The sequence below is a fragment of the Falco cherrug genome, chromosome 3 (assembly GCF_023634085.1).
Source record: "Falco cherrug isolate bFalChe1 chromosome 3, bFalChe1.pri, whole genome shotgun sequence".
Taxonomy (NCBI): Eukaryota; Metazoa; Chordata; class Aves; order Falconiformes; family Falconidae; genus Falco; species Falco cherrug.
In genome coordinates, this window is record NC_073699.1 from 108,609,190 (window position 1) to 108,872,431 (window position 263,242).

General features: G+C 45.7%; 9 protein-coding genes and 1 long non-coding RNA gene across 30 annotated transcripts; 6 read left to right on the forward strand and 4 right to left on the reverse strand.

Moving 5' to 3' along the window:
* Nucleotides 1–871: 871 nt before the first annotated feature.
* LOC102051020 (uncharacterized) lies at nucleotides 872–14,686 on the reverse strand. 9 transcript variants are annotated; one of them, XM_055704935.1, is made up of 10 exons: nucleotides 14,551–14,686; nucleotides 14,214–14,287; nucleotides 13,386–13,545; nucleotides 13,007–13,160; nucleotides 9,914–10,059; nucleotides 8,199–8,375; nucleotides 7,299–7,412; nucleotides 4,238–4,324; nucleotides 2,207–2,354; nucleotides 872–1,720 (listed from the first exon to the last, which is right to left on the reverse strand). In XM_055704935.1, exons 5-10 carry the CDS (start codon nucleotides 9,971–9,973, stop codon nucleotides 1,689–1,691), a joined length of 618 nt encoding a protein of 205 aa, XP_055560910.1. In that variant the 5' UTR covers nucleotides 9,974–10,059; nucleotides 13,007–13,160; nucleotides 13,386–13,545; nucleotides 14,214–14,287; nucleotides 14,551–14,686; the 3' UTR covers nucleotides 872–1,688. The 9 variants fall into 9 exon arrangements, with proteins under 9 accessions (XP_055560910.1, XP_055560909.1, XP_055560908.1 ...); XM_055704934.1 differs by adding an exon at nucleotides 13,691–13,834 and having other exon boundaries at nucleotides 13,007–13,545; XM_055704933.1 differs by lacking the exon at nucleotides 13,386–13,545.
* On the forward strand, nucleotides 14,571–27,817 carry SLC35E2B (solute carrier family 35 member E2B). 4 transcript variants are annotated; one of them, XM_055704929.1, is made up of 9 exons: nucleotides 14,571–14,595; nucleotides 20,055–20,584; nucleotides 21,304–21,439; nucleotides 22,530–22,657; nucleotides 23,434–23,554; nucleotides 23,905–23,958; nucleotides 24,598–24,670; nucleotides 25,406–25,551; nucleotides 26,712–27,817. In XM_055704929.1, exons 2-9 carry the CDS (start codon nucleotides 20,260–20,262, stop codon nucleotides 26,956–26,958), a joined length of 1,230 nt encoding a protein of 409 aa, XP_055560904.1. In that variant the 5' UTR covers nucleotides 14,571–14,595; nucleotides 20,055–20,259; the 3' UTR covers nucleotides 26,959–27,817. The 4 variants fall into 4 exon arrangements, with proteins under 4 accessions (XP_055560904.1, XP_055560903.1, XP_005437863.1 ...); XM_055704928.1 differs by lacking the exon at nucleotides 14,571–14,595 and adding an exon at nucleotides 15,091–15,229; XM_005437806.4 differs by lacking the exon at nucleotides 14,571–14,595 and adding an exon at nucleotides 16,850–18,136.
* A 2,043-nt stretch (nucleotides 27,818–29,860) lies between these two features.
* On the forward strand, nucleotides 29,861–47,110 carry LOC102059907 (cyclin-dependent kinase 11B). 4 transcript variants are annotated; one of them, XM_055704922.1, is made up of 20 exons: nucleotides 29,862–29,976; nucleotides 30,519–30,653; nucleotides 31,323–31,438; nucleotides 31,935–32,059; nucleotides 32,621–32,759; nucleotides 33,319–33,449; nucleotides 34,603–34,725; nucleotides 35,925–36,020; nucleotides 36,132–36,260; nucleotides 37,100–37,165; nucleotides 37,772–37,947; nucleotides 38,695–38,785; nucleotides 40,413–40,534; nucleotides 40,884–40,989; nucleotides 41,425–41,546; nucleotides 42,273–42,380; nucleotides 43,375–43,491; nucleotides 43,763–43,911; nucleotides 45,458–45,647; nucleotides 46,635–47,110. In XM_055704922.1, the coding sequence occupies exons 2-20, from the start codon at nucleotides 30,543–30,545 to the stop codon at nucleotides 46,725–46,727; spliced, it is 2,310 nt and encodes a 769-aa protein (XP_055560897.1). In that variant the 5' UTR covers nucleotides 29,862–29,976; nucleotides 30,519–30,542; the 3' UTR covers nucleotides 46,728–47,110. The 4 variants fall into 4 exon arrangements, with proteins under 4 accessions (XP_055560899.1, XP_055560900.1, XP_055560897.1 ...); XM_055704923.1 differs by having other exon boundaries at nucleotides 37,778–37,947; XM_055704924.1 differs by lacking the exon at nucleotides 34,603–34,725 and having other exon boundaries at nucleotides 29,861–29,976.
* A 1,992-nt stretch (nucleotides 47,111–49,102) lies between these two features.
* MMP23B (matrix metallopeptidase 23B) lies at nucleotides 49,103–65,657 on the reverse strand. Its single transcript, XM_005437801.4, has 8 exons — nucleotides 62,867–65,657; nucleotides 58,945–59,090; nucleotides 55,945–56,084; nucleotides 54,540–54,707; nucleotides 52,380–52,544; nucleotides 51,531–51,641; nucleotides 50,436–50,562; nucleotides 49,103–49,735 (listed from the first exon to the last, which is right to left on the reverse strand). Exons 1-8 carry the CDS (start codon nucleotides 63,035–63,037, stop codon nucleotides 49,561–49,563), a joined length of 1,203 nt encoding a protein of 400 aa, XP_005437858.1. The 5' UTR covers nucleotides 63,038–65,657; the 3' UTR covers nucleotides 49,103–49,560.
* Nucleotides 65,658–71,018: 5,361 nt separating this feature from the next.
* Nucleotides 71,019–124,645, reverse strand: MIB2 (MIB E3 ubiquitin protein ligase 2). Of its 6 annotated transcripts, none has more exons than XM_055704805.1 (20): nucleotides 124,572–124,645; nucleotides 123,527–123,660; nucleotides 106,594–106,944; nucleotides 105,965–106,136; nucleotides 95,942–96,048; nucleotides 92,479–92,673; nucleotides 90,970–91,112; nucleotides 88,864–88,971; nucleotides 87,515–87,619; nucleotides 86,611–86,773; nucleotides 85,466–85,599; nucleotides 82,841–82,989; nucleotides 82,027–82,183; nucleotides 81,167–81,321; nucleotides 80,405–80,531; nucleotides 78,785–79,015; nucleotides 76,892–77,070; nucleotides 74,898–75,082; nucleotides 74,056–74,121; nucleotides 71,019–72,243 (listed from the first exon to the last, which is right to left on the reverse strand). In XM_055704805.1, exons 3-20 carry the CDS (start codon nucleotides 106,832–106,834, stop codon nucleotides 72,002–72,004), a joined length of 2,859 nt encoding a protein of 952 aa, XP_055560780.1. In that variant the 5' UTR covers nucleotides 106,835–106,944; nucleotides 123,527–123,660; nucleotides 124,572–124,645; the 3' UTR covers nucleotides 71,019–72,001. The 6 variants fall into 6 exon arrangements, with proteins under 6 accessions (XP_055560780.1, XP_055560778.1, XP_055560779.1 ...); XM_055704803.1 differs by lacking the exon at nucleotides 124,572–124,645 and adding an exon at nucleotides 124,094–124,214; XM_055704804.1 differs by lacking the exon at nucleotides 124,572–124,645 and adding an exon at nucleotides 124,076–124,208.
* A 16,978-nt stretch (nucleotides 124,646–141,623) lies between these two features.
* Nucleotides 141,624–177,746, forward strand: LOC102059281 (Golgi integral membrane protein 4-like). Of its 2 annotated transcripts, none has more exons than XM_027803358.2 (14): nucleotides 141,624–142,426; nucleotides 150,776–150,850; nucleotides 152,128–152,177; nucleotides 153,836–153,889; nucleotides 157,982–158,132; nucleotides 162,078–162,160; nucleotides 165,915–166,070; nucleotides 166,197–166,475; nucleotides 167,188–167,345; nucleotides 171,305–171,513; nucleotides 174,078–174,145; nucleotides 174,446–174,610; nucleotides 175,737–175,821; nucleotides 177,219–177,746. In XM_027803358.2, the coding sequence occupies exons 1-14, from the start codon at nucleotides 142,240–142,242 to the stop codon at nucleotides 177,233–177,235; spliced, it is 1,737 nt and encodes a 578-aa protein (XP_027659159.1). In that variant the 5' UTR covers nucleotides 141,624–142,239; the 3' UTR covers nucleotides 177,236–177,746. The 2 variants fall into 2 exon arrangements, with proteins under 2 accessions (XP_027659159.1, XP_055560750.1); XM_055704775.1 differs by having other exon boundaries at nucleotides 141,647–142,426; nucleotides 175,737–175,808.
* Nucleotides 177,747–177,876: 130 nt separating this feature from the next.
* On the forward strand, nucleotides 177,877–185,697 carry FNDC10 (fibronectin type III domain containing 10). The gene has a single exon (XM_055704776.1). It carries the CDS (start codon nucleotides 185,011–185,013, stop codon nucleotides 185,686–185,688), a length of 678 nt encoding a protein of 225 aa, XP_055560751.1. The 5' UTR covers nucleotides 177,877–185,010; the 3' UTR covers nucleotides 185,689–185,697.
* An 11,157-nt stretch (nucleotides 185,698–196,854) lies between these two features.
* On the forward strand, nucleotides 196,855–226,114 carry SSU72 (SSU72 homolog, RNA polymerase II CTD phosphatase). Its single transcript, XM_055704137.1, has 5 exons — nucleotides 196,855–197,095; nucleotides 204,185–204,328; nucleotides 222,359–222,498; nucleotides 224,264–224,382; nucleotides 225,505–226,114. Exons 1-5 carry the CDS (start codon nucleotides 197,016–197,018, stop codon nucleotides 225,604–225,606), a joined length of 585 nt encoding a protein of 194 aa, XP_055560112.1. The 5' UTR covers nucleotides 196,855–197,015; the 3' UTR covers nucleotides 225,607–226,114.
* Nucleotides 226,115–233,651: 7,537 nt separating this feature from the next.
* On the forward strand, nucleotides 233,652–251,981 carry TMEM240 (transmembrane protein 240). Its single transcript, XM_005437798.4, has 4 exons — nucleotides 233,652–234,113; nucleotides 234,344–234,450; nucleotides 246,414–246,622; nucleotides 249,712–251,981. The coding sequence occupies exons 1-4, from the start codon at nucleotides 234,057–234,059 to the stop codon at nucleotides 249,858–249,860; spliced, it is 522 nt and encodes a 173-aa protein (XP_005437855.1). The 5' UTR covers nucleotides 233,652–234,056; the 3' UTR covers nucleotides 249,861–251,981.
* On the reverse strand, nucleotides 250,037–256,726 carry LOC129735717 (uncharacterized). The gene is made up of 2 exons (XR_008731545.1): nucleotides 251,978–256,726; nucleotides 250,037–251,866 (listed from the first exon to the last, which is right to left on the reverse strand). It is a non-coding gene; the product is annotated as an uncharacterized LOC129735717 (long non-coding RNA).
* Nucleotides 256,727–263,242: the final 6,516 nt, after the last annotated feature.

Sequence of the window (263,242 nt, forward strand, 5' to 3'; positions counted from 1 at the left end):
TTCACAGATGCAGCCTAGTAGCTCTTATCTACACAAGTATTAACTTCAAGACCTTGTGAAAAAGAACTGGCAGATTTCCACAGGAGCTTAGCAAGATCTTCGGAATAAGAACACTTTCAGTGAAAATATGAAGGTTAATTCTTGAAGGCATAACAATACAGTTCTGGTTTTGGGGAGATAAATGCCTGAATATAATCACAGCTTTTTTCCTTCTAATGATACAATTGTTTCTGCCATCTCCTTGCTAGGAAGATAAAAGGAGCATAGCACAAGCTTGATTTCTTCAGCTAATTTTGACCAAGTACAGGCCTACTGCAAGATCAAAGTCTTCCCTTACTGGTCCTGCTCTAGGCAAGCAAACATGTAGCAGGTCTTGTTTTAGAAAAGGATTGAATATGCTTAATTGTGTTCCTCAGTTTCAGCAACAATTCATAGTCACATTTTGACTTGTGGAATGAAGTCACAGTCATCAGCTGGTTCTCTCGTGCTTTCTCTTGATATTGTCAACTGTATGCAGTCTGACCATAGACTTTTAACCTCTTCATGTCTCTGCTGTGCTAGCTATAAAGTAATTTGTTTCGGGTTTAGAAGATGATGGTGAGGAAAATATTCTTTCTTTTTTCTTTTTTTTTTAATATAGAAGTTTTGTGATCATCCTTGTAAATTTCCCTAACAGCTGCAACAAAATATTTTAACTACTTTTTGCAGTGTATGGGTACCTGCAATTGAAAGATGTATCTGAAGAGGAATGTGATGGCAGTGTTCACAGCCCATGTGAATTGCAGTTCCAGCCTCTTCCATACTTGGTGTGTGAACAGGCTTCCTGTTGAACTCATGCTGTTGATGTGTGAAATAATTACCCATGCACAAACTGTGTTTACACTTTATTAAAAAATAGGCAGCCAGTAGCTAAAAGGATCCAATCAATATAGTACCAAACTTTTAAATTACAATATTAAAGGCTTATTTTAACAGTCACCCTGGTGTATGAAATGGCACACGGGTTAGATACACTATAGGAAGGCATGAAATTACATCGTGCAGTTTGCATGTGTAGCTGGGATTTTAAAAAAAAAATTAAAAACTGAAATATTCTGAAGTCAGAGGAGGACCAAGAACCCTAGCCATTCTGTTGGGGTTAAGCCATCATACAGCCATAGTGGAGATCAGGCAATACAGCTGTCATAAAAATGTCGGGGCTTGCCCTCTGTTCAACAACAGATCTCAGTTGAGAAACGATGGTAGAGCAATCCTCTTCTAGACTCAGGTATATCAGATGGGTGTGCAAATTATTTTCATTATGTTTGTGAATATCCAGAAAAACGGTGTTTATATTAACAACATTTTCTACTCACATGCATGTTGTGAACCTCCTGCAGTTACAAAGCAACATCAGGAAAACAAGGAGTGAAAGATGTGTTGTCCTGTCAGCAAAACTCACTGAATTGAGAGGATTACTGTTCAGTTCCCGAGCACACTTTGCTTGTTAAACTAAGTTACCAGCTGCACTGCGATCGTTCCCTAGCACGATACGAACCAAGAAATGTGTAGACATTTTTCTGAGCAACTTCCTCTACCTTTGCAAAACTGACTCGTGATCTTACATCCTGAATGCAAGTACTTGATCAGAACTTCCCCGGCTATGGTTTCACTCTGTAAGAGCTGCAGATACAACACAAGGGGGATGCTCAAGAGTCGATCCTTCCATAGGAAGAAAACACTGTGGGAAGAAAGGAAGATCAGTCAACACCAATGCCTAGCAGCATTTATGTTCTTCATGTAAAAGGAAGTTTGGGTAGTTTAAGATTAGTGGGTCTCTAGGTCTCTTTATTCTGTCTTTCTTAGTTATTATATGAAAGTTATACAGCATGATAAAGAAGAAAAATTACATGTATCTTGTATAGAGGAGATCTTTCCACACAGGTCTGTTTTTCTGGATAGCAGCAATTCTTGCACAGGTTAGAAGCAACTTTGACTAATGCCAGTTTTCTTCAGGGAGAAATCACATATGTTCCATCCAAGCTTCTGAACCTTGTCAGGCCAGTAAATTCTGAGGTTGCAGTAGTGCTTGATGTCATTAGGGATCTGCCTTTTATTGTGACTATCCCTAACGATTTTCCTGGCTTGACAAGCTCTCTACTTAATTGTGACTGTGATACAGTAGGCTACAACCTTCGTACTTAAATTCACCTTTTTAAGTACTTACTTCTTTCTCTCAGCCCCTGCCCAAAGCTGCGGTAGACATGAATCAGTGCCCAAAACAAAACAGATTTTATTGCAACAGAAATGCAAGAGCCGGTAATGAAAGCAGCTTCCAGAGTGTAAGAATTCCCTTTGCCCCACTCCCTTATCACCTGCAGGAAAATGGAGACATACAACAATCAACACCTAATGCCACAAAACCCTGAAGCCATAAAATGCAATCAACCACCACGTTTCTGAAAGTAGTAGCTAGATGGTATTTGGGGGGATAGGGTGGGGAACTGATCACTTTTAAACCGTCTTACTTCTTGGATTACATGCTTCCTTGGCTACACACTGACTCTAGCTAAATGCATTATACTTTCCAGTCACAGAAGTCATATAAAAACAGTATTGTGTCCAGACTGAAAAAACAGTTAAGCTGGAGATAAGGAAAACAGACTTTATCTTAATGTGTTTCTTTCCACTATATAATACAGAATGAAGTTATGTCCCCTGGATGTCATTGTACTGTTATTGTCACACGTGTCTAGAGGCCAGCTTCATGACCGCATTTTCATTTCATGGCTAGCCTGATTAAGGTGCTTATGATACTAATAATTGCCTAACCTGTGCTTTTTTGAGAGGTCTGACACAGGAAAAATGGCAACTTTTCATTAAAAGCAACAATATTTATATCCTGCAGCTGTCTAGTGCATTGAAAGTTTGAGTCACTGCCCCAGCAGGCCTAGCGATTATCAAGATGAGGTTTAAAAAAGCACCGTTTCGACTACTTTGATTTAACAAACCCAATGGTGTTATATGCCAAATCAAGGCAGGTTATGGATGTCCTGGCCAATCTGGTGCAGTTAGTTTGTTTGTCTATTAAGTTCTGCCACTTTTCCTGTTTACACTGCAGGGGGTTGTTAAGCAGCTGCTTTATAGAGTCAGTGTAGCAGCTTTTTCAGAGCTGAAGTAATTAATGGTAAGTGCAGTTTTGGTTTTTTTTTTGCCTTTCCGGTAGTCAGATAAAAGATGGTAAAAAGCATAGGTTTGGAGAAGCAGCTGTATTATAGATCTCTGTAGCACAGAGGAGCATTGCATTGCATGTCCATGCCCTCATTTGCTGGTCACTCTTGCGTGTTGGTTGTTACCGTGCAAAAATGGAAGGAGACCTAGCTATTTTCAAGTTGTTACTTGATGTTACTCTTACGTCAGAGGCCACCCTCTGTACTTTTCTTCCTATACTGCAATACGAGTAAAGTATAGCCACCAAAGACAGTGTGTGGTCCTGTGCTTTGCCAGATCAAACAGGCTTGTGAATAATTGGAAGAGCCTGATTTGACTGCATGCTTTAATAAGTAGAACCCCAAGGACTTGGATGGCTGCAGCCACTGGACTTTTATCAGTATCTGGAGACTATTTGTATGAAGTATGAGAAACACTGGCTGCTATCGGCACTTCAGACCCTTCCCATGATGAACAATCTGCTTTGCCCTTGCCCTTCTTCCTTACCTCCTTCACATGAGTTGCGGGAGGTGCTGGGGTGCCCCAGTGATAAGCGCTTTATCGCTATTATAGTGCCAAAAAAACGCCTAACACTGGAGTTTGTTGGCTTTGTGCTGTCTTTTGTTTTGGCTACATCAAGATCAACAGCTGGGGGTGCTGCCCAAGAAACCTTTTATAATGTAATGTGGCCCTGCAGATGGTCAAATGCTTTGGCACCACTTGAGACTTCTTATGAAGGAGGGGAGGCATTTTTGAGGAGCTGCGTATCTTGTACTGAAGGATTTTATTGCATCTTTCCCTAATCATTCTGGATGCTTGGCCAGCTGCAGAGACTTCCAAAGCCTCTCCCTCTAACTAATCAGTTCAAGAGCAATTTGACCCAGTTCCCGTCTTGAAAAGTTGCTCCTGAAAAGGTAGGACATGTGTGCTGCTCTCACTGATTTTAACGAAGGGGTATGCTCAGGAAAGAGGCACCCTGTTTTGGGCCCAAGGATCCAGTAATGAAGAGGGAGGCCTCCAGCCTTGCTCCCCGAGTTTGATGAATTACCGTGTAAAGCAGGTAGATGAGATAAACTACTTCAGGTACATTCTGACTCAGAAAAATCCACACTAGAGGTTTCAGTTCTTTTAAAATCTGTAAAATAAGATAAAACATATACAGCTTTATAAGGTGTTGCTATATACTCTATAAAGGCTATATAAAGTTGATTTTTCAATAGCATTTTAAGTGTTGGTCTAGCTGAGTTCTCAGTTGTAACTTTGTTCTCCACTTGCCTTCCCTACCTGTGTTTTTCCAGCAGGAAATATGCTCTCTTGTTTTCCACGGAGCTGGGCCAGGAGTGATGTTGGTGAAATCAGAACTGGTTGCTTCATGGGCACATTCTGACAGCTGTGCGTGATTAGAGCCATTTCAGCATCCTCTTGAGCTCTGCCTTCTAATGCTTACAGTACAACTCCCAGCGAGCTTAAATGGAGAAGCACTGACTCTTCTGAGTTGTATCTAACCTGATGCACTTTTTCTTTGGGTATGCTCAAATTTTTCTCTAATAAATTAATGTTTTCATAGCTAACAGATTGAAAGCGCTCTGTGACTTTTTTTCTCCACCTTTGTTTCTACTACAGAGAAGTAAAGTCACTGAGAACTAAAATGGGGGAGAAGCAAGAGGATTTAACTGTCAGAAGAACTGTTTCACAATTAATCTTGGGACTTTGGAAAGAAGAAATGGCAGACTGCTTTCCAGCAGGAAGCAACTTTCAGCAGTCCTGAACTGGAAGGGCAGGTCTGAGCAAAGGAAAGTAAAACAGCTGAGTCACTGGGAATTAAGGCAGTAACTGCATCAATGCTATGATGATTTGATGAATCTGATCAACCAGAGATTCCCCCCCGCCCCGAGACCAATCCTTCTGCAGTTGTCAATATATGAACCTCTACAAAAGCAGTAAGTCTCTCCCCTAAGGGAGTTTGTCTGTTCCCTGCCACCTCTACTGTTGTCTCCATTTTCTGTGGTACTGCACAGTGCTCGTCTTAGGATAAGACCAAAAGGGAAAGGAAAGCAAAGGCTGAGAAACAAGAGGAGGGGGGAAGAGAGAATTAGTAAGTAATGGGAGAAAGGAGAGAAAATAAACAGTGGACATAAATAAATCCACTAAAGTAAGTGGGAGAGCATGTATATAAACAGAAGAAAAATAATGAATAATCCCCATGTGAAATGACATGTGCATCAAACCAGAAATAAAAGAGCATGAGGTTTAGCTGTGCTTTCAGATACCGCGGTGAACAGAAAGGACTGTGTACGAGGCATTTTCAAGTCTTCCCTTCTATTATACTTTCTGGTGGACTATGTATGCCTCCTGCCTTTCTTACATAACAACCTCATAGCAGGTGCTGTTTCTGGGAGTACCAAACAAGACAATGATACGTGTTTCTCTACTACTGCATCATCTGCAAGCAGCTGATTGTGAAAAACTTGTCTGAACAGGGTACAGAAAACGAGTTCCTATTGCCACCCCTTTGTCAAACTCTCTACATGCTCTAGCCTGAGACAGAATCGTTTTTACCTTGGATGCAAAGCTGCCAGGCTCCTGAAATATATCTGCCTTTTCTAAGTTGCGGTTACCCTGCCTGCAGTGCTGCCACTTACTGAAATACGGCACTAAATTATTTTTTCACTAATTTTACATTTCCTATTTCTTAGTTAGGCCAGCAGCTGTTAACTTTTTCCAGTAGAGAAGTTAGTAATGTACCTAGACAGGGTAAAAAGTAGCTTTCAAGTAGTTCTAATGCAGACTGTTTTGAGCAAAGGGCAAGAATATGTACTTATGCCTAGGACATTTACTAGTTGAACTATTAAGAAACTTGTTTGCTCTTGATGAAAGCATAAGGAATACCATGTACATTTAGACATAAGACCATCTAACTGAAACTCCTCTTTCTTTCCTTAAAAGAATCAGCGCTGGTTTTAATGCCTAAAGGTAGATCAAGGAGAAGCAGAGAACACATCATCCGCGATAAACCACTGGTCAGATCAACTTTGTTTCCGATGGTAGGGGAAAAGTAGCGGAAAGGTTTACACTTTTAATCCTAGCAGGAAAAGACATGGTTCTGATCACTCCCTTCTTTCCACGTCTGATACACTTTAACTAAAAGCAAAGATCCAGTGCCTCACAAAGGTCTATAAAGAGCATTCCTAGGTGTCACACTCAGTCCTGTCTCAGTTTTTCCTTGCTGGAGAGCTGTTAGTGACCGTGACACTCCAAAGTCCAGGAGAAACATGATTCTGTGCAACTATTAACCTGAAGTTACTGAAGTATTTTAAAAGCACAGTGCTTTGTGCTACCTCCACTTTCAGCAAGGAAAGTAATAGCACTTGGAAAACTGTATTTCAGCGGTCAGGAACTCATCTCTGTGGCTAAAGCAAACACTCAAAGAGCCTAAAAAACCAAAACCAATAAACCCAAAACCCCCTACGCTCCTTCCTGGTAGTAAAAGACTTAGATATCTGATGTACTTTGGCCCAGATTCTGCAATTGTTCCTGGAACAGAGCTCTCAAAATTTCAGAGGAAGTTGTCTGACGTGAAAAACTACATTTCAAGTTCACAGATCCTTATGTTAACCTGAAAACTGTCACTCACCTTTAAAGAAGCTGCCCCCATAAAGGACCACTCTTCTTTTTGGTGTGGTTTCCTAACAATATAAGGCCTATGCAGTCTCACTCTGTCTGTATATCCATCTTTGTAATAATTTGGAGGACTGTTGCCAGCTTCCCCTAACCTTGTCAGAGAAGTAGAAATATTGAAGATACTGTGATCCCCTAGGTTTCGTTAAAGTAGGTGATCAAGGACTGGGAATAGAACAATGGCCCTCAGAAAGGAATACCGATAGTGTGACGTTGTTTCATCCTGTATGCTCAGTTGAGAGGCACAGACTTATAAGAAACCTGACTTCATTATTGTTGGTGCTCTTGTTTTCTGCTGGGATCCTTTCTGGCTCCCTGCCACTTAGCAGTTTTACGTGGAATGGGATGGCTGTGGTAATTGCCCAGGGTGAGAACTTGTAGTCTCAGAAGCTGACTATCCTTGCTAGTGTCGCTGTTAGCGTAACACTTACTGCGATGATGCTAATGGTCACCTTCAGGCAGGCCCAAAGAACCCCTGTTGCTGAGATGATGTTATGGAGAAGGGTGATCTCGTGCAGGCTTATCAGCAGAACACACAAGCAGAGCTGAAAGAGAAGAGGCAAAGATTTTGGTAAAATTATTAGTTTAAGACCACACAGTCCACCAAAATAAATTTGACAGAAACTCCCAGAAACAGTTAACTTGGGCACAGGTCTAAAGGCTAAAATTTCTCCTCAGAAACTGACAGGCAGTACAAAACAGGACACTAGGACAGACATGCTTCCCTGCATGCCACATTACCAACAACAAAGAACGAGGAAGACAATAAGGTGGGCCCCAGGTAAAGCGTAATACAGTGGTAACTCAGAATGAAGGATGGTGTAGAGAAGCAAGAACTCCTTTCTAAACAGATCTTGGGTTCACGTATCTGTAACTCCAGGTTGTTGTCTCACCCCGATTGCCCTGCTAGGTCAGGCTCCCCCCTCCCATCCCAGTATAGTTTTCTCAGATGTAAGAGACGGCTAGGATGGCTGGAAAGCAAGAGACTGCAGGCTGAGATGATGTGCAGTGATAACCTTTCTCATTTGAGGAGGCCATGTGAAGTTGGAGCTTCTGGCTGCAATTGTTTTCAGGGACATACTTCCCCAAAATAAGTCAGTTCTCCTTTTGGGCGGGTTAATGATAAAATACACATTGATTCATTTTTATGGATTTTTAACTACGCTTCCCTCTAGCAAACACCTGGAGAGATGACCACTATTAGCTGATCTTACCTGAAAGGTAAGATACAGGCAGGATTCTTCTAGGAAGTGAATGGTTCAGCTCAGCTAGTCTAAGATACTCTCAACAGGAGGGAAAAAAGGGAAAGCCAAGAGGAGAAAGTTCTGTACCTGTGCCTGAAGATCAAAGGTCAACATGGAAAAACAGAGGTTCAGCATGAAGTATTGTGACTGCAGGCTTTCTAGAGCACCACCTACTCGAAAGGCCATCATGCTTTGACTCTGAATGAGGATGATGGCACAGATCACATCAAAGGAGCCAACCAAGAGGATCAGAATGAACCGGGCCTGATGGGAAACAGAAATAAGCATGTGACTGGCCGTGCCGAAACAGGGGCAGTCTTTAACCTTAAATCTTCTAACTGGAAACAAAAGACCAAAGGAGTAAGGAGAACTCCTTTAATAAACAACAATTAAAGATGACAGTTTGCCGCACTGTTAAGTGGCCAAGATCAGGCCATGATTTTTGCCATTTGTTGCAACCACTTGGTAAACCGCAGTAAACTCATTTTGGCTGTTTTGGTTTACATTACCCTCAATGTAGTTCTACAACTGTTGAGAGAAACGTAACCTTTGCACTCCCTGTAATATCACAATGACTTCTAACAAGGTTTTGTTTGAGGTTTTATTCATACAGTTTGAAGAAACTGCTTGATAGAGACTGGCTCTAAGCATCCTGTGTGGCACAAACCAACTGGTAAGAACCTTCCTCATTGATTTCAATGGGACAGTGGGTTATTCTGAATGCTGTACTCATCAAATTTTAGTTTGGGTTGTATCCACAACTTTGCTGGCATCCACACTAAACTTCTGCTGCTTTAATGATGGCTGAAGAGGTAAAATGTCCTTCATAATTACATCCATCTGAGAGTATTTATACTAGTATGCCTTATTCTGGCTCAGAAATTTTGCTCAGGAAGCCAGAGTTACAGTAATTCATGTTACTTTTATAGTAGTAAAAAAAAAAAAAAAAAAGTCCTTAGTAGTACATCTATGCCAGGCTTTACTTTGAGGTTCTTGTTTAATATATAAACCAATGACTGGGATGTGTACCTTAAAGGAATTTGCATCTCTCCAATACCTGTTCCTTATTGACCCTAACCACCCAGTTTGCTGTAGATAAGTATGTTTAACTAAATGTACAATTGATAGGTAAATTGAATGGGAAAATTCTGCTTTGCGGCATCTTCCTAGCTTGGTTGCCATCTCTTGTATCAAAGAATAATTTTTGGATGACTTCACAGCAAGGAACCTCTTTCTCACATTTGCGATAAACGTGTGCCCACAAAAGGGAAGAACTTCTGAGAAGCACGGCAAGCAGAAGTTTAACTACTAACCTTAGTAACACACAGAATACAACCCTTGTATTAGGTTTTATTGTTATGAAATGCAAAGATCATCTGGAACCCTAGCACATTGTATCTTTTTTGCAGCAGATTACCATAAAAACACATGTGGGGCTGATGGCTACATCCCTGCATATAGACTTGAGATTCCAGTTCTGTGTGTAGGTTAGATTTACGTGACCTTAGGCCAGTCATTTCATAGAGCGAAATCTGAAGCAGAGTGGGTGAAGTGGAGGATATCTTCTGTGGTAATCCTGTGTGAGTAAACTTTGATATTTATGTTCCTTTCAGATAGTGCCTTAAAGAAACTCACAGAACAGCTCAGAGAAACAGATTTGCAATCGCAGAGGTGCACATTTTGTAATTCAATGGTAGGAATAATTCAGCCTGTTATCAGTGGCCCCATCACAGACATCTTGCCTTTCTAAGATTTTCAAATCCAAGATGTGGAGAAAAGTTAATTAAAACCAGGAGACTAACCAGGAGTTTCGGCTTTTGTTCAGCAGAGAGAACTGTGAAGTTGACAATGGAACGGAACATCACTAGCAAGATGGAAAGAACAAAGACGATGAGCTCCTGGCGATTCTCCTGCAGGATTCCTCTAGTCACATAGTATACACAGAACACTGGCAAGGAGAAGGAAAGGTCAGTTACCAGGTGAACGCAGATTGCACAGAGTGCAGTTTTTCAGTACGCTCCATCCGGATGACAGAATGGAAGTATCAAAACCGTGTAACAGGCTCCTCGGTCAAGAGCGTATCTTTATTCTTGCCAAGGGGCCTGAATCAGATAAGTAAAATGAGTACCCTCCCCTGTGTTTAGTATACAGAAATGAAGTAAGATTGTTAGATTTTTAAATTACTTCTGAAGTAACACTTTGAAAATGGCAACCTATTAGCTACCCCAATTACTTGGCAGCTGTGGTATGTTATTCTATTAACATATTCTTGATTGAACATTATTTTGAATAGTATATTTGAATTAAATGAAGTGACACCATTCTTATTAAAGAACTGAAATTACATAATCTTACCAGTGAGAGTAATTCAAGTGACTAACAAGCAATTTACTGCTCTTAGGCGCACCTCTACAGTATTGTGTGGTTCTGACCACGACAAATGGCTTGTGTGAACAGAACTCAGGCAGACAGACTGGAATCCTAACAGTTTATTTTTGTTGTGGAAATTTTGAAACACCCCACCCTGCAAACAACAGTCCAGAAAAGAACTGGTTCAGGGAAGTTCTGAGTTGTTTTTATAAAATACATCAAATCCCACCACTCTCAACACAGTTAGCTGTCACTGTTCAACTCTACACTGTTTTGACAAAGCTGAAATAAGGAAAAGGCTCTCCTTCCATAAAACCACAATCAGTGCTTTGTTCTTATATAGGATGCTCCTGAAAACACTAGTTAATTCTTATCATAGAAAAAGTAACAATAGATTTGTTTTCCCAGAGGGCTACTTCCTTGATTCTGTACATCAAATAATCTGGTTTTGCTAGGTTGGGACATGGGGACAAAGTGTCATAGAAGTTTTCAAAGTAACATAATAACTTCAGTCTCTAAACAAACCTTCTAGTGAATGAACTTCCTTTTTCACTTCTACTAACAGCAGTTGAGAAAATCGAAAATGTTTGGCAAATTACAAAGTGACTCATGCAAATTTTTGGTGTGATTATGACCTCAGGAAGACCTGAAAGACTTAAGACAGTATCTCATTGTGTTGCAGATTCGACTGCTCAAGCAGTAGTCGTCTGTATAAACTATTTTAAAACAAACTTTTCTGAGCATTGAGATTTTTGCAGAGAGAGCATATGCACATTACTGAAATAAAGGCCATCCCCATGGTTTTGGTAAGTGACCTTTTTTCAATAAATTAAATCCCAAACCCTCTTTAAAGTAAATATCTCTAGTGGTAAATCCAAGAGATTGTTACAGCCAGGGCATCTATTTTTCCTTAAAGAACTATTACCAGTTCTATCAGTCCTTGTCTACCCTATAGAAAACATGGCATGGTTTTGGCATGTTTATAGAGGTTAGCTTACACATCTTAAAATCTCAAGGTAAGCCCATCATAGTTTTATTATGTTCCTTGAATGATGTTATCTTTACTGACTAATATGTTGAAACAACATTCATTTACATTAAAATTTTGAAATCTGAAGTAATGTGTTAAAAATACATGATTTTTCCTGATTAAAACCACACATTTGTGGGAGGCTTGCACTTCTTCCCGTGTGTGTTGCAGCACAGAATACTAATTAGTATCAACAGAAGGCAGGAGGGGGGAAAATAGATTAGCAAACATGCTTTCAACTTCCCCATTTATAACATCAGGTGATTCATTTGGTTTATTACGAAGGTTCTTCATTTTTCTCTGAAGCACAAAACAGTGGTTGCTAACAAAAACAGTGTGACAGATTGGAGGCACCAATGGTCTGTTCTCACATTGCAATTTTTGTTGGTATGCTGAGTCCTGTGTGAAAAGCTGCTAATCAAACCAGAGTTTTGGAATAAAAGTATTGTTTGTGTGTGTCTAATTATAGAATCTGGAATAAATCTATTATCTTTGTTCCCTGCGGGTGAAAGCATGAAAGCTGGAAAGCAATGACTGCTTATGATTAGCATGTCCTTCTCGTACACAAGGTCTTAAACACCCCCCAGAGTCTATTATTTCCTACACTCTTTTGGCCAGCTAGCCAACAGCCAAGACCTGCTACAGCCAGTGAAGAGGACTCCCCTAAAATACTTACAATTGTATTTATTTTCATGTTAAGTTTCATTTCTACTTAATACAAACAGACCCAGGAATATGAACATAGGTTTCTATTGAAGCTCTAATTGGAAATACCCAAGGAAGTTTGAATTTTGCTGCCGGCTGGACAAAAATTATTGGACAAAAAAGAGAAGAGCTTTAAAAAAAATGAGGTACTTATTTTATTTTATTAAAATACTTCAGGTGAAGCAACATCCTTGCAGGAACTTAACACAAAAAGATGACTTAACATTTTCTTGTTTCAGATCAGACTGTGTGTGTTTGGTTTCTTGCAGTGTAAGAGGGTGCCTTGAAACCAGCTACAACTTGGGCATAAGCATAGTTCGTGTCAGAAGATGTACGTTCTGTACAAGCCTTGGAGTGTGGACATCTGAATTCCCCACCCTGTTCCAGCAGAGACATTCCAATGGGAAACGGTAAGCTCTTTCTGGGACAGCTGAACATTCAGTATGTTTTGCATAAAGCGGCAGTTGTCTGAAAGCAAAATCACTGTCACATCTACCTAATGAAATGCCAGTAAGAAAACCAACCAGAGCAAAACTGCCTAAAACCTGAATATTTTTTCACACTATTCATGCATGAACACATTTTGGATGACACCCATCTATTACTGATCCTTTCCTTGGGAAAAACGACAATGGCAAAAGCATCTAGCTGGTTAGTGCTAACGTAGCAGAAGATTCTGTGTGTAATGTATCAGGCTAAATGGAGCGACATAAGAAACTTCAGTTGCTGCTTCATTACTATCTTGGGAAAAAACATATTTGTTTTGAAATAGAAACAGTATGTTTCTTACCAACTCCAATTAACTGAATAAGAGAAATGGTGAAATCTTCCTCAGTTTGTCGAACAAGTGTCTCTATGGTTAGCCCTATTACACTTAGCAGAGACAAAATAGTGACACAGAAGTAGATCTTCACGGGAAATGATAGCTCTGAACAAGGTTTTATCTGTAAAGGAAGAAAATTTTTAAACACGTAATGCAGAATAAACTAGTTGCTGTCCCTAAGACACATGTTAAAGCACATTGGCTAAATGGTGCAAGCGTGGGGTTTTCCTTGGAAAAAGGAAGAGAAGCTCGCTACAATTGAACTGCAACTCCAAAACCGCTGAGGAAGAGAGAAGTCGGACTTTATTTTGTAATTCTCAGCCTAGATTTTCTGGAGTATACCTACAGACTGCCTTCTACTTTGCTCAGTGCCTCACAAGGGCTACGATGTTCCAATTTCATCTCCCGATAGCACGATTGCCAATGCCCATGTACACGCCTAGCAAAACATAGCGACGTTCAGCAAGTAACTTCTTCCCAGCGCCCCGCCTCGAGACTTCAGAACACTGTAAAGAAAGGTTCACTCTTCTGAATAACATACACAGCATTCGTGGGCGGGATGGTGGGGGCTGTTGTTTTTCTTTCCATTCACCCCAGACAGTCCCAGTTGTGGGGACAGCGACACTGCACCAGGCTAGCTGCAAAAATCACCTTCCTGGGATGTTGGCAGGAGGGAAAAAGCCTTGGGAGGCCGGACTGGAGGGTGGCACAGCTCTGGGCTGCCCTGCTCAGTGGTGGCCTCCGCCGTGATCCCCGTGTGCGGGGGGGGGCTCTGCTTGCGTTACCTGCCCCCCACTGGAAAACACGGGGAGGGTTAAGCAAAACCACCCGTTGGAAGCAACGGGGCGCTGGGGTGGGGGGTGGGCGGCAGAGAGGGCCCCGCTTGGAGGGGAGGCCCGGGGTGCCGAGGGGGGCTCAAAGGGGGTAACCTGGGCTCCGGGGGGCCGAGGGGGAGGCTAAGGGGGGGCACGGGGCTCCGAGGGGGGGAAGGGGGGGGGCCGGGCGCCGAGGGGAGGCCCGGGGCGCCTCGGCCTGGGCCCAGCTTTGCCTTGGCGCCCCCCCGCGCCTGCGTTCGGGCCTTCACCGGCGCGGGGTGCCCAGCACAAAGCACCCCCCCGAGCGGCCCGGGGAGCGGCCCGGTGGTCGGGGCGGGGGGGGCAGCGGGTGTACTCACGGGGCCGCAGGGCGTGGGGATGAGCTGCCGGTGCCGGGGGGTGAGGTTCGGCAGGGGGGGGGGCCGCGGCGCCACTGCAGGGGGAGAGAAGGGGGCACCATCACCGGCTGGCAGTGACGGCAGCCTGCCCTCCCGCTCGGGCCGTACCACCCCGCGGCGCCCGGGGGGGGGAGGGGGGGCAGGCCCCTCCCCTCCCTACGCCCCCCTCCCCTCCCACCGGTAACGCGGGGATGGGGGGGGGGGTGTCACTGAGAACCGCCCCCCCGCCCAGCGCTTGGTTCCGCCCGGCCTCCCTCCGTCCCCGATGGCGCGGAGCGCTGCGGGTCCCCACCGCTACCTGTCGTCGGCACCCTCCATGGCCGCTCGGCGCCGTCCCCCTCCGGTAACGGCCCTACATGGCCCAGCGCCCGCACTTCCGGGGCAGGCGCCCGGCCGGCGCGTCACTTCCCCGTCCCGCGCGGGAAGCGCGGCGGTGGCCGCTGTCCGCCCTCCTGCCCGCAGCCCCCCGCGCCTGCGGCCTGCGCCTGCCCGGCCCGGGGCGCCCGCCACGGCCTGCACCGCCTGGGGCCGCCGCTGCGACCAGAGCGTGGCTCCTGCCGGGCTCGATGGCACGGCCGGCCTCGAGTGGCACGCCCGGCGGGGCTGCGCGGGTTGCAGCCGGCCGCCGCCCGCAGCCGCGTCCCCTGTAGCCCCTTTTCCTTTCCTTTTCTTTATTTTTTTTTTCCCCCTAAAAGGGCCTCGCCCGCGGTGAGCGGGAGCAGCGCCGCTCCCGGGGCAGGGCTGCGGCCCCGCAGGGGTGGCCCCGGCCCGGGGGGAACCCGCCCTCCCGCTCGGGTCCGCGGGGCGGTGCGCGGCGGGGCCCCACCTCCCTGCCCGCGGCGGCGGGGCCGGGCCCAGCCCCGGTGCTCCGCTGCGGCCCGGGCCGGCCGGCCGCGGTGGGCCCGGGAGCGGCTGGGCTGGGGCTGCGCGCTGGGCCCGCCCGGGGCTGGCCGCGGCCGGGCTCTGCCGGCGCTGAGGTAGGGGACGGTGCGGAGCCCGGGGCGTGGAAGCGCTGCCGGCTGGGCGCGGGCGCAGGGCCGCGGGCTGCCGCTCTGGAGAGCCCTGGGCGGGGGGCCGGTGCTGCCCTGCAGGGCCCCGGCTCCGGGGGTGGCGGGGGGCTGTGGGGCCCGGCCGCGCGAACGGGTCTGCGGGGTCTGCTGCGCTGCCCGGGTGCTGGAGGCGAGGGGGGAAGGTGTTGGGACATGGTGACTAGAAAGAAACGCAGCCGCAGTGCAAGGAAGTACTAAGCTATTTCAATCCTTTAGCATCTCTGTATGGGAGGCGGTAATAGTTTTGTGATTGTATTTATTAAACATCTTGGGTGCTGTCCTCATCGTTTAGCAAAACAGGGGTAATATTACCAGCTCTACCTGGGATGAAGGATGCCATGCTTCCATTGCGTTGGAAGCCAGGTGTGGGTGACCTGTGTTGCCTTATAGTAGATTAAGGGAAAACACACACCAAGGCTTTTTTTTTTCCACTTTTAAATTAGTCCTCGTTCCTCTAACACTTGCAACATCTTTTGAGCTTTCCTTTTTTGTCTGTGAGGTGTAAAGATGACTTTATGGAGTTCTTTGCAGATATGGTCAAAAGCACGTGTCTATACGTAGGTACTAACAAGTGGTTGGAAAAACTAGCACAGGGTCTACACATAGGTACTAACAAGTGGTTGGAAAAACTGTAGCACAGGGTCTACACAGAGGTACTAACAAGTGGTTGGAAAAACCGTAGTATGGGCTTTTCATCCTCGCTGGTAGGTGGTGGCCATTCAGAAATCCAAAATGCTTCCAGCCATAGGTGGATGAATGCAGTAAGGAGCTGTCGGTGTCATACGTGTAGTGGTGACTGTAAGAACTGACTTAGCTGTTTAAGAAATAATTCTTTTTTTGATGCAGTTTTGAGGTGAGCCGCATCACAAAGGAATTTTATGTGAAATTTGTTGACGCGCCTGAGAGATGCTTGCTAATGGATATATTCCAATTATAAAAAATATTTAGTATGCTCTATGGAAGGATCATGAAGGACTCTGCGTAACCAGGGTTGCAATAGATAGGTAAAGAGCACAAAATCTGTAGTGCTGGAAATGCTATGCTTTGCTTTCATCATAAATTGTGTCTTGGTATAGTAGATGTCATTTTGAAAAGACACTATATTTTCTCTTTCATGTGACCGCTTTGTCTCTTGTTGCTGTATGTGTTATCTTGAGATAATTTTATTCCTTCAGTTCTAAGGAAGGAATCTAGTTATATTGAATTCTGTCTGTATCATTGGGTAATTTTATTTTTTGACAATTTCCTAAAAATTTGGGTTAAACCTGCAGTTTTTAATGAAAAGGAAGTTTAAGTATATACTACTACAAGGATTTTTGACACGTCTGTGATAATCTCCTTGAAACGATTACCAGAGTTGGAAATGAAATGGGTTTTGGTTTTTTATCAAGTATGGCTCTGAAAGAACTCAGTTTCCCCATGTCATGCTTGCTTTTACAGATGACTGGGTGCTGTTAGTGTTGGGTGAAGACGGCTCGGATGGCTGCCCTGACCCAACTTGCAGCAGAAACCCTCAGTGCAGGCCAGGTGTGGGCAATGCCGGTTGTTGAGCACTGGCAACTCGATTTTTCACCAGCTGCCTCACTGTTCACATCTCTCTGGTTTTGGAGGGGGATGTGACGCAGACCTCCCCTTCACCAGAGAAGGAAAACTGACTTTGCTCCCTTTTAAACTGTGTTAGAAAATTTCTTTGGAAGCTGTTTATTTGGAAAACATTTCTTACGAAACGACTAATGCAAAAATGCAGCGTGTGTGTGTTCTTGTTAACCTGCGTTGCTTCTGGTTTTGTGTTCATTTTTTTTGCAAAACTTGGCGGCTTTTTTTTTTTCTTCTGAGACCTGTAGACATGCTGCTTTCACAGTGATGAGATTAAACTGTACTGGTGTGAACTAAGTGTAGGTAATGTGTATGGATTAAGAATAGATGATGTGTACTAGTCCTGATGTGGTTTAAGAGTGACCGTTTCCCTGCAGCCTTAAAATTTCGCGGGTTGGGGAGAAGCAGTTGCTCTGCTTTGATCTATCTCATGTCCACAAAAACACTTGCTGGGGTTGGAGTGAGCAAAGGGAGATGCTTTTTGTTTCAGAAGCTATGAGCTGGTGCTAGCTAATTGAGAATGTTTGCTAAGCTGTGACACCATTTCTGCAAAAGCACTGGATGGACAGCTGTCACTTCTATAGAGTCCTGTAGGCTGCCTGGCTGCCAAATAATGTTTATTCCCACGGAGGCCGCTTGCACATGATAGAAAACAAGTGTAAGCAATTTAGTAATCAAACCAAGTAGGACTACGCAGATAATGTCTTCATGTATTTTCTTCGCTCTTAAAAGTCTCCTGCAAAAAGGTTTTTCTCTGCTCCTGTTTCAAGTTTGAAATGAATGTATTTCTCGTTGAATTTTGAGTTGCTCTGAGTAGAAAGGGAGGAGGAGTTTGAATGCAAGTAGATTTATGAATGTGATGCCTTAAAGCTTAAGGAATCGGGGAGCTGTTGAATTGGTGATTAGCTCTTTGTAAGTCAGAATTAGTCTGAGACTCTCAAAGCTTATACTCAATATTTTTTCCACCTTTAACATAAGATCTTTATTGCTAACGTGGTTAAAAGTTGGAGAAGATAGAAGGAAGAGTGCAAAATGCACAGTGTGCTATTCGTTCTTTTGAGCTGGAAGATTGAATGTTTGTGCGTAATCCAAGAGAAACAGTCTACCAACAGTTGCCACGTTTTCATCTATTGGTAAACATCAGCTGCTGGTTGGTCTTAAGGGAGGAAGACTGAATTAGTTCCAGATGAAGAACTCTTTCAGCCCATTTAAGACTTTCCAGTTGATTTAAGACAGCAGGTCAGTAATTTAGGGGAGTACTTTTGTTCTAATTTGTTATTCTGCTTCCTGCCATGTGTGGATTCAGTGATAGCAAATATGATACCGCAGTGCTGCAGAGGGTGGGAGTTTTGTTGTGCTTGATTGCTTTTGGTTTTGAATAGTATAAACAGAGAAAGTATTCACAAAGTTGCGGTAACTAACCGTTTTGAATGTAGAGGGGTATTTTTTTTTTTTAAGATCTGAAAAAGGAGGAAGAGTCAAGAATCTGTTTTTCTTAACAAATTCTCTTAAAGAATTCATGCTTTCCTTCAAAGTTTTGGCTGAAACTGGGTTAACCCAGTTTATGTGGTTTAATGCGACTGTGTCGGAGGGTCTTGTTACCTCGGTGTGCTGCTAGCCTCCTTTCCTGGTAAATTGGAAAGAGATAAGGGGATAGGGATGGAAACCTTCTCTCCATGGCTGTAATAACTGAAATAGAGAACATGTGGAATGGAAAATTTTAGTGTAAAGTAGCTGCTCTTCAGGATATTGAAAGTGACATGATATATTTAACTCTTTAGTACCTCTTCATGATTTATGTTGAGATGCCACATTGGACATTAAATAAGCATGAAGAAAATAGTGTAGCCTGTTCACCTGTTCACATGCTAACAAAGTCAGGGTGGGTGCAGTAGGTCTTCTTACAACTCTTGGATTTTTGCTTGCCATCGATTATTTCTTGAGCTGCCACTGTTTGATGCACTGTAGCATTACAATATCATTTCAGACACCTTTTCCAAGATGTCTGGTGATTAAATTCCCCCACAAGGATTAATTTTTAACTGTATAAGCTCCACTGTCTTATCTATCTTGCACATATGCTCCTGGATAAAAGTATTTCAAATGTAATTTCCCCTAGTGTGTGTTTGCTGAGGAGCAAGAGGTCCTGTCTGTCGTTTCACCCTCACCTGCTTCATGTTGTTTTCTTTTGCTTGTAAGACAGAGAGTGCAAAATAGAAAGCAGTTAAGTCCGGTAGCATGTTTTAATGTTGCAGATAAGCTGCTCGGGTGCAATTTCTTTCTTTCTTAATACAGACTTTGAACCTGTTAGCATTGTGATACTCACTAACATTACATGAGTTGAGAGGAATAAAGGTCACAGGGTGGTGGTTGTTCTCCCAATTCTTCCACTCTAACTTGCCACATTTTGTGTAATTTGTAAAAGGAGAAAGCTCTAGTTACAAGCAATTTAATACCTTTTCCTGATAGATCTTTTGAAAAGGCTTTAAGGATTATTCCAAGTGCTAATACTGAATTGCAAGCTATAGCAGGACCGCATGGCAAAATAAGTTAATGTTGCATTATTTACAAGTAATTAAACAGAGAACAAGTCTGAAGAGCTCTTGGACGTATTTTCCTATTTTGTTCACTTAGACCTCATATTTACCAGGATAATGGTGTTTATGATCACTTGAAGTTACTAGCCCTTGATTATTGATTGCTCACTTTGACTCGAGTTGATAATTAGTACTAATAGTGCAGGCTCCTGCCCAGCTTTTCTGGGTTGTGAAGATTTTTCTGTTCAGTGGTTATGAGACTACCTTAGACTGAGATCAAAGAAACTGTAGAATCTTGAAGAGGAGTTAATTATAATTGAAAAGGCTGCTGTGTTGACATGCTTTGGAGGAGAAAGAACTTAAAAACGTGTCAAGTCTTTTGTGTGTACGCATGCTACTTTAGAACTAAAAAAAATCTCCCTTAGATAAGGACTTAGTGCGTAATCTTGGTATTATATTAGGAGTGCAAACTCCAACCCGAAAGACAAGCTACAGAAGTCTTTCTGTCTTTCATAAACTGCAAGTGAAAGGTGGTATCTTTGCTGCATTAGGGATTTAAAATGTCATTATGTTGAGAGCTACATGCTTTTTTTCCTTCTTTCTCTTTTTTTCATTCTTAGGCAGAAAAAATGGAATAGAGCACACGAAGAAGCATGTGAAGCTTATTTTTTATGCAAGATGTTCTTTGGAGGACCAAGTACACTTTTTCAGGCCATGGGAGATGAAAGACTGATCACATGATATTTTTGTCTCGTTGGACTGCTGTGCTGTGCTAAGTCAATGTTGGTTTGTATTAAGGACAAATATTAATAACTTAGTGGCAGCATGTCGACTGTGACAAGCGCTCAGACACCGGAGGAACCTAATCCTCTCCCTCCTGAAGAAAAGCCGAAGGGAAAATCACTATTTCATTTGGGTTCGCTCTTTGCTAACAGAAGTGAAAAATTTATAATTGCTAGGAGTGATAGTGTGCCGGAGGAGAACGTGCTGAAAATAACTATCACGGAGACCACAGTCATTGAGTCGGACTTGGGCATCTGGAATTCTCATGCTCTCATCTACCTCACTTTGTGGTTTTTTTTCAGCTTTTGCACTCTTTTTCTTAACAAATACATTCTTTCGTTGCTGGAAGGAGAGCCCAGCATGCTAGGTAACCCTACCTTTCTTTTACACTTTAATTCCAGTAAGTAATTTGACAATACCAGATCCTCCTGTATTAAGTTGAGGGACAAAATGGTTTCAATTGAAGTGAAAAAGACCTAGTTAGGAGATGTGGGGGTGGATCTTGGGGCTGGGAACTCATGAGTTGTGATCTCAGCCTGTAAAGGGGCTTCTGACACTGTCCTTTCCTCCGCTCGCTGAAAGATGGTATGAAACTTTGCTCACAGAGGAGCTACAAGATGGTGTTTGAGAAGAAAAACGTGAATACTTTTTTCTGTATTGGGAGGGTAGCATGCGTTTTTTTAAAAAAAGTAAAATCTTGAGTCAGTGGTTGATAGTCTCCAGAGCTGTTAAGATTTTGTTCATCTGTAGAAGTGCGAAAGTTGCCTTTGTGTGATCTCTGTTATCCAATGGACTGCTTATTTCTTTTTTTCTAAGGGGGAAACAGAGGGCACTTCATCTGTGAACCAGATTTTATAGGTGTATTCCACCTCTGTTTTATTCTGTTGCCCTGCTGGCAGATGTAGAAGTAAGGGGCTTTTCTGAGAATTTATGAATTCTAGACAGTAGTTGCCATGTTTCTTAACTGCTAAAATTACTACACATAAGTTTGTCTAAGAAATTTTCTTATGTTGCTTGATGCGTCATGTTCCCATCATCTTCTGATTTTTTTTTTTTTAATTTTTTCCCCCTCTCATCTTTCTTTAGGTGCTGTTCAAATGCTTTCAACCACCTTCATTGGCTGTATAAAAATGTTTGTTCCATGCTGCTTGTATCAACACAAAACACGCATCTCTTATCCACCCAATTTCATCATGATAATGCTGTTTGTTGGATTAATGAGGTAAATGGTTAAATATTTCCTAGAGATCTCTCTGGTTGCTTCATTGCGTTCTGAACAGAAGCTGTGTTTTCATGGCTGTCTTCATTCTTGGTTGGAAATTGTTTGGGGTATTTACCTTTTCCCCCAGAAAAATCACAGGATAATTTTATTTTTAGTTCCTGTTGCTAAATGCTACGTTCCTTTTTCCAGGTGTCAATTTTTTGGCTAGCTTGGCTTCCCATCACATTTAGCTTCTTTAAGAACACACTTCTCTTTCCATTTACTTTCTTCCTGTTCTCTTTTGAGGCTGATATTTGTGTACTAATATTTATTATGATGCTTTGTTCCCTCACCTTTTCCAGCAATTTGCCTCAAAAGTCATACAGGCTATTAATGTTTATCTTTTAAAAAGTAAATATTTGCTGTGTGCTGGGACTCTATCAGTTTGTGGTCTAGGAGAGAATAAGAATACATGATTTGGTTTCCTCTGCACTGCAAAAGTGATAAAGGATAACAGGGTCCAGATTAATTCAGAGTAGCTTTATCGTAGTAACTATGCTGCCCTGTTGTTTAATTTCTTTGAAGTATGGTACATATGTAGCATACCTAATTTACACTAAAGATGGATAAACCACAAATGATAAAATGTCCTTGGTGAATTACTGTTTATTGGTAGAATTTTACTTTTTTGGCTGACTATTGAAAACTTCAGTTTAAAACCCTGTCACCTGAGGCTTGGTTAGAGTGTGTTAAAACGTAAACTTTGAAGTTTCCTGGAAGTACATCCATAGAAATTGCACAGTTGCCCAAGGGTGTCATTGTTTATGCTAAATAAATAATAATGTTTAAGCCAAAGTGGGAAGCAGTAAATATGAGGCATCCCACCTCGCAGGTGCAGAGGGGGGAAGGTGTGCAGCTGGCGGTTGCTGCCGTTCACTTGAGCTGCTGTGATCTGATAGCTGGATTGTTGGCTACGCCTGCCCATACTCTTGTTTATTCTGGCTCAAACTCAGACCCGGAGAAATTGTAATGCAATTCTTTATGCTAGATGTCTAAGAGTAGCTCTTAAAGCATTGCTTTCTGCTTAATTTCATGTGTTCTTCTACTACAGATTTGCAACCGTAGTCTTGGGTCTTGTCAGCTTGAAAAACGTGGCAGTTTCATTTGCAGAAACTGTTAAAAGCTCGGCACCGATTTTTACTGTTATCATGTCTCGGATGATATTAGGGGAATACACTGGTGAGTATTTCACTGTTGAAATGTGATTCTTTTTTTCCTCTTTTTTTTTTTTAATACGGTCACTTAGTTGGCCATGGACAAGAAAATTCCACTGAAATAGAGTAAATGCAGCTGGAAGAATCATTCTGTTTGAACACAATGAGTAGAGTATATTTAAATAAAAAAGGATTTATTTTAATGCAGCTGTTCAAGGGCGTTGTTGCTCTGAGGTTAATTTTTCTGACAGGAAAATATTATTGCAGCCTTAAGTACCTCAAGCTCAGTGTTTTCCTTCTTTTCCTTCTTCCAAGGTCAGCTGGCTTGCAATTGCATGCTGTTTGCTTGAAGAGCTTTTGCTTGTTACTAGCTATAAGTCATAGGAGTAATACAGAAACCACGTATAGATTGCTGTGTGATTCTAAATGTCGAAAGGCTGAAGTAGGCCAGAGGAAGAAGAGTACTTTGATCATGGAGTGAACAGGGAGAGTATAATTTTCTGCTGTCATCTGGTAGAAGAAGAAATCAAGAGTTTTGTGTTTTTGTTTGTTTTTTTTTTTTTCTCCAAGGGAGATACTTTTGTCAGTGAGTGTATGTCCGTATTGTTTTTGAGACTTCCCTGCTGTTGTCTGACATCTCATTTTAGAACCTCTGTACTTTAAAATCGAGTCACAGAAGTTGCTTTTTCTTTCAACTAAAGAAGTTAAAGTGGAATCCAAGCTTTCACATATAGTATCTGATACATGTAATTGGAAGTACAGTAATGAAACACAGATTTAAATTTTTCTTTTCATTTGCAGGACTGCTGGTTAATCTCTCTCTCATTCCTGTTATGGGTGGGCTAGCTCTGTGTACAGCTACCGAAATCAGTTTCAACATTCTAGGTTTCTCAGCAGCTTTATCAACTAATATCATGGACTGGTAAGGCATAATGATAGTTGCATATGTGGAATAACAGAAATTTGTTTATTGGTAGATGGAAGAAAATTGTTGCTTATAGTTGGTTTTGTGCACAACTTTGATACTTAAAATTTATTGTTTGTGGAAGATAGTTTCTTTATCATAACTGCTAGCACTAATTAGATTAAAAAATAGTACAACTCTGTCAGTCTAGAGGAGTTAGATCAAACTATTAACTGTAGTTGTATACTGTGTAGAAAACATAGCTACCCATCTAAGGGAAACAAGTGTCTTTCTCACGGATTCATTTTATTTATCCTACTTAAAATACAGATAACTGGTGGTGGTGTTTTGTTTTTTTTTCTCCCCAGTCTGCAAAATGTCTTTTCAAAAAAACTACTCAGTGGAGATAAATACAGATTTTCGTAAGTATTAAAAATACTTCAGACTTCAGGTTTGATTATAGATGGAATTTGAGTGTCATAAGGAAACCATATATTTAGGATTATATTGCACCAAGGTGTGATTTTTTTTTTTTTTCTTGTACTATTTACAGGCAGCTTTAACCTAAATCATTTTATTGGGGGGAAAAAAACCTTCCCTATGCTCAGATCCCACCGTGGTAGGTCAGAGTCTTGTAATTGGCTAAAACTGGAAAAAAAAAACCACCCTACCCAGAATGAGTCCTCTTTTCACAGAAATAAGTCCTTACTCTGCAATCATAAAACATCCCTTAATGTAATTAGGCACGCAGAAATGAACTTCAGTACTTGCCGTTTTACCTGTGGAGCGTGAGCCAGGAGTAAAATCTTGTGGTAAAATACACCTATAGCCATATGTATTTATTTTACCACAAGATAAAATGCTAGTTTTGGTCTTGAAAACATGTGCCTCTTATCTCCAGTCCATCTTTGCAAGAGATTGCGGAATTTGTTGTCCCCAAAGCTTGGTAGATGGCTTTTATTATTCTGATATCTGTAAATACAGTAACGATGCGGCTTGGTTCAGCTCTTGGAAAGAAGCAGCTTTTAATTGTTTTCATCATTGATTTTTCTCCTTTGTAGAGCCCCGGAGCTTCAGTTCTACACAAGTGCTGCTGCAGTGGTTATGCTTATTCCAGCTTGGATATTTTTCATGGTAATTTGAATTCACTAACACAGATTTATGTTTGCTTATTGACTTATGAGCAGAATGTGCAACTAAGGTTAAACTTAATTTTTACTTTTCAGTCGTCTTTTTTTTTTTCCAAATCACCCTGAAATACATTTCGTCTTATGTTTCCAAGAGGTTGAAAAATTTCTATTTTTTACACACACACACACACACTCACCCCCAAAGAAATAATTTAATATAGACGTGAGTTGACAAGTGACCCAGAAAGACTGGGTTTCTCAGGATTGTTGAAACCAAATCATAATATTGTCTAAGTGCATTTAAAGTTTTAGATAAAGACTTGAAAACAAAATCTTAAATATTTATTGTTTTTTGCTGATACTCATGCGGTGTATGGGAGTATCAACACTCTGAAAGCAAAATTGAGCTAAAGTATGTATACTGTATCAGGTTCAGTGTGTATCCTTCATGTTTTGGCATTTCGTTGCCGTGCATCAGTGTTCAAAAAAGAAAACGTCTCACAGGCAGGCTGAACACACCGGCAAGTTCAGTCAGATGAGAGCTGTTTTTCTAGTATATTCTTCGGGGGAGAAAATTTTAGTATCTAAATGTCTTGTATGTTTTAGGATTTGTTTTGCTGAAGTTTAAATGTAAACCTATATCTGCTTATAATAACTACTTGGGTGGAAAACCACTTTGAGTTTAGTTCGTAAGGAAATCTAAAAGTCCTCTTTTTTTTTTTTGTTTTTTGTTATTTAGGATGTCCCTGTGATTGGGAAGAGTGGGAGGAGCTTCAGCTACAACCAAGACGTTGTCATACTACTTTTAATAGATGGAGTTTTGTTCCACCTACAAAGTGTTACAGCCTATGCCTTGATGGGAAAAATTTCTCCTGTGACTTTCAGGTAAAACTGTATTTTTTGCATAAAGAACACTGTTTTCTCTTTTTTGTTGTTGCTTGGTATTTCTGCTTGAGAACTAGGCAGTAAAGGTATTGTGCAAAGAAATAAATAATGTAAATGCATGAATGCATCAAATTAAGAAGAAAACATCATATCGGAATCACGAAAACTTTGTGGTTTGCTCCCTTGCTTTGCGAGGAGAGCAGCATTTGACATGTGCTGTTGAGCTTCTGGAGCAGGTGCTCACATTTACTAGCAGGGGTGCTGTATTCAGGTGTAACGGTTGTTCCTTAAAGCTGGGTAATGAGACTGGACAGATTCACCGAAACCCTTGATCCCATGTTTAAGCTGCCGTTTGCTTCAGTGATAAGCCAATCCCTACGTACACCTCGGCGCAGGACAGGATACGAGCAATCAGCTCTGTATTTCTTTTTTCCCCGGCTGTCTTTATGGAATTGTGTGTTCTCTAAAGACAGCTTCCACCCACGCTGTCAGCTACCGCCAGCTTTGTTAGGCTGTTACACAGTTCTGACTCAGTAATCGGTTGGTTGTATGAACAGCCCGGTGGCCTTTGGGGTAATCCTGGTCCTAAACTCCAAAGGCTTCTGCTGTCTTAACTCTCGGGTGCCCCTGCAACAGTGTTGTGACAATTCGCTGTTACACACATGCTTATTCTGACATCGTTAGTCTTCTCTACGTAACAGGCTGTAAAAGCCTATATTCATATTAACATGTATGTGAAATTTCATAACTACTTGCTATAATTTTGCTGATGTGATTTGGATATTGATTCTTTTCTGGTTATAACGCTATATTACTTGAATAGTAGCAGCACGCTTGCAAATGATAGTTATGTTGCTAGTGTTCTACTAGCATTTTCTGGATGCCTGTTAGCTAGAAATTGATTGCTGACACTGTACTGCGTACTTGAAAGTAAAGAGACAAAAACCTGAGGTGAATTATTGTACTAGCTCTAACATTAAGATACGAGTGCTGGTATACGAGCAATTTGGTGTTGGTACTAGCTTCAGGAGGAAAAGTGGAATGTGAGTTGGTGTTTAAAAAGCAAGCAAAACAAAGAGGGGTCCGGCTACATTAAAGCATGGTGGTGTGTGGGATACGAGAAAGCTATCTTTGGTCTTAATTTTTATATTCCTTTCCAGTGTTGCTAGTACTGTGAAGCATGCCCTGTCAATCTGGCTGAGTATTATTGTGTTTGGTAACAAAATCACAAGCCTCTCAGCCATTGGGACTGTTCTAGTGACAATTGGAGTTCTACTATATAACAAGGCAAAGCAGCATCAGCAAGAGACGATACACAGCCTGGCAGCTGCAGCTCCGCAATCCGCACAAAGTACAGCTGAAGATACAGAGCCACTAATTTCCAAGGATTTGGAACCGTATGATTAATATGGCCGTTTATTCTTCCCACCTAGTGTAACTCAAAGAAGGTCTTCCTGAAAGCGGTTGTTTCGTCAGCTGTTGATGCTGATTTGGTTCCTTTGAGTTCGTGGCAGGTCAAGCCTGGGACTTGAAGCAGAGAGAAAACGATGGGAAGAATCCAGTAAGCCTTGATGTACTGAGAAACTGAGGACTTGGTGTCTTAGAATGTGGTAAATGTGGGCTTTATTGTCCTTCCTTGACTGCAAATAATGTACAAGCCTGTATTAGAGACAGAACTTCAGTGTCTTGTGGGAAAAATGATTCCTTTCTCCCTACCCATCAAAATAATGTGAAAACGCGGACCCATCACTGTATTCTGCTTGCTTGCAGTGGACTGACATTGGTGCGTAACTGAAATGCCGAGTTGTTTGTTACTCTGTGCTGCCTGCATCCTGCATCGTTTGTGTGCGTCATAGAGCTGGAAGAAGGAACCCCCTTCTCTCCCAACAAGTGACTTACTCTGGTGTATGTTTAGTTGAATCGAACTATGGAAATGGGTCCATGCCCCAAAGCAGCAATGAGCAGCTATTTCTGACAACAAAGCTAGGAATGAAAAGTGGTTTTTCTACTGAAATTTAACATGGGAATATTGCATCCTGATTGTGTATTATTGGCAATATAAAAATGCAAGTATACGCGCATATACATACGCTGTATAAATGGAGTGTGGCATTAAATACCTGCAGTTGCTTAGAGGTAAAAAAACACTGAAAAATTTTGGTGATAAAGGAAGCAGGATCTCTATTTCTATAAGAAACCATTTTAATTTCTCGCATTTTGTTATGTATTTCTGTTATGAGGAAATAAATCGATTTTGGGGGTATTATTTCTAAGAGCACAAAAAATCTGCCTTTTAGAAACTCAGGGTTATAATTCTGACCTGTGCGCAAAGTATTTCTATCATTTCTGATTATGTAAAGAATCTGAGGTATCTGTGACAGATGGAAGAGAGGTGACTAAAGGGAGGAATGTTAACCATAAACTGAGGCTAATCTTTATTTCTGCTGCTCTTAAAAAGTTTTATTTTTTAAGGAAATTGTCTTCTGGTAGATCAACGATTAAAATTTATTGTTCCTTTCAAAAAAAATTCTGAAGTATTATTTTTGGCAAAAAAGCACATGCAGCTACAAAAACATTCAAATGGGCTTTTTGGTAACAAAATTAAATGAACCATCAAAATGAGCTGATTTTTTAATAATAATTTTAATAATTGCAGTGTGGCATTTAAAGCATGGATAAAGCGGTCTTAATGTCCAATAGGAAGTTACCAGTGGAGCTCCTGCAAAGTTTAAGCTCACGCTTACCTTTCCACATGTATTCTGGTAGCTTTAGTGAACTACTGCAAAGAGCAAAAAAATGTGTCCCAGGACACAGTCCCCCTGAAGAAGCCTGTCTTCTGTTTGAATAGCCTGTGCTTACTGTGGCTTCTGCTTACTTCGGGTGACACTCCCATATGTGACTGCTTCCTGGGGAATATTCCCCTAAAGATTGGAGTGGGAGGGAAATTTTTTTTTTTTTTAATCATTGTATATGTGATGTCTGTGGGTTTTTGTTTCTTTGTACTTCTACCACTTTTACAAAAGCTGTGGACTATGGGGTAGAGCTCTGTTTTTGGGTTTCCTTTTTTTTAAAAAAAAAAAGGTTGGGTGGGGTTTTTTGTAGTTATGCTTTCAAAAATCTTAAGTGTAGTGGTCAGAAGTAGTCTGGTTTGCATTGTGTTTCTATTGCTGGAAGACAGAAACAGAAGTGTCCGTCTGGTTGCCTAGCTCGGTTCTTATGTAAACCCCTTTATCAACTGAGTTTAATTTTAAAAGCTAGCAGGGTTTTGTCTTTTCTATTGCTGGAAAACTTTTTGTGAACCAAACAGGTGCGAGGAATTTGGTACTTGTAATTTCTGACACCTCTGAGCTTATTAGTGGTGGTTTAGCCCCACCGGGTTGGAGGCAGCGTGGTCCCCCTGTTTTCCTGGGAGTTTGTCTGCAGGGTGGTGATCTCGTGGACTTTTCCACACAGACTTCTTGGCCCTTGTTAGATTAAACAAACCGAACTCTTTCCTGTCCAGGGCAAGACTTTTCTTCCTCCAGTCATACCAGTAACTCTCCTTTGCCGTGGTTCTTGTTGGGGAAGCAAGGACCGAGGACCGTTTGTTCCGTGTTAAAATTTTATTGCGGTGTCACGCCCCAACTGCCCGCCTTTGCGTTGCTTTGTAAGGTGGCAGTGCGCTGGCCGGTTTATTCTGGAAAAGCTGGCTCCTGAAACACTCCGGGGTTCCTTTCAGCGACGTTGCTTCTGGCCGCCCCCCGGGCGCTGGCGCACTGCCCCAAGCCCAGCTCGGTGGGCGATTTGTTTCGACATTGGTCGCGCAGGGTCCTACAGGAACGGCACGTCCTCCTTGAAATGCCAAACCCTGAAATAACGTGGGGCCTGGCTGTGGAGCACAGACTTGCGGGAGCGAGGGGCTACTTGTGGCGGTCAGTGTCCCTAAAAGGGGTATTGCCTAGCGGGGGGGGGGGGGGATGGGATATGGGGGGGATGCACAAAGCCACCGTTCCCCCTGCGCTGTTGTGGCCGTGTCACTTCAACCTGCGCCGCGCCGGCTCCGCTTCTGCGGCCGATTCTCCGTCTCGGGGCTGCCCCCCCCCTCACCCCGCATCGCTGTCGGTCCCCCGCGGCGCCGCTGCCGTCACGTGACTGGCTCCGTGCCGGTGTAACGGGCGGGCGGGTCCCAGGGAGCAGCAACAACCCGGGGCTCACCCGCCATCCGGGGCGGCCCTGCGGCTGGCGGCTGGGCCGCGGCTCGGCCTCGCTGTTTGCCATCGGCCAGGCAGAGCGCGGCCGGTAATTCATGGATTAACGCCCGTCCCGCCGGGGATGGGTCCCGGCCCGGCCCCGCGCTAGCCGCCCGCTGACGTCATAAACCGGCGCGGCGGCGGAAGTGGCGCGTGAGGCCGGCGCTGCTCGTCCCAGGCTCCGGTAGCGGCGGCGGTGAGTGGGCCCGGCCGAGGGGGGGGGGGGAACCCGGCGGGGGCCGCCCTCCCCATGCCCCGCTCCCCGCTCTCCCTCAGCGCGGCGGCTCCCGGCGGCTCTCGGGGGCGGCGCGGGGCTGAGGGGAGCGGGGCAGGGGCGGGGCGGAGGCGCGGCCCCGGTGGCAGCGTCTGTGAGGGGAGCGGGGCCCGCAGGGCTGGGCCGGGGCGGGCGAGCGGGCCCGGGGGGGGGCCTGCGGGGCTGGGGGGGCCGGTCTGCGGGGCCCCTGGCGTGTCCGGCCGCCCTTGTCCCCCCCCGGCGGTGGGCCCCGGCCCCCTGTGCTGCCGGCGGGCGGCCCGTGGGGCTGGAGCGGGGCCCTGGGCCCGCAGCCGGGCTGTGTGCCCCCGGGGCGGGACAGGCCAGGCCAGGCCGCCCTCAGGGGAGTCCCGCTCCACTTTGCCTGGAGATGGTCTGTCGGGTGTTTGTCTGTATGTGAAAACGCATAAAAGATAACGTGGCTGCCATGGAATGTGTGGTTTCATTAATGCCCCATTCTTTTTCAGAGTTGTTGTTTTTTTGTAACTCAAATGGGTGATGAAAAGGATTCTTGGAAAGTGAAAACTTTAGATGAAATTCTTCAGGAAAAAAAACGAAGGAAGGAGCAAGAGGAGAAGGCAGAGATAAAACGCATGAAAAATGTAAGCTACCCTTCGGGAAGCGAGTATTTCTAATGAAACCTGAGGAGCTCCAGTGCTTATAGCCTCTTTTTCTGAGAATGAGACTGCCTGCCCTGCCCACGGCATTCCTCTGCGCTCTCACATGTGTCTTGTGTGTGGTGTGGTCTGTGATTCCAGAGTTTGACAAAAATACTGTGCTCTGCTGAGATCTCACTGGCCTGACGTTGCAGCCTGTGCTTTGTTTCATAGTTATTGGTTAGAAAAGGTAGAGAAATGGATGTAACCAGAAGCTGCAGTTAAGTAACAGCCTTTCAAAGATTTTATAAAAGAGTGGGCTTAAGTAATTGTGCTTGAGTAACTTCTGTGTTACTACTTGTTTTGTACAGCTGTATACATAGTAATATGCTTTTCGAAAAACAATAGTCAACAGATACTCCTTAATCGTGGTTTAATTTTGCTTAGTTACATTGAATTTACAAAAATTCAGCTCTAGTTGCAATCAAACTGCATTTGGCTGCTTACAGCTGTGAAATCTCTGCATCATAAGTTAGTGTGCCTTCCTGGTGCAACCAGTTGAGGATGGCTTTTGAGCCAGGAATGGAAGAGTTGAGTACTATTTACATTCTTTCGTTTTGTGACATAAAAATTAATTGCGTTTTGATTTCGCCCTTTCTTGTGTTTCCGTCGCAGTCAGATGATAGGGATTCAAAGCGGGATTCTCTTGAAGAGGGGGAGCTGAGAGATCATCGCATGGAAATAACAATCAGAAATTCACCTTACAGGAGGGAAGACTCTATGGAAGACAGGTGAGAATAACCTTGTTAGCTTAGGAAGAGTTACTGAACTGAACCTTCAGAATTACTGAGAAGAGGGTTTAAAAATACTTGAAAGGGAAAAGTTTAACTTCTTTAGCCTGCAGATGTGTCATCTGCTGGAAGAGCATGTTGAGGGTATTGGTTAAGGCTTAACAGTGTTCTGGTTTTGCTCGCTACCTAGGAATAAACCACTTTGCTCAAGATGCAGTTAAAGCAGGCCTGCTAAGTTCTCTTCGATGCTTAATTCATCCTCGGTTTGCTTGTGTATTACAAGCATTTATAATAATAGCTCTCATCTGCGTGACTGTGATTTTCTGTAATGTGCTGTTACTGGCTTGTTTCAGGGGTAATATGGAAATGAGGTTTAATCTAAATAAAATAGGAAAAAAAGCATTCTTTTCAAAGTGGAGAAAAGAGGAAGTAACACACGGGTTGTTTGACAGTACACGTAACCTTCCTGAGTTTCTTCATTTGTCTTGTATTTTAGAGGAGAAGAAGATGATTCCTTGGCTATAAAACCACCACAGCAAATGTCACGGAAAGAAAAAACCCATCACAGAAAAGATGAGAAGAGGAAAGAGAAACGTAGACATCGTAGTCATTCAGCAGAAGGTGGTTGTTACTACATTTGAGTAACATTTCTGGTAGCTTCTCAAGGTGAAGCCCAATGTAGAGAGTGAAATAATACCTGTGGACTAAAGAAAACGTGTCAGGTGGATCAGACAGAGAAATGGAAACTTTTGTTACTTCTTTGATTATGTTTAATGCCCTTACGGGAATGACAAGGGTGTATATGTGTTCGAGAGGACAGTGATTACTTTGGGACAGGGACACAAAATCTACTTTTACTCTTTGAAGTCTGTTAAGTGTACTGGCTTCACTGAGTGGGTGGGCTGAGCTATGATCTTTGTACCTGACTGTAAGGGAAAAAATACCCTTTCTAGAAACATTCATGTTGTATTCCTGTTGCTAACAGCCTTTTTCTATTTTAAGGCAAGTATTTGTGTAAGATGTTATGATTCTTTAATTTTCCAACACCCTTTCAGATCAGAATTTTTCCGTTAAGAAAATATTAGAGAACATGAAAATAGGTTACCTTTCTAATTTTGCTTTTTAAAAATAGGAGCACTAAGTATTTTGAAGAGTAACACTCCAAAATTTTTGTTTGTTTAGGGAAACATGCCAGAGTGAAAGAGAAAGAACGGGAACATGAGCGTAGGAAGAGACATAGAGAAGAGCAGGATAAAGCCCGTCGTGAATGGGAAAGACAGAAACGGAGAGAAATGGCAAGGGAGCATTCCAGGAGGGAGAGGTACATCCATGCCTCCCTCCTCTGTGACAAACCAGCAGAGATGAACAGCTTCCTCCTCTTAAGTCTCTCTAACCTTTCATTGTTCTGAAATGATAAAAAAATTCAGAGCAGAAGCTTATAAGGTCTGATGCCAGTGCCACGTTCCTATGAATGTGTTGTCTAACAAAAATTTGTTCTTGACTTGAATTACCTTTGTAAGTGGCTTCATTGCAACAGATACTTCTAGGTGATTTAATTGCCAGTGTTTTACTATTAATGAAGAAAAAAAAAAAAAGGGTGAACCAGATTTGCATAGTATCGGGATTTATTAACTGAATTTGTTTAATTTCTGTTTAAATCCTGATAAATGTGCAGAAGCTTGTGTGTTTTAGAGCTCGTCGTCTTTGTCTTTGAAATGCCGATCAGCTGGAAAGCTATGTCTGTTTTTGATGTGCAGTCGTGGTATTGTTGCTGATGAAAGGGAATGGCCCTATAGTTTGTTGCAGCAGAACAGTTTTCCTTTACTTCATAAGCTGAATGTGTAGAGTCTGTAACGTAACAAAAACTAATTCTTTCCTAGAGATCGTCTGGAGCAACTTGAACGAGAACGAGAGAGAAAAATCAGAGAGCAGCAAAAAGAACAAAGGGAGCAAAAAGAACGAGAAAGGCGAGCTGAAGAAAGGCGTAAGGAGCGGGAAGCCAGAAGAGAAGGTAACTGTCTCTGTGTAAATGTTGTTTGGGCTCGCTATCTGCTGACACAGTGGTGGTATGGAGATACAGAAAGCGTACTTGGGTCAGTGCCAGAATGTAAAAAAAATGAAAGGGTGGGACGACGACTTCTATGTCCAGAGGGAAAAAACCCAAATCTGTTAAGTTGTACGCAGGGAAATAAAACAATGTCATATGCCTTAAATGTCATGGCATATAAATTAGTCACTAAGTCTTTCTTTGCCTCTCTCCATTAGTCTGGTTTCCTATAGAAACAAGATTCATGTAGTTGACATTGTCTCTGTGTGCGTGTGAGTGTATCCCTCATGATCCCTGTTGCTTCTGAACTCTTTGGCTGAGTCTAACACAATTTCATAGAGATTGAAGTCTCAAAATAAAATGTTTTAAGGATTTGGGGAAATAAATTGCAAAGGCAGGGAGAGACATCGTGGAAATGCTCCAGCCATGAAAAAGACTGTAGTGGGAATCAAGCGGGGAAGATAGGCAACTTAAATTTAAACTAACTTCTGCACATGAACCCTCAGGTTGCATAGCATATCAGATACTTGCAATCTTAAGTTCAGATCACTTTTGGTTAAAGGATCTCTGTCAGAGGTAAAAATCAGGGCCCATTCGTGTGATCAGGCGAGGAATATTGTTCAAGAGTAGCAGAAGCCACCATATTTATAGCTGTTCTTTCTAGTTCAGCTCATACCAAACAGCTCCTTTTTGTCTATCCTAGCCTTTCATTTTAGTTACTTTTGTTGCTCTAAATGTTCTGTCAGCTCCTTCTAAACCTGATCTGGTTTTATTCTTTTATCTATCTTCCTGGTCTGTCTGCTTCTCTCTCTCTCTCTGGCATTGAAGCCTTAGTTTCAGGCTGTTTACTGTGGAATATGTAGGGCATCTTGCTTCTGTTTCCCAAGTGTGGCAGCACCTTTCTCAAAGTAGTACAAGCCCGTTTTTTATTATGTACGAGGCAAATTGTAGTCCTTTATTCTCCTAGGTACAGTTAGGTTCCACTTCCACTCTTCCCTACTACCCTCTAGTTTGTAAGGAAAACCGAAAATATGCAAAGCAGATGTTTGTGGCAGGCAGAAGTATTCTAATTAGGGCAGGGAGCTGTAACAATTTCTTCCGATTTTGTTTTCACTAGTTTCTGCACACCATAGAACAGTGAGGGAAGAATATGGAGACAAAGTAAAAATGAGACCCTGGAGTCGCAGCCCATTACGACAGCAGAGGGACAAGCTTGAGCAAGGAGAGAGCAGGAAACCAGGTAGCATTTGCCACTTTACAATGTCTTTGCCTGGGGGCTAGGAGGAGCTGCTCTGGGGTAGTGTCTTAATTTTTAGTGGTAAACATATATCCCTGGTACTCTTGTTGAAAGTGTTATATCTTCAGCCATATGTGTAATAGTATATTCAGCCATAGCGGCATAACCCTGGAGTATTCATCAATATGTACATACTTATGGTTTTCTAAAGCAATGCTGTTTTTTCCGGTAATTGTGCAAGTGACAAATAGAATTAATCTTTCCTTTGCAGTAGGAGGAGTGGTAATTTTAAAAGTTTCTAAGTGAGTTACTTCATTCAGTGATGAAAAAAGCAGCTGACTGAATTTTTACATTTTGCTACTTTAATGCCCTCACAGATTAAAAAGGGATTCTTTACACTAGCTCCAGCTGGATTTATTCTTAGGAACTAAGTTAGCTTGAAAGGTTACCTTACAGGGATCAATCTAGTTTAAGCATCACTGATACTGTCATCTTGTAGAAGAAAATAAATACTCAAGGCAGTATTGTGGTGAGATGGTGAATTTTGTTTTCTAAGCCTGAAAACGGTCCTTCCCGTGCCTACAAGGTCCTAACCACGAGTAGAGAATTCACACAATCAATGTAAAAGCAGTTAAAGAAAAGCTCTGGCTGCCTTATTAATGTGTGTGGCTGTAAAAACAAGCATAACTATTTCAAGTAAGCTGATTGCAGAATGTAATCAGCTGAAATTCCAGGTGGAGGCAGGCACTAAGTCCTTCAAAGCGACTGTCTTAATTGATTAACGGTTCTTTGCATGTGCTAGTTCATGGTCATCCAGAGGGACTGCGTTAGAATAGTAAGCGCTGTATGTACACATGATAGTGAGGCTGTGTCGTGGCGATACTTGTTACCATGATACTTTTTTTTTTTTAAATTAATATTAGAGGGGCTTAGGCATATATCATGCTTAAAAAGAAAAGGTTAATATTCCACCGTTTTGGCTGTTGATCCTGCACCACTGCAGTTCAGAAAAACTGTCTGTCTTTCGAGCAGAGTGAAGTGGTTTTTTTTTCAGTAACATGGAAACAGTGTTACATACGGAATGTTCAGCACCAATCTGATGGCCAGGTGAAGTGAAGCAGTTACCTGGGCGTTCAGAGTCATTTATGAGTAGAAGTCATACTCAGTCAGCACCCTGTTTTTAATTTTTGTGGTCTTAACAGTCAAAGAAGAGAAACCAGAAGAGAGAGATCCTCTTTCAGACCTGCAAGACATCAGCGACAGTGAGAGAAAAACCAGCTCGGCAGAGTCCTCATCAGGTGATTAAGTGGAATTTAGTAGATGTAATTAATTGTACGGTTGTCTGTTGAGGAAACACTGTTGTTGGAGCGTGTGCCTACTTAGTTCTGTGTTTGATTGTTCCTGAACAGAATCTGGATCAGGCTCGGAAGAGGAGGAGGAAGAGTCTAGCAGTGAAGGTTCTGAGGAAGAGGGAGAGGAAGAGGAGGAGGAGGAGGAGACGGGGAGCAATTCTGAGGAAGTGTCTGAGCAGTCAGCTGGTGAGTCTGGTCCTAAAGCAGGGCCTAGAACGGTGTGTTGCGATTTTCTTTGTTTCTCATTCTGTATTGTTTTATTTGAACATTCTCCTTTTCTCTTAGTCTAGGATAGGCTGAGACCTCACAGGTCAAGATAACTAAAAAGAAAAAAAACAAGTACAAGTCATATTCTGTCCTTTTATATAGAGGTAATACCCATTATTCGTCTAAGATGCCAGATTAGAAAACTGAAAGCCATTTTTGTCTTCCTAAATGGTGTAAGGCTAACAGTTTAAGTCATTCCATAACATAACAAATATTCTGTAGAGAACAATTCTGCACTGATTTGGGGGGCGTGTGTGTGAAATACAAATGTATCTGTCATTTTGAATTATTTTCAGTTGCAAATTTCAGGGGTTTTTTTTCATGCCAGTACAAGTAAATGTATGTCAGAAAGGGTTAGTAAAAACATATACTTACAGCTGTTCTAATTAGTAAAGGAAAGGCGCAAAAGCATGCTTTGATGGCTGGGTGGTGTTTTTTTTAAAAAATCAATTATAGTTAATAAGCATAACTTCAATTATGAACAGATAGTCATATGTTTCCCGACTTAATTTATTCACCTGCCCCCATCCCCAAATTCCAGATAATTGGTAAGAATCGTGTTCCCTGCTGGAAGCTGAAAGGTGCAGTTTTGAATTAGGGGAAGCATTTGCTTTCTAACCGAAACAAGGTCACTAACTAGATAGTGAAGAAGGTAAAGAAGGCCTGGCAAGTTAGAAAAGCATTTCCGTAGTGATCTGCCTGACAACGGACTGCAGGAATGTTGACTTTGTACAGCTGAACTTGATTCTGTTTTGCAGAAGAGGTGAGCGAAGAAGAAATGAGTGAAGAGGAGGAACGGGAGAATGGAAACCACATCCCAGTTGGTACAATGCAAATACTGAATATTTAAAGAAGTGTTTGGCTGAATTTTTGCAGCCTAATAAATCTGTTTCTCAAATATTTAAAAATATTTTAAAAGTATTTCTTGTGGCAATTTTGCCATCATTCTAAAATACCCCATATTTGGCATTTTGGGGCCATTCTCATGTCAGAATCAGAAATTCCTTGATGTCTGTTCCAAGGTCTATGTTTAGAGGAAATCAGATGCTAGTCGAACAAGCCGATGTTTCCTTCTTTTTCATTTTGGGTCTCTTATCCTGTCCTCTCCTCAAAAACTTTGCAATCAGAATGAGATCTTCTGGGTCACTTTCCCCTTTCATTCTGTTAGGGTAAAGATTTATTTTTCTGACATGCGATATTTAATGCTGGAGATTGTATGTACACGACTGTAAACCGGTTCTTGACAGCATCATCTGTGCAAGGAGGAGGAATCGGGCTTCTCGTTGGTCTGTACTGACACAGTACCGTAAGCTGTGTGAGCTGCACACCCGCCTCCTGTAGTGCTCAGGCTTTCCCTACCCTTTGTCTAAAGCTGAACTTCCTTGTTCCAAACGGCTCCCTCTTTCCGTGACTGATTCTGACTTTTAAAGTTACAGAGTCGAGGTTTGACCGAGATTCGGCGGGAAGCGAAGTAGAAGAGGAGGAAGTGGGGGAGGGCACCCCTCATTCCAATGCCATGACGGAAGGGGACTATATTCCTGACTCACCAGCCTCCTCCCCCATTGAACTGAAGCAAGAGCTGCCCAAGTACCTTCCTGCACTTCAGGTAGAGGATCGCTTAAAGGATCCTTGGGAATACCATGGGCGCACAGATTTCCCTAGCGGCTTGCTTAACATCGTGAACACGCATTTGAGCATGAGGGAGTATATGGGCAGAATACACTTTGCTGACTCGGCGTCACAAAATTACACATTTATGTGTGAAATGCTGCTGTCTTGCGTTTGATGAGGCAAAAATGTGTGCACGGAGCACACATCTTTTAGATACAGAGGATGTCATAATACATTTGATACTCTGGTATCTTGGTATTGCTGTCTGAAGATACGTACTTGTGAGAGAAAAGTTCTGTTAACGTGCATAGAAACTGGTGGGGGGTTATTCTTTTTGTAGCCAATGGAAAAGTGTAGAAATATGAAGAGGAAGCGTATTTTTGTTAATTGAACTATGTGAAAGTATCAGTCTAAGGTGCTGAGTTGCCACCTTTGCCGTTGTGGCAGAAATCTCTTTACTCTATGCAAAAGGGAACGAGTGAAGACTTAACGAAATAATGGAGTTAGGCTACTAAAACACAGACAATGTCCAGGATTCCTTTAGAGATCCAAGTAGGAAAAAAAAACCAAACTACCAAAGATACCATTCTCACGTGGCGTAGCCGTATTGTTGAATTTGTTTGGTAAATTTTAATTATCCCTGTGAAGTTGCTGAGGTTTACCATATGTCTTCTCAGAAACAAGCAGCGAAACCCTCCCCCAGATGCTGGAGAAGTAAATGTCCGTCTGTCTGTTTTTTCAGGGGTGTCGTAGCGTGGAGGAATTTCAGTGTCTGAACAGGATTGAAGAAGGAACGTACGGTGTAGTGTACAGAGCGAAAGACAAGAAGACTGGTTAGTATAAGTGGTAGCCGATTATTATCTTCACTGTATTTAAGGCTGCAGTTGTATGCGAATTCTGGGTCTGAGTTTTTCATTGATGAACAAAAATCTGTCTAAAATACTTCCTTCTTTACGAAGAATAATTCTGCTTTTTTGTAGGGGGTGGGCTTTGACATAGGGCTTCACTTGCAGCTCTTGGTGTTCAGCAGTAATCCCTATATTGGCTGTGCTGGTGGAGAACAATTAAAACACTTTCAGTTTTTGGCTCCAAAGGCAGTTACTTCTGGCTCGAGATCTGCTGTAGGTAGTTACCAGGTTGGAAGTTTTCAAAACTTGATATAAACATTCCACCAGGCGTCACTGTAAGCGCAACTCCTGATTAAAGCAGCGGTTGGTGTGCAGTGAGTCTATACTGCAGTGTTTTGTTGTAGAAAGAAATGTCGGTCATCATTTTTAAAGCTCCTTCTCAAGTGTATTTATCTTTTTAAAACTTGGTCTCTTTGCTTATCTGGTTTGTAACGGCAAGCGTCTTGAAGAAATTACTGCATTTTCTACGAGTGGTGCAAGAGCCAACCATCAGGTCGTTTATATGTTCTTCTTCCACGGCGATTCCTCAAGTTAAAGAAATATTTGGTAGTTTAACAAAAATAGTGATATTACTGCAGCACACTTTTTTTTTTTTTTTTCCTGGAAAAAGAGAAGGTACAGCAAGATACGATCTGCTCTTTTGGCTCTGACCTTGGTTTCCCTGTAGTGTTGCCGTCACTAGTGATGCATTCCTTTTTAGCAAGCTGGTCATTTTCAAGGCGAACTGTAACGCAGTAAATTAAATATCTGCAATTTTAAATTGAGTTGGCAGATGGTGAAGAGAGCTTGTAAAAAGAACTATGCTCCAAAGCAGACCTTGACAGAAAATAGAGTTATTCTCAGGTTCCAACTGACAAGCTGTGATTTTGGTGACAGGTTTAAAGTTCTGGATGCCTTGGCTCCTCTCTTTATTTTAGAATAATGTGCCCAGTTGTCTCCTGTGGCGAGTGGAAGTATACAGCTGGCGTCGTGCTCTCTCTGAGTTCACTTGTTTACTCAACAACTACCATGAGCTCATTTTCCTTTTCCTTCTCTGTCTTGGGGCCCACTCTGAGAATGACGTAACCATTATTCTCCACAATATCTTCCAAACCCAGATGTATTTAAATCATTCCCTTCAGTAATGTTTTAAATGGCGTCTTGGTTTCCAGTCGGGTCTTTAAACAGAGGTAAATTGCGTTTGAGGCATTCCTGTCTGCTGTTTTACCTGCCCAGCTGTGGCGAGGGGGTTAGAGTTAAATGCATTTTTCTTTAGTTTCTTTCCAGAGGAGTTATACTGGGATACACTGAAATTCATGGTGCAGCTTTTGGATTGTTGTTTTGGATTTCCTTCTTTAAACTTGGCGATCTTGTGGTGGTGGTGGTGGTGTTTTTTGGCTTTACTTTATTAATGTGAGACTGGTGCTTTTCTTGGTTCAACATAACGTCTTGAATAATGGTGTCCATTCAAATAAATTAGTGACAGAACACCGGGGGACCTCTTCACGTGCATTTTATTTTATCTCCCATATGTGTGATGGGAGATCTGGAGTTAATTCTGTTTTCTTTGCAGATGAAATTGTGGCTCTGAAGCGACTGAAAATGGAAAAGGAAAAGGAAGGCTTTCCCATTACTTCTCTGAGAGAAATAAATACTATTCTGAAAGCACAACATCTAAATATTGTCACTGTCAGAGTAAGGCCACAGTCTTCTATTTCAGACGTATTTTTGTTCTTGAAATATTGCCTCTTGGCTTTTAGAATGCCTTATGAAAATGTTAGCATTCGTAGCAGAGCTTGTTTCTGTAAACAGCTGTATACTACCCATAAAACTATACAGACATTACCTGTCTCCACATAATCTCATGTTTTGCAAAAATGAGCTGTTTGTTGGGGGTATTTTATAGAATAAAGATATTTTTCTATGGATTTTATGACCCATGGCAGGCGCCACTTATCCTTTAGCCAGTAGATTTCTAAAATGCATTTTTGCATGCTTTTTTAATACCGTGTGCTTGTTTTGATCATTTGTTTCTGTGTTTTAGGAGATTGTTGTAGGTAGCAATATGGATAAAATCTATATCGTAATGAACTACGTAGAACACGATCTCAAGAGTCTGATGGAAACAATGAAGCAACCGTTTCTACCAGGTACTGTTTGCCATAGTCTCTTACAGATCTCAGAACTGCAAAGCTGGCCAAGACAGAGCTCGGTGTCTTCGGGCTGTAGTGATGTCAGAGAACTGGTTTTGTTCGGTGACGTGTATTGCCTTGGGACGTCCTTTGCGTGTTCTTTGGAACAGAGACTTCACTGCTTTTTCTCTGTTCAGTCTGACTTTTTGAGAGGTGTTAATTTCTGAGCGTTACTCGGATGCATTCCAGCTATCCAAATTAATTTTGCTTTATCGGCAGCTCTGTGGGTCTAACTGCTCTCGTTTTGTGACATGTTTTTATGGTGCAGTCTGTCCCCTGCTTTTAAGTTGACATCCCTTTCTTCCCCCTGCCCCTTTCTGGATTCTCCAAACAAAAAAAAATTATTAAAGATTTATTCTCTTAAATGCATTTGGCTTCTTTTTATCGTTTCAGGTGAAGTGAAAACCTTGATGATTCAGTTACTGCGAGGAGTTAAGCATCTTCACGACAACTGGATACTTCACCGAGACTTGAAAACGTCTAACCTGTTGCTCAGTCATTCAGGCATTTTAAAAGTAAGAATTACATGAAATTTACTTATGAAAAAGTTTGGATTGCAGAATTGCACTTGCCTTACAGCTGTGCCAGGAGCTCGATGGAACGTTCTGCTGCAGCTGTAAGGTTTATGCTAGGATGTGATCTGTAAGGGTGGGCTAGTGGATACTGAATTCCTTACAGCGGGACTGCACTGAGCAGTGTTCTCTTCTTGGTGGTGCAGCAAACCAGAAGCGTGACAGTGGCATTTACTTTTTCTGTATCAGCCTCACAATGTTTGAACCGGGATTGTTGCTCTTTCAACCTGAGAGATTGTGAGGCTTAATGGAGAATATAAATCTCTGTGGTATCGCTGAACTGTGCAGTTACTGGTGGAGGTGGAGATTTTCTTTACAAAGAAAAAGTCTTTGAAGTTGCACGCTTTAAAAATCTCACCTTTCACTGACAACTGCAAAGTTGAAGTCAGCTTCTGCTGTTGTTGGGCTTTATTTTCCCCCTGCCCTATAAACTTTCTGTCAAGGTGATCAATAATGGGAGCTCGTTACTTGGCCTCAAGAAGTCAAAAAAACACATTTTTCCCTTCAGTGGGAAACCAAAGGCAGGCCCACGAGAAACGGCGTGCTCCACGTGGCTGTTGTTGAAGGTGGAAGCCATGCGATAGCCAGCGTGGCCCACGCGTGTCGGCACTGACAGCGAACGGTGTGGTCAACGTTGGGAATATTGCTCGTTGCCAATTTTTCATTTAGGTTGGAGATTTTGGACTCGCCCGAGAATATGGATCCCCGCTGAAGCCTTACACGCCCGTGGTGGTGACGCTTTGGTACAGGGCTCCAGAGCTGTTGCTTGGAGCTAAGGTATGTTTCTCCTTGTTCCTCTGGCTGCTGGAGGAATGACTCTCCACACTAACCTGTATGAGTATGCTTGATTCTCTTGTTTTGATTTAGAGATGGAAATTCTGAACCTTCAGCATGATCTTTTCTAGTAACACAGCTAAAAAGGTCCCGTCTTCCACAGAGGGAAGGTGGGTGGGTGATGGATCAAGTGTTTCTCCTTTGGGATGCTGATGTGGTAGTGCCACTGCACTTCTCACGGATAAGTGCAAACTGTCACTGTCATCTTAGGCAGCTGGATTTTTCTTTTAACCTTAGTCAAAAATTTGTGACATCTGAGAGCAGAACAAGGTACGAGCAGAACAAGGTACTAGCAACACTCTGGCAACGTTCCCTACTGGTTACTTGTTTCCTAACTGAAATCTGGATGCAATCAGGAGCATTCTGTAGGGCTCCAGTGACAAGAACCATGCCAGTAAAAAAATGCTGCACTACCACCAAAAAAATGGCTGCAAAAGTGAAAGAAGCCCTATGCTATCTTTCAAAGGTGTTCTTGGAGCAGCAGTGGCTACATTTAAGAAAAGAGGTGTGCCGTGGAGAGCAGGTTTGGTACCCATAACCTGAGATTATTGTTGTAGCAAAAGAAGGGCCAAGGATCTGTGTGAAAGAGAGTGCAAGGTCGAGTGCTTTGCTAGTTCGTGCTGCTCTGTGAGTGAAAAAGAATGGCAGCGTTGTGGAGGCTTCGTTTCATCCTGTAGTATTTGTGTGTATGGGTATTACTCGTCATTCACAGCAATTTTAACTTCTAAATAAATACAGTTGAGACCTTGGGTGTTGGAGTGATCAGATGTGTTCTGTTCAGAATGGTAGAATCCTTAAAAAAAAAAAAACTTAAACACAAACCAAACCCTCAAATAAAACCCCAAACTGGAAGAACAACACACCCCATGCCCACCTCCCCCAGACAACTCAGTGTGAGTATCTTACTGGTTCTATAAGGTATATTTCTTCTTTTCAGGAATATTCGACGGCGATAGACATGTGGTCCGTAGGGTGTATATTTGGAGAGCTGCTAACGCAGAAACCGCTGTTCCCAGGGAAGTCAGAAATTGACCAGATTAACAAAGTTTTTAAGGTAATATTTTTAACACCTTTGGATTCTGACTGGTTTTAAAGCCAGGTAATTAGAGCAGTAAGAAACTGAAAGCGCTTGTTGCTCTTTGACAGAGATTCAGCCTTAATAAAGGGCTTACTACTCTTGTTTTACAATACTTACAGTAGGCTAAGACCATGATTTGTGTTTTGTCTGTTTTCTCAGTGCTTACCAACTCCTGTAGCTACATAATGAGTAAGCAGAAGAGTTACGCTCTAGAATGAGTTTATTAAGGAGATGTTTTAATTTACAGGATCTGGGTACTCCGAGCGAAAAAATCTGGCCTGGTTACAATGAGCTGCCAGCAGTAAAGAAGATGACGTTCACGGAATATCCCTATAACAACCTACGCAAGAGATTTGGAGCCCTCCTCTCTGATCAGGGGTTTGATCTGATGAACAAGTAGGTGCTAGCTGCGCGCCTGTCCCTGGAAAAGCTGTTCACATGCTGTGGTACTGGTGGAAAATGACGTGTAGTGAAGCATGGTATTTCAGTGCATTTAACCTGGTCAAGACATGCCTGATGCCTTTGAAGTTTCTGTGACATTCCTTGCAATGCTATTCCTCACTCTCCCAACAGCTTTATTCAGTGTGCCATGCTCTTAACACCTGCTGTTAAACCTCAGTCCAAGGTTGTTCTCGCACACCTATATCCAAGAAGAACAAAAAAGGTTTTAGTAGTAGTTTTAGCTCATTCATGTCATGTGTAATTACGTGGCGAGTCAGCTATCGTGTTCTGCTGATGGATCTTATTAAAACAATTAAATTACAATTGAAAAAAGTAGTATATTCTAGAGATCATATTAAAGAATTAGGAAAACAGCAATCTTGGAGGTTTTCCTAGGTTTTCGAAGTTTGCAAGCTCGGTCACATTGGATGTTCTGGCAGTCCTTTTAACTAACTCTGCTGGTGAATTCTGATCGCATTCCGATTAATTTTTCTTTAGAAGGTGGACAGTGGCTTTGAGAGATTTTTGTTCCCCTCCCTCCCCTAATATTTCCTTTAAATTTTGTGACATGAAGTAGGGGAAAGTGAATTTCGGATCTTACTTAGAACTTGTCTCTGTTAAAAAAATCTAAATTAAAAAAAAAATACTTAAAAAAAAAAAATTCAAGTCTTTCTAATTTTTAACAGTTATGCTGCTCCAGATTTTTGAGTGAGTTGTGAATAATTTATTGGAAGTTAGGTCCAAGCATAACTTGTCTTAATAAACATAGATATCGCATCAGTGTCATCTACTTAATTGCTTTGGTTATGACAGGGCTATCGGGCCTTTGTTATTTTGGGTAACAACAACAATACTGTAGTATTCGTGTAGGTCTGGAACTTGCAAAAACGCATGAGTAAGTGTACGTTGGTCAGTGGAACTCGTTACATGCACAAATCTTGGATATACAAATGTTTATGTAGTCAGGGCTCAATACTGTTTGGTAGGATGGACAGTACAGGAAAACGTATTTCTGTATTGTGAAAGGTTTAAAATAATGAAATACAGGTTGTGCAGGTAAGTTACACTATATCCCAGTATTTTGCAGTGTATCAATGTAATCTAAGTTGTCCTCTCTAAAAAGCAAAACAGCATTGTAAAATACTTTAATTGACCCGTCCTGGGCTGCCTTCTGAGCTGTATCTGACTACCCCGGGGTTCTGAGGTACCTAATGATGCCGCTGAACAGATCCCTACAAAAGCACCTTTTGAGATGTAGTTCCAGCTGCGGTTCCTTTAATTAATTACAGGTTCATGTAGGAAGCATGCTTTTCAAATCAGCTAGCTGTGTTAGCTTGCCCAGATGTCAGCAGTCGTACCCATTAATAGAAATCTTTGTTAAAAGTCAAAAAATTCTGCATTGCATTTCTGAAGAATGTATAATTCTGGGACTAAAACTTCTCTTCTTTCTGCCCCTGTCTCTTTCCTTCCCTACTTCACTGTCTTCCTAAATTCTTCTCAGCTTTCTGACCTACTACCCAGCCAGAAGAATTACTGCCGAAGATGGTTTGAAGCATGAGTATTTCCGAGAGACTCCCCTGCCGATTGACCCCTCCATGTTTCCCACCTGGCCAGCGAAAAGTGAACAACAAAGGGTGAAACGTGGCACCAGCCCGCGACCACCCGAGGGGGGCCTTGGCTACAGTCAGTTGGTGAGCACAGCTCGTGTTCTCGGACGGGTCCAAAGCCTGGGTTTGGCAAAGCTCATGTAGGTGGCATCTGTTAAGTCTTCTGGGGCTTGGAAAAAAAGACACGCTGGAAGTCCAGCTTTCCCTCTTCCCTTTGCAAAGGGCAGGGCCAGTTACCGGTGCATTCCCAGAATCACCATTTCCGTACATAACCTGAGAAGGAAATGATGCCTGGTTTTACCACAGTGCAGAACACTTTTTCTGTCGGAAGCGTACGTTGTTTTACACTTTCAGCTACACTTTTCAAAGCTGCATTATTTATTTTTGCAAAAATCCAACGCCGGGTAAAGTTACGTGCATCTTGTGGCTAGGAACAGTCTCCTTTTCCCAGGATTTGGAGAGGAATTCCCAGAAAGGCAAGGCTGGTGTTCCTTCTGGCCGTGGGGCTTGTGCTGCCCGTTTTGATGAAAAGCCAGCTGCAAAAGATGCCCTTGGAAGTACAGCATGTTACAGTCCCAGGTGCCTTAATTGTGTCAGCCTTGTAGCGCTATCTCCGTGTCTCAGCGTAGCCGGAAGGCACTGCGCCCTATTGAACAGATGAAGTAGCCTTTAAGGTTTATTTAGCCTTGATTATTCAGGGTATAGAAATTAACACCGAGGGTACACAGAGTGTGTTTCATCAGACACTCACTAGTTGTACCTCACACTTATACAGTGTGTGCCACGTTATTTTTTCGTTTCACATGTGCAGTCCAGGTATACAAAGGGGGAATACACTTGAGAGACCTTCAGAAAAGAGAACTTTTGAAATAGCAATATTTAAAGGTCACTAATAATGCTCTGCATCAGCCTTAGCTAATGATACAATGAAATCAAACGTTTGTTTTTCATCTCCTAGAGATACTTTATTTTCTTGTTGTTGTTTTAATTTTTGTGTTGGAGAAGTAAACGCATCTGCTTTTACTTCTATCAGACACTGGCTGACAAATGAATTGTGATTGGTTTTCACAGGGTGACGATGATTTGAAAGACACGGGTTTTCATCTGACCACCACAAATCAAGGAGCATCTGCTGCAGGACCTGGTTTCAGCCTCAAGTTTTAAACTCAACATGAAAGAGGGGGAGGAGGAGGAAAAAAAAAAAAAAGAGAGGAAAAAAAAAAAAAAAAAAGGAACTGTTCGTGTGAGTGGATTTCTGAGTGCCCCAGTTCTGTTCTTCACGTCAGGGAGACTAGATGTTTTTCACAGGCAAAAAGTCAAATGTCATCACAGATTCAAAGGCAAGATCTTGCTGGGTGTGGAGGATAACTGCTGCATTCCATTAGAGGACTGGAATTAACCTGAAAAGCCAAGGATCATTACAAAATTTGACAAAGGAAAACTTGAAGTACAATCCTGGAACAGTTCTCCTGTTTTATTTTTTAGGGTTTGGTTTGTTTTGTTTCCTTGTAAATTTGTAGAATTAAAATACATTTTTATTTGTTTAACAGTGTGAAGGATTTCATTTCTTCACATGCAGGAAACTTGGATGTTGGTGGCATTAAGTCTTCTAGAGTGGAAACTTATTCCCCCCAATCTCTGCTGGCACTATTACAGCATATTGTCAGCCTGGACAAACTTTTTTTTAAAAAAAGTAGTAAATTGTTTGTGTCTGAATATAGTTAGGGCAAAAACTGTAACAGTTCTGATGTTTCTTTCCTGTTGCGTGCCTTGCAGAGAGCTAGGCGGGGTTGGGCTCGATACTCACTGGCAATATTTTTGGGTGCACTACTGAGCTGGATGCTGTTTGATGTGTTGTATACGTGTATTTACAATGGCACTGGTGCAAAAGTCGTCCTCTATTGTTTTCTAAATCAGATTTATATGGAGACTTGAAACTTTATTTTCTGTAGAAAGTTCTTTTCAATACGCCCTTTTTCCATAAAAAGAAGAGCTTAGCTTTGCTGATTGTATAATGCCGTATTCCAGTCCTTTCTCGTAAGATAAAAGACCAGAGGAATCATGTTGGAATATCACGTCCTTTTGAGTCTGATTTACATTGTTATTCTTTTCTGAGAACAGGAAGATTTGGAAAATACTGGGGTATTTGTGCTGTCAGGACTGGGCACCAGTCCAGTAAAAAGATTGACTTGAATTGTAAACGTGCTAGCCGTTTCAGTACATTTTTAAGAGGTTTTCTGGATAACGGCCTTGGAACTGGAACGTGGATGTACTAAACTGGTCAGTTTTGTAACCGGTAGGGTTGGTGTTTGCTGTGGAGGAAGGCGGAACTCTTTTCTCTTTAGGCCCGAGGGGTGGTTGCCTAGTACTGAAGGAGAACCAGTTCTGTTCCTAGTCTGGGAACGGAAGCGTGCGTGATTTTAGCAAGATTCCACCTAGGCGGAGCGTGATGACCCCCTGGCTGGATGCAGGGCTTCGCAGCAGCCCACAGCCCACGGAGTCCCGGCAAGGAGCGCCGTTTCGCCGCAGCCCGCGCTGAGCGCTGAAGGATTCACCCACAACCGCCTGGTGTGTGTTTCATGCTGTAAAATGATTTCCTTCCTTGGCGTTTGCAGCCAGCGCGGGCATCACTGGAAGATCCCTGTTCCTGACAAAAAGGATTATGCATCTAAGTGGGGGAAGCTTTACTAAACAAAGAAAACCTAACGCTGGATTGCAATGGAAATTTAATACTGATATGAGATGTGCAACTCCATTTTGTATTTTATTTTTTTTTTTGTAGAAGGGAAGTACCGGCTCTCCGGCATAGTGCAGCATTGTTCGGTTACTGCAGCTGGGCTTTTCTTTTGTCTCAATTCTCTGTTAGTGCGTAGCGTGCTTGCCTTTTGTGATCCTGAACTTAACTGGCTATGCAGAGACGTGTTTGAAAGTTTTATACTATGCTGTACTTTCAGCTGTGGTGGTGAAACTGTCTTGGAACAGAGGGGAATTTTAATGATGCCCTCCTTGGCTGCTGCCCTATACCGCAGCGTGTGAAACGCTCTGCCGTGCTGTTGGTGCTTTTAAGTAGGAAGAAACTTCTTTCAAGAGGTTAAGACGACAACTGGAAAAGGATTAATCTGAGCAATGTAGGCTCCTTTAATACCGGATAAGGATCTTGCTAAATGTAACAGCTGTCAGGGATTCATTCCTACCTGTGCAAACGAATGTGCCACTGCTGTAGACATTTGCTAAACTTTGCCTACCCGTGCTCGTGCTGCGTTCCTGGTGGATGTGGCGTTTATGTCGTCTCTGTTGAAGGAGTAGGGAGGCTTATTGGTGGGACACCTAAAGGGCAAGCTGTGGGGAGCTGCTGATGGAGGTAAATAGCCTGTTGGTGTAAGGGTACATGAGTAATGAATACAAACCACAGGAAAGCAGCTGGGGGGGGGGAAGATGTTCTGTGGGTACTTGAACTGAACATGTTGAAATGTGGAATGGAGTAATTAGGGTGTATTGTGACCCTACATCCTCCTCCTGACAAGGGGAAGAAAGTAATGTTTGTAAGTTCTTCTATTGCTATGCACCAGGATCAAAAAAAATGATAGCAAAAGACTTACAGAGTATAACTGGTCATTTTCCTTCCACAATACCTCTGCCATCAAGCTGTTCACCCGTTTGATTGATGAAGTTATGTTCTTGGTTGTCAGCAGTCTGCCGTGATCCACATAGTTTAACTGCAAAAATCTTTTGACACTTTACTTTTTCTAAAAAGTTGGGTTTTTTTTTTTTTAATTCTCTGTACAGCACATTCTTGATAAATTCTTTATCATTAAAACTAATTTGGAAAAGTTTTGCATTCTGTTATCAAGGCTCAGAGTCTCTTTTGCCGGAAGTGTGGAAGCAGCCGGTTTAGAAGTTCAGTTGCACTACTGGAGATTAAATATAAAATGCCAAAGAAACATTTTGAATTTGAAACAGAACTAGCAGTAATTGAAGTGGCCATTCCAGGTCCTTGTTAGTGCTTCAGTCTGATTCTCCAGGAATAAGTAGTCAAGATTCTTTCTTTTTTCTTTACTATACAAGTGTAAGTTCCTTCATTAATTGCGTTTGCAATGATGCTCATGTGATCTTCATTTAAGGATAAGTAACCTGGATATGAGTATTCCAGAAGCTCCTTATCTTTATACCAGCTGTCATTAAAAAAAAAAAAAAAAAAATTAAACTGTAAAATGTCTAGTACAATGCAATATGTGTTAGTGGTTGTTCTTTCTCCTAGTAAGTTTTGCTGAGCGAGCATACAGCACAGACGGGACTTAACCTTGGTCCGTTACAGTTTTATGGCACATTTTGGGCAGACGATGGCAGTTACACCAGGACAATTCTTTTTATTATTTTGAGGAGCTTGATGGGAATTTGGGTTCTCATCCTAAAGTAGCTCATGGACCTGGGCTTATTTCTCTCCATTTTGGATATGTCCAGAAATAATATGCTTGTACATTAGTAAGCACTAACAAACTGTTAATTGAAAGGGGAAATTTAAGACTAGTTTTTTGCAGAATACGGGCCAGGGGATTTTGATTTGAGGGTAGGTGTTATCTTTTTGCTACATAGATGTGAACTGGAATTTATCCTTTTTCAACTCAGCTTGCTCATTCCCAATAGTTCTGCTTTCAGACCAAATGCTTTGCAAAGTTACAAATAGTATTTGCACACTCCCTTCTCACTGTTAGCCACCCCTCTTTCTACTCTGGGTGCCAAATGAGACAGTGATGTGCTCGAGAAGATAAAGCGCGTTCTTATTTACGCTGTTTTGTCATCCTTCCTCATCCTTTTTGGTTAGGTAAGCTCTCAAGTCTCCTAAAGGATGGGATTAAATGAGAGAGCACTTACTAAACTTTGCCTTTTTTATGAATTATCTTCTGTCCACAGCGGAAGGTGACATTCCTGCCTTCAGAAACAGTCTTGGTTTTTGTCCTTGGCGGAGGCAGAGTAGGGGGGACCGTTGGAAATGGGAATTCTATCCCCCCGAGGTGAGAGAAAGAAACAGCAAAAGTTAGTCTATCTCACGATCAAGCTTTAGTCATGCCAAAACATTTTCACAGAATTATGTTAGCACCTAAGGAACCTTAAAAGCATTAATTTCAAAATGCCTCCTACTGAGCAATTCTTAAGACACGTAACATTATGCAAAGATAACAATTTTGTTGCATGTGAACTGACAGAGGTGGATAAAATCCACTTGCCTGTTGCATATATATGGAAAAGCGTATGTTCGATATATGACCAGTCCACCAGAATATATGGGCTTATAATTAATCTGGTGTAAAAAAAATACCTAAGAGGAACTAGTTATACGGTACACCGCCTTAGGGTCAGTAGGTATTCATCTGAAGCTTAATGCCACAGCTGCAGAAACTGTCCTGATCCTGCATTAGTCCCTTTTCTGGACTCGTAAGACTGAGAGACTAGATACGGTGATTAACATACTTCATCTCCTTTTCTGCAGAGCAGCTCAAGTCCAGCTGTGCTTGAGATGTCATTTGTCTTGTTTACGTCTCATCGCTGCATCAGGAACTGTACTGCATCCCTCATCTCTGAATTTAACACTTCAGCATCTCCCCTCCTCAGCTGGGTCCGAAAGGGAAGCAGGCTGAGGCGCACGGAGTAGCTGTGTTTTCAGAAACTGCCTGTCATGGGTTCAGTTAAACTAGAGAAGAGTGGGACAGTTTAACGTTCTAGTCCACAAATGTTTAAACATAAAAGCTGATTCCTATTTCCAAGCCTTGGTCTTGGCTCAAATGTTTGAGTGGGCGTCTCTGCTGTGCTTCTCATCAGAGCTGGACAGGGTGAGTCGTTTGCACCCACTGTGTGGACCTCCAGCACGGAATTAAGATCCTGCGCATTCCCTCTGGCAGACACTGCTCAGCCGTTACCTCCTCCCTCCGTGCAAACCCCACCAAGAACGGCAGAAGAAAAGTCAGATACCGTAGCAGAAGTCACAGGTGGATGGACAGTGCTTTTTCATCAGCTTCCTGCGCTTCTCACAGAAACCCTTCTGTGCCCACGATGGGCACATAAATAATCTGTCTTTGCACCCTGAAACAGAAGGTGACAAGGCATTGGAGGGATTGGGGTAGGCTGTTCCTTCTGAGAAACCAACCGACATTTCACCTCCATCAGATTGTTCAATGGAAATGATAGAAGTGGGACAGGAAAGAATCTAAACCAGGAGTACAACAAATAGGGCAGTGGGCTGGATACGGAGCTGCTTCCCTGCAGCAGCAGCAGTGATTTGAGAGCGCTGCTCTTTCCCAGTCCTGCACTAGGGAATGGTTGAAGTGTCAGAGCTTGAGAGAATCTTCCCACAGCCTGTTTGATCTACAGAGAGTTTTGTCACTTTGTATTAATACCTCTGAGTCCAGCCAAAGAGAAACCAACAGCTGTTTGCCCTCCGCCTTCCTGTGCACGTGAGCTTCCTGCTGCGCACCTGATGTATAAGTGCAAGTCAGGGCTCTCCATGGCTAAAATTGGCCTTTTATTCTTGTATGCACAAATAGAAAAGGCCCTGAGCCAGTTGCCAGGCTGGGGCACACTGAGCTGGGCCTGTGGGAAGGCACACGGTGCCCCTGTCCCTGCCGGGGCAGCTCAGAGCAGCATTGCGAGCGGACTCACCCCTCTGAAAGCTTCTCCCACATCTGCCATCGCTTAAAAAGGAGTAAAATCCCTGCTGGCTTACAGCCTAGTCCTGCCAACTGATGAGATCAAACACCATGAAGCTCCGCGGGATCCAGCTGACGCTTCAGGCAGATCTTTGCACGGTGCTGCCTTCCTTACCGTAAAGCCTGTGAATTCCCCAGACTTCGTCTTGAGAGATGGTCTTTTTCCCAGTCAAAGTGGCGTTGATGTGCATGAGGGCATTGGGGTTCAGGGAGTGCATGAGTCCCAAGGCATGGCCTATTTCATGAGCTGCTACGTGGACCAGATCCGTAAGCCAGACGCCTGGAAGAGAAACGGAAAACCAGCTGGCATTGTGCGGTAAAGTACATTAGCTAATCCTGGTTTAAAACCAGACGAAATATTTTAGCGCTGGGACAGCATGGTCTTATCAAAGGTTGCCCCGGCTTCGCCTGCTCCATAGCTGCTGGGGTGCAAATAGACGAGCCAATTATTTCCACGTGCTTGTAGTTTCAAACAGCAGCACACGGAGCAAGCGATGCCACACCACAGGAAGGCTGCCCTGAAAGAGCACTGCTGGAAATGAAGGCAAGTGTCCTGCGTAACGCTTTCTTCCTCTTGTCAGCCTTCTGCTCACTTTGTTCCCAGAGCCCTGAGCTGTAACTGGGAAGTGGCTGTTTGGGAAGGAGATTGCTACTGGAATGTTCCAGTCTGAAAGAGCCAACAGACCTCTGCATCCCCCACAGCCTAGAGCTCAAGTTGCTCAGCAGCACCTCGAAGCCTGCTTCCAGCAGAGATGGAGTTTAACTGAAGGGTAACTCACAAGAGGTGTTTTATTTACTGACCCTTATCTTGACACCTTGCGCAATTACAGGCCACGAGGATCTCACACGATTCCTGTGTTAAATGCAGCTGCTTATGGGAAGGAAGCACCTGAGAGGGGCAGCTTGGAGACGTGCTTGGGTTACCAGTACATGAAATAGGGACCCCTAGGGGGTGGAGTGTTTTGGGGGTTTTCTTAAAGACGTCTGCTAAATCTCTCTGGTATGACTCAGAAGAAAAATGGTTTCGTTCTACTTTGTTCCCATCCTTCTTTATGCCAATAAAGGCGACTAATTCAGCGTTGGAAAGAGCAGCAGCCACTGTGGACAAGCAGGAATCGGCTCAGCCTCGCACCGGCTTTCCGAAGGCAGAAGTGATCCGTACAACTCGGTCACCTCCGCACAACAGTAGCAAACCAACCGCACCAGCAGCTCCGTATACAAGACTGGAGTTACGCTGCCACAATAGAGAGCCAGTGGCAGAACCGGCACTCGGGACTGTGGCTTATTCCATAACTTTTACAAAACTTCACTAAGAATCAAGTTTTGCAAGTGTCTATGCTTGTTTCAACGGCTGCTTGCAGGAAAATACAGGCTGGGAAAATACACTGTTCCCGGATAACTCCGTAACTTCAAGGCACAGGTTTGTTACCAAACTCTCTGATTTCTGTTATCCCAGACAAATGCTGCCGCTTGATATAATTAGCAGACTTCAGTAGTTTGATGGAGAAGGGCATCCTTTCAAAGCTGAGTATTTTACAAAACGCCATCTGACCAGTTCTTTTCTTAACGTGTGTTGACATTCTTGCTTTAAAAACCATCTCTCCTGGGTCTCTGCCCCTAGATCTCATCTGTGCTGTGCTTTGGAAAGCAAGGGTAGGAGAAGTCCCTCTGTGTCACCTCAAATCCCATCTCCTCTTTATTTGGTGAGAAGCAGAATATCTTACTTCCAGGAAAAGTACTGAGTAGGTCATGTAACGTGAACTGAATTTGCTAGTTAGTCAGGGACCATCTGCTGTTAATTTAAAGTTAGTTTTGATATTGCTTATATAAAAAAAAATAAAAATCAAGAAGAAAACGCCAAGCTGTAAGTAACACTGACATTTTTAGGTGCCCACAAACCCAAAAATTACTACAGACGCAGGAAAACTAAAATCCGTGCTGTTTACTTCCATTTTACTTCCCTATTACTTCCATCACGTGGAAGTAATACAACATGGCCCTTCCCAGATGCACCTACCCGGGCAGAAGCCAGCTGGAATTACGGAGTATAAAGCTGAACTATTACATCCACTGAATGATTCAGAAAGAAACAGCACTGCCACGTGACACGGTCCCTTATAGCCATTCAGTCACACGACAGCCACACCAATCGCCAAAACCAGCGACGATCGCACCCGTTTGTTGTCTCTTTCCCAGACCAGGTAAATCCCTGAACAAGAATGAAAACTCTAAATCCTACAGGCATAAATTAGGTGCTCCCCGAGACGCGTGTTACCTTTTTTCCAGCTAAACCGGGTGTTCCCCAAGATCCAATACTCATGGTCATCAAAGTGGATTTCCCCGTTGGGTGGGAAGAAAGCGTGGGCAAGCTCCCCCGTGGTTCCATCGAAGCAGTGGTGAATGAGGGACTCCAGGCAGTCCGTGTGGTTGATAGAGTAGAAGCCTGTGGAGAAAGCAGCAGATGTAGTGTCTCCAGCAGGGGAAGCCCAGCCAGGACACAGACAGCTGTCAACTTGTGGTTTACTACTAAAATCTCTGATGGTCTCCCACATGTTTTCCAGCCTACAGAGCCACAAAAGAAAAAAAAAATTAAAAAAATAAATGCAAAGCAATTGTCAGGACTGATGGCTGCGTGACACAAACTGCTCAGCCCTGTGGTGACCCTGGATTTAGAGCTGTTTCCAGAGGGCAGAAATGAGTCTATACTCATTTTCAGAAAGGAACGCTGAGCTCTTTTTGCAACATCACATGGAAATATGTATTATTATTTTTCTGGAGAGAAGTTGGACAGTGAGATGATAACCCCAGGATGTAAACGTCCCATTTTAAATGTAAATAAACACATAGCCTTGGTGACATAGCTGCTTGCTATCTGTTTGCTAGCATGATGACAGTGTCACAGAGCGCCCTGCATCCACCCTGGGCCACTTGGAGCAGGACAGGCCCCTGGGACAGCAGATCATGCGCTTCTGAGTAGCATCATGCAATGTGAGAGTGAAGAGCATGTTGCAAAACAATGGTAAATCTGCCGGTTACCTCAACATTGCTGCCATCTGCACAGGAAATAACTATTTCACACAGACCATAAATCCCAGGAAGAATGTACATCTGGGGTTAAGACCAAGCAGATAATGCTGCAGCACTAAGATTTTCCTAGGCCTGAGAAACTTGGGAAATAAATACTGTGTCGCAATGCAGGGCCAGAAGGATGGGGAGGAGAGAGAGGGCAGAGAAAAGATGGTGCTTCAACATGATCAACAAAAGGGAGCCTAAAACGATGAAAAGCTGGAATCCATCACCTGCCCTTTGGCTTTGTGTGACCTCCGAGATGTCATTTCACCTTTCAGTGTTCAGTTTTCCCATCTGTGGAACAGAGATCATCCTGTCCCAGTGGCTTTTTTTTTAACCAGAGGGTTACTTTTTGTCAAATACCTAAAGCTTCCTGACTGAAAGATTCATAGAAAGCCGTCATTAGGATAGAGCATTTTCTTAGCGTAACAAAAAAGTAGTTTCTCTACCTGACTACAGGCAGGCGATGCCCCAGCCCTTACCCAGGAGGTTCTGCTGAGTGCACACAGCAAAGGAGGACTATCCCCTGCCTCCAAACACCGAAACAAGTCCCTCGTGGAGTCACCATACACAACAGTGTCCCGTCAGCGCAGGAGCCCAGGCACTCTTACCGATTTTCAGGTCACTAGCCACGTGGCGTGGCACTTCTCTGAAGCTGAACGGTGACACTTCACTCCACATTCGGAACGCAGCCGCTAGCCCCTTGCGCGTGTCCCTGGCGTTTATGAGGTTTCTTGGGAAGGACAGGATTCTGTGGGGACACAGAACAACTTCAGGAAAATGCTCTTCCCTTCTCGAACGTCAGCTGAAGGCTCTCAGGGCTGCATCAGGCAATCAGGCATTTCTAGTCACTCCAGCAGGTTCAGAACAGGAGTGGCTTCAACTGGATATTAAGAGCATTTAATAAAACCCCCACGGGGACTAATATATTGCTGATACTCTTCACAATCACATGTTCCAGACTACAGCTTTTGTCCCTCCTCAAGCACATCATTTTCGACAAGGTTCTCTTGGAAAACTATTTTTATCCTCAAATCTCCCATCTGTTGTGCAGTGTTGCTAGAAGAGGAAACACCTGCGTTTCAGCAGCAGGTAACTCCTATACGTAAAACACTTAGGCTACAACGTATGTGCACACGCTGAATTAGAATCATGTCAGGCATGACTTTTTGAAAGAGAGTTCCAAAGAATATCAAAGGTTTGACAGTCAACCAAGTTCTTTCCTTTGAAAAAATCTCATCACTTGGGAGAAAGACGTGAGAGAGGTTTTTTTGCTTAGGCCTCAGGTATAGACACAGCTGAACAGTAAGAAAACTACTGGTGCAGGATGGCAGAACCCCTGTTTGTACCATGGAAACATATAGATGGCCCCTAGAAACTTACCTTGTCCCAAAAGAAGGTCTGCATTCAGGAAATTGCCTGAAGTGTAGCAATTGGGAAAAGTTGTGTATATTCTGCTATCCCTTCTGGTTGTTTTTTAGCTATGCTGTTTATGTTCTCCCTCCGTCCCAGCACATCCTAAAGGGAGCAGAAGGTTTTGTATCAAGCCAGGCTGTTAACGAGGGTAAACCTGGACAATTAAGACTATCAGGAGGCTTAGTCTGTTGGGGATGAGCGTAAAGGGAGAGATGCTCTCTGCTCAGTGTGGAGGAGTCAGGTTCACGCTACCCACTCATTCTTTGTCTTACAGGCAGGACTAACCCCCGCCGTCCACCAGAAAGCCAAGACGTACTGATCGGCACTGCGGCATCGCCCACTGACCACCACCACCGCGCATCGAGCAAGTAAGGCCAGTGACAGGATGAGACTTCTGTGTAAATGACGGCGTGTCAGCTACCTAGAGCATCGCGGTAACCGCAGCATCAGGCACACCTTGCAAATTATCTGCCCGGCCTGCATTTGGTGACCTTGAGAAACTCCTCCTCCTGCTTGTAGGGAGAAGAAAGGGGTTAGGGGAGAGCTCTCAGCCAGATGCCACCGCTGCCATCCTTCTGCCACCCCACAGGCCCTCCTCACTCCTCACCTCGGGCAAATGCACTCAAACCACAGCTCAAAATGCTTTCCTTGGGTGACAGAACACTCTCCCAGCCCTTACAGTCACAGCTGGGGCAGCTCTCCAGGGCTACGGTGTGGGAGGCACCCTCACAGCTCCACAGCAGTGCCCTCAGCCCAAGGCCCAAAGCAATCTGCCCCGTGCATTGCTGCTGCCACTTCTACGGGCTTCCAGAAACCCGGTGTCCTCTGCCACTCAAGCCGCTGCGGTTTAACAGCGAGTGCCGCTCTCTTGAGAGGTCAGGTCTGGGGCTTGCTCGGAACTTTCAAGTCAGGAATGGCTGGACTTAGCGGCCACATGAAAAGGACCTTTGTTATCACCCAAGACATTGAAAGAAAAAAACTGGTTTGGCTGCTGCATCCCCAGGAGGGTGCAGACCCCAGCCAGGAGTGGACAACAGCCCCTTCTGCAGCCAAACCTCCAGGACTCCTGCTAGTCTGAGGTTTCCTGCCACAGTCTGATCTACCCAGCTGTGCTCAGCTTACAGAACCGTTTCCAAGGGGATTCCCTGAACCTCGTTCTGTCTGAACTCCTGTTAGCTCGCCTGAAAAACGTTCAGCAACGCCATTAATATTTCCCCAGAGAGAAAAAACACCTTTTCAGGATGCCACCAGCACAACCCATCGTGCTGGGCAGTTTCAGGGGCTGTTCAGCCACCAGTAAAGCAAGGAAGTGAGGTGCCCCAAGGCTGAACAGCGAACGGGACCGTCACTGCCTTATGCCAGCCACAGCGGTACAGCCAGACGGCACTGAGGAACAGTTCAGTATCAAAATCCATAGGAGCCCCATCAGCTTTGGCTCCGAACAGCCCACTTGATGGAAGTAGCACCAGCACTGCACATTTACATAGCTCCATCGTATCCCAACCAGACCAGTACCAGGATGGTACTGCTGGAATGATTCCCAGCAGTGGCAAACCCAGCTGGAAATGGGTAATCTGGACAGCCACTTGGCCTTGGCAGAAATGTCTGAAAATATCAGGGTTCATATTCGCTCACCCTACAATTACCAAGGGCTTTTTATTGTTTATTTGTTAGTAACCTAAGAGTTGGCATCCTTTCCTGAAAACACCAGTGGAAAAGAGATTCCTAAAACCACTCAGCACTAACAGGGCTCTGTCCTGAAATCACAGAACCTTTCAACAGCAGCTGCCCTCAGCGATAGTTCAGGTTCATACAGAAATCTTAAAATTACCAGCGTGACAGAGTCAGTATTCAATTCTCTACCTTCTGAGAGAAGTCCCTAGTTTTGGAAAGCCTACCCCTCTCTGAAGCCTGAATCCGCCCCTGAACAGTTAGTTTCACTGTAAGCAGCCTCAGCACGCAGCCGTATGTGCGCAGCTTCTAGCGCAGTGACGATGCTTCACACAATCCACAGCTGGCAAGAGGTGTAGCATTTGGAGAAATACTTCCTACTTCAGAGTGGCTTTAGCAGCGGCCCATTCACTAGCAAATGGATTAGCAATATTCATCGGGTTAATATCTATACCCATGGCAGGAAAAACTCAGACCCCAGTGACACTTAGAAAATGCTCTTAGGGCTAACGCCGAGTCCGTACTTGTAAGTCAAGTTGAAGTGGTCCCATTTCAAGTGCCCTGGTGTGATCGTGTATCGTTTTCTCCGTGCTGGAGGCTGAGGTGGGAAAGCTGGACTGTGCAAAGCAGACACTCTCACTCCACGAAGACCGGGCGATGTGGCATCTTCCTTAAAAGACAAAACAGGAGGTTGAAAGAGGTGGGAGAGTTTGCAGGACTGAACAGCGTAAAAGAAAAACTACCATTTTGTGGGGCATGTGGAGGCTGGGGAGCACAACTGCTCCTCCTTTACGGGTGTCCAGGAGACAAGACTAGTGCATCAGCTGGCCAGTGCTTTGCAAAACATCCCTGTTCCCAGTGGGCTGAATGAAACCAAGCCAGCAAAAGAGGAGATACGTGGCAAGGGGTTCTCGGGGCATGTCTTAGATCAGACACACAAGGAAAGGAAGGGAGCAGCACCCCTCGACACCAGATCACAGAGGACCAGTGCTGTAGGCTCCCTTGCGCTGCTGCGTAACTCCAGAATAGGGCACTGCAGCCACTCCGCTCTTCTCCTGGAGTGCGGCACAGATGGAGCAGGAATGAGGCCTCGGTCGGTTTCTGGCTACAGCAAGTGCTGCAGCTCTTCCTGGAAAGTTTTCATTTCCTTTCCACTTTTGCTATTGCTCTCCAGCCTCGCCACAGAAGAAATTAAATACTGGACAAATGAGTAGAACAGGCAACCCTTTGTGCAGAGAGCTCTTTATAAAGCTGCATTGTGGACCTGAAATGCCTTCAAAGTAAATAAGAGCCCTGGAAACCCTGGAGTATGCTCCAGTACATCGTACAGTAAAAGACATCAAATTTCGTGACACGTCTAACTCAAACTATAAAAGCCTTTTAGTCCTGAGTAGTGGAGGTAAAAGAAGGGGACCTGACACAGTTCTCTGGAAGTGTACCTGCCCTGCCTCCCAGGACTAAGACACTGAGTATCTCTGGGTCGTCATTGCTCCAGGGCAACAAAACACTTACTAAGCGATGTATACAGTGACAATGTCAGAAAAGCTGCACAGTAGGGGTTTGCTCAGCCTCACAGCACGCTCTACAGAAAGCAAGAGCTCTCTTCATTTTTACCCATGAAAGAGCTGAGGCTCTGAGAGTCAAAACGGCATATCCCTGCTCTCACAGCAAGCCCAGGGCAAGGCAAGAAGCCCCAAGCTACAGCTGCCAGATACTGCCCAAATCACCAGCACCTCTCGGTGACTCCAGCTTGTCACGGCTGGTAACATCCAAGGGGCTCTATTCTAACGGGACACCGGTCTCCCTTGCTCATGCCTGCGAGCCACACTAGCTTCTATCTTGTTCTCATCTCAGGATCTTTCCTTCCTAGCAGGACAGTCATTTAGGCTTTTTCCAGCTCAGCTGCGGGTCTGGCTCCCAACTTGAAACCAGCAGTCTTTGAATGCAAGGAATGCAAGGGCCATAGAGCATCGCCTATGAGACAGAGAGATGTTAACTACTTAGTACCTTGCCTTCTAAGCAGCGAGCTTTTGGCAGAGTATTTGAGTGCATTTCTGGGAGCCTTCAGATGCCAATTTGCTCTTGAAAGAACACACAGGATCACCTTTCCCTTCTAATCTCTGTCAGTTTGTTTGCTGCATTAAGGGATCTGGCTGAGGAACCCATACTTTTTGGCTCGTTCTGCTCAAGGCTTAGCCCCTTCTTCACCGAGGCACTGTGATGCGAGTACACTGGCTGTTTTCCCTCTCCTTCACCCCCAGTGGCTTTTACCTCTGATTTTACTCTGAGAATGCCATCTTCCCTCGATACAAAAGGAAAATTTTGCATCCTCTCAGCACCACAGATGAGGTGGAGGATCAGCTAGCCTGTCTATCAGTGATCTGTTGGAGCTCTAAGAGAAGCCTGGAGCAGATTAGCTCATAAATTACAGGATAATAAGATCCTTTCTTTCTTGCAATTCTTTCAAGAAGAATTAGGCAAATCCTTTCTGCCTTTGTTGTTTACTCTACGAACCCTTGCCGGTATTGGGGCTGATTACACATTCTTTCTGGCATCAGTCAGAAATAGCCCAGGATTGCTAGCACCGTGAATTCTCAGTTAGTTTACGGGCTCCAACTCAGGAGACCTGATAACTTCTGATGGGATGTGGTAAGGTATTAACACTCTTCAGTAGCTGTCTGTCTTTGTGACAGCTGCTCCTGCTCTTTAGCAAAGCCAGCAGAGCAGGTGGTGTGTTTGCTTTCCAGCCTCTATAATTCACAGCCCAGCTGGTGCCATTTCCAGCTGATGATAACACACCGAGCTGGAAGCTGCATAGGCTGAGTATCAGCCACTGCCCATTCTGTCCCCTCTGCCACTGGGCTACTAAATTACACCAGCACAGGGTGAAATCCTAAGGCTCTTAAAGCCCCCTGGGTATGAACAGAGGAAAATTAGATAGTCAGAAACAGCCTGCTGGCTTCTCCTTCTGCAAGGAAAACCCCTGCAGCCCCAAGGGATTAAAATTACTGTCCTTCCTACAGCCATTGAGCTTAAAAGTCTAAGGCTTAAGTGCAAGGGGGTGGGGGGAAGAGGTGTCCTTAGTGAGTTTATCCTTAAAATGCAGAACAAAGCAAGGGTGACTCAGGCCCAGCAACAATCACTGCAACCTGTATCTGACCCAGCCACTAGCTCAAGAAAGGTGCAGAAGGCTGAGTTCTCTTGCTCAAACATTCTGCTCAGTCTCTGTTCTACTCTAGTCTTTGTTCTACCTACTACTGGTGCAACAGGATGCTTTTAATTAAGAATCTGTTGCAAAATGAATTGGGGATGGGTGGGGTACCACACATACGCTATAGCTCATATGGAGGATTCTGACAGAAATGGGATGACCTAGCTAAAAACTTCACGGTATAATCTGGATCAAAGGTTCTGTCTGGAGGCCAAAGAACCAAGACTATGGGAATACTCAGAACTGGAGGAGCAGCCAGCCACCCCCAGGAGGAAACCCATCTGACTGTGGTTGAGGGCTCAAATATTCAAAAAATTTCAATGCGCTCTCTCTCAACTACTGCAATAGGCACCAACATATATAAAGGCAGACACTGGCCAACATCCCTGCTCGACGTTATTCACTCTCTGCAGTTGGACCTCCATTAATTTACTCCACTGAGTTGTAGCGAGCACAGTTCGTTCCCCTCTCTCGCAGCCCCCCTCTCCTAAGCTAAACAGTAACATTACTCTGTGACTTAGTACCAATTACCAAGAGCCCTGAGCATGTGATGCAAACAAGGGGGGGTATTGCCAGAATCTTCATAAACACAAACAGCAGGAGAGGATGCAAGCGCTTGGAGAAGATTGTTTTGGGGTTTTTTATAAAATTAAAAACTAAAATTAAGCCAAAAGCAAAAATTAAAACCAGCTACTGAGTGCCAGAGCCTTGCTACAGTTCCCCTTGAACATCAGTCTGTCCCAGTGTATCTTGCTAATGGATGGACCTTGAGAGTTAATTATCACCTAATAGTTTCTGTAGGTCCAGTGTTAACTCCTAGGTTAGATCTTACACTGTGAGCCCTGCCTCTGGAGTTCCTAGGAAAGCTCAGCTGCTACAGAGATCAGAATACATGCATGCCACATCACACTAGGCTGGGAAAGCAGAGGTACTCGGCATAGCCAAAGCTCTCAGGGAAAACCACCCAAATCTGTGCATTCACTGTTTGGTTGTTTGCAAGCTGCCCACATAACCCTAATGATCTGATTCATCTTGGATGCCTAATTACTTTTTAGAGTCCTTTGCAAAAAGGGACTCAAACAGCCATAAACAGACCTTGTTGCCGTAACTGTTATTTATATATTGTTTAGGTTGCTTCCTGTATGCATCCGTCTTCTAAAAAGAATACACATGCATGTACATTTGATATCCCCACTCCCCTTTCAAGCATTTGTGAATTGGATCCTTTCTCCTACCTGACTTTTCTGAACTGCAGCTCCAGCTGGATCTCCCACAACAGCCAGAAAAGCCACCACAGGGAATATGCATAAAAATCCCACAAGGGTTCTGCAAGCATTGCTCTTTTTCTTGTCAACTGAGAGGCAGCTCTTCCTTCTGTTTGCAGAAAGCTGTTCTATTTGGTCCATGTCGTTCTGTAATACTTTTTAGAGAGAGATGTGGCAGATAACACTAAGACATTCTCTTCACAGAATGCATTGGTAATCCTTTTGCTCACAGTTGCATTTGGAGCGTTTGTGAGTAGCCCTGCCAAAGTTGTGCAGAACCACTAGAGTTTTAAAAAGCTCTAAAAAAAAAAAATAATAATAAAAAAAGTAGACTTTACATTAAGCCTCTTTCCAACGTGCCAGAGATTCTCTGCCAAGTGGTATCATGTTACTGCAGCTGAAAGTTGGGCTGGCGGAGGAAAAGCAGCAAAGTGAAACAAGCTGGGATGGACATGAACTCTTTTCTTTAACTGACTCTATAATCAAGAGGACAAATCTGCAGTTGTCAGCTTTATGTAATGAAAAAAATTGGGGGAGGGGGCAGCAAAAGGAATCCAGAAGCCAGCATCATGCCCTTGGAATGTTTCATGAGGGATGCTTAACGCTAGAAGAGCTGTCGTTTGTCAAGGGCTGTCTTCAGGAGCAGAATGAAAAACGAGATGCTGTGAGAAAGCAGGCAGGCTTCTCGGCTTAGGAAATTCTGGTCAGGGAGTTTACAAACTCAGATAAAAGTAAACAACAACCCCCTCTTCCATGAAACTTGGCAACTGACCAGCGATTTTCTCCTATACTTGGGAGCGACCCAGTAAGGGGTTATCACGCTGAGAAAGACAAGCATGGTTGGAATCACGTGGCTTTTGGGTACCACTGACCTGGAGAAGTGGTCCGTTTGTCTGGAGCTGTTAGGTCCTGCAGACACAAAGGCAATTCAGGACTTTTAAGAAAACTTACTCAGAAATTCTGCAATTTTCAGAAACAGCGGCAATTTTCTGTCTGGTCACTAAGCTACTCGGTGCTCTGGAGGTGGGGTGGCCTTAGCTAAACAGTTCTGACCAGAGGAAAAGGAATGGTGCAATCTCCAAGTTTCACAAGCAAACAGCAGAGAGGGGGTAGTTCTATTGCCAGCCAGTGTAAAACATTCCTAAGGGGGTACCTGAAGCATTTGAAAGGTTTCAGAAAATTCTCGCAATTTTAATCATGAAAAATTTCTTTAATTTTTCTCCCCCTAGGTCACAATCAAGCTTGCAACATTTTATAAGTTTCATGTATTTTCAGACTAGAGCTGGCCCGGAGCTTTTAAACAACTCAGAATAAATATGACCAATGAGTCTGTGTACAATTTCATGAAAATTTTCTTTTTCAATTTTCACCAAGCTCCCCCCTGGAGAAACCCCGTGCTTTCTGCAGAGAGTGGACAAAGTGCAGCAGCTGTTCAGATACCGGGAGAACGACAAAATAAGAAGGAATATGGAAGGAAGTTACGGCTAGAATTACAAAGGAAAGCTGGAACTAGGAGGAAGGGAAAGCAGAAAGCAAAGGACCAGAGCTGTTAACTCCTGTGGACCAAAGCAGCCAACCGCAGCAGTCCGAGACAGTGGCTCATCTCAGCTGTGAGCTGCGAGTTTCTAGGGACTGTTACACCTCTTCCCCCGTAGCACAGCGTGCAGAACGGAACATCCCAGAATGGAACATCCCTGCTTTGTTCTGAGCTCCAGAGTGTAGTGCAAACGCACCTCCATTTGTGACTTAAGCTGCAGGCCACAGCATGAAGGGAGAAACTAGTAACAACGCGCTCCTAAACTTATCAACGTCTCATGTTCCCCGGAATGAGTTTCTGTCAGTCTGTAGATGAGAACACATCTGCAGAAAGACTGATTGAGAAAGGACTCTTGAAGTAAAAACCTGCCTTGGAATGGGGCTTAAAAACTTCAGCCAAGAGCTCTTCTCCAGTAAAGCAGTACTGGCTTGAAAGGAAAAATACAGCTAGCAAACACCATGCTGGAAGAACACTGAGTTTTAGTTGTGGAACTGTGTAACAGCATTAAGTGCATCCGCCTTTCGTATGGCTAGGAAGAGTCAGCGGTGTCTGAAAAAGATTTTAATTTGTGCAGTTATGTATGTCCTGTCCTCTTGCCAAGAGTATCTGAGCACCTTTCAGTCTCTCAGAGCATTTAGTGGCCGATCAGTCTCGCAGGCAGGGCAGTGCTATTGCCTGTACCTTACGGGTTAGGGCCCACAGCGTGCCACGCCGGAGAAAAGACCTGCCTCAGGTCAAGCCTGGAATCTTGCAGAGCAGGAACCTGAAATCTTCCAAGCACCCAGTTAGTGCCTTACTGTTTCTGAAGATGACTACACGGACCTGAGTTTTAAAGCACAGATTAAGAACTCACACAACCACGCAGCCGGAGGGAACCAAGACATTTCCTTTGTCCCAGTGTAAAGAACGTGAAAGTTTTTGTAAAACACAACTCAGCTCAGACCCACCCTTCTCCCCAAAGTTAGTATCTAGAGCTTTAGTAAAAGCACATTCTTGAGAACCTCATTGTTTCTGAATACTTATTCACGCAGCTGCTAAAGGTTAGCACACCCAACCCCTTTCCACAAGTTATTCAAGTAGAAGTCTCAAGTATTCTGAATGGGGAAAGAGACCACACTGTGCACTACCTGTTTAACTTCTTGCACCACGTGTGGTGGGTGAATGGGGAATCTTGAGCTGCAGAGAAGATTCCTGACCTCTACGACACTTAGGATCCCGCTTCCCTGGCAAGGTAGCAAGCAGGTTAGACCTTGATGGATCAGAAGTGAGAGCAGGGTTTCTTGGAAAGCACGTTGTTCACTGCCCCACCCCCCACATGCTAGGAATGTACTGTGCCCATCCACATAAAAATTCAGTGCCTGTGCATCCAACTGCACCAAACCACCGGCTGCAGAATGCTTTCAAAACTTTAAATTTAAGCCAAACATTTGCTCAGAAACCAGCTCAACAGTAAGGCCAAGACAAACCTCAGTTATTATGGCAATGAGAGGCAGATGAGGAAAGCTGTTATGCTGAGGTATTCAGAACTTACAGATGCAACTTGCAGTGTGAAGGGAGACACACAAACTTAATGCTGTGCACACTAACAACGCTTCTGATAAAGTCACTGTGCATCTAGATTATTTGGTGCACAAGCTCTGGCCAGAATCCTCAGCATTGCTGCTGATAAAAAGTGAAATTTCATGTTTATACTTAGCTCATTAGTACTGTGGTTGTTAATTTTCTAAGCACAACTCTTCTTTTTTTAAGGGTTATTAGGACCAGAGTGCACATCTGTTGACATTTCATCCCTGTTCTCTACCCTGGGTTAAGAATATCGTGGCTTTCCCAAGAGATTCTTGTGCTTAAAGGACTCTCAGATGCAGCCATCAGTGGCCTCAAATCTGCAGCACTTGTCAGAACATAAACCCCTTACAGATGCTTCAGACAACCCCCCAGACTCCCTTCTGGGAGCCAGTGTTGCCCCGTGCCAAGGGCAAGAAGTTAGCCTGGAGTTCCAACAGCCGAAAATATTCTCAATGCTTTAGCAGGCAGCCTGAGCCCCCGAAAGGACTGCTTTTATAGGAGCGCAGGGAACCACTGCTGTGACTTCAGAGTTCCGATGAATTTTAGAGGTCCTGGGTTCTCAAGTGCAGATATTTGGTTTGGACTATGGGCAAGAACTGTCATCCTGACTATATTTGGACAGAAAAACATTCCTGGCTTTGGTTTCTACAGAGTGTCTAAAAGCAATGGAACACATTACACTTTGAGGGAATCCATATGGTGTCACGTGGAGCAGGAAAGGAAGGCAGGGTACAGAACTGGCTTTGCTTTGTCTCCAAGCCATCAGCAGCAGTGACCAGGACCTGGGTATCCTTTGTAGGGAGCTGGGATTTTCTAAAGGAACACTCCGAGAGGCATACGCTGAGCTCTCTGCATGCAACCACCGTCACATGAAAAAGCAGGCTCTGGACAGCTGTCAGAAGGGAATGAATGTTGCATAACATTGCATAAAGCCTGCAACGGTCAACAAGAGACTATAGAGAACATAAGGCATGGGATCGTTTGCGCAACACAGTGCACTTCGCTTGTTAGATCCCCTCGGTCTTGCTTTGCTCTTTCCAATCTTAATTGCTGAAATGTTTCAAGAGGGGCTGCTGTGTAACACACAACATATGGCCACATTCCCAAGGGCAAGTTTTAGCTCAAAAACAAATACCTTCTCACTTCCAAGGATTATTCTTAGCATTTCTCTCCGCCCCTTTATTCAGCATTTGTTAACATTAAATGTTACTTTCAGCACTATTTCTAAATGGTTATCTCCGTGACATTAGCCACATCTAAGAGGAAAGGTAGCCCTGGTGCAGCAAGCCAGGTAGTGCTTTGTTCGAGTCCCCAAAACGATGCAAGAACCATCGACTACTGTAGTAATCTAATACTGTCTATACTCATGTGATGAGGTGCTACACAGAGAACCACCATTCGTGCTAGAACTGCAGCTGTCTGACTATCCAAAACTAACCTCACCTCTGAAGAAACCTCTTCTTTATTCACGGATTAAGTGTTTATCATTCAGCATTGGAACAAACCGCTCCCATTAGCTTCCCCTGTCGGGAACTGGGAGCTGTACGTGGAGGTGAGGAAGACAGGGAAAGGAGAAGGACCTAACATCTGATCGTGCCTGACGGCTCAAGGCATGAGCATCAGTGTTTCATCTCCAGGGCACCAGTCCAAACCCAGGCCACAAGCAGGAGAGGGGGAGTGCACACAGCTGAATGTGATTTACTACATATTGGCTCCTTGGTGGCCCATGTGAAAAGAATTAGCAAATCCTCATATAGCTCTTATTTTTAAAAGCACCTACATATTTATCCCTTCATCTCACAACTTGGGGGGGGGGGGGCGGGGGAACCCAACCAACCCAACATTCTTGCATGGTTCCTGTGGGAATGGCTGTTAAAACTTGTACTTTTTCAGTGGGTCACACACTAAAAAGGATTGTGTCTGCTGTAGCAGGGAGCAACATTCCCCAGGGAGGGGGAGAATAAGAATGTTCTTTAGTCCCCAAGTGTTCTCCCACTTTCTATCATGCAGTCCCTCGTGATCAGCATCTGCTGATGTTCCTAGAAAAATCCATGGTCTGCTGAATAGCAAATGAGCTGAAAACAAGGGCTTGCTCCAGCTGGCAAAGAAAATGGAATATTTTGCTTAACTGACAATTTGGAGCTGCAGCTCACAGAAGTGCCTGTACTGGCCTGACCTTGTGTTACCAAAGAGACGTGGTCTTGACCCCAGTGAGAAGCTCAGCACTCCAGTCATGGCCACGTAGCGAGCAGAATTTCAGGAATAAGATGAGGGAGAAATTTTTCTCAACACACAGATAATAAAGCGTGTCCATAAAGGAGTAAGAATTGCTTCCCCGGGTGGGGATATTTTTGTTCTTGCTCTTTGGTGGTCTGTATTAATAACCTGTAGGCCATTTGTAGATATACCAATCCTCCTGGTTTGGAAGCAGCATGGACTAGTGGGAACACAGTCCATATAGCAAGATGCATTCTTTTTCCAACTACCTCTCCACATGCAAGCTCCCTCTCTCTACTCCCTCAGACTCATGCCATCTGTAGAACATGGAGTTTTGGGCACACTCCCAAGGGAAGTGCTTTAGAAACCCTGGTTCCAAGTATGAGATGAGCTGCCACCTTGTATTTAGACTTCGACACCAGCCTCAGTGAGGTCTTTCCCTTTCGAAGCCATTGACGTACATTGCTGCAAGGTACTGAGCTGCCTTTCAAGAGATGGCACCCCAAGGGAAACAAGGAGCCCCCCAGCTCATTTCTGGAAGACCTAGCAGTCTCATTTGTGGGAAATCAACTGGTAATAAACACCAAGCAGAAAGTTACTCACTATCTACACTGATTAACTAATGACAATGTTTAGGTTTTGTCTTCAAAGAGCATTTGCCTACTGCTCTTTCATTTCCTTGCCTCTCTTCAGCCCCTTGCTACTCCTATAACCAGCAAGAATACCAACCGGTAGCAAAAGGAGAAAGGGGAGGAACATCTGCCCCCACCTTGCGCCCTCTTTTCCCCCTCTAATAATCTCCAGCTAAATTTAATGCAGCCCCTAATCTCAGTCCAGGCTCTTGGCTCTTTTCCTGCTTACTACAGATAGCTTTTCCTTCTCGTGCTTCAGATGCAAGCCTGGAGTGGAGCAGCGAAACACTTTTTGCAGGCTGAGAGTACAGGCCAGATCACACATGAACTAGACAAACTAGCAAGTACGTAAAACTAACCATTTCACCCAGTGGAGCACTCAACAGCTCCAAGTCACTCTCCGACCCTGGCCCTCCACATAAACAGGCTTATCGGGAAAGATAAACGGCAGAACCTCCCTCACTTCTCCAAAGCCTCAGACTCCCACAGAGCAGAGCCTGCCATGGGGGGCAAAGCTTACCAAAAACATACGTGGCACATAGGGGCATCTGCTTGCCTTCTACTAGTGAGCTCTTGTTCCTGTGGCTCCACTGACCAGCTTGTCTCTTCTCTGTTGTGGTGCAGGAATTCCCTTCTTCTTACTAGGAAAACGAAAGGGTCAAAATGGTGCTTAACATCTCAACTCTTGCTCCTCAAAAGCAGTCACAGAAGGAACAGCGAAATGAAAGAACAGACTCCCAACCTGATTGCTGCATTTACAAACCATTCCTGTAGTTCTTAAGCAGGTACATTATGCTGTGCAAAATTCCATCTCTTATCTTGGCCATACAATGCATTTCAGACATAAAAACAAGATCAGGAGATCTTGAGAAGGAACTTGCATTTTAAAAAGTTAAAACACAAAACTGAGGGAAGCTCTTCTTTCCCTAAAAAATCTCTTTTCATTAGCCAGGAAAAAAAAGAAGAAAAATAATCTCCATTTTCTGCAACAGCTGCACAGCTTGGAAGTCAAAGGCTGCAGTCTTCCTACAGTTTTTTTCCTTTAGGGAGAATAATCACTTGGAAGCCTTTCTTCATTTAGTAGCCAAAGAAATTATTTTAAAAATGAAGCAGATGCTCCCTGTTGTTTCTTCCTGAATAAAATGACACCTTAGGCATAAAAGAGGAGAATAACACAACAGATACTGAACAGTTTGCCACCTCTGTCCCCTCTTCCCCAAGTGCCAGCACACACACATATATATACATTTAACACACACGATGAAGCATCAATCAGTTTAACCTTTACTAAACTGCTTTTGGATTTGCTGTAGAGGCTTGTAAAAGAACTGTATTTCAAAAAAACGCTTAGAGTGGGGTTGGGGTAATATATAGCCTGGAAAATTATCAACCTGCATCAAATAGTGGTTAAAGCAGCTCTTACGTGACAAAGATGGCTCAGTCTTGTACTTCTGGAAAATAGCCTTTGCATGGCACTTTTCTATTGCTGCTCTACCACAATACAGCCAACATTTTGGGGAAATGTCTGGTTTATTCCAAAGGAATTTACACTAACATGAACTCCTAGGGAATAAGTAAATGAGTACCTGCACCTCTGATTTTTAACAAAGCGGATTCTGAAATTCAGCGTTAGGTTTTTTGGGTGCTGAATCTAACCCAACCAAATAATTTAGGCATTAAATCTGATCCATTTCCATAGCTCAAAAAATCCACTGAAACCGTAAGTGCCTCAAGTGAGTATTTTGACAAAGATTATCTATAGGAGTCACAGGCTGTGATGCAAGACTTTGTCACAACACCAAGTGATTATGAAGCATCGATAAGGAAGAAGTAATAAGTATTCCTGTAACTACCATATATTCCACAAAGTTAAAAATGTCTTTAAAAGATTTGCCACCTCTTTGCTAATGAACAAAGGTAGTAGAGGAACACCGTAGTTTGGTTTGGTTTAAATATTGCTTGTAATATCTAACAAACAGTACGCTTGTGTATAATTGTGTCATTAAAGATACACACCACACACGCAAACATGTACGTATATATACTCACACTCATGGCACACAAGCCCTACAGGCTGCCACTTTCACCAACAGTTAATTTACAGGATGGACTCAGTGGATAATATTTCTTCAGTCAGACAGTTGGAAAACACAATACAACTGGATCCGTATTTCAGCTACCATTTGTACATTCATTTTAATGCTCAGGAAAATATATATTTTATTTTATTAAGTTTTGCTGCAAAACAAAGAAACAAAAATGAAATCCCTTTTTCTCATGTCTTAATTATTACTATTTATTTTCTTTACACTTTGATTGGAGTATTTAACACCTGCCTTTGGCATTATGGATAGAAAGCTCAGGAGTCTCTGAACACACGGTTGTGCCAAAAAAAAAAATAATAATGGAAGAGTGTCACTTAGAGGTTAGAAATATTTGTTGTAACAATATATTTTCTCCAATCAGTGTTCACTACTTTATCTCTAAGGCACACACTCTGTCTTTAGGATCTCATTACATCCAGATTTGCCTCTTGCCAGTCCAGGTTGTTGCTGAGCCCACAAGCACTAGTTCAGAGAGCATGCTGTCTTAGGACATTACCTCCCTACCACTGACAGGCAGCTGTGAGAACTGACACCGTGACCCATCTCCTCCGGTATCTCCTCACGTCAAGTGTAAGCGTATGCTTTGCCATTGCCTGCCAAGGTGTAAGGTATATCCTACAGCATCTGCTTCCAGAGCAACGCAAGGCTGCAGAGCTGGCACTGCAGGGCACTAGACAGGATGCAGTCACCCGAGTCGGATGCTGTTGAAAACATCTGCATATGGAAGTCTACTCGCATCTGGTCTGAAAGTCTCTTACACCTTCAGCGGACAGCTCGGTGGTCTTTACTTCAGGTTTTCTGATGGATCAGCAGCACAGGGTGAGGGGCTGCCTGCCCTCAAGCACCACTCCTCGGCCTTATGACACTGCAAGTAGAGGGGACTCCCCCCACCTCCACCCAAGTCACATCAGTCATTTGCTTCCCTCTCTTTCAGGATGGCTTTGCAGGTAGCCAAACACGACAGCCTGACTAGCGCTTCTCATCTATAATGCAAACAAAAAGGAAGTAAAGGAGGGAGGTGGGAACAGGAAGGGAAGCAAGCGGATCCTTAGACAAATATCTGAATCCTCTCCCGGATAGCCTGCCGGCAGATGGGGCAGACAGTAAGGGCTGTGCTGCAGTCTGGGCAAGAGCCGTGTCCACACTGGAAGACCAGTTTGATTTGGTCATCGATGCAAATAGGGCAGGTGATGCGCTCTTCCATCTGCCGGTAGCGGTTCTGCAGCTCCTCCATGAGCTTCCTCTGATCTGTGGATTCAGAGCCTGGGCTGCACTCCACCTCGGTGCTGTCTGCAGGGGTGGAGAGCAGGAAGACAGTTAGTCACTAGTGTGCTCTGCCTCATGCAGTGTCTTTTTAATTAAGACTTTGCCCCTCAAGAGTAGCAATTCCTTCAGACTAAACTCTCTTCACTGAGCCTTATCCAGGCATTCCTCAAAAAAAAAGCCTGAGATGATGCTTTTTACAGACTGGCCAGCGTTGCTTTCCTCCATGTAGTTGCTCAGCTGGTTAGTGTATGTTTTTGTTTGTTTGGTTGCTTTTTTTAAAGGAAACAAAAACGTTGTCTGAAATGCCCTGCCTTGTTGTTCTGGAATGTGCTGCTGCTACCCTCAAGTTAAAACTTTCAAAGCTGCTTGTAATGCTCTGCCATACCAGTCTGGCAACCCTTACAGTGCTATGAGTACTATGTTCTCTCAACCTCCTGTTCACGTCTGGGATTCAAATTTCTGGTTAAGTCTTTCAGGACATACATGGTAGAACAGGAAGAAACCATTTTACATCACTTACATTGACTTTTGCATATAAGAAACTATACAAATAAGAGTAATTTGGTCAACACTAAGAAGTGAAAAAACATCAAATCCTGGACAACTGCTAGCTTAAGTAAATAAGACTCCTCCTTGTTTCAGCTTTCAGCCCACTGTTCATCTTCTGATCCTCAACTTTTAATTAGGTAGAGCTTTACACTTCGATATAGATGTCGCTTTCCCCAGTATTCTGGAATTAGTTACGCTTCAGTGGTATAAGAAGTGATTTCAAATCCATAAAGGTGAAGCAAGTTTGGGGATGGGGAGCTTGTTAAAGGCAAACACTGAAGACATCACTGATAAGGACGTCCTGCTGAGATTTTCAGAGACCTTGACCGTTCCTCCTCCAGCAGAAATTTGCATGCAAATAGCTCATTTGGAATTCTCATCATTATTTTGCTGCCAGTCTGTAACAAAGACAAATGCTCCTGTCTACCGTCAAGCAGACTTGCTATTTCTTGCATTATAGAGTTCCAAAGAATTTCTGGTTTTGTCAGCTGTATATACGTCCATTGCCGTGTGACAGGCTCTTGGCTCCCCTGTGCTTTTTTCAAGGCATCAAGTCTATATAACCTGACTCCAACAAAGCAGTCCATAATACTAAGTGATGAGCAGCAGGACATGCAATCCATTTGCCTGTGCACCTGCCATAAGAGTGATCTCAGCTACAAAGACATCAACTCTCATCACCTCTATGGAAGAAGCTTCAGTGGGAAACCTGTGTTAAATCTCAGGCAGGTGCAAACCCGCTTCTAGCTTGCTGACGTGCATGATATTGCTCATTCTGGATGCTGAGTAAGGTGAACAGAAGACAGTCTTTTAGAACTGGGCTAAAAAGCTTTATCAAAACGATCCAGCTCAGTGATTCCTGGACAGCTGGCTAATGCCAGCCCCGCCCAGGCACTGTAATTTCAGCCAAGGGAGGAGCAAGGCTTTCACAAGATGTAATTTTTCCTTTCTCACAGATTTTCACTGTTAAATCGCCACCTGTGAAAACCGTTAGACTGACACATAGATAACCTAGTATTTGCTTTCAAGATGCAAAAGAAGCCACGCACAGGACAAGCTTTGTCAAATGTCCTCTCCTGCCTATGCAGCTTGAGCTTGGCCCACGACACCTGAGAGAATCTACCTCTAAAGGTGGTCAATGGAAAAGGCACACCCCCCTCTCCCCTAAAGAACCCAAAACAAAATGTCATCTCCCTTCCTTATGCTTATTTCACTGAAAATCATTGATGCTGCTCAAACTAATGTGACCCTTCCCGCAGCACTGAACAGCAGGAACAGCAAACATACCTTGTTTCAGTTTTTTGGTTATTGTCACTTGACATTTGATGCACTTCTTCATTCTCCTGGAGCATTCTACCATGAATGATACAAGAAGAGATTACAATTAAGCTCACTGATGATAGAATGAAGAGGAAGACGACAGACTCAAGAACATCAGCTTTGAACAACCTGAGACCTCCCTGGACGATTAAGAGATTGTTTCTGCATGGAAATGAGAACGCTACCTTCTTTTTTGAGCTACATCCTAGTCTCTTGGTTTTGTCTTTCCTACGCCAGTAGCAAAACCAACACCTTTAAGTCCTCAACACTCTGTGCTACTGGAACTGCTGCACTGTGGATCAAAACAGCCCTTTGCTCTGAGGGAAAAGGATGCAGCTCTGGCGCACAGTCCTTACCAAAGTCCCTGTGGTCAGACTGTGAGTGCCTTGTGAGATAACAAACTTGCTGACATGTTTGAGCAGGCTGCCATTAAAACAAATGAAATGCAAACCAGTAACAAAAGCCAGAGAAGGAAATCCTTCTCAGGAGGTTTATGATGGATAAAGCAATGCCTGCTAGAACTGAAACATCTGGCTTTCCTTCTGAATTACCCAGGGCATCTATAAGCACAAGCAAAGCTGCCTGGGGTCCCAATCAGCAGACAGTCAGAACACCCCATGGTTTTTATAGATAACTTTGGACATCTTATGTGGTGTTGAAATCATGCTGGGGTTGTTTCAGGACACAAACAGCACAATAGCTTTGTGTCTGAACAGAGTTTGATTTATGATAGTCCAGCTAGGGAAGCTAGGTAGAACAGGAAACAAAAATTTTTTAAAAAAAGACACACACACACAGAATGAACTTACCTTCACAGACAATACTGTGCTGGCATGGGAAGAAATGTATGAGCAAGGCCAGCTCTGAGCAGACCAGGCACTCTGTGGGGACTGCCACACTCGAGACACTAAGGTTGGTCATTGTGTTGGGGGTAGTGTGCACACGGCGAAGGCTGCAGGTGATGGCTGAGCTGTCTGAAGAAATCTGCTGTTCCCTGCAACCACAAACGTAATAAAATTTGAGCCACGCACTTCAGGTCCTCCTTCAGCAACCAGGTAACATTGTATTGATCGCTGGAAAACACTCCACATGGAGACAGAGCAGCAGATGCTCAGGTAGCATAAACTTGTAAACCTTCACTGCCCTAGTGGGACCAACTCAGTCTTTAGTAGCTGGGATTCTGACTGGATTTATCTAAAAAGAAAGGGAAAGAGCAGAGATGACTAATATTTACACACGTTGAAAGTGCTCTTTTGGAGGGCAACAGTAAGGTATTGATGGTACAATCACCTCCTGGGAGCAGTCAGCTTTTAGGAGCTATTTAAAACGTGCAGTCCTAAGGATCCTTCATTTTTGCACGTTCCTGAAAAGTGCCTGGGGTGGTTTTCTCCAAGTTTGCCTCCTGCATAATACAGGCTCAGATTCAGATTTCTGTCCTGGCATTACGAGCCCTCAGCACCCAATCCGTCTATTACTTTTCCTGCCAGCCGATCATCTGCTAGCTAGACCTACTACTTAAACTGCAAGAATGATTGACGACTGAACAGAAGGGACAAGGGTAGTCATTTACTAGCAAATGTGTCTTCAATACTGCCAAGAAATCCCTGGCCCACTAGGAGTACTGCAAAGGGGTGCGTTTTGGTTTTTTCATGCAAAGTCAGTAAGTTTCTGGGAAGAAACTACTATCTAGCTTCCTAGCAAAGTGGCAGTAACTTCATTATAAATGCGTATAAACCCCAGACACTCTTCCCCTTCTAGACCTATTAATTTCAGTCAGACTAACAAGTAGCTGACAAAGGTACAGCTAACTACCTTGTTCTGCTGGCTCCTGTGTAAAATGCTGGGACACACCATAGTGGCTTAGGCCTATGGTCTAGCACACAGACTCAGTCTGCAGTGGCTGCCTTAACCCTGCAGACACCCCCCGAAATCCTCCAGCTGAACCTCAACACAGAAGCTGAAACCAGTACATTGTACGAGAAACGTCAGTCTGAAAGAACCAGCATTCTTTAAGCAAAAAACCCCTTTATCCAACATATACTTCACTGACAAAAATCCCTACAGAAGATGTTTAAGGGAAACATTTCACCTGTTATTTACAGTGGACCAGAAACATGGCCAATTACAGTGGCTGCTGCATGGCTCTTCCTCCAGGGTTAACATGACTGTGGGTCTTGTGCCCTCCAATCAAACAGAACCCTGCTTCCATGTTTGCAAAGTCAAAATCCAAACAAATGCTTCTCAGAACCCAAGTTAAAGCCATCTTGGACTCGCAGCTCTCCCTTTGGCATTTTCTTTGCTATTTCTCTTACTGGCTGAAAACCAGGCATTTATCTAGCTCTGGAATAATTTCTGCAGATTCTGGTGCCCACTCTTTTGTTGCACTTCCTCTCTGCTTAGACTTTAAATACCTGCAACTGAAGAATCCAATGAAAATAAACCACAACCCAGAATTTACTCTGCAAGACAGAAGTTGCTCTTGGCTTCAGTGGCCAGTCTCCTGAGATTGCCTCAGGGCTCTCTGTAAATCAGGAGGCCAAGTTTGCACCAAGCAGTATTAATCTGCTTTTTCCAACTCTTTCAAATGGCAGCATATACCCTTAAATAACCCCTCCAGAAACACAGGGTGAGCAACCAGCTCCAGAGGAAACAGGAGGTGCTCACACTGACATCCAAAGTGTTTCAAAGATGCTTCATCCCTCCTGGAATAACAGCTGCATGCAGTGACACCACAGTCCTGTGGAAGCACTCTGCATGTTGCAAATAAGTACGCTGTAGGTAGTTTCCAGAGGACATGGCTTACCTGAATTTCTGTGAGAAGTCTTTCACAATCTGGACAATCCTTCCATCTGCAATGAGGTCTAAAGGAGACTTTCCCCGATGGTTTGCATAATTAATATCTGCTCCTTCTTGTGCTAAGTAACATGCAATTGCAGTTCCAACATTCAGCTCTACATTTCCAAGAAAGCCAGAAGCCTGCAGCTAAAAGTTGAGAAACACTCTCTGTTAAGAGAATAAGTTTCTGTTATGTGCCTTTGATCTGTATCAAATTCTAAACAAAGTCTTAATCTGAAAGTGCAATTTAGCATTCTTTTTTGAAAACACAAAAATCCTTCAGCATGTAAATAGCAGATTCAAATCTCACATTCCAGGAACAACAGCGCATAAGACTGGACCTAACTGATGCTAATTATTACTAATCATAGTAATAGGCATTCACTTCTTCAGGTAGTGAAAAGGAAGTACTCTGAAGCCACCACAGCACATACCAGTTCATGAACAACTGGTGTATGGAGACCTAAGTGACAGGTATTTAAAAAGCCAAGTTTCTGTATACATTATCCCAACTAATTGAAAGTCAACAAACATTTTCCACTGACTTAGAAGACCAGGGCAGGTAGATCAGAGCAAGTAAAATTAGACATGAAGGACTCTTAACATGTCCAGACCTTGTAATGTAAACGGTATTGGGAATGACATGCACCGATCTGTCATGTTGCTTTAAAACTTTCTGTGTCCAGGACTATTGGCTGTCCCTAGCACAAGCGAAGACCCAACAGCTAGCAAAGCTGTTAGGCAGGCTGAGTGAGATAAAACCCACCCTTGCAGCTGACCCCTTTGCTCATATTTCCAGGCAAAGAAATTCAGAAGAAAGAAGCGTTTGCTGAGCTGGTGTGGGGTGTCTCTGGAATGTCAGTGGCTGATCGAGCCCGAGTACCTGAGGCTGGAGCATCTTCAGAAGAGCCTTGAGCCATCAACTCATCCTATCAACACTAGTAGCTTGGTGATGAGCAGAATGGAAGAAGAGCAACGCGCTAGGGTTTTTTCAACTAGAAAGGAGGAATGGGTGGTTTGGCACACAGCATGCAGCCCTTTAGAATGTTGGTTTAATTGATTCTGTTCATTTCAAATTACAATTAAAAAAAATTTATGCTAGATTCTCCAGTATACTAAATTATCCCTACAACAGAATCATTCTCGCTCCACCCATAAAGTATAACCAACATATGCACTGCAAATTGGGTGTGTGCATGTGTTGGTATTTAAGTGGATGGCAGAACACTTTGAAGGGCTAATTTAATCTTTGCCAAAACCAGACTAAGCTTCCAGTCTTTGACATATCATGCGCTGATTTCTAGTTCTAAGGCATTTCCTGAAAGGCCTTATATATCCCTGAATACAGAGCCACACAGTGAAACCCAGTTCAGGCTTTGTGACAACATAATCTTTATCCTTCAGCCTGATACATCTCACCTCTCACATTCTGTTCTACACTGCAGATAACTGCAGCGTATGTGGTTAGCTATCCTCATATTTTCCATGCCATAAGACAGAAATGAATTGCTGTGGTTCTGGGGCATGAATTAAACCCAAGAGTCTTGGCTCTACAACTGGATTCATGACCTTTCCCATGTCAAGAAAGAAGCACACAATGCTAATAAAAATATCAGGGAGACAGTATGAATTGTTGTCTGACTATGTGAAGTTTCGTGCTATAAATTCAAGCGTACCCTCAGAGGATCTATTCTTGCTTTCCCACAAGCAAGAAGGCTTGTTTCCACGCTCCTCATCTGGAGTGGCTTTACACAATTTCCATGCCTTCCTCTGTCCCCTCAGACCCCCACTACCTGCTCTCATTTTAACATCATGCATTTTCCTGCCATTGGCGCTAGAATTTCTCCTACTCCCAGCTCACCTTGGAAAGAAGGGACAATCCCATCTCTCCTTCACGCTTCTCCATCATGAGTGACATTAACTGCTGCCGTTCCAAGGCAATGTGCATGGCTGTGTCCCCATCCTCATCTTCAGCATTGACATCACTGCCTTCACTGACCAGCAGTTGCACCATCCCTACATGTCCCTGGATGACAGCCAGGTGCAGCGGTGTCTGGTTGCGGTTGTTCTTGAGGTTGACATCACAACGACCCTTGAAGAGAAGAATTGCATGAGGGTGAGTTTGGCTGAAGAAAAGTGCTGCAGCTGTGGGGCTTGTTGAGGCCCCAGGTCTCAAGTCCCTCTTCGTCAGGACAGCAGTACAGAGATCTCCAAGACAGCTATATGACCCAGCACTCCGTAACTTAAGTCATATGGCCCCCACACCTCAGACATCAAGAAAGAGAGGATCAGAAGCCAAGTGCCCAACTGACACACAGATAACATAATCCTGGTGATGACTTCGGTATGACAACTCATCACTTCCCTGACACAAACAGATCTTGAAACCACTCCAAGCAAACGGGCATGGACTAGTTCCTCTAAAGCAATACTGATTCCTTGCTGCCTGTGGTGCTTTGGTTTCCCCTCTTCAAAGCAAAGAGGTGAAAAAACTTCAAATTTGAATCACTCTGCCCCTCTGCCAAGTCTGCAGAGGAAGACAGCAGCAAGGGTTAGAGAACAGAGAGCCTTTAAAGATACGGCTATGCTAATGCAGCAATTATGCCAGAAATAAAGCATAGTACTAAGTAGTTAGTGCTCACAGACACTCCTCTACAGCATTCATTTGTAAATCCATTAAAGCCTTGTTGTAGTGGTTTGGATTCCCTGGTAAAGATGGAGGAACTCAGCCAACAAATGACTGAGAAGAAACAAACCAGGAGTGCTGACATGTAGTTGTCACGTTCATGGCCAATTATCATCTGAAAGCAGAGACAGCGGCTAGCTTTGACTCCACAAAAATCAACAGCAAAATGCCAGTCAAATTGTCATCCTTCAGTTTGCCATTTTCATTGCTAAACAACACTGGTCATCAGGGGCACGTCTAGCACTAACTTAAGACTGAAGAAAGATAAATAACCTGGAGCAAACACGTCAAAATAACTTGTTCTGCATTCAAATGGAATACATGCCTTCAGATACTCTTTCGTGAAAATGAAGAGTGAGAAACCCACCACAGAACAACCAGTAGCTGGGGAGCTTCAGCATATACCTGGAGCGAGAGAAACTGGGCTCTGACCTGGACCTATGTGGTAGGGAAGGTTCTGAATGCAGATTTACACACTCCTTAATGAGCTATTCCGATGTCTCTTCCCTTCACACCCACCACTTCACTGAACATTTTGCAGCAAGCTCCAGTTCCAAGCCGCGTTGTTCTAGCCTGCAAGATACCCTTCTCCTCTACTGCCAGTGCCAAAGGAAAATACCCCCAGGAATGCCAACCTCTGTTCTTCAAAGTCTGAAAAGCAATGCCAGCTCCTCAAAGAGACACAGACATTCTTGTGAGTCCCAGCATTAACTCAACAGTGATTAGGAAATGTAGAGGTTTGGCAGCAGCACAGATGGGAGTTTTTGTTGGTGACGGTTTTGTTTTCTTTCTTACCTCTTTGATGAGAATTTCTGCCACTTCTTTGTGATTATTAAGAGCAGCAAGGTGCAGGGCAGTGAAGCCATCTTCCTTTTTGGAATCAACCAGCTGCCGAGCTCTTGCTAGTATCTTCTTTATGGCTCTAGAGTGTTGGAGGTTAACAGAGATGGAAGAGTTACTTTACCAGGAAGGAAAACAATACAGAAGACACAGGCCTGCCTCTATTGCGCAGCAGATATGGATGTTCATGTTTCTATAGGCAGCATCAGGAGCTGGCACCTGTGATGCAGAGCACTCCCCTCCACCTGACAGATTAAATTAAAAGAATAAAACAGAAACCCTCAATTGTCATTTAATAAAGTAAGATAAACTCACACTGCTATGAAAATAACAAGCAGATTTATCCCTCTGGAAGAATTCCAGAGGCTGTCAGTTAGACAGGGTCTTTTCAAATACTGTTTACTACAGACCTCCTCCTGTCCTTCCATGCGTGAACCCAAACATCTAAGGAGACTATCCAGAAGCAGACAGATTATCTAGCCAAGCTAAGGAGGTATGAGGAAGATGGGATGGGGAAAGCAGGCAGCAGTTTCCTGTAAATACATGAAGCAGAGGAGGGCAACAGCTATACCTAGCCGTATCTACACCCAAGAAATGTATAACCACCCACCTCCTTCCTAGCTATCTAGAACTACATCTGCTACCTTCTTACTGTTTAAGACAGCAAGCATGAGCAAACATCTGTGAAAGCAGTAGAAATGAAAAGAAGTCACTTACAGCTTGTTGCCTTTTAGAGCAGAATAGTGGAGCAGGTTGAAGCCTTGACAATTCTGGACAGTGAAGTCTATGTTGGGTACTTCAGTGAGAATCTCAATAACGACTTTGCAATCTGCAGTGATAGCATAATGCAGGGGAGTGTCTCCCTGGGAATCCTATACAAGGATACCAAAGCACAATTACCTACATCAGAGCGTCAAATGAAATAGCTCACCCTCAGGGACAGTTCAAGATAAGAAGTTACAGTGTCACCAGGTCACATCAACTCCAGGCCAAACATCCCTAGCACCCATAGCAGTTTCATAGCCTTTGAGAAATCTTTTCCCTAGGGTTTGAAACCAGCTCCTGAGTAGACAGGTGCTAACATTCCTAACTAACTTTGAGGGACTGACCCAGCACAGTCCAGTCCCACCATCATACAAGCACATCTTAAAAATGGGTTGGGTCCAATTCACCATCACTGCCCTTCAAGTTCCTAAATGCCAGTCTTAAAAAAATCTCACCAAGCCTTATTGCTGGGAACAGGAGTGTTTGAACGACACATTAATTAGCAGCAGGTCAGCTCTCACTGGAAGCCCAAGTCCAGCACAGCAGAGTGCGCACTACTGGACTGAGCTGAGCAAATTCACGATGGTGAACGGACAGACTCAAACCTGGAATTTCACAGTACTGAAGGTAGAGGAATACTTCCTCTGTGCAAATGCACAGTAGTGCATTTGAAGAGAATGACCTTCAAATTTTACAAAGCAACAAATTGTGTAAGACATAAAGAAGCACCTCACTGCCTCAAAAAAAAAAACCAACAAAAAGAAAAAAAGCCCAAACACTCTCCCAAAATGCCATAAAACCCCAAAACTTACTGGGAGGTTGACATCACAGTTGAACTCACAGAGGGTCCGCACCACCTCTGTGAATCCTTGACTGACAGCAACAAACAATGCTGTGCACTTCGCATTGTTTAACAGGTCTGCACTGGCTCCTTTACCAAGAAGAACACGGGCAACCTCAGCTTGGTTTCTGATTTAAAAGCAAGGAGTAAGACAGATTAGATTCAGTCCTGTGCAGGCAGTGAATTCTTCTTGCAAGGCAACAGAACCTTTTTGGGTTTTGTATACTCTTAACCTCATCCCACCTCCTCTTAGTATTAAAAAAACCCAAAAGCAAAATAACACATTAAAAAAAATCCCCACATAACAAAACCTTCCTAATTTGCACTCTAGAATCTGCTCTCTCTTTACTTTAAATCCACAAGAATCTCCCAGTCTTAGTGATTAATTCTTCCCTGGTAACTGACAAGACAATTCAACCCTTCATCTTGCTCTGGAAAACCATGCACTTACAGAAATCAACCAACCAAATTAATCCCAACTAAACAAACCACTCCTCCATCCCCCTGTAAAAAATGCAATCACTAAAACCCCCTTATCACTTCTGATTCCTCCTCAAGATCTCTGGCATGGAAACTGACCTAGCTGAGGAGGTTAAATCAGGGCACTAAGAAATGCATCTGTGGCCCTGAAGCTCAAAGGCTGATTTCTAACAGAAGATAAAATCAAAGAAAAGCCTCCACCAGCCACGCATCCTCCACACCGACTGCCCATTTATATCTAGAAATGTCCTTCTGCAGCCCTTTAGGTCTTGTAATCAGGGATCACAAGAAGAAAGATCTCCTACCCGAAAGCTGCATAGTGCAGCGCTGTATCGCCCTCTTCATCCCTCAGGTTGACAGCGGCATGTGCCTGCAGCAAAATCCTCACAATATCCAGATGCCCCTGATAAGAGGCGATCTGCAGGGCAGTTCTGCCCTGGTTCTTTGCGTCGACCTACAGGAAGGGCAGAGACACAGCAAACGGCTTGGTTAGGAAAGACCTTGCCTTGTGTTCAGGCCTTAGCTCTGTTCTAGAGCAGGCCGAGCAGGATGGGAGTCACTAGCTGCATAACAGTAGCATTTCTGAGGCTGCAAAGGAGAATCCGTGCCCCGTCGGCTCCGCTTTATGTACAGGAACAACAAGGCTGACCTTGTTCCGGATTATTTCTAAAGGGGAAGGGAACTGCACATTCAGTCAAGAAGGGAGAGGCGAGTGAACTGAGCTAGAAGCCAGGGCTCTAATTGCAGCCCTGATGCCAAAATCCCTCCATGCCTGCGAGCAGAATACTTCTCGACATCTCTGCCAACAATTCCTTTCCCAATAGGAAAATATGTGAGGAGATCAAATTAGCTTTGCATAAGGCTTTGAAGATGCCAAGTCCCCATTGTTCCATGTTACTCCAGGTACTTTATTGGGCACAATGGCTGGAGGGTATACCACAGTGTTGAAGTGCTGCAATGAGATTTTTTTGAGAATTAAAGGGACTGAAAAACAAAGAGAGGCTGTATGAAAGGCAAGGGAAAAAAAAAAAAAAAAAAAAGGAGAAGCTACTGAAATCAGTGGGAGGCTAAGGAGAAGAGATGAAGGAGCTAACAAACCCTCAGCAGACAACTAAGTACCACGCAGCTGCTTGCTCACTCCCCTCACACCCTGGCAGTGGGATGGGGGGGAGGACTGGGAAAAGGTAAAACTCATAGACTGAGACAAGAACAGTTTAATAAATATAATGATGATAATAACAATACTCAAAAGGAAAAAGAGAGGAATAAACCCCAAGAAACAAGTGATGCACAATACAGTTGCTCACCACCCACTGACCGACGCCCAGCCAGTCCCCCAGCAGCGATCGGCACCTCCCAGCTGACTCCCCCCAGTTTCTATACTGGGCATGACGTTCTATGGTATGGAATATCCCTTTGGATAGTTTGGGTCAGCTGTCCCGGCTACGCTCCCTCCCAGCTTCTTGTGCACCTCCTTACTGGCAGAGCTTGGGACACTGAAAAGTCCTTGACTTAGAGTAAGCACTACTTTGCAACAACTAAAACATCAGTGCGTTATCAATGTTATTTTCATACTAAATCAAAAACACAGCACTGTACCAGCGACTAGGAAGAAAACGAACTGTATCCAAACCAAAACCAGGACACAAAAGAGAACAAAGTTGTTTTTTTGCTGCAGCTCGTTCTATGCAGCAGTCAGGACAGCAGGACAGGCAAGACTTGCTTTGATTCACTCAAAATGATGGGCGAGTCCTTTAGGCAAGGAGGCATTAAAGGTTGATGTGTTATTCTGCCACTTACACAACACAGACAATGCCGATAAGCTGGAAAAGCCTTGGCAAGCAATTCCAACGTGCACTAAGTTAGCCTCAAATCCAGTCTCCTCTTGCTGTATGTAAACTTTTACAGAAATAACTAATTTATTAATATTAATATTAAAGGTAGAAATAGAAACGTAATTAAAATAACTAATAACATAATGGATTCCTGACTCCTGGCACTCTGTCTAGGATAAATTCAACAATTGCAGGTATTTGTCTACTCCTCCCATCTCCAGAGGTCCCAATAACTTTGTAAATAAAGAACCATAATAAATACCAGACAACTAACCACTAAATCAGCATCACAGAGGCTCCTCCAGAATTTATGCTAGTTTTCCTGGTTCACATATCCGGCTTCTCCTACCAGCCATGCAGACATAGCCTCAACAAGACTTATGTTTTATTACCAATGGTTTCTGAGGTCACTGCTGAAATACTTTCTTCTCTGGGTCTCCTTTTTTAACTTGTTTATAAATCCTGTACCCCTCACTGGCGGGGCTTGAACCTTCAAACAGGCAGCTTGAAAGAGCAGTGATTTCAGCAGATGTAACCCTAACAGTCTGGCACTCTGCAAGCACACCAACAAGTCAAGCCCAGTTTCCTGCTCCAGTCAGACATGAGATAAGACACTACGCAGACACGCACAGCGTCAGGATCTGGGCAGCTTTGCTCTTTCCTGATTCCAACAATACCATTTTGCAAGGTCGTCTAAGGACAGACACATTCAGCCAGGCACAACCTGAGGCTTTCTTTTCAAACCAAGGCTAAACTCAGACATCTTGCTACTATTTTCATACAGATAATTACCTCTCCCGCTAATTCTACAGGTGCAGTGTCCATACAGGAAATCAGGGAAAAGTCAGCTTTGGAAATGTGCTGTAAGGACTTAACTCTAGTTCAGATTTAATGCTGCAAATACACACATTTGATATACAAATTTAATCCTTAATTGCAGCAAAATAATTTTCCAGTTGTTGGGAGCTACTCTTAGGTCTGGAAAATATATTATTTTTCTCCTATCTTTTTCCACACTTGACTACAAAACTTTATGACAGTATTTTTGAAGAAGAGCAACAAAAAGTAACCATTCAGGATTTCTTCAAAACTTGCCTTGTCCGGGTACTTCTGAAGGAGCTCCGAAACTTTAGCTGCATTGTTCAGTGCTGCACAAATGACCAGACAGCCTGCATGCTCTGACTCCGTCTTCTGGGACAGCAGTTTCTCCAATACAGTAATCAAAGTACCTGGTAGGAACGAGAAACAGCCACAGGTTAAGAGGGCTGAGAAGCATGTGTATAAAGGCATACAGTTGGCACAGTGCAGCTGTATAACCCCAGTACAGACCTGCTGCACCTGTAGCACTTAGCACCCACAAAGAGCTTTACAAACTTGCAGCTTACACAGAACTTTTGCTTTCCAAGTCTGATGTTTTGAGAACCCAAAAGACATGAGACCACGCTACAGAAGACCAATACAGAAAAATCACTACTAAAAGGCAAATAATCTGAAGAGGAATGCATGGATTTGGAAAGGATGCTGTAGGGAAGAAATAGAGGTCCTTTCAGATAGGCCCTCTAATTACAGACTTTTGAGCGTTTGAGAGGACGGAGGTGTTACAGTTCTCCAGACAGAGCAAAGTTAAAAAGCTTGGGCTCGTGTGCAAGTTCTCCCTGAAGTCCAAGTTGAGCAAACAGTTTAAGACCTATCTACATAGCAAAACAAACAAACAAAAAAAAAAGGCAGGTCTGTCCTCTCTCCGACAAGATCCTGACTTCTAAAGGAAACAAGTATGGCGAGGCTACAAAAATTTTTACAAGCAGATGTGCAAAGTGAAGTCCCCTTTACACACCATATGATCCCAATTTCCCAAATTCAGTTTCAGGGTGGACTAGACAAAATAATTGTTGACAATGCTTCCACACAAGGACCTAGGAATATTTCACAAGCATTCAAGAATTAGTAACCTCCTACAGGAAGTGGAGCAGGACGGAACAAAAAATTGAGACAGATCAAGGCAGAAGCAAACACTGAACCTAGGGCAGTGCCATGATTAGCATTCCCAAGTCCTAAATTCTATTTCCCTGCTAAGGCCAGCTTTGCTTCTCCCAGCAAGGCACAGCCTGGTTTTGGAGCTCTGTCTGGGGAAGAACAGGCCGCTGAGATTAACACTGTTCAAAGAGTGCTGCTGCTGCTACACCAGAGCAATCATTTCACAGGCCCTGACAGATCAGACACGTCTGTTCTCACTATCTCACTTTTTGATTCCTTTGCATTCTCCGTTGTCATGAGGTTTGCTTCCTCATCTCTCTGATAAGCTGTCAGGCAAGCTGGGTTAAACGTCCAGGACTGCCCTCCAACCGACACTCGCAAATCTCCATCCCCATAGACTTTGATCACTTTGCCGATGTGCCCTAGGGTCTGCAATGGAAAAAGAGAAATGATTTTTAACATGTAAGACACGGTACGCTTTGCATCTCAGAACCAATGCAACGCTTTAAGAGTAGTTTCGCAGGCGGCACTCCTGCTGTGTGAAAAGAAGCACTGAACAGCGACACACTCGCAGACAGCTCCCACTTCAAGGACACCAGAGGGTTCTCAGCAGTTTCTCTATTGCTGGTTTTACATAAGAAGGGTTTCCCAGACACATCACAAATGTCTGGAGAGGAAGGTGGTGAAACAACAAAACACAGTCTGAAGAACCCTGAGACAATTGATAAAATTTGGACTAGGAAAGGTTTCCTCTGTGCATTTAATTGCTCCTGGAGGATACCTGTATTCTGCTTTTTAGGCATACTGGTCTGATCAGGCCGTTTCTCTACTTGGACACTTCCCTGCCTTGTTCCAGGGAATTAGGGATGGCGTAAGAGGACTTGTTTACTGTGGTTAGTGAAACCTCTTATCTGACTTACTGGTAGCCAAATCCTTTGTCAGATTCCCCCTTTACCCACTTTTGTTTGGGTGCTGCACTGGGATTGTACTACTGATAGCCAACAGCACCAGGCAACATTTATTCTGCAAGGCCTTAGCAGTCCCAGAAAGGTCTGTGTGCTCACTGACCAGCAGCGATACTGGAGGGCAATGCAAGCCCAGCCACTAGTACTAATTGCTTGGGAAAACTCAGGAAGTTACTGGACTGTCCTGGAACTGGCGCACACTCACAGGTGCCATTTCATCTGTCCACTCCCCATGACCAGGTTGGAATCGCTTCACTGTTTCCATATCATCTATCACCCGGACAACATCACCAACCCAAAAGGTGTTGAGCTACAAGAAAAAGAAAGTCATAAGCTTTTGGGGGACGAAGCCAGGGAAAAAAAAGTGATCAGCCCCTCCACCCCACCCCCACCCTCAGGAAACAGAACCAAACAAGAAGCCCATCGACTCAAAAAACAACAAGGCATTACACAACGTAAGTAAGACTAACAAGAAATCTGTAATCACTCCACTGCAAAATAAACATGGTCCAAGGGCTGGGGTATTTCTGTTTTAAGCCAAGTGCACATGTAAGTAGGGAAATAATCTGGGACAGAACGTGTTTTTTATTTTTCTTTCTTCTTCTTCAAACCATTTATAATTAATACCAGTATAAAGTACATATGGAACTTTCCTTGGTCTGTCTCCTCACTATACCTGACTCGGCACTGGAGATTTTAATTCGCTTTAATAAGGAAGTTAAATCTCTTTGTTACTTGAAACAGAAAAGGGAAACCAGAGCTTATCTGTACCGGTAATTTGCCAGATGCTCCCTCTGCTCACTGAGCTAAGAAAGGAGCACTATCAAAACACACTTTTCAAAGCAGACTAATTCTGCACAAAGCAGTAAGACACTGCATTTTCCATTGGTATTAGAGTTTTTAGCATTGTGACCTTGTTCAGATCTTTCAGAATTTTGTAGTCTGCCAGCAGCTCCTCCTATACCTATTAGCCCTGTTTCTAATCATCGACCTCAGATTTCCAGACCTCAAACCTCCAGGGAAGGCCAGAGCTATGAGCTTTAGAAATACAGACACAAAATTAAAAGAGCTGGATTAAAGACTCGGGTCATTCAGAATAATCAGAGAGAAGCAAGACAAAGAACGGTGTGAGACAGAGAGTAACATCAAGACACAAGAACAAGGAAGAAAACAAAATCAAACGGAAATTACGTGGAAGAACATTCATTACAGATGAAAGGTAGCTGCAGAAGGATGAGCTACTGTAGGTCTGTTACCACTCTTATCAAAGAAGCTGAAATTAAGAACTGGAATTTACCTTAAGAACTTACAACATTTCAAATGCAAAGTTTCATAAAGCTGGACAGCCTAGTAGCCCAGCTCCCACCGCCTGCAACCATCTGTCTCAGCGCTGACGACTTGCAGGAAATTCTGCTGAGAACTACTGCTTTTAGAACAGCAGTGTATTCCTTCAGCACTTACTGGAGACACATTGTGTCCTAACACAGCAGGCTAAATGGCAGATATTCCCTGCAGCATTTCTAGTTCTGACCAAGCTCGCTTATCAGCACCTACCTTAGTCAGAGCTCCAGGATGGAAAGTCCAGCGGGTTTCACTGTTGAACTGGACCCTCACGTCCCCTCTGTCCGTGATTCTGTGCACAGTCCCTGTCTGGCCAATGAACTTTTGATAGGGAAAAAAAAAAAAAAAAAAAAAAAAGAGTAGGGGAAACCCCCTGAATAAATAACATTGCCTAATAGGAGGAAAGCAGGCATCCAAGGCATAGATGGCTAAAATACCCAACATTTCCAATTCACAGACTAACACTGCTGCCAAACCTCCTTTAAATGAGATGCAGTCGTTTTTCTGCAAAAGGAGAAAGGCTGCTTAGAAGCTCCTCTAAAGTGGCAACATTTTGAGGGAGAACGATGATAGGGACACAAAGTGTGAAAATTCTTGAAAATGCAGAACAAATTGTCCTCCTCTTTCCAAATGACAAAGGTGGGCAGATTACAACATTGCTCTGCAGTACAATACCAGCAAGGCATGCTCGGAGAGAACAAGAAGGGAGCATGGCAGAGGAGACTACAGAACACAAAGTATAGCTGTGTAGGGTGGTATTCAATATCTGTTGATTCTGGCAGGTCCTGAGCAGCTGATAGTTTTGAAGGAGACACAAAGTCCTGTTTTCTGAGATGACACGAAATTACTGTTTCTCTGTTTGCTATCCCTCTCTACACCTGCATTCACCAACAGGAATTCAGAAGTACAGAGGTTTAACAACCTAGCAGACTATGTTAGCTACTCAGCACCATTCAAGACCTACAGCTTTGGGGATGAAGACTTCAGCTAAAATAAAAAAAATTGTGGCTCCACTGACAGCCTTCTTAAACTTCTTGCCAGAAGATGGTAAGTTTCTGCCTGCCACACTTAAAAAAAACCGCAACAAACCCAAAGACCAATGCTCAGTTAATAATTTCCACATTGAAACTGCAATGACATTGTTTATCTTGACATTTCAAAGCATGATTTCAAAAAGACCACTCTTCTACAGGGCACGTTGGGCTAGGATACATATGTAAGACATCCGTATAATTTTATAGCACTGTTTCAAATACCAAAGTTTCAGACAGCTCTGTCTGAATCAGACCTGCAGGTTATTCAGCTTACTGACTCAAGCGTAGTGGGCATTTGGGTCACTTGTGGCTATACACTTCCCTTCCTCTGCAAAAAAACACTTCCTCTGCAAAAAAACACTTTTATACAAGGTATTAATACAGGCTCAGAGACAGGTCTTATTACTGTAACTGTGAGTACCAAAATGTGATGCTGTCTCACAGTAAATCTACTGCTCAACAGGAGTACTGCCTTCTTCAATATGTGAGGGTAATTTAATCTATTTTGGGCAATTTCTGTAGAATATTAAAATCCAAGAAAGTTGACTTTTAAGGAGAAACAAAGCAAAGACCTTTTAATCTAAATGGCAAATTTATTAATTTAGCTGTTACCATTTCATCTGAGTGTAAGCCCACACCGAATGTTCACAGCCCCTTGCAGACTTACTTTCACGATGGCCCCCTGAGATGCTATACCACAGTAATAGGTGTCATTTCTGTCTTTACTTCCTCTACTGAGTTGGGGTTTTTTAAGACAACAGGTAACAACAAACTGATAGCTCTTCAAACTATAGACAAGACAACAGGCTAAGCTCCAAGAACATCATATGGGCCGAGAAATTTTAGCCCTGGCCAGGGACAGAGCCCACTGTTGACAAAACACATAGCTTTCATTAGTAGTAATGCACAGTAAAAAAAAGAAGCCAAACGAGGAATGGATCCAGAACTCATTTAAAAACAAACCAGACGTTAGTTTTTTTTCTCTGGCTTAAGTGACTCTTAAGACACACTCTTTTGACCCATTGTAGACTCTTAGAAATTATGCAGGGCTCCACAAGACAATTCTCATACAACGCAAACTTATCTGAACCTAAAAATAAATCTGACTCCAGTGTCCTATCAGGAAGAATCTGTATTTGTGATTCAGTCAACACAATATAAATGTAGAAGGTAACACGTTGCATAAAGATGTTCCGGGAACTTCCTAGCCAGTGCCTACTTATGTAGTCTGAGACAGTGACTGATAGATACATTCTCGAGAGAACAGGAGCAAGCAGAAGCATACCTCAGCCATTTTAGGGTTCCAGCCACCATGGCCCTCCTGCATCTCCCGCAAGATGTCGATGTCCAGCAAGCATTTCACTTTGTCCCCATGCTGGAACGGATGCCTGTCCGTGCTTTCTTTCCTCTGCAGCTCAGCTGGTTTTCCTAAAGGGGAGAATGACACCACCCACATACACAAGGGATGCAATAACACGCATTGTGTCTCATTTGGCTTTGTAACAAGGGTTGCAAATTAGCATAGGCTTAACTGGGGCAGAACGGTGTAAAACTGGTTTTCTGTTGTGGAGCATGCCCTACACACTCCGTGGGGCAGCACTACGTAGACAGATCAAGAGGGTTTAGCTCTAACTGGATATCGACCTAACAGGAGGGAGTTCTGACACAACACAATTTTGTTCCTTGCCAGAGAGGGGAATGCCTTTGAACAATGGCTCTCACGTCACATCAGGTATCAGTAGCTGTTCTTAGCAGTTCAGTCACCCACAACTGTTGTTCAGCAGACACACCCCCACAGAACTCAGTTCTCTTCCACGGGCAGCCACATAGCTTGCTTTGTGAAGTGCTCTACCCTCCTAGCTTTCCCATGCACCAAGAGGCCATACCCCTGGAAATAAGCTCCTCATCCAACCCTTCCCTTCCCTCATGCCCTTTGCCAAGCTGCACAGGGAAAGTAAAGAATGAGAAAGGCCTGATTCTGCTCCTGCAGACTCAAGAACAGACCATTCTGTTTTCCTTCAGGGGAGCAAAAGATGGCCCGGGCACCTCATTAAAAAAAGTACAACTAAATTGCACCTTAGTAAAAAATGCTGCGAGTTCAAAAATATGAGTAGTTTCCTTGGTTTCGTTAAGAGTTAAGAGGAAAGGTGGATTGCAGCAAGTTGCCAATGTAGACATCACTTTTTCCCATTGCTTTTTCTTATCTCCCTGCTAGGCAAGTATTTGGAAGCTTCATTCTCAGAAATCTCCCTTTTGTCACATTCCCCTTCAACACACTTTTTTGGTCCACCAGAACAATAATATCTGCTCTCTAAAAGCACAGTGAACACGAGCTGGACCACTGCTTGCCTGAAGAATGGAAAACTTTGGATTACCAAAACTGACACTGGGTTGAATTCTCTGCTGCCAGACGCAGGTGCATCCAAGGGCATTTCATGCATTTGCAGCAGCAAGAAGTTGCCTTGGCAGAAGATGCCTCCTTGGGAAACAGCTGTGGGCATCTGATGAGTTTATCTTACCACTGAAAAGGCCAAAGTACTAATTAACCAGCTGGAAATAAAGCAGTATGCTCACACACAGACCACTTCTTTAAATGGTACATATTTACGTGGGAACTTTATAAAACCACCTGCTGATTTTCTGTCTTCCATGCAAAATGGCTTCAATGTCACAAAACAGTAGCGTGAATTAGAGTTTCTCAGCAGAAGACTTGGGTTTTTTTGTTGGGTTTTTGTTTTGGTTTTTCTTGGTTTTGTTTTTTTGGGTTTGGTTTTTTTTTTTTTTCTTTACACACCTAATTTTGGGAGATGCTCTTTGTAGTAAAAGCCACCGGATGCCTCCACAGTACATTTCAGGTCCACTTTTCCCTTGTGTCCAACTCTGTAGACATTTGTAGTACCATCAGACCACGTGACGCTGGCCACACTGCGTCCCGTCTCTACATCCCAGCCACGGATATCAACAACACGTCCAGTTTTACCTTCACCACCTGATGGAAAAAGAGGGGAAATAGTGTCCAGCTTGCATTTTCACTGAGACAAATACACAGGAATCCACCCAACACTGGAATGTTTACTGAGATATGACTTAATGACTTTTTTATCTTAACTAAGGAAAAAACAAGGAAAAAACTTGTCAGTTCTCCAGCTATTCACAACAGAGGAGTAGGCACAGAGCCCAAAGTCAACAGCTTGGGGCAGATGCAATTCTGACAGAGAAGCTGCCACCAGGAAGGATCTCTGTGGCCAGCTTTATATGTTGAACAGAAGCACACAGGTCTGCTTCACTGACGGCATACTGCTGCTGCCGGAAGCAATGCTCTCCAGTCAAGCATTCTTTATATACATCAAAGAAGGAAATCACAACAACAACAACAACATATTCAGCAGCTCACAGAGCTTCCTCACAGCTTGCATGATTCACCTTGATCTGCAGAAGAGATCTCTGTCACCTTTTTAATCAGGGAAATTAAACCCCAAGACAACTCAGCTTGACCAACTGCAAGAGTATCCCTACATTAAACTCACCGAAAGCCAGCCAGCCACACATTTACTTTGGAATACAAATATGGAAAAGCTGAATTCTGTGTAAAAGCAGCCATCCCTCCTGATGTACAGAAACCCTGCCTAGCTGGGCCACGCACAGTGTCATGGCACCACACTGTGGCAAGATAAAAACACAGCACTGTTGTAAAATCCACCCAAAATCTTTAATCTCTCCCCAGCGCCAGTCAAGTGGGGAATATCAAGTAAAGTTTGCTCTGGTACTTCTCTTCCCCTGCCCAAGCAAGGAGGAGGGCTACTGAAACAATCCAGAACAGGAGGATGTGGTCTGTGAGAAGGTAGATCTGGCTGGGCTCAAGGGACACACTCTCATCCGAGAGACAACAGGCTTTCCCAAACTGGGACAGCAGTATCTGTCTGTCTCACTGAGTGGACAGTGAGCTTCTAATTGCCTGCAAAGTCTTGGAATTTCATAGCTTAAAGGAATTAACTTCCTCATCTAACTGCCTATTCATCTAAAAAGCATAATACAGACAAACTAGCAGGCTTTCAGTTCTGTCAATGACAGGAACACACCTTTAGAGGGCTGGTCTGAGAATCAGAATGTCCCAATAGCTCTTGATTTCTACTGGAGGAAAAATATTTTTTAAATCCTATCTGCCTTTAAAATATCTCCCTAAAAATAGCAGGCGGATCCTAGTTCTGTACACTGCAGAGAGTTACAAGATCAGCACTTCAGATATCCATCCACCCACAGGAATATTATCTAGGAAAACACAATTTAAGTTAGCAAAAGCATTTCTATGATGTAACCTTCCTAGCTATGGCTAAAAAAAGCCTTCCAGGTTAGAATCCAGATCCTAGCAATAGGGCAGCTAACAGTAATTTTCATCTCCCTTTCTGCAGATAACCATAAACAACTGTCCAGTCCAAAATGAGCCAGGGTGACAGCTCTTAGAAAAGGAGGCTACGTCCAAGATGCAGTCACTGGCCACAGGAAGGGAGAGCCTCTGGACCGTACCAGCATTCAACTATGGGAACAGAGGGATCTTGCATCAACACCGTGTTCGTTTGACTACACTGTTCATGCAGACAGGTTGCAGCAGACGGCTGTCCTCTCCCCGCTCTTTCAGTCTGTAAGAAACCTGGTAGGTACCCCTGGCCTCAAATTAGTGCTGATGGAAACTTAGCACCAGTGACAAAAGAACTTGATGTTTGTCTGTTGCAGCGGGGGATTCAGATTGAACAACAACAACAACAACAAAAAGTAATCTCCCCCCTCGCCCTGTTCAGATGCTTTTCTCCGAGGAGGGCACTTCTTTCCACTTCCATAGTGTTTAGACTTCGAGAAATAGTAGTAAGGAAAAACAGGTATTCAATGAAAAAGTTGAAGTGACTGAAGAGCTGCCAGGGCCCACCCTGACCACAGCAGAGAAAAAAAGTTTGGTCAATTGACAAATTTTGCAGTCAGTGCTAATATTTGCAAAGGGTATCAGGCGTACTAAAAAGACACCGGCAAATAAAAGTAAGACCATTCCATCAGATTTCTCAACTAGCTGCTATTGCCCTTACCTGACACACCAGACTACATGATCAATACAAAAACTGAGCAGGAACCTATCACAGAGTTTGCAAGGTTATTTATTCTCACTTACACATGTTACCTCCTTAAACAGAAATAGAGTTGATGTGTCAGGAAGCTAAGGTCAGAAGAGCAAATGGCTATGGATGGGGGCAGCTCTATCAAAGACAGGGCAGTATTAGAGAGCAGCTAAGTGGCTGGCCTTATGTTTCTTCTCACTTGTCTTGCACGTGTAACTGCCTTCAGGTCACAATCATTGTAAGCAACACAAGACTCAGACATGTAAATGTTGATCTGCTCTCAAAAGGATGGATAAGCTCTACTGAACATAAGCTTCTTTTGCTCTCAGACCCTGCAAGTATCCATGTCCTCCACTGAACCCAGAGCTGCAATAAATGGTGGAGTCAGCACTGGAAAGCTTTGGACTTACAGCTTGATTATTAAGGTAAAAAAGAAGCTGTAAACATTACCACGTGTACAAGGTTCTGAACTAGAGACAGACGGTAAAGTTTCCTTAACCCTGTAGCACTACATTGAAATTGGTATCAGTGAACTGGACACAGTCAATACACCCCAAGAGCAGCTCCAGAAAAGGCACGTTTGTCCCTTTGCATTTCCAGCCTGAAGTTACAATTCATACAGAAAGCAGAAACCATTCTCCAGCAACCACAGCAAACAGTTCTTCATTAATGCTCCATGTGAAACACTCCCTACAGATCATTTCTCTTCACTGTTCTTAAGTGTCCAAATAAGAATATTCTGAAGAACTCCAAAGGAAAAAGGAATACCGGTCACAAAGTCAAACAAACCTTATTCCTACTATGAATGGAAGCTTTTTCAGGAAAAGACAGATATTTATTTTCTTAGAACATGGTGTACAGTTATAGTTCTATACAAGATCTTCCAGGATAGTTCCCATGAGTCTTCACATCTATGAAATAGAAGCAGCAAAATTTCCCTCCCACACCCTGAATGAATGCGAGTTTGTGTCACAGGTATGCTTTTAAACAAATATTATTGAACACTCTAAAGAACAGCAACCTGCATCACCTGAACAGCTCCTCTAGAAGCTACTGCTCAGCATATGTGTTTTTAAGTAGCAATTTGGCAAAAAAAAAAATTAAAAAAAAAAATCTAATGGTGTTTTACAGGACGTCTTGAAAGAAGCTTACCATCCTGGTTACCCCACTCCCAGTCAGGGCCACGGACAACTTTAGCCCCCTGGAAAGTCCCTTTTAATGTGATGCGAGTCAAATTCTGTCGAGGACTCACTAGGACTCTAGAAAAACAAAATAAGAGAAAACAAATTAATTTAATGCTACATTCACGCTTTATAAAGCTCTGTTCCAACCAAGGTCTGTTACATGAGGACCAAGTATACCACACTTACATATGGAAAAACATGGCCTGAGTTCTGAAGGGCATGTAAGAAGTGAGAGAAAACAATAAAACAGCTGAACAGGGTCTTTGATCCTAAAAGCTGGTCTCCACAGGAAGGTCAGGGTACTTGGGCACTGTTCCACTGATGGCAGAGAGACAACAAGCGAGTAATACACTGGGCTAAAAGATGACCCAGGTTTATCTTTCAGTATTATCAACTATTGTGTGATCCATGACGAGCTTTAAAAAAGTACTGTGTTTCTCTCCTCTGTGGGATGCAGGTAACTGGGAACAGAGGCTGCTATGTGAGCATGAGGAACAGGCACACTTCAGTGACAGTCTGTGGAGACAAGCACAGATCTACACACAAGCAGCAGGACTGCAGTGGGTTCTCTCTCTCGTGTTGTTAGACACCAGAACGTCATGTTGCTGAATCAGGAAGCTGAACATACATAAACACAAAGACTCAAAATGATAACATTCACTCACACACAGCATGCTTAGCCATGGAGAAAAAGGTTCATGCTTCTTTCAGAACTTCAAGAGTCTTGAGGGGGCTGTGTAGAGCAAGATTCAAATCTAGTAGCTCGAAAGAAGAAAAACTTCCCCACATGCTCTAGGAGATGCACAGGCCACAAATTACATTAGGGCAAGGCAGCTCACCAAGGGCAAAGTACAATTATTGTGTATGCATGCAAATTAATACTCTTTAACTATTCACCAGCATTCTACAGCATAATGTGCATTTACAAAATCTGGATTTAGCAACTTCACCTCATTGCCTACACAGAGCAGGGGAGACCTGCTACAAATATCATCACGCAATCCTAAACATCACAGCAGGAAGACATGATAGTTTTCATTGCCAGCTATGCCACTTACAATCCACATGCTTCCCAAAGAACACCATCCAAGTCAACATCTCACACAATTAAAATATCTTTATAACACAGCCTCTGATAACTGGGGGTGGGGGGGGTGTAGAAGAGAGAGGAGTAAGGAGAAAGTAACTTCTACAGAAAGTCTGACATCACTTCAGAGGGAGAGTGAAATTGAATTTCAGCTGCCCTTGTACCCCATCGTTCCACTGAAGGCAATGCTTGGGGACATTACTAGGGTGCGCACTGCCCAAAAGCACATGTTAATGGCTCGGGCAGTCTCCTAGCTCAAAGCCATAAGGAGTTCAGCACATTTCGTAACCTAAGCTGCAGACTGCACAGCCTAGGTCACTTACTGAAAAGCAGAGCAGATTAGACCAGCAGTGCTGTGGCTAGACTGTTTCCAGGATAACAAAGACCTTTCTATCTGCCCTGCAATCCACACCACAGGCATACACACCACTCCATCTTAAGAAAAAAGAAAGAAAAAAAAATACCTACGTGATAGTAAACAGGGGGTCTGATGTCCTGTTAAAGCAGCTTCCAATTCCCATAATCTTACAGCAGCTTCACTGCTGGTTTTGTGTGTGCTGTTCCTAGTTTCTGTTGCCTAGCAGAAAGCTTTCTCATGAGATACCAAGCCACCAAAGTCCTTAAGGACCTGTTTGCATTGCTCGCTCAGGATACAATCCACTTCTCTAGGTGACCGCAAAGATGCCACAATCCATACCCACAACTGCGCACCTCCTCCTGACAGGCTCTTGGCAACTCCCAGACCAGACAGAGCAAAACCAAGTTCAGCAGCTGTTCTGCAGGGGAAGGGGAGGGGAAGCCTACCCAGGGCAGTGCTGACCTCAGAATGCTGTATTTATTTTCCATCTAATACCTAGAGAGAGAAGGTGGAGACTCAGAAGGATAAAAAGCTTATGCCTGAACTTACTGTTTACTTATCCATCAAAAGCCTAAGTCTTTTTACCTTTCTTGCTTTACAACCTAACGTGTTTAAAAAGAGGGAGAGATTATTTACACTGTTCTTATAATTGTTGAATGTATCCAGATTGTAGTTTGACAGGAGGAAGATGAAGACTTTTTTGAATGGTTGAGATTTTGTCTGTTTTAAACACCATCAAGGCTAGCAGTTGTTACGAAAGAGAAGACAATGAAAAAGATGGCTAGAAAAAAGCTGAGCTAAAGAGAAACACTGACCAGCATTCATTTTATTGCACTGTGCTATGCACTACAGACTTGCTTCAAAAACCAGCATGGATTTGTGCACTACATCTGAAACAGCCCAGCTACAACGTGTTATTTTCACTGTATTTTGTTGAATGTTTTTATAACAATTTATCAAAGATGCCTTAGTCAAGCCCTGAGACAAAAACTCACAAAAACGTATTTCTCTAGCTCAAACCCTGCTCTTGCAGGGGAAGGGTTTCAATGCAAACATTCTAGGTGACAGCAAAACAAAGCACCAAGCTAAGCTTAAGCAAGGTATTTAAACAGCAAAATAACCACCACTCATTAAATACCTTTCATAATTTCCCTTTTTGTATAATCATGTAACAGCAGTTGCTTCCTCTCTCTCACATTAATCTGTCACTTTCAGTGAATTTTTTGGCTAGAGAATACAAAACCAAAGCTGACCAGTTCAGAAAGCTGAGCTTCCTTAAAGAAGAGAGAAGTGTAAGAAACTCCATCTCCCATTCTATTTAAATGCTGGAGGCAACCCACCACTACTGCTTTCTTCCCCTGGCCTCGCAAAAATTTTGACCTTGTCTTGAACCACACTGCTTACCAGCAGCACCAAAAAAATGATGCCAGAACCAGATGTACTGAGCCAATACATCTTAGGTTTTAATCTAATTCAACATGTTTTGTTTCTAATACTGGATAACAACCAAAGTTATTAGTGTGTTGCAAAAATACCCTAGGGATAAATTTAATCACTGCAATATTGCCTTTAATACAATTTTAATTATGACAGCCAAAGTCTGCAGCCATTTCTGCCCTACAGATTCCAACGATATTAAATTACTAGAGTCCAGAAAAGACTTGGGAGCATGTACTGTACAGAATGAAGCTATGTCTCTCTTCAGCATGCTGGGAACCACCCCCCTGTGGATATTCTGCCTGTGCTCAAATTTCACCAAGGTGCTTGCAGAGCCTTTCAGATCACCCAGAGCTATGCTCCAGACAGCTACAAAAAAAGCATCACCCATGCTTTACAGACAGAGATTTGAGACCCAAAACAACTGACCTGGAGAAGCTTAAGCAGAGACTGCTTTTAATCTGCAGTAGAGATCTGAAGCCCTGCATTAGTCAGAGCCCCTGCATACCAGGCACAGCTAATGTATCTTGCAAGACAAAGCCTTCTCCGCTGCAGAAAATTCTTATCTGAAGAAACAAGCACAACATAAGGAACTGGAAAGCAGAAGGGATGGTCACCCTGCAAGGTAGCAGGCCATAAGTATTGTGTTCATCTGTTCAGAAAGACAGAGCTGTAAACTAGAATCTCAGCTCATGGTGGGTATAAACACACACTCCTTCTAGGATGTAAAGATCACACAGGTTACCCCAGGAAAAGCCAACACAAAGATCTCACAGAAACTACAATAAAACCAACCTCAACGATGAAATTCTAGATTCTCTAATCCTCCCTAGCAAAGCTTTTACTGAAGCACTTCCAGTAAAGGATAAAGGAAATTCTGACAGATGGCAAGCGGATGCCGATTGCTCAAGCATGAACCAGACTAAGACAAGGACGCTAGCGAGGGATCAGGATCACAGAAACCTATTTCAGGAACTGCCTTTAGCAAGACTTTCCATTGTCAAGCCTATCCTTCCTTGCCAAGGCACAGTTCTTCACAAAACTACCTGTATGTTTGTAACTTGGACTAAATGCTTGCTGGTTGTTTTGCTAACCTCCAAAGCTAACACATATCAAAGTCAGCTTTGGAAAGCCACAGTGGGCAAGATTTCAGACCAAGTCTACCAAATGTGAACTAAAACGTGGGGGCACGCACCTAAGACTCAACACTGTACTGCTGCCAGAAGGTTTTCTTAACTATGCTCTTAAGAGATATACACAGCCTTTACCACCAGCATATCGTACTGAGAATGATACAGAAGCACTTAGTGAGCGTACAAAGTCAAATGGCTTGTTATCATCCTTTCAACATGACTCTCAGTTCAAAACACAGGCTAAGGATGTTTTAGTGACTATTTCTCTTGCTTACAGTTTTGGTCATGTAATTCCAGAAAAGACAAAGATAAAATATGTCACTGAAATTTAATCCCTATTGCAGAAATCAAACAGAACATTCCAAAGTAAATAAGGGAAGCCCTAGTGTGGAGCTATGCCCTAGTGTTCTTTTTTTATGTGTTTTTTTAAGGAAGCACAGTTAAATGTTTTATCCGGTAAATCACAATGGGTTTTTTAAAAGTATAATTATACTAATTCATTACTAGAATTAATTCATAAATAAATTAATGTGAATAAATTAATACTGAATGAGCCTTTTTTTAAAAGTTAGAAACAAACATACACACAAGAGTCAGATTTTATTTAAAATGTTGCTCACCAAAATTTCTTAGCCTAGCAGCTTAAACTGACATCGTATAAATAACACATGTTGAAGAGGTTAATACAGTAAATAAACCCGCATTCTCGTTATTGCCTAGTAATCAAATGCCCAGCAGTTGTCACTCAGCTGCTGTATTAGTTCATGCTTACAGTATAAGCAGGCACAGATGGAAGGCTGGATTATTAAAGCTGCCTTGAATGGGTCTGCATTGCACACGCATACCTAAATGATAGCATGCACTTGTTCTTGTAATGTATCTGATTTAGAAATCCAACTGGTTAACTGGACTAGACTGAGCTGGTTTAAGAATTATGGCTGAAAAGAACTGCAAGCTCTGTTCTGACTACAGTACAAAACACAATGTGAGAAAATACTTGGTTTTCTAGTGCTTGATTACACAAAACATTTCCCTGTGTAGTTTGCTGGCTCCTCCAACTCCATTGTTCTCCAGGAAAAAAATAGGGCTTCTGAAAGATTGTTACGGTTCTGATTTATTAGTGAGTGAAGTCTAGAAAATAGCCTGGGTAAAATACACTACAACCCTGACACCAGGGAATATTACCAGTGCGCTTAACCATAAATGTTGCAACTGATGTATCCATGGCATTGCCGAGCCATACAACGCCGCATTATGTAGTTTAGCTACCAGTAGAACGCTGCATTGTATAGTTTAGCTACTATAGTAGCTAGTAGTAGATAAGAACCTGCCGAAAACCAAGACATAAGCCCAGAGTGCTGAAACAGGGCCAGGAGAAAAGGTCATGAAAAGGATGCAAAGAAGAAGAGGAAGATGACAAAAAAGAGGATGAAGAAAGGGATGAAGGTGTCCCAAAGGACCACCAGAGGACCCCTGACCCATTAGGCCACACATGCATAGTAAGAGTGCAGATATGATAAGTAGTTCACGGAACTGTAAGGAATATGCCAGTAGTTTCTCAGAAATGTCATTAATACATATAGATCGGCCATCTAAAGATAAACAGTGAACAAAGTCGAGACGCGCGTTGGGTAGAACTTATCCCCCGTGCATCCGGTGCTGAAAATAAAGCCTGCCTGCTTTCCAGCCCTCCAAACCGGGTATTAGAGAGTTTTGTCCCTGATTATGTGGTGTCATCCCCTACTGAAATTCAGCTTAGCATCATCCCCCAGAAGGTGACGCATGCAAAATGCCACTGCTGCTTTTGCACTTGAATATAATAATACAAATATTTCGTATGAGCAGAGGATTATCTCAGATTTGATAATATGCAAAAATCACCAGTGTGCCTGACTATTCCAACCCTAACATCAACCTGGTGAGTTTTGCTTTGCTATCCTGCTTACAGACACTCATTTATCTTCCAATTACTAAGCATATATTGAGCAAACGGGTACACAATTGCAAAAAAAAGGTCTTCAGTGAAACTGAGCTGCCCTCTCTTTTAAAGTAAGGATGATAGCCTCTCCTAAAACAGCCATAAAATTCAAAATAAACAAGACCAATAAAAAATACCTGCAACTGGCAGATGTCAGGAAGGGATTACTCCAAATGGAAAAATACAAACAAAAGAAAAATATCAGTGCTTGCTTCCACCAGAGGTTCAAACTCAGGTCATTTAAGACCTGAAATAGCCTTCAGGTAAAGTGTCTTCAAAGCCTCTTTAGAAAACTGATTGGGAACCCTCTGCAGTGTCTGTCTGGGCTTAAGGCCTCCTAAATCCTAGGATTAGTGAGCTGCTACAAACAGTTATGTGTTGGCCTTGCCTAGGTTTAGCTGCACAGCTGCCAGACGGTGGGTCTGGCAACAGCAGTGCAGGTGGTAGCAATTCACTGCGTCTGGACATTACACTGCCATCTCCAAAACTGTCCCGCTAGAGGCCTTACCTTCCTCTGTCAAAGGATCAGTAATGGCAGCAGCTGCAAGACTGGATGCATGGCGATGCTCTCCCACAATGGACTAAGAATGGAGACCAGGGAGGACCTGGAAACTCCCAGATCTTGATCCTTGTTTCAAGAGACAACTGGTGTGACAGCTCAGTAATACAGCTGCATTCCATGGTTCTGCATTTGATCCCACTCATGGTAAGCCAAGGACTACAATCATGATATATTAGTAGCCCCTCCACCGCAATGCAAAACCAAGATTATGGGATGCTGACAAATTTTGCGGGCTGTGTCTCCATCCACTTGCCTTAGAAGCTTTCTGACTAATTCACACTCCAGTGAGTGGGTTGATCACAGCCCTTTGCCTGGGTCTTGAAAGCAACACACTGCTGCACTTGAAGCTCATTGTAAAGAACTGAAAGATACCCATTCCCTGCCAGAGAAAGGAGGCGAGGGAATCTTGATCTCTAAAGGAGACTCATTCTGTGTTTCACAGCCATCCAAACAACAGTGGGCAGCAACAAAACCAAGAAAACCCAAATCCACACAGCAGTTACCACGTCTTTTTAAATACACAGCTTTTTTTCGGTCCTTGGGGAGCTGCCAAAGGTTTTCTCTTCCGTTTTATTAAGCAAAAAAAATTGAGATGAATGATCTAAGCAATAGTCCTAGTGAGTCACAAGTATGCAATTTTTGTTCCTCGAAAAGGATGCTGCATTGCCTAAAGGCAACACGTCCTTACAGCTCAGACCTCAGTTATTGCAAAGAAACCGTCTCTATGGCAGTATTCAAAGGTGATCTCCCTCCATGCCCCTCACTTCACTTTTTTTTTAATATCAGAACATTCCACTCAATGCAGAGCAAGCTATGGAACACTAGACCAACAAATCATAGGATTAGACTTGCACTGAAGCAAAGGTGTTCCTACTTCTTCCTGCTCCTGCCCTGCAAGACATTTCCGAGTAAAATCGTTTCATTTTGCCAGCCCCCTGTATGAAAGCTCTTGCATAAAACACATATGCATTGCAGTTATAGCAACTCAAGTCAAATGACTGAAACAAAAAGCATTTCTGACAGCCCGTTTTCTCCAAAAGCTCAGTGACTTCTAAGAATCACAGTATGTACCTTTCATTCATCTTTAAAATTGTAGCTTTCCACAACTGGAAGCTTCTTCACTGAGGATTTCTGATTTCTCTCCATCCCTCAGCACGGCTACATTCAACACCTGCCACACAGGAACAGCAGGAAAAATGTTGTATTATCCAATTACAAGCACTGCTGCTTTTTCCTTTACCCCTTATTGAGGCTCCCAGAAACCACTGCCACATCTGACAGGCTCACGCTGTGTCCCTGATGTCACAAGCACACATGCATCCCTTTTATTTTTGAGTTTGTTTTGTTGGGGTTTTTTTCTGCTTGGTATTAGGAAGATCACTGCTCCTGCTAACACACAGTAACATAAATCAGAATACTGCTTCTTTAACAAAAGACTTGGTATCATAGACTGTGGCCCACGTCTAGACTCCTTTTTATCCACTCAGAAAAAGTTAATTCATGTCTCATCATCCTTAACCCCTGAATGAACCACAATTGCAGGGGAAAAAAAGCAAAGGAGTTTAGGAAAACCACAAACCAAACAAACCAAAAAGCCACCAAGAGGCAAGATCACCAAACTTCAAGTTCTGCTCTTGTGGACATCTACCTCCAAAGAGTCCTCCAGTGCTTCCGTGACATTCCAGAGCAGTGCCGCAGTGTTTTGTGAAAGTCAGACAACCCACATAGGACAGTACCAGGTCCAGCAACTTCACTGGCAGTCTTCCAGGCTCTCTTTTCACACTGATAGCAAGCACTCCACTGCCCAATTCAAACAGCAGCCTGGACACAGGTCAGATACAAGCCTTGAAAAGAAATACTGCTCTGTTTACATCTTTCACCATTTAGATTCCTCAGAAAAGGACACAAGTTCTGCAAAGGATGAGAGCCCTGGGGAGAAACTGCCTAGCAATCTGCCTTTTGATAAATGACAGTATTCTGGGGTGCTCCTGATGCGGGTCGGGAAAGGCAACAGAGCTGGCCTGCTGCCCAAGAGAATGCAGCACTGCGCAGTGCCATGGAGAACCCACACAAAGGCCAGAAAATTTGGACTGCTCTGCAACACTACAGCCTCTTAAAGTAATAGTTGCCTATTTCTTTTTCTTTTTTCTTTAAATGTGAGGAAGATTATGTACCTTAACAGCAAAGTATACCTAGAGCTCAAATAAAAGACACAAGCAGGCACCTCGGGGTGACTACTTGGAGCTAACTATAATATTCATAGAAAGAGAGATTTAAAAAGCTATGTCTAGTTTATATATATATATATATATATGAAATCACTAAGCTCATTTCACAATAGGATCTGGCTGGCTTGTCATATTAACACAAGCTCAAGAAACATCCTAATCTGGTGGATAAACACAAGCCTCAAAGCTCAGAGGGGACATCTTTGGACAGCAACATCTCTTTCTTTGCTAGCACTCAGAATTCTGGCTCAACCACACTTGCAAAACTATGGTAATCAACTCCAGAGAGAGCTTCCCATATGGAAAGAAAAAAAAAAAACAGCTGCAAATCTGACACCACTGTCTTTAGCGACGTAATTACACTTTTCATTCCACAGATGGATGCAATGCATACTGATATTTTCAAGGGGAGAAAAAGAAAAAAAAAAAAGAAAATCAATGACAGAGACAAGCTGATTTCCTATTACTTTTCTAAAGGCAAGAGGATTACAAGATTCATCTTCACGCCCACCTTACAAGACACAAATGAAACTACTGTTGAGACTATTTTTCAGTTTTTCCTCAGGACGCAAAAACAGACCTGCATGTTTTGGCACATTGTGAATGAGCAAAAAATTATAGATACTGTTCCACAGGCAGTGTAGCAGCCACTTCCAATAATGCTAATGTGCAGAGGAGTTAAATGAGAAGGTGGTGTTCTTCAGTGAACAGTAGAGACCCTGAGAAGAAATCAACAATTTGGGAGTGCAAGATTCCTGTCAGCCTTCTCTGTGGCCACTCAGTTATCTGGGAACAGCAAATAGCAAAGCATGTCTAAGAAATTATTTAAGCACACAAACATTTTGAATTTTCACCATAATTTTTCAGAAAAATTCTACTGATTGCTGTCTTTTTCAAGCAGCTCCATAAAAGTGTCAGATCCAGCCTTAGACTATTCTGTAGAACAGTGGTCCCGAAACTTTTTTGATCACGCAAAACTACAAGCAAAAAAATTGTGAGTGCTCACCAATATACGTGCATTTCTTTCTTTATAAACTAAACAGACATGTTCTAGTGAAGTTCTATAACGTTATTCCTGCACCCCACTAGATCATCTTGCACACCCCCTGGGGCATAAATGCCCCATTTTGGAGACCACTATTATAGAACAGTGACCTATAAATCTCAACACGGTTAACTGGACAGACTTCCCCTATAGCACCACTTACGGTTGTGAGTGTGCTGTCTCATAGCGCTCGAAGGAGTGAGACAGGTCATGCTTGTTGTTCATGTAACACTGTGTGCACAAGTCATAGTCAAAACACATTTTGCATTTCCACCGCATTCCCCGTATACCATGCTTCTTGCAACAGTCACAGATGATGTTTGGGTGACGAACACCTAGGAGAACAAAAGCAAAGGAATATAAGATCCACACAAAATCCAGAGAAACCAGGCTGACCAGGCTCTCAGAACTACATCAGCATGTTTTGAAGAAAAAAAGTCATTACTGTGCATCTACTTAAGATGATGCAGTAATAAAATATGAAGTGATAAGCGTAACATGAAGTGTCCATTTCCTGGCTTAAGGGACTCTCATCCTAGAAGTCATGCCAGAATGTAACAATGACCAAGTCAGCAAAACCGTTAAGACTCATGGATAAAAAAGAAAAAAAAAAAAAGCCTTTGCACAGAGGCAAACAGGAATTTCACTGCCATTCGCAGCATACACTGCTGCTCAGCATTGGTTCACAGGCAGTTGAAAAAGGCTTAACATTCCATCTAGCACGTAAGGCAGGTGTTAAGGAGGTGGGTTTACAGCACTAGGGTTTGTGTTTCTTGTCCATGCTATACTTACCTATTTGTGCATTATCATACAGAAGAAGGTCATAAGCCCCTTGGAATCCAGTCCGATAATTGGTTCTGTTGCCTTGATCCCACTGCACGACCACAGTCTTATCTGGAGTGGTTGGGCTGCCTGTCCGACCAATCTCAACCACAGTCCCAACATTCCCTTCACCGCTGTCCTGGTTGCCCCACTTCCAGTCCACTCCACGAACTACCCGCATCCCAACCTGCATGCTGGCATAGGGGTCCATGTCCACTGATCTGCACAGCAACCCCTAAAATTCTTCCACGTAAGGGGTCTTGCAGACAGGCAGTATCATCAGCAATACATTCAGCCTCAGCAGCAGCATGGTCAGCACACCTAATAGAACAACATACAGTTAAGTGATGCCACTCAACACATCACATTTTCCCCAGAATGACCTGGCTACAGAAGAAGCCTGACCGGCTGAGTAGATAAATCTGTACTTTATTTAAAACAGGGATCCTGAGAGCTTTAGCACAGATGGGAAGGATATGCAAACTAGCCAGACTTCCAAGGCACAGAAACATCTGCAAAATATCCAGAAGACTTACTCCAGAACACTGGGTATAAGGAAAGAGAACTGGGCAAGAAGTCCGTACAAAACTCAAACACCATCCCCTTGATTTCAAATTCAGGAATACATGCAACAGCTACCAGAGACACAATGGCAACAGAAACAAAAAAAGCACAGTAAACACAGCTGAAAGAAATGACCAGGAAAACACAAGCAGCGTGATTTTAGCAAGAAAAAGTCAATACCAGTCTATTTTTCAGGAAGAGTCTTAATAAGCATCTTACCATGTCATACTGCAGTGTTGAGTTTCACTTGCCCAGAAAGTTAGTTTTGGTTTTGATTTTGACATACAGGAAGCATTAAAGATGCATATGAAAGAAATGTCTGTCTGTTTCTCAAAAGTAACAGCACTTTAAAAAAAAAATTGCCAACATCAGAGAAATGTCAATCTTATGCTGCTATTTATCAATGCTAGCTATGGCAGGAACAGGAAAGAGTTATTGCTTACCTGGAATAAGCACCAAGATTTTGTGCTGGGATCAGTAGAAGCTTGGGATAGTGTTTCCAACTGTTGCCATAACAAATGGTAAACAAGGTGGATACCATACAGATGCAGCATATCCACAGTTTTGAAGTAAATCAAAGAGATTGTCAAAGCCTGGTTTACCTCTTTACCAGAACAAGACAGAGGAATGTGGCTTTCAATATTTAGGGCCAAGCTGCTGCTTTGACTTCTGGAAATATCACCTGTAGCATCCTTTTGTCTTTGGGCATCCCTGGGTCTCCCTCTTCCTCTCAAGCTATCCACAACATTCAAAATTTGGAAAAAAAAAAAACCAAACAAACCACCCAACAAAAAAACCCAAACAGAATGCCAAGGGCCTAAGAGTGCAGATGCCAAAAGTACAGCAAATCTTACCAAGTGCTATGACACAAAGCCAGTTCAAACGAGGCTGACAAACCTGGTTTAGCTGACGAGCTAATACGATGTGTACTCAGACATGGAATAGGAGCAGTTCTGCACCATGTGACATGTTGTTCACACTACCACCTACCAATAAAGCAACTGAAACCACTGAGGCCTAAAAATAAACTCTTCTTCCAGCCAAACACCCCCTTTTAAAAAATACATGGAGGAGTAGTTTGATGCAAAATCAAGTTTCTAGCGTGCAGAAAGAGCCTGATTTCTGTTCAGCTTTAGCATCTCTCCAGCTTCAGACTCTTCCCGCTACGCATCGCTGTGACATCCAAACAGCTGTCACATGAGAGCAACATCAAAACCAAATGTCCTTGTGAACTTAATGTCACCTTTTGTTCTTGTCATCACTAAAAGACACCTTGGGCGACACTTTCATTTAGACTTCCTTTGTGGAGGTGGATGTAACATTTCTGAGTTTAAAACGCACCAATGTCTATGGTCTTTACATAAGCAGAAATTAATAAAAAGAAAGAATATCCTTTTTAGAAACCATTGCAGGGCCTAATGAGATTTGGACGATCCCCTCTTCCACCAGATCAGAGATTAATAAAATGGACAATTTATTGCTTTAACCAAGAGGCAAAAGTGCTTTTTTAAAAGGCTGCTATCAATCAGTCAAGTCTGTCAAACCCACTGCAGAGAAAACAAATGGAAACATCCAACAACACAAGTGAACTGGTGGAAGGCGTGGGGAGGTAGTAACAGTGGGAAAAGGAATTGCACACTTAGGAGATAAGGACAGAGTGCCACTCCCCAACCTTAGGAGTTCTATGTTATTTCAGTGAACCTCTTCCCTCTACCCAAGAATGAATGAAACATCACAGGCTTCAGAACTATCAGCATTTCAAGGAAGGCAATGCCAGTTCCAAAAGTTATTCATCATAAAAGAATATTCCAGGCTGTGCCACAAACCCCTAAAATTTAAGGCACTGCAATATAGGATGACCCCTTGCTACCTGAAAACAGCAGAGCAGGCTGACACACTATATATTGTGACACATGCTCAACAGAGCACTCCAACAGCACAGTACCAAACCCAGGTCAGAACTGCCTTGGTCCTAGAAATGTGTGACCTACATACAGGCAAACCCACACTTTCTCTGTGCACCTTCCCACTGCTTTTCTGACATGGATGCTACAGAGAAACCTTCTTCAACTGACAATGAAATACAAAAGCTACATGAAGACACTTTGTAGAGAGTCCTGGAGAAATGCATCATGTCACTGCACTGTGAATTTACTTATGGATGAAGTATGACATGCGAACATCAGGTGTCTTGTCACAGAACTGCCAACAGACAGCAATCTCTTGTCAGTATCACAGGTACCAAATTGCTAGGACAAAAATACATCTAATCAGTAGCCCATAATAAGCTGGATACAGATGGGAACATACTTTTACTGCTGCCACAGGCATCAAGCTTCCCTTGGTTCTGCAGGTACCTATGACTCACAGAGGAGCTGCACATGTACTCATCCTCCAGCTCGGGGAAGCTATTGTAGTTCAACTGTACACACTTGTGATGCTGAATACTAGTTAACAGAGTTGTCTGTGCTTCAGTGACCTTAATCCCTTGCTCGCTGATCTGAAGGCTTCTTCTTAACGCCAATACTCCATTTTCCGCACAAGAAGGCACTGAATGCATTCTACATTCCCATCTAATCCACCGGGGTGATGCATAACAAGAGTAAAGAACCGTTCAAAATCTTTTAAGAGATTAATGACAATGCTCACACAGTCTGAACCTTGCCAGGTCAGCATTGTTTACCTCTTAAATGGAAATGTTTCACTCATTGAAGCAAATACTCCCTCCCTTGATGCTGTCTCAGTAATAATTATTCCAGGGAAGGATAGGTATAGCTGCCAGGAATGATTCACAGAGAAAACATCAGCTTCCCATGGGAGTTTAAAGTAACTATGAACAAATAATCCATTATAAGGCACAAGCATATTTCTGAATCCTGACCTAGCATTCTAACCTCATCTACTGTAACAGAGAAAAGAACAGACCAGGTGCAATCTAAGAGTCCATTCTTTGGAAAGCCCAGTAATACTTAACTGGAACAAAGGGAGAATACTTTAACACCTTCAGTCCACAGCATTTTAGTTACAATAATTATTGCAACTTTCTGCCAATATTTAAACTGCGCTGTTGGTAGGAGGCACTCCAGAGGCAACCTAATACCCGTCTCTTAAGAGGCAAAGGTTGCTGCTGTGCTGGATACACAGTAAACAGAACCAAACAGTGGTGTAAGCAGATTGACAAAATCAGTGCGTCTAACTTGGTTATCAAGTTATTTGAGCAGGATGGTAAACAGAGGAAGATGAGGTGATTTTTTTTTTTTTTAAAGCAGCTTATTTTTCCTTTTTGCAGTCTGAATTGTCTTCTTGGGTGAATTATTCCTTCTTAGAGAGCTTTGTCTATCCCACAGATGATTCCTTAAGTGCTATGGCAAACGCAAATCATGCACTTTTTCAAGAGCAGCACAAGGCTTCGATATCCCTCTAGTTTCTGAACATCCTTTGAAAATCCACATGGAGATGACCGCAGCAGAACTTTTATTTTGGGGTCTTGTCCACAGCAGCTCACATGAACCTGAAATGCCCAGCTTTCCCAACTGTTAATTCATAAGCTCCAAAAGAAGTCATTATTATGCTAAGCATCTTGGAAAATAACATTATCCCCCATTTCTTACTATTTTCATTCTCTTTGACTATTCCTTCTCCTTGGGTACAGTCTGTTATTGTATCTCTAATAACTAGAGATCTGCACCATCCAACATCTACCGAGAGCTCACACCACCTACTTACTTTCATCCTCTTAGGTGGTTTTCCAAGGAATACAAAGCACACATGGGCTACAACCCCCTGAAACTGATAAAACCACCCAACCCTTCAGACCCAGCCCAGGAGCTCCCACCAGAGATCAGGCAGGAGGGCTGCTGGGACAGCTGTCACTGCGCCAACCCAGCCGGAGCAACGGGCCATCCCTCTTTGGCAGCTCCCGACGCTGCTGGGTCTGTTACCACCGCGGCAGCAGCCAGAGCCTGAGCCCCATCCAAGCTCCACTAGCCTGGGCCCACGATGCGCGGCCACCACATGAGCAGAGATGAGGGTCCCCCGCACTCCCACCCCATGTTACCTGGGACAGGAATGGGTGCTGCTTGGCACCCAGAGGGGTCCTGTCCTCCACCCATGTCCCAGCGCTGGGGGCTTCCTTGGGCCCCCAAGGCCTGCTGCGAGGCGCCAGCAGCAGTTTCACTTCCCAGCAGGCACCCTTGGCCCTCTTGCTCTGCGGTCACAACAGTGCAGCCCAGACATACAGGGCAGCTCCCAGGCGGATCCAGCCTCCGCCAGCCCTGTCCCCGCTTTGGGGGGCCCAGGCACCGCCACTGTGGCCCCACTGCCCAGGAGAGCCCCTTCCCATCCAGAACAGGGGGACACTCAGGTCACCCTGACAACTGACACCTCCCTGGCAGAGTTACAGCAACCCAGCCACACGGCTGCAGGATTGCACGGGCAGAGGCTGCTGGCGGAGGCAGGAGGAAGATCCACCTCAGATGAGGGCAAGCCTCCCCCTTCCTTACTCACCCTTAAAGCAGCAGCTCAGGCCAGCCTGGCTCACTCTGAGGTGCCTGCCCGACCTGTTTCCACAGCCCTGAACTGAGATAAAAGCCATGCTTCCTTCAAGAGCTGAGGCAGTTACCCAGGAGCAGAACCTGCTCCCTTGCAGTCATCTGCATTAGGCAAGAGCGAGCAAGGATCCACCTTGTTACCTCCAGACAGCACTCAAGAGACTCCCAGCTCTACTCTCCAGTCAGCTGGAGACAGACACGTCTAGGTCAGATTCCCTGGAGAATGGCCACAGCAAGCATCGCTATTTTTATGCTTTAAAAGCCATGAATCCTGCCCAGACATCCATGGCCACAGCACCAGACCACGTGCAATTTCCTCACAGCAACATTTTGCAATCTCCTGAAGGCTCTCATTCACGTCCATGCTCTGAATGCAAGTGCTGGGCCTCTGGCACAAGCATGACTTTGCCAACGGGGCACACTGGAACAGGGCTAGAGACTGCCAGCTGAGGGCAAAATCTTCACCTTGGTGAATCCTGGGTGATCTGGGCAGTTGTCAGAGGAATCAAGATTTCCTCCATGGACTCCCATTCAGGGACAGAAAATACATTAACACTACGAAGAGAAGAAAATACTACTCTGCCTGACAAAAAAACAAGCAGACCAACACTTCTTGAAACTCACTGTTTGTTTATTCAACACCTATTGTGTTCAAGCTGCCCCCATGACACTACTAGGGACCTATAAACCCATTTTTTCCACATGACTTTGTGCACATGGTATACAATGCAATGAGTAAGAAAATTAAGTTTTGGCATCCTCAGCACATAAAGTAAAAGCAGCTTATTTTAATTAGAAGAGGACCTAAAGAATTTTACAGCCTGTCTTCTGAGACCACCCCTCCACCTCCTGCCCCGAGTTCCCCTCTCATACAAATGGTGAATAAGCAGCACAAGAGTAACTACACACAGGCTTGAGTTTATTAAATTAACCTGCAGCAGACTGGGAGTAAGCTTACATCTCAGCTACCTCTAGTCTTTCATTCTCCGTGAAACATGGAAGGCAGAAAAAGTAATAGCAGCACAGTAAATTAATGTTGAGGAGATTCTTCCATTGAAGAGCAACAGAAAGCATTGAAAGAATTAGGAAAACAAAGAGTGTAACTAACAGAGCCATAACAATCAACAGCTGCAATTGGGAGTAACCAGATGAAATTAATGCAAACATTTACAGGGATCACTGGAATGGACAATGATTCTTTCAGATCTGTGGTGGTTAAATCAGTACTCACAAGCACTTAACAAGCAGAACAAAGGAATGCCAGGGCCATTCCAGCTGTGAATTTTACCAGCAAATGAGTGAAACTGTGCTTCATTAGTTGATCCTCAACTCATCTCTCTTGAGGAAGAGGTGAACATACCAAGCAGAGCTAGGGCACTGTGCATAAAGACACCATCCACTTGATAGCAGCAAAATAACTGCAAGCCCATGAGCTCAGTCAAGACAAACATCACTTGCTTTATCCTTCCTTAATCCCAGCACAGACTGGGTAAACCTCATAAAATGTTCACAGACATCCAGCACAGATAGCCTGGGACACAGCACATTGCAAACTCTGCCTGCAACAGCAGAAATCCAGAGCAATTTCACTGCAGCGCAAGCAAGCAAGCAGAATGATGGTCATTCTTCACAAGACAAGTAAGCAACAAGATGCCAAAGGACACTGGTGGTGGCCCTGCTGGCCTCCTTCATTGCTGTGGGATTCTACACAAGAACAAAGGTCTGCAGTTCAAGTCAGGGGTCAAAAGGATCTGTTCCCAACTAAAACAGGCAGCAGAGAGGCACCTGACTCAGTCAGGCGCAGTTTCTTCAACTATTCAGTATTATTAAGCTGCCAAAGTGGTTCCTAGTTATTTCAAGTATTTTATTTTAAGCCCTCACCATACACCCCCCTACACACACGTATTTTAACTGCTTCCTTCCAAAGGAACTTCAGGGACACAGTGCCATTAAAAACAGACATATCAAGGCATTCAAAATTTCAATTGATCAACTACCACTACTGTGAAGTTTCAAGATTTATTTTTGCATATCCTCACACTAGGAACATCAACAGAGATCCAAACAAGTTAGGTGTAATGGCTAAATTAAGGCAGCACACACTGGCTTAAAAGCAGTACTGCTTCCTACATTACTCCTATAGGCATTCACCCTGTAGAAATAAGGCTTACAGGGGTTTTCCTCCTTTCCTGACACAAGCAGTGTTTTTGTAAAACCAACCAGTTGAATAGTTAAATGCCTGGCCAGTGCTTATCTACACAATTAAATATTGTTCCCTACCTGCAAAACAGAGGGGTTATACTTTTGTATTCTTTAATAACAGACAACTAGGATCAAATACCTCTGAACAAGCCTCAAAGCTGCTAAGTTAATTGCCAAAGCTAGTATTCTCGCCAATAAACTCAAATTCAGACCTACCCTTCACTTTCCTTTCTCCTCAGAAAACAGTAGGACCCCAGGACAGCACAGTGACAGACACATGTATGTGCTCTCCCTAACATGATGCAGTGTCATTTCTCTCAAGACTACACAATTTCCACAAATACATTCACTATTAAATGAAAGAAAACCAGCAAAACACAGTAAATAATCCTTTCTGACTTACCACCACATGAAGACCACCTTGTAGCTTTTGTCCCCTCCTGGCTCCCAGGTGAGGCGAGGAGCCATTAGCCCTCACTGCTGCCCTGTGTAATCACAAACCCCGAGGAGGGTCTCCCTGGCTCCCACCACACCTGAGCTCACTCTGGGCACTCAGTCTCCAGTTTCTAGTAGAGACCCCGTTTGAAGACTTTTGTCCATCCCACGGCACTTTATTATAATCTCAACTCCAGTTCACACCAGTTCAATATCCAGCTCTACCACGTGCAAATCTCTCTCCTTGTCTACTCTGAACTTCAGCATTCTATGCAGTCCATTTGTATCAGGCCCAAGAGTCCTCCCATGGAAACACATACTCCAATTCTCTCCCATTTCTTCAGAACCAAGTTTATCAGCTGCTCCTCAACGCAAGCAATCTGTTACTTTCAGCTAGCTTCCCCACTGCCCAAACAAAACCCTCTGCCTTCATAGCAGGCCTCTTCTAAGCAGCTCCCTGGTAAAGTGCCTTCTATTACTTACACATAAAACCCTACTAAATGAGAAAAATAACTCTAGTGTAAGGGTTCATATTGAATTTTAACACAATAAAGGTATTTTGCTTTCAGAACAGTTGTTTCAGTAAATTATTCATTCACATACTACTTTCTAATACAGCACTAGTGCAAATCCCATTTCTTGATGTGGAAAAACATGCAGTCAGGCCCATTTAGTTGTTTATTGTTTTCCAGATCTCATTCCACAGCTGTTGCTCATACAAATAGCAGCACTGTCAGATCAGGTCTGGTTTAGCCACTGAGACTAAAAGTCTAGTAAGGCCCCACACACTCCATTTTGTAGTAGGCAGTTTCCAAGGCTTGATCTTTCGTATACAAAGATGGCTAGAGAGCTCAGTCACACTGCAAAATAGCAGAGAAGATAAAAACGCTTAGTTCCCAGCACCAGCAGATCTTCTAAGGTAGAAGAGTGACACCATCTCAGCCACTATGTGACTAGTTTAACCACTCTAAATTAGACTAAACCCATCAAATTCCCTCCATCAGCCTGCCAAGAGAATTTGCAGAATTGGCTGAAGTGAATAGTTTAATATTCCACTGCAAAGCCACAAGGTCTCAATGATACTTCGCTTTTCCCTGTGTGACCAGGATTTCTGTTTAGTCTGAATTTTGCAAAATGGCATCACTGGCACAGAGGGGGAGAGAACAGCAGATGATGTTTCTGTGGCTTAAATATCAATAGCAGATAAATGAAGCCATTCCACTGACAAATTGCTGTCAGCAGAAAAAGAAAGAAGAGAAATGGGGCAGCTGCCGCTGCTAAAAACAATCAATCAAGAAAAAGCCTGTATGAAGTTAAACCATTTCCATGCACCATACCTCACCTGCTCTCAAAGTATATTTAACTGTATTACATAAACAGAATAAAGCAGGGAATTAATATTCCTTTGCTCAGGATTAACATCTTGTCATTTTGGCTCTACTGTGGAAGAACAGGCACACATCTTGAAATACTGGGGCATAGGGTGAGGAAATGCTAAAAATAGCTAGCCAGGCTATGCTTAAAGATAGTCCCATTGAACACTTTTATCTGTACAATCAACACTTGTCCTTTACAAACGCCAGCCCATTGATCTGTTTTGCCTAAAGTGAATTTTACATTCAATTTGCACTGACTGTATTCTAGTTGTTACAGTGAGGGGAATGTTGCCTTTCCTTTTAAGTCGTAGGAGCCATACTTTCAGTGGTTGTCATGCTGGCTTACTAGCTATTCTCTCACCTTGTTAAAGGATGCAGGCCTAAAAGAAGCACCAGTATATTTATTAATATTCAGCAACAGTAGTTTTGTGCAAACCCTCCTGAGAAGTTTGACCCCAGAATTCTGGTTTCCTAAAAAATTGGCAATCTCAGAACAGATCCTAAAGATAGAAGAAATTGTAGAGAAGTTACACATCTGATGTTTTCAGGTTCATTTTGTGCGAGTATGGCAGTACCTAATAGCTTTAGTGGATACAAAAGCCTCTGGGCCAGCTGCTGCATGAAACAGTCAAAGGTGGGCTCTGCTTAGCTGAGGAAGAGCCCAAGAGATAACTGGACAAAAGCCAAGATCCTCACTCAGAACTGTGACAGAAGAACACCTAGTGATCCTCCTGAGACTGTCCATGGCAGTGGAGTGACTCAGTCTCAAGCCATGCCGTCTTCATGCTATAAAAGACATCACCAGTAGGAGAAATGCATCATAGCAAACAAGAAAACGAAATGCACAGGCACCACCACTTCTCCCTTAGGGGGAAAGGCAGTACCTCTACGTTTAGCACTTTGCATATACTGGACTATCATCTGGACTGCAAGGAGGATGCGCTAGGAAAACACTGGCTCCACAGCCAAGATGATCAGCATCCCCATATGCTTCCAAAGGGTGAGATGCTATTTAAAAAACCCTGCAGGGTTTTCTTCTCTTTTCTATGTTACAAAATCTAAATGTCTTGGGTTTAAGTACAAACACTGGGACTGAATGCCCTTTGTTGTTACACCTGAACGCTGTGAAGTCCTCTGTAGTTTTGAGGCTAAACAGACAAAAAGTACCGCCTACTTACAGATCCAGGACACCATAACTGCAATCTCAGACAGAAGGCAACTCTCCTTAATTTTAATCATAGATGGGATTCAAAAAATCCACAGCTTCAACATGGCTGAAGTCTCAAGAAATATACTAATCAGAGAACTTCTTTCAGTTGGCCACGAAGGCATGCATGAAAAGCTTGTCATCTTCTAAAGCTACCAAATCAGAACTGAGTTGGCCTTGAACCTTCATTTCTCACTTCACTCAGCTTCAACCCACCTGTGATGACAACAGACATAGAAAAGTGAACCTCCTTCCAACACCAAGCACTCATCTGCATAGCCTCAATCCAAACTGGTTTTGTCACCAAGTGCCATGGACCAAAAGGGGATTTTTGTCAGTGATAAGTAACAAAATTAGTGTAACAGAAAGTGACAGTATCAGCCACACAATCTACCCAGAGCACAGATATAGCACTGTATTTTTAATGAATCAGCTCTGCGCTAACTAATGGACTAGACCCATGAAATAAACTGGATTGCACAGTAGGTCAATATTTGCTTTAAACCATACAAATGCAAACACAACCTTTGGGAAACACCACCAGGAAGCCAAAAATAAACAGCTGTCACAAGCTTCCAGTAAGGGAAGTTAAGGTATACCACAGCGTACTGTTTGGGCTGGGACAGACTTAATTTTATTCATAGTAGCTCGTATGGTGCTGATTTGGATTTGTGACCAAAACTGTTGATAACACACTGATGTTTTAGCTATTACTGAAGAATGCTTACACAGTATCAAAGCATTTTCTGTTTCTCACACTGCCCTGCCAGTGAGTAGGCTGGGGGTGCACAAGAATTTGAGAAGTAACACAGCCAGGGTAGCTGATCCCAGAGACAGCAAATATGACATTGTGCTCAGCAATAAAAGCTGGGGGAAAGAAATAGGAAGGGGCAACATCTGGAGTAATGGTGTTTTGCCTTTCCAAGCAACCGCTACACCTGATGAAGTCCTGCTTTCTCAATTTTACCCTTCCAGTTCTCTTCCCTATCCCACTGGAGCAGAATGCTTAGCTACCTACACCAGGGTTAACCCATAACACACAGAAAGGTGGAACATCCTTTGCTAGGTCAGGGGTGTTCAAAATTCAGATTTACAAGTCAACATCAGTCAAAGCCTACAAAAGAATAAGCTCCCTCTACCAGCTTCTACTGAACACAAAACCTCCAGGCTTTAAATTGGTGAGATCAGTGCTCATCACTGGGGAATTAAGAGTGATTAAAAGTTAAAGTTCACACTGGGCATCTAGTGGATCTCTCTTATTACATCCCACAAGATAATTGCTCATGAGCCCAATGAAATTTCCTTCTGGCATTTGATGAACTGTATTCTCTCCAGGAGGTAGAAAAACAGCTCCAGCCATTTGCTTTAATTGGACCTGACAGTTTGCAGATTGCTGCCTCCAGCCTTGAAAAGCTCAGTAGCTGGGGCTGGTGAGAATCCATTTTTTCCTAAATAGCAGATTTCAGCGTTAAATATACACTGCATTACAGCAGCACACACACACCCTGCCCAAAAACACACACATCCCAGGTGATGCTGGTTTTGGTTTTTTTTAAAAAAAGGTGATTATTTGCTAAGTTTTAATTAACATAATTTTCACTTTACATAGAAAAAAAATGGGAGAATCATATTTTAACTTTCCCATACCCTCCGTGGAAGATCCCTGTAGCATAAGAAAAACAAACAAAAACTCTATAGCATTACATTGAGCGACTCTCCTTCCCTCTCCAGTCAAGAATCACCATCACTCTTCTGGCTATTGGCATCTAGGGGTCAACAATCAACCACCTGGCCTCCCTTGCAGCGGCTAGCAGGTCTTTTTGTGCCCATTCAGAACACTGACAGAAGTCACAATGTAAAGGAGAAAACAGTTTAATGAAGTCAAATGCAACCCATCCAGGGAAGCTAGAAAACCTCCATTACTTGAAGAACAAGTACAACACACCTATCAGGAATGGTTTCAGTGTAGTTTATCATGCCTTGTGGAAAAGAATGGACACGGTGGCCTCATCAAAATCCCTTCCATACCTATTTTCAGTCACCGAGAAATGGAAGACCGCACAGAAACATATTCCAACAACAAGAAATCTGTCTTGGCAGGAGATTTCAACTCTGCTCTAACTTAAACATTGCTCTAATACATTTCTCAGAGCCATGATCACCTGGCCCAGAGCTGACAGTGTTGAGCCCTAGGCAAAGCTCAGGTCCACAACTCTCTCACACCAGCTATCAACTCCTATTTACCATGGAAATCTGAGTTAAATCACTTAAAAGTTCATAATCTTCCAATCCATTTAGGCAATTGCCTTGCCTGAATGCAAAGACAGTAAGTTTCCCCACACATCATTCAAAATCAGAAAACTAGCATTACTGCAGGAGTAAAAAAATCACAAGCAATTAACACTGACGTTCTGGTAGACATGTGTTTGCATAGTGTGTTGGATAAAACACGGTACCGTGGTTCTGTGATATGGCTCTTTGTAGGTATTTAGACTCTGGCTCCCTCAGCAGAGGTGATACAATAGGATCACAAATCATTCCAGTTAGAAACAGAACTTTCTCCAAATTTTCAAAGTGAGAAGTAGCTACTCCAGACTCTAGCACAGAGCAAGTATAAAACCTGCTGAATCTCTGCTGAGCCTTGATAGCTCATCCTACCAACTTTCAGATTCCCCTTCAGGCTTTCAGAAGGGTAAACATTGCACTCCTGTCAGTTTTCAGCCTGGAACTTGCCCTTTCTGTGCTCTGAACGCAGATCAAAATGTTTAAGTCTAATCTACCCTGACATGCCTTTGGCTAGAGACATCAGCTGTGTAGGAGCAGAATGAACCGAGTAGTTAGCTGTTGCTTTCCTCCCCGGTACTAAATGAAGGTTAGAGGGTCAGCACATACACCAATTCACTTAGAAGTTTGTACAGTTTAGAAGTACAGATGTTATCTTTCAGCTTTGGATAGCAGAGTACTTTAAAGAATGCGAGAACACTTCACAGATGGGAAGTGGAGCCATAGTTATATATGGAATTGGTGGCAGAGCCAGGAACAAAGCTCACATATCCTAGCTCCAAGTTCTGTTCTCCACAGCCTGGCCCACACTAGTACCAGAGGGAGAACAAAAAAGAAAAAAGTATCAAGCCATGATCCAGCATGCATCCTTGCATTCCTTGGGGTCACCTCAAGGAATGAGGATTGAGATCTAAGATCAAGCCATTTACTGTCCTGCTAGTACACACCTAACTTCATTTTCCATGTACAGCCAGTCCAAATGCTAGAAGACTTGTTCTGTACTGTGGCAGTGTGATCACCCTGCCCCATCCTGACCTTTATTTCTGTAACAATGCACCACCAATGGTGGCAACCATGAACGCGTCTGGTCCACGATGGCAGTATTCCACTCAAATTGGCTTTGGGTGTTTGACCTGAGATCTCACAAAACAGGTAACTGATGTCTTCTAACAATCAACCTGACTGAGTGACACCTGGAGTGAGGCGGGGGGCCCTCGCAGCCCAGTGTTCCTCCAGTAAGAGCTAGGAAGACTCCTGTACACCTGTACCAAATCCCCCACCCCATGCTGAACCATCAGGCCCCACTGACCTCTAAGGGTCAATTGGCACTTAGTAATTGACTTAGTCCCACCTTGCCATGCCTATAAATCTGGCATTTAGAATCTCTATGGTGAAGATGAGAACTCCAACCACTGGATGGGTCTGGACCTCTTTCCTCCACAAGCAGTGATGCCCCTTTGGTAAGATTTGCACCTCTGACTACATCAGATGTTACCCAGGAAAGTATTAATTAAAGCACTGAATTAACTCTAGCTCAATTGTTGCAGTAAGTGTATTTATCAATGGCAATTCCAAATTTGTTGTATCTGTCGCCTTAATAAATCAACTATTTTTTTCAACTTTGAGAAACTGTTTCAGTGAAAGTCCTTAAACTGGAGTCTGACAGGCAAACGTTGACTCTGAGCAGCTGTACGTACAATCCTTTAGATTTAAACCTGTTGACCAAGCTCGAGACAAGGATTGGATCAAGTTGTCTCTGAGAAGTTTAGATGGCAAGGGGATCCTTTTCCGTTGTGACTCAACGGGAAGGTTGTCTTCCCCTGGCCACTCATCAGACTCTTACGCCTTAATACACAACATATTCTTGGAAATTTCAAATACATTTCTCATTACAGAGGGAGCAGAAATATTTAAATTCTTTAAGTCTCCCAAGAAACAACAGATTCTACTCTCTCTCTTTGCTCAAGGAGAGAAGAGCATCCAACTGTATTTCTCTAAGCAAAGCTTCTAGTGAGTGTACTGAAAGTTGCACTGCTCTCCTCCGAGTGCACTGTATTACAACACCCTGGCACCTCTATAAATGCCCTTGATAAGCCATGAATCAGAATCCTTGAAAAACAACTAGGACTCAAATTGTCTGCTCACAGAACTTCGCATTCTATTCCTGGATCCCTGGAAAACAGCAACTCAAAATGAAAGGGCATGATCAATGCGGTCGCACATTCAGCACGACCCTGAAATCTGTCAGAGCCCTGGAGCAGTTCCGTATCAGAAATTATGAGCAAGGCAAACATTTGATGGGAACAGGCAAGCAGGGGCAGCATGACCTAGTAGAGCTTAATTATCAAGTTGGAGAAAGTCTTCAACTTCAGCAAAACCACAGGCAATCAAGATCAGTCTCTGCAAGCAACCTACACTAATGCCACACCAATGCAAGGCAAGAGATGAGCCTGTTTCAGAGATAACTGCCACAGCTCTGAACAGCCTATGGTGGTCATGTAGCCACACACTTGTTGATCAAGGTAGCTTAGAAAGCTGTGAACATACCCCTTTCCAAGTCAAAATAGAAGGAGACAATTGCAACCACATATTTGTACACACTTCCATAGTTTATGCAACTTCCAAGGCATTTGTCAAAGTTTTAGCAGAAAGAGGCTATGCATGGCCTCCCAATTCTTCCAAACAATCCCAGCAGTGGATTAGCAGCCACCGCAATCCAAAGCAGGAAAATAATAGATTCTTTATATGCTATTTTGGCACGGGATTTTCACAGTCACAGAGCTTCAAACATGCATTCAAAATAAATGTCAAAACATGAAGCTATACAGCAATACCATAATAAGAACAGAATTAAGCCAACGCAAATATCATACAATTATGAACATTCTTCTCATGTCAGTGACTCTTGAGACGTATGCTGTGCAGAGAGAAAGGGATGGGAAACACATTTACCTTTTTGAAGTCTAAAAAGAGAATAATTACACAAGAAAACAGAACCAGTGGTGACTTTGCTAAATGACAACTAGGTTAACTGTTAATATGTTGCAGGCACACTTGCCAGTCCGAAATAAATTCATGTCCTTCCACCACAGAAAAAGACAAGATTAGAAAACAGGCATAAGACACCGAAGGTACATCAGTGACAGAGCTGGGACAACGCAAGTTACCTGACACCCTGTTAGCTGGCCGCCTTAAGGAAGAACTTCTTGAAGGGAACCATCATCCACCCAATGGAACTTAGCTGCTCCAGACACAAACCTAGATGCCCATAACTGAGAGCAGAAAGCAAAGCTCAAAATAGGGCAAGAAATTCTCTAGCTCTACCAAGGTTATCGATGCTTTCTCTTTCTGACTTTCTGCTATCAACATGACACACGACATCATTCCAATCATAACAACATGAGTAATGGCAGTTATTCACAGTAATGGCATCCCTTGATAATTCACTCATCTAGATCCCGAAACAGTGGACAAAAAATTCAACAGGTAATCAGCTAGGAGGAAGGTCTTAGAAGGATAACAACTGTATTGTTCTTCCTAGGAAGTAGTTTTAGGAAACCAAGGAGCTGTTAAACAGGGAAGAAACAGGAATGGTACCCCATTTGAGCCGAATAAATTCCTCCTACGGCAACAAAGAAGTGCAGTGGATGTAATGAGGTTCTTAGCCAAAAAGAAAGGTTAAGTAGTAAAGCCAAGCTCAAATGACCTCCATGAAGGTGAGCCAGAGCTCCCCTGTTCCTAAGTGAGGTAGAAATTAGAGTTTGTTACAACCAGAAAGTTAAGTTCGGGCATTGTCTGCAGGGAAATCAGAACAAACATATGTAATGCTTCCAGTGCACCTGTACCATCTTTTCTGTAGGTTTAAGTCTGACCCGTGTTTTCATGACTCTTTCTCAGTTCAGGAAGAACGCAAATATCACAGAAACACAGGAGACAAAAAGCCACGTGTGCTTCAGTTCCGAGTTATATTCAGCATATGACACAGTGATACAAAATGCCCGGTAGGAATCACTGCCAACGTTTCAGTGCTCGGCTCTCACCTTAGCAATGACTTACCTGCAGTACCAGTTTCCGAACAGGAAAACAGAATGCATGCTCACATCCTGCAGGGCAGCCAGCACTCACCGCCCAGGAGAAAAGAAATTAGAAAGGAGCAGGAGCAAGCAGAGGTACCCCACTACAGACTGAACCGTGGCTAAACGTGGCAGAAAGAAAACTGGGAGCTCAGAGCAGACTTATTCCAGGCTTAGCCCAGGGAAGAAAAAGAGGAAAAAACAGGCACGTACCTGAGAGAGCTGAGAAAGAAGAAAATTCAGACGACCCCTCAGAAAGCCGCTGTCCTTAGCCAAGGGCTGGGCTTGCTTCCTTCCCTCATTCATTCTCGGCACAGCAGTCCCAGCAGCCGACCTGCCACAGTGGCCTGGGGAGCGGGGAGAAAGCACGAGAAGCAGCTCCGGTGGGCGCCACGGCCCACGGACCCCTGCCGCCCCCCCCGGACCCCTGCCGCCCCCCCAGACCTCCGCCGCCCCCCCCAGACCCCCCCCCGCACCAGACACGGCCCCGGCGCCGGCCCCCGCAATCCCGGCGACACGGGCGGCCTCAAGCCCGGCCGCAGCCGCCCCCCCCCGCCCCCCGCCAGCAGCGGCACCGCGGGGCCGCACCCCCCCCGCCCCAGGATCCCGGCCGCCCCCGCCCAGCCCTGACCGGCAGCCGCCCGCCCCCGCCAGCCCCCCGCCGCGCCCCCCCCCACCCTGCCCCGAACCACCCAGGCCGTGAGGCGGCCTCGCACCCCCCGCCCCTGAGGCGCCGCCGCCCCGGCCACCTCAGAGCCCTACCGAGGCTCCCCCTCTCACCCCCGGGGAGGCGGCCGAGGAGCCGGGCCGCGGCCGGCAGCCCCGCGGGTGCTGCAGCGGCGCCGCTCGATCCCGCTCCCCCGGGGCCGCCCGCGCGCCCCGCCCGGCCCCTCACGGCCGGCTGACAGCCGCCGGGGCATGCTGGGAGAGGTAGTTTCCCGCCCGCCCCGCGCGCCGCCCGCCGCCGCCTACAAGTCCCGGGAGGCCGCGAAAGGCCCCGCGGCCCCGGCCCCGGCGCGGCCGCCCTGACTCCGGGGCAAGGCCCCGGGCTGGGCCCTGGAGACCCTGCGTTCCGCCGGGGCACGACCCCTGCTCTCCGGGCGCGGCCCGCCTGCCCGCGCTGCCTGAGGCGGGCCGGGGCGGCCTCGGGCGGCCTCGGCGCCGTGCTGCCGGCTCGCCTGGCGCCTTCCTGGTGTCGGGGTGGTAAATTGCGTTTGGGGATTGCTACCGAAAAACCAGAGGCAAAACTCTCCGATACCCGGTTTGGAGCGTTAGAAAGCAGGAATTCTTTGGTTTCAGCAGGGGACGCACGGGGGATAAGTTCTGCCCAACACACGTCCCAACTTTGTTCACTGTTTATCTAGATGGCCGATCTATACGTATTAATGACATTTCTGAGAAACTACTGGCATATTCCTTACAGTTCCATGAACTACTTATCATATCTGCACTCTTACTACGCATGTGTGGCCTAATGGGTCAGGGGTCCTCTGGTGGTCCTTTGGGACACCTTCATCCCTTTCTTCATCCTCTTTCTCGTCATCTTCCTCTTCTTCTTCTTCGCATCCTTTTGATGACCTTTTCTCCTGGCCCTGTTTCAGCACTCTGGGCTTATGTCTTGGTTTTGGGCAGGTTCTTATCTACTACTAGCTACTATAGTAGCTAAACTATACAATGCAGCGTTCTACTGGTAGCTAAACTACATAATGCGGTATTGTAGGGCTCGGCAATGCCATGGATACGTAGTTCCAACATCTACAATTAAGCACACCGGTAAAATTCCTTCAGTATCGGGATTGTTTCCTATTTGCGCAGCCAAAATGGCCATCGAAACCCACGGGAGCAGCTGACCATGAAAGCATGCAGGATCCACGCCGGGACACTTTTTTAAAAATGTTTGAGTGTTTGATTTTTGGGGTGATTTTAGGATAACCTAGTCCAAGGGAGTCTTGGGGGTTCAGCAGAGCTCATTGCCAGGCACCGTGGCTCTGAAGGCTGCTACCCTCCATCTGCCAGCCAGCCTTCTGCTGGGGATGTCTGATTTGCAAGATCACAGCTCAGATATTGCCTGCCTGGGATCATTGGTGGCTTCGGTGTGTGAATCGGAACACGTGAGTCTAAAAGCATAGGGTATTACTGCTTTTATAATGACTTGTTCTTCAAAGCAGTTCAGTAAGAAGCAGAGGCCACATGAGTTTGTATCATCTCTCTGCTGGTGATACCAATGACTCTGAGTGAATCTCTTGTGTCTGGGGTGGAACTTGCTCTACTGACTTTACCCTTCTGAGGTCAGAGACACCTTGTCAACACTGTTCAAGCTTACCCGTCCCGTTCTCTTGCTCGGTGGCATGTCAAGCATGGCTCTGTTGAAGCTAGCAGACTGGAATTTTGTTTTACATTTAGTCATCTGCTAATGTGTACTGCCATAGTAGAAGAAGGGTTAAAATAGTGGCCTGCACTGACAGCAAGGAACAGCGTTCACAGCAGTAAAACTGAGTAATATGTTTGTGCCAAACCCAGAAGGCCTGCAGTGTGATAAGAGCACAGAACAGAATTTACCAGTGTTAAGACCCTACACTCAAAACAGCAATATGGCAGCAAGGTCATAAAAATATCACATGCCATTCCCATCAGGAATACTGTCTAGAGCCCTAAAACTCAAAAGGAGGAAACAAAACCACCAGGCAGCAGAGTTGCCTGGGGCTTATGAAGAGAGCAAAACTCTGAGACAAAGTGTGTCACAGCATAGTAGCAGTTACTGTAACTTTTACGCCTACAGGGTACAAAGGACCTGTCCAAAACCAATCTTGTCATTGCCATTTGATAAAAGCCAAATAGGAGCAGTCAGTGTCCCTTGCCCTCTGTGTTACGTAAAGGTGATGTTGCCCAGGCCACTTAAACACACACGTTGGGGTGACTGTGAAAACATGAACGTGAAAATGAGGGAATGGAATTCACTTGGTTCTGCCCAGAATTGCAGTGCGCTTTACCCTTTGGCCAGAAGATGGAGAGTAAGCGCTGTTAAGTATTTGGGAATGTGGTAAGTGGTTCTAAGTGTGCACTGTGCTCCCTCCCTCAGCTTGCTTTTTTACCAGGCAGAATTATATGTTAATATAAACGTACGAATACATTAGAGACAGGTGAGCACAGCCAACATCCATTTCTGAAAAGATCCATTCACATGTAGAGCAGCTCCTTTTGTGCTCACTCAACAAATATCAAGATTACTTAGGCTTTACTTTTGCCTGTGCTTGTTGTAAACTCGAGCTTACATGCCCAGACTCTAAGATATGTGAGGATTTTTTTTCCTGCTAATCTTTCTTTAAAAAAAATAATTGGAAAACTGTGTTAGACTGCCTGTGAAGTCATCTCAGGCAGACACGAAGTCATACAGCATCTGCAGTTTAGACCATGGCCGAGACAGAAACTTTATGGTGATTATTGTGGTAAGATTTTGCCCTTGTTTGTATATAAGCACTTTGGAGAAGTGGTATTTTGGTTGTGCTTAACACCAAAGATACTGCAAATGGCAAACCTCTGGTGTGTAAAAAAGCTTGAACTCCAATGAATCTTTTCAAGTGGGGCAACATTTGTGGAAAGGAATGAACCAACCTGAGATGTATAACCCAGAGGCAGTCTGCAGGACATCAAGAGTTCTCCTTTTGAGGTTTCCAACCACAAGACATAGGAAGTGCTTTGTCTAAGAGAAGAAAGGTCTTGAGAGAACAAGACAACTCTCCTCATGCACAAGGCTGATACTGAAAGAAAGACCTTGTTTTGCGTGCTTAGGGAGTAGGCCAAAAAGTAATGGGTCAAAATGTAGCGATGGAAACTCAGGTTAGATGTTGGGGAAAACTCTAGGGCTACTGAAATGCTGCAGGAGACTGGCAAGGGGCTATGAAATCTCTGCCTGAACAGGCATTAGGAACTGGATAGGCAAACACTGCTGAAATGAGAGGGCAGAACTGATACTGCTTGGTACAGGGCATGGTTTGGAGGGCTTCTTGAGACCTCTTCTAATCCTGTATTGCTATAATCCTTTGATCCTACATTTCTACACACACATCCTCTGGCGTCTAGTAAACTGGAGTTCATCTCAGTCTCCTGGTCAGCGAGGACATTATAGCGCTTACTGCGATGGGCTGGAGTTGCATAGCTCCAGATATGGGAGAGAAACCTCTGCTCTTACATGGCCTCATCCTGGTTTTCCAAACCTACTAGGAATCCTTCTCAGCCCACTGGATGCCGCTGTTTCACAGAAATATTCATGGACTATTTCTGCATGCTTCTGCTCTAGGCACCTTCCCTGTCAGCTGTGGAAGGCCAGCCACTTCAGGGTCAGCCGAGCTATATGGATTTAGCCCTATTAACCAGCTTTTCTTTTTTTACAAAGCAAGTATCCTTAACATTTTGTAGCTTACTGACACGACACATGTGAACCTTGGGCCACGAGAGTAGACGCCGATGTGATGGCAACATCATCAGCAGAAATCTAGTGGTGTTCTTTTGAAGGTGATTGAACAGTACGTGGAAAAAAATATATCAGTTGCTGAGGGGAAAACAGGTTGTCTAACATGGGTCTTCAGGTCATATATAGAAGTGCATATTTCCCAACAGCTATGTCCTGCAGGGCCTATTTTGCATGCTTATTACGGGAATTTGTATGTAGAAATACTGGTTCAGAGAATCCTCTTCTTAAAAGCAAAGCCTGGAAATGGCAGCTTTCCCTGGCTCACACGTTGCAAATGTGCATTGATGTTACAATCATACCTTGTGGCACTGCCTTCAGAGGCAATGACCTGGATAGAAGAGAAAGGATATGTGTGGCTTTCACTTTTGAAAGAAAATTCAACAGTATTTCTAGCTCTGCTGAGTCTCAGAACAAGCCAGAAAGTGACCTACATCCAATACTCAGCTTTGGGAATTAACTTTGAGAAAGTTCAGTTCCATATCTAGGTCCCTTCTCTGAAACAAATGGAACTGCAGCCTAATAGAATCCAAACCCAAGGGGAGTCCCTCTTTTTTCCTTTCCAACAATTTTTAGTGCTGAATAACAACTATCCTGATTTTTTAATCCACATTTCTTATTGGAAAAAAAATATCAGTTAATGCAATACTTAGGGTTTGAATTGTTCAGATTCTAACAACTGAACTGTCTTCCTGATGTCTTGAGCCATTCATTGGCCTTTCAGGAGGCGGTCTAAACAACAGGAGAGTTAAAATAAGCAAGGAGTTGTGGCAAAGCTACTGTGATTGTGATATGACAGATATATATGTTAAAAGGCCTGTGTCCATCTGGGGACACCATCTGAATCCAACAAACATAAGGTAACTGATAAATAATAGGCAAAGCGTGGGTTCAGCTTTGAGTAACCTACAGCAGTGTGAATCTGACACTTTTGAATTTGGTGATTTTTTCCCCTGAGCCATCTTACGTGTGTTTGCACAGTCTCCTGAGTCACTCAGCTGATAATCCTTTGCCCTCTTGCTTTTAGCAGCCCAGTCAGTCAGTGTGATAAAAAGTACTAGAGACAGCTTGGATCATCATACATCAATTTGAAATCTCAGGGGAAACTTTAAAACACTTGCTAACAAATATCTGCAAAGCATATGCCGAACGGAGCCTGCCATCAATAAGGCAAATGGCAAATAAATATAATGGTGTCATGTATTCAGCGTGGGGGCTGCAGCTGTGCAATGGTGCTGGCAGTGGTGTCCAGAGAAGCACTGTTCTCTGCTTCTGAATTTCATCCAGTTCCCTGGAGACCTAGAAGAAGCAGCCTCTGTCTCGGTTTCATCTGCAGAATGAGATGAAGGGCATTTACCCTCTTATCCCATCCACTTCACTTCACAAACTTTGTTTGCATCAGGATCTGATCCCGCCACACCGCTGTGAATGACTGAGTACTGCGCTCCTCCTGGAAATGTGCCATCAATGCCAGTAAACAAGCCAGAAGGCTGTGTAGCCCTCCAGAAATCCTGGATAGACATGTGTAGCTTATGGTAGACATGGTCAGATAAATTCTTAACATTTTTGTCATGTACTCCTGAGACCTGTTACCATATGGATTCATAAAGGGAGTGCACGGCAGCAATGAGAAAGCACACTGTCCTTGGAAGCTGCAGAAAATAGCAGCACTGAGCTGTGCCAAGCTGTAGTCTTCCTGCATTTGTGTCCCAAGTGTGGTGTTAATGAGCAACAAAGAGTAGAGACCAGGTAGTCATAGATGTGTATAAGGAAAACTGAATTTGGCGGTGGAGAATAGCAGTTTAGTGACAAGCGCTGAGGTCGGCTTGTACAAATCCAGCCTGGCTGTGTGGAGGATTAGCTATTTTAGGGAAAGGTTAAGTCATTTTTACCCAGGTCACCTCCATCTATTCCCATCTAATGAAATATAGTGAAAGATTCAAACCAGAATCTCATTACTAGTTACTGCTCCTTTTAAGTCTTTTAATCCACTGTGGCTTCCTAAGAGAAGCAGAGATCCTGCAACTGCTTGCTGTCTTGGAAGTTCCTCAGCCTGCTTCACCGCCTTAAATTAATCTGGGTTTGGTTCTTAGTTTGCAGTATTTCAACTACAAGTATTTCAACTACTTGTTTGGCTGCTCATGGATTCATACAATTACTAGAGGCATGGCTAACTAACTCTGTTGTGAACTGAAACCTTCTCAACTCTTGCCAATCCACATACAGTCTGCATTTCTAGGTCTCCTTGATTCATGAATCTGTCTCTTGAGAGAGCCATCTCTTGGTCCCACAGAAATCCTGGTAGGAGAGGGGGAGTTGTGGAGGTACTGCGCACCGCACCCTGGGCTGCATGCTCTGCTGCTTCTGGACACGGGCATCGGAAAAGCCAGCCGTGCTGGTGTGCGTCTGTGGCATAGCGCAGCAGACTGATATTCCTTCAGTGTCACTCCGAAGAAGAAGCAAGCCAGCCGATCTACATCGTGCACCAGCTGGTTTACATCCCAAAGCTGGGATCCAGTCTCCTTTCCCATTTCTATGCAGGGATAAACCATGCAACAGTTTTAATAATTGAACGTCTCTTGTTTGATGGTGTTATCACACATACAAGTTCTTTCCTTTTTCCCTTCTTTTCTCCTTCAATGTAGTCTAGCCTTATTTCCATTTTCAACTATTACAGAGACACACATTTTAATGCAATGACTATTTGCACAGGCAACATTTGAACAAGTACTTTACTGTCCTGTGTGACTCAAATAGCTAACAGGTCAGGAAAATATTGGCAAGCATTTACTTTTTTTTTTTTTTTCTGAGCAGCCAGGGCTGTGATCAGCAGAGAGATATATGACACTGCACAGTGCGGTGTTGGTTGAGCTTTAGAAATCACATCTGGAGACCTGATGCCAAAGCACCCTGTAAAGGGTCTGCAAATGCTGGTGCTGACTAAGGGCAAGCAATTTTATCCAGTATGTGAGGCACAAGTCAAGGGCCTTACTGTTTGCAACATTTGCCTCCTATAATTCATTGAGTGGTGGAGGCACTTATTAATCCTTGCATGGTTTATTATAGGAGGTTTTAGGGGGATTTAGTATATTGGAGGGCCAGGGCAGACTAATCCCCAAATCTACAGCAGGTCTTAGGCTGTTACCTGCACTTGTTTTTTATTCAAAACTAATGGAGCATTAGTTCTTGAACCTGAAATAACACTGAGGCCTTACTGCAGTGGGTACTAACCAGAGCTGGTACCCCAAGAAGCTCAGTGTGGACACAAAAAAGAGCGTGAAAAGAGGGGAAGCGACTCTTTGAGAACTGCTGAGTAAGTCAGCCACCCAGAATGATCACATCGTGACAAAGCGTGTCCTCTCCGTGCCTCTCCGTGCCCCACGTTAAGGCAGCAATGTTGTTTTGGCAGCTGCAGAGTTAACGTTTGGTGGTGTTGCCTGTTCAAGCAGCAGCAAAACAGGCTTGCTGGATAAATGAGGACTAATTTCACACTGTCCTAAAAAAGGTGCAATGTACCAAGAAGAATAATTAAAGAGTAGTTATACCAGACAGGTGAGAGACCAGAGACATCTCCCTATGTGAGGGGTCAGTACCAGCCCCTGCGGTGCCCTCGTTGCAAAATTCCAGTACCTACACTCCTCAGGAGAGGACACAGGCTGGGTGGCCTCATTGCTTTCATGGAAACAGCTGTAGTTAGTCTCAACCCTGCTCCAGCTTCTGGCTAGCAAACAAAAACCTGTCTGCCATCTGTGCTGCAGTGATGCCATCTGGAGACGCGTGACCTGAAGCTGGCCCTACAGAAGTCATGTGCAAGGGTTTGAGAACGCCAGTGCTGCCTTCATGGAAACTTCCCACCCCTTGTTGGATGGGGGTTCTCCAGAGCCCCTGGCAGCTGTGGTTTCTGTAGGGCAGTGATACAAGTTCCCATGAGCCAGGTGCTGGATGCTCACCCTCAGCAGTGGCTGGTTCCCTGCTCTGTAGGACTGATTCTTTACCTGCAAGCGCTAATTGCCTGTGCCAGTGGTTCTGCTGTTTCAAGTCTATACGAAGTCCCCTCTCCCAACCATGGCTGCTCTAGACAATATCTAAGGCTCCCTCCAATGCTGAGCATCATGAAAAATAAGGAAGACTGGATCAGTCTGTTTCATCCTGGCCTTTGCTAAGTGTCCAAGTAGTGCCAGATGGAAGGCTGGTGGAGTTCTGGGATGGCTGTGCCTAAAGCCCAGCATTGAGTGGAGGAGTCTTATAGGGAAATTCTTAATGAATTGCCAAATAGTGAGTTCTTCCCCCTGCCCTCTGTCCCCCCCACTTCCGCAGCAGCCCATCTAAAGGCATGAGAAAAACCTAAATGAAAAAAAAAAAAAAAAAGGCAAATTGCCGTTCAATTATTTAATCTATTTCTAACTGTAGGGTTAGAGGACTTCAAAATCAGAAATGTCTTCTCAGCCTCCCCTCTTTAATATGTTTATTTATTGTGCCGGATGAATACAGCATATGGAATTCTGCAAGGGAAGTCTGTCCGTGCTGCTATAATTAGCTAGCAATGGTGACAGCAGGCATCTTTGCTTCTTTATTATTTTAAAAATCTCAGCACTGTATTATGGGATGAATTTCTACCACATCAGAATGCTAATGCTTGGGAAAGCCTATGAATGCAGCATCCTGCTGCATTAATGTAGCCTTCAAAATCCCAAAGTGATCCCAAGTGTGACTGCAGTGAAATCAGTGGGATTACACCAGCAATGAATCTGGTCCCAGCCACAGAGTAGGTGAGGAAACTAATCCTCCTTTTTTCTGCTGCTGCAATTATTACAGGAACTTACTCATGTACCTGAGGTCAAGTTCTTTGTGGCTGTAAATGAATGTTTGGCATTGTACCTCCCTGCACTGATGGGGAATTAGGTCTTTATGCCTCCCTGGCTGTACTGTATGCACAGCCGCCTTGTAGAATAGTTCTCTTGCTGTAAAGGCCTTGTGGAATAGTTCTCTTGCTGTAAAGGTTGCCAGATCCTTTCTTAGAACTGTGATAATTTTTAAAAGTAAACATGTACAAAGCAACCCCATCCTTTCAGTCCTTAACAAAGGCTGGGAGCCCCTTCCAAGTCCAGGTTTGCAAACACCGGCTCATGCAGCAGCTGAGAATCCAGGCCATGAAATCCTAGATCTAGAGCAGAGAGTGGGACATTCGTTGGAAGGGACATTACATCTCTGCTATAGGACTGTCTTGAGTTTTCTGGGCTGTTGAGGAAAGAGACATTGTAATGCTCAACACTTGGCACTTCCTCTTTCCCCTACAAGAAGAGTCCATTCTCCATTCCCGACTCTCCTTGTGGGGCAGCTGGTGCCCAGGGAAGGTGATTCAGTGGGCTGCGGGTCACTTACAGGTATAATTTTTTTCCTATCCGTGTGCCAGATATGAAGTCTGGTGGGAGCAAATTGCAACAAGGAGTGTGAGATAACGGCAGCATACCTTCTGCCGAGTTGCTGAGTTGGAGGTAGGGAGGACATGCCAATGGTATCTGAAGAGCAGGCAAATAAACAAGAAGCAAGGAAAGAGGAGAGTAACTGGGAAGAGTTTCAGAGATAAAAAGCTTGAGTATCAGCGTAACTGTCCCGTGCTATGTTCCTTGGGGTATTTGACAGTGCACTGTAGAACTAAGTCTAACAGGCAGCGGACTCACCATCAACAGTCCTTCATCATCTGGAGAAGAGGGGCTTGAATAGGTTTGCCCTAAAGGGGCTTTTTTCTTTTCTAAATCATATGAAGAGGGCCGGGAGAGTCACTTTCCATGAGGCTTGTTATTTAGTGTTATGTAAGAAACAGAGTTTATGTGACTGTAATTGCTCCTTGAGGTTGAGTTTGCAGGCAGGGCTGGCTAGAACATGCATTTTTCGTGCAAGAGCTGAGTGCCTGCATGCCAAATTGGCTGTTTGTATGTACAGCCACAGGATCTATGAGAGTAACAGGCACTTCTGCAGATTTTATCTCTAAATACGGCCTCTGGTGTGTGTGGAGGGGGGCAAACGAGCCCTAGTACTTCAAGACTTCTGGGGTGGTCAGACATGGAGAGCTGGAAATACAGGCAGGTAACAATTTTTTGTATCTAGGGGTCTTTCTGTAATTAGATTAGTGTCAACTTGATTGCTTGCCATGGAGAGAATTTTTGACAGGTTAGTATAGAACAGGAGCTGATTTCCATTTTCATAGCTCCATGTTGTTTTCCCTGTTGAATTCTTACTATGAAATATATCCGTTCTGTGCCAGCTGGAGGTGTATACCTGGAAGGAGGCAGCTGAAGACAGCCACCTTAGAAGGGTTCCCAGATCGTCAGTTTGAGTGGTCAATGAGATCCTCTTGTCACTGTTCTGCAAACAGATGTGGGCCTCAGAAGCAATGAAGCATCTCTCTGGCAAAAACTTTTAGACTATATTCCCATTATCTCTGGGCAGGAAAAATGGGACATTGAATGACATTTGCAAAAACAAATGTATGATTCAGGAAAGTCTATTCTATTTAAAATCAGGAATGATTAAGCAATTTAGAAAATCTCACCCTAAATCTGTATCCTACCTACTGGTGGCCACAGTTAAGAGACAGTGGCAAAGCAGAGATGACTTAAGCTCTTGGCTTATGGGGGTATTAAAAAACAGATTGCAGTGTCTCTGGCTGACACCCAACATGCAGGGGTGCCAGCTTAAGTTGCTCATAAATTATCTTTCCAGCTTGATGCTCAAAATGTATCACAGACATCTGGATAGCATAAAAACAAACCTAAAGTAAAACCAAAAAGCCCTGTGTCCAACTGACGAGGCTGGGTGATTCCAAGAGCATGCTTGTGCAGGCATGAAGCTTCCCCTGGAAAAACATATCAGAGTGTGCTCATGAAGCAGAAAAATTCACATTTGTGTGTCATCCCAAGATGCTGCACGATGCAGTGGAAAATCCTTCAGGAGGAACTGGAGGTCTACGTATAGATCTGCGGCTGCACGTGCTGTTAGCTCCACGCTGCTGGCTTCTCCTCTCACCCTTGTCTGGCTACCTGAGAAGTGGACTGCCTTGTTAGGCTCCGGTCTTGGCTAAGCCAATCCATCATATGGAATACAATTAAAATGTCCTCTTTTATTTTTCCCAGCATTTCCCCCCCGAGAGTACAGTGACAAATGGCACATCACACGCAGCAAAGAAAACGTCTGTGCCTACAGAATCCAGAATTCTGCCTCCCGATGGTGCGAGAAACTATTGAACAATCCAAAATGCTGTGGCTGATGCAGACTTTCTGAAATATATACTACAAGTCCAGGGAGCAGTGTTTTGTTGTAGTGTGTAGAACAGTGCCTTGCTGGGTTACTTTATGAAAAAGAAGAAATAAACCCCAGCATCTCAGAGATGCTGTAAAGAGCTGCAAAACGCTGTGCTCTCTTGGTCGTACTGATACTGTGATACAGCATGCGAATATGAACGCAGTGAGCTGGAAACTCTGCTCTACAGATGCTGTTCGCCAATGGTTAACACTGGACTTCATAAAACTCAGTGGCCATGTAGGAAGAAAAATGTATGTGCTAGTGCCAGTATTCTCTCTACATACGGCACTATTTCTCTCTAGCTAGAGCAGAGCCCATGTGGAATGGAAGGGAACTGAAATCCTGGAGACAAATGCCTTCCCTCTTCAAATGACGAAGGCTCGTATTAGTGACTGAGCCCAGCAGGCTGGGATGAGTCCTGCCAAGCTCTTCTCCTGTCGCTCCGGAGTGCTCCCTCCTTTCCCCACCGCCTGTCCCTTCCCACTGCCGCCTGCCTCACGGGTGGGCAGGGCTTCACTCGCTGGCTTTACTCCAGTTCAACCAGCTTTTTCCACTAATGCTTCCTTGGAACGGACAGTTAAGGCTTTATCCATGTTAGCCATGTGCAAAGACTTCTCCTGGCATCTCTGCTTGTGAGACAAAAGAATACAGTGAGAGAAGAGGAGCCTGTAGCACCACGGACTTGGCCGCCTGAGGCTTTGGGGCTGAGCAGAGCGCAGAGCTGGGATGTCCATGTCCTTCGGTGCGTGAGTCTGGGGGACAGGCCGCTTACACCCTCGCCTGGGTCCCAAAGGCATGAAGCTGCGGAGGCTTGGGCAGCAGCCCTGGGAGAATTTAGGAACACAAGATGTCTTTGTCCTAGAAAGGGGCTGATGCTGGCACCCCACTGCGAGAGGCAGCAGCAGCAAGTTTAGCAACACCTAAACAAACAAAAATAAATCCCTTTGCTAGTTTGCTATTGTTTTCTGGCAAACTGCGTTTTTATTACTTTTGGAGGCTGGAATGTTCCCTGGCTCTAATAAAAATGGCTGTATCTTGGTAAGGCAGTAAAGACTTTGTGCATATTTAAAGGGCACTAGGTTCCTTTTAAACGGCTTCATGTGTGTTGCAGTCACTGAAAACAAACAGACAGAGGAGTCACGGGGCTCTAATTGTACTGAGATGCATTTTCTGTGGAGAATATGCTCTTGTTTTGTTTTGTCCCTTTGAAACCAGTTCTTCCTGCTTCTGACTAAAAAAGAATCTAAACGACAGACTGCTTCAGCACAGCTTCTTCTCACTCAAGGCAAGGTATCCTCTTTGCAGGAAGATTATCGGTCCAAACTGTGAAAGATGATGTGGAATTAAAAAGTGAACACGCTTCCTTTTCCCAGAGGAATTAAGATGCAGTAGTTCACATCGGGGAGCTTTTTTGTCAGTGTAAGTGCTTGGAATATGGATTGGTTTTTGACAGAATAATGAGCTTCTCTCATAATGCTTTGGCTCTGGGAGCTGGCCTTTTAAGGAAAGTACCAAGTAACATGCCAAAATATCCAGACATCAACCGCTTTGTGCTGGAATTGGGACGGGTGCTTCTCGGTATAGGAGTAGCTGGATATGGGTTGTCTTGGAATGGTCTTATGAGAAGTTGTCGAGGGGTGTCTGCCATTATCAAACACGGTTAGCCTTGCATATGTGTCATCGAGTTGAGATCTCAGTGTGGAGGGCAGGTTCCTTCCAGCCTGGATCCCTGTACTAAAGTCAAAATCATCAGGGTAGATTTCACTGAGATGGGTTCAAAATTACCTGAGCTCCCTGGATACATTTGGAGCATCTGTGACAGCTCTGGTGCAAGATGCACCTCTGGCCTTTCTCCTGGCCAGCTGTGCTCTTACAGGGGGGCTGGGAATGATACTGTACGCTAAACTGGGGTAAGGTATGATTCTTCAGGGTCTCAAAGAGGTAGCTCAGCTGCTCTGTACCTTGATTGCCATATACTTAAAATACATTCTGTGAACTTGAAGTTACCAGCAGTCTTTATAGATGGATAGTGGCTTTCTACTGCAGTCAGCCTGCTGGCTGTGTTGACATCTTCTAGCAGTTGTGGATGTAAGCATAGATCTCCTTGAGCTCCAGATTCTATGGAATACTCTTCTAAGCAATGAGTTTGACCCTAGAACCTTGTACCTCCAAAAGTCAGGCTTTATGCTCATTCTGTTCCCCGCCCCCATTCAGATTCTTTTATATTATGGCCATGCCCACAGTTTGCTCAGCACTTGTCTCCAAGGTCTGACAAGGCTGTGAAAGCATCAGGACTTCTTGAGATCTCATATGCTTACTTGTTGGAAGAAGGGTTCGCCGGAGTCAAGAAGACGCTCAATATGAGTTACGCATCTTGCTCAACTTTATTAGTTTCTAACACTACTTATATAGAACCGATACACATGCGTATTCGTAAAGCAGAAATATAATTGGTTAGCAGTCTCTAAACACGCGCGGTTCTCACACCCCTAATTGTCATGACTAAAATAAGCATTCTATCCATGTAGCCAATTGTGTTGCTGTGCTTCAGCCTTGTAGTTTGTTACTCCCTATTTTCCCATACCGGTCCCTATCTTTCTTGGCCCTGCACCTGCTTTCCCAGCAGCTGTATCTTGTTACAGCCACGGCCTGTTGGCACAACATAATTACTCAGTCTCAGGATTCAAGAATAGCTCAAGGCTACCTTTCTTGTTATCTTCAGCACAGCAACTTCAGTACAATTCTGATTACAGGCCTATTCTAATACCAGGCCTGGAATGTGCAGATCTTCAGAGATTCTAAGGCCATGCTTCTGCCGCCATTCTTCTACACTTACTTTTAGGCATGGCACAGCAGTGAGATGACTCAAAGTACGTACGTAGGCTCGGGGAAGATAACCGAGATAGCTAAGCCAACATGCCATTCTAAGACAAAAAATAATTTCAACAATGCATTCTGAAAAATGGTCCCATTGGTTCCCTGGGGCACCCTCTAATGGATCCTAATTAGAAGCTGTCACTTCTTGTTATGGGAAGGAAAGAATGGTTCAGCTTTGCCACCCCTTAACCTTGGAGAGACTGAGATGAGAGCTACCCCTAGGAGTTGTTTAATGTAGGGCACTTTCACTCCTGCAAGAAATTAATTGGGAATTTCTGTGTGTAGTAGGACAGGCACCTCTAGGAGGTACATGACGTGCAGGCACTGCTAACGCCGTAAATTCATGCACATACATACACAGATGCCCACTTGAGAAAACTTTATTTTTTAAACACTTGTGCCTGTCATTTCTCATACACTAGACTCCTGCCTCAAGCTCCTCTCCTGCTCAGCCTATACCCTCCAACATTTATCACTGGATTCCTAGAGTGGGTTTCCCTGGAAGGCACTTGCAAGATGCATAAAGGCCATAGGGCTACAGTGTCCTGCTTAGCCAATTTCAATGGGTTGTGGATGTTACCAATTTGATCGGTAGGTTTTCAAAAAACAGTTGTGAAACTGCAACCCCTAAACAGCAAAGCCTCCTCCCCTCTGTCTCTAACACATTCCTTACTGCATCTTTTTCAGACACTTGGTTTCTTGACAGCATTTACATAACCTGGCTGAAAACACTCCCACAGCCGATTAAATGCCTGCTATGAAATCCAAAGCTCTGATTAAAAGGATGGAGCTTTCCAGGACTGCAGTATTTGTGCAGATGGTTAATACTCATGGCTTGCTCTATACAGGAGAAAGTGGCATTTTCTTTACAAGTACATACAGACTGAGCTTTCCCATGGGAATTGCTTGTTTTGTTCAGATTATTATTTTAAAGCTATCATCAGATGTGATCACCCATTGGATTAGAGGATGCAAAAGGAGATGATCAGATAATCCCTGAGGCACAAAGCATTTTGAGTTGGATTTGAAGAGAGCGGTCACCTATGGTCAATTTGTTTAGCTCTGGGTGCTTCTCTCCTCTGTATCTTCCGGAAAATACTCGTGCCTAGTGGGTGTAGACCTTCAGAGATGTGGGTTGTTGTAGTAATTTGCTCAATGAGGTAGCCTCTGAGCTGGCTGATGGGACAACCCCTTGTCAAAAAAAAATACATGGTTAAAAGAGAAAGGTGCAAAAGTGAAGAGCAGGGAAATATCCAAATAGGCCTTCCAAAATCGTCAAGGTGTCCCCTTTTCAGCTGGTGCATAGAAATCTTTGGAAAAGAGAACTTCTGATCTGTGCCAGTCAGATGAGCCTAAAGATCTAGTCAGACTAAAATATTAAAAACAAATGAGGCACAATAACAATGAAGTCTCTGAAGATGGGGCTTTGTGCCATGGATCTTAGAACACAGACTTCAATTATGGAGGAGCGTTCCCTAGAATAGGGAAGTCCAATCTCATTCCTGTTATTTTCCCATCTTAGTGAACAAGCTTGCTCTGATTTTGGCTATTATGAGTGCTCTGCTGAGATACCCTGATCTCTTTGGGGTCCTGCAGTTGTTTAGCTTTTCCTGAAAACTGGAAAACATAACAGTAGCTAAACCCGTGGGCCTTTATATTTTTTTGATATGGAAGAAGAGGACCAAAGTGGAGGATTTTATTGCTGGCTGGAGGGGAAGTGGGATCAGCTCTCACTTTACTGGGATTTCACTGGCAGGCCACATAACATAAATAATGGCTAAGCACGAGCAAGAAGCAAAACCTTTGGCTTGTTGCTGGGGTTGTACTATTCATCTGGCCCTAGATCCGGTGCAGAAATATGGAGCTAAATCTATAACTGAGTTTATTGCAGTGTAGAAAAGTGCTAGATTGCAGAAACTTTGTCAATCAAATCTTTCTCAGCTAGACATTGCCTAATTCAGGATTTTAACCTTTTTCCAGAGTTTCTCTGTCAAAACCTCAGAAATTCCCAGTGTTTCTCAGGCAGGAACCAGCACATGAGGAAGTAATTAATGAGAGCATGAGGGAAAAAAAAAAAAGAATGTGCTGAATAGAGGCAAAACTGAGACTAAAAACCCTCATCCCACAGGCTGCTTCCTCAGCCCTCAAGATGCAGACAAAAGACATTCCAGCTCCTGAAAGGATGCTGAAACACTCAGCAACCCCCCAGGACATTTATGTAAAGAAGCAGTAGGACAGTAAGGCTGTCTGATGCACAGCATCTACGTATGGGAGGTGGAGCATCTCTTGAACTGAGGATATGTGAATCAGCAACAAGATTATCCCTGGTCCTACGTGCAAATGATCCACAGCAGACATAGGCTGCATGAAGCATCACATCAGCGCTAGTCTGGCTTTCAGAAAGAGCTGAGCAGTAAGTCTGGAATAATCAGTTAATTCATTAAGTATATAATGTTTTCTAGAAGCTGTACGCAGAGCCAGGACTGTTAGCCAAAGCATCTGATTTCCAGTAGGCTGAGTCTCACCCTTGTTCTGGCAGACACCTCGAACAACATACCAAATCCGCTTAGAACGCTTGAAAATAACCCCCAACATAAAAATCTTAGTTACTTTGGATAAATCAAAACCTTACAGGAATGCTGTGCCTCAGTTTTCCCATCTGCAAATTAGGGAGACAGGAATGCCATTCAACTGTTTCCCAGCAGTACTGTAAAGCTCATTTGATTAACATTTATAAAAGCATGCATGATTCTTGGAGAGGAATCGCTGGTGAAGAATTAATTGTTATGATTGTTGCTTATTCCCCAGATGCCTGAAATATGGAAGTTGGCAGCACTGCAGAGGAAGTATCCTTGTGAACTCAGATAAGAGATGAACCAACCTGACAGTCAGGCTGCTAGCACAGGCAGGATTCATTATAAAACCTGGGGGTCTTATGTAGTTGATTTAATCTCAGAACGCGGGCAAGGCTCCGGAAAGCTTCGTCTGTCCCATGAAGCACAGAACCATAGCATAGCTTGGGGCGGAAGGGACATTTAAAGGCCATCTAGTCCCCCTGCAATGAGCAGGGGCATCTTCAACCACATCAGGCTGCTCCAAGCCCCATCCAGCCTGGCCTTGGCTGTCCCCCAGGATGGGGAAGCAGGGCTCTTCCCTCCTGTCCCTGTCTGTGGACGATGCAGCTGCGCATCCCACACCCAGATAAAACAAGCTGGGCTCTGCCAGAAGAGAACAGCCCACCTCAGAGCAGCTGCTTTAGAGAGGCCAAGCTGCCTACAACACCTTAGAAAAGCCAAACTCATCTTACACCCTTCTCCTTGTACCAGCCTCATACCAGTACCAGCTCACATTTTCCCGAAGAGAAACCACTGCTCTGAAGAACTGTGAGATTTTAAAGAAATACCTTGAAGATGCTCTCGTTAATTGATACAGGTGCCCCTCATCTGTCTTAGCAACAGGTGGGAGCAGCGGGTTTGGGTTGGGTTGGGTTGGGGAAGGGAGGGGAAAACAAACACGTGGGAGAGGTTGGTGGCTCCAGCCTGCCGGGGAGGGGGGGTCGCACGGCCGGTGGTGCGGGCTCGGCTTGGCCCCCGGGAGCGCCCAGCCCCCCCGGGGCAGCGGGTATCCGGGCTGGGGGAGCCGGGGCACCCCGGGGCTCCGGTAGCGCGGCTCGGCCCTGCACCACCCCCGCCCGGATGCCGCCGCCGGTTTCCTGGCCCGTCTCCCGGCCCCGGGGCCGCTGCTTCCTCCCGGGAAAGCCGCGGGGAGGGGGCAGAAGGGCTTCTCCTCCCGACTGGTTATTTTTTCCGGTCGGTGCTCCAGAAGGGGGAGGTGGGAAGAGCCAAGCGCGGCGGTACCCCCTTCCCGCCCCCCCTGCGCTGCAGCACATGGGAAGCAAAAGTTTTCCTCCTCCTTCTCCACCTCCTCCACCTCCTTCTCGCTCCCCTCCGCCGGTTCCCCGCTTCCAGGCAGCCCCGAGCGAGCCGGCCCCGGGCCGGTGCCCCGCAGCGGGGGAAGGATGCTCCTGCCGGCCCCTCGGCTGCGGCTCCCGGGCACCGGCGCTGCGCCGAGCCGCTCGCCGGCGGGCGATGAGGAATAAACCGCTGCTGGAGCCGTTTCTGCTTCTCTGAAGGCTGGGAAGGAGCGGAGCCCAGACTTTGATCGCGTCTTGCCGAGGGATCTGCGAATTTGCTGAGGAAAGGGGCTATTGGGCAGAAATAATCAGATGCTTTAGCAACGGCGGCGAGGCAGCGCTGCATCGCTTTGCTCTGGCCCCACCATGGGCACCGGCATGTGTTCGAGGAGGCAGAAGGGGCTTCTGCAGACCGGCTTTTGCCTGGTGACTGTGGCATGTTTGGGCTCGGGAGTTTTCATGTACAACCACTTGCAGCAAAAGGTGCGGAATGCTGAAGCCCTGGCCCAGAAATACAAACAGCAGCAGGAGGCTCTGTCCGCCCAGCTCCAAGGTGAGTGACCTGCCCTGGGGGTGTCCACACATGCCCAACTCTCCTCTCTCCCAGGGGTACCCACTGAGGGCTTTGCCGCACGGCCCAGCAATGAGCAGGGTGCCTTTGTGGAGCAGCGTTCAGCTTTTGGCTTTCAAGAGCTCGAAGGAGCCGTCTTTGCCTCTTTCCTTCCCCCCCCTTTGCTGTCTAGAATTAAATAACCTTGAATCGGAATCGCTGCTCCCACGGCAGGGGGAACGGGGTGTGCTGGATTGGTGAGTTCAGCTGTGTCACGTCTATTCTTTTTCTTCTCCCTGTAGTTCCCTTCGGCCAAAAAGGCCAGTCCTGTGTCATTCTAAATGTGAAGCAGTAAAAATGCAAAGAGGACTTGGGCTGGTTGGGCAGGCTCGGAGATGTGGCTCTGCTCTCGAGCCTGTGGGAGCGGCTGTCTGGGAGTGAACAGAGAGGCGAGGGGTCCTTTAGTAAAGTTTGTTGTTATACCGTCTGCTGCCCATTGCCTTTGCAAGGAAACAAGTCAAGCATCTTCTTGAGAGATTGATCTGTGACTAGAAAAGGCTTGCCAGCTGGTTTGGGGCTGATGGATGCTGCAGTACATAGCTCCCTAAAAACGGGGAGGAGGAGGAAGAATTGGCTATTCTGAGTCCACTGAGCAGCACTTTTCCTCTGGCAAGAGGTGCCAGAAGACTGGAAGGCAAGCATAGTATGTGTATCCCCCTTGTTTGTCCTCCTTACATAAACATCAAGTGCACAAAAAATGACGTTTTAGCTCATGGGGAGATCTCAGTAGGGAAGGCTGAGGACACATTACTCCATTGCTGAACTCTTATCTTTGTCTAGTCTGTCGTTCCAGACTTACCATGCCTGCCAAAGCCATGTTTCCAGAACCTGCCACCAGACTTGGAGCCTCTAGAGGGATCTGCTGAGCTCCCTGTAGGGAGTTTTGGTGGGAATCCACTCTGGTAGCCAGCCATTGTGTGTGCAGTGCTGGAGGATGTGCTGGTTCTGGAGTGCCCGCAGAATGAGTTCGGTGTCGACAAAATGTTGTTTGCCAATGGTTCTAGTGACTCTTCTAGTGACTCAAGGTCAAGGGATGGATTTAACAATTTTTTTTTCTCTTTTAACAAGTGGGTTTAGATTATAGTGTTTACATTGAGAGCTCTTCCCCAGGCTAAAATCGAATGCGGGGTATCCGTGATGATCTCAGTTGACACATCCAGTGACATTGTTTCTGTAGCCTGTATTGCTGGGGAATTCTGCAGATCTGTGACTCAACATAAGTGCCCTCTGGCATTAAATCTTTCCTGGTGCCTTTGTGTGCAGTGTTGTGAAGCAAATAGAACATTGTACATATGCTTCTTGTGCCCAGGGCTGTGTGTTTCTACCTGTAAGCTGGGAAAGCGGAGCGTGGTATATGTGTTTTGTTTCTCAAGGAAACATGCTTTAAAAAAAGCAAACTTGTAAATTGATCTAGTGGATGGGTTCACTGCTTTTCTCTTACGTTTTGTTTCCATTTCTTCTTACTCTGTCACAAGGCAGGCAAACAGTTCCAGCTGCTGATGTGTTGCACAGTCCCAGCCGCAGTGATTTCCACCTGCATCCTGTGTTTCTGAGATGCGAAGATCAGCAGGGCAGAAGTTAGCCCACATTCCTGTCCCGTGTGTCACCATCTTTTGCTTCTCTTGGAGAGGGGCTGGTTCTTCAGAGAATAAGATGACAGTGGTAGCCTCAGGGAACCCCAGTTTTGGGAAGAGGAGGCTCAAAGCAAACAACTGAGACAGGCTCCTATTTTTTCCACCCAAGTATGTTTGAATGGCAGAGCTGCAGCCTGTTGCTGGGGTTTCTAACCCTCTGTCAGTCCTCCCATTCCTAAATACAGTTGTTGCCATGGCTACCCTTTTTATTTTGAGAAGACACTTACATGTCCAACAATTTTAACAAAGGCAAAGCTGCTTTTTGGATTTGGCTGGTGGGAGAAGCCTAGCAATTGGCAGACAGGAGCCGTGTTCATGGAAGTCGTAAAGTGCAGTGGTGTCTTGCACATACGGCTGTGAGCCTTGTGCGTTGTCGCCCTGTGGTGCTTTGGTGCTGAACCAAAAGGGTTCCAAAGTTGGGGCTTGGGGCTCTCTCCCTGCCCCTTTGCTGACCTGTTGCATGGATTTAATTGCCGTGTCTTCTGCATCTGATTTCTGTCTTCTCAGCTCTACAAAAGGAGGACATGTTACTCTGAGGTGGAATTTGGTCCTGTTTAACTAGCACTTCAGGTGTTTCCTTTCAGCTACCAAGAATTTCCTACCCTTCTTGCATCCCAGTACAATAGATCGTTGATGCTTCTGGTAGCCTCTGTAAATAAAGCTTGAAAGTGTCGGGCTGGGCCAAGAGTTGAGTAAAAGGGAAAAGGAAAGCAAGTGGAGGAGGGAGTGAAACTCTTGAAGCCAGCACTGCCTGTCCCATGTGCCGTCTTCTGCTGGCTGCACATGGGGAAACGGATTTCATCTACTTCAGTGCCGGCTTAATGGTTGGGCTTGATTATCCTAAAGGTCTTTTCCAACCTAAACAATTCTATGATTCTGCTCTCTTAAAATAAGAGCAAGGCAGCTGTGGATTTTGCTGTAGGGTAGGTAAAACACGGGTGAGAAGAAGAAAGGGGGAGGCAGTGTTGTGTGTGTGACCCTGTCCAACCTCTTGCCTGGTGGTTAATACCCCTTGTTCCACCCAGCACCTGCTGCTCCTGTGACCCACTAGATCCTCCTTTTACATTGTGGTTCAGCTGGAGACCAGGAGGAAAATCTGCTGGGCTTTTTCATCCCTCCATCTCTTCGGTTTCTGCTGGGTGGGAAGTATGTCTAAAAGTGCATGGAGACACCTTGCCAAATCCTGGGCTTTCCCTGTGAGCTGTGATTTGGAGGACACTGGTGCAGTGTCATGAGGCTCAGAGGGGATTAGAGACACGGTCTGGCAAGCTGTGACCTGGTGTGCCCCTCGGATGGATCTGTTCCACCGCAGCCCCCACCCCGACCTCGTGCCATGCCAAAGTAGGTAGCAGGTGGCTTTCAGCACAGCGTTGCTTTGCAGCCTCCCACTTCCCGTAGGTGTGTGCTGCGTACGTAGGAGCACGCTGCTGCCTGCAGGCTCGGAGCCAAGCTGGGGAGATCTTCCAGTCAGTTCACTAACTAACGGCACTCTCTGAACAGATGGGAAGGAAGGGTGCATTTACAGTACCATCCGCTTCTGCCTGACATTCCTGATGTGGCCAGACATCAAACCGGTGTCTGGGATGGAGAAATTTTCTCTGTCACAACTGCTGGTGCACAGTGGCTGAGGATGAGGACGCAGCATCCTGCCCTCACCGTTGGGTATCTTTTACCCTCTCTGTCTTTCCTTTGCCACCTCTCTGGGTCAGAGAGGGAGGTATGAGGAGTCTGGCTTTCGTTCTGCTCCCCTTGTCCCTTGTTCTGGATGATTCTTGAGCCTGAGTGACTGGTGCCATCGGTGATTAGTTGTGATGTGACGGGATGGAGACTGGCAGGAGTATCTGATGCCTCTAACAAGGAGAGCCACAGAGAAGAGAGCTTTTCAGTTAGTGTTGACTTCTGTGTGCCAAGAGCTGCTTGGAGCTGAGCGCCATGGGCAGTATGATGACTGTCTCCACAATATGTGCTGCTGGCATAGAAATGGTCTAACGAACCGTGCACCGTGCGTCGTTTTAGCAGAACCAGAGCAGCAGATCAGATGCCTCTGGTGCCCTGCCCCATGAAAGTGGGGAGCTAGCCCGCACTCGTGGCTTTCCCAGGCAGGGGCAAAATGAAACCGCTTGAACAGCAGGAGAGTAAAACCTGGGACCACTGGCGCGACCAGAATCACTCTGCCTTTGTGGATCTCTTAAACTGTCCCTGGCAGATGTTTAATCTTGGTACTCTGGGGTATATGAGGCAACCCCCTTCACACAATCCACCCTGTTTTCTGTCATCTCTTCAAATGAGAATGAGTCAGCGGAAGGCCTGGGCTGTTCTTCTTTCCCAAAGGCAAAGCACTGCGAGGGATTTCATTGTTTCAGCAGGTCAAATTCTGCGTTTTGGCTCCTTTGGCAGCAGGTGACAGTGCATTAGTGCTGAGTTCTGGCTGAATTCCAGCCTGGATTTAGACACTGACCACCCTCCATTCTCTCTTGTAATTGCAAATAGTTAAAGACTTCCTGGCTTCCCGTCCTCTGAAGCTACACAGTGCCGTTTTGCTCTGCCAAGTTGTTACTTTATTCCACCACAAAGATGAGTAGAGAGACTACTTTATGCAACACTTACTTGCTGCTTTGTGTAAAGCTGAGCCCACCTTTTCTGGGCTCTGGAGACCTGGGGGAACAGCAGGAGAGATTACAACTTTTTTTTTTTTTTTCTAGTCACTGGAGGTTACTTCAGCTTAACTTTCTTATAAAAAAAAAAAGTGTCAGGAGAGCCAGATTTTGTGTCCTAAATTTCTGAATAATGAGCCTATGATATAGAGCCATTCTTAAAGACTCATCTGCTTTGTGGTGCTTGGATTAGGATTTGTGGTTATGGGTGTCAGCACGAGCCTATTGCTCCAGATGCTTTCCTGTGCTGTAGTTTCCCATTTACTATGTGAGATCAAGGGCACCCAGTAGCTTGGGGTCATCTAAGCAGACCTTTTCTACATAAAAAAAACCAAAAAAACCCCAAAAACCCCCAGTTATTTACTTGCCTAGTCCTGTGCTGAGAGTGCTTGGCTTTCTGGGGGGTGAGGCTGTAGCTGTTCAGCTTGCCCCCTGCGGTACACCGTGCTCTTTGCCGTGCTGGGTGACGGAGCACAACCGTGCTGTCAGTGAGGCTGCTGGTCGCTGCCTCAGTTGCCCCAAGTTCTTCAGCTGCAGGGACCTGGAGAGGTGGGTAACCTGCTCATCTGGGGTGAGTTTCTAACCCTGGTCGTAGCCTCTGTTTTCTCTCAGTATACTTGGGTTACTAGAAAATGAAAGCCCTGCAGGAGGAACTCCAACATGGGGAATTCCTCCAAGCCCAGAGCCACTGAGGCAAACGCCTGGATGCTCAGAGTACGGGAAAGGGCATGGTAAAGCCTGGAATTGCTGGGCACCCCGAACAGCCCCAGCAGCTGTGACTTTTCATTGCTGGCGTGAAGCTCTCATCACATCAAAGACTTGTCCTCAGGAGCTCTGTTAGAGAAGACTGCAAGAAAGTGAGATGCTTGTGGCAGAAACTCGAGTGCCCAGAGCTCGCAAATCTTTTGGGAAGTGGCTGATGTTCTTCAGATGACAATTTCATTGAACGAGGCTTTTTAGCATGTAGTGAAGAAGCACTCAGTCTCTTGTGTGCTTAGCTGGGCTGGGGAAGCCATCAGGGTGACATCTGAGGAGTCTGTTGGGAAAAGTGTTTCTAAAAATAAAGCTGTCATGAAGTAGATGCTTGGACAGCTGCAGTGATGGGCTTGCTACTTACTGACGTGCTCAGCAGGGAAAAAATCCTTCCAGATTAAAACCAAATATTTCTGCTGTAATGGTTTGGCAAATACAGCAGTTTCCTCACTTCAGAGGAAAATATTAATGAAGTGGCCCAGCCCAGGCGAAGCATCTTCACCACTGGGATGTCTGTCTTTTCTAACTAGGGAAGGTAACAAGGAGAAGGAAGGAGATAGCATGGCCAGTGACAATAGGAATTCTTGACCTAGGACCACCGGCCCTTCCTGCTCCCTGAGGGAGGTCAAAAGTGACAGACAGAATTAGGTGAGTGAGGGGACACAGCTTGGATGTGAATGTGTGCCTGGGGAAGGGCTGCTCAGCCTGCGGTGGGACTCAGCTTGACACAGGATAAACCCAGCCTAAAACATAGTCCTTGTACCTGCGGTGTCTAAAACCAGCATACTCCGGGAGAAGCCAGCTTGTCTGTCTTGTCCTGCTGAAGCCTTGATTTCATACAGGAAGGGTTGCTGTCTGTAGGCACTGAAGCTGCTCCACAGGGGACAATGGGATACTGGGGTGTTTGGATTCGGTTTGTGTCTTGAAGCCGGAGCCTCAGCTCCAGCTGCCCTCAGTACGTAGGCTGCTTGCCTACCTAGCTAGCTGGGGCAGTGCCCCTAGAAGGCTCAGGAAGTGCTTGTGCTACAGTTGGAACTCTCAGGATTCAACAGTTTACCATGCCTGGCTTCGTTTATCACCTCTTCTTTCCCCGCGATTCGCTCAGGCACTCGGCTGTTGCTGGAGATCACTAAATATTAACAGATCCACTGCTGCAAACCAAAGCATTGCAAAAATCCCAAGCTTGGACCTAGCCAATGTCATGAGCTTGGCTTAAAAATCATGGGGTTAAACCATGTGGACGTTCTTCTGTGTGGAAAAGGCATTTCCAGGTGGTAAGAAAGCCACCAGTCGTTGTGAGGGTCCTGAGACTCGCATTTGTTGTGATCCAACAGAAAGGAAATATGCAACAGTGAAGCAGGCTTTTAAAGAAGCTGGATAAAATTAGACTGTCCTCTCAGATCTGCCCTGCACGAAGTTGCAGGGGGCTGCGGCTCGTGAAGGTGAGGAATGCTTCCCTTGAATGCCCAGCTTTGATGAAAAAGCTCTTGCAGAATGGTCATGGCAGCAGTGCTTTGCCGCCTGGTGAAATTACAGTCTTCTGTGCATTTAGTGTATTTAGGGGACCTGCTGTGAGGAAGACGCAGTCGAAAAATGCAAGGAATAGTTGCCAGTTTGCAATGCAGAAGGAAGAGGTGAGGCCCAGGGAGGCGGTGGGTGCTGTGGAGTTCTGAAGAACCAGGTGGCTTGAATTCCCTGCCTGGAGAAAGAGGTGGGGCAGCAGGGAAGTGCTTTTCTTTGGGTGGGTTTTTGTTTGTTTTCCTTCAGGGGCTACAGAGGTGTCAGACTTGCAGAGGGTAGAGCAAGAAAGGACTCTTCTGATCACAAGGTTGATCCTTGTATAGTCCCTACCTCAGCCTTGCAGTTCCTGGATGATCCTTAGTATCGTTTAGAAAAATGTCCTAGCCTGGTTTTTAGGATGCCAGACCTGCCTGTGAGTTCTTCTCTTCATATCTATTGAGAGCGACGCCTGCACTACCACAGATTTGGTGCCACTGATGGTCAACACGGTAAAACATTAGCTATACGTATGGACGGTTTGTGTCTCTTAAGTCCCCAGATTGGGGTGCCTGCTCCCTGCTAATGTGGGATACGCGCTGCCTTTGCCACTCCCGTACGACCTGAGCGGGGCTGGAGTCCCTATAGATTCACTTGCAGTGAGAGCACGAGTCACTTGGAGTTCTTGGCTTGGCAAGATTTCCCCAAGGAATGGGTTAGCACTTGTTTTATGTGTGCAAATATCATCCCGCCTGGTTTTCCTGGAAACTGTGCATCGTAGCATGACTTGCCCCCAAAGATTTTTGGCTCTGGAGGCAAGTTTCTCTTCTTGCCCTTCCCCTTGGAATTGCCACCCAGCACCATTCTGGATGTGCAGAGGGGATGGAGGAGCTTGTTGTGGCTGGATGCTGTGACTCAGGGAAAGCTTTTTGTTAGCATTCAGACATCAACGTGGATTAAAATCACCATCCATCAGGAAGCTTCTCTGGCACTTCCATTTGTCATGTGGCTGCTGTACAAAGCAGCCTCATCCCTCTCTCCTGTCTCAGCTCCCATGCAGAGTACTGATGCTCTTTTTTGTGTAATGGGAGCGGCAGCTGCTTTTTCTTAGTGGCCTGAAGACCAGTTTATAGTTGGGTTGTGGAAGGGGAGAGAATGTCTCCCCTGCATGCTGCTGCTGCCTTTGCAGAACGGATGACCTGGAAGGCTCTGGTTCTCTTGAGCCTGGTAATGGATTTGGCCCACAAATACACGGCTTAGCCCCTAAAGCTGGTTCTTGGGCTTCACAGCTGACTCCAAAGCAAAACCCAAGCACAAATACTCGGGGGATGAGAGGCTGCTGTGTTATATCAGGAATATCTGTTGTCTTTAGTCCAGCTGTCCCCACCCAGCTCCAGACCTCACCTGTTCAGAGCAGACAAAAGTGCTAACAGCTGGTAGCTGGAACCCTTTTGCAGGTGAGGACACCAGGTATCTGCATGTATTTCAGGACTGTTGGTTTGTTTGGTCTGGATTTTACATGTGAGCTGCTGTGGGCTTAAGCCTAGAAACCCAGAGGGTGCAGGTCATTCAAAGCAGGAACGGCTCTCTTGTCTACGTTGGCTCTCTCGGGCACTTGCTGGCCCAGTCCACGGCAGGATTTGAGGTCCGCATGTCCCTGGCTGTGTGACCTGCAAGAGGCTTGTTCTGGGGAGAAGAATACATAAGAAGAAATTTCAGGGGTTACCTCATGCTCTCCTTCTTTGTTTCCCCAGTTGTGTATGAGCACAGATCCCGGCTAGAAAGATCCTTGCAGAAGGAGCGAGGGGAGCACAAGAAGACGAAGGAAGGTGAGTCTCTTGCACAGGTGACGTAGCAGTGGCCAGCCAACCCTCCAGCTGTCTTGTGGGGAGATGTGTGTGTTGTACCCAAAGCATTTGCTGCCTTCAGGGCCACGTGTGGATGTTGCTGAATGCCCCCAGCTGAGATTCACCCCTGGTTTGTACCTGGAGAATAGTTTAACTGACTTGTCCATTGCCCATGGGCAAAAGGTGCTGGGAGGTGGGTTCTGTTATCTCATATTCCTATCCATGTCCTCAGTGTAATCTGTGAGTAACAGCGCCCATGATGTGGTGTTTGAGCACTGTGAGTAGTAGTTAAACCTGGCACTAGACTGTGCTTTATTCTTGGGAAGATCTAAACTTTCTGAGAAAAGTGATCTGAAGATGCTGAGCTCTGTAAGTGCTTAATAACATTGGCATCACTGTGCTCCATGATACACGGACAATACAGACTGTCAGATCCTTTAAAGCTGATGTACAAAAGTAGATATACACATGCAGGATATCTTAAGACCGTGAAATACAACGGGAAGTAGAAAGCTGAACAGAGTAGCTCACATACCTTGCAGTGGAGTAGTGTGCTTGGATGTCAGGCCCCTTTGCACCTCATTGTTGTTGACAATTAATTGCTTGGGTTTTATCTTCAAAACTGGTATGTGGAGTACCATAACTACTCCTTACTCCTACCTGGACTGTGTTTCTGGGAATGCTGACATACAGCATCCAGGTTTGGCTGTAGCTCTGTGGCTACATAGCTAAGGGGGAAGCTGCCTTTCTGCCACCTCGTTCATTTATTTGGTGGGACCAAGTGCAAAAATAAAGCATCCTAATAAACATTATTTTGTCATGGGACCTTCCCGTTTTTAAGGAGGTGGTGCAGATGAGATCAGCAGATGAGTTCCTTTTAGTCCCGCAGAAGCTTTGACTTCTCTTTTCCAGAGTCATCTATTTCAGAGCACCCCAGATCCTCACACTGCTTCAGCATCGTCAAAATGTAGCCGTTTGCGTGCTGAAGTAGGAAGTCACCAATGCAGTTGCCTATGGAATGGGAAAGGAAGGACATTTGGGCCAGTCTGGATGTGTGGACAGCTCTCACAGAAAATAGTACCATCTTTCTGGGGGCGCTGAGTGGAGTCTTCCAGCAGCATCTACATTCCAGCTCGTTGGGTTGCAGCCTTTTGCTCAGCAAGGGGCTGATTTCCTTCCTCCCTCCCCCCACTGAAATACAAAACAGATCCGTGTTAAATTCTAGCTCATTAAATTGTCTTCTCTTCTTCCATTTCTAGATTTTTTAGTGTATAAGTTAGAAGCTCAGGAAGCTCTCAACAAGGAGAAGGTATGTCTGGTTTATTCCTCAGCATGTGTGTGTGTAATCCTGGCAAAGATTTTTCTGGTACCACAGCAGTCCTGAGGCCAGTGCTGCTGTCTGGAAGGCATGAAAGACTCCGAGTGTGCATGGTACAAGATGAACTTTGGCTGACTCCACCTTGCAAGGCTGTTGGTGTGTGAGAATTTACTTCATTTTAGGGAAAGACACAGCACTAGACCCATTGTGCCTCCTCTCCCATGTGTGATAACGGAGTAGATGACTTGATAGAGCTCCTGGTGTAGCAGGGAGTCCTGTGCTGCAGCCTGAAAAGAGAATTGCTGTTTCACGGGACAGAAGAGTCCTGGAGAAACTGAAGGCACGCCAGGGAACATAGAGAAGAAAAGCCATGGGGGTGTTGGGGAAAGCATATCCATTGTTTTCTGTCTCCAGGGATTGGCAAATGATTTCCACTCGCCTGTGGACTTCTTGTTTGGCAGGGAAAAGGGCTCTTAGTGAGGGTTAGGGAGAAACGCATCCCTGGGTTACAGCCTGTCCCGTTCACCTGAGGGTCTAAGGCTGGCTTTATTCCTGCCTCAAAGCATCTGCTGATGAGATGCTGGAGAAGAAGAACTGCTTTTAGCCTGCTCTTCTGTGGGTGATGTCATCCTGGTACAGAAAGAAACTCAGGGATGGATATGTGAATAGTCTAATGGCTGGGCAACTCTCTTGTAATTTGTGCTCATTTTCTGGTAGTATTTCATGCCATATTGAGTATTTAGTGTGTAAGTTAAGTTGTAGGTGGTAGTGGAAATCTCTGTATGGTGGTTAGTTTGCACTTCCACAGTGCTGCTTAGTGTCTCAGCCATGTTGCTTTAAGCTACCCAAACCCACATCCCAGCAGATGTTTGTAAAACTGGAATGGGAAAAGCTGCAGCATGTCCCCTCTCAGGTGCTGCCGCTGCTGCTGGGGGGACTTGGCCTTTGAGCAGAGGTGGCTGGTGGCTTTCACACCTGCAGTGTGGGGATGCTGGTGCCACAGCGAAGAGCGGTACCCTGGGGACAATGGGGAAACCATCACCCTTAGCGAGGCAGGAGCAGATCTGCTAAACTGGTACAGACCCCTCTGCAGGCACATGTAAACAGCTCTCTGCTGCTGGTTCGTGTAGGTTGAGCTTAGTTTGGGAGTTGCACTGTTACAAGAGTTTGCTTTAGGCTTAGTCAAATGCTTAGCAATCATTTTTTTGTTAAATGGTGAGATTTTTGTGTGTAGGCGAAAGCCTTAGCTCTGGTGCTGTCTGCCTCCCCCTCAGCTGCTGCAAAGAGTGCTCAGCCTGCTTGGGGGGGGGGGGGGGGGGGGGGGGTTGCTGTGCAAAGCTGTTTCACCACTGGGCCTGTCCTAGATAAAGAACTGGAGACTGGGGTAAAATACTCTGCATGCGAGTCAAGAGAGGGCAATTAATTAGCTGGTGGCTGGGTTGTTTAGCGAGCGTTCTCCAGCCATGTCAGGCTGCACGTTCTGCTGGTCACCTTGCTGGGCTTGTCCCCAGTCACCGTGTGCGAAGGGGCAGCGGGAACTTGCTGGTGGTGCAGTGGCCGGACAGGTGCTGGCGTGTGTGTCTCCCTGCCTTAGGGTTTTTTGGGTTCTAATGGCACTGTTGAATTTTTTTATTATTTTTTCTTTCCAGCAAGATTCTATGAACAGATACGGGGCCCTCAGTTCCCAGCACAAGATACTGAAGGTAAGAGAGGAGTCTGCTTTCACGTACTCACCGTCTGCTGCGTGTTAAAGAACGCTCCCTGGAAGGAGAGTCGGTGCTTTCGCTTCCCAGAGATGCCTAGGAGAGACCAAGGGTTGCCAGCAGCTAGTGCCAGCAGAGAGGAAGGAGACCACACAGGGGTGTTGATCTACATCCCTTCCCAACTATTCAGGTTCATGGGAGTTTCCTATTTATTCTGTTGGGCTTTGTATCAGATTACAGCCTTCACCTATATCTCATGTCAACGGCAGTCTTTGTGCAGTTTATCGCACAGGAGTTCTGTTGTTCAGCGTGTTCTTTTCTGGGTCTCTTAGTGTCAAAATGGGTCTATTCATTGTAGCTTGCTCTTTGGGCTGATACAAGGGATTCCAGTCCATGTGAGAGGCTGGGGGAGGGGGGCTGCTTATAGCATTTTGTAGTTTATCACACGCTGCACCTGAAGCATATCTCAATGTTCCATTAGAGCACTGCAACTACGGCTGGTGATGGTGTGGGGATTTTTAAATGTTTTTAGTTAGAGCACTGGCAGTGAAATGGTAATTAAATTCTGGGATGCAGAAAGAGGGCTAGGTTCCAGCAGCCCTTAGCACCGCTGGGTTGTGTTTCCTGAGCAGAGCTGGACCTCCAGCTGCCTGGCTTTTGGATTCAAAGTTTGGGAAAAGGGAAGTACAGTTCTGTCTCTTGGGTATTATCCAGCACTGTGGATTCTGGGAGCACTGCAATAGTAACGTTCCTCTTCATAGCAACTGCAGGCTGAGCAGAATGCTCCGGCTTGCTTGTCTCAAGGGGACAGTGAGAGCATTTCGTCCTGGCTCACTTTCTCTTGCTTCCTTTTACTGGAGGGGGAATCATCATCTATTTTTTTTAACTACATTTACAGCTGCTGAAAGACAGGCCAGCCCTTAGGACTGCAGTGTGGTAATTTTAGCTTTCCCCCACCCCAAACCAGTATTCAGCTCAACTTCTAGCTAATATGAGACTATGAGTAATGCTTCTGTTACTAAAGCACAGGTGACAAATGCTTCCCACCAGTACTATCTTCCTCAGGAGGAAGATTTCTGCCGGCAATACCATTACCTGGGACGTGGACATGTAATTCTGAACAGAAGCAACTAACTCCGTTAAGCTGGAGGGACCAAACATGACCAAAGACTTCCATGAAGCCACATCAGCATAGCTGGCGTTGGTGGTTCTGGCCACTGCTGTCATTCTGATCTGTACTGAAGTCGTCTATGACTAACATCTGCAGCTGGCACGCCAGCCTCAAAGGGGCGAGGGGCTCGACTTCGTGCAAAAACAGCAGCTGCAGTAGTTGCCTGTGTCTGGATTCCTGCTGGGGCCAGACTTTGTCTTAACAATTCCTTTCATCCTCTCGAGTGGAGATTAAAATCTTTTTGTTAACATCATTCTGCAGAATGCATCCTAGCATTCACTGCAGTAAGCAGGCAGGCAAGGAGGCCGGTGGCTTTAAACAAAAGATTTTTGACTTGGCTTCCTGAAACTGCTGGAACCTGGAAACTTGCAATGAGGTGTGCCCTTCCTTTGCTCATGGGCCAAGCACCCAGTGGCTGATTCCATTTGGTTCGATGCTCTCTACAAAGCTGCTTTCTAAATTGTGGCAGAAATACAGGCATTTGAGGCACTCTTAATTTCTTCTTTCTCTTCGCCTACCCATTTCCCGAGAGACCTCAGTGAGACAGAGCTGCTGCATCTGAGGCACCGCATGTTGTCTGGACAGCAAAGGGAAGGTGGGATGGCAGGACTTGCTGGCCCAAATTCATACAGTTGAGTTGAAGGACTCCTGATTTTTGAAAGATTAGCTGATGTCCTGAATGACATGATTTCCCCATACTGCAGCGTTGGGCAAGGCGGGCAGGGGCACAGTGAAATGCTGTGGCAGCGTGGTCTGTTTCCCTCACCCCCAGCTGCGCTGGTACATGATTTGCACAACACTCATGCGCTGCATCTTGCAGTTTCTGCTTGACAGAGTGAAGCAGTGTATCTGTGAGGTGGAGAAGAGAACTGACATCCAGTTGGATGGGCAGCTCTGGGCATGAGAGGTTCCTGGCTTCCTCAGGACTGCCAGCATATACCCAGCTTTGGCAGAACTGGGGGGATGAAGAATGCTCTGCTTACAGTTAAGTTGCTCCTCTGAAAAATAATCACAAGTAGCATGTTCCAGACCTCCTGTCCTCCAAGTGCAATAAAACAGCATCTTTAGATTCCTCCTAAAGTTTGTGTACGTTGGTCACCGCCATCCTTACAAACCAGCTGAGAGTGAGGATGCTCTGGGTGCTTAATGAGCTGGACTGGGCCGCAGGTGCTTTGTGTGACCTTGGTCAAGGCACTTATCTCTCTCGTCAGCTTCCTGCTGCCATCAAAGGATGGATATTCCCTTCCTTCTTCCTGACCGAGCAGTCTGGGGACAGGCATTATGCACATCACCTGCCAGACAGAATATGGGCTAGAAATTAATTGACCTGAGCTAACGAGGGCTTAAAATTCCTTGAATTGCTTGGAGTTTCTTGTTAAAATCAATTCTTCCTTGCTAATGGTGGTGGCTTCTGAGGTGTTTAACATCAAAATGATTTTAGGGATGTGGTTCCTCTGCAGTGCTTTCTGCCCGTGGCTCTGATGAGGACTGCAAGTATACCTGATGTCATTAAAAGATTCCTGCTTTGGCTTTCATTCTTTTCATTTTGTGATCTGATTAACCTGATATAGTGGTGTCTCTTCTTTCTTCTGTCTCTGGGACCCCTCCATACCGATAGCTTTTTCCTCTGCATCGGATGTATTTTTAGAGCACAGTTATTTCTCTCCTTTTAGCGGAGGATAATTGCTTCAGGGAAGAATGCCTGGGCCACCGATGCTTTGTTTTACTGGGGACAGATGCAATGACAGATAGCATTTAGAGGTTTGGGTTTTTAAAACAGATGATGGTTGGGGTTTTTTTACAGGAAGGGTGATTGAAATCTCTGCCCGAGTCCTGAAGAGCTATTGTGTGGAAGGGCCAGGGTTCACCTGTGAGCCAATCAATCTGCATACATAATTGGTGTTGACAAACTGAATGTGGAAGGACTCTCTAGGTTACCATGGGAACAAAAAAGGAGGTGAATTCTGGTTCAGTGGGTCTGAGCAAAAGGATGTCTCAGCACGTTTTGTTCTTGTGGCCTGCGAGAGGGGAGGGGAGAAGAGAACAGCTCTTCAACCCACTTCTGTCTGGTGGATTCTCGGCCTGCTTGAAATAGTCTGTGGCCTTGTGAGAGCCTTGTTATCCCACCGTCTTATCCCACGTCACTCTGGGGAATGCGGGCGCTCTCTAGTTTCACTACGTGAGAGGCTGTGGTATCCTCGTGGAGGGGTCTCCCTCCTGTTCTGGCAGCTTGGCGCGGTGGGTGGGGGAGCAGCCAGGCTGTCGGGAAGCAAACCAAGCAGAGAGAACCTGCGTGTTCAGGTGTCTGTGCATCCTAAGGGACTAGCCATACCTGCACACGGAAAGGCAGCGGGACTCAGACCTTAGCCCTACTTCAAGGTGAATTACTGCTGTACTGCAACGCGCAGACCGATGCCCCGTGGAAGCTATCCCTGCAGGTAACGTCCTGCAGCATGTCTGGGGCTCTGGAAATGACCTTGGATTTGTGCAGCATACCACAGGCATTTGGTTGGATATCAGCAAATATTATAGTTTGAATTGCTCTCAGAGCACGGTGTGCAGGGAAGTTGGGAAGGCATAGGAGTATTTCTTGGCTGTGTCTCAGAGTCTCCATCTCTTTTGCAGGCAGGAGTGGCCTTGTCACCGTGTTCTGCTTCCATTTTAGTGGCTTCCAAGGAGACCTCCAAAACTTCTTCACAAGGCAGAGTCCTTTCTGTCATTTTGCATCCCTCTTGAACCACTGAACACAAAGAATATTTTATTGTATCTGGGATTTCTAGCTACCTTACTGGAGGAATGAACATCTTTTCTGCCTCCCCAAGCAACTTATTAAAAAAGAGGCACTTGAGCAGCACTTGGCAATAGCTAAATTACTCTTCTTTTCCTTGTATCGACTCTTTGTCACTTCTTTTCATATTCAGAACCAGCATGAAGATGTCAAGAAGCAGCTGCTTGACCTGCAGCTGCAGCACAACAGCTTGAAACTGGAACATCGTAAGACGCTGGAGACCCATAGTCAGAAATATGCCCAGCTGCAGCAGGAGAAGGACAATGAAGTCGCAAATTTACAGGGTGAGTGTGATGGAGAGCTGAGAAAGCACCAGGCAGAGAAAGGACTACTGAAGAACAGCGTTCAGGAGAGGACAGTGTTTCTTCTACAGGTCCCCAAAAGGTCTGCAAATGCTGTAGGAACTGTGCGACAGTGAGTGTGCTGCACCCGAGCCCTTCTGTACCTCAGCTGGAGCGTTGTCCTACCTCAGGGTGGTGGTGCAGGAACAAGGGCAGTGTTAAAGATGATTCCTGAGGCTGCGTTTAGGGGAGGCGAGGGGCGCAGAGCAGGCTATCAAGCAGCTTCCCCACGCGAGGGAAGCCCTTGCGGTTCACAGGTGGTGTTTTTGTGTTGGAATACACACCACAAAAGCCCCTGGCTGCTTGGGCTGGCAAGTGCATTGGTCAGTGTAGGGTCAGAGAGGAGAGGAGCTTCCTTTTTTTTATATAGCCCCATGGGAGACTGCATGACCTTGGGTTTAACCAGACTTTGAGTTCTCTGGCATTCAGAGACCCCTGCACCGTTACACTGTACGAGGCATCCTTGGTTTCTGCCAACACCAGCACTTTCATGGTGTTATTTTGAAAGTCTAATTGACTTCTGTTGGCTGCTTACTTGTACAAGCACTTGCTTTATTTGTGTACAATTTGTGCAGAGCCAGGTAAGATAACAAATTATTGTGCCAGATGCTAATCATATTTAGATTAAAACAGTCTGTGTCCCAAGGAGGTCACCCTCAAAGTGGGTAAGATAAGCCAAAAGTAAAAGGCAGGAGGCTACGCAGAGGCACGTGCCTGTGGCTCCCCAGGAGGCTGGGGCAGAAACAACAGGGTCATCCACCAGATAACGCTGCCTTACCCTCTCCTTCCTCTGGTGGGTGAGCCTAACTGACTTGGCAGAGATGCTTTTTGTGGTAGAGATAAAACATTGTGACATTTAGGTATCCCATCTGTTTCAATACACATTTTCCACTATTCTGTACGCTTTTTGACAATGGAAATCGGTTTCTATACTACTACAATACTGTAAATTCTAACATTTCAGCTCGGGAGCAAATTAAACACACTTTTTGTAATTAATGGTGTAGGTCTATAAAATGCATTTAATGGTGCAAGTATTGCAGAGAATGCCGATCCCTTTCATTCCCAGAGAGTAGTTTCTATTTAGTCTGCTGTTTAATTAGATTGTGGGCTTTTTAAGGTTCACATCTGTTCTTACTTAGATTAGGTCTGGGAGAGCAAAATCTGTTGATGTTTTGTTTGGTTTTTTTCTCTGATCAACAAAGCCCTACTATCTGATGAGCAATCCTGGCTTAGAAGGGGGGGATTTAGCACAAGCAAGCAAAACCTAAATATTTGATTGTCTCTCCTTGAAATATGCAGCCCTCCGTGAAGTAAGAAAACAAATTCTGCCAGAGAAAGGAGAATAATGACCAGAAAAACAAGTGGAAGAAGGAAGCTGGTCAGGAAGGTCGGCTTAAGGCTGAGATAGTAATATTCTCTGCCCATCTTCCTAGGCTACTGTTGGTACCATCTCTCTCCTGTGCTTTGAGCTCAAAACTGGCTAGTAAATCTTTCCTTAAGTATTGGTAACCATGCCATACAAAAGAGCAAGACAGTCTCCTGAGAGTGGCAAAGACAGGGAGCTAGCAGCACTGCTAATGCCTCGTTTTCTTCCGTTATGCTCCACCAGTACTATATATATCTCTCCCTATAACGTGCCCTCAGGAGGCAGGTGTTGGAAGATGTGCCTCTGCCAGCGAGTATAACAGACTGGAAGAGGTATCTGAGCAGTGGGCATCGCTCAGGGCTGTTAAAATGGAACTGGGGGATGTGTGCTAGATTCAATTGCAGAAATAAAACCCTTGCCCCAAGGATACTGGGGGAACGCAGAAGCCCACTGGGAAGTATGAAGGATTGCTTTCACAGGTGGAACTGGGTCTGGTAGCTCTTCTTGGTGGTCCTGGTTGCTTTGCAGCTTTGGGGCAGCTCTCAGGTGGGTGACTTGGCTACCTACGTGCAGAAGGTGCTGGGATCTGGGGGTGATGTAGCTGTGCCATGGGACCCAATGATTGTGGTGCTGTTGGGGTATCTGTGCCCCGTTCCTGAAAATCCCTGCTTCTGGAAGTGGTTTTTGGATGCTGGTTAATGGGTTATAAGGATGTGGTCGGATAGCTGAAGCTCCCTGGTCTGGTTAGTTGGGCCCTGTTTAATCCTGTTTGCCTCTTCCCTCTACTCCAGATCCTCTCCTGCTGCGTTATGAACTATTTTCTCCGCTGCTTTACAGGCACTGCAGTCTGTTCCGTGTTTTGCCACCCCCAGCACAGCCTGTCTGCTGTGCTCCCCTCCACTTATTCTGTACTCTCCTCTTTAACTCACCACACGTTGGCACAGCCTGCTCTGAAGGCAGAGGGTAGCTTTGATCTTTGAGCTTCTGTTGGAGATAAGGACTGTGTAGTTAGTGAAACAGAGCTGATATTTTCTTCACGTTGACACCAGTGATAACTCCTGATGAGGTCACTGGGACCAGGATTTCATGTCTGCCGTGCTGGTGGCAGAGGAAGGACCTATAATGGCATGAAGGTTTTGACTTCCAGTTTCTGGATATGCTTTGAGGACCTAGATAGTACTGAGATGCTGGCTCAGGGAAACTGCAGGATTCTTTTGGACATCTCTCCCACGCTTGAGATGCTTTGAGTTCTCTTGAAGGCCGGGGGAACACCTGTACTGTAGTTGGAGGTCTTAGCAGTAGCAGTCTTGTGCTAGCTGTCACCTAGCCTGGACTAGCTGTCTAAAAACATATGCCTTATTCGGTGCTCTAGGCCAACACCTGCAGCTGTGCGTGCTTTCAGCGCTGTGTGCGTGCAAGGTAACTCAGTTAAAGCTGTTCTAAATATAGTCCCATAGGACACGATTCCGTATTTCCTTTTGGCTGCAGGCAAAACAGAGCCTTCTTTTCTTAGTTTGATGTTAACCTTCACCGCAAGGCAAGAACACAGCACCCAACCTCAATGGCAAAATGCCCTGTCCCAGAGATGAATGTTTTATAAAAAAAGATCTATCAGTGTATTCAGAAATATCGATAATCTTGAGCTGAAATCTTGCATGAAATTCAGCCTACAGCAAAGTGACCACTCTGTTAGGGGAAAAATTCCATCCTTGTCCTGGCAGGTGCCACTGTGTTTGCAGAGAAATCCCAGTGCCTGCAGCTCTAGCGATGTTTTGAGAGCTTCAAGATCCAAAATAAGGCTGACCTTTTTTGATGCAGCCTGTCTTTTTATTGAAGGATACACAATTACACTCAAGGCAGTGAAATACAAGTGCTTTGTGTGTCTTGTTACTGAAGTACTTAGGAGTGTGCAAAGAGCTTGTAAGGAGCCCAACCTGGGGGCTGCAAGGCACAAGGCTGCTACTTAACAGCACGGAAATAAATGTCCCTCAGGACTAAGTTGTGCTGTGATCGCTTTCTTTAAGCACGTTGTGGGAGTGTTTATTTGTACCATCCTTTCAAGAGGCAGCTTCTCTGTGCGGTAGGAGGGAACCTCCTTGCTGGCTCTGCTGTGGGTTCAGGAGACAGGACGGACCCCTCTGGTAGTTGTTTCTCAACCTTCCAGTTACTGCAGGTAGGGGCAATGGCTGCTGCTCGCTGCTCTCTCTGCTATTCGGCTGCAATGGATAAGGGAAATTAAACAAATACCCAGTTCTGAGAGCAAGCACAGCAAGAGCCTGACCCGATAGCAATCGTTAGCAGAGAGACTCCAGAAGAGGAGGAAGCTCCTGCGATGGCAGGACTCCCGAGGGCTGGAATGATGATTCACATTTGTCAGTGTGGCTAGTCCCTAGCTAGTGCTTCACTGTAATTCCTGGGCTTGGAGAGATCTATGAGGTCAAGAGGAATTTATGGTAAGGAAGAGAGATACTACACCTCCAGAAATAGCTCTCATAGGCAAATGTTGTCTTCTCTTGCAGATACAGTCTTTAAACTCAGAGAAGAGAGCAAGCTGCTTCGGAAAGCCCACCAGGAAGTTCACTCTCAGCTCCTTAATGCGCAGGTAACCAACAAGGGGGTGTTTGTGGCCACATGGGACGAACTTTTACGGGTTCTGGGTGCATCATCAGGTATTTAGATAATAAATCTAGTTATCAGCTGTATTCCAGTGTGGTGAGTTGCCTAAAACAGTGCTGGTAGTATAGATGCATTCTGTGCAAGTAAAATTCTCCAGCCTGGAATCTGTCCCAGTGGCTGAAAATACAGGTACGCTACACAAGTCTCTGTGGTTCAAGTGAGCATGAACCAGCATAATCCCAACCCTGGAATGCCTCCTGTCACTTCCCTGTGTCTCAAATACTTCCACCCTAAATGATGATTAATTGCCTCTGTTTATGCCTATAAAATTAATTGCAGAGAGAAAAAGCAACACAGAGGTGCCTTCCCTAGCTTGCTGGGACTGCAAGTAAATATGCAACAACCCTGGCAAAAAGGTCCCTGTTTGCATCTCCCTGTGAAGCCTTAGAGAGGGGGACCTATAAAAAATTTAAAGAGCTATGTTAAAAAGTTAAGTTTGGTAATATGTATTTGAGCAATGCTTTGAGAGGCCAGAGCAGACATGCAAGTGGTCTTGAGCAGGGGAAAAAACCAAAGTCTTTGTCGAGACGTGTGGTGCTATGGAGGTGACGTGGTGCTCGTGCTACAAAGATGGTGTGAGCCTCTTCAGCACACTGGGAGTCCTGACCTCGCAGAACTCTGCTCGTGCCAGCTGAAGCTGGGAGCCCCCAGATGACTTGGGAGAAGGGAGAAAGCAAGCAGGGTGCTGGGAAAAGTGGGAGGACTTCGTGTTTCTACAGTGTCTGTCTGAGGCTCTTGCACTGAGCCAAGACACGAGCAGCTTTGTAAATACACTGTAAAAGTCACGTCACAGTATGAATTAGCCTTTTCTGTTGTTAATTAGCAGCCTTCTGTCAAGCAGTCCCTTGGATTATAGGATAAGCCCAGAAGCAAGGAGCTAGTTGTGGTTACATGCTGTTGACAACTGATTCTTTCCCTGAACTAGATGCTGAGCTTGAACTAGAGGTGCAGGGGGGAGTGGGTTTTGATTTCTAAAAGATTGCTTTGGAGTCCTGGCCTGATCTGCCCTACAAAATAGCAGGGGCTAAGTGGCTCTAGGGCAAACTGCACGGAAAACTGGTCACTCCAGGCAGGAAGGCCAGGTTACTGGCATTGCAAGCAGCTGTCTGACAGCTCTTTGGCTCGTGTCAGGTGTGGTTTGAGGGGTTTCGGGTGGACCATCAGTGTATTTGACTTGCCTGCCTTCATTACTGTGACTTACCCCTGAACTGCTGTCCCACCCTGCTCCTCCATCTGGCTCAGGCAGACCGGCAGGATTCTCCGCAGGGATGCGCCTGCAGCATTCTTGTCGGAAACTAAGCAAAGGCTTTCAGTCTCCACGGGGGTCAGTCCAGGAAGCCCATACCAGGCACTGAAACAGCATGTGATTATGAGCTGCTCCAGTGCCCTGGCAAGCCTACATTCACGCCTCCTGCTACGAAATCGCATCTCAGCCTCTATTTTCAGGCCTCCTGACCAAATTTTCAAAGTAGCTGCCAACGTCACTCCTCTGCAGTTTGTTCTCAAGCAACACTGAGAACATCGGCTCCAATTGTATGGGCCTCTGCCATTGACAGCTTGGGTCAATATCAGTTGATCAAAGGTCCTCTGTCTGTCATGATGTATTTCTACTGTCTTGCTGGGTCGCTGCTGAGTGCATTTGCACCTTGTAGGACCAGTCCTGAGTTACTCTTCAGCAGAATGCCCTTAAAATGCTGTTCAACTAACCATGCTGCATTAGAGAACGCAATCAGCAGTTCAAGTGTGCAAACTAGGACATACTCTGAACACTTTTTTTTTTTAAAAAAAAAAAACAACAAACCAACAAACCTGAGCTAGATACAGTTGAGGCTCCAAAGTCAAGTGCTTGCAGACTGGAAAACATGGTGGCAGCTTTCGTGCTGCCAGTTTTAACTTTTGGCCCTTTCGGTCTTGTGACCCATGGGAAAAGTAGTTTGCAAGAAACAGCTGGCTGTCATTTCTTGCCAAAATTAAGAGTGAGCAAGAGTGAAAGGATTTGCCCTGCGTGTGGGAGACACGACGCAGCTCCCTGCTCTGAAGGTACCAGACAGTCGTGTAACAAAGTTGTGCTCCAGCCATCTGTCTGACTGCTATTTCTGGCTCACAGAAGTGGCAGTGGTTGGTCCCAATGATTTCAGAAAATACTTTGGATCTTTTTAACAATGAGGCTAGTATTAAATCTTCAAGCTTCCTGTTTGGTTTTCTGATCGGTCCTTTGTGGTGTCTGGTCAGTGTTTCATAATACAAAGGCGAATGGAATTGCATTTGCCTTCAGTGGGGTGAGATGCTGTACATTGGAGCAGACACCACAAAGACTCCCAGCTGTTTTATCCCCACTGCAGTTCTTCCTAGCAGTGTCGATTTGCACCAAGTACCCTGTTCTTGATCTTGCTTCCTTCTGGCAGGTGAAAGTTTAGAGGAGCAATTTGCATTCTAGACATGTTCATTTTCCAAGGATTCTAACGTGTTTCACAGCCCAGCCTGCAGTAGCTGTCATATCAGTTAGTCTGCCAGGTAAAACGAGGCACGGAGGCATCAGGTGGTGTACGCGCAGCTTGCTGTGACGGGGTGCAAACAGCATGTGGGAGTCTGTGCGTTAAGGCTGGTCTAAAGCTTCTTTCCCTCTAGGCTGACCACCTTAACAAGCTTCTGAGGGGTGCAAATCTTGCTTCCATCTGGCTCGTTCTGACTGCAAGCAGCCTCCTGCTAGCTAGAGCTCTAGCGCGTGAACTGTTCTTGGCTTCCTTTGCCTTTCCTCATTCCTTTTGTGTTAGCTTTGCTGAGTGGTTTTGTTGGGTTTTGTTTTGGTTTTCTTAATGTTAATTTTAAGGTCAAATTTCAGGGGGAAGAATTGAAATCAACAGAGCCTACTCAGGAATTAATTTCCTGCTAAAACTTTCCTTGCTGCTTGGAAGCTTTCCTACTCTGCCCAGTCCCTAATTTGGTCCATTTCCAGGCACCCTGGCAAGTATACAAAAAGCTCTCCCCCCTCACTTTCCAATAAATAACCAGGGTAGGAGTGGGGAGCTTTTCCTGAGTAGCTTTTTCAAGCCCTACTTTTCAGGGTTGGAGATGGAAGAAGTAAGCTGCAGTAGAGAGAAAAGTGTTGCATTTGCTTAACAGTCCAGGAGAATCGATTTTCATTTGTCTTGCAAATTAAATTGAATTGTCAAATAGGATTATGCCAATTACTGTCAGCCCTGCTGAGATGAGCGTGTCCATGGAGAAATGGCCCCACAGGAAGAAAAAAAAACCAAGCTGACCTGAAAGTATGTGCGTGTGAGGCAGAGGAGGACCTAACAAGACCCAGGACACAGTTCTCGTGCAAAGGCAGGAGTTATGTCAATGGCTCATGCGCTAAATAGCAGTGAGCAAAGAATCGGTGTCCTGGGTTGGCACTTCCAGGGTAAAAGTATGCAATAAAATAAGATGCAAGATGGCAAAGGGAGAATACAGAATATCCATGAAGTCTGGAGGGAAAGCTGAAGACTAACTAGCTTGGGCTTGTCATTAATGGTGATGGATTATCTCCAGCCTTTCATATATATAAAAATATATATCATCTTTAGTAGCATATCTGTGCTGAACAAGTGGCCATAAAAGAGTGACTGTTCTCAGCAAGGAGTTGTTTAACCCTGTTTATTGTGTGAGGTTTCTCTGTCCCCTTCTCATCCCTTCAGGCCCAGATGGAAGAGTTCAGGCAGCTCAAGGAAGCGCTACAGAAGATGCCAAGTTTCAAAGGAGGAGGAGCTGGGAAGGGGCAGCAGCAGTTTCAGGTGCTGAAGGAGCAGCCCGTGGTGCCAGCCAACAGCCCATTGCAGCTCGTGAGGCAGAAGGTAAGGGGAGGAAGCCCAGGGGAGGAAAGTTCTCCAGGGCTTCTGTGGGATTTCAGCAGGGGCTTTGAACTGGAGAGAGCTGAGTTTGTGCCTTTAGAGTTTGCTCTTGTCCCTTCTTCCTTGCAGGCTTTTCCAGTCAATCAGGAGAATCGCCCAGTTGGGAACCCGCTGGCATCGCAAGTCTCTGGGGTTCAGAAGCAGGCAGATCGCCCTCCGCTGCAGGGCCAGAACTCGTACGGTAACGACGGCCCAAGGCCACAGGCTAACGTGCTCTTTACCCATCCAGCCCCACTGCAAGATGCCAATTCACTGCCAGATGCCGTGCCAGCCTGGCCAGCAAGACGTGGGGATGGCCGTGTGATCCGATTCACCCGGACCATGAACAGCCTACCAAATGGGAACCCAGTAAGTTCCGCACACTCGCTGCTTTTTTTGCGTAGCCCTTGCTTTTGAAGCTCAAAACTATGGTATTTGTAACAACACTCGTATGTGCATCCTGCTTCCCTGATGTGGAAATTGTCCTGGCCTCAGGTTTCAGACTCCTGTGCCTTTAGACTTTGCTTTTGAACTCCTTCCTTGCAGGCTTTTCCAGGCTTTAAGACTTTGTGGTTTAATGGCTGGGCTCAGATGAACGGGCTAGAGTACTTGTTCTGGATCCTACTGGACCTGCAAAGAGTAAATTGTAAAGGCAGCTCCCCTGTCTCCTGGAGTGTTTGAGAGTGAGCTTATGGAAAGCAGATCTCTCTCAAAAAAAATGACAATAATTGCAGTGTGGTTAGACTATAATTACAGTAACTCTTACAATAGCAACATGTGGGGGAGTTTTTTTAGAGGTGGTTTTGTTGTTCCTCTTCTCTTGGAGATTTCACCTACCCAAGACAAGCTTAGGTCACATAAGATCCAAATTATTTCCTCTTGGCTGTGTGGAAGAAGGACCTCTTTTACTGCAGGCTGGCTGGATAGGACTGTGGATTTGTTCTGGAGCACTTCTGGATCTGTTGTTCCTTGATAAAGGGTTTTCTGGCCCATAGGCTTGCCCAAGTGCACGGGAGATCTGTCGGTATCTGGTAGGATTAGGAGCCTGCGTATATCCCAAGCGTATGCATCTTCTCTGCAGGACCTAAAGATGGTGATGCGCATTCAGGTGAAAAGCAATGCGGAAAGCCAGGCTCCTGGATTGCCACTGCCTGATGTGAAACAACCCTCTGCAGCAGAAAAACCTCAGATGCCAGAGAACCACCAGCCTACAGGGAACAAACAGGTGCAAATGCAAAGGTTGGTGGAACAAAACTCTCTTCTACTCTCAATGTTCAGGCTGACAGGTACCATACAGGCTTGTCCCTGGTCTGTCTTTTCCTGTGTTTATTGTGGTTTCTACTTGAAAGATGGTTGAAGAAAGTGTTAGTTAGTGGTTTCACTGTCATCTAATTCCTGTAGCTGAATGTTGCTGCCAGATCTTTTTCTCTGCTGAAGCAGAAGACTATCGTGTTGCAGGCAATGTTGTGTGATTGAATGCACAGAATGCTGTGGGTGCTGTGCTGGTAAAAACAAAACAAAAGGCTCTTGCGTTACTGGTGCACGCTCTGCAGGCTGCCTTTGTATTTTCAGCTGTTTGATAAAGTGTTTGCGTGGGGAGGAGGGAGAAAGAGGAATTTACTGCTGAGTGAGCTCAGGTCAGCGTGGATTTCCTCCTACTAGCTAGAGGAGAGGGTGGGATGGGAGTCTGAACTGACTTAAAGAAATCTCCTCCCTTTCAGTGACGGTGACTTAAATATCCTGTTTTGCTTAGCAAACTGCAGAAATTCTGCATGATGGAAGCGACCCATCTGCAGCAGCAAGGGTGGCTAAAAATTCCTTCGGTTTCTATAAATAAGTGGCATTAAGTTGTATATTAAAGCTGCAACTTGCTCATTTTTTCCACTCATCAGTAAGCTGCCAAGCTCTGCAGGAACAACCAGACCTTGAAGATCTGAAAGCTTCTCATCTCCAAGGTTATATGGTAATCCAGAAGCAGCAGGCAACCAGTTCCAATTAGGTACTAAGAGTTTTTCTGGTTTTGCTTCTAGGGCAAAGACAAATTCCCAGACTCTGTATTCTCTCTTCCGTGTTCTCTTTCCTCCCAGGGAATGGAGCTTGGGTTCCTGTTGCCAGTGCACTTCTGAGGTATGCTAGGGATTTTCCTTTACAGAGCCTGATTAGGACATGAAAAGTCAGAGAGGTCTGAGACCTGTGATCCCCAAACAGTGGGGTTTATCCAGAATGGGTAGAACAGTTTACAGCAATAGTTTATGCCAGAAATGAGGACATAACCAGAATCCATCAGACAGCCCAGGCTTTTGTCTTGCCTATGTTCCTGCCTGCCTGCACTCGATGTAGTCGGTAACAACTTCAGCTCCATCTAGAGAAGTCAAACCAATTCGACCGTATCAATACAAAGATCAGGGTTTACAATAAAGACATGGAACTGGTATGATCTTCCAAGCTTAGTTGAAACCTTGGTGTTAAAATTCCCTGCAACTTGGACTGTTTTCTGCAGACCTGTTCTTGGGGTAAACGGGAGAGGAGAGCTCTGGGGAGAGGAGCCCCTTGGAAAGGGCAGAGGTTCAGAGAATGGCATGGACCTACCCATTCCATGCAGGTAACAGGATGGATAATTCCTACAGCATGCTACTTGTATTGCTGTAGTACCTGGGAGTCTAGTCAGGGACCAGGATCCTGTTGTACTGGGTGCGGTACAGGCACAGGCGAAACTGTTTACTGTCTCGGCAGCACTCACAGAAGACCAGTTTGTTTTGCAAAAGGAAGAAAACGTCTTTCTGAGGCTGTAATTCATCAAAGTCTGGCCATAATCCAAAAACTGACTCTGAAAATAGTGCCTTCCTCATTTAATTTATTTATTCCCTGTGTGCGTTCGGGTCATATCTGCTCAGTTTACTGGAGCAAACAAGATTTAAGTTCTGTTTTATGAGACCTCTGGATTTCATTCTAAATTCAGCCTGATCCTACCCATTCTTCTCTGCCATTTTTGTTTGTTCATGTAACCCTTAATCTTCCCAGGTCAGAGATTATGCTTTTCGCCTTTCTTTAAAGGGAAATGTCCTCTCCATACTGCTTTGATAGGTAATATCTGCGTGGACACAGAGTTAACAGCACAGAGGATATTCTGCCTCTTTACAGGGAGGGACTTGTGTGGGTTAACTGAAGATGAGGGCTGAAGTTTTGATGGCAGAATGGCCTTTCCTCGGTCATGTAGAGTCTAGAGAGGGTACCATCACTCCTCTGTGAAACAGAAAATGCAAACGTTGGATTTGTTTGGCAAATGATTTCTGCAAGGACAGAGATCGTGGTATGTTTGGTGTGCTTTTCTTTTCCTGGATCTAGCATCAAGAAATTACTGAGCAGCTGGAGGCTGTTATTTACACTGTGTGAGATTTGTGATAAGGAGTGTATAAACCAACTTTCTCCAGAAGGTGTCAATGCCAAGAACAGTATCAAACCGCAGTAGAGTACAAAAGAGGCCATGCATCCAATGCCAAGAACTCTTGCATTGGGTGGCTGAGACCAGCAGATTCTAGATGAGCTCTGGATGGCCGGTTTCCATTTTGATGGCTTTATAATGGGGAAATCTGAGCTGAAGGCTGGGTTCTGATTTTTCTACCTGCAAGTTTCATGTGGTGGTAGTATGCTGGCTTTAAAAAGCTGCTAAAGTTAAGGCCAGTGTCCTTTCCCCAGCAGTTAAAAACTTAGATGTTTTAAGCAGCTTTTAAACCTCAGCTGGCTGGTGTAGCACGACCGGCTAGACCAAGCAGTAATCCTGCTTGACACGGGTGGTAACTTAGGTTAAAAGTTCTTGTTTTGGTCTCTTTGAGAGTCCCTATTACTGAGATTTCATCCCTTCCTTTACCCTTCTATGTTCCTGAAGGTGTCCCTGAGTAAGGATATTTGGGAAGAAAACATTCCTTGTGAGACAGCCCTGCCTTCTGAGCTTTTCAGGGGTTCACTCACACTAACGTGAAGACAGCCCGTTTCTCCTCTGACCTCCAATTCCTTCCCGTGCGGTGGAATGGCGTAATGCTACCAAGTACTCTACTGCTGAGCCTCTGGCTGGGTATCCACGTGAGCTGTGCTATTGCTGCAGGCAGAGAATCATTAAAGAAAACCGTGTTGCATTTGTCATATACCTTGATATATATACTTGTCATGTACCTTGACAAGTACTTGTCCCTCTCAGGCACTTCTGTTAAGGAGGCAGCTGACATAGGTATTGATGTAGACATCAGGAGAAGTGTATTTGAGGTGGAACCATTACAGAGGAAGGAATTCTTGACTACGGCTGCCTGAAAGGGGTTGCCTGGAGTCTCACAGATAAAGCTATCTATAAATAATTGATTTTTCAGTCAGTAGATGGATGAAAACATTTGAGGGGTGGTGGTAGGAAAAGCAGTAAATCCTATTGGAATGTGGTTTCCCCACTGAATGAAGAAATGGAACACTTTTTCCCATGTCCACCTAAAAAAAAATAATGATCAAAACAATATGTGAACGTTTTCTTTCAGCTAGTTCCATTTTCACTGTTTGGGTTTGTGCCGGGGCCAGATGCATGCTATGTAAGAGTTTTATAAACAGATGCTGTGTATAAACATACCAGTATCCGTCCCAGTTGCAAAGCTTCATAAAGAACTTATAGCTTTAAACAAATTTATCAGACAACAGAAACTGTAAATTTTGTATTGCAGCTTTCTTGTTTGTTTTGAAAGGGGTTTTTTTCTCCTTTATAGGCCAAAATCCTCCAGTTTCTTTAGTAGCATCTTCATTTTAAATACAGTTGGGAAAATAAAGAGGACTTATGGTTTTGATATTTTTTTCAAAACTTAGATTTGTGTACTTGGGTATGTGTGGCTTGAGTAAGTATCTAATTAGAATTGGAGTGTATTGCTATGCGGGTATGTTATTGTATCATATGAATAATATTAAAGCAGTTCTACAATAAATTGTGTTTATAAAACATAACTGATTTTGTACTTATGTGGCATATTAAATGTTCTGTTTCAAGTAGATATTACAGTAACTAATGCAATCTGCTAGTTTTGCCAAAAAGTAAAATCAGCAGAACACTTCTGCATGTTGAGGTTTGGTGGGTTTTTTTTTCTCTGCTTGCCATTATGAAATATTATGAAATATCTCTTGATATACTGAGGCAGGGGGGGTTGTTTTGTTTCGTACCCTTGTTGCAGCTGGAAAGACATAGTTAACAAAGTGAATGCCCAGATGGATGAAGAACAAGCGCACAGTTACCCAAAAAGCCTTCATTTTGACCCCAAGCCTGGGCAAGAGATGCAGAAAGGCAGCCCACAGCCACCCAGTCAGAGGAGAGGGGAAGAGCATCAGACAGCTGATCAGGAAGGCGAGAAGGAAAGGACAGACGATGAGGAACTCGAAATGGGTATGGTTTCTCTAACCTTGTGCTGTACAGTACTAATTTATTGCTAATCAAGGTGGGGAGTGAGAAAAGCTTTCTGCTTGTGTTAAAGGAAAAACTTACAACTCTTGAAAAATTCTGGTGCTTTTATTGTCCTTGGTGAAAGGAAAAGCCTGGACGGTTTTCTGGTTTTGTTTCCTGCTGTCCCACATCCTCCCACGTTTCCAAGGTAGCGGACTCAAAATCTGTGTAAGTTCAGTCAGTTCTTCTTTCTTTCCTATGGGAGTGATGGGGAAAATGTCACTGTTTTTTGCAAGACTTGATCTCGGTCTCCCATAGGAATCGATTTAAGTTTTTTTAGAAGTGGGTTTTCTAACTTAAGGTAGAAAATTTCCCAACTCTCCTTAAGGGGAATAAAAGCAAATAAATTCAAGAGCAGCTAGCTTTACTTGTCGGTCGGCCAACAGAGCACCTACAGTATGTAAAGTCTAGTAACTACGTTTGGGCAGTGGGAGGCCAGCTCTTGGAACAGGGTGTTACAATTCCTCAGTTTTCTGGTCTGGATCGGTTCAGACCCTTGTGCATTGACTCACTTGGCTAATAACCGGTTGGGAGAAACATTTGACTTGGTGTAAAGTTCATCATCACACCTTGAAACATGCATGTGAGGGCAGAATCTTTTCTTTGCCTCCTTTTCCAGGTGAGGTTTATCAGTTGGCCTGTAATGGTAGTCATGTGTGAGTGGCAAAATGAGGGAACAATTAAACAACTCTTTGTGTTGTGTGAAACGGAAAACAGCTGTAAAATGACTAGACCTTTCAGAAAATTACAGTGCGTGGGCGAGGGCTTGGAGCACTTCCATAGGTCCAGTTACAAAGGGAAGGTTAACTTGATTGCAGCTGTATGTCTGAGTGTAAGTGGGAAGCTACAAACTTCCTTTGGAAGCAGATAAAGACAGCATCAAAAATGTATTACAGTAAGCCGGAGAGCTAAAATGGGCTTTTCAGGAGAGCCGTCCAGTCTGCGAATCTGTGCAGAGATGTTCCGCTGTGCTCAAGGGGCCAGGATATACCGTGTGAACGCTTTGTAAACAGATTTCTTTGCTGCGAACAGACTCTGCCATCAATTTCTCTTGCACGTGTGGAAATAACCTGTAAGATCTGGAAGCTAGCTAGTTACCTGTGTCAAAAAGAGACATTGAAATGTAGCTATGACTGATGCTAATTCTGTATGTTGCTAGGCTGAGGTAAAATGCCTAAGTAGGTGGCTTTTCATGTAGCTTTTGCTGTGGTCTTGAACGCAGTAAGGCAGGGAAGCTGGGAACTGAGGCTGCTGTGAGGATCTCATTTGAAATGCTGACTTGCATCCTATTAAATATTATAAAGATAGTCTCAGCCTGGTTTCTTGACAGTAGATTTTGGCTCTGGATTTGGAACAGAGGCAGGATGTCATGGGGCAGAAATGAAGGTCAGTGGTTTTAAGTGAATCTTGGATCAAAGGGCTGAAATCACCCAAGATGGGTGGTTTCCTCCCAGGCTATGGGCTCAGGTCGCTCTGTGCAGATGAAGTGCCCCTCTGGAACAACAGTTACGTATCCGCTAATGTGCGTACAGATGCCCATTTGGAGAGGAGGTTCGGTATTCCTGTGCTTTCCCACAGCTATGTTTAGCTGCTGTTTCATGTTTTGCTGACCTGATTTTCAGCAAGTCCCCCTAGAGGGACTGAACTAATTGGTTCACATCAAAGTGAATTCTACCCTGCAAAGAAAAGGCCTCATGGCAGGTATAAGGGAGTGTGGAGACCAATAGCCCTTGACCTCTGTGTCCTAATTGGAATTAACAACCGAAGTAATGACTCGACAGCCCTGGCTGTGCTGCTGGCCAGTGGGGAATGTTCCGAGGAGAAGCACTCATCCCCCAGTGATGAGAAACAGAGCGATAAGTGCCAGAGCCACATCCAATTTGGGGTGAGGATTAGGCCCTTAGCTGAAAGCAAAAGCTGTATTTTTCTCTCATTAGTACTCTCCTCTTGCCCTGACCGTCCCCCTGCCTGGCACAGGCCGCTTGCCTTTTGTTCTTGTCAGAGCAGTGTCCCAATGAAGGCGGAGGTGGCACTGCCACACTGACCTGCCGTGGTCTAGTTTTGCTCCCAGTGACGCTCTGGCTGGTGGCATGGCTGGGTTGCTGCTATAGATGCTGCCCAGACTTAGCTGTGGCATGAGGGAAAGATGCATCTTAATATAGATTAGGGGCTGAATTCAGAGCTGCTTTTTGTCTTTATCCTATGTGTATCATTCAGTAATTACGGGCATGCTCCAACACGTGCTTGTGCCCTGGCCGTGGGGACAAGGAAACAGTTTTGGCAGCTGTAGGAGCACGGTGCTAGTTTGCCCTGAACCCTTGCAAATGGCACTGAAGCAGCATTCTTCTTCTGAAAACACACACAAAGCGTTGCCTGCCTCGCGGCGTAGTCGGGACAGATCCCTACTTGGCATACAGTTAATACAGCTGCTCCCCAAGGGTGGGAATCTTAACTGGCGACACTGACTTTTGAGAGAGTACGGTGATAACTGTCCCTTTTCCTTGCAGATGCGGGAGTGATTGAGAGAGAGGAGAACCTGAATTCTCAGAAAGAGACTGTTGTCCAGGAACCAATGGTAAGTAGTGCTGTCATCTGGATGCAACCCTAGCTCTGAAGTAAGAATCCAGCTGTTTCATTTAGATTGATGCTTTCCCAGAGGCTTCTATATAACATGCAACTCCTAACTCCTTGGTTCTGGGGGGATTCAGAGGGATAAGGAACACTGGGGGTTTTGGTTTTAGAACTGTTAATGTGCCTGGAGAGGTGTGACTGAAGTGCTATAAGCCAGTGTTTCCTGCTTGCTGGTGAAGGCAGCAAGCCCTCTGTCTCCAAGGGGATGTCCTGCTGGTATTCACAAGACGCTTTTCTTGTCCAGATGCCAGATGATGCTGCAGATCCGGCCCAGGATCCCAATAACCAAGGTGAGGATGAGTTTGAGGAAGCTGAGCTGGAGAGACCCGACTTTGAAGAGAAGGTGGGAGGTTTGGAGAAGTTCAAGGAGCCCAGCGTGAAAGAAGAGTCCAAGGAGAAGCCGCTGAAGGTGACTGACATGAGGGCAACCAGCAGGGGCCAGGGAGGGATCCCCAGCTATGAACGTGGGGAGGCAGAGAGCTAAAGGACTCAAAGGAAACCATCATGTTCCTGGATGGATCCCTAATCCACTGCAAGGATATAGCAGGCAGGAGAAAGCTCTTCCTGAGTGAGAATCGGTGGGTTGGTTGGTACCAGAACTTGTTCTGGCCCTGTCCTCTCTGCTTGTGGAAGTCAGCCCCAGCGTCTGCAGTACCTACGTGGCTGGAGAGACATTGAAGAGGAGACGGCCCACACCACAGCTGTTACTGCAGAGGGGCTGTATCTTTCCAAGCACTTAAGAGACCAAAACCAGAGACAATAATATGGGCCTGTGCTCGGGGTCTGGTTGTTGCGGCTATTACTGTCCCTGGGATGGGTATGCAGCAGGCTCTTGGCACCAATGACAACACGTGAGAACTCTGCCTCCTTGTTTGCCTGCTTGCAGATGGAATCAATTTATTTTGCAAAGTGCTTCTTGCTGTCTGAAGCCAGACTCTGCATCAGGGAAATGTTAGCTTGTTTTGACAAGCAGCTGAGTGTTGCTTGTTTTAAAAAGGAGTGTTTTATCTGTCAGGCTTTAAAATCATGATTAATAGTGAGGTTTAAAAAAAAAAATAATATCCAGGCCCATGAAATCAAACAAGAAAGAGATATTGGCACCAGCACAGCAACACCTCCTTAATATTAGTGAAAATGTGGAAAGAATTAGTAACATACCTGACTCTCAGATAGGGCTGTGCTGTGCTCATTAAAGCTCTTCCCTAAATAACTTGTAGGTTGCCTGCAGTCCTGGGACTTGATACAAAAGCAGCATGTGCAAGGGCCCTAGCCCTGGGACCTTCCTGCTGCAGGAGAGACTCTCACCGTGGTGGAAGGAGCTGGGTGGTTGCTGCCAGCAGGTGGGAAGAGAGACTGGGTGGGGAAAGTACAAATGGCGTTTGGGTTGCCTCGTTGTCTCTCTGCTGTCCCCTGATTCCTGAGCTGTAGCCCAGTCTTCCAGACCTGGGCTCTAACACAAGAAAGCTGTATCCCTGGCAGGGGCTGGAAGTAGGCTGGGGCACTCTAAACAGTGTCTGACTTTCTGTATGTTTCAGGATTCTGACAGACCTGCCAAGCCCAGGGAAGACCCAATGGATGACTATCAAGAAGATCAGGAGCAAGAAATTGTACGACACCAAGGTTCTTTCTCTTTCCCTCTCTGGTGTGATTGTTACCTGGGTATGTTGGTAGCCAGGAGCTGAGCATTACTCAGCTGTTAGGAAACCAGATGTGAGCACTGACTTCAGTTTTGTCTCTGCCTGCTCAGTGAGGTGGGTCTCCAGAGTAAACCTGGAGCCCATTTACCTCTGTTCCCTTTTCTTTTTCAGGTGTTCAGAGTGCCCTTTGGGCTCTGTCTCCCCTCCTCATTTCTTTCTGCATCAATCTGCAGCAGTTGAGCTGTAAGATGCTTACCAAGCAGCAGCTGGGGTAAATTACAAACTCTGCTGGTGCAGCTAGGCAAGACTGATATGTGTTTCTCCAAGCATCACCCTGGGTTTATTCCTGTGGTGAGAAATCCACTGGGAGCCCTGTAGTCTGTTGCACAGGTCCTACTGGGTCTAGCCTGTGTCTGTGGAAGAGCTGGGGAGAACTACACCTGTGCTTTGAGAAGGGTCATTGCGTTAACAGCCAGCAAGTCAAACAGAAGTGCGAGTAGCAGAAGAATGTGACATCCCACTCGTGAGGCAAATGTGGGAGGTGGTGTGTTGGTTGGGCCACAGTTGCCAGGAAGCAACTGCTGCCTCTGGCTGAAAACAGCTATTATCACTGTGTCTCAGAGCCCCAGCACTACTGTAGTCAGTGACAGGTTGGCAGTTCCTCTAGGAGAAAGACTGGAAGCCACCAAGGATTGAGAGCATGAGTACTAGAGAGGATTGCTTTGGTGCCTTCTGACTCACGTAGGTAGAAATGAAGGATCCTCTTCCAGTCTTGTTCATCTTCTCCTTGCCCTTTGTGTTGGCTGCTGCTGGCTTTTTCTGCAGTTTCAACATGATTGCTGAGGAATTAAGGATTTGGGCTGCCTGCTGGGAATGAAGGGAGTGGGGAAATAAGGGGTGGGCAGAGCAAAGTCGATTCCAGGAGCTATCCTGGCCCTGTTTGTAGAACCTGGCTTGTACACTGGATAGCTGGACCTAAAAGTGCCAATAGAGTCTGTGCTGGCTGCTGCACATCACGGGTGGGGTTCGTTACACAGTTTGAAATTGGTGGGTGTAGGATATCTTTTACTTGTATGGCAGTTGCAACAAGCTGAGATGTTGAAATTGCATAGTAATGCCAAGATATTAACTTTGCTTAAAATGAACAGGCTGATCATAGCACCGCACGTTTCTTACCTCTGTGTCTTGGCTAAGTGGCTTGCCAATGACACCTAAAGATCACTGGCAGAGATGGATTTTTCCCTGTTTTCCTGAGTTTCCCCAGCTGGGCTGGTATGGTAGAACAGCTGTAGTCAGAAGCAGCATGGTGTGCTGCTAGTTAGGGTCTCCTTTTCCAGGCCTTGCTGACTTTTCCTTCTTGGCTGTTCCCTCTGCACCCAGGAGGATCATGGAGGTGAGGTGGATGACAATGATGACCTGGAACTTGTCCAAGACCAGAAGGACCATGCAGATATACAGAGAGCTGATGGCAAGAAGAATGACTACTACTGAAAGATGCTGAAGGAAAATGAAATACGTTAAGAATGAGGGGATGGGAACTCCTCCTGGGAACTGGCTCCTGTATTAAACACTGCCCAGAACAGACAAAGGCAGGAGGAGTTAACTGTCTTTGCAGGCACTGAGCAGGGTGCTTGCAGATGTGCATTACATCTACGTGTGTGGGGCCATTGCTGCCTCTCTGGTCAGTAGCGTGGAAGTGCTCTCAGACTGTAGGAATGATTTTACCCTGCTGCTTTTCTTAGAAGCACTTTTTGATTTATTGTGTCTTGTTTTCCCTATCCCGTCCCAAGCTGGAGAGTTTTTCTGGTTGGTTTTTTTTTTTAACCTCTCGGCAGTGGAAAGGTGCCTGAACTGGTCCCTGGACTTACTCGACTGATTGCTAATACAAAGGAGTCTGCCTTCATAAAATATTTTGCTCGGTAGTGTTTCTTTAAAATATCCTTCGCACCCATCAGAGTAAGGTGGAGAGGAAGTCAGCCTGCTTTTTGTCTGGAGTAATGCAAGGGTGATACTTATCCATGAGCAGCAACAGAAATGACCCTGTGTGCCAGCCTCTGTGTGTGCATGTGTGTATATGGATGACTGGATCCTCCTCCTGGTGCAGAGACCCTTCCCAGTGACTCAGAGTAGAACCCTGTAGTAGAACCTCCTTTCCTTGCCTTTGAGCTGTGACTGTCTTGCTGGGCTTGGAGCCTCCCCGTCTAATGCTGTGCATTTTGTGTTGATGTTGTTATTGCACCCTGGGTTCCTGGAGATGTGGGCTGGCCTCAGCTAAGACAGGCTCTTCTGCAACGGTGGCAGGGACTGCCACACAAAGAAACAACTGCAACCCTGCCGTTACCTCTGCAGGTTGCCAGCTGTGGTGAATGAAGCACTTCATGGCGCAGCTGCCAGTCCCTCTGATGGGATATTCTTTTTACTTTGTGTAGCATTTTGGTGGTGTGGATGGTCCCCAGTGGGACATGAAGACAATATGGCAATGGCCAAACTATCCACTGCTTAAAGTTCTCAAATGCAAGCAGCAGGATGGGAGCAAACATCCATTTCGGTGATGGGTGTGTTTGCTCAGACCTTACTATGATTCGTGATGCAGCTGCAGCATCCCAGCAGAGCTGTCCCTCTCTGCCCTCCTCAGGCTAACGGCAGAATATATCGGAGCATATCCCAGCCTGCATTTGCCTCCCAGACCCCCTCCCTACCTTCCTGACCTACACTTAGCTTTTGGCACCTCCCTAGGTGCCCTAGATTGTTCAGGATTCCCAAGCAAGCGTGAAAGGCTTGCTGAGGATGAGATTTGGTGCACAGGAGCAGGGAGAAGTAAGGAAGAGCAGTCGTGATGGTAGATGAAGGAATATGTGGAGCCTGACTAATGCAATTCCATCCTTTTCAGCCTCTTTCCAGTCTCCTAATATTTGACAGAGAGCTAAGATAAATTTTGCTCCATCTAGACAGGTCTGGTTTTTAATCAGTGAGTTGGGTACTTCTAGTGTTCTGTTGATTCAATAGATTGAAATCTGTGGTGCTTTGCTTAGTCTCTAAAACACATGCTGCCTGACCTCAGATAGAAGGAATGAGTCACCTGGAGTCCCTGGAAGTTTTAAATGGAGGCAGCTGAAAGGAGAATGGGCTTAATCATGAAATCTCAAAGCCTGGGACCTGGTTTAGGCATATGAACAGGGCAAAGCTGTCACATCTCCTACTTTGCGTAAGACCCATGCATCTGAGCTGTCTCTTACTTCCTTATCACCATGTCAGAAGTCCTGGACTCTGGAACCTCACTCATTGAACACAGGTTGTGGTTGAATGTCGTGACCTGATAAAAGATCAGAGAAGAGATCTTTGATCCCTATTTGAATTAGTTAAGCTTTTTTTAATCCCTTGTTTTGGGGCACGTTTTGTTAGACACTTGGAAAAACAATATTTATCTCCCAATAAGCTTGGTCTTTTTCATTCAGGCAGTATTGATTATTTTCTTCCCCTCTTCCACTGATTCTAATGGAGCTTGAAATTAACATGTCATAGGACTTTTTGGTTGCTTTTATTCTCCTGGTGTTTCTTACCAGCACAATCAGCTGTGCAAGTCTAACTCTGTGGTAGACTGGAACAGTTAATGTGGTTGGCTCTCTGCTTGTGTTGTGTGGAAGCAACAAGAAATCTTGCTTTTCCAGATGCTGCCCTTTCTAGATTTACAGCAGGATGGTACTGCTGGTTATTATGGAGCCCAATAGAATCACATAGTTAGGACCTCACAGACCTGACCTGCTGCTTGCTGAAATTGGAGGGGGATGCATGTGTACACAGAGACCATGAAAAGCCTCGCTGCAAGAGTTTTGAACAATACCAAACTCCTTACAGGTGAATGCTGATGATACAAGCTTTTGGGAGGACAGGAGTCAAGAAAGCTCCTGGCTACAGAGTTCTACCTGCAGCCATGCCTAGCCACCTTATCTCGGCTAAGCTAAGGAAGTCAAAGGCAGAGCACCCCAGCCGTGGTCGCTGTAGAGCTGTCAGCAGCAGTTCAGCTGCAACCCACCACTTCTGATGAGAAGAGCTTTCTCGGGTCTGGAAAGGAGCATTCGATCTGCAGAGCATTCACTGTATACTGCTTTTCTTCTCTTTCTCCCAGCTTTCTCCTGGGTCCGAAATCTGAGAGTGGTCCAACTCCTATATAAATTATTTCATTTGACAGCTTCAGCAAACCCCCAGTTTTATAAATAGTTTTCTGATCTTCCCACTTTATGTTGCTCCCTAGTATAGCCTGTTTTAAGAGCAGAGGTATCCAGGCCTCAGCGCAGATCTCCAGAGAAGACAAATGCTGTTCTAGGGGCTCTATACTCGCACTACTCGGTGTCTTTGTGGACAGAATAAGCAAAGGTGCCGGAGGCAGAACAGCAGCCAGAGGCTGTTCTAGGTATTCTAGGAAAAGGTTTGTTAACCAAGTGCCACAGCTGCTCATGTAGCCCACTAAGGAGCTCACTGCAAAACTGTAACAGGGTTTAAGATATCCAAAATGACTTGAAATGGTTAATGCTGCATGAGTGCTTTATATTGCTAACCTTGCTGTATGATGCAATACTTCTCAGCCTCCACTGTCCGCTATAAATAGCATGTTCAGAATAGATTAGCTGGAGTTGCAGTTATCGGTTCAGATGCATCTTGATCAAAAATGCATCCAATTCTCAGCTGGGCTGGTAAGATGTCATGGTTTCACAGTTCAGTGCAGGATCAATGACCGACACTGTCTGTGGCATGAGCTTCAAACCTGCATGCCCAAGCTGCCCCAGTGAGATGCGTAGTACAGGTATCTGCCGAATTTCATTCACTCCTCTTCCATGCTTCGCTTAGCCTGTGACTGTCAGAGTACGTAAGTTCAGACCTTACTGGAAGTGAATCAAGTGCTGGAAATAGAACCCCGGTGGGGGTGAGGCTGCATGCTGATTCAGAGAGACTGCAGGAGCTATCTAAATTAGGAGGCAAATTCTCTGCTTTTGCTTGTCTAGGATGAGTAATCCTCAGAGTTATGACTTGGAGGGAACTGTAGCAACTCAGCCCTAAATGTAAAGCTCCCTGCTAGGAGAATGCTTTAGCCAGCCATATGTCGCTTGCTGCCCTTAGCTGAGAGCTAAGCATCTCTGCTCTAGGGATTGTCTGCCCTGGCTGTATCCGAGACTAAAATTAGTAGAGTGTTGCATAAATTGTTAGCTGTGGGCGGTTAGTCCTTCCTTGTCTGGCCTGTAGCAAATTGCCTCCATTTCAATACTAGTTCACTGTTTCCTCTGACGGGAGGTGGAACAGGAGAGCATAAACCCAGTGGAGAACCAGAAAAGCAGAAAACATGTGGTGGTGGGCCTGTCTGAAGGCCAGTAAAGCAATATGGGATGTTACAGATTTTGATATGCTGCCTGGGGGTTCACAGCTTAAAGCAAATGACAGTGGTTTGCCCGAGTGGCAAACTGTTGAAGTGATAAACACGGGAAGTCCAGGCTGAGCTTTACTGCAGGCTGGCACAGAAGAAAGTCTTAAGAAACAGCTGGATTACTAAGTGAGCAAACAATGAGACAAAGTATTCATATGAAGCCAGCGCTGGCAGACTGACCATGCCAAAGCATGTGGTTTTGCTTGTCTCTTGCGTAAATCATTGTCTTTTGCCTAGAGATGTAGTGCAAGGCCAAAGGACACAGGGCAGGATAAGGTGTAGTTAACCTGTAGCGTTGTTACTAATTTTTTGATGGATTGCTCTTTATTTTCCTTTGGGCTCCAGCAAGATGATGTAGATTAGATTTCTGCAAACAAATATGTTTCCAGGGTTCACGTGGTGTCAAAGTATTAAGTGGTTTGGCCACATCTTTTAGCCAGATGATGAGAATTAACAGTACATTCTGTGCCCTTACAAATAAAGGCATGGATGAGGAAAACATATGCCTATTGATCAGTTAAATGAAATCTGTTTGATGAAGCCTACTTTTCTGTAATCCATTTCTTACTTGGAAACCTGTTCAGGATTATTAGGCTCATTCATTTACATGGCATTTCTAGAGGTTAAAATGTGACAGTCTAATAGGAGTTTAATGAGGCGTTTTCTCTAAGAAATTTGAAGGAGTTGGAGGAGAAAATGCCCTAAACCCTTGCATACTGCAGGGGTGAACTGTCTGCACATCCCTAAACCAAGAATGTCCTCATTTCTAGTTACATATGACTTGCTTAATAACAGTTGTTCCTAAGGATGACTGCTGTTCCAGTTCTATACAGTCTGGGTGAGACTGGCGGTTGTAGAACTTGGGGATTAAATATAAGTCTAACCTAGACTGATGGAGTATAGGCCTGCCAGGGAATGAAGACCCTTCAGTGCTCATTCCTTCTTCACACCTTGCAATAATGCATGCCTTTTCACCGCAACCCACATCTCTCTCAGTGCGGTTTTACACTTGACCACCTCTGGAGTGAAGCCTGCCAATTTTGCTGAACTCCCTGCTGCTTTAGCGTTAGAGACTATCAATACACATGGGAGAGATGAGGTAGGTGTGAGTATCACTGACAGGGGTTGGGATGTTCTGTATCCTTATGTTCATGTGTCTGAAGAAAAGCTGGAAATTAAAGGAATGTGTGTTTATCCAGATGTCTTGTTGCAAAGAAGACCAGGGTTTTCCAGTACAAGGGTATGCCTAGAAACCAAAAGGTCTGAGGATGACAGTGGTGGCACAAGGATATACTCAATGGCTTTTGTGATCATTTAGGTCAGTTCACTGTTCTGTTCAACAACAACAGCCTATAACTGCAGAACCAGTTATTCTGATCATAATATGTAAATGGCTAAATGGAAGTCAGTGTGCAGGTATACTTCTGCCTCGCATGAGTCGGAGGTTCAGGATTGAAACCAAAGGGAAGAATATGATTGTCTACTCAGATTCCTGGTAATTTTGGCAGTCGTTCTGGGAAAGACATTTGAGGCGGCTTCCACAGCTTTCCATGAGGCAAGGTATCTCTGGTTAGCTTGTTTTTTCCCCTCTTCTACAACTTCAAGTATGGAATTCAAGTCCAGAACAAAGTGATGTTGGCACATGCAACCAGGTGTCTTCACTCCTGTGCCAACCATTTTCCTTTCCTATACCAAATGCCAGAGCCTTCTGTTGGATCTCTCAACAGAAGAACTCAAAGTGCGTTGCAAACCATAAACAACATCAGAGGCTGGTGCCAGATCTCATCCCTGATCACTGAAACAATGACAGCTCTGGAGTGCAATCTGCTCTTAATAGTAGTTAGGAGAACTGCATGAAGTTTAAGGAGGCAAAACTTGCTTGGTTTGGTTTCAGCCATCTCCTGAACACCCACACATTTCTCAGGAAGGACTGTCAGATTTTCAGTTTTGCATCCTAGCTGGAACTTCCACAGGTAGATTTGCCTCAGCCACCAAGAAGTGCCTTCAGCAGCACAGCACCTCCTATTTTCTGTGATAACCAAGTGTTTCCCAAGGAGAGCAGCCATTACTGAAGCTTTAGCATACTTTTCTATGCTGATGCTATTTTTTCATTGATTCCTACTGATAATTCTTGTTACCAAGAGATTTCTAGCAACTTTCTATAGGCTAGCAGACACCCTCTCCCCCAGTGATAAATGTGGTTTAAAACTAGACGTGGAAATAATTATAGGATACCACTTGGCACTGTTAAATTATGTTTAAAGATTTCCTTAAGAAACCATATATTTGAAAAAGGCACGTCTTTCAAACAGGAAAAAATCTCCTGATACAAGACCATTTGCTCATGTTGACCTTCAGTGCATTGGAAAACTAAACAAGTTCCACACTGCTGCAAATTACACTTTATATATATATATATATATTCAAGTAACATCTTCAATGAAATCCAAGGTGTACGATTTTTTTTGTTTAGGCTATGAAATAAAAATAGGATTCAAAATCTTATATAACTTTAAAATAAAAGAAAAATAAGTCAATAAACACTTTTAAGGAAAACTTACATAGTAATCTGTAGATCTTGTATTCCCAAATAGGTAATATAATGAAGAAAAACTACACCAACGTGTTAAGGCACATTTCTGGGGGTTTTAACGATGTAATGTAATTGTTCTACTCTGCAAGTTAAATATAGACAAATGCTTATGTTCTGCTAAAAAAACTAGAATAGGACACACTGTAAAACCTGACCAAAATACAAACAAAACAAAAAAAAAAAAAGACCCACACCATTTTTTGTGTAGAATGAAATCTGCAATTCAGAAGATGGGACTTAAAGCAGCTTTTACAGATTTAACTGTTCAAAAAACCTCCCCGTAGTGCTTTGGTTAAGTATGTATTTTTATAATTGTTTCATTAGAGATCTTTTGTTTCTGAATTTGACAAGTCTGTAGCGTAAACCTTTCAAGGTCGTTCAGAAGAAAGCATTCTGGTGTAATGCAAGGATGGAGCCCTGCTCTGTCCCCTTCAGCCCTCTTCTGTGCTGCAAGATGAGCAGCTGGCTCGAGATCAGATGGATGGATTGGGGGCTGGTCCTGCCGCAGAGAGGAGAAAATGGCATTTTTTGGAAGACAGGAGCAAGCGGAGTACCTTTGGTCTCCCAGCCGAGTGCACACTGAAGACCCACAGCTTTATTGCTGCTATCTGCTGGCCTGCTGGGGGATTCATGTCTCTCTCCCTCTATGTTACATCCTTGTAGAGTTTCTCCGAGTTTCTGGTCCCAGGGGGTTAAAGCAGCCGAGGTCTGCAGGCATAACCCTTTAAAAAAAAATAAAATAAAAATCCACATAACCTTTTAAAAAAAATCCACCTGCCCCCTATTTCTTTGAAGGAGGTGTGCTTCAGCTGGAGGGGCGCTTCTAACTTTGCACAGCCCTGCCCCGGCCCCCATCGCTGCGGGCTACGAGACCCCGCTGGCGGGGCAGCGCCCGGACCCCGCGTCCCGCAACCCCCGGGCTGGGGGTGGGGGGCTGAGCCCGGCGGCCCCCCCGACCCCCCCGCCCGCAGCGCGAGCACGGCGGGGCCGGGGCCGGTGCGCTCTGCGTGCGCTGCCCAGCAGCCCAGCGAGAGTTAACGGCGGAGCCGCCTCTCCATTGGCGGCCGGCGGAGCGGCTGCGGAGCCCGCGTTTATAACCGGCGCACGGGGCGCCGCCGCCCTCCGCCGGTACCGCGGCTCGGCTCCATGCCGCGGCGGCCGGCATGCCCAGCCTGCTGCCGCCCCTCCTCGCCCTGCTCTGCCTCGGCGCGTCGGCGGCCGCCCTGAGGGCGCCGCCCGCCGCCGGGCCGGCGCCCGCCGCCTCGCCGCGGCGGGCCGGGCCCGAGGAGCCGTGGTGCCCCTACAAGGTGGGCGCCGAGGGCTCGGCGGACGGGCGGCTCTGCTTCCGCACGCCGGCCCGCGGCTTCCAGTGCGCGGCGCGGGCCTGCCGCGCCCACCGCTCGCCGGGCGGCGCCTTGGTGGCCAACGTGCTGCGCAACGGCAGCGTGCTGCTGCAGTGGGGGCCGCCGCGCCCCGCCGCCGGCCTCCGCGGCTTCGCGCTCAACTGCTCCTGGGACGGCACCTACACGCGCTTCCCCTGCGACAGCGTGGAGCTGGGCGCCGCCTGCCGCGACTACCTGCTGCCCGAGGCGCACGGCAGCGTGCGCTACCGCCTCTGCCTGCAGCCGCGCTACGCGCCGCCGCGCCCCGCGCCGCCCGCCCAGTGCGTGGAGTTCCGCGTGGAGCCGGCCGCCATGCGGGATATCGTCGTCGCCATGACGGCCGTGGGGGGCTCCATCTGCGTCATGCTCGTCTTCATCTGCCTCCTGGTGGCCTACATCACCGAGAACCTCATGAGCCCGGCCCTCGGCCCGGCCGCCGCCGCCCCGCGCCGTGCCTAGCCCGCAGCGCGGCCGCTCGCCCGGGGGCCCCCGCCGGCAGCGTGCCCCACGCCGCCCGGCCGGCTCTGGCAGCGAGGGGGAGAGGCTTTGCCCAGGGCCGCGGTGGAAGCGTTGGGTGGCTGGGGTTTGCCTTTCCCCGGGTGCCAGGATTTGGGGGTTCCTCAGTGTTCGGAGCTCTTCTTCCTCCTAGGGTGGCTTTCCAGCCTGAGCCAGACTCGTGGGAACTCCGTGGATTCAAAGTAAATACTGGCAGAGGTCCACAGGTGCCAGAAAAATGCCTGGTTTTAAAAGCAAGCGACAGACCTTACGGAGGGCCTGTTTGAGAAGTCTCTCCAGAACACCCTTGTTCTAAGCCGAGGCCTCAACCCCCCTGCTCTTGAGACACGTGCTTGATTTTTTTTCCTGGGGGGGGGCGGGGTGTTGTTTAGGGTCCGGGGGCAAGCAGGCCGTTGGAACCACAAAACCAATAGCTGAGTGTGTGTTTGATCCAAAGCCCACCTAAATCCTGTGATTTGAGTGGGGTTTGTATCGTGCCTTACGCTGTTCGCAAGTTCTGGGACCCAGGCTGGCCCCTGTGCAAACCCACAGGGGTTTTCGGGCAGCTGGAGCGGCTGTCAGCATCCCACCCCGCCTAAACCAGCTTTCCTCCTCCCTGCAGAACTGTCACATCGGTAGTTTCCACAATGAGCAATGCTAAAGGGACAAACTTGGTGTGAAAACTTGCGTTTTGTTGTGCACGTAATGAACCGATCCTTAATCATGAAATAAGTACGATGTAAATGAGCACCATCACTGCCCTCTGAAATCCCACCTTTTAGGAATGCCGCGCGCAGCTACACTTAAGGTAAAAGCATCTTAAACACAGAACTCACTCATGTTGTAGCCGAGCGTTTTGAGCACAGGAGCACTCCTTGTTAACCGCTCACCCGATGCTGTAGTAAGTAAGGTTTTAGCCATATTCTAGTATTAATTCTATTGTGCCTTAGTGCTGAGAATTTGTCCCATTTATATTGGTATATCTGTTCCTGTAGTCTTCATAGACAGCTGTGTCTCCCCTAGTGTTCTTGTCTCTGAAACTAGTGGCTGTTGGTTTGTTTGTTCGATTGTTTGTTTTTTAAAAAAACAACACTTAGGCTGATCATTACTTGAACTTTAATATATACACAAAATAGAGTCAGTTACCACCTGAGAGGTATTTATTTAGTGAGCTAGTTCTCCTTTAGTGTTGTCTGTATGTAGTTGACTGCTGTAACAGAAAATGACTTTATATCACTTCATCTGAGCACCTAAAGCAAAAGTAGGGGAACAGCTCTCCTATAAAAGGGTATTGCTATTAAAATACGTTCTTATGTGATCTGTTTGTGTAAATGTTTATCACCGGTGAATGACCCTTGTGCTTTTATTTGTGAAAGTAGGTTGTGAAGTATAAACTTGCTAGAAGGTAAACATAGAAAGTATATGGAATCTGTAAGAAAATGCAGTATTTGTACTAATCATAATCCCTTCAATAATTTGAGAGTGGCTGAGAAACTGAAGGTCTGTATTTCATCAGGCAGAAATACCTTTTGTTTGGTACTCTTGCTTTGTTTTCTTTCTCATGTGCAGCTGACTCTAAATTCTAAACAGTGTTTTCTTTTTATTAACTTACCTATGTACTTGATTTAAGCAGCCTGACAGTACCCAGCATCACATGGTGTCATTCATTGACATAGAAGGACAATGTCATAATTATTTCTTTTTTATCCCTAAGGAGATTGACTGCTCGAAGAAAAGGCAATCGGTTTTAAGAACATTAAGACAAATTGTACCTCGTGGTATAGTTCAGTGAATTTAAACACAGTAAATTTGGGTCAAAGGTTTTTTAAAGGTTTCAAATCAGTCTTTCCTGTAGCCAGTTCTGCACAGGACTGTTACAGTGGCACCAATTTTGTATATTTCTTGTCAGCTTCTGTCACCAGCGTTACTGTTTTGTTCTCCATCTTGTTGTGAATTGCCAGATGTAAAAATTAAATGTATAAATAACAGGCCTTGTACCGCCTTGGCATTGACCTTAATAAATTAAGAGAATAATGAAAAAAAATGAAAACCTCACAAACACTTACTGGTTCCAGATCTTGTCTGACTCAAAGCGAGCAGATCTGCCCAAAGACTGGTCATAATGATATTCCATTGCCTCCCGTAAAATTATGACAATATTAATGGGAAAATGAAAAGAGATGTATTTTCTGAATACTTGATTTTGGTTCACTGGAGGTTTAGACTATAGGATCACAGCGTAATTCAAGTTGGAAGGGACCTCTTGGAAGGTCATCTAGTTCAGCCTCCTGTTCAAAGCAGGGTCAGCTGTGAGATCACACCGGGTTGCTCAGGGCTGTATCCAGTGTTGCCTTGAAAACCTCGGGACAGAGACTGCAAGCCCTTCTGCTGCCTGAACTTGATCATGGAACTGTCTGTAATTAAAAAAAAAAAAAAAAAAAAAATAAAAGGCTTGAGCTGGAGAGATCATCTGGTCCAGCGTAAAATATTATTATCAAGCAGGAGGTCACAACACCTGGTGCGAGGAGCTCATGATCTGCGTGTCCAACAGCACGGGGAAAACAGGCGCAATACTCAAGATGATTGCTTCAGTCGTTCAGATCTAGGAAGCCAGATGTGAAATTTCGTATGAAGACTCACCCATTCAAAACCATTAATTACAGTAGTCAGGTGTCTTTGGGGTTTTATATAAATGATCCCTATTTTTGACCTTTGAATGAGCTGCCTTTAGCTCCCAAATCCATCTCTGTTTACCAATTCAAGCTACTTCATTTTGTGTGCAGACCGCTGGTCATTGCAGTAACACTGATGTAAGTCTGAGGAAACAGCACCAAATTTAATTTACTGTTTTGTACGTCACTATCTTCAATATGACACCTCTACAGGTTATCAATAGGCTACAGTTACTTGCTAAGCCAGCACTTAGTAGATACTACAGAGATGTTACTTTGTAGTCATCTCATATCTTCATGCATCTGTCTCTGTGGATTGCATTGCAAAGCGTGCTGGGCAGAGGGTAGACAAGCAAAAGCAACATATGTAAAACAAGAATGTAAATCTTGGTGGAGGAAATTCTGTAATTCTCTAAAGGATTATTTTTGTCAGGTTTTTTCCTTTCCGTGTTTTATAAGTGGGACATGGGAAACAATACCTTACAGTTCCTCATTCATTTTCAGTGGATTAAGTTTTGATTGGATGCATCTTGGTGTCTGGAAAAGAAAGTCGGAGTATTCTGTATTTCATTTTATGTGACATCAAGCAAAACATATGCCAACCCACTGATAACTGTGGGGTTTTTCCTCCATCATGAGTATAGACATTTCTTTCTGGCAGTAATGGGGAAAATTACATGTACATAAATTTGATATTAATTTGTCTCCCACAAACCTTTGTGAGATTGCACAGTTAAAGAAAGCTTTATCCAGAGTCTGTAGCAATTCCCAAAACAGGCAGAGTACCTTGTAGAGTTGCAATCCATCTGGTCTGTCCAGGCATCAATAAAGAAGTGGCAGTGTGCTGATTTATAACTGCTAGGAAGCTGGCTGTTACGCACCTAATGCTGTGGGGAAAAGTGGAAACAGCTTCTAAGGACGCTACACATTCTCTGTATTGCTACTACTATACAGGTACCTGCGTATTAAAAATCCATATGGTACAGTCAGGTAATATGTGGTCCTGTGTTTATCTGGTAATTTCCAGTTCAAATGAAGTTAAAATGGGGAGTGATAGGCTCGTTAACTGGCTTTTTTTTTTTCCTTGCCTTGTGCTAAATGTGAGGCAAAGAAGTACTTAAATGTAAGCAGCTCAAGCTCAGCCTGACCCCAGCTTTGAGTCTTCTGGAGGAAACGGTCTGTGCCTCAGGCAAAGAATCTCTCTTAATTCCATTATGGTATTTTTGTGGCGCATAAAAGGAAAGGCTTCTTGGCTTTATTTGGAGGTGCAAGTGAAAGCTGGTATTTTGCTTCCATGGAGACCTGGAGTTGTAGTCTTACAAGACTGTGAACTGCTGCTCTGTTTCACCCGTGTTCCAAAAGACTAGAAAGAGTGGGCTGAAAGGAGAAAAAAGTGGCAGATAACAGTTGACTCTGTCACATTCCTGTTAAAGGTTTAGGAATTATAGCAGTGATGCTTGGATGGGGCCTTTTGCAGTTTTAGCCCGAGCAAATATACCCTGACTGGTACTGCTTCATCACAGATCTGCTCACCGCATCTCCTGGCTTTACACGTTGTCTCACCTCATCTGCGAAAAAAATGCCCAAACCACCTGCTTGTTTTCACCTGAAAGAATGTTTTTTGATGCAGAAGTTTTCGTATCGCAATGTTTGGCTTGTCATTTAAAATTCACTGGCAGTATTTTCAGCCTGCTTTGCCAGGATGTAAATGATGGCAAAGGGAAGTGCAGTATTTATACAGTGCGCCAAGTAAAGCCCTCTAAAAGTGATTTTTGTGGAAGAAGTTTCCAGACATCTCCGGGCATTGACTTGTAGACCCTTCGTAAAAGTAGATGTGGACATTCAGATAATTCATTCACTAACCAGACATCCCAGAACTACCTGATGATTTCACCAGACGTCCCAGAACTACCAGCTGATTTCAAGAGTGCCTTTGCAGAATAAGAAGTAAGAAAAGAGCAGGCATTGCCGCCAGCGGGGCAGGTTTAGCAAGAATGGCTGAGGAGACCGAAGGCAAGATTTTTTTGCAGAAAGGGCTGAGCAGCTATAGAAAGCTGAGAGGGGCAGGTTTGAGCGGGGAGTGCAGAGGGGAGAGCCGTGGTGAAGTGCGGTGAAGGAAAAAGGAGGAAAAGACACTGTGAGGGAGGCAGGCACTGAGGGAGGGAAGGGGGAAAGGCCGCTCTCGGGGGGGGGGGGTGCTGAGGAGAGGGACGCGTTTGGGCGGGAAACGCTGGCGGCGGGAAGGCACAGCCCGCAGGGTCTGGGCACGCCGTGAGGCGCGGAGGGCCTAGGAGAAAGCGCTGGAGGGAAAAGGCTTCGTGCAAGGCACAAGGGGAGGGAGGAGAGAATTAGCTGGGCAGCACTGAAGGGGAAGAGGTGAAAGATGTTAGTGGGAAGTGCTCAGGGGAAGGAAGGGAAAAGCTTTTCTCAGGAAGTGCTGAGGTGATAGTGGGGAAAGACTTTGTCAGAAAGCACAGAGGGAGAAAAGTATTAAAGAGGTGGCAGAAAATATTTTTAACACTGTGGAGAGAGAAAGCACCCCTTCCTGGCAGGGAGAGTCCCACCCCCACTAAGTGAAGTTCAGCTGGTCCAGGGAATAGACTTGTTTCTTCCATGTCCTGATCTTATCTCCTGTATTTCCCTTGCTCCCAGTTCCCCGCTGCTGCCATGCACAAGTAAGCAGGATGAGGAAGGCTTTGGAGAAACTGCAAGCAACGAGCCAGAAGAATCTGCAGGCTGGTTACGAGGCCAGTGATGCAAGTCCCAGAAGATGGAGGAGAAGGATCCCAGACTGGCAGTTCTCTGAAGTGAACCCCGTGGCTTGGGATGCAGATCCACATTCCCTGGTGCTCTCAAGCCCTTTTGGTGCCCGGAGTAGTGAGGCAGTAGACTGAATGCAGTTTTGTACCTCTCTCCGTCTGGGAGAACGGGAGGCATTACTATTTGAAATCGGATGGAGCTGGCAGTGCAATGAGGTCTTTTTTCTCTTCTGGGAAGATAGTTGGTTTTTATTCTTGTGTTTAATGTCTCTTTTCATATATTTATTCCCCAACTTCTTCTATAGATTTTATTTATGCTCTTCAGACATCAAAAATAATAGAATACTTTTCCACAAAGAATAAAATTTATTTCCTGGGCTCTGCACCACTTTGGTTTTTTTTAAGATGCTGTTCTCCTTTTTGTTCCCTTTGCGTTCCATTTTTGGTGTGATTTTATATGTCATTGTTGTTTGTCTTATTTTCTGTATTTCCTTTTATTCTATAATGTAGCTGTAAGATCTTTGTGAAAACATGCCTTTTAGACAGTTTATCTTTTGTAGCTCTAGTTATTGTATGAGAAAACATCCTGAGATATATTCAGCTGGTTATTTTGTCTTATGGCCTGTTATCTTCTCCTTCCTTTAGTCACTGTATTCCTGCTGTCTCTGAATTTTCAGATTATGAATTTTGTAATTTTTTCATTTCCCCACGTAAGTGTGGAGGTACTTTTCTCACATATCCTTCGATGAACCTTGCTTCTCTAGGGGTACTTTTGAAGAGCAAGCAAAGTCATGTGAGTACTGGGACCAACATGTAATTATCTTGGGGTTTTGTGTCCCAGATTTCTGCTCTATTGCAATAAATAAAATTTTTCCTGGGATAAACGCAGCAGGAGATGGTTATTTTGGTTTTTGCTTTTGGAATATATATGTCCTATATTCTTCTGCCCTCAATAATCTCACATATTCAGTCGTTGTGGTTTGAGTTATTAATTCCAGCATACAATAATAGAGATATACCTGGAGCTTTTGTCTTTGAAACAAGGTTTCTGGAAATGTTTTTATAAAATAATTGTGGGCATCTTAAGGGAAAGCTCATTTGTAAATGTCTTATTAGATAGACTTTTTTTATAAAGATTTTTCATTTTTGCAGAAAAAGCAAGCATTTTTCCAATTTAATTTTTACTCTTTATTCTTAATCACTCAGATAGTATTGTTTAGGAATTTGGGGATTTTTTTGCAGCAGTATTGATTTGTATGATCCTCTCCATCTCACAAAAATTCTTCATTCTCATTTGCTCTGGGTGCCTAAGTCCTACCTCGTTACTTCTGCTCTCACTCTTCTGTTGCCTTCTGAAATGGAACTGGAGTCATATTTGGTCAAGCTTCCCAAATACTTTCAGAGTTTTGGCTTTCTACCACCTACTTTCCAATGATGTATTTTACTTAATAAAGCTTACAAGGGTAGGAGTCTCAGTTCTGTCTTAGACCAAATAAATGGTAAACTAATAAATACTGAAAAGGATCAGAATGAAAATTAAGTTAGCTGTACTATCTTCTTTTATAGTCCTTGTCTATATTACTGTATAAATATAGTATTATAGTATATATAAAATACTATATAAATAATACATATTACAAATCTGTTGTCACAGGAATACATGGCAAATATCTTGACTTGCTGTGTGCAGTCTTGATGGCAATTTGTTTGGCCTGCTAGAACGGTAACATGCATTGGTGAAGTGTAACTAGATTTGTTTCGCTTGTCAGCAGCTCCATTGTGATGGCTCCAGACAGGTCTGAGATAGCACTTTTAAGCTCAAAGGGTATGTCTGATGCAGGAGAGGAAGAAGAGGGCTAGTGTGTGTGGTGCTCTGCCCCTAGGCAGCCGTAGCAGTAGATGTACCACCTGTCTTAAGCTGCTTTTGGAATCTAATTTGGGTGATGATTCAGAAGATCGCAGTTAGATGCAAAAGTTCCGTACAACATGGTGGTCAGAGGAAATTTTTTGTGAGGGGAGAATTCAGAATACCTGAAGTTAAGCACTTAAAATGAGCATCCCCCTGAAGAGCGAAGCTTCCTTACAGAATAATAAAATCTTTCCCTTCCTGATATTGTGCAGTGACACAAAAAGGGGAACCCCAGAGGCCACGCCAGCTGCAACCTGGTATTGATGAAGCTAAGCCTTTAATGCCTTCCCCACCCGTGAGCTGTGCATGTCTGACAGGATCCATCCCAGAGCTAGGGGGAAACTGATCCAACTTCGTGGCCAGAGCTCTTGGAGTTTCTGTGTGGAGTGACGACATAAGCAACTATCTTAAGAACAGACTGGGGACCTAGACAGCTGTTCCCATATGATAATCAAAAAGTCTTTAATTACACCACTGGTTGTTGTAGAAGAATGGCGGCAGAAGCATGACCTTAGAATCTCTGAAGATCTGCACATTCCAGGCCTGGTATTAGAATAGGCCTGTAATCAGAATTGTACTGAAGTTGCTGTGCTGAAGATAACAAGAAAGGTAGCCTTGAGCTGTTCTTGAATCCTGAGACTGAGTAATTATGTTGTGCCAACAGGCCGTGGCTGTAACAAGATACAGCTGCTGGGAAAGCAGGTGCAGGGCCAAGAAAGATAGGGACCGGTATGGGAAAATAGGGAGTAACAAACTACAAGGCTGAAGCACAGCAACGCAATTGGCTACATGGATAGAATGCTTATTTTAGTCATGACAATTAGGGGTGTGAGAACCGCGCGTGTTTAGAGACTGCTAACCAATTATATTTCTGCTTTACGAATACGCATGTGTATCGGTTCTATATAAGTAGTGTTAGAAACTAATAAAGTTGAGCAAGATGCTTAACTCATTGAGCGTCTTCTTGACTCCGGCAAACCCTTCTTCCAAAAGTTGTTTCATCTTGTATTCAGTGCGATGTAGAAAGACGATGAGGCCCAGTCACCATTTTAATGTAGTTCCAGGTTTCCTAAGTATGTTTTAAGACCCCATCCTGTAAGATACGCACTGTCCAACGGCAATGCTGAATTCAGCAAGAAAGTAAGATGCTTGTTCCCTTGGCAGGGAACGCTTAGCATCTTGATGGATCCATTTAACTTGCACCCATTTTCATATCAAATTGATTTTGTCAGAGTTGCTCTCAGATCACAGTTCATAGTAGGCAGTTGATAAGAAATTCATTCTAGCTGTCTGCGAGCAGACAAGTAGAGCTGGAGGGCTATGACAAAAAGTAATTTCCAAGCATTTAACCTGGCTGTGGTGCAACTCGGGGCCTACGCAACCACATCCAGCAGGAAGTAGCATCAGTGGGAGATTTTTAGTAAGGAGTGTTCTTTCACTTTCAGCAATCTAGAATTGTCAGGAGCTGGGAAGCAGATGTCTGCTTAACGCAATCCCTCTTGTTACCACTATTCACTTCCCTCTAATTATGTTAATCATAATGGCACCGAACAGCTTCTCAGCTCTGCTTTCAGCCCTGGAACTGCTAGGGTAGGACCTGTGATGAGATGGACCAGACTTATGCTTAGAGCATGTGGCCGTTGTCATGGTGTTGAATTTTAACAGACAACTTTTGTTCTTGGCATCTGTGCACATTCAAATTGGACATGGTTTCCTTTGTATTCTGCTCTGACAGCAAAAACGTCCTCCAAGAGAGAAGCTTCCACCTCACCAGTCTGCTAATGTCCTCTCACTGCTCCGAAAGGACCTGTTCTGGAAGGAAGGAGGAAACCTCTACATCCTGCTGAAGCCTTGGTTTCTCATCTCTCCTGGCTGTCTCATTTCTCAAGAACTGAAGAGCACTGGAGTCAGCTGAAATAGTGCAATTAAACCAAGGTGGGAAAGCACAATCGTATGGAAAGGGGAAAGTATGACAAAAGCCTCAGTGAAAAATGGAATTGGTCTGGGCTGAACAAGGAGTTCTGTGATCATTTTGGCCTGTATGCAAGCAAAACGATTTTGAAATCAGTCAGCATTTTACCAGTCAGTGGGTACATCAGTATCTCCTCGTTTGGGTCATTCTTATTTGAACAGTTTTCAGAAAAAGCGTGAGAGCTTACTCTGGAAATGCAGAATCCGTGATTAGGTGTAGCAGCAAGCATGTATCTGCCTCATCTTCACTGGAGAGTCCTCAGCACAGCGTGTTCTGGGCACGGGCGAGGAGATGGGGTTGATCCGGGGTGTGGGACCCAACGTACTTCTTGGGGTGGTTGAGCTCTCCGGCCACGCGTGCTCCTCCGGCCTTGCGGCCCTGCCGCGCTCAGCGGCCCCACTGCAGCGTTTGGCTGCCACCTGGTGCCGGGCGGGGAAGCGAGCCAGAGGACTCTGCCTCCCAGGGGAAAAGCGGCCGCTGGCGTCGCGTTCTCCTGGAAACAAAGCCATGGAGTGTGCTGGCTTACATTGCCGGGCAAAGGGGAGTTGTATGGGTGTGAAATATGGAAACAGGGCATATCTGGGAAGAAGATGGGAAGACCCAAGACCTGACATTGTAAATTTGGAGTAGTTTCTTTCTGGCTGTTGGAAAAATGCCTGTATATTAAATGAGGCAGGGTTGTCTAGCAGCTAAGTTAGGGGACACGGAGCTGGAGGCTGTCAGAATGTATCACTTGTTGTGGTCACGGCAAATTATTACATTTCTCTCTCTCTGTTTAGCACATGTAGATGAAACCTAATAGCACACGCATACGTGTGCGTGAGAGACTTCAGAGCTGCAGAGGTACCAAGTAGAGAAGCTGCTGTTGTCTCTGCTGGGATCTTTTAGCTGTTGTATTCGACCCTGAAAGAGCCCCTTGCTGATGCGGTAACGGTGCAAGGCCAAGGTTAGTTGTGAAAGTGCTAGCCCAGATAGGTATGTCATCAGACATTTTCTACACCCCTATGTTTAATTTACATGAGCGGCGTGAGTGTTTCCCTAGTAAAATATTGCACACCTGTCCTTGTTTACTGTAGAGTAGTACAAATCCACAGCATTTAATGTGATTAACAGCAACACTTGGACCTTTTCTCACACCTACTCCCTATTTTGCACTAACCCTCAGGCAGTTTCATTCAAGCACCTTTCCCGGCCTCACAGTTGCCCCCCACATTGGAACCGCACCCGGGGCTGAACGGCCCATCAGGACACAGTTTTGTCCTTCAGGAATAGGATGTTGCGTGCTAATAGCAGGCTGTCCTGTAGGAAATCAGAAGCTGGGTCAGAGACAGACCATTTGCACAGTGCTGTTTCCAGCCACTCGCTTTAGAAAACTGGGTAACGCTGTTGGGTGGGAGGAAACAAACGGTGCCGAGCTGGGCTCCCCATGGCCGCGGAGCCCCTGCGACCCGTCCCGCGGCTATTCTCTCCCTGTAAACAGCTGACAAGTTAGTTTTTAGTTTAACAGCCCAAGCGATCCGCCGGGGTCACGCGTCCCTGCTAAACGACCCGTTTCCTTTTGTAAGCGCTGGAGCGCCTGCGGGTCGCGGCCGCCGCCGGTTGGCCGGCGCTGCCCGCGGGAAGCGGCGTTTGCCGGGAGTAAGCCGGGGCCTGGCGGCGGCTGGGCTGCGACCCCGAGGCCCGGGGCGGGCCCCGCCCAGCCGGTTCCGCGGGGCGGCAGCGGGCCGGGGCGGCTCCACGCCGGGGCCCGGCCTCTCCCCAGCCGCCGCCGCCGCCCCGCCTCTCCGCCGATGGTAGGCGGCGGCCCCCGCCCCCTGACGGCCGCTCCGCGGTTGGCCGCGGCGGGGCGGCGCGGCCCTGGTGACACGTCCCGGCACCGCCCGCCGCCGGGCTCCCGCCGCCATTTTGTGCGAGCCGCGGCCGGGGCCGAGAGGGTTTGGGAGCCGCGGGGAGGGAGCTGGGCTCTTCCCTGCGCCGCCATGCCTTCCTCGCCGCTCCGCGTGGCCGTGGTGTGCTCCAGCAACCAGAACCGCAGCATGGAGGCGCACAACATCCTCAGGTAACCAGGGCCTGCCCGACCCTCTCCCTTCCTCCAGCCGCCGGCGGCGCGGCCTGGCCCGACGCTGCCGGGCCCGCGGAGGGGCCCTGGGCCCTGGCGGGGCCGCTTCCCTGGGCGCTGCAGCGCGGCCGCTGGCTGCCCTGCCTGCCCTGGGGCTGGCCTCGGCTGGGCTGCCGGGGCGCGGCTGCGGGCCGGGGCCGTGCTCGGGGCCGGCGCCTGGCCCTGCGGGGCCCACGGGCTTGGGGGCTCCGTCCTGCTCGTAGCCGGTCTGCCTCGGGCCCTGCTCCATGCGGGCTCCGCCGGAGGGGCCGGTGCAGCGGGGTCTGCAGCACCGTCGCTGGCGGACCGCCGGATCCAGTGCTGCAAAACACGAGCTGGTGAATTCGACAGGCACAGAAGGGGTCCCGTGTGTCGGCATCTGGAAGCTTAAATGCCCCTTCCTACCCACCCCCAACCCCCCTCCCCGCACCCCCGGTTGGTGTGTTTGTTGTTTTTTTTTATTCTTCCCCTTAAATGCATCTGAAGACTGGAACTGCTTTATGCACTGAAGGGAGCCTTTTCCTATTGCTGGGAAACTGGACGAAGTGTTTGATTCAGAATGTTAAACGTCTTTGAGATTATCAGGGTTCATCTGTTTAGCACTGCAAGTATTTTCAGCCTGGCAGAGTTCAGAAGGGGAGATGGGAGACTGGGGACAGACTGATGGACAGGAGAGACCTGATCTGCCTGAAATCATGTTCCTAAATCTTCCCTGTCTGCTGCAAGAACATGATAAATGTTTCCTCCTGTTTGTTTGTTTGGTTGGTTTTTTTGTTAATGTTATGCAAAGTAACATTCACATTAAAAGACACATATTGCTAGCATAGTAAGCCAAACAACTACGTGTAGATTGTGTGCTACAGTTAAATAAAACCAGCAGCCTTGAAAGGAATAAATAATAGAAGCATCTGGGGTCCGGCAGCCATCTTACTGCAAGCAGCATATGATGCTGTTAATGCTTAAACTTGGCATTAGATCTTACCTGTGGCAGTTCCGTGTAAACACAATTTACCAAGGGCTGCTTGGGGGCCAAGGATGCTATTCTGTTATTTTTCTGTTGGTACCTGAGTTTGAATCGAAACCTGAGTTCCGAGGACAAAGTAAAATTTACTTCTAATGTCTAGCCTTTTTTCTTCCTCTCTGTTTTTGCAGAAGTAAATCACTTCCGGTGTGACTGATGTTCTTCTGGCAAATGTGACAGGGAAACGTTTTTTTGAAAGTCTGTTCTCCCTTAAGTTTTTAATTAAAAAAATTAACAAAAAGTATGTATTTGGAAAGTGTTTATTTTCAGCGACATCAGCAATGATAGAAACTAATCTCTATTTTGCCATTTATGCTGATGCTGTTCTAAAGAAATAACTAGCCCTTGCAATGAGAATGGTCATTTGCCAGTAAACTTCAGGAAAATGCCTGCATTGGCTTAAAGCCAGTCTGCTTTACCAATTCTGGGTAGTGCCTTGCTGTATGTTGCACTGCAGTTTGAAAGAACGCCTGATTAAAAGAGGAAGATGAGTTAGGAAGAAACTGAGGTATTATGAAACTTTAAGGTATCATGTTAAACAGATTACAAGACTTTGAAGATCTAGAATCTATAGAACTGCAGGTTACTGTTTGAAAACAAAATCTGGAGCCCAGCCTTCAATGTTGAGCATCTTACTGAACATTCATAAACAGTGCTTTGTGATGTGTAGCCTAAGATCTTGCATAAGTATTTTATATAGGCTTTTTTTGAAGGTATTTATGCTGGGAAATGTATACAAATTTTTTTTGTTCAAGCCTTTGTCTTGATGAGTCTTTCAGATTTTTGTAATGCTGTAAGTCAGGTTTCAGAATTAACTTCTCTAGTCTATTCAGTATTTTAATGAATTACAGGTTTTAATTAAGCCAAATTATTCACGTAGCATTTCTGTCAGTAACTGTGCTTATTCCATTGTTAAATTTATAGAGAGAAATACCTATCAGTAAGACAGGCTTATTTTACTGTCCAAATGTTAGGCCTCCCTAGTGCCTACTAAAACTTAATTGTATGCTACTTCTTTTTAAAGCAGAAACAATCTTGCAGAAATGTCTGAATTCTAACTTCTGATGCATTTATAAAACATAGAGCCCTCTACATACAACATGTAGGTGAAATGTTCAATTTACCTGGTAGGCTTTGGTTGGAAGTACCTGCAGTCCATCACTTCTTGCTTTTATGTTTCTTCTTAGTACTTTCTCCTTTTTAATGCATGAAATTATCAAGTGGTTTAAACAGACTTGATTTAACGTCTTAATGTACTTACATTTCATAACATCCTGGTGTTCTCTTTCTTTTGGATTCAGAAAAGCAAAACTAATACATACTACTTCGCACACTTCAGCAGTTTGGGGGGTGACGTGTGTTTGCTTGGGTTTATTTTTCATTCTTTATTTCTTTAAACTTAACGTGCCAGACAATAAGAGTTAACCTCTTCTTGGACACTTTAAACTTTTTGTCCTTTTAAGTTGCAGTGGTTCATTCCAGCAGGGTTTGCAATGAGTGTCGCTTGCCATCCTGAATTTTTCATTCATCCTTACTGTACTTGGTATCTCTGTGGTGTCTGCCACTTGTGCCTCTGGAAAACAAATATATACATTATATCTTTTTCATAATTTGAACAATCAGTCTACCAGTTTCTGGTGTTGGTTCAGCACAGTGTCTGTTTGTTTTGCAGTGTGTTTACATATTTTTCTAATTAACCAGATTTTAAATATTTTGTTCTAATCTTCCAACAGAATTCAGACTGAAGCTCTTTTGAAGTTTGTGGGTAGAATAGTTTACCATGAACAGGGGACTATGTTGAAACATTGAAGCAAAGGGAAAAGAGGAAAAGCATTTAGGACTATGCAGGAAGACATAATGTTTCCTTAAAAGCTGTCAAACTGGATGTCTGTAACCAGTCCTTAAGTCAGATCTTACTCATCCTATGTTTCTTGCTTCTACAAATACAATGTGTATAGGATATGCAGACTTGGGCTGTGGTTCTCCTTCAAAGGTAGAAGAGGAAGGGTAACAGTTCATGTGAGCAAACTTGATTATAGAGCAACTTCAACATTTCCAGTTGCGTATACTTATTTGGTAGAATGCTGGTGGCCTTTCAAAGAAAGTTAGTTTCAAACTCTCCCAGTGTATATAGGCGGTGCTCTGGTGACCTTGTATTTTCAGGCTCTTAAGGTATAGATATCCTGTGTCAGCCTCCTAAGTTCAAGGTCTGTATTACTACTCGTAACGAAAACTTGTAGGATACTGATACACACTTCTGCTACATATATGTTTCTTTGCTTTAGGAAGCTACCTACCTGTGCTAAGACATTGGGAGTGTGAATATGAGATACCCTAGTGGCAGTAAACAGATTTGAATATTGAAACTCTAGTAGCTGAAACTTAAATTTCTTCTTGATGCAATGATTTGTCATTCAGTGTTGACCATGTAAGAGAACTTAGTTGCATCCTTGCAGTTTATGTAAGTTGCTAGTGACAGCTTCTCTGCTGGCATTATCTGTCAGCAGCTAAATGCAGTGAGGTATTGCAATTCATATTGCTTAATTTAAGAAATTTTAAATTGTATTAATAAGCCCTTAAGAAGGAGGAGATGTTTTAACATTTTTATGTGAAAGTACTTTCATTTGACAGCTTATCAATGATAATGCAAATTGCAACAAGATGGTAATGTTTTGAAGATTTCCTAATCAAAATTACTTAAGAATGCTTGTGTTCCTGCTGTTTAATACTGGGAGTTTTTTGTGGGGCTGTGTTGTTTTTAGTGGTTTATGTTTTTTTTTTAATATTGGTTGAATGGCATAAGATATTTTTGAAGTAGTCTACAAGGAGGGCACTGTTGCTAGTTGTTTTTCTGCTACATGTTGTGGAAGGGGTGCATTAAAATCAGTGATTTAACCCCTGAAAATTTTTACCAGCTGCAGTGGACTGCAGGATTTATTGCGTTTGCTTTAATGCTTAGTAATACTTATTATTGGCCATTGTAAGAAGAGAAGCTGTACTGTTATGACCTTACAGTAAACTGAAAAATACCTTAATGTAATAAGCATGTAATGTATGAGATCCTAAAATAATGAGATAGAAGAAACGTGTGGATGGAAGTTCATGTCTCAGTCTGTAGGGATTAATGTTATTTCTCCTCTCGGTGCCTAAAACTGAGTGGTAACAACTTTGTCATGTGTTAGTGCTTTGCTAGTGTAGTCACATGTTGATCTTGGCTTTCAGCAGCAGTTGTGTCCCAGATGAGGAGTGGTGTAAGCAAAGAGCTCTGAGATTCTTTGGAAGAAAATACAACAGCTGCTTTCAGGTTCTTCAGTGAAGTCTGTACACTCATGAGCACCTGAGTAGTGCATGTGATCTCATTGTAATGAGCTTTGAAATTGAGGTGGGCATACTGGCTAAAATTTGTACTTAGTGTATTGGTAATTTACATATATTGGTCCTAATAGTATTAACAGAAACAGCTTCCTGAAATTTCACAGCATTTACAAGTCTGTTAATGTTTAAGCTTCACGTTTTCAAAAGTCAGCACTAGGGTAGCACACTAGTGTATCTTATCCTTCACTGTTCGTGGTGAAGTTGAAGCTCGTTATTTTCCACCTTCTGGGTAGTTTTATTAGGCCAAGAATAGATATTAGATATGCATTGTCTTGTAGAAGATGTTAATTTTTAAAAGGCTGTGCCATATTACAACTGATACTTGGTGACTCACTAAACTAGATCTGTCCAGCTACTTAATAAAAACAGGCTCTGTTGAATAATGGCTCTGTGCAAGCATTCTTCCCTCTCACCCACCCCCCAACTGTTGCAAGAAATGTGTTAAAACATTTTCAGACTATTCCATAACAGTACACCTGGTGCATGAATAGTGTAAGAGCTGTACCCTGGCAACTGCTGGTGTCAGAGCATGAAATTCCTCGCGAGAAATGCATATTCTGGCTATTCAAGGAAGTAATTTTCAGTGGGTCAGATGCACCAGAGGCAGAAATTTTTGATGTGTGGAACTTCATTTGAAGATTTCTGTTTTGCTTTATATGAGATCATGCAGTCTTCAAGGACACTTATGACAGCTGGAGATGGGCTTCTTAATGTGTGTGACTGAGTTGACCTATTTCAAAGAATAATATTAAAGGAAAAATTAAATAGGAGGAAAGCATAGAAGAAAATAATTTTCCATCATAATGTCACTGTGGTAATGCGGGAGAAAAGGAAAGAAGACAGAAAGTGCAAGGTGCCAAAGTCTGCTATTTTTCAGTTGCTATGAAAATTCTTAGAAAAAATAGCTTCAAGCAGTAGATATAGAAAGAAAAGAAGAAAGATGAGACACCTGGAAGAAGATCAGTTTGAAACATGAATATTTTTAGCACTGCAATTTCTTCTACATGTGTTATGACTCTCTTCATGTCCAGTAGAAGCAGTAGAATAAAGTCTTGGGTCTGGAAGTATTGCAGGGAAAATAAACTAAATGTAACTGGTGCAGTTATGAGTCACTGTTAGTGTGATGGAGGGCTGGGAGGGGGGAAGAATTGCACTTTTTTCCACTTGTATCCATTTTCAGTCGTTAGTCCTGCAGAAAGAAGCAAAAAATCATCATGTATCCTGTCTGTTTACAGAAATAGGAACCTATAAATAGTTGCTGAAAGAAAAAGTGTAATGAAGCAAGAAGAAGAGGAAGGAGGGGCTATGTTCCGATAGGATGAATTAAAGGAAATGACACTATTGATAGCTGCATAGCAGTTTTGGAGCTTGGGGCAAAGTTTGATCACAGTTAGTGTCTTTGTAGAAGCTTTTTGGATCACTTAAAAGATACCATTTGAAGGCAAACATGCAGTTTGAATTGGTGTCTTCACTCAATTTCCTTGCTGTCTTGTATGCGAAGACCATGCAGTCAAGATGTAACTATTGCGCTGGTTCCCAGTCTCAGAAGCAGGCTCTACAGCTTTTATTTTTGGGGCAGGAGGTAGCAGGCATTGGGTTGTTTGCTTGCTTTTTGTTTTAACATTGTTTATTCAGTCTGCTAAATCATTGGAGCTGAAAGTAAGTTCTTAAAAAAAAAAAAAAAAAAAAGAAAGAGATTAAGCCATCCATGGTCTTGACCCATTTCAGAAATCAGATTGTCACTTTAAAGCCAAAAGTTTCAACATTCTGGACAACAACGACAATATTTTACCATGTAACTTTGTCCATTACACTATGAGAAAACAAACTCTTTTTGGCCCTGTTATTCAACAAATATATTGTAATGTTTCTTAATATTAATGAAGAATTTGCTGTAGTTCAAGTAGGTGTATTTAGGTTAATCGGAATGTTTTGGCATTACCCCTAAAGACAAGCAGGTTCCTGCTTTTTTTTTTTTTGTAATTACTATTATTAAACAAGTAGTTGTTCATGAGAATGGAATGAAGCTAACCTTAGCTTACCCAAGAGTCTTAGGGTAAAAAGTAAGGCAGAATTATCTGCCCCACTTCTGTAAAGGTAATTACACAATATGTTTTTCAGTCCATTTGAGAAGTGCCAGGCACACAAATGTTTGTACTAGGCTAATTAAACTACACTAGAGGTAGTTTTGGCAATACAGCGAGGGGAGTAGTGTAGCTAGCTGAGCAACTTTAGCAGAACACATAAGAATTGATTAGTTGGTGTTCTTACTTACTTATCTCAAGACAAAACCATCTTTGCCTATACTATATTGTCTAAGAGTAAATACAGAACGTGGGAGTGTTGCAAATCCAAGATGTCTGAAAGCTCAAAAGAAATATCCAAAATACTGTGTACCATAATTCTAAGTAAAATTCATATAGAATATAGGTGCTTCTTTAGAAATCGTGTGTGTTTTGATTGTAACTGCAAGGAAGTATGTATGCTGGGTATGCTTGGCGGTTTAGTTGGTAAGAGTTGCCCAACTGTGGTTGCGATTTGGCTGATTGCTAAGAGTTGTTTTCAAAATTCAGTATGTGTTCTTCAGCATTTTGATGTTTAAAGTCCATCAATCTAATTGCTTTCCCCTTCCCCCCTTCCCCTCTGTCTTTCAGCAAACGAGGATTCAGTGTCCGATCCTTTGGAACAGGGACTCATGTGAAACTGCCAGGACCAGCACCGGACAAGCCGAATGTTTATGATTTCAAAACAACATATGATCAGATGTACAATGACCTGCTTAGGAAAGACAAAGAACTGTATCCCTGTGGCATGGCCTTTTTAAAAAATCCAATATGGTTCATCCTTGAAAGGTGTAATTCATGATTTGGCATTATGCATTAGGAATATATAGTTGCTTGACTGGCGGTCTTAGAGTGTTTTAAGTCTATAGGAGTTTTTTTTACAACAGGCCTCTAATGCTCCCTTGTAAATTGCTATTGAGTTACAATGCACGCATTCAAAATGCTCTCTTGTAGTGTGTTAACATGTTTAGCTCTTGAATGAAAGCACATTAATACTATCGCAGATTGTCCATTACCTCCACTGCACTGTGGATCGTATTTTCTCAGTGCAAAGACTGTCCCAATAACGGATATGTGAAGAGCGACTACATCGACATTAATGTTGTATTTAGCTCAGACAAACTGACAGGTAAGGTTTACAGTATACTTTCTGTGGGAGAGAGGCTACCTTTCATTAAAGAGCTCACCCTTCTCACTGAGAGTTTCTCGATACATGTTTTGCAAAATCTGTGCACGGAAAAAAAAATAAAAATCCAATAGTATAACAAATGAACATAGGAGAGCCCAGTAACATACTTCAGCCTGAAGAGCAGAGGTGATGAAGGTTATGCACACTACTTAAAACCATGACTAATGTCGAATGGCATGATTTTAGAGCATCTATATTTAAAGTGAATTTATCATTTATTTTTTTAAGAAAACCCACAATCCTACAAAATTGGGGCACTCAGCCTAGATATTCTTTTTTCAGCAAGGCACCTGCTATTTTTTTAAAAAAATTAATGTTAAATATGAGCGAGGGAACTTACCCTAAATAAGGGATTCAATGTGTGCTGAATTTCTGCTTAAAGGATGGAGAGCCCTTTAGAATGAAGTACTGCAGAAATTAATCTTGGTGATGTAATAGAGCAGTCTCTGCACTTTCTAGTGCAGGTTTTTCCTAAAATCTTGGGAGTGGCCATCTGAAAATCCAACAGGAATGTTAACATGGTTTAAATGTCTTAATTGTACTCAAACAGCCCAGTTTTCTTGCATCTGTTTGAAAAAAATGCAGTAAGACTAAACAGGTTGTCAGAGACTAGAAAACAGAACATGGTAGAAACTAGCTTAAGCTCTTACCCAGGGAGCTGGCGAACTCTTAACTTCTTGAAAGATGGCACTACAGTTGTTTGGTAGCACAGATTTTACTATGGCTTACTAGTACTCAGCAAATTCTTTGTTTGCTGACCACGCATAGTAAATTTGAGCTCCCCAAGACCCCAAGTGTGGCAGCTGCTTTTGCACTGGATATTGAAAGGCTTGTATTAAAAAGGGCTGGGCTGTTTGATTTGAAGCTATATAGCACAGTGAGAAAACTGATTAAACACTGGAATACCTTTCTGCATGGTATAGCACACAAATGGTATCCCTTGCAAGGGTGTTGGCTTCCTAAGATCTAATTAGAGGTCCTTTTTGAAAAGAATTCAAAATGTAGGTAATGAATCACATGTGTGATGTACTGGGTGGTTTGGGGTTTTTTTGTCCTTCTGCCTGTAGAGAAAAGGAAAATCTTGCAAACCCATCTCAATGAGGTACGCCATCTCTTGACTGAAAAAGAATTGCTTCAAAAGAAAATTACTTTAATTGAGAAATAATTTTGACAAGCACTAATGACTTGTGATTTCCTTGTTGCATTCTTCATTGCTGCTCTACTGAATAGGGCAGATACAGTAAGATAAAACCAACAGAAAGCCTACCTAGTCCTGTCCCCCCCTTCAGCATATTTTGGGGTTACCATTTTAGTTCTGCTCCACACTGGAGGTGGTTGCTGTGTTCCCCAAATGTATTTGCAGTGTTAGTTAAACCTTTTCTCACAATAAAAGAAAGCAAGTTTAAACAACAGCTGTTGCAGGGGAAATAGAGCAAGAACAAGTGCCTGTACATCTTTGCAGTTTTGATTCTCAGATAATGTAAGTTAAGCTTTTCAGGGCAAAGATTGTCAGCACAGAAAGCAACTCCCTTTCCAGGAATGGGTTTTGAGGGTAAAGACTTTTGCAGTAACCAAAACCAGACCTACTCTTGTCAGAGCTGTGGAGTAGTGGTTTTGTGAACCAGGGTTATGGGGGCTGAGATTTTTTTGGGTGAGCATTACTTCATAGGGGTGGTGATCATGCAAATGTTACCTGCTCAAGGGTGGGAGGGCCTGATCTTCTGATGGCTTTGGAGTGTAATTGGTATGGGGAAACAATAGTGTAGTTCTTCATACGATTTAGCTGCTTGTTCTGTTCTCCAGGAGAGCCTTGCTTCCCTCAGTTAAGCGGATATGACTCTCATCTGTAGCCTTTCCATGTGGTTTGAAATGGTGATTTTTGGGGACAACTGTCTGCTTGTTCCCATGTTCTGGGGGTGGGACACGTGAAATCAGAGTGCTCAGCTTCAGTACTTCCTCGCTTAGTGGTGATGTCCTTCCTCCAGTTCTGTATGCCAACAGGGATCCCAAGCACTACGGACACTGGATACTCAGTGGAATTGTGGCCGTAAGGGACTTAAAATGTTCTCTGGCCAGCCAAGTAAATGACCCCTGTTCAGAAAGTAGGAGTTTCAAACAGAAATTAGCTGCTGCAGTGCTGGACATTGGTCAGAGCAAGGTTAAAAATGTGTTGGAGTGAAAAGATCCATTGAAACTCTTTTTCACTTGTGGAAAGGGGGGGAGCTATCAAAACCCCACTATGCAGAGACTAAGAGCACCTTCATTGCAGTTAATTAGTGAAATAGAAAGCACAAGCTCACATACCTTGAAGGTATATGTTGGAATTTCAGAAGCACAGGAATAAGGGATTAACGGAGCCAGGCATACAGATTTACTTGAGTAGGTGGTTACAGTATATCTAAAATGGAAGTTCTTCAAAGTGAGTTTAAGATGTGGTAGTTAAACCTTATATAAAATAAGTACCCAAATCTACCATAGCACTTTTAGACTATAGCATTTAAATTCCCCGAGTCCTAATAGAGGGCTATGACAAAACCACTTAAGGTTGTTCTGAATGTGGCTTTTGGTTGCTTTTTAAAATGTTACTGTATTGTTTCTAGGACAAAAGTAGAGGGTTCTGCCAATAATTATAGGAGATGTGACCATGGTCTTCAGTACTTCTGTGGGGCTATGTGTGCGTAGTATAGATACACGTTGTTGTATTTGCATTTGTAACCAGACTTGCCCCTTACAGCTGTCTGAAGGGGTTTAAGGTCTTAGTTCTAATTATATAGTGGTGACTTTAAAGATGAAACAAAATTAGAGGAAAACTGGTGAGCCTTGCCTTCAAGTGAACACAAAAACTAGTCAAGGATGAAACTCTCTAAAAGCCAGTTTAAATCTGCAACAGCAGTTGCTTTTATGCCCAGAGGTAGGAACTGTTCAAATGGAAATTTGACCAAAATTCTGCAGCAGTATCTCCTGGGTTCTTTATCAGTATTGGTTAACTCCATGACTTTTGCTTTCCCTTTCTCAACACTGATGTATCCGTGACCCTCAGATGGAAGATACCTGATGATTTCAATATATAGGGGTTTTAATCACGATTTCTAGGCAGCCTGTATCTACTCTGCAAGCTTGGCCTCCTGCTCGGTTTCCTGCTACTTTGACCTCCTCTTTTAATTTGACCTGCTGCCTAACTGTAGATAGGATTCCAGTTTTAGCTCCATCGGTACGTGATGATACAAAATTGGAGGGAGGGGGAGCAGAATATGTCTCAAGAAGTTACTAAAGTTGTGCTTCAGTTAGACAGGAAAATGTTTCAGCAAAAACTGGCTTGGTATGTCTCACTCAGACATCAGGATTCTTTCTGTCAAAAAAAAAGTTATCTAGGTGATTGAGATGCAGGTTTTTTCTCTGTGAATTCTATTATTTAAGCTGGATGGCCATGTGATACTACTTGTGCTATTGCTGATGAGTGATGGGGGTTGGTTGGTTGGTGTTTGCTTTTTTTTAATAGTACCTTTCACATTCAGAGCAAGCGGAACCAGTTTCCTCTGCCGTATACAAACCACTTTGCCAGTAGATATTTGTAGCGTTATGGTCTCCCCAAAGCTGACACTTATCCCTGGTTTATCCCCTAGTCTTCCATCTGCCTAAGAAGATGTGCTCTATGAACTGGTAAGATGCATTACGGTGGGACATCAGTAGAGGGAAATGTGGCTTTGGAGCAGGCATAGGCTTGGGGGACAATGTAGCTGTTCAGAATTGAAGAGGGAAAATGATTCTGAAGCAGGTTCTGTCATGCAGAAGATCTTCACAGGGTCTAGATGAACAAAACTAAAATCTTTTTTTCCCTACAGAAGATGAGGAGGGCCAGAAGAGGTATATTGTTGAACTGAATTGGCTTTGCTGTAAAACTGTGTAGGAGAAAGATTCTGTGCCTTTCCCAAAACTTTCCAGTCCCACTTGAGACAGCATCTCCTGTGCCCATGAAGAAGAATAAGCACAAATTGAATTGGGAATAGCTGAGAAGAGAGGGCATCCAGAAACAGTGAGGCTGTCTCATAGTTTTATATCCAGAAACGTATGAGGCTATGAGGAATAATTTCTCTGTAGGGTGGTGGTGAATTCTTTTGGTGCTAAAATTTTAGTCAGACATCACTGCAGTTAAGTTTTTCTTGCAGGAAAAACTGAATTTCCTGTCTTGCAGTCAAGCTGAGCTTTTCACGGGGCAGTACAATTTGAGTATTAACAGTCATCTCTTCCAGAAGGTTTCCTCTGTTCTCCCTTAACACCAGTACTGGAAGAAAGGAATCAGTTTCTTGTGCAGTGTCTCTCAGCTGTAGTACAAATTTCCTTGGCATCAGCTACAGAACTGATGAACTGCCTGCTGGAATCCTGCATAGTCATCGTAGTGGGAGTGTGTTGCTGGGTTCTTCTCAAGGCAAGAAGTGGAATTGCTTGTTGGACCATGGTCAGACTATCTCGGGGCAATAGGAAGTAATTCTCTATTCAGTCCAAAGTGTGGAGTCAGTAAGAGACTAATATTTTTAAATCTGGGGCTAAAACTGGAAAAGAATTATCCTAACGCACCTCCTGATAAACTAAAATTCTGTAAGTATGCAGCTAGTCCAGGATTACATCTGCCACCTTTTCCCAGTTAGGAGTAGTGCATATTATAAGGATAGTAGTATCTGTTTGTTACAGCCTTGGTCTTAGTTGTTCAGAATTCCTGGATTCACATAGTTGGGTTCTGAGAATTTTTGCTCTTAAGCAAATCAGTTTGCTCTAACATATCTTAACATTGGAGTAAACTGATGTGAAGAAGCCAGTTATTAAGTAGTGGCTTTATTCCATTTTCTTAGTGTGGTAGGTTGGGGAACAGTATGATTTTGACTTCTGATGCAGTTCATCTGGGGCATAAAGCAGAATTTTTTTCTGTACTTCACGTGGCTTAAATTGTGTGATTAATAAGACTTCCCTTCTGTCTGGCTTGGACTTTTGTTTTCTTGGGGGGTGCGTTATCGAATAGTATCTTGGATCTTGCTGCATAGTTGTGTTTTTCAAATTCCAGAAAGTGGCATGTGATAACTGATACCCAGATGATTCACGGCCTGAGCTGATTAGCATGCAGGCATTGACGGGGAAAAGCTGTTAGGAAGAAAAGGTTGGTGGTGACAGGAATATCTTGCTCTAAACCACTTTCCCAGTTTCTTTTGAATGTTGTTCGTTTGCTGCAGAAACTTCTGCCACCTGTGACAAGGCTCTAGGATCCATAATACTTGAGTAGTAATTCCTGACACTTCTGGGTCAATGAACTCCCCTAACACATGGAGCATTTATGTTGGACCACTTTGCTGCAGGCTGTACGAAGCAACCTTGAGTTGCTTGATGGGGAAAGTTACCACTGCATGGGGACACAGGAGGACTAGTGAGAGCTGCAGAGCATCTGCACCCCGCTTTTGGGGGCCATGTAGCTCAGTCTTGGGGAGTAACTCAGTCAGTTCCACTTCAGGTAAGCTCTTTGTGCATGTGTTTATCTTTTCATTTGGTTTTCTTCATGGATTCTGAACTGATAAATAGTTGTCAGCTTCTGTTCTGAGCTTCCAGTGGCCAGTGGGACAGTTTCTGTATCTCTGTAAACCACTTTGGAAAGTTATGGTTTAGGTGTGTTTGGGGGTTTGGGTTTTTTCTTCTTTTTTTTTTTTCTTTTTTTGAAGACATTGCAAAAGCTAAAAAAGCTATAAAGAAATCATGGCCTGCTGCATGTCAGTGGCAAAACTTCTTTTGAAGGCAGTGCAGCACAAGTCTAGTTTTCTTTCTTAATGTCTTTCAAAGTACTTTAATACTCCTAGAAATAGAGGGAAGGGATGAGGATGGAAAGCAGTGCTTGAACTGGATTTGAACAGTCACACTTCTGTGAATCTGTATGCTTCCAGCCATAAGCTGAATTCCAATCCATTTTTTCCATGAAGGATCTTAAAACCAAAACACTTCACAAAATCTCATATTTATTTTTTTTAGAAGATTTAAAAATCTTCTAAAGGCAGCAGTTTTCAGTACTTTTTAGTTTGGCTCGTTAATCTTAGTTTTGTTCACACTAAAAAGGAAATATTTGTAATTATTCTCTTTAAAAAAGTTAATTAAGAATTTCCTGTGTATTTGAACTTCTGGGACATGGTAGAAAGATTTAGACGGACTCCAGTCTAAATGTTTTTCAGCATATAAAAATCCTCTGCCATCCTGCCTGTCTTCTAGGTAGTCTGTGGAAGGTTTATTTCCTTCACTGGGGTGGGTCCTGAACAGATGCTCTAAAGAATTCTGACTAAAGGATCCTGTCGGAGGCTGATAACTCTTGTAAAATCCATGTAGAATTTGAGTGATTCATCAGCTGGGTTTTAGTCCTAATGTATGAACTCTGTGAATGATCACGTACGTTGGAATCTTTAAGTGTCTTTAAAAGGGCGTTCTTGGAAGTAAAGGTGATGCTTGGATCTAAGACTTCACATATTTGAATGGATGTTAAAAATAGGCTATTTGACTGTCTAGCCAAAATATGTCCCTGCCATCTGCTGGCCTCCTGGGTGCACCGTGTACAGTTAGCGTTGCTTAAATATGTTTTGCTGTGTAAGCAGATCCCAGGGCATTGCCTTTGTTGCTTGTGATACCACCAAAGGAGCTTTCGGAAGCAGCATTGGCAGTAAATGCAGCAAGACGTTCATATTGTTTGCTCTTTGGACAGCTGACTTCTTGGCATGGGTTTTCTTTGTTTGTAGATTGTCATCTTTGTAAGGGGCTTTATATAAGGGTAAGTAAAAAATGTGGCTGCTTCTGCTCTCAGGCGTTGGCTTAAATGCTGCTTGGTCCTCTTCTAATCTGTAGTTGATAAAACTTAAAAGCAGTCCACAGCATAAAAATGAGCTAGCTCTGTTTGATCCCAATTTGGAAACTTCATCCTGGACTTAAATGAGGGGAGGGAAGTGACAGTGAACTGCTGTTTCTTGCCTTGAAGGGGTTACCTCAGTTTAACACAAAACAACTTCTGTGCCAATGTAAGGGATGTTTATACTTTTTTTTTTTTTTGTTCCCTCCCTTGTATTGCTTCTAAAACAATTTCCATCATCAGGATAGTGACTGAAGGCATATTTCCATGCAGTTTGCAAATACACATTACTCCTTGTCCTTTGGGTTTCTTTTTTTTTCCCCCCAGAGCATTTTATCTTGAAGCATTTTCTACTTAAACTCTGCATATGGAGTATTAGTGTCATGTCTGTCACCTTTTAAAATGGTAGAGCTTTTAGGTATAAATCACATCTATTTCCATTTAGGCAAAGTTAGCAGTCTCTTGTTTCCACATTAGTTCTTACTAAAGTTCCAAGTATCTCTGTCTAATTGTATCTCGTGAAATCATAGCTTCTTTACTAAACCTTTACTAAAACATCCTTTACTTTATTTACTACCTTCACTAAAGCATCTAGAAACTTGCAGCAAAGCCAACAGCTTAAGTTACAGAACATAGTTTAGAAAAAAACTCCTGTGAAGAAAGACATTTCATTACTGGGAAGAAATAAATCTTCATAGTTTCAGCAACTAATTTTGATGCTTTTAACTTTAGAGTGAACAAGTTATGTTCATGTAAGACCTTGTAACACTTGTAGGTGTGGAAGAGCAAGTGGAAGTTTGATGCTTCATCATTTTTGTTTAATGATTCTGATCTTAAAAATGTCTCAATACTGCCAAAGGTACAAATCATAGAAACTGAGTGAACTGTGCCACGTTTTTCTGATAATCTACATCTGAGATAGCTTATATGTCACCCACTTCCATGAAGCCTTTTGGAAACTCACGTGTGTGTAGCTTGCCCCATGTCCAGATACCATGGCATAAACCATCTTTCAGCTACTTACAGGAGCGTTCTGAAAACTTCTAGCAGATAGAAATGAAAGATTGTTCGGAAACTTTGGATGCATTTGGAAACGTGATCAATAACCCACATCTTAATAGAAGGAAGATCAGAAAAATGTGAAAGGTAAGAGAAATCTGAGTAAGATGGCCGTTGTTACCATTTGATACTGGTTGTACTCCTTGTACTCTTGGAGTTCACAAGAGCGTGTGCAAGCATGTGCTTCAAGCATTGGCAGGATTATTTAGATGACTGTTTTGTGAAGAATAGCGTATATTCTTCTATGCATTTCAGATATTAATTGTTCTGGTGCCTGGGGATCCAGGTGCCAGATTTATTCAACTAAAGTAAATATAGCAAGGTTTCAGCAATGGACCAACATATAAAGGAGTATTTAGCAGTGCAAATTGGAAGTCTAGCAGGGGAATGGCAGGAGAGGCGTGTGCCAGTTTCTCACTTGCCATCAGTGGAAGCAAGTTGGCTGACAGAACTGTATTTATAAAATCCCACTCGATACAGAGAATAATTGCTGGCATGGAATTCTTGATGGAAGATCTTGCTCACGTATGCTGCTGGTGTACATGCAAGAAGTGTCTGAAGGGCTTCATGTCCCAGATACAGCTCCGTCAGCCCTGAGAAATTCATATACATGAGAGCTCTTTTAAAGAAAAAAAAAAAATCTGCAATAAACTTCTGAGAGAAAGTCAACAAAAGAGGGAATTAAATGCATATTTCTATTTGGTTTAGATGATTACCTTTCCCAAACGTGATGCTGCTACTTAAAGGGGTACTTATTTTTGACTGATTTGATGCAAGGTAGTGAAAGTAGCATTAAAATCAGAAGTAGTATTAATTACTGAAGTCTCTTTTGAGGATGTAGGGAGGAAATTCAGGCTGTCTTGCTGCCATATACTTCTAATTGGCACAGCATAGCTATCATTTCAGGAAAAAGCCCAAAGTCATGAAAGGACTGCATTTTCAGAAGGTGGGGTGTGGCTGAGGGGAAGATGTTCTAGCTTTGTTGCTACCCAGTGACAGAACTGGCAGCCTTCAGCATCTTTAGGATTTAATGCAAGAACAGAGACATACTAATGACCAGTGTGAGAAGGTCTTGTGAGAAGCTTTTACCCAAGGCACACGAGTTTCGTGTATTATGCTTTGCAAAATTAGTTGTTACTCAGGCTGTGGATTACCCACATCCCTCTATTCTTCAGTATCCTGTTTGTAGCGTTGCACTAAGGAATGTTGACTGCAGACCTCATCCAGCATGCTTCTTGCTCTGCTTGCTGCCGTTTAAAAGTGCTCCTGCTGTCTTTATGAATGTGTTCTCAGGTTTCCCAAATGTGTTAAATGAAATGGCTTAATTGATTGAAGTTCTTTAATGCTTGTGTTTTGCTTTATCCGAGTTACTCTATCCAGCTGTAATTCCATTTAGTGGAAAATTACCTGTGAGTTTTGCAGTACAAAGCAATGACAACAGCGGAAACCAATTTGAAAATGGTTGTTGCAAACCCTGTTTGTCTGAGACGTTAAATGGAATGACTAATGTGTTTTCTCAGACCTCTCTCCTCACAGCTACCTCAAAGTACTTCCCCCTGCCCAGCCCTATGATATTTGTTGCTCATCTGAAATCTGCCACTTGTTGCTAAACCTGAGAAGAGCATCCAAAAGTAATGTGTGATACTTACACCCCCCTGAAGTAATGTATGATACTTACAACCCCCCCGAAGTAATGTGTAGTACTTACAAACCCTCTTGCTTGCCTGCTACTCCTGATAATGATTTCTATATTCCTTTATTACACGTCCATGTCACGTACTGGACTTACCAGTGGGTTTGAGCTGTCTTGCCAAGTGGCCAAGACGCTGTAGATTCCAGCAATCAAAATCAAGCTCCTCTTGAAGTACACACTTGGATGAAGTGCGTAGTCAGCTGTTTGGTGGCAGGGTCAAACATGCCACATCTTTGAAGTCATCTTGTTGTATTCTGCCTCTGGTATCCTTGTCTTCCTGGTAGTCCCTTTGGTATGCCTGTGGCAGCCCTTCTCCTGCTCTTTGGCAGTGGACTTCACTATTGCTCCTGTTCTTTTCCCCCTTGACAGCTTGTATCTGTCCAGTTTCATCCTCAAATATAGTTTTAGCTGTTCAACACCAACAAGTCATTCTGGCACTTGAGCTCTAGGCTAACCTAAAGATTTTTCCTTATTTTGGTCATGGGTGGGTATGTCGCCCTCAGCTTTAGGGCTCAGCCAGGCTTGGGGAACGAGCATGGCTAGCTTGTGTTTGGGCCAACTGCTGTCAGCATGCTCGGGTGGATTTTATCTGTGCAGCTTAGAAATGCTGCGTGTAGTTGGCCTTAGCAATGAAAACCAAGCGACACTTCAATTCTTTGCAAGTCTTTAATGCAGACACAAATGTTATCAGCAATGTTATTTAACCCAAATTAGTATTTTTGTGATATTTTGGGGTGGCATATTGTCAGTGTTGAGATTATAACTAAGTTACACAGTGTCACAAAAAACTTGTGAACAAGCTCTGGTTTGTACTAAAAACACACAATTTCAATTCCAAACGAAAGGCAGTTTGCACTCTGGATGTGGAATGTAGGCAGTTCTTACTTTCCAAGCAACTGCAATTACAACTGCAAATTTGTAGTGTTGGTGCCCATTTATAGTCTTTTATTCCCTGTAAAAGGAACTGATTCTGAAGGTGGAAGAAGGTTCAGGCAGTCTTGCCCCCCCCCCCCCCCCCCCAATTCCTTTATAGAAATGTCTAGTTCCTAGGCATTTTGCCAAGCAGGGTTTAATACAATGCATCTTCTGTTTATAATGCAGATACTAACAAATAAATTAAGATGATACGGAAAAGAGACCTGCAGATGCCATTCATACTAGCGTGAGAAATGTTCTGCTCTGCTGCTGTGTTTTCACAAAGAAGAATTGCAGTATTCGAATATGATAACAGCTGCACCAAAATGAATAATCAGCATGTCAGATTTGTTGGAAGATGTCGAAGCTCTGGGTGCCAGTTATTACTTTAAAGAGTATTTTTTCCCCTTCAAAAGCATATACGTTTTAGCAAATATAGTTTGCCCAATTATGTTTAATAAATTGGTCTCTAGTTAATTCTAGATGACTATAATGTATATACGCCAAAACTTTCCACTCCAGCCACATGTGAGTTTGTTTCACCTGGGAGTTAAAATGAAACTTACTGAATGCTTTGATTGGTGAGAGATCATTTTCCTTTTATCGTACAGGATTTAAACTTAAGTAGGTCAATATACTGCTATATAAATTGTATAAGGCAACACTTAGGTAAGTGTAGTCATCTGCAGACTTGTCATCTTGATGGGACCTGGTTGGATCCCCTTATGCCAAGAGGAGAGAAAAGAGTGTTTTAGATGGTGGGTTTTTGTGGGGGGGGTGGAAGAATTAAAACAGAGTAGCTATACTACAGATGTACCAGATTCATTTTCACCGACTGAAGCAAGACTTTCTGCCTTGGTGACCTTAGATGTAGAAGTTTACGTACAGCCTTCTAAACCTGCATGATTGAATGCATCTAAATTTCTTCTCAAGGTATGAAAAATACTTCTGAAAGTAGATTGTCTAGGTGCAACGATGCCACCGCTAAAACGCAGCTCTGTAAGCAGTAGTGGTAAGAAACAAAAACAAAGAAGCCTTTGTCTTAAAATGCAGTATCGTATACTAAAGCATCTTGGTGTAAAGAAGTAGGCATGAAATGAAGTTTCATTTCTTACCTGGTGCTTGGTATCTGGGTGGTGGTTTACAAATTTTGAGATACCCGGTCTTCTATAAATAGGCAGTTTAGATGGCCGAAGGTGATGGGCATTCCTGTCCGTCTGTTTCTGAATATCAAGCTCTGAGGTTGAACTACTGTTACAATCTCCCTGCTGAATTAACGGAGCGTTCTGACTGCAGTTGGGCGCTGAGCTCTGCGGAACCGTAATTGAGTAGGAAACAGAACTCATCTGGTGATGTCCAACTCTGATTTTAGCCCGTCCCGTTTTCCCAAATTTCTCACTCAGAATTCTGCAATCTTGTTGTATCTCCAAACTGAGAGGGTAGGTGGAAGCCCCATCATCCTAGTTACTGGGGGGAAAAACCTCACCATTAACAGGATGTGTTCCCAAAGAAGTTAATAGCTGTTCTTGATTCCTACTGCTGTGGGAGAGGAGCAGTGATCCTGTACTGTAGACACATTCAAATCTGTCAACTGTTGTGCAGTGTTGTACCTCTTTCAACTTTTAACTGTTTGATCTTGGGATTTATCAAAGCCTCCTGGTTTGTTTTTTTTTCTTTACTGATCTGTTGCTTTTTGTCAACCTCAAGTACAGGTTCTCTAGACATATTCCATAATAATTTCTGTGTGGACTAGTTGCTTTCTGTACCCTGTATCTTGCTATATGCTTTGTGCCCTAACAAGAGTATCTGTTTTTATTTAATGCCAATAAAACTTGGTTTTCTTAAGTAATTTTCTATAAGCCTGTTTGGTGATAAACGCTCAAGTTGCAGCCAGTACATTATTTTGTAAGCTTGTTTTCTCTTTCTAAGCTTTCTTCTTGCTGTCCTCTTGCACTTCTATTTGAGAAGTGTATTTGACAAAAAAAACCATTGAGGTCTGAAAGGGATGGAAGGTCTAAAATGGCATTTGGTGTGACATATAGATAGCACTGCATATTGGAGGGGAGGGGGACTTGTTAGTGGGAAGTCAAATCTGATGCTGCTATTTTAATGCAGATTTAGTACTCTTTCAGGTGCTGGCAGTCCACTTTAATATTGATGTATTGGGGAAATTAGTCTCAGTGTGGAGGTCTTTGGGGAATATGCTGCATTTTATCCAGGAGCTATTTAAAAAAAAAAAAAAGTGTACTCTATCCCTGCAGAGAAACTCCATGTTGCTTTCCTACTAGATTCCCTTTAATTCTTTGTAGACAATTTATTCTAAAGAGTGTCTTTAATTTCCTAAAAAGCTGGCTTCTGAAGTAGAACTTGGAATAACCGCAGTTCTCAAACATGGTGAAACAGGAGAATGAGTGTGGTGGTAACAGGCGTAGATGGGGAGATAGCGCTAACATTGAAGTCATTAAAAAAAATAATTACACCATGAGTGATTTTTTTGTATAACTGCATGAGCATATTCAGTACAACTTTAACAGTTACAAAAAGACAGACGGGACCCTGGAAAACCTAGTTAGGCGAGAGTGTAAATGTGCAAGAGTGGGTTGGGGTTTGTTGGGGGTTTTTTTTTGTTAATTTTCATTGGAATAACATGTAGCATCCATAGGAGAAGCTTCTGTTGTTGTCATCCAAAGTCTGCCTATTGCTTCTTTAGAATATGTTTTACTCGGCTGACCTCTGACAGAGATAATCATCACACAGTGTTAAGGGGCTAACTGATGTTAGAATAAGCCACGTGCATTTTTATTTCTGCCCCCCCTAGATTATTTTTTTCTTGATGAATCTCCCATAATAGTTTTCACAAAATGTTAGCCAGAAATATCTTTCAGGTTTATAAGGATGCGGTTTCCTAACAAAACCAGTCTACATTTTATTGAATTTCATAGCCTGGTTACCACCAAACCTTCGCAACTCTGTTCAGCTGCACAAGAAACATTATCGGCAAAACAGTAAGTTGGACATTTTGAAAGCAAAGCAGTTGTTACGGTTATCTTTTGACATGGGAGTGGTGTATATGGACATTGAAAAATAGTATTTTGGGGTAGAGAATTTTTTTTTCTTTTAATTTTGACCTTATTTTAGGCTTTCTGACATATAGTGCGGGTTTGGGAGATGAGAGCAAGGAATTCTAATCATAACGTGTGAAGATAATTATGAGGATATACTGAACAAGAAAACACTTCTGCTTCTGAGGATTATCTACATTAATCTGGGGCTGTTCTCCCATATGCCAGTTTCACTTTACCAAAAGCTTCTCTTCGCAGTTTCTACCCAGGCTTACTCGTGCTTTGCAAAGTGGATCTGTTAAACAGTTACTTTAGGGCAGCAGTGGAAGGTGGGTAAAACCAGCAAACGGGCTCAGTTCTGTAAAGCTTCTGGAAATTACTAGTGTTTGGGGAGACTAGTTTATGCAGTATCTTGAATTGAAATTGCTTTCAATAGAGGCTTTCGGAGAGGACTTGCCAAACACAGAAACATCTGGGGATTTTAGAACTTCTGAGCTGCCTGGGAGGATGGCAGAGGCGTTTAGAGAGGATGTTGTGGACCACCGGTATCTTCTTTGTTATAGTTGCCACAGAGTGGCTCCCTGTGCCTGTCCTTTTGTCATGTAATATTGGCCAGAGGTTTTGAAGCAAACACTCGCACAGAAGGACATTTGCAAAAGCAAATGCTAAATGAGAGGGAGAGAGAAGAGAGAATGCATCGGTATCGCTGGCTGGTGTTCAGGCAGGTGGTAGAATCTGCTTGGTCTTGCTTTGTCCGTGAGCTGGGTTTATGAACGAAACCGGACTGGTGGCTGTGTTGGCTGCTTGTAACAGTCGCTGCTGGCTGTGCTGTGCTGGAGAAGCGGGGAAGAGACTGCTGTCTCACTATAGGCGTCGTTCAGCGAGTGCTCATCGCTCAAATACCCTCTGGTCCTGTCGGTGAGCAAATTGCTGATAAAGGGATTAGAGGGGTAAAGTATGGTTAGCCGCGCGTGTCGGGCAGCGACCGATGGAGTGGGTGGTGAAAGGTGTTTCTGGTGTCTCTGACGGCAGTTGGAGGCTTGGGTAGGAGAAGCTATGAAACTTCAGGGGTTTAATATAAACACACAGAGGGATAACTTTTTTAAAATATGTCTTTATCTTCATCGATACCTTGTTAAAGGATATCCCTGAGTAAATGGAGGGAATGCAGAACCAGGAAGGAGAAATAGTTTGGTATAGCTGTCACCGTAAGAATGAGCAACAATGCTGTGTCTTGGAAAAACTCAACTTGTATCGCAACATCTCCTTTTTATATCAAGCCTTTCCAGTACTGCGTTGTCGTGCATAAACTTTATTATATTGTGGATCTGTTTAGTGTAGTTATTCTAATAAAGGTGTTATCCGAATTGGACTCGCTGTAAAAATGGGATGGATTTACTATACCAAGAGATTGCCGTAGATGAAGGCCTCTTAGATAAATGTATATGTTTTGTTGACTTCTCGAGCATGGTATAGTGTTGAGAAGGCTGCTATGGCCAGACGACATGACAGCACTGAAAGCCAGGTGCAAATTTTGTGAGTGCCCTCTGAAGAAGTGACTACTGAAAAGAAAGAGTAGAGATGCACAGGGTAGAGAGCATGGAGGTGGGATCTGTTGGAAGGAAAGCAGAGTCTCAATTTACATGATTCAACATCTGGCAGTATAGTGGAAACCATTAATAAGTCAGATTATCTTTGCATTTGCCTGCGCTCACAAAGAGAAGGAAGCTGGGTTATGATTATGCCCTGAAAGCAATCATGCTGATCACATCCCCCTGCTTGCTGAAAAGATGGTATGCGGGGGTTTTTTCAGGTGAAAAAGACTTCAGACAACCAAATATGAGAGTGTCATGAATCTTAACTGCTTATTTCAGTCTCCTTTTATAGGCAGATGGACCCTTGGAAAAAAAAAATAGCAGTAAGTTGGCAGCAGAAAGCTCGACTGTGTGAAGCAGAAAGCTTGACTGTGTGGGTTTTTGGAATATGCGTAATTCTGTCTCCAAGCTCAGTCAGGAAAGCTAGGGGACAGATGCCAGCAACATTTTATCCTAGAAAGGGGAAAAAAAACCCCAAACCCACAACCGAAAAAGTGTGTGGGATGTTGTGGATTTTTTTTTTTCTCCCCCCCTTGAACTGCATGATGTAGAAACAAGGGCTACAGAGCCCAGAAAGGACTCGCCTTCAAACAGAACAAAGCAACACACCCAGATGTTTACAAGTGTTTGGGAAATGGCTGGTGCAGTCATTTTCCTGCTTTGCAAATAATGAGCGGTCTGAAATGGCTACACTGAAGTGGATTTTTTTTTTTTTCCATGTATGACAAACCCAAGGGGAGTTTACAGGGGTGCTGTGAGGAAGTGGTGGGTGCTGGAGCACGAGAGCTGCTTGTGAGAGAGCTTTGTGCTATGAAAGGCAATTCTTTAATTATAGAAGGAGAAATCTTTGGGGAAAGAGGAGTGGTGAAAGGCTTGGGGGGGTGTGGAGTGAGGGTGACCTGAAGAAAAGAAATGCAGTATAAGTTGGCGGAGAGAGAATTGACAACATACATGTGTGATAAACAACATATCATCCCATTTGTGATTCAAAATTGAAATTTTCTTTAGTCAAGTAAAGTGCAGTGATGCAGACACAGAAGAGAACTGAACATATTTCCCATATAAAGTAGAGTCTTACAGGTGGAAAGATGGGTTTAATTTTTAATAAGCTTAAACATCTGGAAGTCTTAAAAGCTTTGGAGGCTGTTTGCTTGAAAAATGTTTGAGAGCACTTTGAAGCGTATAGATTAGCAGGTGGAGCTGGGGCTACGCAGAGCAGCAGAACTTGAGATACCAGAGGGCAACTGCGAAAAGGTAGCCAGAAAATTGCTGGTCTTTTGGTACGAAAGATTAGGACCATTCTCTGAAAAGAATTAAAATAGCTGCTAGGTATGTACACGTACACGACCTTTTCAACAAGCAAATAAGCCAAGGCAACCTCTTACGTACTTGCTACTAATGATGGAATTTTTTTGCTTGGGATCCTGCTGTTATCTCAAGGACTGTTATCCTTACTGCTATTTTACTTTAAAAATATATACTTAGATGGCTAAAAATACTGCTGCCTCAACGCAAAGGAGAGATGCATCAGTTTGCAGGCTTTCTTGATGAAAACCTTTCCTGGTATTCCTAACCTACCCATAAAACTTTGCCTTCTGACGGAGTTTGGGTTTAGTCGGGCAAGCAGGTTCATGTGACAGTCAACCCTGGCGTGCCCCTAGTGAAACTGCACGTCCCAGAAGGCTGAGAAGACGGTGGGATTAGTGAATCCTGAAAGGGGGGATGCAGGATGTAAATTTGAGCCTCGGGGTTACAGTTACCAGCATTAAATATAGCTGCCGAGCAGCATAACGCGTCCCTTTCACACAGCCACCGAAGCTGTGACAGGCATAAAGTCAGTGTTTTTCTTCATTCCCCTTTATATATCTTGGGGATATTTTTAAGGGATTATGCTTCTGTGATTTACTTTGGAAGCTCAGTTGCGTAAACGTGAGGCTGGAGGAGGACTTTGTGCAGATGTGCAGCTGACACCAGGCACACCATAGAACTGCGAGCCCCCTGGAGCCGGGGGCAGTGACTTCGGGGAATGTAGGACACCCTGCTCAACCAAAGGGCTAAGTCTGTATCTTCTAAGCGTTATGGATATAAAAATAGTTGCCCAAGAAAAGTTGTCCTTCTGAAGAACCCTGCTCTTGAGGGCCTTTAAAGCTGTCTCTGCCATTGTACTAATGACAACACCAGGTCTCTGAAAACCACAAGCTGCACGAATTACCCTGATGGGGGTCGTGCTGCCACGTTAGGAGTCTATTTAGTGGTCACTGATCTTTATATTTGCAAGCAGAAAGAGTCTTATTTTGAAGGTACAGTAATAATTTAACTTGTACTGGTCATTTGCTCAAAAACATGACTTTTCTTAAAGTAAAGGTACTTAACTCAAGCAACTTCAGATACACACAGAATGGGATTTTACACATGTTGGACAGAAATAAGAGAATCAAGCCACGACCAGAAAGATTCCAGAACTGCAAAGATGTTTTTGATTTGATCCTAACGTGTGAAGAAAGAGTCTATGATCAAGTAGTAGAAGGTAAGGACCTTGACCAAGTTAACTTAAGTGCTGCTTCCCTCCCCCCACCCCTGCACCCCCCCTCCTTTCTGGAGTCCTTCACAAACCTGGGAACATCTCTGTCCCCTCTGACTCCTGCCGCTGGCACACCAGCAGGGCCCAGAACTCACGGTCCGTGGACGTGGACCTTATTCAGCCATCACTTGTCTGGTACATACTTCTGAAAGATGCTGGTGTTGGCAGCTACGCAGAATGTGTACGTAGAGCAGTTTTAAGGGCTGACAAAAGGAGATAGCAAGCATTTGGAGAAACTCACATCCATGCTGGGTTTGGAAATGCTTACGGATCTAGAAAACCAGCAAGTGGCATGTGATAAGCGTTTTGTCACCCTGGGTTGATGGAGCAGCTAAGCTGTCTTCCTATACAGTTTCCCTTCCCAAGATGTCCCGTGACCTACCAAGCAGTTTATCCACAATAAATACCTCCTGTACAGGTGGAGAAACTGTTCTTGAGCGTGGTTAACACTCTGCAAACGTGCTACAGCTTTGCCCTTAAATGAGTCAAAGTGGGATGTGCCAGAAGAATCTCAGTTGGGGACCGGGTTGTGCACGAGCACCGTGCAGCAGCGCTTGGTGTGAGCTCCCTGCCAGTCGTGGGGTTTCAGCAGTGACTCAGCTCCTGGGCTGAGAACCCACAGGCTTATGTGGGGTTTAAAGTGTTTCCTTTCCTTTCAAAGACCAGCCAACTGTCTTAGTGTCATGCTCATTCTTTAAAAGGCTGGTGCCTTGCCTTTTTTGATCCTCGGTGGTCATGTCACGAACAATACAGAACACGATACGTTGGGGCTTCTGTGAGCTGAGCAATTAGTGTTCTGAACATTTGAGTGAAGCGTTTGGAAACGTGTTGGTAAGTTCTAAGAGCAGCTGCGCTGGTACTTGAATGGAGCGTCAAGTTCAGCATGTCTCCCATAGAAAGCAGCTTGCACGCTGATGCCGTAGGTGGGTATCCTGAGGAAGGGAGATGAAGAGCAACCACTTGCTGATTTTCCAGTTGTGCATCTCTAGCGTCATGGTAACGCCCTTCATAACTGACCAGTGAAAGGAAGAAGGCTGGAGTGCTCCCACGTGGCTCTAGATGTGAAAGATTTTAAAACGGAGGCCTCAACAAATTTGCCAAAACGAAGTTGCTGAACGGTGTTAGGACAGAACAACTTGTAGCTTAAGAAGCTTAGAGAGGCGTAACAATAATACATGGATAGATTAGTAGGAGAATTACATCTTATTTTTCCCCTTTCACCCCCCGTTAATAAGCAGAACATATGAAAGCTAAAATTGTCTAATGTGACTGTCAGCGCTCAACTTGTAGGAGTTCACCGTGCAGTTTGATTGTCAGTGTTGGATGGACAGTCCTTTTTTCTAAAGAATGGGCAATTAAAATTCTCCAGGTGAGGAAGCCCAAAATCATTCTTGACTTTCAAGAATCTTGATCTCTATCTTTAAAGACTGTCAGAGGAAAGGTGAGCAGTAACTTCTCTTGATCAAGATAAACTGTCATTACCCTTCTACAGAACTGGATTCTTTTGTTCTGAAAATCCATCTCTTCATTTTGAAATAAGAGGGACTCTTGTTAAAGACAATATGAAATAAACTATTTTGCAAAAACAAGTTTGGAGAAAGCAGAGGCGGACAGTGTTCATGTATTTTTAAAATCTTATGAATACTCTGTATAAAACATGATACCATTCCACCCAAAGTGTTGCTGTTACGTGTGTTTTGTTTTCAAATAGATTTAAATTCCAGAGAGCAGGAGACATGTCAACCAGTACATGTGATCAATGTGGACATTCAGGATAACCATGAGGAGGCAACCCTGGGTGCTTTCCTTATCTGTGAGCTCTGCCAGTGTGTAAGTAGCGAGGGCTCCTCACCTGTGGGTACCTTGCACCCAGTGACTGCACAGGGGTTGGGGGTTGCTTAGTCCTTCTTAAAGGTGCTGCCTATTGCAAAAATTGTTCTGGTAAAATCCGTGTCGAGAGACGAAAATTTCCAAATTCTTCCGGTTACCTGTGGAGCTGTTGTGCAAGTGGGTGACTTGCTACTGAGTTTGTGGTTTGCGAAGCGGACTCTGCATTTGCATTCAAAACCAGCGCGTTGATAGCTTGCATAAAAATCAGTATTGCAAAGCACTGCACGTAACCATTACCCGCGTGGAGCCCACACTCCAAACACTTGGGTTTTGGCAAAGCCCTCTATTTCCAAAGCAGTTGTAATAACGTGGGTTTTAAACATCAGGGTTGCATTCTGAATCACGATATACTGGCAAAACATCCCATGTAGGTGTGTTTTGTAGGACCACCCTGTTGCGTGTATGATGGGGAAGAAAAAAAATTATGTTTCTGTCATCTGTAACTGGGGACCTAGCTTGTGAGGCTGAAATTGGTGCACTCCAACCAGTCGCTGTAACTGTCGAGACAACAGGGAAAGGGTCCCTGGCTTTTACAGTGCACAGGTTGATGAGTTTATAGAACCATTTACGCTGGAAAAGACCTTAAAGAGCCTCAAGTCCGACTGTTAACCCAGCACTGCCAAGCCCACCAGTTCAGCTATTCCAGCGTGGCGATGGGCTGGTTTTTCACTCCAGACAGTGTCATCTATTCTGGTCTTAACTCCTTTCCAGATTCAAAAAGCCTAAGAGGGTTCAAGGACTTGAACTTGTAGCCATCTGCTCAGTGTGCTTGTAACTATTCTGAAGCTTCCATTTGCTACCCAGTGAGGATGGATGTTACCTACTCAACAAAGTACTAGTTAACTGCTGGTTCAGTGGGTTGGAGAAGGAAGGTCGTGCAGATAAATGTGATGCTGAATGTTTGGGAATACTGGGAACCTCAGTAAAGCACCCGGCGCTGCACTGCTTGGTGCAGCCTGCTGGTTTAGATGGCACAGGGAGCCAAAAGCATGGAATTATTACAGTTTTCTAAACTACATCATGTCCTTGGAGTCCGGTTGCTTAGTATTTTTTCTCTTCTAGATACAGCACACAGAAGACATGGAAAATGAAATAGATGAGCTGTTACAGGAATTTGAAGAGAAAAGTGGAAGGACTTTTCTTCATACTGTCTGCTTTTATTAAAGCACTTCTGTCTCTTAGGCCTTAATACAGATGAGGGAAGCATGTGTTTAAAACTGATTATACTGTATTTTCCTGGAAAATGAATATTGATCATTTTTTGTTTGTTTGTTTAAAACCTCCTTTTCAATGTCTTTTTTTGTTTTGTTTCAGGTATTCTGTCACAGGTAGGCAGAGATACTGGTTGGGGTTGTACATATGAGATGATAAAAAGTATACACAAAGGCCACCTATTTAAAAATGAAAACCAAGGGTTTTTTTAAATCCTACTTTAATTATTGCAAGTAGGTTTTTAATTATAAAGAGAATGTTTCTTGAATTTAAGTTTATAATGTATTTTTCCAGCTTACAAATTTATTTTATTTCCGTTGTGCTTTTTTTTTTATTATTATTTTGATGTGACAGAATGGCTGAACTATGTGAGGATGTGAATGGAACAATGAAAAAACGAGTATCTGTATATTGTTAGATATAAAGTTGGAAGCATCCAATAAAAGTTAAAAACCTGTAAGTTTGTCTTGTCTTCAAGATAGAAGCCAAGCAGGTGTGACTGTCCTCTGCGAGGTAAAGCACAAAGTATCTGCAGTAGCACAAGAATGCTTGTTCCTCCAGCGCAGCTCGGAGAGGATGGTGACAGCAAGAAGACCTTGATAGGAATTAAAAGGCCTGGTCCGCGCCCCTTGTTCGGAGAGACGATATAATGCTGTGTGTTTGGGCAGCTCGTAATGATTTTTGATCGCTAAAGTGAACTGCTTTTCTGTGTCAGGGCATCTGCTGGGAAATCTTTTGGGATCTTCGTGGCTTTTTGAGTTGTCATGTGTGAGATTAGTACGACTGCAAGGCTGTAACTAGCAGTCGGGGCCAGTTGTATGTTCGCTTTCTATAAGGAAAATGGGGAGAAAGAGCAAACACTGCTGGCAACAGAAATGGTTTCAAGTTTGGTGTGGTTTTTTTTCAACTGAAGTATCGTTTGAATAGAAGCATTTTCCTCCCATACAGAAATAGTGAACGTGCTTGAGTGGCTCAGAATCCAGAAACGGAGTATCTGTATACAAGCAAAGCAAAACCTCAGACTTCTATTTGTTCAAACTGATAAAAGTGAAAACTAAATTATTAGACGTTCAAAATGTGAATGTTAAATGTCTTGCTGCTTGCAGGCAAGAGAAGATCTTAAGTTGTGGTGTTAAAGGAACCTGTAAGTGATTTGGAGCAAATGAGGTCTTTGTGCTCTTTAATACTTGGATATGGGAAAACATCATCATGCTGAAAGTGGAGTAGCATGAAATGGGTTTGAGCTCTTGGCTGCTCTCTCGTTCTGTCACTGACCTCTGACAGCACACATAAATCACCTAATTTTCCTTAACTTTGTTTTGCACATGCAGAAAGTTAGTGTTAAGTGCTTTCTCTTAATTCAGGGTGATGTTACCCATCTATGCTGTGTATGTGGTCAGTCATGGGGCGATGCTACTTAACCTCTTCCCCTGAACACGCTCATGTATGTTAAGACGTCTGCTTCACACCTGAAAACTGCAAGTCCTTCTCGGAAACTACTTCTTTGTAGTTGCAGATCTTGAAGTCTTGTTGAGTCAGGCCCCCAAAGAAATCCTGTACCTCTCTACTCTTGGGATCTGGGGGTTGGCTTCAACTGCCTTGTGGGAGAACTTAGACCTCTGCCAGCTCAGCCCATGTCCTGGACAGTGTCCAACTGGGTCACTGCGTCAGACTCGGGTCCCAGGGATGTTTAATATCCCTGGATTACCTGTGCTGGGTTTTTTGTCTTGTTAAAAATGTTTAAAGCAAAAATTTTGCGGAGAAATGAATGAATGGATCAGGACAGTTAGGGGATGGGGAGGTCAAGCAGTGAGGTTTGCAGGGTGTCTGTTTTCTACTTGGCTTGTCCTGTCCCATTTTGTTTCTGGAGACTGTATTTGAAGGATTTCATTCAGCCTCTGCTGCTTCTGCTCATTTGTCTGCCTGATACCATTGCTTGTTACCATGGGGATATTTACAGCCAAAGGAAGATGATGATTCTATAAGGACTGAACTGCTTTAGTTGATGTCTTTAAAAAGACATTTCAAGCAAGCACAGTGCTGAGTATTTTGAGCAGTTTTCCTTTCCTGTGCTGTGTCGGTACTGAAGTCTACTCTCTGGCAAGGTGAAACTTGGACGGTGTTTGAAAATGTTTTCTGCTTTCAACTTAATTCATGCTGTACAGAGCTCTCTGTGGTTATTTTATATTAAGGCAGTAAAAACCCAAGCAGGATGTTTTAACCTGTGTTTTATGTGTGCGTGGACATTTACAGCCATGTCCTCTTCATTGCATAAAGATTATACTTTTCAGGTGTGTAATTGGCATTGTGGCTGCCGCAGTTCTAAGTATGGATTAATTAGTAGAACTTCGGTTCACTGCCTCTCTTCAACTGGAATGAGAAGCCTTGGTCTAAAACCACGATGGAGCACGCCAGGTGTTACAGAATCGTTCTTTCATTCCTAAGTGTTCTGTTCGTAAGCAAAAGCAACTCTGGGAGCTTGCCGTTTGTTTATTTACCAGGGTGCAGAAAGACGTTTGACCAGATGGATGGATGAGTGACCCCGATGGACAGGCAAGTATTGTGAGTGGTCCACGGTCTAGATCCAAGTATTTCAAATTTCTGTGAGCAAAACTTGTTCTTCAGCTAAAGTTGTTCTTTTACTCTGGTATGTTATTTCTCATTGAACTTACAGGTCAGTGAAAAATGTATGCATTTATATAGTTACTTTGTCTCCGTACGCTTCATTTGCATTGAAATCCACAATGAAGCTCAGTTTATACAGGAATTTTATGAGATCCTCATCTTGTTTGAGAGATGTCTGTATTAATACACATGCCAATATATAGGTAGGTATAAAATAAACTGGCTAAACACAAAGCAAAAGTTACTTTCTGTGTCAAGAAGCAACTTTAAGAGAAACTTGGTTTAAAGGAAATGGGGAAAATAATGTATTTTTCCTTTTAAGAGTGGGGTGGCGTATACATGATGATGGCGTGCTCTTGCCTGCCTGGCAGGCACATTGGTACTCGTGTTGGTGAGGATCGGCATTGAAAGGTGGCCCCTCTCTTTTGCGGTGCTGTACTTGACCACCTTTGTGTTGGATGGAGGGAAGCAATGAAGGGTTAACACCTTGCGAGCACAGGCTGCAGGTGGGGGGGGATTTCTGCTGAGAGTTTTCAGCTCTCCAGGCTGTTCTCCCCTTCCCATGAGGCCAGCAGAGGTGGCTTTAAAACGCAGATTCCTCCCAGAGGTTCCCTCTGCCCTTCCTAAACATAGTGATGATGTTTTGTCAGTGCATTTTTCACTTTTTTTTGACTTTCTATGGAAGGCCATGTTGATGACAGAGTAGTACCTATTGAGGTCCGCTTATGAGACTTTGCTCTCTTGCTGCCATGAAGTCGATGCTACTTTCTGTGTGGGCGGATCTTTGCCAAGACCTTTCCATCTCATCCCAGCCCTCTGTGGATCCTATCCATATGGCACGGAGCAGTAGAGCCCTGTTCACTTCTGGTTTGCAGACTGTTTTTCTTTCACCCGAGTCACTCCTCATTTTGTGTCTGTTTTCTGTGTTCCTTGTCTTGAGATGTTCATCATGTTCCTTAACGTTCTCCTTTCTGTCAGAGACATCGGCGCGTCTTTCGTATAGGTTTCTGTAAATAAAAGCTGTTGATTAAAGAGCAACGTCTTCTCGCCTCTCTGCACTCCTGGTGTCTTTATCCATGAAGTTCTCCGCTTCTTGGCATCCTTCGCTTGCCTGTAAGGCTCCGTGAATAAAGCAATGCAGATAATGCAACCAGGCTGCGCTGGGTGGAAAAGAGCGTTCTTCCCTAGGTTTCGATATCGCTGGATCTGACTGTGCAAAGATCAACCATCCGAGCTGGATTTCCCCACTGCAGCAGCCTAATGAATTTGTTGCCAGGCAGATTATCCAGTTTCAACTTCTCTTTCTTATAAATGTAGGAGCTTAGGAGAAAGGTATCAGTAAAGACAACCGCAAATCTTGTACCAGCACAGGAACTGGGAAGAGAAGAGGGGAATAAAAAACAATCGGTAGGACAGCTGAGTGGGCTCTTACGGATGAGGGGGGAAGGGAAAAAGGAGAGAAATGCTTGCTGTAGTTGTTAGACTCGTGTGAGCACTGTGGAATGCTGGCTGAGGTCTGTGCATCCCTCAAGGAGAGCAGAGGGAGACTGTTCCTGAGAACAGGGCTTGGGATAATGTTCTGACCTGGGGCTGCATACTCACAGGGAAAAAAAAAAAACCACCAACCAATCTGAGGTCGTTCCCATGTGAATCTTTCCGGTCCATTTTATCATCTTTGCCAGCGTTGCTGGGGTTTAAAAGGTATTTTGCAAGGAGGGAAGGATGCCCTCAAGCACTGAGAACAGGAGGGGGCTGGGTGGTGGGGCCAGGGCTGGGTTACAGCAGAGGTGGGCACGAGAGGAGGTTGGGTGATGGCACCAGGTCGCGTGGCAGGGCTGGGTTGAAGCAGAGGAAAAGGCAGCGGCCGCTTGATGGGGAATTGGTCTGATACTGCTGAGATCTGGTTGTGCAGACCCCAGTCTGGTCTGCGTGAGGGCGGTGGGGACGGCACAACGTGAAGCTTGAAGCTGAACGGGAGCCCCAGGTAGTGTCGGTGCTTGTTTTCAACAAGTAGCAGCTTGCTTCTAGCCATAGTAAAGGTCAACAAACCCATTGCAAACTATCGCGGTGGCAACCCAAAGCTGAGTCTTTGGACAGTCTTTGGCCATGCAAGTCTGATGCCACTTTTGCCTGAGTACAGTCAGTCCCTGCTGCCTCTCCTCAGTAGGTGGGAGTCACTGGGGACACCTCTTGGCCTTCTGTCCCTTAGGCATTAGATGAAAGGCCAGACTGGTTGGACGCCACGTGTGGCCTGGGGTGGTTCTTGGGTCTCCAAGCCTGTGGCTGCTCACAGCCTGACGTGCACTAGTGCTGGGTGGGACGGGGATGCTGCTGGTGGCTTGTTTCTGCACGAGCAGGTGGCCTCCTTGCTTGCCCAGGTTGCTTTGCAATGGGATCCCTGCCACGGCTGTGCAGATCCCATCGCTTCCACCCCGGCTTGCTGGGAAGAGCTGCTGCTTGAGAAACTCGGGGAAGAGTTTGTAGCAAGGCGAAGGAGCAAATCTGGATGTGGTGGGGTCAGGAGGGTGGGATGGGACAACCTTTACAGGGTCCGGCCAAGTCTGTACACGTTGAAAACGGGGTGGTAAGAGCAAGGAGGGCAAGCGTTTGACTGACACGCTGCGGTGAAGCCAGCGTGAGGTGTCCCTGGCTGCGGAGTGGCAGGTGTCACCGGCCCCCTGCCAACGGAGGGAGGCTGAAGGAGAAGGAGAAGGAATTTCGGGTAGGATTCAGTGCCACTGGAGATCGTTGACTCTGCGAGGCAACTGGATTTGATAAAGACTGGTGACCTCGTGGCCAGTCTCCATGTTTGTGGCCCAGTGAGCCTGTTGGATGAGTAATCCTGTACTGTGGGCAGCGCCAGCGTGTGAGGGGGGACCCTTGCCCTCTCCCAGCCCTTAGCCCCCCTTTTGCCCAGGGCTGAGCCACCGGCTGGCTGCAGGCAGCTATACTATATATATAATATATATATACTATATATATACAGCTATACTATATATATATAGGCGGGAGGTCAAGGGCACTAGGTGCAGCAGGGCCTGCAGTGTACACAGCACGAAATGATCGGAGCGGCGATGTTTGGGGTGCCTGTCAGCCGGGGCTTTTGCTCCAAAAGGACAACAAGGGCAGACGTGCCGAGGAACCCGGCTTATGCCGGCGTCAGTGACAGAACCTTTCCGCAATGAGAGCCGACCCCGCCTCATCCGCGGGGATGGCTGGGCCACCAGAATCCCTGGCTGGTGGCCAGGCAAAACTTCGGTTGCACAAAATTCCTTGAGGCTTGTCTCCAAATTGTCTGTTCTGCGATTTTATTTTTTTTTTATTTGGCTGTTGCTTTAAAAATCCCTGTTTTTCTACAACTAAGCAGAGTAACTAGCTGCATTATCCCTGCATTACTTTTACTGAGGGCTGCGTAGGGATGGTGGAAACCACCTCCTAGCTCAAGGAGAAGTGGAAGCAGCTCAGGACAGAGGGGTGTTAGAGGAAGGAACCTGGTGGGCTGGGCAGGATTGGGGTGAGAGGTGCCTTCCCAGCCTCGCTGCTCTTTTGCCTGAAGAGCCTGGCTTCTCAAATGTTTCATGTGTGTGGTTTAATATATATATAAAAAAAAAAATCTGCAGTGCAATCTGTGCTCCAATTTGAGGACACCATTTAGTGATTTTAATTGTGTGGCAGTATTTTGGTATTTTCAATACCCAATAGTAGGTTAATGACTGTTCCTTGAAGAATGGAGTTTATATAACACAAGTCATTACATAAGGAGGCTGATTGTGGCCTGAGGAACAGGAGGAAAACAAATATGCGAGAATGCAAAACCCAGAACATGCAAACTCTACCTGGGCCTGAAGAAGCCTAAAAAATGAGCGATACTTGAGTGTCAGCAAGGTGAGTGTAACCTTGAGGAAGGCTGAGGACTTGGAAGCGAAGGCACGACAGCACGTAACCATCAAGCTCTGTGCTACCACGCATTTCCCACGTGGTGGCTGTGGTCTGTTCATCCAGATTGCACCGTCTACATTCAAGAGAGCAACAAACAAGCCAGCAAAAAGTTATTGCCTGGTCACTTATTTTCTTGTGTTTTTTTTTTTTCCCCAGAAGCTCCTAAACCTTGGCCTGAATTGGACTGACCACGGTGAAATAAAACCGTGGCAGAACCTGAAGCACGACCTTTTGCTCGGACCTTAGGTCTCAGGTTTGAGAGATGGGATGAATTTTTAGATGGGGTAATTTTATTCCTGTCGCAGAACTGAGGGGGTCCCCGGTGTCTGCAGCCCCCTCGCTTTTCTTAGCGGGGGGGCAAGATGCTTGGCAGAGGTGGGGGTTGCTCCCTGCTGGCGTGGACCTTAGGTCTCAGGTTTGAGAGATGGGATGAATTTTTAGATGGGGTAATTTTATTCCTGTCGCAGAAGTGAGGGGGTCTCCGGTGTCTGCAGCCCCCTCGCTTTTCTTGGGGGGGGGGGGGGGAGGCAAGATGCTTGGCAGAGGTGGGGGTTGCACCCTTCTGGCGTGCTGGAAGAAGGGCTGGCACCCAGCGCCTCCCCTGGGTGCCCCTCCAGGCATCTTCCCGAGGTGGGGGGGCTTAGACCCAGGCCAGCTTGGGGGTGCAGGGCTGCGAGCCTCCCCCCCCCTCCCTGCTAGCCCGCGGGATGCGGAGTGATGCGCGGTGGAGTGCGGGGCTCGGACCGCACCCGCAGCCCTTGGGGGTGAGGGGCTGGTCCCCTGGCCCCTCCGGGGTGCGAGGAGGACGGGGCCGACCCCGGGCGGGAGGAAGGGCGGGGTGAGGATGGCGTATGGGACTCCGAATGCGGCCAAGCGCCGCTGCCGGGGCTCCGCTCGGGGAAAGCCCCGCAAGGGCAGGTCCGCAGAGCTGCCGCCGCGGCTGCCGCTCGCCATGAGCCGCTCCCGGAGCAGCGCCCTCCCCACGTAGGTAAATGCCCGGGGTGGGGAGGGGGCGGCCGGCTCCGCCTGGGCGCTTCTCCCCCCTGCAGCCCGCAGCCCCCCCGCCCCGCAGCCGGCGGCGCGGAGGCACCCGGGCCCGGAGGGGCTGGGCCGGGGGCTTCCAGCGCGGAGCCAGCAGCGGGGACACGCAGCCCCGGGGTGGGGGGGGTGGGGGGGTGGTTGTTTTTTCAGGGGGGCGGGTTGTGTGTTGGGGTATTTTAATTTTTTATTTTTTCACCCATCGCGAGGGGGGTGATTTTGGGGAGGGTCGAGGAAGAGGATGCAATGAGGCTCCGCCGGACTGGGCGATTTTTGTAGCCTGCCTCCTCCTCCCCCCAGCCTCCCCCCCCCCCGCCCCCCCCACTACCCCCCCCCCCCGGTTTTGGCTGGCTCGCTTTCCAGTTGCTGCATGAAGGGCTGTGCTTGTGGCGGTGTGTGCCCGCTCCCGGAGACGTGGCGCACCTCCCTCGGCTGAGGCCGGGGGGGAGGCCGGGGGAAGGGGGGGGTAATATTTTTTTTAATTATTTATTTAGTTTGGTTTTTATTTTTTTAAATTTTTTAATTTTTTTTTTTATTTTTTACCTGTCACGTTTGTCCTAGAAAAATAATTATTAAAAAAATATAAAACGGGCAGGGCGAGGGAGCCCGAGGCATCCCCGGCACGGGGGAGTGCGTGTGTGTGCGCGGGGGGCGCCCCGCCGCCCCGCCGCCCCCCGCACCGCAGCGTGCGGGCGCTGAGCGCGATGCGCCCCGGGCTCGGCTCTGCGGAATAGCGCGGCCGCCGCTCGCTGTCGGCGGGCTGGGGGCGGACGGACCCGACCGCCGGCAATTCCCTCTTGATGTCCATGAATGCAAACACCATGATTTTCATGATCCTGGGCGCCTCTATCGTTATGGTAAGAGATTTTGCTTATTTCCCTCCCCCCCCCTTTCCCCCCGCTCCCCGCACTGTCCCTTAGCCTGTGCACCTCCGTGTGTGTGCGTGTGTGTGCATGTGTGTGTGCCCCGTCAGCCACCAAAGATTATTTTCTTTACGACTGCTTCAGTCTTTGGCAATCAAACTAGAGTCAATGTTTTATTCCATCATCCAGAGTTGACCAGATGCCTTGGTTATGGGCTCTTACAGGCAATAGCTTGCTTGATGGACATGAATGCGTTGTTGGACAGATTTCACAATTACATCTTACCGCATCTGCGAGGGGAAGACCGAGTTTGTCACTGCAACTGTGGAAGGTAAGTTACCTGCACATCTCTCTCACCTGGGCCCCCCCCCAGCCCCTTCCCACCTCCTCTCATCGGGAAGGCACCGCGACGTGCTGGCCAGGCTACCATTTTTGCATTCCGGCTGTGTCTCACCTTCCTCAGCAGCTCCTGCATGAACACAGGGGTGGCTTTTTTTTTTTTTCTTTTGGTTGGGGTTTGTTTTTTGTGTGTGTGTCTTTTCCTTTTTTTTTTTTCTTTTTTTTTTTTCCCCGGAAGAAGAGTTTTCTGTTTCTGGAAGTCAATTTTCCTTTGTGTGGATGCTTGTGTATATGCGTCTGCGAACCTTGGGAAAGTGTGTAACTTTCGTTTAATCACTTGTCATTTTGCCTTTGGTGCCGCTGGGCTGGCATTTGTCAGTCGGGTTGCGGTCTGGGTGTTGCGGTTGGTGGTTGTGTGGCTTAAATGAGGTTTGGAGAACTGTGGCTTAAAGGGAATGAGGTTTGGAGAACCGAGAGGCTCTGTGCCCAGGAAGGAGCGTTGCTGTCTAGGACAGCATCACTTGGAGGCTTCGTAATCTTTGATCAGCTTTTAATTCCCCTGAGCTTTTCTCCCAAGAGTTGTAACAATGCTGGACAGAGCACGCTGAGGTGGCCGGTCTGGGCTTTTGCGGAGCGTTTAGTAAGCTAAGAGCATCAAAGCGGATTCTATGGCAGGAGTAAGTAATGCCTTTGCTGTGTGCAAGTTTACAACTGGACAGATACCTGCCCCTCTCCGTGGCTGTGTGGCGATGCTGAATTCTCCTGACCAACGCAGCGCTTCTTGTGTCGTGTGTGATCGCAGGGGTGCTCAGCCTGGAACTGCGTTCGGCTGCTCTCTGTCACAGCCCCCCGGGGACTGAGTAGTGGGGAGGTGAATGTCTCTGTCCTCAACGTGGCTGTTGTGCTCCTCACCCTGTGCTCCTGGAGGCCTCGTTCCCCTCCTGTGCTTGGTTACTCACTGCCTGCTGGAGTTTCTTGTCTGTGGGGGAGTAGAGCAGCACGAGGCTGTGCCAGCTAAAGGACAGGCTGGGGGAGCCCTCCCCTGCCACAGCCAACGTTCAGGTTGAGCTTTGCTCCTCTGCGAGCTGCCTCTGGAACCAGCTGCATCCTGTCTCCCAGGCGTCACGTCCCTCTGGTGTCCCTGGCGCGGGAGCTAAGCTGGAACCGGGATGTGCGTAGCTTAACAAAGGGAAACCGCTTTGCCCTTCCACTCTGCTTCGCCGTAGCCTTTCTCCCCACGGCTCCTCCTCGCACTCCTGTGGCAGGGCAGCAAAGAAGCACCCCTGGGGCCAAATACAGCCAGGGCGATCTAGTGAGCATGCCCTAAATACCTGGCTCCTTGAGCACCGCTGCGTTCAGGTCCATTGGGAAGACTGGACAAGAAACATCCACAGTGTCTTTGACTTTTTTTTTTGGCAGGGATTGGCTTTTTCTAAGGTAATTTTTTGGACACTCCTTGATGTTTTTCAGCAGTTTAAGAGTTTCCCCTGCCTCTTCAGCCAATCTTTCTTTTTACTTGTCACAGCTGTGTTCAGTGGTGGTGAAAACTGGCTGCTGGTAATAGGCTTTAACATCCTCTGGAGTTGCTGGGGAGTGTCAGGTCTCACTGGTGTTGTGGCAGTGTCCCTTCTGGCCAAGTCTGAGAAGGTGGCAGGGGCACTCCTCTCTCTTCTTAACTGTATGTCTGCAGAGATGCTGTTGAGGCAGATAAATTGGCCATGGCACTCTCCCCAGACATAGTTAGGTCATTTCTTAGAAAGTGCACAAAACAGCTTCCAAATTGTCCAGCGTGGATCTGAGATGAGGCAAGACGTGGAAGTTTTAGGTACGTGCCTTAGGTATGTCGAAGCGATGCTCTTGCGTATCACACCGGCCTCAGCTCCTGGGCACGGGCTCTTGCCGTGCACAAGCATTTGTTTCAACCTGCTCATCCGCTGGCGTAGAGGACGCTGGCACAAAGCATCCTCATACTGCAGGACTTTGCGTGGCCTTGTGTTAAGGTTTCGCCTGCGAACCTCACCTGCTCTCTGAGCTCTGACCTGCTGCCCAAACGCCGGTGTTTCGAGTGCTCTGATGCATCAGGTGGTGCTGAACGTGCCCTGTCCTCTTTGCCAGCTGTCCATGTGCTCCAAGCACTGGCCTTCAGTGTGAGCCCTAGGCAGTTCTGCCTTGCGCTAGGCAGGGATGCGTCCTGGAGCAGCGGTACCAGGGGCTGATACCCGGGTCTTAATTTGCCCGTAACCAAAGGGAGCCCTTGGAGGAGGGCACTGGCTGCAGTTCAGGGTGTGGCAGGGAGGGAGGGGGAAAATGAGTACATGTTGCAGAAATGGAAGGAGGAATTGGAATAAATGAAGACTGATGTCAATAGGCTGAGCTGCTGTGATGCCTGGTTTTCCCCCCTGCCTTAGCCTAGGTTGTGGTATCGGTCACCCCAACTAATTCATTCAGGAATGTTTTCCCTCCACTCTCCTGTACTGGTTGTATCGTTTGTCAGGGTAACGGGGTGGCCCCCTTCCCCAGAGGTGCTCTACCATGTCTAAGCACCCCAGGTTGGACTGGGAGTACCTGGCCGTGGGCATCCAGCGTGCAGCAGGATGTGGTCTCCAGCAGGAACTGGAATCTGTGCCGAGCTTGCGTTGGCACGAGGGGCTGGGAGCTGTGGTGGTGCTGGTGGTGGCCCTGGGCAGCGAGGGCTGACTCTGCCGGTGCCTCAGGTGCCCGCTGAACCCAGCTGTGCCAGGGAATTTGGGGCTCCATGCTCTGCCCCTCCCAGGCCTCTATGTCCCACCTCATCCCTGCAAGGCTCCCAGGAAAAAGCCCAGACTTCAGCCCTTGGCTGTCCCTCCTGCTCTGGGATGCTGGAGTGCCCTTCCCAGCCAGGAGACTGGGAAGACTGGAGGCAGCCTGGGGCCTTTGGCTCAGATCACAGCAGGCAGGGGGGAGCAAAGTGTGTCTGCAGCCCACATCCCCGCTCCCTCAGCAGCGGGATGGGCCCTGGCTGTTTCCAGCTCCCTCTCCTCACTTGTTTCTGTCCACACGTTCTGTTCCCTGGGGAGCGGTGGCTGGGATGCGCTGGCTCTCCCCCCGGCGCTGGTCCATGGTGGGATGCTGGCAGGCAGCAGGACGAGCCGTACCGCGGGGTGCCCCGGTCCCTGCCCCCATTTTGGTGGCTCTAGGCTCACTGGAGCCACCCGGGTGCATGACCAGCAGGACAGGCTGTTCTGGCTGTCTCCTCAAAGCGCTCTTCAGGTTGCATGGAGGCTGTGGCTGGGGTCTCTAATCATGGGCAGTGATGTGTCTGTGTCTGGACTCTGCCTCTTCTCCTCTCCGGGTCGGAGGGGCTGTGTCCAGCAGGAAGGTCCCAGGACAAAAGAAAGGGAGAGCTGGCTTGTGGCACCCTGTCCACTCCTTCCTGAACCCCTGCCTCCTGGGATCCTGCAGCGGGGGACCGTACTCTGGTTTTTCCCCCACGTTCCTAAGTGCTCGGTGTGTTAGCAGTGACTGGGGACAGCCACCAGGGTCAAGACATTTGGGGAAGAAAACCAGCCTCATCCTCAGGCGCTGCTGGATGCAGGACGCTTGGTGCCACCAGGGCTGGTCCCACCCTCGCTGTGCACATCCCTCTGGGGTCGCGGGGGCTGCATGAGGCTGAAGCTGTTGCTTGTCACCTTATGCCAGGGGAAGGTAGCAGTTTGTTGAGGCAAGTGGGACCTTGCGATGCTGGGCCTTGGGAGGGGCTTTTTCAGGTCTGTGATATCAGGATTTGTGGCCTCTGGCTGGGCACAGGAGAGCTGAGGGTGCTTGGGAGGGTGGTGCTGTGCCAAGGAGTCAGCGCCAGCCCGTGGCCGCAGGGACGGACCCCGTGGCAGGCTGTGTGGTGCTGGGAGGTGATGCTTTCTGCAACTGCAAGCTGCCCTGCTCCCCCGCCCAGTGCAAAGAAACAGATGGTCAAGGCTGATGCATCTTTGCGGTCTGTTAAGTGGCAACGTCCAGCAAGCCGCCGTTTTGGCTTTGGGTGAGCCTGGGCTGGCCAGCGCCTTTGCCGTAGGAGCAATACTGCTCTGGGAGTGGAGTTGGATAGTCCTCCGGGCTGAGAGTGGTACCCGGCTGTGCAGGTGGGGTGCTGCTGCTGGGCTGAACTGGTGCTCTCCCAGTCAGCTTGCCCTGCTGGCAGCACTCGAGCCGAGGAGGACAAATCTGCCAGAGCCTCTGAGGCTGGTCAAAACGTGTCTGCAGCTGTTCCAGGGGAGAACAGTTGCTGGGGAAGCAAAGCTGGTGTAGTGATGGTGCATGGAGTAAGAACATCAGCAGGGAGACAGGGCTGGAGCCGATACTGAGCCTGCACAGCCGTGCCTGGTACGACAGGGACTGTTCCTCTCCTAACATCTGCCTCCTCGCTGGAGGAAGAAGGGGTGACAGCCACATTTACACTCCTGCTGGCTCCTGTCGATGCCATGCAGGAATGTGCCTGCTGGAGCAGATCCTTCAGGGAGCTTGGCACTCTCTGTCCTCAGCATGTGGAGATAGTCAGGCTGTCCAAATGACTGTGCTGGGGCCTGCTGGCGTGCAGGCTCTGGTCCTGCCTCCCTGGGATGTACCCCTTCCCGGAGGGAGCAGGGCTGGGGAGGACCGCAGAAGCACGGCGCTGCCCCAGTCCAAATGTTTCTGTCCCAGCCAGTAAAGGGTCCTCTCTGGAAGCAGAGAGCTGGCAGCAGATCAGGAGCTGGGTGATGTCATGCAAAGGAAAAACACCAAAGGGCGTCAGTGGAGGCAGGGTGAGTTGGAGAGAACAGATGACACCTGCATGGAGCAAGGACCCGTCAGAACAGCCTGGGGGGCTTGGAAGATCCCTGTCTGCGAAAGGACAGGGACCTCAGGAGCTCTGGCATGTGTTCTCCTTGCCACTGACCTTCTGAGTGACCTTGGGTGAGTCTTTCCCTCCCAGGCAAAGTCTCTCCCAGTGAGCAGGGTTAACGAGGGCCAAGGGCAGCATCAGCCTTCCCTGGATGCTGAAGCCCTGTGGCAGGGCTGGGGGCCTGGCCAGCCCTTGGTCAACCCTTCCTCTCTGGGGGATGCTTCAGCCCTGCTATCTCTAGGCTCTGACCCAGGAGGGAAAGTCTCAGGGCAAGGCAGTGATGGAGCGACTGGTGCAGATGGAGACCCTGCAGCACAACGGGCGGCTTCCCAGGAGAGCAGCTGGGCACAGGGTGGGAATGCGGGAGGTGGCTGCTGGCTGGGGCTCTGCCCTGATGCTGGGGACACTGGCAGCACCAGTGACCAGGGGAGGATGGCTGGTGGTGCCGGGGTGGTGCTGTCCTGGGGCAGCATGGGTTTGAGTAACGCTGCTCGCTGGGCTGTGCCCGTGAGGGGCCAAACGCTGCCCTCCACGCTCAGAGGAGGGACAGGCAAGGCTTGTCCCAGGCCACCAGCCCTGCTGGGGGGAGGGATGCTGCAGGCACAGTTTTGCTCTGGTTCCTCCTTTCCCAGACACTCTGGAAGTCAATAAACCTCTTTGTCCCCAGATCCTCTGTGGATGCGCTGGGAGGGCTCATTGCCTTTGGAGGCCACCAAGCCGTTCCAGGGCTTCTGGTGGCCGCTACAGTGTGAAGGGTCCCAGGGAGATGTTGTCATCAGTGTGATGGTGCCACTCACCATCACTGGCTTTGCTGGCAGTGGCTGGGAGAGGCGCCGGGCTGTTTGGTGTGTGTGGGGAGAGGCTGCAAGGTCAGGCAGGGATGCAGGACAGGACAAGGGAGGCTCTTCACCTCCCTCCGGCTCTGTGGGGCATGGCCGGGGGCCACGTTCCCCCCAGTCCTGCTGCAGCTGGAGGTGGGGAATGGGTCAGTCCAGCCAGGTTGTGACAGGAGCCTGGGCGATGTGACTTGTCTGCTACCGACCTAGACAGCCACCTGCCCAGGAGGGAGCCCAGCTGAGGGGGGACCTGGAAAACGTTAGAGGCAGCGACCAGCTCTTTGCATTTAAAATGACAGATCAGTGGTGCTTTTTTAAAGGCTCCCGTGCTGTGGCTGCAGCAGCCAGCACATGCACAAGGTCACTGGAAGGGACAATAGCGCTTTGGGCAGCTCTATAGTGACACTTCCCAGCCGCGCTGGCCAAGGCTCTGCCCCAGCCTGCTGCACTGCTTGCCCCGAGGGGGAGGACAGGAGATCTAACCCCCCTTAGTCACACCGACAGGGAAAGGGGACAGGGATGCTACAGACACACATGTGCACAGACACAACCACGGCTCTCTTTGTCCAGCAGCTTCAGGTTCTCACCCAAGCCAGGTGCTGTCTAACTGGGGACAGACCAGCAAACCCAGTCTCCCACTTGCTTCAGGAGAGCAGCTGACCCTCCTGCTTTCAGGGGTGTTTCTGGCCCAAAGTGTGCTTACATTTCTTTCCCTACAATTACATCTGCTTCCCGTGGATGTTCCACCACAGCAAGGATGGGCATGGCTGTTTGGTGTGGCTGAAGGTGCGTGGCACGTGGAGGGAGGTGGCGCATGATCAATCCCATAAGAATAATTTGGCCTGGATCTGTTGTGACAACTGGTACCAGCTTGAACTGCCCAGGAATTGGCCCTCAGGCTATTTGGTACGTCTTCTTGTAAAGAAACGTGGTCTGGACATGGGTTTACTTTTTGAGGACCATGTGTGCTTTGTGGCAGCTCTGTCACGGCCGAGGGTGCTGTGAATCCCATGGTCCTCACACCCACAGCAGTTGTCTGTGATGCAAAGCCAAAGGAGATTTTTAATCTCTTCTCCAAGGTCTTTGGTTGGTGAAGCAGGCGCTGCCGGGAGGGTTATCCCAGCCCCTGGACATCCACATTTCTGAAAACAAGGTTTGGCCAAAAGCATTTGCTGTGAGGAGCTGCCCCGGGTTCCAGGGCTGCCCTCCCCAGGAGGGTGCTGGCCATGGCTCCCACCACCCGCGTGGTGCTCAGCTCGATGGCCACAGCTAAACTTAGAGCTTAGTGTCCAGAGGACAGGGCCGGGCTCTTCTTAGGGGTGCCCAGCGCCAGGACAAGGAGCAATTCCAACAGGAGAAGTTTCTTCTGAACACGAGGAAGAACTTCCCTCCACTGAGGGTGATGGAGCAGGGGGGCAGGCTGCCCAGGGAGGCTGTGGGGTCTCCTTCTCTGGAGACATCCAAACCCGCCTGGATGGATCCTGTGCAGCCTGCTCGGGGGGAACCTGCTCCAGCAGGGGCTGGACACGGTGATCCCATGATCCCAGAGGTGCCTTCCAGCCCCACCGTGCCGAGATTCTGTGCGATTCCATGATACGTTCCCCCGGTGGATCCAGCCCCCAGAGCCCCCAGAGGTCATGTTCCAGTTTCCAGCTCCTTTGGTACGTGGTGGGGACCCTGCACCTTTGTGCACTATTAATAACGCTCTGTGCTGATGTGCCGGTGTCTCTGAATCACTCCTGTGACATCCCTGGGGACTTGAGTGGCCACAGAAAACTTCTGGGGGTCTGTCCCTGTTCTCCTCCCCCTCTCAGTGGCACCACTCCATCCTGTTAAGCCAAAACAAAGTGTAAAGATCCCTGCAGCCCAGGTCTCCCAACTGTTGCGCTAGCAGGAAAAATGTGTCTTCCCTGAGCCTTGCCCAACCTTTTCCAGAAAACTCTGCAGAGTGGAAACCCGGCACTGCACAGAACTACGCTGGGAACTGGGGCTCCCCCAGAATGGCCTGGGGGGTGGCAGTGCAGGACCCTGAGTGGTGGTGCTTTCCTGGGGTGCTTTAGTGACAGGAGGCTTTTATTTTAAGGAAATTCGCACCTGTGATCCAACTTTGATTTCTGATACTTGGAAAATGAAGTTGCCAGATCCAGAGTGGTCGAAGTTTTTGCTCTCTGCTGAATTTTGCCTCTCCTGGATCGGCTTTGGATTTGTCAGTGGCTCCACCATCCAACAGGACTGACTCCCGGCTGTGCCACAGCGCTTCAGGCTGGTACAGGGATGCTGTGAGGACTGAATCCTTCCCTACGGAGTGCTGGAAGCCAATGGTCACTTTGTGTGCCCAGCCCACACGTAAGAAAGGGTTAGCCAGGCATCCTTCCCTGGAGCTTCTTCCCTTGAGACGTGCCTTCTGGCTCGTGGGCGTGCAGAGGTGTTGGGGCAGTCACACCGGAGATGTGTTGGAAATAGTTGTTGCCAACTTCAGTTGCATCCCAAAGCTGGTGGTGATGTCTTTCTGTCTGCACCGCTCCATCGGCAGCCTCTAGATCTAAGTGACCTACAGACTCCTTGTGCTGGGGAGCCGGGAGGGGAGAAGGTTCGGGGGGATCTTGTCCGGGTACACAGATACCTGCAGGGAGGGTGTCCTGGCAGCAGAGCCAGGCTCTTTGCAGTGGTGCCCAGTGACAGGACCAGAGGCAACGGGCACAAACTGGAACACAGGGGGTTCTGCGTGAGCATCAGGGAACACTTTTCCACTGGGAGGGTGACTGAGCACTGGGAGAGGTGGCCGAGAGGTTGTGGCCCTGCTTGAGCAGGGGGTTGGAGCAGATGACCTCCAGAGGTCCTTGCCAACCTCAGCCATGCTGTGATTCGGTGATGTTTATGGAAGCTACAGGGCAGGAGCAAAGACTTGGCCTCTGAGTCTGGACTGGGAAATCACTGGGCTTTGGGGACAGTCCCCCCCACATGGAGAGGGAGCTGCAAACCCCAAGGAGCATCAAGCCCTTCCTGCTGCCCCCGAGGTGCCGTTCAGCCCAGTGATGACCGGAGGAAGCCAGGAGAGCTGGAGGACATCCCACTGCAGTGTGCAGAGTCAGCCTGCTGGGGAGAGGGACGAGGCAGGGAAGAGGTGACTGTGTCCCTTCCCTCGATGCCCTGCAAGCAGAGAACAAGAGCTGTGAAGAAAGCTGGGCTGTGTGGGAGGAAAAAACCTCTCGTGAAACACACGAGGGGAGTGCTGTGTCCCACCTTACTGCAGTGCTGCACGTGCGTGTGTGTGTGCACGTGCACAAGTGCTACAGGCACGTTCCTGCCCCTGGGGGACGTTTGGCAGTGAGAGGAGCATATGCACTCCAGGATTTTCTTCTGGTCCAGGGCTGAGAGCCTCCATGAAAACCACCTCTCGTGGAGGTCGGTTGGCACTGGCTTCCTAGGAATGGGTCTGTCCTCCCGGTGTCTGGGAAGTTTTGCTTCTCTCAGCCCCAGCGATGGCTGCATGTTAGTGACGCTCTGCACGGGGAGGCTTTAGGTAGCCCTGTGGGTTGTGACACGAGGGTGCAGAGGAGCTACATGCCAGCTCCAGCTGAGGCCCTCAATTCTTGACCATCTCAAGGAGGCTACGTTTCTGGAGGTGTTTGTGGACATAGCCCTTGAGCTGTTTCTGTGCAGCAAGCGAAGGGGGAAGCACGGCACATGGGAGACACATGCAAGGCTTGTCCTTTCGCCTTCTGCAAAGCCTCTGGGCTGTGCTCCTGGCGCTGACGGGAGCCCTCCCCTTCATGGAGAAGAGCTCCCTTTTTGGGAGCCCTCCCTCACACACCCTCTCTGCCCCCCTGGACTTTCCATGGCCAAACGAGGGAGCAAACCCTCCGGTTACAAACCAAGTGGCTCCAGAAGGCACGAGCAGCGCCTGCCTGTCACCTCCGAGGTCACGTCGCGCTGCCACCAGAGCTGGCCGGGATGCAAATAATTCTGCCTGCTCCCTGGTGCTGGGGCCACCGCTGAAAGCCGAAGGGGAGCGATGCCAGGCAGCGGGAGCATGGCCGAGCATCCCGTCCGCACAGCCTTTTCCACCCCTCCACATGCCGTGGCACCGGGTTGTGCACCAGCCCACCGTGCCTTGATCTGCTGGGAGCTGGTGGCTCTGGTGCAGGTGGCCTCCATTAAGTCGTTGCTGAGATTAGGGCTGTTTTCAGTAGGTTCCTTTGAGTGGAGGTTTGTTTGTGTAAATATTTGGACGTTTCTCAGGCATGATTATTGAGCAACCTGCACCTCATGCATATTCAGAGGCCTCCAGCGATTGCCTCCTCTCCTGCATGTGGGAGCGGGGCTGGGTCCGTGGCCGTGGGAGGGACGTGGGAGCGTGGGTGCTGCTGGTGGCGGTGGCGGTGGGCAATGCTGGGGAGAGCCCGTGCCACCGCGCCCCAGCCCGGAGCTGAAAGCGCTGCTGATGCGTCTGTGCTGCAGTGCCAGCGCTGTTGTGGTGGTCTGATGCAGGCAACGTTAGCGGTGCTGGCAGGCACGTGGGGCTGCTGAGCACACCTCGCCCTGGCTGGCCATTGCTGGGCTCCCTGGCAGCAGCCACAGCACCTGCCCGGGCACTGCCTGCCTCCAACCCAGGAGGAGGCAGGATGGCTACGCACCCAGCCTGGGCAGCCTCACGGCTCCCGGCTGCTCTTGGGGGAGGTTAAGAGCTATTTAAAGCGGATGCAGAGGCTCCAGAGCAGCTTGCTTCCAGTTTTGCTTTGCATCCTGCATCCCCTGTCATCTGGGATCCTCCACGTGCTCGGCTCCCCTGTCACGGCTGGTCCCCTCCCGTTCAGCCCCCACAGACCTGCCTTCTTTTTGCTACCGTACAACTCCCTCGCTCCGTCTCTGACGTTGTCCTGCTTTTCCCAAATTAACCAGGGTCTTTCAAGCAGTTCAGCATCGTCTCAGGCTTGGTGTCCATCATTTCATTGCACAAACAAACCCGTTCGCCCAGCTGGTGTACAGCTCAGGGCCAGCATCTCCAGAACCCCCGAGAGAGCCATGAGTCCCTGGAAGCTCCAGGGTCGATGCTTCCCCTCCAAGCATCGCGGCAGCCTGTGGCACCGCATCCCTCCCTGCTGCACGCCGCTGGCAGGCTTGGCAGCCAGGGCATCTGCTGCCCTTCTGTGCTCTGCTCTTTGGGGACAGCACGAAGCTGATGGCTTTGTTTTCTTTTGGTTTTGGGTTGGTTTTTTTTTTGAGACTGGCTACAAGGCAAGGTCAGGCCTCTGTGTCCTCAGTGGTGGGGTGAGATGGGCTGGGAGGCTGCAGGGTGCCGGCAGAGCTTGCAGCCAGCAGGGTCAGGCTGGGAGACCTTCCTGAGCCGGTGCTGCAGGGGGGAACGGTGGGATTCAGCTCCACGTACCCCCGGCGGCATTTGGGGCGCTGCAGGGAGGCTCGCTGGCTGCTCCGGTGCAGAGAGATTTTTCTGGCTACCTGCTGCAGGCAGTAATTGCTGCCTGGTCCTTGAGCTGGAGACCCTGCATCCCAAACCAGCCCGGGTCATGCAGCGAGAGAACCTGAGACAGTCTTAGAGCTTGCTTAGACTTTTCCAGGAGCGACAGGCAGCAGGATCTCTCCATCTGTGCCTGGGGACGAACACGAGGCACACTTACGAGTACCTCCTCCGTGGCTGTAAACAGGCTCTGCTCTAATGTGTGGAAGATATGGCTCTCGTGTGACACTGAGGTGGGACATAAGCAAAGCGGCACGCCTCTGGCGAGGTGCCAGGAAGGGGCTCGCGCCGGCAGTGCTGCATCCCGGCAGACCTTCGTCACTCGGTAGAAAAGCAGTACAGCTGCTCTAGTTGCACTTGTGGGGCGACACAGCTGCACGCTCGGGCTGCGTGTGTTCGCCAGAGCAGCGTGTTATGGTCCGTGAATGCAGCACTGCCCTTTACGCCTCTGGGGGGGTGACGCCGCCGACCTCCTGCTGTCCTTAATATGATCTTCCATTTTACAGATGACGAACTTAGGCACAGAGAGCCTGTATCAGGAATGCGACACGAGTTCCAGGCATGGGTTCAGGTTTCTGTGCTTTTCTACCTCACCCTCGGCCAATTCCTCTGCTGACATAAGCACAAAAAGCCAGTACGGCACTTCTGCTCCCGGAGAAGTTGGTGGAAACTTGAAAGAATGGTGTTAAACCAGCCCCTGGCCACAAGAGCAGGCGCTGGCTGGAAAAAAACGTCCTCTGCTCTTCTTCACTGATGCTTTTCCCTGTTTCTGTTCTCTGCAACAGGCATCATGTCCATTATGTTATTCCATATGATGGGGATCAGTCAGTGGTGGACTCCTCGGAGAATTACTTTGTGACTGACAATGTAACCAAGCAAGAGATTGATCTGATGCTGGGACTTTTGCTGGGCTTTTGTATAAGCTGGTTTCTGGTGTGGATGGATGGGGTTCTCCATTACGCGGTGCGAGCCTGGAGAACTAGCCGCCGGTATGGTAAGTGCAGCCTCCTGGGCTCCCTTCTCCTTCGTCCCTCAACCCCTTGCCCTGTCCTCTGAGACCGGTGGAGAGGGAGGAGGTCATCATCTGGCCCATCTGTGGGTTTGGCACAGGCCACATGCCAGCCCGCTTTATACAAGCAGGAATGTTTACATGGAAAATAGCCAGCCGAGGATCCCAGCCTTGAGGGCTCTGCTTTGGAAAGTCTAAAGGATGTGTTGGTGCAAAGGGGTGGTTGATGGAAAGCAACATGTTTGCCCGTAGGCAGGCTGGCAGATGGTGGTTGTATGTCTGCACATGTGGGCAGAATATTTTCAGGCCAGACAAAACTTCCCTGAAATCTGGATTTTTCTGTGCATATAATTTGCAGCCAGGCACATGCCTGTGGAACGCAGCCTCTTGTTGTTTGTACAAACTTGTGGTGATGGGATGACAAGGACAGGCATTTCTGTGTTGCGTCAGGGACGCGCCAGCTGAGGCTTCCCCATCCTCATTGCTGTTCCAGATGTGCCCATTTTTTTTTCAGTAGTGACATCAGCCCCACAGGGAAAAGTGTTAGCCACACTAGTTGGTCTTTGGATTGGTTAACTTAGCCTCCGGAGCGAGCAGCCTGAGAATGACCTCCTTCAGAGCCCCCCCTGCCCCTCTTTGCTCTCTCAGCATGGACATCCCATGGACTTTAATTGTTGGAGGGGAAAAAAGACAGAAAAACTTATAGTAAATGATGTGAAACTCCATAACAGTGTGCCTACAAACCTCAGTCTCTCTGATGGGTGGTGTCTGTTATATGACAACTCGGAGTTAAAAAAAAAAACAGTGAGCAAGAGAAAGATTTATCGGCAAGCCTGTAAGAAACTCTAATTAGGAAAGTGGACTATCTCTTTCTAAAAACTCAGATCAAAATGGTATTAATTTCTCATTAGTCTTCCCAAATCCCCAGCAGCCTGCTTGAGCAGTTTCTGAATCAGGACTCTCCTGAGGCTGTGTTGCGGTCGTTTCCCAAGCAGAAAGCTAACTGTCAGAGTTTCCAGCGAGATCCGTGGTACCCGGCTGAGGTACCAGGTACTTGAGGCTGTGACGCCTGTTTCTGGTCGCACCACCTGTGGCTGTGGTCTCACGAGTGCTGGTGAAGGTGGTGGCCCGGTCAGAGCTCTCCCTGGGGGGGATGCTAGTGGGTACAGCAATGCTGCTCCTCTGAGCTACTCCTCCTCTGATGAAGCAGGGAGCTACCGACACAGCATTGCCAGCTAACCTGCCTTCTTAGGAACGTAGATGTTTTATTTTTAGTAATTAAGGGTAACGCTAGTAATTAATTTAGTATTGAGGCTGAACGATCGCTTTCCTTTCATTTTTTTCCCCTGTGTATGCATCTGCTAAGGCTTTACTAAGGGGTTGGCTGATGGTGCCGTGTATGGTGCAGCTACATCTTTTTGGACGGTGCATGCAGCATTGCTGTGCACCCAGCTTTTTCTTCCCTTAGCAACCCCAGTGCCCCTTGCATGATGAAGTCTGACACCCTCTCTGGCCCGAGACATCATCTCTTAGTGCTGTTGCAGCAGCCACACGGCCCAGCCTGCCCTTAAACTGGGCTGGTTGTTCCCCAGCTGGGTGCTTGCACTGTCCCCGACTCACTGCACATCCCTCTCCCCTCCCAAACGTGTGGTGGAAGAGCCCCGGGAAGCCCCCTCGTCTCGTTTGTAGGTGAGGTTTCCAGTGTCGTGGGGCAGGGGGTCTCTTTCCAGTCAAGGTTTTTATGTGCCTTGAACCATTCTGGGCAAAGAGAAAACAGGGTGCCTGTGCACTGTGTGAGTGCGTTTCGTTAAAGACAGGCTGAAAAATCACTGGGGGTTTTGGAGCAAAATAATGAATGTTGCGATTTTTAGGTATTTCCTATTCATTCAAATCAACTATGCAAATCTAGTCGTTTTAAAGGCAATAAACAGAAAGGATACCTATTTCTTGAATGAGTGCCTAAGCTAAAATTTCCTTCCCAAGAAAGAAATGGTGCTTGTGACTGTGAGAGATGGGGTAATCCAAAATACTGTACTGATACGGAGTGTAGAGCCCTCCCTGAAATACACGAGTGCCACTTAACAATGACTCAATGTCACGTTGTGGCCTGATCAGCTTGAATTTTGGTCTGTTAGAATAACCTATAGCTCCTTCCCAATGGGAGAGATTGCTTAAAATAGAAAATATTCTATAGAAACTCAGACATCAGATTGTGCTTCATGGTAGCTGCAGTGCTAGTCAGAGCGGTCACGTACCACCTCAGGCTAGTTGCAATAGTTCAACTTTGTACAGTCTATTGTCCTCTGGAACTTTAAAATTCCTCTTTGTGGGGTCGTGCTGTGTGCGTTTCTGGGTGCAATGACCCAAAGCTCTCATGCAACTGAATGGCAACTGGAACATTGCTATGGGGAAAGGGTCATGGGCTGAAACACCCAATTAAAAACATGCCCCGGTCCATGCACCGGCTGTGGGGCTGGGAGGGGGCTGTGCTGCTGTGGTGTGCCATGGGCCACTGTTGCAGAGGCCAGAAAAGCCAGGATTGAACTGGGATGCTGTTCCCCTGGCGCCGTGGTCCCCGGAGCACCCGGGGGGGGCGAGGTTCCTGCCTTCGCTGGATCGTGCCCGTGCCATCAGCCTGGCGTTGAGTGAGCAGGGCTGGAGGATGGGGCTCAGCACCAGGAGTTGGTCCCTACCAAGAGCAGAAAGCTGGAGTTTGCCTTTTCTAACTTCCTAACTCCCACCCGCGCTGGCACGCCGGGGCCGCACAGCCAGTCCGTGCCTCTCTGGAAACAAACCGTTCCCATCCGTGTCATCCCTGGGGGGTGGGCAGCTGCTGCCTGTGCTCAGGGCACATGGGGCAAGCTGGGGAGAGGAGGGGGCAGTGCCGCGGCTACAGCCAAGGCGTGAAGTCTGGCTGTGGAACAAGCATGGTCCCAGGGGAAGCCTCAAGGGTGGCCTCGCCACGCCTGTAACTGGTGCCTGCTTTCCGTGGGGCAGGCCAGGAACAGGGCAGGAGGCCATGGGTCTCACCATTCCTGTCATATCTCATCTCCCTTCTCCTTTCTGCCTTCCAGACAATTCCTGGTCTTGGATTCCAAAATTTTGTAACTTAAAGGAGTTCAGAAAACGTCATCACAGGCAGTACGAGGAGGCGACTGGGAACATGGTGCACATCAAACAGAAGCTGTACCATAACGGGCACCCTAGCCCGCGGCACCTCTGAGGAATGCCTTCCCCTCCAAGGACTGCAGTGAGGTTTTAAAAGAGGACTTTGCTCTTCTTCCAGGGGAACAGCTACTTGTTTGCTCCGCTATGGAAGCCAGCCGAGGACACGATTTTACTTATCCATCCTGTGTGTCCCTGTGGCACACCATGATGCACAACTAAGCCAGTCCTGGATGCTACGCAGCCAAGACATTGCACTGTGTTCTACGTTTTATTGTCAGACTTGTGTATATATGTAAAAAGCAGACAAACAAAAACAAAGAAAAAAAGAGAAAAGAGATTTGCATTATACTTTCAACCCCCTTTTCCTGGCATTCACGGCTGTCCTGCACGTCCAGCTACCCTCCGGGGAACGTTGGCCAAGGGGATGGAGGTGGGACAACACGAAGAAGATGCAGAGTTTCTCATCCAAGAGCTCGAGTCCCCTGTTTCTTTGGTCCTTTGGCTTGGTTTTGCTCTGCTCTGTTCCTTCCGTTGCTAGAATGGCTTGGCTGGTCACAGGTTTGGATGGGGACTGCTGCCAGCTAGTTGTGAAGGCACAGTGTCCCTTTTGCTTCGGTTCCTGGTTTGGGGAGTTGCTGGGGGGGAAGGAAGCCCTGGGAATATATAACTGATCTGTTGTTTGCATTGCTGTACACTGAAACCTGCCTTAAGCAATCCAAGAAATCTTAGTACCAGGGGAACAGTACTATGAGGTATCGGTCCGTTTCGCAGGCTGGTGCTGCCTGGTTTACATCACTTTTGTATCGGTGGTACCTTGCTGATGTCAGTGCTGTTATTCCTCACTCGTGGTAGAGAGGAGTTGCTCCTGATAGGCGAGGAGAAGCGTAGTGAATGGTGTTAGATCCGACTTGCACCCTGATCGTCCCCCTCTGCTGCAAAACCACCACCCGCCCCGTGCCTGGGAGGGAAGGAGATGCTCTGCACCCTCTTTTTTTGGGGGGGAGCCAGAGGTCCTGGTTAATGCCACCCCAGAAACACCGGCAGTGCAGCGAGAGGATCCTGGTGACAGCATCCCTCTTCCCGCACATGAAGAGCCACCCCTGCTCTGGTGTTGCTGCTCCCAGCTGAAGCAGCCCTTCAGCAGCAGGCTGGGCTTGGCTTGAGGGGCACAGTGCGATGTGAGCCTGAAGCCAAACTCGCCTACAGAGCCCAGCGCCCCAGCAAGGGGTCGAATCAAAGCACGAGGATGCTCTAACATGGGTTTTGCCTTTGCTTCCCCTGGTCGCAGCTTAGGTGTGAGTTTCAAGGTAGCTATCAAGTATCTGAAACCAACCTCCACCTCCAGAGCCCTCGTTCACTTCCAGAGTTGCCTGAAGGAGCCGAGAAAGCCTGCGTGCACCTAGACAGCAGATTCCTGGAGCAGTCACGTTCTGCTGGGGGAGGGATGCGGATGCAGCCAGGCTGCATTGCTCTCGCACGTGCTGGGCAGCAGGCAGCAGTAGCCCTGCTCGCTGCAGTGGAAAGAGGGATTTTTATGGAGAGGGAGGGAGATGCTAGCCCCAAGAATTTTAAAGGTGGTAGCCCTGAATCCCAATCATTTCTCCTTTATTCATCACTTTGTATTGAGTGGGCTTGTGCTTCAATGGGGAAAACATCCAGAACAAAAGGATGATGATGATTATCAGAAACTGCTGTTTTCTTCTCTGGATTCCTTGACACTGTCAGTGGCCTCCTAGTTGATTGCAATGTCAGTGAAGGGAAAAGGACACCATGACTCCCTGCTCTTTTCCTCCCTGCTTCAGCTTCTGTGTCTTGGGGTGGGTTTTGGTTTTTTTTTCCCCATTGTTTTCTATGCCCAGGACCAGTTCAGTTACTTACAAGCCCCAAAGCTGACCAAGAGCCTGTTTCTCTTCCATTCCTACCTTTGCTATTCCCTAGTGCCTCTTATCTTGGAGCCCCAGTTTCTGTCTGAGCCTAAATAATTGCCCAGCCTATACTTAGGTCTGTCTGCTCGACTGTCTGCCGTCCAGGACTTCCTAGGGTTGTCATGTCTGCAGCCACCTGTTAGGATCTAAAAAAATGACTTTTCCTTAAGCAGCTCTTTTCCAAGACACAGGGCTTTGCAGCCTCCCTCACCGTATGAGCTTTGTGCGTTTGGCCATCTGGACTCACCCTCCAGTGGTGTCACCGCAGCCCAGTGTCCCTCGTAGGGTGCCCGATGAGACCTGCTGCTCGCTTTGCCCGGGGGTGGTGGCACATGATGAAGTGGCCGCGAGGAATAGGTACTGTGTTATAAAGCAGGGACGTGTCACGGGCACGTCTTCAGATGGGACAACATTTTGCAGGGGAGAAAATTCCATCGTGCTAGAGATAAATACCGAGCCTCTGGAACTAGTTATGAGGGAAAAAAGCACTTAAAAATCTCTTTCCACTTGGAGCCTCTCACCAGGGAGAGTGGAGGCAGTGACCTAAACTCAGACTGAAGCGAAAGTCTGGTTCTGCCCTGCTCTAGTAACTGACCTTAGTTAAAATATCATTAAATATGAAACTTACAGCTGGAAAGAGTGGAGGACGGCTCACACTGAGTAACTCTGACCCACACCAGAATTTCAGAAGAATATGAGGTTCTGGAAGAGAGGGGAGAAAACCAAAATCCTACATGGTACATTTCCCATGGTTTAAGAACAGACTTTTTTTTTTTTTTTTTAATTTGCTGTGTCTGCAGCTATTACCTTGCGAGCCTATCTCTTGTTTACACCTAGTCAAAAAATAAAACAAAAAAAAAATACTCTGAGCGCAATTAAATTTACTGGGAGTTAATTCACCAGTCTTAAATCTAAGGAAACCAGGAAGACCCTCATGGAGTGAGGTTTGTCCCAGCACAGGCTGATTCTGGGGAACTGGAGAACTTTCATTCTCATCCTTAATTAATTGGGCCAAGCTGCTTCCTGGTCCCCCTCCTGCCCCAGGAGATGGGGTGCTCCCAGGCAGGGGTGCCTCAAACAAACAAAAAAACAAACGCTGGTGAGAAGTCCCCGCAGAGGAGCAGCCCAGGTGCCACCTGGCATTTACCTGCGTGAAGGATGGCTGTTGTCCCCGCAGCCGAGTGGCTGCCCCGGCTCCTCTTGGGGGAACAAGCCCAGAGCCCCCCAGGGTGGCAGAAGGCAGCCGAGGCAGGCCCAGCGTTAGGGCTGAACCCCAGGACCAGAGCTGCATCGCCCCCAGCAGCGCCTGCTCTCTCTGCTCGACATCAGCGCTCTTGTCCCTACCCCATCCCCTCAGCCGATCCCGCTGGAGGTGCGAGCCTTACCAACAGCGTCCGACGTCGTGCTCTCTTGTCCCTCTGTCCAAGTGCATTGCTACCGTTGCTCGCAGCTCCGTTGTCTGTAAAGTCTGCCGTCGCACCGTTGTCTTCTCCTGTGCGTGTGTTCACTTTGCTTTTGTCTGGTCGTGGGGGTGTTTTCTCCTCGTTTAATTGTCTGAGATGTACTAGTGTTGACTTGGTTGTTGTTCTCTTGCCTCTGATCCAGTCTTCACATGCACACACCAAAAAAAAAAGAAACAACAACAACAACAAAAAGCCCCACAGATCAACCCCCCCAACCCCAGCAACAGCCCCAAACAGAAAGCTGAAAGTGACTTTGGCATCGGGGGGTTGCTGCAACAAGGTCAGGGTGGGCAAGATACTGGTCAGAACATGTGGAAGAGGGAACAGGGGGTTGCAAAGCTTCCAGCTGGCAGCTGCGCCTGCAGTGGCAGCTCTTGGGGACAAAGGAGTGGGAAGTGGGTGCCGTGTCTCAGCGCGCATCCGCCAGATGCTTCGAGGGAGGCTTCTGCAGGCTTCGAGGGGGGGGGATTTTGTGCCGCCTCAGGAAGGACTATTTTTAGAGCAGAAACAGAGCTTCAAACTGTCCATGCCGGTTTTCCAGAGCTGGGATGGGCACTGGAAATGTTCTCCTGCATTTTTGGTGTGAGGAGCGCAGGCTGGGCTGGCTGCACGCTGGTGGCCGGGCTCTGGTGCAAAGGAGAGGGGTGGGAAGAGGTGGAGAAAAGCAAAGGGCTTGTGAAATCCATTGCAGCAACCAGTAGCATTTTTTTCCATTCGAGCCCCCCCACCCCCACCCCAGCGCCGCTGAATAACCCCCTTGCCCCTCAGGGAGCTCCCTCAAGGCAGCGTAAAGCTAAAGCCACGCTACAGCAACCTTCTTTCTGGTCCTGCCGCTCGTTAAAGAGCAGGCTGTCAAGCTGGTGGGCTCCTCCACTTTGCTTCCTACCTGGCATCTGTCCTTCCACCGCGTTCAGAGGCTCCCAGCAGGCTGGCTGGGGGGAAGGAGGAAGCGACAGGAGGCCAAATTCACCGTAGGTGTAAGAAGCACTGTGCCAGAGTGGGGCTGGCGGAGCTGCACGTTGCAGGAGAGGAAAGAAGGAGCCCAAAGCCATGGCCCGGGGGATGCCAGGGGTAGCATGTGTGTCGATCCCAGCCACCCCGTCCTCCTGCTGCTCAGTCCCTGAGCCAGCCAGGGACACATCAGCTCTGGCAGCACCTACCACTAAACACTGAAGGACCAGCAAGGAACCCAGAGCGCGTCCCAGGTGTTCACAGCAGCGGGGCCTGCTTTGAGTTACTCCCACTGCTCCTCTCTACCTCTTTTCCGGTTGCCCTCAGCTGGGAGAAGAGAATCCCTGATAGAAAGGCATGCTAAAAAGGTGGCCGAGGGACTGGAGCATTGCTCTGAGGAAAGGCTGAGAGAGCTGGGACTATTCAGAGAAGAAAAAGCTCAGGGGAATCAAGGTGTATCAATACCTGCAGGGAGGGTGTAAAGGAGGCAGAGCCGGGCTCTTTGCGGTGGTGTCCAGCGACAGGACCAGAGGCAACGGGCACAATGTGGAATGCAGGAGGTTCTGCTTGAACATCAGGCAACATTTTTTTCCTGTGAGGGTGACCGAGCACTGGGACAAGTTGCCAGAGAGGTTGTGGAGTCTCCATCCTTGGAGATAGCCAGAAGCCAACTGGACGTGTCCTTGGGCAGCCTGACCAAGGGGTTCGACCAGATGAGCTCCAGAGGCCCTTTCCAGTCTCAAGCATTCTGTGAAAAAAAAAAAAAAAAAAGCCATGCAGATAGGTGAGCTGAAACCCACTGGTTTTGCAAGAGACCAAGCGTTGATACCCAGAGTTGAGGTTGCAGCAAGCAGCACACACGCAAACGTCAATAGCCTTTGCTTACCTGGGGTAGGGTCTAGGTGAGCCAGCGAGGGAAGTCCTGATCCAAGGTCATTCGCAGCTCAGGAGAAAGCACATCGTGAAGGAAACATTTCACGTGTACTGGCTGTGCTGGAAAAGGGAGGGCAACGCTCATCCTTCCCCCGCCGCGTACAAGGCTGGAGGCTTGCAGGCAATAAATGTCACGGGAAGCTTCAGTCTCATTTCAGGTTTTGCTTTGCCGCAGCAGTTCCACCTTCAGCGTGGCATCGATGAAGAGTGTGTGTGTGGGTGGACACGGAGGTAACGAAGGCTTCTTCTGCATGTGGAGGGCTTTGAAAGGTAGAAAAGGGCCAACAGAAGCTTCCAGAGCACCTCTGAATGTGAAAGAATAAAAATACTTCTCTTACCAGGGCAGACAGGACAGCTAGAAGGACATTTGGATCAAATGCTTTGCAACCTGGGCATGCTGGTGGGACAGACGTATGTTGCAGGGACAGGCAATGGGGCGTACAGCAGGGGACAGCCAGGGCATTATGTGTCACACATGAGGCAGGGACACAGGACTGCTGGTTCTACCTCAGGAGGGAGCGATGAGATGATGTCCTCAGGCCAGCCCAGCTCCCTGCGGTGCCCTGGAGAGCACGAAGCAGCAAGAGAACTTACTGAAGGGGAAAAGAAAGGAAAAAAAAAAAAAAGAAAAAAAAAAAAGAGCGAGAAAAATAATAAAAAAACCCCAGACCTGCAAACTCCATGCGTGCAGGCTGTCGGGGCAGAAGGAAAGGGAGCAGGGCAGAACACGTGGACAGGTGTCAGAAGCTCTACAGTGAGCCTGGGCTACCAGTTTGCTGCATCCTGGCTGGGCTCTCAGGATACTGGTCCGGTTTTGTGTGTGCGTGTCCGTGCGCATCTGTGTGTTTCTGTCCGTGTGTGTCATCCTGTGGTCACTGCATGAAGTCCATTCCTCTTCTGTGGTACCTCCCATTCATTCGCACTCGTTTCTTTCCCAAGGGGGCTGCTAGTTTTAGTCTCCTCTTCAAGCCGAGCCCTGGGATTTCCACGGAGGGGTGACACCAGGAGGACGGTTCCATCCTTCCAGGAGCTGAGCACCCTCAGCAAACAACAACTGAGGCAGTGGAAACCCTTGCAGGACAGAGCACACAGCTTAGGAAGATTTTTTTTTTTCAATAGTGCTCTGCAGTGAGAATACAAGAGCAAAACTTGGAATGCTGTTTTCCCTGATTATTAATCCTTCTTTTCTTTTTTTCCGCACTCAAACCAATTTTGCATGCACCAGACAGGAAAGAGGTACAACATGTTGATACTAACAGAGAGAGAGATTATACTCCACTCCGAGTCTAATCATAGAATAATCTCTACTGTGGTTGAAAAGCAATAATGGCTAATTTTTTTATTAAATACACTTGCACAGGCAAACGTCACCTAGAGTTTGCATTCTGGGAGCGGTGACAACGCTGTGCTGAAGCTAAGGGGAGCAGCTGAAAGCCGCAGAGAGCTTGGGGGTGGGGGAGGCAATAGAAAAAGCACACTGTGATTTTATTTGGGTCAACGAGTGAGTGTATTTCAGCCATTCCTTCCCTTTCAATAATATGTTTGTATAATAGATAACCAGTTCAGCTCCTGAAACTAAGCCCGTCCTTTGCTGTTTGTCAGTAAAATAGTTTTTTGCATGTTTTGCATCTGAGTGTTTTTTCCAACCCTTTGAAGCGAACGATACTCTCGGGGGTCAGAGGCTGGAGGTCTGCGAGGGGCACTGCAGACGAGCAGGTCACCAGCTTAGGGGGGGGGGGGCGGAGAGGAGGAGGCACAAGAGTGGCTTGAACGGCGTGGGGAAAGCCGTGCCTAGCCTTGATCTGCAAAGGAGGGCTCTGCGATTTCCCCCAGGTGACGTGACATCATAGGATGCTGCCCCAGATTTTAGCCTGCTCATCTCCTACTCACTGGGAACACGGGGAAGAGCTCCAGGGTCCAAAACTGATTTAAAAAAGATAAATATTTTACCGTTAAAACCAAATTCTGGGTGCAAGCTACTTCCAGAGAGGAGCGTGGGGGTCTCTTGCCTATTGCAGGGCAAGCAAGAAAGGCAGGGTGCGGCAACCTAGGGCTTTGGCACGGACAAGGAGAGGGATGCTCATTACCCATTCTAGCCCTTCCGAAATCTGCCAGCACGAACCAGTTCTTTAACATTCCTCGTTCTGCTCTTTTCTCTCCTGGAACAGGACGACACATACACAAACAGAGCAAGTCTGACACTGAGTGGGACTTCAGTCCTTACGCGCAACGATGCCGATGCACGAGTTGTTCTACAAGTCTGGGCAAATCTGGGCACATCTTACTCAGGCTTGGTGGAGACTCTACATGAAAGCAGAGCAGCAATAAAAAAACGCCAACACCCAAGCAAAGCAACCCCCACAAGAAGAATAAAACCCACAGCCCATGGCAGCAGAAGACAGAGGGGAAAAAAAAAACACCCCACCCAGGCAGGGAGCTGTTGTCATGGAGCCGGCTGATGGCTGCAGGCACTGGCATCTCAAAGCATGTCTGGGGGTAAAAAATGGCCAGCAGAGACAGATGATCTGACTTCTGTCGAGGTGAGAACAACTGGAGGTAGGGCAAGAGCTGGAGGGGGACTGCCCGGGGACTTCTCTGAACCACCCATATTCTGCTCCCATTTGCACATCTTATAAAAATAACAGTGTCATGTAGGCTGGTAATGCTGCTAGAGCTTCATTCCAGGAGATTCCACGTATCAGAAGATACCAGCAAGATCTGGTAAGGCTTTACTGCCTCAAGGAATCAGGGGGAAGAGAAGGAAGACCAGCCAGCAAGAATACACTGTCCCAGGTCATTCAAAGCAAGCTCTGACCCATACCTGTCCTTCACCAGACACCCAACCCCCGCTGGGGGCGCTTGGTAGGAAGAGATGGGAAGTAAAGCAGCCTGGTGGCCCTTAGGGAGCATCCAGTTGATCGAAGTCCTTTGGTTCCTCTTGTACTGCAGCTCAGATGGCCAAACTTTGCCTTATCCCAGTGCCCGAGGGGTTGCTGCCCATGGGAGAGATGCTGGCTGAACCACGAGGTCCAGCAGAGCAGCAGGAGCCTGTGAAAGCACTGACTCAGGGGTGCACATCACGAGCGGAGGTTGCAAGAGAAGCAGGGTGGAGAGGCAACCGTTGCAGAAAGGCTTTCCTATTGTCATTTTTTGGCTTGGGAAATGCTTGTGGGACAGCTGATGTATCACGAGCCCTCAAAGGGATCCTAGCTCCTTGCCACCCCAGCAATGCAGTTAGTTGTGCTGCCTCTCAGGGTACCCCAGGACCTGCACTACCTGCCACATCTGACACGCAGCAGCTGGACTGCCCCCACTTGCTGCTCCAGCACCCCCTTTGTGCAGGGGTGACAGGGAACCCCTGCTCTCCTAGGGGATCTCGCCAGCTTCCAGCTCTTCGCCTGCAGATGGGTTTGCGATGTGCCACCTCCTGTGTTTGCTTTGCTTTCTTCTGCAGTGTTTGTGCATCCCTTGCAGCTGTGCTTGCACCGACGTGCACGACTGTAAGACAGACCCAAGAGAGGAGAAACCCCTGGCAGGCTGAACACGAGGTGAACACAGAGACAAGCCCCCAACAGAAAGCTGCAAACCCCGCCACGTTTTTTGTCAGGATCCCTCCGATACAGCCCTGTTACTGACATCCCCGTGCCAGCAGCACTCGGTCACTGGCTGCAGAAGCTGGGCTGCCTTCCAGAAGCAAGGAAGCTCTCTGAGCAGCAAGGTTTCCCAGAGCAGGCCAGGGACTTGCATTGCAGGCTGGACAAATTAATCAGATTTGCCACTTGTTTTTGTTTTTTTTTTTTTTAAAAAAAACCAACAAAAACAAACCGTAAGGAGAATAATAACACCACAATAAAATGGAAACAGCCACCAACAATGGTTTATAAAAGAATCTGAGTGTTTCTTCTCCATTCAGAACACAAGCAGAGGTTGGCAGAGAAGTATGTTCTGGGGAGACTCCCACCTCCCATCAGTCCTACGGCACGGGACGTGCCCTGGTGAGAAGGCGTGTGGCACTCGCATCCTTGTACTTGCACAACGGAACTTGCCTCCCAGTGTTACCACATTCAAAAGAGAATAACTGATGGCAACGGAGAGTAGACAGATGACTACGTTATAAATCTGTCTCCCAGCTGCGATGCTGAAGGACAGAGAACACATTTCAGCTGGCAGCGGCAAAGATGGGGAGTGATGGATTGCCTGCTAATCCATTTGCTCTTCGGTTTGCACTCCAATACAAAATACTATTTTAATAAAGTGCTATTAGCTCATAACTCACTCCGCATCACGGAGGATATAACCTCAGCCTGGGGTTGCCATCCTATAGCCCTGTATGGAGCATTAACAAATAGCTAGCTGGGTGCCACCTCCCCAGGGACATCACTCCCCCTGCGAGTTGACAGCAAACCAAACGTAGTGATGAGGCTGGCAGAGGTGACAGAGGCCCTGCGTTTAAATCCTTGATGAGGCAGGAGCTGAGCAGTGACAGGTGGCCTTTTTTCCCCTTTCCCATTGCATTCCACATGAACAGCAGCAGTGACAGCGATGGGTACAGCTATTCAGCGGGCAGCAGGGCATGAAATCACCTAGCTGGTGGCTAGGAGTGACGTGCATAGCAAGAGGGACAAGGACTCTCTTTTCAAAGGCAGGATTTAAAGAGCTGGTAGCGATAGTGCCTGGGATGCATCAAAGCAACTGGCTTCAACAGTCCATCAGCTCGTGGCATGCAAGAGTAGCGTGCAAGTGTGACTAGTGTGCAAGCGTGAGAGAATGGATGGAGAACTTCTCCTGTGGAAATGAAAAATGAAGCATCAACACTGAAAGAAGCCTGAGAGCAACAGTTGCTCCAGGTTGTACAAAGACTGACCAGGTGCAGAACCACAGACTGCATCAGCTACCCGCGTTCTCCACGTTCCCCATGCCGCTAACCAGAACACAAGGATGCTGAGCTCAAACAATGGGATTATTTGACTGGAACCTACCTCCCCCAGCTGCCAAAACAGCATCAGGGAAGAACAAATGGCATCAGCTTGTACAAGTGGAAGCCCATGCCACTCTCAATGTGGTGGGAAGAGATAAAAAAAACTGGGTGGGAAGACTGGACCCAAGCAAAACAAGTTGTCCACACCACCTTGGTGCCACTCCTGACCCACCTTACCTGGCAGATGTAGCACCCCCAAGCCTCCTCAACCCTCTTGAACCAGGCTCATCTCTGGCTTTTCTGTTCCACCTCCTCAGTTTTTCCCAGCCTAGGCGCCACCTCCCTCTCTTCTTCACCGGTGGGAAGCAAGACATCCGTCATTCAGCAAGAGTTTGATAAATGACGTATCCATATAACTGGGCTAGGTGCAAACAAGTCCTGCTGCGGCCAGGGTAGGTGTGATTGTGGACTTTCAGGCATTGCATTAATAGGGATGTCTCAGCAGGGCCTGGGGGACATGCCTGCTCTGCCCAGGGCCACAAGCTTCTCTGGAAAGGAGGATGAGAGCTCACTGCGACTATCAGAGGCAGAGATGCTGTCACAGCCTACCAGGCAGGGGCTGGGGAGGGAGGCTGGGCACAGACAGATGAAAACAAGGGAGCCCTGAAGCGCTGCACTCCTGGGATTTCAACTACCACCAGGGCTGCCCAAGAAAGAGCCTGCAGCACAAAGCATGAAGAGCGCAGACGTGCAAAACTCTGACCAGCTGACAATTTGAGGATTTTTGAGGGTGAAGAGAAGTTGAGACACACAGGACAAGTTCTGTATGTACTAAAGAGCCCTTCATATTACTGACTCCCTTCCTAGGAGCAAGCTCCTAGTACAAAGTACAGAAGTGCCTCTACTTACCCTTCCACACCTTTTAAAGGAAAATAAAGAAAACACACTTCATTTAGCAGAGAGCGCATCATCTTCTGGGCTGCCCAAGAAGGGAAAGAACTTTGGGCTACAAGCAGCACCAGCCAGCGAGTCACACCAGAGCCATAAATTCACACCAGAAACGCTACGGCATCCACGTGTTCTCAAACACACCCACAAGTCTGTCTTCAAGACAGTCCCTTCCATCCAAATGAAGCCCCTGCAGCAGAGCTCAGGAGAGGGTTAGTGGCATCCATCATTAAGAGTGGTCATTAAAAGCCCTTAAAAACCTCCCTGAGAAGTACTGTTCTCAGGCAAACCTGAGAACCCTGCGGTCAGCCTGGCTTCTTACAGTCTTCTCTGCCACAGCCCAGGGCCACCTCTAGTGTCCCACACCACCAGGGCCACCTCTGGTGTCCCACACCTGCAGCTCATCGCTGTGGCACAGCACAGATGCGTGGATCATTGCCACGTTACTGGAGCTGCGCTCCCTTCTGCTTCCACGCAGGGACCGACGCAATCTGAAGGAGGAATCACATGAAACAGCCGAGCCACCAACTGCTGTCTTTCCCCCAGCTTTACAGGAGGTTCTCTTCCCAGCTATCGGCAAAAGCGCCATCAGACAGCAGAAGGACAACACGAAGCACCTTTCCCCTCCCCCTAGCTCCTTTTGGGCTTCATGGAGATGATTATCGAAGTACTGAAGGTCTATGTCACAATTACAGCTTTGAATCGCACAGGATCAGACTGCTCTCTCATGTAATTCATTAGCAAGTTTTTTTTTTAGCAGAGAACAGCTCTGCTTAGCTCCCTGCCATCTCTCGGGGCTTAACAGAAATATAAATCTAGTAAAATCAAAACAGGAAGGGGAAAGCCTAGAACAGCTAATCCTCCAGTAAATTAATCAGCGGACTAAAGGACAACTACACCTAGGCTGAAGGGGTGTATGTAAAAAAAAAAAAAAAAAAGGTATTCAAGTTTCAGTCGTTCAGAACATAAAGCATGCAGTTGCAGTTTGTGCAGCGATTCCTCCCTTTCCTGCGCAGGATGATTCCCACAGTGACATACCTTGCAACCAGTGTTAGCGGGGTACATGGGGCTGGGCACACGTTACTGCTGCGGACCACTGTCCTGACCAAAGGAGCAGCTTCTAAAATGCATCTTTGAATTCTCCCTCGGCATCCAGGGGAACGGTTCAGAGAACTCTTTTGAGAGAAGGCAGCAGCCCAAGCCAGCAAAGGTTTGCAGCCTCAAGAATTCTTTCTTTCCTGGTGTCCCGCCAGGCTGCCCGTTCTGGGGACCCTGGGGACCAGCCCTGTTCCGCTCCCATGCCCACCAGCTCTTGTCAGGGTGCATCTCTCAAAGCCCAGTAACAACCACCAGTGAAACGGACAAAGCAGAGAGTCCTGTCAGTTCCTGTTGGAGAAGAGTATCTCAGCAAGGTACTCAAGGGCACAGATCTAGGTCAGGCAAATGTGTTTGCTCAGTGTAGTTACAGAAGGCGACTTGGAGCACAGCGCAGAGTTCAAATCCAGTTCAAACTCAGAAAAAAATAATAAAAAAAAAATCAAGACTTTCTGACCTCTTACAGGCACACAGTCAGAATAAATGTCACCTGATGAAGACACAGGCTTGTGTTCAGCACTTAGCAATGGCACACGTCTCAGCCGTTCCAGAAATGCAGCAGAAGACCCAGGTAACAAGAGGGGCTCGACGGCAGCAGTAAACATGCCCGCCTCATCCCTCCCTCTCTCTTCTCAGACCGTGCTGCCACCCGTATGCCAGAGACTGAGCCTTGCCTACTCGCCTCCTTAAAGGGAGGGAGGATTTACCTGGGGAAAAAATACCTAGGGCTGCTCCAAGACTAGCAGCAGCACTGAGCACCTGCCCGAGGAACACAAACGAGGCATTATGGGCTGTACAGTCAGAAGAGACACGCTGGAACCTGGGAAGCAGCGGTTCCTGCTGCAGTTGAGCAGTGTCTGAAGGTCTGCCCAGCATCCTGAGCGGGGCTTTCAAGGCTGTGCTATAGGCAACGCCAGTTGCTCCACTGTTCCGATAACCTGCTGTGATCCAGGGCGTGTGTGCAGTTACTCTACAACGCTGCACTGCAGGGGCATAAGAGCTCCCAAGCTTGGAACAATTAGGAGTCGTGCTCCAGAGCTTTCAGTCCCTTCCAGGGTACCAGTGCAAGCTGGCTCCCCAGCCATCTTCCAACGAGACTCAAGCACAGGGAAGATAAAAGGCAGCAGCCAGATACCAGCAGGTGTAGCCACATCCCGAGGAAAGTCCCAACACTTACCAGGCAACCCATTGCACAGCTGTTGCT

Excerpts from the sequence above, each read along its gene's own strand:
- LOC102059907 (XM_055704922.1), top strand. The coding sequence starts at position 30,543 with ATGGGTGATGAAAAGGATTCTTGGAAAGTGAAAACTTTAGATGAAATT. Across the intron at positions 30,654-31,322 it reads AGATAAAACGCATGAAAAAT|TCAGATGATAGGGATTCAAA; the intron begins GTAAGCTACCCT and ends TTTCCGTCGCAG. Across the intron at positions 34,726-35,924 it reads AGGAGAGAGCAGGAAACCAG|TCAAAGAAGAGAAACCAGAA; the intron begins GTAGCATTTGCC and ends TGGTCTTAACAG.
- LOC102059281 (XM_055704775.1), top strand. The coding sequence starts at position 142,240 with ATGGGCACCGGCATGTGTTCGAGGAGGCAGAAGGGGCTTCTGCAGACC. Across the intron at positions 162,161-165,914 it reads CTCAGCTCCTTAATGCGCAG|GCCCAGATGGAAGAGTTCAG; the intron begins GTAACCAACAAG and ends TCATCCCTTCAG. Across the intron at positions 166,071-166,196 it reads TGCAGCTCGTGAGGCAGAAG|GCTTTTCCAGTCAATCAGGA; the intron begins GTAAGGGGAGGA and ends TCTTCCTTGCAG.
- SSU72 (XM_055704137.1), top strand. The coding sequence starts at position 197,016 with ATGCCTTCCTCGCCGCTCCGCGTGGCCGTGGTGTGCTCCAGCAACCAG. Across the intron at positions 197,096-204,184 it reads GAGGCGCACAACATCCTCAG|CAAACGAGGATTCAGTGTCC; the intron begins GTAACCAGGGCC and ends TCTGTCTTTCAG. Across the intron at positions 204,329-222,358 it reads CTTAGGAAAGACAAAGAACT|ATACACACAGAATGGGATTT; the intron begins GTATCCCTGTGG and ends AAGCAACTTCAG.
- MMP23B (XM_005437801.4), bottom strand. The coding sequence starts at position 63,037 with ATGGACCAAATAGAACAGCTTTCTGCAAACAGAAGGAAGAGCTGCCTC. Across the intron at positions 54,708-55,944 it reads GGCTAGTGACCTGAAAATCG|GCTTCTACTCTATCAACCAC; the intron begins GTAAGAGTGCCT and ends CTTTCTCCACAG. Across the intron at positions 52,545-54,539 it reads CCGGTTTAGCTGGAAAAAAG|GCGTCTGGCTTACGGATCTG; the intron begins GTAACACGCGTC and ends TTTCTCTTCCAG.
- LOC102051020 (XM_055704933.1), bottom strand. The coding sequence starts at position 9,973 with ATGTTCCGTTCCATTGTCAACTTCACAGTTCTCTCTGCTGAACAAAAG. Across the intron at positions 8,376-9,913 it reads AACAAAAGCCGAAACTCCTG|GCCCGGTTCATTCTGATCCT; the intron begins GTTAGTCTCCTG and ends GTTTCCCATCAG. Across the intron at positions 1,721-2,206 it reads GCAGGGGCTGAGAGAAAGAA|TGTTTTCTTCCTATGGAAGG; the intron begins GTAAGTACTTAA and ends TTCTTCCCACAG.
- MIB2 (XM_055704805.1), bottom strand. The coding sequence starts at position 106,834 with ATGGACCCCTATGCCAGCATGCAGGTTGGGATGCGGGTAGTTCGTGGA. Across the intron at positions 92,674-95,941 it reads GGAGTGGGGTAACCAGGATG|GTGGTGAAGGTAAAACTGGA; the intron begins GTAAGCTTCTTT and ends TTTTTCCATCAG. Across the intron at positions 82,184-82,840 it reads CTGCACTATGCAGCTTTCGG|AAACCAAGCTGAGGTTGCCC; the intron begins GTAGGAGATCTT and ends CTTTTAAATCAG.
- SLC35E2B (XM_055704929.1), top strand. The coding sequence starts at position 20,260 with ATGTCGACTGTGACAAGCGCTCAGACACCGGAGGAACCTAATCCTCTC. Across the intron at positions 22,658-23,433 it reads GATATTAGGGGAATACACTG|GACTGCTGGTTAATCTCTCT; the intron begins GTGAGTATTTCA and ends TTTCATTTGCAG. Across the intron at positions 25,552-26,711 it reads ATTTCTCCTGTGACTTTCAG|TGTTGCTAGTACTGTGAAGC; the intron begins GTAAAACTGTAT and ends ATTCCTTTCCAG.
- TMEM240 (XM_005437798.4), top strand. The coding sequence starts at position 234,057 with ATGTCCATGAATGCAAACACCATGATTTTCATGATCCTGGGCGCCTCT. Across the intron at positions 234,114-234,343 it reads TGGGCGCCTCTATCGTTATG|GCAATAGCTTGCTTGATGGA; the intron begins GTAAGAGATTTT and ends GGGCTCTTACAG. Across the intron at positions 234,451-246,413 it reads TGTCACTGCAACTGTGGAAG|GCATCATGTCCATTATGTTA; the intron begins GTAAGTTACCTG and ends TCTCTGCAACAG.
- FNDC10 (XM_055704776.1), top strand. The coding sequence starts at position 185,011 with ATGCCCAGCCTGCTGCCGCCCCTCCTCGCCCTGCTCTGCCTCGGCGCG.